At 35.3% G+C, this 288,358-nt stretch overlaps 20 protein-coding genes and 1 long non-coding RNA gene across 63 annotated transcripts; 11 read left to right on the top strand and 10 right to left on the bottom strand.

The window, feature by feature from the left end:
* Positions 1–4,586: 4,586 nt before the first annotated feature.
* LOC126759150 (DNA replication ATP-dependent helicase/nuclease DNA2) lies at positions 4,587–8,820 on the bottom strand. Of its 2 annotated transcripts, none has more exons than XM_050473811.1 (5): positions 8,132–8,820; positions 7,822–8,052; positions 6,924–7,754; positions 6,456–6,861; positions 4,587–6,392 (listed from the first exon to the last, which is right to left on the bottom strand). In XM_050473811.1, exons 1-5 carry the CDS (start codon positions 8,711–8,713, stop codon positions 5,059–5,061), a joined length of 3,384 nt encoding a protein of 1,127 aa, XP_050329768.1. In that variant the 5' UTR covers positions 8,714–8,820; the 3' UTR covers positions 4,587–5,058. The 2 variants fall into 2 exon arrangements, with proteins under 2 accessions (XP_050329768.1, XP_050329767.1); XM_050473810.1 differs by having other exon boundaries at positions 7,819–8,052; positions 8,132–8,819.
* A 515-nt stretch (positions 8,821–9,335) lies between these two features.
* Positions 9,336–15,470, top strand: LOC126759155 (uncharacterized). Of its 5 annotated transcripts, none has more exons than XM_050473822.1 (6): positions 9,336–9,516; positions 9,648–9,932; positions 10,076–12,109; positions 14,023–14,271; positions 14,903–15,027; positions 15,307–15,470. In XM_050473822.1, the coding sequence occupies exons 2-6, from the start codon at positions 9,786–9,788 to the stop codon at positions 15,326–15,328; spliced, it is 2,577 nt and encodes an 858-aa protein (XP_050329779.1). In that variant the 5' UTR covers positions 9,336–9,516; positions 9,648–9,785; the 3' UTR covers positions 15,329–15,470. The 5 variants fall into 5 exon arrangements, with proteins under 5 accessions (XP_050329779.1, XP_050329777.1, XP_050329780.1 ...); XM_050473820.1 differs by having other exon boundaries at positions 14,020–14,271; XM_050473823.1 differs by having other exon boundaries at positions 14,020–14,271; positions 14,903–15,054.
* Positions 15,471–15,527: 57 nt separating this feature from the next.
* On the bottom strand, positions 15,528–18,554 carry LOC126759163 (plectin). The gene is made up of 3 exons (XM_050473836.1): positions 17,586–18,554; positions 16,732–17,244; positions 15,528–16,677 (listed from the first exon to the last, which is right to left on the bottom strand). The coding sequence occupies exons 1-3, from the start codon at positions 17,872–17,874 to the stop codon at positions 15,581–15,583; spliced, it is 1,899 nt and encodes a 632-aa protein (XP_050329793.1). The 5' UTR covers positions 17,875–18,554; the 3' UTR covers positions 15,528–15,580.
* Positions 18,555–19,137: 583 nt separating this feature from the next.
* LOC126759142 (inositol hexakisphosphate and diphosphoinositol-pentakisphosphate kinase) lies at positions 19,138–68,046 on the top strand. Of its 20 annotated transcripts, none has more exons than XM_050473773.1 (20): positions 19,138–19,440; positions 20,892–21,224; positions 22,621–22,676; positions 45,677–45,868; positions 45,960–46,191; positions 46,253–46,558; positions 47,948–48,152; positions 48,223–48,504; positions 48,573–48,761; positions 48,831–48,916; positions 49,751–49,919; positions 49,983–50,180; positions 52,694–53,627; positions 53,705–53,815; positions 53,925–54,150; positions 59,191–60,855; positions 63,723–64,208; positions 65,847–65,967; positions 66,193–66,442; positions 66,780–68,046. In XM_050473773.1, exons 2-20 carry the CDS (start codon positions 20,993–20,995, stop codon positions 67,761–67,763), a joined length of 6,924 nt encoding a protein of 2,307 aa, XP_050329730.1. In that variant the 5' UTR covers positions 19,138–19,440; positions 20,892–20,992; the 3' UTR covers positions 67,764–68,046. The 20 variants fall into 20 exon arrangements, with proteins under 20 accessions (XP_050329730.1, XP_050329729.1, XP_050329732.1 ...); XM_050473772.1 differs by having other exon boundaries at positions 19,138–19,452; XM_050473774.1 differs by lacking the exon at positions 19,138–19,440 and adding an exon at positions 19,720–19,816.
* A 5,770-nt stretch (positions 68,047–73,816) lies between these two features.
* Positions 73,817–124,580, bottom strand: LOC126759148 (phospholipid-transporting ATPase ABCA3). 3 transcript variants are annotated; one of them, XM_050473806.1, is made up of 16 exons: positions 124,286–124,580; positions 92,968–93,323; positions 90,050–90,109; positions 86,168–86,750; positions 85,134–85,277; positions 83,422–85,036; positions 82,821–83,355; positions 82,416–82,762; positions 82,212–82,337; positions 80,105–80,329; positions 79,892–80,042; positions 79,627–79,803; positions 78,909–79,568; positions 78,733–78,840; positions 75,550–75,738; positions 73,817–75,059 (listed from the first exon to the last, which is right to left on the bottom strand). In XM_050473806.1, the coding sequence occupies exons 2-16, from the start codon at positions 93,195–93,197 to the stop codon at positions 74,906–74,908; spliced, it is 5,304 nt and encodes a 1,767-aa protein (XP_050329763.1). In that variant the 5' UTR covers positions 93,198–93,323; positions 124,286–124,580; the 3' UTR covers positions 73,817–74,905. The 3 variants fall into 3 exon arrangements, with proteins under 3 accessions (XP_050329763.1, XP_050329764.1, XP_050329765.1); XM_050473807.1 differs by lacking the exon at positions 124,286–124,580 and adding an exon at positions 106,451–107,014; XM_050473808.1 differs by lacking the exon at positions 90,050–90,109.
* Positions 124,581–132,093: 7,513 nt separating this feature from the next.
* LOC126759216 (dystrophin) lies at positions 132,094–135,257 on the bottom strand. Of its 4 annotated transcripts, XM_050473922.1 has the most exons (10): positions 134,992–135,257; positions 134,716–134,935; positions 134,404–134,653; positions 134,027–134,314; positions 133,755–133,968; positions 133,538–133,631; positions 133,247–133,364; positions 133,042–133,177; positions 132,911–132,975; positions 132,583–132,849 (listed from the first exon to the last, which is right to left on the bottom strand). In XM_050473922.1, the coding sequence occupies exons 1-10, from the start codon at positions 135,194–135,196 to the stop codon at positions 132,745–132,747; spliced, it is 1,695 nt and encodes a 564-aa protein (XP_050329879.1). In that variant the 5' UTR covers positions 135,197–135,257; the 3' UTR covers positions 132,583–132,744. The 4 variants fall into 4 exon arrangements, with proteins under 4 accessions (XP_050329878.1, XP_050329875.1, XP_050329876.1 ...); XM_050473921.1 differs by having other exon boundaries at positions 132,094–132,975; XM_050473918.1 differs by having other exon boundaries at positions 132,094–132,975; positions 133,042–133,364.
* A 1,036-nt stretch (positions 135,258–136,293) lies between these two features.
* On the bottom strand, positions 136,294–140,524 carry LOC126758385 (probable ATP-dependent RNA helicase DDX46). Of its 2 annotated transcripts, XM_050472642.1 has the most exons (6): positions 140,390–140,524; positions 140,246–140,339; positions 139,915–140,193; positions 138,768–139,857; positions 137,456–138,456; positions 136,294–137,396 (listed from the first exon to the last, which is right to left on the bottom strand). In XM_050472642.1, exons 2-6 carry the CDS (start codon positions 140,263–140,265, stop codon positions 136,376–136,378), a joined length of 3,411 nt encoding a protein of 1,136 aa, XP_050328599.1. In that variant the 5' UTR covers positions 140,266–140,339; positions 140,390–140,524; the 3' UTR covers positions 136,294–136,375. The 2 variants fall into 2 exon arrangements, with proteins under 2 accessions (XP_050328599.1, XP_050328598.1); XM_050472641.1 differs by having other exon boundaries at positions 140,246–140,524.
* Positions 140,525–141,017: 493 nt separating this feature from the next.
* On the top strand, positions 141,018–159,994 carry LOC126759411 (leucine-rich repeat flightless-interacting protein 2). Of its 5 annotated transcripts, none has more exons than XM_050474198.1 (7): positions 141,018–141,136; positions 142,034–142,167; positions 153,622–153,921; positions 153,986–154,349; positions 154,420–154,575; positions 154,645–154,829; positions 157,999–159,994. In XM_050474198.1, the coding sequence occupies exons 2-7, from the start codon at positions 142,081–142,083 to the stop codon at positions 158,107–158,109; spliced, it is 1,203 nt and encodes a 400-aa protein (XP_050330155.1). In that variant the 5' UTR covers positions 141,018–141,136; positions 142,034–142,080; the 3' UTR covers positions 158,110–159,994. The 5 variants fall into 5 exon arrangements, with proteins under 5 accessions (XP_050330155.1, XP_050330156.1, XP_050330157.1 ...); XM_050474199.1 differs by having other exon boundaries at positions 141,018–141,147; XM_050474200.1 differs by lacking the exon at positions 141,018–141,136 and adding an exon at positions 141,532–141,973.
* A 1,452-nt stretch (positions 159,995–161,446) lies between these two features.
* On the top strand, positions 161,447–162,773 carry LOC126759452 (glyceraldehyde-3-phosphate dehydrogenase). The gene has a single exon (XM_050474269.1). The coding sequence runs from the start codon at positions 161,543–161,545 to the stop codon at positions 162,539–162,541; it is 999 nt and encodes a 332-aa protein (XP_050330226.1). The 5' UTR covers positions 161,447–161,542; the 3' UTR covers positions 162,542–162,773.
* Positions 162,774–165,639: 2,866 nt separating this feature from the next.
* Positions 165,640–166,390, bottom strand: LOC126759480 (nuclear nucleic acid-binding protein C1D). Its single transcript, XM_050474314.1, has 2 exons — positions 166,054–166,390; positions 165,640–165,999 (listed from the first exon to the last, which is right to left on the bottom strand). Exons 1-2 carry the CDS (start codon positions 166,276–166,278, stop codon positions 165,772–165,774), a joined length of 453 nt encoding a protein of 150 aa, XP_050330271.1. The 5' UTR covers positions 166,279–166,390; the 3' UTR covers positions 165,640–165,771.
* A 297-nt stretch (positions 166,391–166,687) lies between these two features.
* LOC126759450 (KH domain-containing, RNA-binding, signal transduction-associated protein 3-like) lies at positions 166,688–170,233 on the top strand. 5 transcript variants are annotated; one of them, XR_007666996.1, is made up of 7 exons: positions 166,732–166,924; positions 166,982–167,103; positions 167,163–167,506; positions 167,567–167,650; positions 168,097–168,176; positions 169,115–169,417; positions 169,885–169,978. XR_007666996.1 is itself a non-coding variant. In XM_050474267.1 (6 exons), exons 1-6 carry the CDS (start codon positions 166,765–166,767, stop codon positions 168,504–168,506), a joined length of 921 nt encoding a protein of 306 aa, XP_050330224.1. In that variant the 5' UTR covers positions 166,688–166,764; the 3' UTR covers positions 168,507–168,651. The 5 variants fall into 5 exon arrangements, 4 of the variants coding, with proteins under 4 accessions (XP_050330224.1, XP_050330223.1, XP_050330225.1 ...); XM_050474267.1 differs by lacking the exons at positions 169,115–169,417; positions 169,885–169,978 and adding an exon at positions 168,376–168,651 and having other exon boundaries at positions 166,688–166,924; XM_050474266.1 differs by lacking the exon at positions 169,115–169,417 and having other exon boundaries at positions 169,885–170,233.
* Positions 170,234–170,337: 104 nt separating this feature from the next.
* LOC126759447 (nucleic acid dioxygenase ALKBH1) lies at positions 170,338–172,224 on the top strand. The gene is made up of 3 exons (XM_050474263.1): positions 170,338–170,998; positions 171,080–171,615; positions 171,674–172,224. The coding sequence occupies exons 1-3, from the start codon at positions 170,897–170,899 to the stop codon at positions 172,119–172,121; spliced, it is 1,086 nt and encodes a 361-aa protein (XP_050330220.1). The 5' UTR covers positions 170,338–170,896; the 3' UTR covers positions 172,122–172,224.
* Positions 172,225–172,270: 46 nt separating this feature from the next.
* On the bottom strand, positions 172,271–173,318 carry LOC126759491 (uncharacterized). 2 transcript variants are annotated; one of them, XM_050474327.1, is made up of 4 exons: positions 173,107–173,318; positions 172,918–173,007; positions 172,789–172,854; positions 172,271–172,677 (listed from the first exon to the last, which is right to left on the bottom strand). In XM_050474327.1, exons 2-4 carry the CDS (start codon positions 172,945–172,947, stop codon positions 172,465–172,467), a joined length of 309 nt encoding a protein of 102 aa, XP_050330284.1. In that variant the 5' UTR covers positions 172,948–173,007; positions 173,107–173,318; the 3' UTR covers positions 172,271–172,464. The 2 variants fall into 2 exon arrangements, with proteins under 2 accessions (XP_050330284.1, XP_050330283.1); XM_050474326.1 differs by lacking the exon at positions 173,107–173,318 and having other exon boundaries at positions 172,918–173,086.
* Positions 173,319–175,694: 2,376 nt separating this feature from the next.
* LOC126759398 (uncharacterized) lies at positions 175,695–179,333 on the top strand. The gene is made up of 5 exons (XM_050474173.1): positions 175,695–176,069; positions 176,123–177,109; positions 177,170–177,954; positions 178,025–178,694; positions 178,753–179,333. Exons 1-5 carry the CDS (start codon positions 175,803–175,805, stop codon positions 178,825–178,827), a joined length of 2,784 nt encoding a protein of 927 aa, XP_050330130.1. The 5' UTR covers positions 175,695–175,802; the 3' UTR covers positions 178,828–179,333.
* Positions 179,334–182,580: 3,247 nt separating this feature from the next.
* On the top strand, positions 182,581–247,502 carry LOC126759339 (uncharacterized). The gene is given in 23 exon segments (XM_050474073.1): positions 182,581–182,860; positions 182,863–183,050; positions 183,119–183,169; positions 183,282–183,413; positions 183,478–183,552; positions 183,627–183,701; positions 183,761–184,084; positions 186,790–187,608; positions 187,610–187,783; positions 189,237–189,353; positions 189,356–190,239; positions 191,063–191,147; positions 197,997–198,131; positions 198,186–198,572; positions 198,653–199,111; positions 199,186–199,668; positions 200,222–200,620; positions 203,856–204,290; positions 215,960–216,975; positions 244,797–245,097; positions 245,157–245,297; positions 245,353–245,832; positions 246,332–247,502. Coding segments are annotated over 23 exon segments (8,295 nt in total). The 5' UTR covers positions 182,581–182,778; the 3' UTR covers positions 247,385–247,502.
* LOC126759457 (zinc finger protein 836-like) lies at positions 225,725–227,894 on the top strand. Its single transcript, XM_050474281.1, has 2 exons — positions 225,725–226,149; positions 226,225–227,894. Exons 1-2 carry the CDS (start codon positions 226,144–226,146, stop codon positions 227,146–227,148), a joined length of 930 nt encoding a protein of 309 aa, XP_050330238.1. The 5' UTR covers positions 225,725–226,143; the 3' UTR covers positions 227,149–227,894.
* LOC126759507 (uncharacterized) lies at positions 231,628–232,282 on the top strand. The gene is made up of 2 exons (XR_007667010.1): positions 231,628–232,001; positions 232,061–232,282. It is a non-coding gene; the product is annotated as an uncharacterized LOC126759507 (long non-coding RNA).
* A 657-nt stretch (positions 247,503–248,159) lies between the features above and the next one.
* LOC126759414 (zinc finger protein 566-like) lies at positions 248,160–259,193 on the bottom strand. Of its 2 annotated transcripts, XR_007666995.1 has the most exons (6): positions 258,782–259,193; positions 258,593–258,724; positions 257,990–258,364; positions 257,304–257,423; positions 251,613–253,869; positions 251,298–251,359 (listed from the first exon to the last, which is right to left on the bottom strand). XR_007666995.1 is itself a non-coding variant. In XM_050474203.1 (5 exons), exons 1-5 carry the CDS (start codon positions 259,052–259,054, stop codon positions 250,382–250,384), a joined length of 1,878 nt encoding a protein of 625 aa, XP_050330160.1. In that variant the 5' UTR covers positions 259,055–259,192; the 3' UTR covers positions 248,160–250,381. The 2 variants fall into 2 exon arrangements, 1 of the variants encoding a protein (XP_050330160.1); XM_050474203.1 differs by lacking the exon at positions 251,613–253,869 and having other exon boundaries at positions 248,160–251,359; positions 258,782–259,192.
* A 3,270-nt stretch (positions 259,194–262,463) lies between these two features.
* Positions 262,464–264,722, top strand: LOC126759423 (zinc finger protein 566-like). 3 transcript variants are annotated; one of them, XM_050474214.1, is made up of 5 exons: positions 262,464–262,865; positions 262,916–263,047; positions 263,121–263,201; positions 263,252–263,584; positions 263,662–263,792. In XM_050474214.1, the coding sequence occupies exons 1-5, from the start codon at positions 262,614–262,616 to the stop codon at positions 263,695–263,697; spliced, it is 834 nt and encodes a 277-aa protein (XP_050330171.1). In that variant the 5' UTR covers positions 262,464–262,613; the 3' UTR covers positions 263,698–263,792. The 3 variants fall into 3 exon arrangements, with proteins under 3 accessions (XP_050330171.1, XP_050330170.1, XP_050330169.1); XM_050474213.1 differs by having other exon boundaries at positions 262,470–262,865; positions 263,288–263,584; positions 263,652–264,722; XM_050474212.1 differs by having other exon boundaries at positions 262,470–262,865; positions 263,652–264,722.
* Positions 264,723–265,169: 447 nt separating this feature from the next.
* LOC126759470 (DNA-directed RNA polymerases I, II, and III subunit RPABC1) lies at positions 265,170–265,939 on the bottom strand. Its single transcript, XM_050474299.1, has one exon. The coding sequence runs from the start codon at positions 265,850–265,852 to the stop codon at positions 265,220–265,222; it is 633 nt and encodes a 210-aa protein (XP_050330256.1). The 5' UTR covers positions 265,853–265,939; the 3' UTR covers positions 265,170–265,219.
* Positions 265,940–275,860: 9,921 nt separating this feature from the next.
* On the bottom strand, positions 275,861–276,780 carry LOC126759483 (general odorant-binding protein 28a-like). Its single transcript, XM_050474316.1, has 3 exons — positions 276,479–276,780; positions 276,326–276,414; positions 275,861–276,252 (listed from the first exon to the last, which is right to left on the bottom strand). Exons 1-3 carry the CDS (start codon positions 276,615–276,617, stop codon positions 276,037–276,039), a joined length of 444 nt encoding a protein of 147 aa, XP_050330273.1. The 5' UTR covers positions 276,618–276,780; the 3' UTR covers positions 275,861–276,036.
* Between the last annotated feature and the right edge of the window lie 11,578 nt (positions 276,781–288,358).

The following is a 288,358-nucleotide window of genomic DNA, read 5'->3' as shown; positions in this document are numbered from 1 at the left end:
CGGATTTTCCAATCTTCGAAACACTGGTTGTAGTCACTTTCCGGGATGGCCTTCAGTTCCGTCTTCGCTGCGGCTTGAATCTCCTCTATCGAATAAAAACGGTGTCCCCGGAGCGGTCTTTTGAGCTTGGTGAACAGCCAGAAGTCGCACGGCGCCACATCAGGTGAACACGGTGGTTGCGGAATGATATGGGTTGAGTTTTTGGCGAAATGATCACGAATTACGAGGGCAGTATGGGATGGTGCATTATCGTGGTGTAAAAACAAAGAATTGTCTTTCCACAATTCCGGCCTTTTTAGGCGGATAGCGTTACGCAAACGACGCATAACGTTCAAATAATATTCCTTGTTGACTGTTTGACCGGTTGAAAGGAATTCATAATGCACAACACCACGATAATCGAAGAAAACAGTCAACATGACCTTGATTTTTGAGCGATTTTGGCGCGATTTTTTAGGTCTCGGCTCTCTTTTCGCACGATATTCGCTCGATTGATCGGTTGTTTCGGGGTCGTAAGCATAGATCCAAGTCTTATCGCCAGTTTTAATGCGTTTCATGACACCCTGGTAGTCGGAAAGCATCGTTTCACACACTTCAACGCGAGGCTTTTTTCCAAAAAATTCAATGTTTTCAGTACCAGTCGAGATTTGACGCGCTTGAGGCCCAAAACATCCTTTAAAATGGTATTGGCTGAGCCTTTCGATATGCCAACTTCATCAGCAAGGTCTCTAATTGTTAATCGACGGTTTTTCAACACCAAATCTTTGATTTGTTGAACGTGAGCTTCGTCGGTTGAGGTTGATGGTCGCCCTGGACGCTCTTCGTCTTCGACACGTTCACGGCCGGCTTGGAACTCACTATACCACTTGTAAACATTTTTTTAGACATAGCCTCATCACCAAAGGCTTTCTGCACCATCCTCAACGTATTCGCAGCAGAAAATTGATTCCGTAAACAAAATTTAATGCAAATTCTTTGCTCAACAAATTTCGACATCGCAAAAAACGAAAAACTCACTTTTAGCAGCTCACAAAACGACACGTATCTCAAACACTAATGAATATTTTGACATGAAATTTGACATAAATGTGACCGACAGTACTGCCAACCTAAAAAAAAATAATTCTCCAAATCCTTCGACGCGCGCAGTTGAAATTCAAATGTCACCTTATTTTTTGGGCACAGTAGTATATGTATAACCCAATATCTAACGCAATTATTTTGAGTTGATTACAAACAACTGTTAGGTGAACAAAACTATTATAATTTGTAGCAACATGCTGCGAGAGTATAAAAATGTTGCGTAAGAATGCTACAAGCATTTTTCGAAGAAACCGAGAGAATACTCGCCTAATTTTATTACATTTTCTTTCGTGTCCAAAACTTGTGAAAAAAATAAAACAGAACCAAAAGGGACTATATTTAATATAGTGGGTATATCATTATGATATATGGTGCAGAAACATGGACGATGAAAACATCTGATAAGTCGACGTTACGAGTTTTCGAGAGAAAGGTGCTGCGAAAGATTAATGGGCCTTTGCGCGTTGGCAACGGCAAATACCGCAGTCGATGGAACGATGAGCTGTATGAGATATACGACGAGCGGCTACGCTGGCTAGGTGATGTCGTCCGAATGGATGAAAATACATCAGCTGTGGGCGTATTCGACGCAGTACCCGGCGGGGGAATCAAAGGAAGAGGAAAACTACCAAGCCGTTGGAAAGAACAGGCGGAGAAAGACCTGACCACACTTCAAATCTGCAATTGGCGCCAAACAGTGAAAAAGAAGAACCACTGGTGCGCTATTGTAAACTCGGCTATAACCGCGTAAACGTTGTCTACGGCAATAAAAAAGTAGAATAAGTACATCAGGAAAATATCAGCAAGAGAGTTGGAAATCATTATTTTAGGGATAAGAGTATCAGTGCAAGGTCTAGACCAATTTCATGCATATTCAACATTAAACAGGAGGAGGAAGGAGTCATGTGTAGAAGTTCACGCAAGTGAGGAAAGCTCTTTGATCGCCATTCACTTGGGAGTGGCCAGAAACGATTCTTTTACATATGACTCAAGCAGCTCACGACTTCCGGTCTTTGACCAAGTATCCTCTGGGTAGCCTAAGAACATCCGTTTGAAGGCGAGCTAAAGTGAGAAGGCGAAATATCCCCTACATAGGGTTGTGCGCTGGGTTTGGGACCCGCCACGTAAAAAACAGTACCAATGAAAACTAAACATTAAACCACATTATGGTAAAAAATTCTCTTAATTTCATTATAATTAAACAAAGATTTTAACAAAAAACGGTTTATAGTCAGATGAAAAGTCACGGACGGAAAACATTATATCGTGTATTTTGATTATCATCAATGCATTAGCTTTAAGCTTTACTCAAGTAAAAAGTAACTTCGAGAACATGTTTTCAGGCATTTTCAGGAAGATATCTAACATATTGACTGATATATTCGGTATACATAGAGTCTGCTAGAATAACAAAAGTCATTATACTATATGTACTATATGGAAGCTGCTGTAATTTGTGGAGCAATTTCAGTATTATAATATTGTATAATGTGTCCAATTTATACGTTCACTGAATTTTGCTAAATATCTTACTTATTTACCGATATATACGGTATAAAAATAGCCGAAAGTTTGAAATTCATATATAGTATTAGGTACATATATTGGACTACGGGTAGTAGTTATATTGATCGGACGTTGTACAGCCTAACAAGTCAATCGTGAATCCAGGGATTGGAGCTAAAAGATGACTGTACAGACCCGAATATATTATTGTTACTTGAATTAAAACGGTTTCCAACTATTTTCAAAGAAAGCTGGCAAGTCAACGTTAATAAATCGGAAATTCTTCCGTTATGGAGAACTAACTGCTAGTTAGAACGGCCATTGGTGTTGTTGTTACCTGATATAAATCCTAAATACGTCCTAAATATGCATACAGCAGGAATGTTTCTACATATCTGAGCTATTCTCAAACATAGTGGAAGCTTTTTTCAGAAACTATTCTGGCTTGAAGTGAAATCGCCCGAAATAAATATGCCGACTTTTCATCGGCCAGAATTCAGACGGAGCAACAGAAATTAAACTGGAGTAGTTGCCTCGAGCAACTCTTGCTATACCGCGCTCTGGAAATTGTAGTAAGTTGTTAAACGCCTTATTTACCCAGACTATAGGTATCCCAAGGGTAGAATCCGAACATACTCAATATAAGGGGTAGGTTCCAAAGTAAACAGGACAAAAAAAACAGAACAAATGGTTTTTCGGCAAAATCAATTTATTTTATTCAAAATAGTCTCCTTCAATACAGCTTTTTGCACGGTTCAAAAGCATGTCGAACGAGTGTTTTAGCTCGTTGGCCGGTATGGCCGCCAGTATGCCGGTGCAAGCCTTTTGAATGGCCTCTACGTCTGCATAACGCTTTCCTTTCATGGGCAAATGCTTTTTTCCGAAAAGGAAGAAGTCGCACGGTGCCATATCAGGTGAATACAGGGAGTAGTTAATGGTTAAAATGTGATTTTTGGTCAAATAATCGGTCACAAGCGTCGATCGATCGATGGATTCTGAGCAATTTTTGTTCGTCAGTCAATTTGTGCGGAACAAACCGTGCACACACCTTTCGTAAGCCCAAATGTTCGGTCAAAATGCGATAAATCGATGTTTTGGAGATGTTCAATTCCATTTCCATTAATTTTAATAATGATTTCGACTGATTTTTGATGACTTTGAAAACGTTGAAACCACTCGTGCCCTCTGCTACGGGATAGGCAATCACCGCCATAAACTTGTTTCATCAGTTGAAACGTTTCGGTAAAAGTTTTACCAATTTTAAAACAAAATTTAATGTTCGATCTTTGTTCGAAGCTCATTTTCGCACCGACAACACCAACATACTGATACTTAAAACGCAATAACTTTACTTCTAATCGATGAAATGTCATGAAATTCTCACTGGACAATCGATAAAGATAGCAGATTCTAACGCACCAGTTGACATATAGATGGCGCCACCAGGTGCGCTAGATTCAAAAAGTCGTGTTTACTTTGGAACGCACCTTGTATGTTCCTACTTACGTTTTCCCTAACAGATGCTGCTGTTGCAATTCAAACAGTAATTTCGAGCCATGGTGTCGAGTTGACAGTCTTTGGCCATATAAGAATCCGAGTTCGATACGGTTAATTAGACCGGTCTGTCTTTCCCTATACTCAGATTCTTTACAAACCTAGATCTACCTAAATCAATGACAATTAGCCTACCTCTCGTCCAATTAGGGTTTAGATTAACCACAATAACAACAACCACTGAGCTAAGGCTTGTGAACAAATAACAAAACTTGTCCAGTCATTTAAGCTTAAATTAGGTAAGAATCTCGGAATTCGATATACCCATTTATATGTCTGTAATATACAAGTATTTACAGACATATAAATGGGTATATCGAATTCCAAGGTGAACTTACTATAATGACTGGACTAGTACCGAATTTGCATTAAACAATTACCGATTCCCACATCAGAAAAACTTAAAGCTTCACTTACAAAGTTGTTACATGTAAAAACTCGTCTATCTTAATGACTTTAATATATTTAGAATTTTTCTTCACAAATGAGACGATTATTGCTAAAAAATAATGTCAAAATAATATTTTTCGTATAAATAAAACATTTTTTCTTAAAATAAGCAAAACAAATAAAAAAAAATACAGAAAATGGGCTGCATTATAGATGCGCTGTGTGGCAAAGACGAAGATGTAAGCAAATTATGAAATAATTTTATAACAAAAATAACGGACCAACAACAAAAATGTAATAATTCACAGTTGCACTCACCAACAACTAAATTCCAACTTCATAACATCAATGAACCAATAAAATACAATAAGGAAAATCAAAAATACATGCCGTGCAGCCCACGGCGTTGGACAAATCAGCACAGAATTCCAGCTTTTCCTTGATTTTGAAATAATAGTGTTGACAATATACAATCATTGCAATCAAATAATATAATAATATCATGCTTAAATTAAGCCGAAAATGCTAAGTCTTAATAACACTAGATATGTTATTGAATAGTGCCTGCCATTCGAAATCAAGCTTACCATCCTCCAGCTGTAACTTGCAGTAGCTTGGTATGTGCTCGAGCAACAGTTGAAAAGGCGTATATTTAGACAGGCACGCAGCGTCGCCAACAAGCAGCAGCTTGCGTTTAGCGCGTGTAATCGCCACAGTAAGGCGACGTTTGTCCTCCAGAATTTCTGCTTCACGCGCACGTTCATTGGCATCCACAGCGCCAGTGCGCGTGCCAGAAAAGAGTATAATATCTTTGTCCCGCCCTTGATATTGATCAACGGTGTTGACTTCGACCGAGGCAAAACTCAGCTTCGACGTTCCGGTATTATGGTGAAGCTCAAACTGTGCAGTTAAGTTAAGCAGCAGCTCCACTTGTGCGCGATAAGGCGCAATCACGCCAATGCGCGCCGGTGCATAACCTGCCAGCAGTAATTTCTCAACTATATGCATAATAATTGCAGCTTCGCAATAATTTGTATATTTTGAAATACGCTTGGTGCTTTTATTTTGTTTTTCATTAGCAGTTGATGTTGAAACGCATTCCAGCGCAGCGTACTTTTCGCCGCTGTTAAATGCGTTGAGCCGTTCAGTGCAGTCCTTTGTGTCCAATAAGTAAACCGCTTGATCTATATGAGTTTGCAGGGCGCGCTGCAACCACTTCGCAGCTTCATTATGCTTTGACAAATTCACTTGAAGCGTGTCCAGTTCAACCTCTTTAGAGGCACATTTCAAGGCACCCTTGTAAGTAAGTTCGTTGGCCAGTCGCGTTATGGATTTATTCATTCGATATTGCAGTGTCAGTACTGCTGTGGCGGTTTTTGTGTCAAGGCGTTCGAAAAGTGATTCGTCTGCACCCAGTTGTCGCGCCTCTTTTGAACGTATCAGAGGCGGCAGCTGTTCGGGATCCCCAACTAATATAAATTTATCACAAAAGAAGAGCGGACGCAGCGTTGTCGGCTGCATAACCTGAGTGGCTTCATCGACTATGCAAAAATCAAATTTTCTATGCAAGAACAGCGGATGCGCTGATCCTAGACAAGTGACGCCCACAATATTATACGAATTATATTTTTGCGTTAAGTCTTCCACAGATGCGCAGTCTCGCAGCACTGTGCGTTCGGCAAACTCTTGCAGCTCGTCGTTAATACGTGCACCGGAGCCCAAACGCAGCATCGGCAGTTTATGTGCCTTCAAGCGCACTAACAAATTGTCGACTGCGGAGTGTGTATGACTGGTGATGAGCACTGATTTACTCATCAAATGTAATAGGCGCACAATCGCCACGAGTGTTTGCGTTTTGCCTACGAAACAAACAAAAAATATATGCCATGATCAACCAAATACGAAAGTTATCATTTGCTTACCCGTGCCTGGCAGACCTTTGATTAGCATATAGCGTTCTACAGTTAAAGCCTTGAGTACGGCAGATCGTTGCACCGAGTTCAGTTGTTTGAGTATATTTGCACCCGCAGTTGCAACAATTTTCGGCAGTACTTTGCGGTAAGTGGGTTGTATGCGTTGCACTATAATATCACGCAACACTTTCGCACGCTCGTTATTATCTAGCAACAAGCTGACATTTGTGAAATTGAATGCGTTGCCCGATTGTGATTCATGTTTGTCGATGATAAATGCAACGTTTGCATAGTTTTTCTTCAGATCGCGTTCGAGACTAACGGTAATTTCGGTACTTGTCATATTGACAATTGAGCCAGCTGCCACAGCCAAGCGTTTGCGTGTGCTGATTATCACATATTCGCCGATAGAGAACTAAAACAAACGGAAGACATTAAAATAATACAAGAACTACATGTATTTGTTGTTATAATTACACCACTCAACAATAAATCCGCGTCTTTATAATCACCAGTCGCTTTTATCGTGAAATTGTTTAAATAATGCGTTCCCTCACAAGTAACGTTTTTCAGCTGTACATCCACAATTGCGAGACCATTTTTCTTACGTTGTTCCGGTGTACTCGTCCACAAAGTGCGCAAGTTGTTCGCTTTCTTCATTTCTTTTTCTTCTAATGCAAGCAAACGACACCAGTGAATAAAATACTTGTAATCGTCTGTTCGTAAGTGTTCGGTGACATTCTGCATAACTGTTAATAAAGGATGACCTTTTCTTAAGTGCAGTTCTGGATCAGTTTTTGCGAAAGTACAGCAAACGGTTGCATATTCACAATTGCCACAGGCGCTATGATGTGAAATGGGTTCGGGCAACTTTAAAGGCTGTAAAAATTTGTCCTGTTCTTCAGTTGCTACGAGTGATGTATTAGTTGCAGGTGTTTCACTCAGATATGATAGATAGTGCGCTAAATCATTACGTAACATAATAAGGTCACGCTGCTCATTACGGGTTCCACGTAATTCGCGCATTATGCCTTCGCGTAAATAAAGTAATAAACTGGAATTTGTTTCACGTCCAATTGCAGTTAGCATCATTTGGTATAACATAACTTGACCCTTATGTTCCATTGAAAAAGTGGCACGTCCAGTTTTCAATTCTAACGGTATGGCATTTGTTGTTTTTTCGTGTTTTCGTTGCTTGATGCGCACGGATACATCTACTTTACCTTTTAAACCGAGTTGTGGCACCCAAACATTCTCTTCAATGTCCTGTATGTGTTCAATAGTACCTTGGAAAGTGTCTTTAAGATGCTGTTAAATTTAAAAAATAAATTAAAAATGTATTAATTCAAATAATCTAAACACATGTATGTACCACATTTGGTGGAATGCCTTTAATGTATTGTTCTACAAAACTTATCACATTGGGTATAAACTTTTGTAGTTCAAATTCTAGCTCATCGCGTGACATTAAATTCGCATGGAGTTCATAAGCTGTTTCCTTGGAGTGTAATAATTCTCTAGCAGTGGACTCAATATCTTCTGCGTTTCTAAGATTTTTCTGCAGTACCAACTGCAGCATTTCATGTACCATTGATCCCACTACCATCTGTATTAACAATTAGAAATTATTAGTTGCAGTATGTGTACATATAAACATATGCACATATAAAAGTGGGTACGCTTACAATTTTGCTATTTGCATCAATTCCTTTGAAGCGCTCTTGCAACACTGCTTTTCTACGACAGAAAAGCGAGCCAACTACACTAGTGCTAGAAATTAATGTGTCAGGGTTAGTGACACAAAATCCATGCTCATTATTCACTTTATAGCACATTAATTTTTCATCCCATACACATATTAGGGAAATAATGTCATCTTTCTTAACAACTGTGTGGCTCCATTGTTGCTGCAGACGACATTTAGATAATAAAGTGTTATTTTCCTTCTCGAAATCTTCCACTTGATCGAAGTTTGCTAGTCGCACTTGCAGCACCAAATCGAAAGTAGATCGTTCGCGCTCCACGTCTAGTACAATGCATCGTTGCCATTTACTAAGATCTAAGGATTTCCCTTGCAGTACTGATAAGCTTTTGCTATTTATAATTGCCTCAAAGTCATCATCACCGTCAAAAAAGTTTTCCAACTCTGTACAACTATAACCATCGCTATGAAATGGTTTTTCCTCGTTTTTACTAATTCTTAACTTCTTTGTGGGAGTTTCATTTTGCTGCTTCATTGGAGATGTAACTCTTTTTAATGTACTCATAATGTTATATACACTAACGATAACAGTCAATATAGTTTAATTTTAGTATACAACAATTTGCTCAGCCGTCTATAAAATTATATTGGTTTCCCGCCACTTTGAAACATCTAAACATCCGCCAAATATAAATATTTACATTTCATAACAAAATTATGGTGGTCATACACGTTAGAGTTCATTCTACTCGACTGTATGAACTCACAGCAATATTTTTCGTATATTTGAAACTAAATAAATGCTATTAAATAAAGTGTAATACATTTATTTTCTTTTCAAAAAGGATAATATGCCAAATGGTTACTAAATCGTATTATTTTTACATCTTCATCGCTTTGGAGCTTGAAGTTGGAAAGTATTGGCTGTGGGTTGTTATTCACATTTAAAAACCAATAAATAATGAATTATAAAATCAAATTTAAATACATCACAGATTAATTTTATGGTTAAAAAGTACGACACATAAGTTATTGTTTTGTTAATTCTTCTTAAAATAAGTAACTCGCAAAGCTAATTAACCGGTTTACAGACCGACTATAATTTTCCAATTTCCCTAGGTGATGCTATTGTGAATATATTCATGCATGAAATAAGAACGTGCATCCAATTGACACTTGATGGAATTTGTAAAAAGTTGTTGGTAAATTTCTGTAGATTAACTGAATTGAAGTTAAAGGCGCGCATAAATGGATTTAGATATTTTGAATAATTTATTAGTCTAAATAAACGAACAAACATTTGCGACCTCAATATTCGTGAAAGTATTGGAGCATCGTAAATGCAGTTTCGGCTGCATGCGTCCACAGGTAGTAGCCATAGAAACGTAAACAAATAGATTGAGTGAAAGAAAACAAAAGCCATAAAATTTCAAAATTTCCACATATTTTTGAATTTGTTTTATTTTTATTTTGACTTTTTTGACACAATTAAATTTCAGAATGATATAAATTTGAAAGAGTTAACTAGTATTACACTGCGAAAATAAGAATTCTAAATTCAACGTTCATATTACTAATTAAATTAACAACCAAGAATCGGAATTTTCAGTGAGAAAAAAGAAAATATACATATATCTATGGTTATAATAATGGAAGATATTAAGTCAGATATTATAAGCGCAGCAGCTACTAAGCGCATAAACCCGATATTTGCCCCCTCTATATCTGCAGCAAAGTTTGTGTCGGTGTTCCGCATCGATGGAGTTCCTATTATACCGCCATTGGTAAGTTTATATGATCATTTAAAGCAAACTGGCTGAAGCATTGTATTTGGGTGTGCGCTTCACGCGCTATTACACTAAAACTAATCGCCTTTTTATATACTCGTACACATACATATGTTCAATAATGTTTAAACATTTTCTAGATGACGGCCGACAAGCGACGACAAATGCAGAAATTAAAAGAAAAGGCAATTAAAATAGAACAACGTTTAGAGGAAAATCGACATAGGAAACAGAGATATAATTTGGAATATGGCACAGAGCTTGAAGAATTAAAAGAAGATACAGATGTTATAGATAATAAAAACGAAAGTAGTAGCAACTGCAGTTTATCTGAGCATTTAATAGAACTTGATGCCCAACGTATAGAAGCAGAGAAATCGTATATGTTACTTTCAGATATTCTGACACAAAATGAAGATGAATCGAAGTTATCTGCGCCCAATCAGAATCGCGCGAAAATAACTCGTCAAACTGCCGGTGAATGTAGTGAATTTAATGTTCAAATGCAACAGTCGAACTCTTTGGAAATCAATCTTATGCACCGTATGCAGAAGTTACAAAAATCAGAAACTTTGATTTACGACCATCGTTCTAATACAATCATCAGTCCTTTAACAGAGGACGAAGTGCAAATCTTCCAACAACAACAGCAACAAATAAATTTGGATCATCCAGATGAAAAGTCAATTGGACAAAAAGTTGAATTGACAAAAGATGAAAACGCAAATATAAATTGTGCTGCACGTCAGAAATCGGACAAGGTTCTAAAGAAAATTCCATCAATATGTATTGATCCACCAACACCAATAAATAGTTCGCGTTCATTTATTGATACTCTAAAACAACAAAATAGTATTGACGCTATAAATGTGAATAAACAAGAAACACCTAAAAAAAATTTGAACAAATCATTGCAGGATGAAATAAGTTCAGACGAAAGCTTCAACTGCATGGAGTCCCCCACAAATCGCGAACGAGATTTGAAAACTCATCACAAAGTAACGAACATCACCAGCAAAATCCTTAAGTTTGAAAATTTTACCGTAACAGACACGAAAACGGACAAGCCCAAGTGCTCTAACATAAAGCCACCGCAGAGATCGGCAACAAGTCCATCATTGAAGCCATTACTATCCGAGAGAACACAGTCCAAAATTAAATCTCTGGATGTTGGCCTTACAACGCAAAATGAAAGCCATTTAGTCCGCTCAAACTCCTTTACACTAGATTACCCTTCGAAAGCATTAATTGAACACATTCGTCAACAACAAGTACCTAATGACGTTTATCCCACCAAACGTTCCAATTTGTTTTCTATGAGCGCCACACGCGACACTGTCGAATCAAAGGCGAAACGTGTGCAAAAAGTCGATCTTAAACCACGCGCACAACCAATGCGCTTACAACTAAAGCCTTCAATCACAAATATTACAAGTCCATCCTCAACACACCATTCAGGCGCTAAAAGTAAACGTTCACCTTATGAGCAAAAACTAATTAAACCGAAAATTGGACGTCAGCTGAAAAAATCTGTTTCCGGTACAACCGCTATCAAACAAATGAAACCCACACCTTCGATGCCAAGCATACAAACTGCTAAAGTGACCACGGAAAGTGCACGCGAACGCGCAGCAGGCAATCAACAATACAACGGTATTGAGGATGAACACCGTCAAAAATTTCTCGAGTTATTGGCGCAACAAAAACGTGAACAACAACGTATGCAGCAGGTATTCGAAGAGCAACAAAGGTATTTGCTAGAACAGCTGACAAATAAAATAGGCAATGTACAAATACAACATGCTGTAGATCATGTGAACAACAAAAGAGTTGACAGTAGTTACCATGGCTCGGTAGAAAATTCACCAACAGCAAGGTCAGACTGTGCTGAATCAATGAGTGCGAACAGTTGTGTCGCAGCAAATACTTTGGACTTGATGTCAGGTGCAATCCAACTGCCATCGTTGGAACTATCAATCGGCTCATCAACATTGCCGGCGACATCGCAAAGCAGTAATCACTGCACTCCTCGACGACGGCTCTTTTCACACGACCTCTCACCAACAGCTTCAAACAGAAGTGTGTCGATTAGCAGCAACTGTGGTTGTAACAGTGGAGTAACTAATAATGTTGGGCGCTCAAATGGCACAACTAGTGGAGCGTCAAGTAGTCGCGTAAGTGTGCATGATAGTTTTGAATAATAGATTTACGTGCATATATCCGAAAATTGCGAATAACCTTCACAGTCTTAGGTATTCATACATACATATGTATGTAATATTTTATAACAAAAGTAGGGAATTACCTATCAAACTTTACATTGTGTTTTAAAAGTTTGGATAACGTTAGCCTTCATACATATTTTGCCGGCACTAAATTGTCACTTGATATTTGTTTACATTCCATATACAAAAACAGCTGTCCCTTGATATTCTCATATTAGGGGGATTCTCTTGCTCTTGCAAAACCTTGCACGGTGCAGAAATTGCAGAATTTTCCACTTGATGCAACGGCACAACAACAAACCCATGCAGAAAATTATTTGCAATGGCTATAAATATGTCAGACCAAACCCCACGTTTATTTTCGTGCCGTCATATATCACTAGATTCTGCAATGGGTGCTCACTTGGCCTTGCATATTTCGGTATAGGATTTTTGCATTTTGTGTCGTTGTGCAATCTTGCAAAAGCAAGAGAATGCCGCTATTGATAGTTGTCAGTGAAAACTCATCGAAAACACACATTGTCGGTCCGAACGACTTAGATTCCACAACACACAAATGTGTTTTAAAAATGTTTTCAGTGTCGGTCCGAACATAGTATAACGTAACATATAATTTACTAGAAAATGGGTTGCGAATTTTTTTAATTTCAAAATTGAAACTACAATTTTCCATCTTGGAATAATAATTAAATTTTTAATTCCGAGTTTGGGAAATTTAATTTTTGAAAATTAATTATTTTATTTTTGATTTTAATGATAAAAATTGAAAATTTACGCTTAAATCTCAAACATCTGTTTTAATTATTATGTTTTCAATCGTTTGAATGTGTAAGTTAGCCAACCACTGTTCTATAGTATTTAAGATGATGGCTCTATTCGTGCTCTAGTTCTAAATGGTTGAGTACGAAATACGCAAAAGCAAAAAAGTTTAATTTATGAAAATTTTTTTTCTTCAATCCGGTATTTGGGGTTAAAAATTAAAAATAACTGAACTAAAAATAAATTACAAATTTTTATTAAGTCTTTTGATCATACTTTTTTTTACGCTTTTAAATTGATTCGTGAAATTTTACCAACAAAAACAAATTAGCAAAACATCATAATATGTTGTTTTATGCAATTTTACACTTTTAAAACACTTTTTATTCGCTATTATATGTAAACTAACATTTTTCTATTATTGTCTCATATCTATTTTTTCTCTTTTCCATAAAATGAAAAAGCTTTACAATAACAGTTGATAACATTTCAATGAAAGGAGAAGCTTTTCCAATCGTTATTCAAATATATTACATAAATTTCAATAACTAATTCCATAACGATGATCTCTATCTGTGCCTTATTAGTAAACAATCAATCAAATCTAGCCGCAACAGTCAATGCTGTCATTTAAGTATGCGCTGGAGTGTGGGAAACATCAAAGGTTTCGTTGGGAGACACACTTGTTCATATATTTATGGTTGACCATTACAAAAAAATGTGCCACTTCGCATTTGACATTATTCTCATTTATTATTTTCCTACATACCTATATATGTACATACATATACATATGTATGTGCAGAAGGATAGTAAACACACATTAACATAAAACTGTTTTTTACACTACTTCAATTTGGATTTCTAAGTTTTTTCAAGATAACACTTGTAAAATTTACACAAATGTATGTATTTACTTATACAACATCCTTGCGGCTTTTACCAAGTACCTAAATTGCCTAGAAAAACCTTAAAAAATGTTATATTTCCAAGCAATAAGTTAGTAAATAAAAATTTAAACTTTCACATGTACAATTTTTAATTTAAATTATAATAAAAACATACATTGGCTACTCGAAAACATTTTTTCCTAAAAAAAGCAGCGCCAATCGTTGATTACGAGCACATCCGTAGAAGCTGAGCGACGAGCGTCTGCTGCGACCAAGATCAATGCGTATGTACGCGGTTATTTAGTGCGTCGTCTCTTTCAAACGGAACAAGTTCAGCGTGTAGTACAGACCATCAAAGATACATTAATATTCGTTTTGAACTTCCACATGGAGACCAGCGAAGATCCAATGGAAGCGGGTGCTCCTGAGAATATCAAATTTAAAGCACGACTTTTAAAGCAGGTGAGCAAGCAAATTTTATTAATCTCGTGTGGTATATTTATAACCTGAAGAGGGTCTAATAACTTTGCCACAAAGTTTATAACATCAACGTAACGAGCTGAGTTTATATATATTTAAGTGATATCTAACTGAAATTTTGCAAATGTCCCTTTCTCCACGAATATCGGACTACTATAGTTGACATTCAAACTGAACAATCAAAATCATGTCCTTTGAAAAACTTTTTTATTTGATCAGTTATCTTCACGAAATTTGTCACGAATTATTTTTCAAGGGACGGTACATATATTTTCATATAAAATTGCTTAAAATAGCTAAAAATTATAATATTTCCTATTTATTGTTTTTATATTATTTTTACCATAACTCATTTCAATTTGAATTTTTTTTTTTGCAGTTATTATTGTTATGGTAGCAAAAACCATTTCCAAAATTATTTATACATTTAATAGAAATGGGAAGTACACATCTTCTTGGAAAACTCATTTTTTTTTTAATTTGGTGATTTTTCAATATTTTCGTGTCTTCTGTTAAATAGGAATAAATGTACTCCTTTTTTATATTTTCTGTATTAATTTATTATTTACATTTTAATATACATAATATATACATATACACATATATATTTTAGCTGGTTTCTGCGATACGCACCCTTCATCTGATTCTTTTCCAAACAACGCCTAAGGAACGTATGGAAATAATTAGTCGTGATCGTAAACGTATTAAAACCAAAATGCTGAAAAATAATTTGAAATGGTGATTAAATGCTCATTTTTATTAATAGTATATGTAAACTGAAGTAGCTTAAGTCGACTTATGTTAAGGTGGTAATAAGAGTTATTCGGAGCAACTTACGCTAGACGAACTAAACGTTAGTTTTAACTTGCGATCATAAGGCTTTGAGATATATACCAAGATTTTTACTTCAAATTAATATAATATGTTTAACTTCTCTTAAGTCGACTTAAGCTATATTAGCATAGGTATTATTATATTTAACAACAACTAATAACTTGTTTACTTTTTTGCTTACAGGTCACCGCGCATTCAAACGTGATACATAACGGCCGTCCATCTTTCAGCACATTCTATTAGATTCATGAAAACTATTCCATAACTGAACTGTGAAATTCGTATACACTGAAGAGAGCCAAGCTCATTTTCAAATAAACAAAAGTACTACATTTTTTTGCAAGAAATCATTTATTGCATGTATGTTGGAAAAGCACACGAACAAGTAACAAAAATATAATGAAAATAAGCTGAAACAAGCTGCAATTATCTACGCTTCCATCGCTGGCACATACGTTTAAGTGAATTGATTCAATTCTTTCAATTCCAACATAGTATATCGCACTTTGCTGTTACTGATTAACGATTCACAATCGTCCTCCTTCTTTGCCTCGGCCACACGGTTGCTTGGCTTCAAGCAGTCTACTAATCTGTTATCACATTTTTCCTTGCTATCGCCAGTCTTTTTTGTATCAGCCGCAATAAGCTCGCTAATTTTAATGCAATTCTCAAGTATACTATCTTTTATATTTTTCTCTGTTTTCGCCAACTTATCAGTTCCTGAAGGCAATTTACCGATATGCAAAGCCTCAGCCGAGCTAGTCGGTGTTAACTTCGATTTTGAGCTTTTCATTGGCACTGCCGCGGCGTTGTGAACGTCATTTTGCTTGCTATCTCCTGGCTGTCGTGTACCAATATAAACCTGTGACAATAGATGCTTTGGTGTTTTTCTTTCACAGTCGATGCCGCGATCACGCTTATACTGTTGCACTACCTTAACGAATGGATATAGTGGGCGATCTTTTTTATGTGCATCCTCCATAAGATTTCGTGCATATTCGAAAAAGAATTTATCTTCACGCTCTTCGTTATTACTTTCGCAAGTGCGCAGGAGTTCTTTGTCTTCCTTTTCGTTGCGTTTTTTCTGCTCCATTTGCTCATGTAAGGTTTTACGCGTGTCTTGCATTTTGGCTAGACGCTGTTGCTTTTGTGTCTCTTCGAATAGGCGATTTACTTCACAGTTCTTAAAGCGTGTTGCCATATCGTAACGCTTCTCTTCATCACTGCGACGCTTGGCCTCCTTTTGCTGTTGTAGCTCACGCATATAGGCCTCGATACGCGCTTGTTTTGCCGCTTTGTCTTTACGTATCTTCTCTTGCTCCTCAGCTGTGAATTTCAACTGCATACGACTGATATCACGACGTACACGTTCATCGTCTTCTGCTTCGGTCTTAGCTTGAATACAGCGAAGAAATTGAACTTGCATCTCTTGTTTCTTCTCTTCCTCTGGTGTGGGTTTCTTCTCCTCTTCTTGCTTTGCAGCATCCAAGTCTTGTTTGCCTAAATTGTAAACACAACAAAGGCGATTTTCTATCTCCTCAGTCATACGTTCTCCTAGAAAAGAAAGATGATTTTAAATATAGGGACGTAAAAATAATAATGGCATACTTAATCTACGCTGTTCAACCATTTTCATGGCCTCTAATGCGTTTTTACGCAAGGCAGCTCGTTTTTTCTCCATAATTGCTTTCTCCTTTTCGATTTGTGCTTTGATCTCCTGGTCCATAGCTTCTCGTGCTGCTTGTTGTTCTTTAATTAGCTGCTTTTTATATTCCGCGCGTTGTTTGGTGCTGTCGTTAATGGTCTGTAGCATTTCCTTTTTGTAAACGTCCATTGCCTGATGACGTTCTAATTGCCGCTGTATATCCTCTTCCATGAAACCCAAAGCTTGTTGTTGGCAAGCCATTTTATCCATACATTCTTGTTGTTTAATAGCCCTTTCGAACTCCTTGTTTATGTTTCTTTGCACGTTACGCGCTCGAAGGACTTCACTTTGTAAGGCAGCCGAGTGCAGCTGCTTGGGACCCGGTTTTAGTTGCTCGATTAGGTTTTGTGCTTTTGCCAGTTTCTCGCTCCGCTTGCGTTCTTCATTTTCTTTTGTCTTATGGAAGTTTTCCTGCACTAAATAAATAACATGTACCAAGAATACATTAAATAACTAAAATAAAACTGTAATAATAAGAATACAGTTCGTGGTGAACATTTAAAACTGATAACATAAAATTTGTTTCGTTTTTATTTAAATATGACATTTTGCCCGATGTGAACCAAAATATTTTACATGCATGAATATATAATTTTCGGATATATTGCTACTTAAATTTTGATTGAAATACGGGAATTAGGTCTAGTAGTGGTGTACTGAATGTTACATGTGAGGCTTTTTGGCTTTCTGAGTTGTTTGTATTTAACTGGTAATAATTTAGTCGGTTTCTTTTTATACAAGTATTGAGATGGCTCACTTTTTGTAATCTTCTCCTCCATATGCGCTTTGATTTCAGCCAACTTCTCATCCTGAGTTCGTTGTATGTTACCCTTGAAATGTGCAACCAATTGATCGGAGCCCTCTTTCAGATACTCTTTGTACTTCTGTTCCTCTTCTAGTTCCTTCTGAGCTCGCAGCTTATCCGTCTGGTTAGCATTGTTTAACAATTTGTTAAAGCGCTGGGATGAGAGTACTATAGGCTTCTTATTACCGACTTTCGGTAGTTCGATTGCAGCTTCTTTGCCCCGTGATGTACAATTTAACATCGTGGATTTATGTTTAGTTTTTGTAAAAATTATTTAAAGGTATCTAATATAATCAAGCTTAAATAATCAAAACGTGATTTCTTTTTCTTCCAAAAACCAATTTTTGATTATGAAAAAATTCGAAAGTTCCAAATGATATTTAACAAATAGGTTGCTACGGTTGCCGTAGCGATATCGCCAAGTAACAAAAGTAAACTAGGTAGGTTAAATGTTTGACTAACTACGACTAAATTATTAATAGTTACTTTGCAACAATAGTTTAATAATATTTAAAAAAAAATTACCGCCGCAAAACAGGCAGAATTTCATGAAAAGCTTTTTTCCAAACCTAGTTGTTAAAGGAGATCTTTAAAGCGGCGCTTTCGCATACAGTTATTTGTAGAGAAAACGTTAAACGAGGTTTTATATTGAAGTACATAAGTACATACGAGCGTATACAGGATACAGGTTTCACATCCAAAGTACCTTTAGAGTAAACGAAACGAGATTATCTTGTTTTAATATCCTGTTTTTTAAGCTGCTGTTGTAAAAGAATTTGTAAAATTTGAATTTTTCTGTGACTAAATATGATTTTAGCATGCACCTTTTCTGTTAACGGTCGCTTCAAAACATTCATACATCTCTACATATACACATTAAAAAGGGCAAATGATGATGTTTGAAATGTTCTGTGCCTGAACGGCACACCATCAGTATAATGTACTGGCACAGATTTTCCATTTCTTAGTTATTAAAATTATTTTAAATTAATTTTCGAAATCACAGTGGTTTTCATTTACTGATGCCATCTTACTTTTTTCTTGCCTCAAAGTTGTTGGCAACTCATAAGTATTGTACTATCGATATATCTGTTAGAGAGTCTCGATAATGCGGTTAGTTAAAACTTTATAGTGAAACAACATTGATTCATATTTTAAAACACAAAATACTCTTTCGAGCATTCAAAACACCATATAGAATACTTTAGAAAAAAATCTGCAATAACCGTAATTGGATAATATGCTACCAATGCCAAAAGCAAAGTAGTGCTGATCAACGTAGATGGTATATGTATATTGAATACCCATTGTTGTTGCTACGTTTAGCGTTAGTAAACAAAACACAGCTGACTGCTTGTTGCAAAACAACAACAACAATGTTCATCTGCACAAATTCCTACACAGCTGATTTCTGCAAAGTATATGGTGAACTTCAAGCCATCAGAAGCGCGAACAGAAATGTCAAACAGTTGGGCTGCAAAGCAAAACAAAAAAATTATGAGTACATTTTGACAGCACAGCAATTTGGACTAGATTGTTGTGAATTCTGTCTGGTCTATTTAATTAAATTTGGGTGCTAGACAAGTTTGTGTGAAAGTGTTAGAAATTCATGTGTGAAATTTTTCTGCAATTACTAATTAGTAGAAATAGCATTCGAAAATTATATAATTTGCAAATAAAGAGTTCTTACGCTGTGTTGAATGAATCAAAGTGTAATTGTGCTATTTGCTGAAGATAAAAAATCAATAGTTATGGGCAATGCAAAGTGAAAAAAGCGAAGAAGAAGATTCTTAGTAAATTGTGAAATGTAAAAATTCTAGTGAGCAGTACCTTCTAGTTTTCCAATTTATCAACAATCATATTTGTAATTTATTAACAAATACTAAGCACAACTATCATTCGCTGTAACCTCGCAAAATTGCCCATTCCATACTTTGCATGTGAAAGCTTTTGACATTACCAATTCCATATAGATTTTTTTTAATCTTACTGAGAAAACACATGAATAACTACGCTAAGTGATAAATGATTTGTTAGTACATACCGATAGAAGCATCATGTCCTACACAGAACTCGAATCAGGATACCAGGACTTAAGGCAGTCGTCGCAACAGGCTCAAACCCAGTCATTTTCAAATGAACGCAGCTCACGACCTGGATTTTTTGTTGGCAGTGATGGCAATGTAAAACATGCATTATATCTTTTCTAGTATTTATATATGTATTTTAAATCTTACTTATAAACATAATTTGAAAAATGTCAATAAGTTATTACATCTACGTAACTGGCATTGAGAAAATAAGTGTATAGTTATCTATTATAAAGTTACAAAATTTTTAGCTGAAAATCAATATACAATTCTGATGTATGGTATATTAGCTGCGCAATGCCAACATTGTGGCTGTCCTTGCTTCGTTGCACATTTATATTTTTTATGTCACCTAAGTTTTCAAGGACAATTTTTTTTTGTTTATTTAAGAAATATACATACACTTATGTATGTATATGTATGAATGTACGTGTGTTGATTGTTTTGTAATCCTTCCCTTAATGTTTTTAATTAATACAGAACAAATTTTTAATACTTTATATACTATTTCTGCGTTTATGACTTAACTAAGAGGGTTCCAGTATACATATAAAAAAAAAACAGAAAATGTGATTTACTATATAATGTATAGACTTGCGCACGTATTTAAATACTTTAAACCACTTGATTCTATCTGCAATATCTATAATTATTTGAAATAAAGTATTCATTATAAACCTAAGGATTGGTTTTAAATTGGTCGCACCGATTTTATTAGCATGAAAATTGCGTTTTTGTTTGTGGTTTAATTATAACTTTCGGAACTCAAATTTCACTGTAAATTATTATTAAGCAGATTCGGTTTTAATATTAGTTTCAACTGTGTTTTGTCGGTTAAATTAATTTAACATGAAAACAGAAAATATAACGTTGAACTATGTATATAAACATACCTATAACTTTTTTTTGTAGAGTATTTCTTATCATTTAGGTAATTGTTTCATTTACGAGGTTAATAACTACAGAAAGGGAATTTACTACACATTTTCATATAAGTATTAACCCTCATTTGTTAACACAGAACATGAAATCAGCAAAAATTAGAAAATTTCTGCATAACGACTAACTAATATACATAGTATACATATATGTACATTGCAAATATTACATCAATACTATTTTCTATACATATATCTTATCATAAATACATAAATATACAAAAAAATAGTGTGAACTTGCCGCAACAAAATAAATAAACAAAAATACAATTATAACTCACAAAAATATAAAGAAAAACAGTGAATGTAAAAAAGTAGCTCACAAAACACGATGGGCAACAGTTTTGAAAAATTTGTGTTCACCGGAAGCAATCCTGGTCACATTTGGGATCGCCATCGTCATCGTACCATGCCAGCGCAACAAACCCAACATCAACAATGTGGTGGTGAACGAAATGCCTTTCGTCAACAACATTCAGTCAACTCACAGACGGGAAAGGTGGCAGCATGTGGATGCACAACGAAAACCCTGCCTCATGGCAATTCGACGCCTAACCTTGGTGGTTCGTATAAAACAGAGTGCAGCAAATGTATTTTAATTGCAAATTTATAAAGACAGCGTAAATCAGGATATAATATGAAATAGAATGAAAAAATATAAATTATTGTATAAAAACAATTACACAGAGTGTAAAAAAAAGAACAATACACATTTTTTTTTTGTGAGGACATATTTCTGAAATATGTTTTGTACAAACATACCATTGAGACAGTTGAAGTGCAGTTTTTGGTCATAAATAGATTGGTAAAAAACATAAAACATAATTAAGCAGGTTAAACTCCTACTTATCCAGAATAGACCCCGACATATCCAATATATGTTCTGCGAGCAATGAGTCTCCGCATGACACTGGCCACCTCTTTGCATGTCCCATCAGCCGCACTCATCTAACACCCCTCTCCCTTTGGTCCGACCCAGTCGAAACAGTACGTTTCTTGGGTCTTCCGCCGACGACAAATTGGCTATCCCTCACCACCTCTACGGGGACTAGGTACCCGTTAGAACAACAACTCAAGTTGGCAGCCGCACAGTACCTGAGAAAAAGGCAAAGAATCGTTGTTGGCAACTTAATGCAATCGGCCGGCCGGTTATTATGTACGAAAAAGCTTCATACTTGCCAGAAGACTGCGCTCCGTACAATAACAGTGAACACAAAACACTCCTCTCCAAACAGTTACTGGTGGAGTACTTTCGTAGAAATCACCCCTCTGTATAGGTCAGAGCCTAGGAGCGCTAAGAAATCATACCTTGATTACGTCAACCACATATGTAGAACATTTTATGAATACAACTAATTTCAGACACGCACTGAAAGCCACTCAGAGTGAAGCCAATAACAAAGTCGACATCGACATACCAAATACCTACATAACTGATCTGTGTGCAATGAATCCTCGCATAGGTCTAACCACCACTTTGCATACCCAATGAATCTCTATACTCCGACCCCATCGAAACATCATGTTTCCGGGGCCTCTCGGTAGATGATTTCGTTGACAATTAGATTGAGCCTTGCTATACAAATAGAGTGAAGATAACCACAACAACAATGACAAAAATCAACAAAAACTGACAACTGCCAAACCAAAAATAAATAAATACATATTAAAATTACAAAACGTTCAAAAATTTGAGTTTCTTAAAAGCTCACGATAAGTTAAAAGGAAGTTTTAAATGAAAGTGAAAGTGTTGATGACAAAAAAGAAATCTTATAAACTAAACACAAATTTTATTTTGCTGATAGTTTGAAATTGTCACATACATAAGTATAAACAAACTCCACAAAAATACCGCTTTTTATTATTAAAGTTATTTTTTTCCAATTTCATTTCTAATTTTCTTATTTTAAATTGTCTTTCTTGTTTGTTTCTTATATTTCATTTCTATCAACTATATAGATGTTGCCTCCACTGTACAGCCATTGGATATTCGTTCCTCCTCCTACACTTACGGGGTGAATCTAAGAGCTCTCACAAGTTTCTTTAATTTTCTTTCCTTTATGTTACACTTTTAATAACTTACGCTCTACAATTGGACCACTGTGTCTGCTTGAATCTGAATGCGCTGCATGTGTTTGGTATTTCTAATGTTGGCATGTTACTCATACGCCGCGTCGTGTCGACCTGCAGTGCATGACGCAGCTTTATTTATTTTAGTTATTCCGGTTTCCTGTTTGTGTTGACATTTACAAAACTAACAATTATATTTTTAAGTATTCACTATATAAAAAATTATTGTATACAATAAACATATGCTGGCTTAGATTTTATCCATTGATATTATATATTTGGATGCTATCAGTATTATTAGACTACGAAGTTTTATTTATTTATATGTACCCTTACACTTCTGGATGAGTAAATTCAAATATTTGCTTATTATGTTAAGGTGTGTTATAATGCAAATCGAAAAAAATCAATCTTTTTCTTCTTTTTCCTGAATCTCTAAGCAAAAATAATAAATCAAAAGCATTTTTTTTTTGTTTTCTTTGAAAGGCAAGATTTATTATGATGGCGCGTTAAAGATTGAACGTGTAACATTCACTCGCGATTCATCAATGCTCAATATGAATCACGTTCTAAATATTAAAATAAATAGTGAACGTGTGACAGGTGCCATTGGCTTTCTGAGATTCTTATAGAGTAAAAGAGATAAACATTAACAAGTTATATTCACTGTTACAGTTAAAACTTACGGACGATATTTGTGACGATATCAGCTGCGATAAGTTCCACTGAAAAATGAATTCCTCTGCCCGTTTTCAACATTTTTGAGTATTTCAATCAATAAAAAAAATTGTAGATGTAACACCAAAATATTCTTTTTGAACGAATTGTCTAAGTTGTTTCCTATACTGAAACTATAAGGGGACTCGTCTCCGAATTGTCGTTGTAGCTTAATCCAACATACGGCATCTTTAAAGTTACTTTTGCACACAGCTGCTGTTTTTACACTTTGTAACTGTATTGTATAATATTCTGGATTTTTGTGGTAAAAAATGGCTTTTTTGCGAATTTATTTCATAAATATGGATTGAGCAATTTTATTCGGAGACCATTTGTACATTGTTGAGCACACTTTTCACAATACAGTGCAATTTTTTTCGTCACTCATTAAGTTTATAAATTTATATTAAAACTACTTGACTGAACCATTTCAAACTTTGTACACATTTTTGACATAAAAAACAACCCTTTTTTTAATTTTTTTACATTAAGGGTGTTTTGCAGCCACAAAATGGCGGATTTTTTTAGTGAAAATAGCAGTTTTCACTTTAAATAGAAAAAAATTGAAAAAAAATCGTTGGAGGGAAGATTTGCTTATATTAAAAAAAAAATTCTTGCTTTTTTAAAGCCGAGTTAGGGTGAACACCGTAAAGTGTTTTTTCTCAAGATTTTCTGGGAAAAGTTCTGTTACCGGCTTATGCTTCAATATTGCTGCATGATCCATATTTGAGAAATAAATTCGCAAAACACGTGTGTTTTTAACTTAAAAACCTTACCCCCGCTCCTTAATGAAGTAAAAGGAAAAGTTTTAGTTAAAAAACGTTTTTTCATTAGTTTCATAAATTACAGTTCGAAAAATTTATTATATTGTATGTACTAATTATAAACGAAAACAATGCAATAACTGATTTATAATAGGTACAATTGTTTGTTCATTTATAATTTAAGAAATTGAACATTTTACAGGGTGTAATGAAGCATTTGTACAATGTTGCCATATAACGAGGCAACATTTTAGTCAAGAAAAGAAATGGCTATTATATACAATCGGGTATATATAGCCGAAACGAACCCGGTAAACTCCCAAGAACGACGACTGTCAGCTCAAGCACATTCGTGAATATTACCATATGTTAAGTTCAACAACAAATAATGCTCCGTTGTCGAGTTTTTTAAAGCCTAGGTTTTATTCTCTAGCTCACTCCCACGAATAACTCAGTTTTTATACCCTGAACAGGGTATATTAAGTTTGTCACGAAGTTTGTAACATCCAGAAGGAATCGTCGGAGACCCTATAAAGTATATATATAAATGATCAGTATGTCGAGCTGAGTCGATCGTCTGTCTGTCTGTATATATACGAACTAGTCTCTCAGTTTTTAAGATATCGTTTTGAAATTTTGCAAACGTCATTTTCTCTTCAATATGCTGCTCATTTGTCGGAACGGCCGACATCGGACCACAATAACATATAGCTGCCATACAAACTGAACGATCGGAATCAAGTTCTTGCATGGACAACTTTCACATTTGACAAGATATATTCACGAAATTTGTTATATGTTATTTTCTAAGGCAACAATGTAATCTCCGAAGAAATTTATCAGATCGTTTAACTATAGCATATAGCTACCATACAAACTGAACGATCGGAATCAAGTTCTTGTATGGACAACTTTCACATTTGACAAGATATATTCACGAAATTTGGTATATATTATTTTCTAAAGCAACAATGTAATCTCCGAAGAAATTGTTCAGATCGGTTAACTATAGCATATAGCTACCATACAAACTGAACGATCGTAATCAAGTTCTTGTATGGACAACTTTCACATTTGACAAGATATATTCACGAAATTTGGTATATGTTATTTTCTAAGGCAACAATGTAATCTCCGAAGAAATTGTTCAGATCGGTTAACTATAGCATATAGCTACCATACAAACTGAACGATCGGAATCAAGTTCTTGTATGGTCAACTTTCACATTTGACAAGATATATTCACGAAATTTGGTATATGTTATTTTTTAATAATGTAATCTCTAAAAAACTATAGCATATAGCTTCCATACAAACTGAACACATAGTTACTAATAGAAATGCACCTGTGAAGGGTATTTAGCATCGGTGCAACCGAAGTTAATGTTTTTTCTTGTTCTTTCATAAGAATTATCTTTTTTTCAAATGGGCAGCCCTTACTTACATACATATGTTTGTATATGCATACATTTATATAAAATTAATAAAGTTTGATTTTATTTGGTGTTATCGCATTTTACAACTTCCAGACATATTTGCTTACCTTAATTAAGCTGCTCGCTATAAAATCTGCTTGCGGGAAGCGTTGCTTTCTTATTATCGTTTCTTTGCGCTCCAAAATTGATTAGCAAACACCAACAAATAGCAAATCGCATTTTTGCTTTATTTTTTCCTAATTAACATTCATTGACGTTTGTCGTAGTTGCGTGCTTTAGGCGCTTTACTATTACTTGGTGGAATTGGAGTTCGTTTTCAGACCTGAATAAAAACAGAGATTATAGCGAAAGTGTTTTACTAAGAACACACACTTTAGCTGGTGTGAACGGTCAGTGAGTGTGAAGCTCGCTTGTTGCCACTTGACAGCGCTAACTATAATACAAGCATATTACAAACAAGAGTGGAAGTTTGGCCTAAAATTTTATTAAAATATACTCGCCAATTATATATGAATATTTGAAACCAATTTTCGCGCGTTTGGCGCGTTTGACTTATCTACATTTGTAAACGTGGTTGAATATTTGTATCAAGTTAATCGCCAATGTGTTATTCAGTTTGTAGTATCATCTAATAGGTGCGCGCATTAAGAAGTGGTTCGCGTGCGCGTTCAAAGTTTATTTCCGCTTTTGCTATATTTTGTGATAAACTTATAATTTTGTGGTGGCTGGACAAATTTTCGATTGAAATATGTTTTACGATGTAAGTTTAAGGCATTTGTGTGAAGAAATTGGATGGTGAAAATAGAAAAAGAGTTTGGATAAAAAAACTAGACAAATAAAAATAAAAAATATCACAAGTTTATTAATAAAATTAAAAATAAAATTGTCGCGAAACCAATTAATAGTTCTTTATGAAACTTTCTATACATATTGATAATGCTAACAGAAAGCACATAAGGTTACACATTAGTAAAAAAAAAAAAAAACAATTTTACCAATTGTGAAAAAATTTATTTTAGCACCTATAAATGTTTGTAAAATAAATCTAAGTCACTTTGGGAACTAAAAATATTCAAGAAACCGAATGAGAGTGAGAGAAGTTGGTAAACATCTTACTTGAGTAAAATTTTGGTCAAACTTTACTTTTACTCAAATTCCAGTTTTTAATCGTTAAAATTTGTAAACAAATCTAACGCTTCATTTTCTTCCTCAGCTCTACAAGTGTTTAGTTTGGAATTTAGGAGAGAATTACGCTCATGATTTAAATTAATAGCTTGACTCATTTTCTTAGCTAATTGTGTTAGCTACGAAAATAAATAAGATTTATCATGGATATGAATATCTATTACGAGTATAGTTTGGTCGACTTCAGGGCTCAGGATAATGAGAAAAGTTGAACCCGGGTGACTGTCTGTCTGTTCGTCAGTGCAAGCTGTAACTTGAGTAAAAAATAAGATAAACAATAATATAAGATATACAATTCTTATTTGGCAGAGGGGATCGTAGTAGCAAGGGGCACCTGTGGGCTGAAAATTTAGAAAAAGTGGGCGTGGTCTTGCCCTCTAATAGGTTTAATGTACATATCTTCTAGACACCTACAGCTACAATAGCCAAATTCGAAACAAACAGTGTAAAACTACAACAGTGTAATTTCCCCATATAACGGTACTGTTAAAAACTACTTAAAGAGCGACAAATCAATAACTAAATACGCCAGAGACATTAATTTTCACCCCCTAATATGGTATGAGAGGGATTTAAAGCAGCCAGTGTAAAATTAGACAATAGGCGTGGTACAGCCCACTTTAGGGAAAATCACCTCAGTACCTGCTAGACCAGGCCCGTCCAACATAATTTTGTGAAGGGCCAGGTTTAGCATTTTCATAACCGTAGCGGGCCAAAAAAAAAAAAATAAAATGACCTTCAGTTTTGGTATATTAATTTATTTATAAAAAACAACATCACATAAATCTTAATATATTATTATTAATGTAACTATGGCCTTAGCATATAAAGATATTCTAATTCTTAAAATCTAATTAATGAGTTGTCTGACATTTTTTCTGTTTGCACAGCGCATCTACATATGTCAGCTGGAGTTTTAGAAGTGACTATGCGCAAAATGCCTTTAAGATGGCTATCTAATAAAGATGATCTGGTTTTTGATTTGTTAAATTTCATGCGAGAAAACAGCTGCTCGCAAACATATGTATGTACTACCAAATAAAGAAATATGTTGAATAGCCAGCTTAGTAAGGTTTGGGTATTGACTGGGTGTAATATACTTTTTGTAAAATTCAATTAAGTTTGGAAGACAATATGCTGTTTTTAGATGAGAGCTGCTTTGCAATTCTATTAACTCCAGCTGTAAACTCAGCGCAGCGCCTTCAATTTCAACATCAAATGGATTTTGAAACACTTTCATGCAAGGAGTTTGTGATTTGAAGTCTGCGAATCTGTCGTCAAACTCGTTCCTTAATCTTTGTAACATCAACACGTACTTGTCAAAATCCAAGGTATCTTGCTTTCTTGTAGATAAGGTCTCCAAATGAATCAACTGCTTTTGCTCCAGCTGCTTTTCCAACAACAAAAGCTTTTTTGTGAAAGCTAGAACGTGTTCGTATAACTGTGTGCATAGTTGGTTAGTTTTAAGTTAAGGCCAGAAAGATATTTAGTTATATCAACCAGGAAAGCCAGATCAGCCAACCACTCCTCATCAGTAAGGAAAGTAATTTCTTGGTCTTTGTTGCCAAGAAAAATCTTTAAGTCGTCCAGCAGGGAATAGAATCGTTTTAGTGTAGTTGCTCTGCTGAGCCAGCGAACGCGACTGAAGTATACAATGTCTTCGTGATCTGAACCGACATCAGCCAGAAAAGCCTGGAACTGTCTGTGGTTATATAAAATTAACTGTCTGCAAAATCATTTCAAACAACTGGGATGCCCAAAGACTTTGGCGGGCCGGATGAAATGGGCCGGATGGTGGCCCGGGGGCCGTATGTTGGACAGGCCTGTGCTAGACCGATTTCAACCAAGCTTGTTAATCAAAATCATCAAACATTCTTATTTTAGTGCGAAAATGGGCGAAATGGCACCGGGACCACACCTTTCCCATATAATACAACTTTAAGGGGGTATTCTGGTCTAGACGCATGAATTTTAGCATTTTTTAAACTAAGATAAAAAAAAAAGAAAAACATTTTTACTAGCCATTTTTATATGTTTTTTATTGACATTTTAATAATATAAAAAAAAATTGCAAGAAAAAAAAAACCAAAATTCGTCGAGATACGGGCCGGTGGAGTGGGGGCTTCAAAAAAACGGTGCGTCCTGGTTGACGTGATTTCAACCCTTGTAGAGATCTAAAACACAAAAAACAAGAAGATTCTTTATTAGTAAGGATGTCGTTATCGGGTTGACCATTTTCAAAAAAAAAAAATAAAATAAAATGGCGTCGACTTGAAAAAAAAAATTTTTTTTTGACCCGATTTTTTCGACCTTTTCGAATTTTTTAAAAATACTTCAAATCAAAATTTTTGGAAATCCAAGGCAGACATGATAGAGCATTGTATAAAAAAGATATATGTATACCAAATTTCAAAGGAATCGGTTCAGTAGACCTTGAGATATCATGTCCACCTCAAAAAAGTAGTTTCGAGAAAAACGCGTTTAAAGTTTAGGAGACAATTCTAGTGAACACGGACTCCACGTCACAAGATCGGCTGTATCTCCGAAAATAATTCGAATTTTGAAAAACCTTCCAAGGTCATATTTTTGAAATTCTAAACTTTCAAAATAAGCAAAAAAATCGATTTTTTCAAAACCCTAGACCAAAATAAAACTTTGCACGAATAATCCTTTTAGAGTATTCCACCATATGACCAATAATAGTCCAAATCCAAAAAAAGCTGTTCAAGCCCCTAGGTATCGAATATTTGGATCCGCGCAACCCCAGTAAACTTGAATTGGCAATAGATGTCAAATTTCATATCAATTTCCTTTCGAAACTCGAAGTGTTTTTGTGAATTATGGTGATTTGAGTTAGGGAAGTTCAATTCTACATATAATTGCTTGGATTCGGATACTATGGTTGACGGGTTTAAACCTTAAAATATTTCTGTGACTTTGATTCTTGCAAAACGTTTAGTTACACCCTAACTTAGCCCTTCCTTACTTGGTATAGGCTGCTTATATTAAGTTTCCCATGAAGTTTCTAACATCCAGAAAGTGAATAAATCAGCGCGACTAGCTAAGTCCATTTAGCCATGTCCGTTTTTGAGATATTAATATGAAAATTTGCACACATCTTTTTCTCCCCAAGAGCCTGCTCATTTGTCGCAATCGATGCCGATATCACACCACTGTAGCATTAACTGCTATACGAACTGAATGGTCAAAATCAAGTGCTTGTATCAAAAACTTTTATATTTGACGAGATATCTTCACGTGATTTAGTGTGTATAATTTATCAAATTAAAAAGTAATCATTATCATTTGTCTGCTCTTCAACTTTCAAGTAAAGCACTACAGACATGTTATCAACTATTTATTTAGGAAACACCATAAAGTGCTTAGTTTTCGACTGAATGCCGTGTTTTTATTTACTCGGTTTTTAGGAAAGGAGAGCAATGTACATATAAACTTACATTTCTAACTACTCAATTCAATTACAAAAGTAAAAGATAAAATAATAAAGGAATCGATAAATTCCGTAAGTTCGAACTTCGTGTTAATGTTAAATATTGTTACATTTTTATGTCATAGTTTGGAATTAAATCTCTATATTAATCATATAAAAGTATGGCCAAAACATGGACCGACTTTAAGAACTTTCTAATAGTAGCACACACGATATTTTATTTACTGCAATCTTTAACTTATCTTTGCTTCACCATACGAAAACTTGGATTGATAATTTAGGTGAAAGTGAAAGTTTCAATATAAAAATTTATAAAATACGCGTTTCGAACACAGAAAATGATAAGACAGCAGATCACAGTGTCTATACATACCTAGTATGCCACAAATTCTATTATAAAGTCATTATTGTTTAGTATAATTTGTATGTAGTTTCTACTCATATAAAGGGTGATCCTTTTCGAAGTTAACTAATTTTTAAAGCTAAAACACAGAAACTTCAATTTTAATGGGGAGTGTTTATTATCATTCGAAAGAACATTCTTTGGCATTTCTTTTTTGAAGATTATCTCTACCTACGTTTCAGATGTTCCATCCGTGGAGTTGACTCGTACGAGCATTTCGTCTGGTAACTGACGAATGACATGCGTGATGTTTTGCTCTAAGACCTGAGGGGAAGTGTGGTTGTCCGCATAGATTTTAGTCTTTACATATCCCCACAGAAAAAAGTCTAACGGTGTGATATCACACGATCTTGGTGCCGAATCGACCGACCCAAAACGTGAAATTATCTGCTCACCGAAGTGTTCTCTCAATAAATCCATTGGTTGATGCGATGTGTGGGAAGTGTAGCCCTCTTGTTGAAACCAAATGTCGCCGAGATCACAAGCTTCAATCTCAAATATGAATGTAAAAAGTACCTCAACTTGGATCATCCGTTGTAATACTCAGTTTAGTCTTTGCTTTCGCTTATTAACTTTGGAGTGGGGAACCAAAGAAAATGATAAGGTGATATTCAACAAGTAAGGAAGGGCTAAGTTCGGGTGTCACCGAACATTTTATACTCTCGCATGATAAAGTGATAATCGAGATTTCATAATACGTCATTTATATATTTTTCAAATACCGTATTTTTGTAAAGTTTTATTCCGCTATCATCATTGGTTCCTAATGTATACATATATTTTACAGAGAAGGCATCAGATGGAACTCAAAATAGCGTTATATTGGAAGAAGGCGTGGTTGTGAACCGATTTCACCTCTATTTCGTACACGTCATCAAGGTGTTAAGAAAACATAATATACCGAATTTCATTGAAATCGGTCGAGGAGTTCCTGAGATATGGTTTTAGGTCCATAAGTGGGCGACGCCACGCCCATTTTCAATTTTTAAAAAAAGCTTGGGTGCAGCTTCTTTCTGCCATTTTTTCCGTAAAATTTAGTGTTTCTGACGTTTTTTGTTAGTCGGTTAACGCACTTTTAGTGATTTTCAACATAACCTTTGTATGGGAAGTGGGCGTGGTTATTATCCGAAGTTCGTGAAGGAAACGGCTCTGTAGAGTTTGGTTGACATAGCTATAGTAGTTTCTGAGATATATACAAAAAACTTAGTAGGGGGCGGGGCCACGCCCACTTTTCCAAACAAATTACGTCCACATATGCCCCTCCTTAATGCGATCCTTTGTGCCAAATTTCACTTTAATATCTTTATTTATGGCTTAGTTATGACACTTTATAGGTTTTCGGTTTTCGCCATTTTGTGGGCGTGGCAGTTGGCCGATTTTGCCCATCTTCGAACTTAACCTTCTTATGGAGCCAACAAATACGTGTACCAAGTTTCAGCATGATATCTCAATTTTTACTCAAGTTACAGCTTGCACGGACGGACGGACAGACGGACGGACAGACAGACATCCGGATTTCAACTCTACTCGTCACCCTGATCACTTTGGTATATATAACCCCATATCTGACTCTTTTAGTTTTAGGACTTACAAACAACCGTTATGTGAACAAAACTATAATACTCTCCTTAGCAACTTGTTGCGAGAGTATAAAAATGAGCTTCTCAAAAAACTCAGTATTTCGGGAATTCGTTTTTCCCTAACGTCCACAGTTCATGACATAAAATGATATGATAGCTCTTGTGTGGTTCAAATCAATTCAGAAATAAGAACCAGTTACAAATGCATTCGCAGAAATTGTCTTATAAAGTAAATATGTCACTTTGCTGCTGTAACGGGTGTTTTTTAGACGTGCGGCTTTATGTGAGACAATACTTTATTCGTAGTTGGTCTCTTACTTGATTTAAATTCAGTTCGGTTTGAACATACCTACCCTGGAACCACGTCTGCAAAACAGCTTAAAAATCTCTGGCTCGAAACCGGTTTTAGGAGCATAGTCTTTTAGATGGATTTCTCCAAAATGGTGCGTAAAACGTTTCCCGAAAACGCGATTTTACCGTTTTTTTGGCTACCTCTAAATCAACCCGTTCTGCCGTACTGTCTCCACTGAAACCGCTATTGCTGCTGTGGAACAGAGCATCGGAAAATACTCGAATGAGTCCATCTGCCATCGCTGACAACAATTGAAGCTGTGAGCATCCACTTTATGGAAGATTTTCCGGGCTTACAAAATCCAGTTCGTGCAGGAATCGAAGCCGAATGACCATCAAACGCGTCGCAAGTTCGGTGAATGGGCCTAAAATAAGTTGGCCAAATTTTGTTCAGCGATTAATCTAACTTTTGGTTGAAAGGATATTTTGGTGAGGCTGTGGCGATTCCTCCAGCTGGCTGGTATGTTAAGTTTGCATTCATTATTAGATAATATTCGACCGAATAGACCACGATGACTTGGCGATGTATGGAATGACTTGGCGCATTTTACGCTGATATCTTAAATTGAAAGCATATAAAATACAGCTTGTGCAAGCGCTGAAGCCGCTCGACATTCCCACGCGATATGCTTCGTTCTATGAGCTCTTGAAAAGTTCCAAGAAGATCCAACGTTTTCGAGCCAAATTTTGTTCAGCGATGAGGCCATTTCTGGCTCAATGGGTATGTAAACAAGCAAAGTTTCCGTATTTGGGATGAAAACGCAAACTGAAGAGATTCAAGAGCTGGCATTTCATCGAGAAGAAAACAACGCTTTAGTGTGGGTTGTGGGCCGGTGGAATCATCGGTACACATTTCTTCAAAAATTGAAGCTCGTGATCTCGGCGACATTTGGTTTCAACAACACGACGCCACTTCCCACACATCGTATCAAAAAATGGATTTATTAAGAAAACATTTCGGTGAGCAGATAATTACACGTTTTAGGCCCGTCGATTGGCCACCAAGATCGTGTGATTTTCGGCAGTTACCAGTCAAAATGCTCGAACGCGTCATCGACAATTCTACTTAACGGATGGACCATCTGAGACGCAGCCGCGGCCAACATTTGAAAGAGATAATCTTCAAAAAGTAAATGCAAAATAAAGTTCTTTCGAATTTGAAGCACAGAAAATGGGTCTGGCAGTGAACGAGGGCAAGACGAAATATCTGCTGTCATCAAACAAACAGTCGTCGCACTCGCGACTTGGCTCTCACGTCACTGTTGACGGTCATAACTTTGAAGTTGTAGATAATTTCGTCTCTCTTGGAACCAGCGTAAACACCACCAACAATGTCAGCCTGGAAATCCAACGCAGGATTGCTCTTGCCAACAAGTGCTACTTCGGACTGAGTAGGCAATTGAAAAGTAAAGTCCTCTCTCGACGAACAAAAGCCAAACTCTATAAGTCGCTCATAATTCCCGTCCTGCTCTGCTGGTGTAGAGGCTTGGGCGATGACAGCAACCGATGAGTCGACGTTACGAGAGAAGATTTATGGTCCTTTGCGCATTGACCGCGGCGAATATCGCATTCGATGGAACGATGAGCTGTACGAGATATACGACGACATTGACATAGTTCAGCGAATTAAAAGACAACGGCTACGCTGGCTAGGTCATGTTGTCCGGATGGACGAAAACACTCCAGCTCTGAAAGTATTCGACGCAGTACCCGCCGGGGGAAGCAGAGGAAGAGAAAGACCTCCACTCCGTTGGAAGGACCAAGTGGAGAAGGACCTGGCTTCGCTTGGAATATCCAATTAGCGCCACGTAGCGAAAAGAAGAAACGACTGACGCGCTGTTGTTAACTCGGCTATAATCGCGTAAGCAGTGTCAACGCCAATTAAGAAGAAGAAGAAGAAGTTCTTTCGAATGATAATAAGCATTCCCTATTAAGTCTGAAATTTCTAAGCTTTCTCATTAAAAAATTAGGGAACCTCGAAATGGGTAACTTTTTAACTTCGGTGCAGCCGAAGTTTACGATTTTTCTTGTTTTATTATCAAAAATAATAGCTGAAATCAGTGCTTTGAACCAGTTTCCAAACAAAATTGATTGTCGCACACTAACTACAAAACAGTCACTACTCGAAAAATGGCAAAGGATGCAAACAGCACAGTAGACCTGAGGGTGATTTTTTAGTTATATAAGATAGTGGTGACAGTGAAGTTTCTTGCGTAGATAAGGGTATTACTATTTTGTAGTTAGTGTGCGATATGTTTAGGAGTGTGTGAAATACTTGATAACTTTTCTAGAGATATTTTAAAATAGCTTAAATGAACTTAATCATCTAATCAATTGTTATTTAATACTGAAGACAGTTTGAGTTATTTCACTGTTTCGAAAATCGATCTTGTAATTTATCGCAAACTAACCGTATTTGTGTCCGAATTTTCAAATTGTCATTAAAAAATATATCGAGAAATTTGCTATTATTTAAAATCCCTATTTAAATTAAGTCGATTTTTTCAACATAATGCCATAGATTTCATTATCACCTTCTCATAGTATGCCATATTTAACACAAGTTTTATATGACATTTATGCGAGCAGCAAAATGTATGTAAATAACGCTTTATTTGCCGACAGCGTACGCTCTTCACATTTAACACTGTACTCTTGGCTACTCTGAGTCTATATTATACATATTTACACACATATAAATTACGTAGTATAGCAAAATAGGCATATTGCCCGCAAATTTCTTACTCGTATTTTATTTACAAAATCGTTTACTCAGTTGGTTTTCGAAACAGCGCGGAGAGCAAGTGCGCCGCGATAAGTGCTATGCAAAATTATGACTGATCGAGTGTACGAAACAGCTGTCGGTTTTCAGTTTTGAAGCGGCGCCATTACCGTTGAGTGTACTCAAACGAGTGCTTAATATTTTTATACTAGATCCGCGGTGCGCGTTCGATTATTAGCGAGTTTTTCTTGTTTCTCGCTTTTTTTTTATTTATTGTTTTTGTTTTCTTTTTTTATTTGGAGCAATCGACCTAAAATTGTCTGCATCAAAATTGATTTTTATTAATCGATAAATTTGTGCGTAGAAACCACTTGAAGTATGTCCAATATGGATTGGGTGTGGTGGAAGGATTGGTGGCGCGTCAAGCGGCTACGTAAGCGTTTACGGCATGCTTTTGATGCGCGCGAACAACAACAAGCCGCCGAAAACGCCGAGGGCACACCACCGTCCAAACATTGTCGCGTGTGTAATAAGGCGCTGCCGGATATTAGTGGCTTTGCCGAGGCGGTGCGCCCGTGTCGTCGTTGTCGGCGCAGACATTTCGCCGCCAATACGGCCGCGGCATGTGGCAGCGCGGTTGAATGCTCGGCAGCAACAGCCAATAAGCCAGATGACTATGAGAATAATGGCTATTGTTTTGAAGATCACCCTGATGAGGAAGAAGATGAGGAGTGCGGTGCACACAATGATGTGCCACTGGGTGTGGGCTTCGATGACGTTAATTATTATTATGGGGAGGACGATGATGGCAGCTATGATAATGTAGAGGACGATGACTTTTGCTATTGCGATGAGTGTTGGAATGTACGTATGTATATGTTATTGCCAAATATGTGTGAGTGGATTGAAAGGGAGCTGATATGTTCATATGTATAATTTGTATGTATGAGATAAGTGCATAGATAACATTGGAGTACAATTTATTTTTAATACATTTTCATGAACATCCCAGTTTAATGTATACAAACATACATATGCTTAGGTACATATACAAAGTGGCGCAAAATAACCTTCCGATGTTTTTGGCTGTAATTTTTTTAAAAAATGAAAAACTTTGATTCTGCTTGTGGATTATTTTTATTTGGTCTTTTAAATTTTTTTACATCAAGTCGAGAATATGATATCATGTAAATGGCCGCCGCCACAGTTGATTGTCATTTGAGCCCTTTTCATGGCATTTTCCATCACTTTGGCCAGAACTGCCGGCGATAGGTCCTCACATTCTTGACGGATATTGTCTTTAAGAGCTGCAAGAGTCTGAGGCTTGTTGACATAAACCCGCGACTTCAAAAAGCCCCACAAAAAGAAGTCTGGAGCGGTCAAATCAGGCGATCTTGCTGGCCAGTGCAAATCGCCAAAACGGGAGATTAGGCGCCCAGGAAATGCATCCTTCAGCATATCGGTTGTGGCACGTGCAGTGTGTGCCGTTGCACCGTCCTGTTGGAACCACATGTTTTCCAATCCCAATTCATCAAGTTGCGGCAAAAAGAACTCGTTGATCATTGCTCTGTAGCGCTCACCACTCACAGTAACCGTTTGGCGACGTCTTTGAAGAAAAAAGGTCCGATGACTCCTCCAGCGAAAACAGGTATGCTGTACAGTGACTTTGAGCGGGTGTAATGGCTCTTCGTAGGTTACACGCGGATTTTCAGTGACCCAGAAGCGTAAATTTTATTTACGTACCCGCTAAGATCGAAATGAGCCTCATCACTCATGCTTATTTTTGATGAAAAATCATCTTCCTCTTGGTGGTGATTAAGGATGGCTTGAGCGTATGTTAGACGCGATTGGCGGTCAGCAGCTAACAGCTGATGCACTGTCTGGACTTTGTACGGAAACATCTTCAAATCTTGTACCAAAATTCGCTGTAAACACCGTCGACTGATACCCATTTGCGTGGCACATCGTCTGGTCGATGTCGACGGCGCTTTCCTGACATCCTCGGCAACAGCAGCACTATTCTCTGCAGAACGGCTACTCCGGGGTCTGCCACGCCTCGCAGCATCTCGTGTTGTGCCAGTCTCTACGAGGCGAGTGGCTAAACGTCGCAGTGTTGCACCAGTAGGCGTCGGACGGCCAGGAAATCTGCGACGAAATTCACGTTGTGCCAAAGTCACCGACCGATTATTGGTCAAATAAATAGTCACCAATAACCCGCGTTCTGTAGCAGTGTAGCGTACCATTGTTTATTTACGTGTATTTCGCATGTGTTTACTACACAAATGTCAAAACAGAAATTGACATTAGAGGTCAGTTGCAAAATTTATAGCATCTTCTGATAGGAGGATTAATACTTATAACTCACCATCCTCTCTGCTACATTTCTCTTCCGTTATTTTGTTAATTCTAGTATGTGTTTTATAGAAAATATTGACCACTACTTAATTGTATTAGTAGCAGTGCAAAAGCTTAATTTAATGTAATTTTTTCGGTCTATTATTTGTGTGGTTCTAGTATTTTCCTGATTCCTGGGGCGTAATTTCTTAACCGTAGTAATTTTGTTTGAAGACGGAATAATACAGGTATACTCGTATTAGTTTTCACACAAGCATTACTTTTATATACTGTTACTTTTAGCCGAAACCCAATTTTAGCTTTAAAAAAACTCTTTCAAAATATATTAGTGATTTATATTAAGTTAGGTATACCTTGTACTGCTATTATTATGAACACAACTATATATAGTATATGTATAATAGAGTGGAGCGATTTTATTAGTTTTTGATTTCTGTTTCGGTATACCTGTAGAAAGTTGCTGTTTTAGGTAAATATTAAACATAAGAAGAATCAGTAATCTCATGCTATGTTTAGAGGTGCCCCAATCGACTTGAAATTTTGAAAATTTATGCAAAATACTCATAAATTCGCAAACATTTTATAAATGTTATTTCATGTTCTTAGAGATGCTATGTCAGAGTAAGATATAAATTAATGCTCTTAAAACATATATACCACTATCTAACCATATTTTAATAACATAGCTACGTTCCGCACTTTAATTTCACATTCCTAATTTCACACTCCAAAACTTCCCCCATTCTATATGTTATGCTATATTTCCCAGGCACTCACTTTCCACAATACCAGGCCGACAATATCCAAATAACCTTAGATTTAAGTAAGCAACTGACAGCGATCTGTCAATTCTGTACAGTCTTAAGTTTTAAGTTGAATAAAGTGGTTTGATTTAAAAAAGTAAAAAAAAATTAAGTTGATACCTATACTCTTTAGTCGCGCGCTTACAGCAGTTCACTTGTTCGCCTTTCATTTATTTGTTACATCAAATTTTACAGCTGGAATCGGAATATTTACTGTAAATCGTATTTTTCGTATTGCTTGTAGCTTAGCTTATAACTGTAATTAGTACTTATTACTTGCCTTGATTGTAGAAATATGTCTCAAGTTAAAGCACAACATACCACGAGTTGTCCTGTCTCTGGTTTCCCGGAGAAGTTACATGTTTCTCACTTACCTACGTATAATGATCTGATGAAATGTTATCTGTTCATAAAACATGAATTGAAGCCCGATAAAACAACAATGGAGCCAACAATTCTTGAAATATCTGAAAGATCAGGGGTGAAGTTCTAAAAATATGGCGAAAATCTTCACTGCCAACTGTAAGTGTAAAAAGAATTTTACAATTGATTCGTTCCTACCACGACATATACAGGAGCTTAATGAAACCATATCAAGGCCGTCAAACCAACATTAAATACCAAGAAAATATTAGAACATATGTATATAACAGAGTCCCATAGATTATTTAATATCTGCAGCTGCAAGTGCAAAGATATCAGGAATTATTGCTATTTAAAAGGCTGTCGTGTTGCCAAGGAGGAAGTAAGTTTCTTACTCGACCAAAGATCAACCAGAAAAATGATGATAGGCGGTGTCGATATAGTTTCAACTGTGAATAAGAAAAAACATCGGAACCAGGAAACAACTATTTTGGTCATGTCACCTGTGAGTCGGGGACTGCTAAAATATAAAAGACACTATATTATTATATTTGAAATCTAAGTCGGTAAATGTGAGTGAATTAGCTTTGTTGGGTGCGTTCGAACTGGAATAGTGGTTTATCTGTCAATTGCATTCAAATGAGTTACCACTACGTTATCTTTTATTTCATTTAGACGGAAAAACTATCCGACCTAAATGCTTTTAAGGCGCCATCGGATCTCAATTATAAACTTGTCAAACATTGCCGATAGTCGAATTTACCGTTATAGGAAGAGCTTAATACCGACCAAAAGTATTTATACGACATAATGACCGCTATCAGTACTGGTTTATTTTCTCCTGTTTAGCTAATATGGAAGCTAGAGCCCTTAACCATTCTAGATGACTAACAACAGCTAATCATTCTAAAATTGTATGCCACTATAACTGACCCAGAATTAAAGCTAGTTATATTAGCCACGTATGTTATGAAATTTTATGGACCAATGTGGTTTACAATAAAACGTAATTCTTCATACATTAACGGAGCCAAAAACATATGGCAAACCATTAATCTAAGTCGTTATTTGAATTCCGATATGAAAGTAATCGTTGACAAGGTAATCCAACGAAATGGATACTTTGGTCACCCAGAAAATCTTCTCATTGCCATGCTTGGGGATGACAGAGAGATTTTAAGAGATCTTGCATATCGAAGAATTGTAAAACCAAGATCTGAGAAAGCTCGAAGACTTCGAACCTTTAAAGTACCTACATTCAACTTCGATGCCTAAGATTACACTGAGATTATTATGTGGCTCTGATATAACTAATTTATCTCTAACTTAAAAATGTTTGATGAAACCTTGAAAAACATTGTCAACCGTTCTTGGTACATGTAAGGATATTACAGATTTTCTATGCCACACCCAAGCTGTGGAGCGCTGCATCAAGTTGATAACAGAAGCATCGAACGCAGTTTGTGGGGAAAATAAACGAGATGGCTTCATCAGGGCAAGACTGCTAATACGCCAACGAATGCCTAATTTCAATACAAAAAAAGTTTTTTAAGAAAATATTTTTCCTAATAAATGCTTAGAATTGCACTTTTTTGTTTTATTTAAATGTTGAACTGTACTGGGGCACTTCAAAACATTAAGCCAGCTGTTTGATATTTTGCATATTTGTTTTATATATTAAAAGGCAACTTTTCATAGCTATGCCGTTAAAAAACAGGAAAAAAAAATTTTCTCCATACATTATCGCTCCACCTTAATGTATAATACGTTCATACATATACATATATTCACGTACCGCTAAATAATTAAGTTTGAACTAGAAATGCAAACAATTGAATTTATATCAGTTACGTTTTACAATGTGCGCTATTGACATACATACTTATATATAGTATTATATATAGCAAATACATACATAAGTATATTCATACTACGTAAATTACTGAAACATTTTTCAATTGTTTGCACTTATAATTAGTTTGTCTTGAGAGAGTGTCATATGTGTTCGAAAGATAATTATATAGATAGTGGCATTATTTATATTCTGGCGTTTTCAGTAATATTCATAGTATATATGTATATAAGTACATGCTTATTCATATCACTGAGTCTCTTGTTGAAAACCACGAAAACAATGAAATAATTATAAGTTCATGAATTGTTATGATCTTTGTTGTGATACTCACAACTTAAATTATGACGTTTAAAACTCCCATCAGCTGTTCCTGAGTAAACAAATACATTTTTTACATAAATTTTTGCATATATAATATTCATAGTCTTTAGTAAACATGTATGTATTATGTATAAATTCTTGCTGATACACATACATATGTACATTTTTGTATATCTACACACTGAGGAGCTAAACCATGGCATTGCTGAAAAATTTGAAATATTTTCCCATGATCGTGTTTCAATTCTTTTAATAATATTGGTTTTTGATATTTAAAAAAGTTTTCATACAAGATCCTGATTTTGATCGGTCAGTTTGTATGGAAGCCATAAGCTCTAGTGGTTTGAGCTGAAAATTTGTTCGTATATAATATTCTTCTTCCTCATACGCAATTATAACCGAGTTAACAACAGCGCCCCAGTCGTTTCTTCTTTTCGCAACGTGGCGCCAATTGGAAATTACAAGCAAAGCCTGGTCCTTCTCCACCTGATCTTTCCAACGGAATGGAGGTCTTCCTCTTCCTCTGCTTCCCCCCGCGGGGATGACGTCGAATACTTTCTGAGCTGGAGTGTTTTCGTCCATACGTACGACATGGCCTAGCCGACGCAGCCGTCAATGTCGTCGTATATCTCATACAGCTCATCGTTCCATTCTATGGGATATTCATCGTGGCCACCGCGCAATGAACCATAAATCTTTCGCAGAACCTTTCTCTTGAAAACTCGTAACGTCGACTCATCAGATGTTGTCATCGTTCATGTCCCTGCACCATATAGCAAGACGGGAATAATTAGTTGCTTATAGAGTTTTGTTTTTGTTCGTCGAGAGAGGACTTTACTTCTCAATTGCCTACTCATCCCAAAGTAGCACCTGCTGGCAAGAGTTACTCTTCATTGGATTTCGATGCTGACTTTTTTGTTGCTGTTAATGCTGGTTCCAAGATAAACAAAATTGTCTACAACTTCGAAGTTAGGGCTGTCCACAGTGACATGGGAGCCTAGTCGCGAGTGCGACGACTGTTTGTTTGATGACAGGAGATATTTCGTCTTGCCCTCGTTCACTGCCAGACCCATTTGCTTTGCTTCCTTATCTAGTCTGGAGGAAGCAGAACTAAGATGTAAATATCTTGACCAATAAAAAATGTTTTCATATAAAAACTTGATTTCGATTACGCAGTTTGTTATATGCTATAGTGTTCTGATATAACAAATTTATTCGGAGCATTATTTTGAAAAATATCCTAATAAAAAAGTTTTTCATGCAAGAATTTGTTTTCGATCGTTCAGGTTATGTGGCACCTATATGTTATTTTGCCCATATATCGGCGGTTGGGACAAATTAACAGTTTCTTAAAGAGAAAAGCACGTATGCGAAACTTCAGATCGATATCTCAAAAACTGAGGGACTAGTTCGCGTATATACAGACAGACATCATTTAGCAACATTGTGCAAATATACCATGACACCCTGCAAAAGTGCTAAATTTTTTAAATGATAAAAAGAACAAAAAAATTACACCCTATTATAAATCAGCTGTTGCATTGTTTTCGTTTTCATAATGAGCACATATAATACAATTAACTTGTTTAACTCTAATTACGAAAATATTGAAAATAAGGTTGTCAATTAACACTATTTTTTTTATTCTCTGAAGAGAATGAGGATGAATCAATATACTCGTTTGCAATTTCTAATAATTATTTTAATGATCATATATATATATTAATAACATATATGTATATATTTATTATATATTATATATATATATATTATAGCGCCTCCGACATTTTCTTCTTTTTGGCAAACTTAATGTAGTCTGTTCATGGTATAAATATCGACGAAGTGCAACAAAAATTTTCAGTTTTAATACAATTTTCACTCGAGCGTTTAGAGGTCGAAGTTCGGGCTAATGCCCAAATAATTTATGTTGTTCGCGTTTTTGGATGATGTCGATAATAATATCAATAGAGATTACACCACTTTCGTTCCGTTTCTTTTTTGTTTACTTTTAATTTAAACGTAAATTGGTAACAAGTCTGTTGGGTAAGAAAGTGTGATAGGACACGTATTTGTCTGTTATCTGTCTGTTAAAGAAGTATATAACAAATAGTGGGAGTAGCAAAAGAGAATATACTATATCCTAATAATAGTCTTCAAAGTTTTCTTATTACTGTTTTTTGGAGGTTTAGAATGTCTTAGAAGAATAGCTTTCAAAATAAACGCAATTACTTGATATTTATCGCTAACTAGCGTAATGGGTAAATAAATATACAAAATAATCATATTCGAAAAAGTCTTTTCGTATTTTGTCAATAGATATCGTTGCAGTCGTATAACTCCAGTGCTACCAATCACATTGTGTCATACCATATAGTGTTGGAAAGATGAGATTTTAAGCTTCTTTTGATCAATTAATTTGGGGAAGTTGAAAAAAAGTTACAGCTGTTCAAAAATGAGTGAAAATAATTAACACATTCTCTTTATTTTGAAATTTTTGTATGAAAAAGGAAAGAATGCCACGCAAGCCACCAAAGAAATTTGTGAAGTTTACAGAGACGATGCTGTATCAGTTCGTGTAGCACAACAATGGTTCGCTTGCTTCCGTTCTGTAGCGGAAAAATTGCAAAAAAGTTGTCGACCAAAATGGTACATATTTGTTTATTTATTTATTAGTATAAATATAAAAAAATAAGTTCAAATTTGATTAGAAATACGAAAAGACTTTTTCGAATACTCAATATTTGGAATGCAAACAATCTTTGAAGAGGCTCTCAACGCCTTAGGGTGTCCGCAGAGTGGACGCTTGAAGCCGAGCCGAGCGCCATTTATCCATTTACGCAAAACACGAATTTACACTCGGCTCGGATTTGAGCGTCCTTATGGCGGTTTTCTTATATATATGCCTAAATTTTAGGCATTTTCGAAACTAAGGTAAACAATTAAAAACATTTTTCCAATAAATTTTTGTTATATTTATAGTCATTTAAAGAATATAAAACAAATAATCATCGAACTCCAGGCCGGTGGAGTGGGGGCTGCAAAAGAACGGTGCTTCCTGGTTGATATGATTCCAACCATTGTGTGGTCTAAAAATTTAAAAGTTCTTCATTAATACGTAGGTTGCTATATATATTTCTGGCCTAATAATGTAAATAGGCATATTTATCAACAAAAATGTTTTTTTTTGTTTTTTTTGTCGATTGCTTTTTTTGTTTCCGGCTCATACGCATAGATCCATGATTCGTCACCTGTGACGATCTTATAAACGTCTTTTGAAGCACCGCGATCGTATTTTTTCAGCATTTCTTTACACCAATCCACACGAGCCTTTTTTGAGCGATTGCCAAATTGTGCGGGATCCAACGAGAACAAACCTTTTTTACGGCCAGGTGTTCATGCAATATCGAATGTATGCTGGTGGGAGAAATGCATAGGCATGCCTCTATCTGAAGGTATGTTACATGACGGTCTTGCATTATCAGTTCACGTACGGCATCAATGTTTTCTGGCACAACGGCTGTTTTTGGACGACCTTCACGGAATTCGTCTTTGAGCGAGCGTCGGCCACGATTGAATTCGTTATAGGATGAAGCTTCATAGCCATACACAGATTTTAGTTCATCGATGCACTCTTGTCGTGATAATCCACGTCGAAAGTTGTGAAAAATGATCGCACGAAAATGTTCACGAGTTAATTCCATTTTTTGGCCGAGATGAATTTTTTAATTCCCTGTAAATGAAACAATTCACGATTAAATGATAAAACAATCCACGATTAAATGACAAAACGTTCTGAGTGATGTTATGCTAAAAAATGTCAAACTTTCCAATGGAAATGTCAGATTGCACCTGGCAACACTTAGTGTTGCCCTAGGCCAGAATATATACAGCTGCCCTCGTAAACATGTCGCTACCGGATTAACAGTTTCCAAAGAAAAAACAAATTCACAAAAATGCGTATACTTGGAAATTTTACTCCTTTTCAAATAGTTCAATTTAAATATAAATTTTTAAAAATGAAATTGGTAAATAAACGCTTTAGGTAAACAATTCCCGACTCTTAAGATCTCCACGTCAATATCAATCTTATCAGTGCTTAGAAGGTGGATCTAAGTTTAAATACCTATCTCAGACATAGCTTATATAATAATATAGTAATAGAAAAAACCTTAATTTATAAAAATTTTAAAATTTGTACTTTACAAATAAATTTTAAAATTAACTCAGCTTCGATTTTGCTTGTGCTTTTGGTAGGGCAATGGGAATCCATTATGACGAAGACATGTGTTAAATAAATAAATATTTTTTAATTTAAAACCAATGTGTTTTTATTGAATTTTCTAATAAATATAATTTTCAAACTCTTATTTCAAATTGCATTGGCTTGGGCGCTGCTTGCAATAATTTCAATGAAATTTCGTTTACGTAAATAACAATTATTTCAATCAACATTTTTTCAGCTTTAGGGCTTGGCGATAGTTATAAAATAATATTGTATTTTGAAAATTTTATTTTTAAAAATTTTAAACTTTATTTTTAACAATTTTACTTGGCTATCATTGATAGTTGCTATCGAATAAAAAACCAGTCAGACAAATTTCAAATGTTATACAGAAAAATTTATTGTTTATTTCAAAAGGGAGACGGCGAGAGCAATGACGGTATGGACTCGGATTGCAGCACCTGTTCGAATCCTGGGAAGCAAGTGGTTGTAGGAATTTGCGCCATGGCTAAGAAAACGCAATCGAAGCCGATGAAAGAGATCTTAACACGCTTGCAAGAATTTGAATTCATCAAAATGCTTATATTTTCCGAAGATGTCATTTTGAAGGTGCGTATATGCTAATCTGTAAACTGATAACTATAAAGAACTAATTGTAAAAAATGTAAAATGCTTCTAAATAATAATTGTAACATTTTAGGAACCGGTAGAAAATTGGCCGTTGTGCGATTGTCTCATCTCGTTTCATTCGAAGGGCTTCCCACTGGAGAAAGCCATACAATATGCACAACTACGCAAACCCTACGTGCTGAACAACTTACACATGCAATATGATATACAAGACCGACGGCGTGTCTATGCTATACTGGAGAAAGAGGGCATTGAAATACCACGATATGCGGTCTTAGATCGTGACTCACCAGACCCAAAGCGTAAGTCAGTAACTTTTTTGCTAAATCGCAGTTAAAAAAATAAATTCGTTTGCATAATTAGAACACGAGCTCATTGAGTCTGAGGATCACGTTGAGGTGAATGGCATTATTTTCAATAAACCGTTTGTGGAGAAGCCAGTATCCGCTGAGGATCACAATATCTACATTTACTATCCCACATCGGCAGGTGGTGGCAGTCAGCGTCTCTTCAGAAAGGTGTTGTTGACAATTGTGCGCATGGGTAAAGCAAGCTTACTACATACACACTTATATTTACAGATTGGCAGTCGCAGTAGCGTTTATTCGCCAGAATCACGCGTGCGGAAAACCGGTTCATTCATCTATGAAGATTTCATGCCGACTGATGGTATGTATTCGTACTCCTTTAACTATTTTTTGTAGCGAAATTTGTTCCTTGCGCCAAAAACCAAAAAAATGCACTAATTTTCTTCTGATACGTTTAGCCCATCGTTCGCATTTGATTTTATTGCGAATACCATACAAATTTCTACTGAATTGATTTTGTTTATATTTTGCGATTTTTAGCAACGCATTTAAATTTGGTTTTTGAGAAATTATATTTGGTATATCTTCACGGGCATTCGTAAGTGGTTTGATTGCTTAACTTTATTTTTAAATACGCTTATATAAGAAAATTTAATATCAACACATGTAGTATTTGCATCATAACAATACCGTTGTTTTTATATCAATCACTGATTATGCGCACATCATACATTCCTATATAATTAAATTTTTTTTTTTAATCTGAGTTCAAAAAAACGAACTTTTTTTAAGCATCCAATTATAGTCAGCCGAAAAAAAATATTTCCTCATCTATAAATTTAGCAAAACATACGAGTCTTTATATCGTATAAGACTATAAATATTCATCTAGATTAATTATACATGTACCAGAGCACTATTTCGCTGCATGTATTCTTCATCATTACCGTTAATATTTTAATTAAATATAAATTTTTGTACTCTAAATTATAAAACGTTTTAAAATATTTCTCAATTAACTTAAATTAAGTGTTATATATTTCTATATTTAAAAGCCAAAATTGTGTTTTGTAAGCACTTTGGATTTCAATATTTTGTATTCCTAACCTCAAATTTAATTATATCAGATTTAATTTTAATTGTCTTCAATAAATAATTCTTGACACTTCTACATTTCCAAGATATTTCGAATGTGTTCATTTTAATCATAGACGATATTTTCTTGAAAGATCTATAAACGTTCTATTTAACTTTACCTTCCATACAAAGAAGTGTTAATTCATTCTCCTTCCTTGTGTTTTATTTTGAAATAAGTTTTAGTAGTGCAAAAAAGGTCTTAGAAAACACTTTAACTCTCATCAGTTTACAGAAACTCAAAAGTTATGAAACGATGATTGTGCTAATAAAAACTAAAGAAATAAAACTAAGTCGCGTTAGTTAAACTGTTTATAACTGAACGACTGGAGCGGTTGCGTTGTACTCGGGTTTTCGCTCATAGCAAATTTTTGTCACATTTAGTATCATCGGACGTTCATTCTTATACAAACCCATCAGACATATACATATTTATGTACATAAATAGTAATGATTTTTTTAAACTATAAACAATTCGTTAATTAAAAAAATTGGAGTGATTCGTTTCAGTTGCTATTCATTGCTCATCAGCTCAGGCGTCTTCTATACTCTTTATAGCACCTGCAAGATCGACTAAGAATCCAGCATTACTTTTAAAACTTAGTATACTTTTCAGGCACGGACGTTAAGGTATACACAGTCGGACCAGATTATGCACATGCCGAGGCCCGTAAGTCCCCAGCACTTGATGGAAAAGTGGAGCGCGACAGCGAGGGTAAAGAGATACGATATCCTGTTATATTAAATAATGCTGAGAAGCTCATCTCACGTAAAGTTTGTTTGGCTTTTAAACAGACAGTCTGCGGCTTCGACTTGCTACGGTGTGTATAAAAAGTCTTTTATAAATTTGCTTTTGCTAATGCATTTAGTGTTATGTTTTTAACTACACAGCGCCAATGGAAAATCGTATGTTTGTGACGTGAATGGTTTCAGCTTCGTTAAGAACTCGAACAAATATTACGATGATTGTGCTAAAATACTGGGCAATATGATATTGCGTGAGCTCACACCAACCTTGCATATACCATGGCTTGTGCCCTTTCAACTGGACGATCCCCCCATTGTGCCCACCACTTTTGGGAAGATGATGGAATTGCGTTGCGTAGTGGCGGTGATAAGACACGGCGATCGCACGCCCAAGCAAAAAATGAAGCTCGAAGTGCGACATCCCAAGTAATATTTGTTGCATTTTAAGTTTCATTGTATGTAAAGCATATATTATACCAAACGTGTATTTGCAGATTTTTTGAGATATTTGAGAAGTATGATGGTTACAAGGATGGTCACGTTAAGTTGAAGCGTCCAAAACAATTGCAAGAGATTTTAGATATTGCCAGATATCTGTTGTCGGAAATTCAAAACAAGTCAGCAGACGCGGAGATACAAGAGAAGGAGAGCAAATTAGAACAATTGAAAAATGTGCTAGAAATGTAAGCATGTGTGTGTTATATATATGAGTATTTTATGTATTTAAGCCCCATTTTCGTTTTTAAAATCAGGTACGGACACTTCTCTGGCATAAATCGTAAAGTTCAAATGAAATACCAACCGAAAGGCCGACCGCGTGGCTCTAGCTCCGATGACGGTAATACTAAAACTATATATCTTGTGTTTTGCCATAAATTCACTTGTATATTTTCGAAACACCCAGAATTTCCATGTATCTATGATATTTTATCAATGTACTAAATGTGAAAAGTTTCTAGTACATATTTTAATTATGCATAATTCGAGACTCGTTTGATAAGATTGCGATCTTCGGTCTATTGTGCCTTCTTCCAACACTCAATACTCAAACCACCTCATCCGTTTCAAGCACATTATGGAAGCCAAATCTTTCGCACGATATTCAAGTCTACCTAACAGAAACAAAAACTGCAAATTTGGCAGCATTCCTCAAATAAACTTGCCACGACCTCAACTACCACTGTGCTTGAGCTAATGGAGGTGCGTATTGTTTGAATACGATAACTACGCATTCAAGGATGGCTTCGTGGCAATATCGGAGCATATTTTAAATTAATTTCCATGCTCTGCATCTGGCACTTCCATCTGCAGTGGCCGGTGCACATCACTTGATGTTGTTTGCAAAGTCCTGCAATTTGTAGATATTATCATTCTCTTTTAAATTTTTCTTATTCCGGTGCCCCTTTAATGGTTGTGGATCGCCCGGTGGCCAGCTGTTGTATATTTTCTCATTACTATATTATCTCTAAATTTATATATGTAGACATATTTTGTATTTTTTTTTTTTGCTGATATTTTTGACTTCTTGCTTTTTAATTATTTTTTTTTTTTATTTTTGCTTATCAAAATTAATATTAATATAGTTGTTTTCTTGATACACTTTAGCTTTTAATATTTTAAATTTAATATTGATTTTTTCTTAACATCCTTTACAATCATTTATCCTTTGAAGTAGATGCACCGAAAGAGCCGTCATTAGTTTTGATCTTAAAATGGGGTGGTGAGTTAACGCCTGCTGGTCGCATACAAGCGGAAGAATTGGGACGCATATTCCGTTGCATGTATCCTGGAGGTCAGGGTCGACAGGACTATTCGGGCACACAAGGCTTGGGACTGTTGCGGTAATACACAATTTTTCGTAACCATTTTTTATACTACAACTAAAACGTTTATAACATTTCTAGATTGCACTCCACATTTCGCCATGACTTGAAAATATATGCATCCGACGAAGGTCGTGTGCAAATGACTGCAGCCGCTTTCGCTAAAGGTTTGCTGGCGTTGGAGGGAGAGCTCACACCAATATTGGTGCAGATGGTGAAGAGTGCTAATACGAACGGGCTACTAGATAATGATTGTGACTCTAGTAAATACCAAAATCTGTAAGTATGTTGGCGGATATATGTATATAAAACATTTGCATTACTTATAGCCCTGACAGACGAGCAAAATTAATGCGCTTTAAGCAACGCTAATGCGCATTGAAATTTTATGGTGACAGACGGCAGATTTGTGCATTTGGACAGCTGATAGTGAAATTTGTTTATTTATTAAAACAAAAAGTGAAATGAAAGTGTGTGAAAAAGTGAAGAATATTGGAAAAATGGATGGCAAACTGTACGTTGTTTATTTTCTGCCATTTAAAAATATTAAAATTTGTTTTTGTTAATATACTTGCACATAATTTAATTAGCAATATAAAAACTGTTTACCTCTGAAGCTGTAAACACAAACAAGGCGGCAGATTTCAAGCGACATCTGTCAAACAATAGCAAAAATCTGTAATTTTTAACGAATGTTGCCTACTAAATTCAGCCAAATGCACGAAATTCTTGTGCATTACAAACTTGCATTCACATGGGTCAAATGCGCTAATAAATGTAAATTAAGCCCGCTAATGCATATTGGCGCTGTCGTCTGTCAGGGCTGTAATAGCATAAAATAGTATTAAATAATCTTTATCTGGCTTTTCATCGGTCAGTTTGTATGTCAGCTACATGCTGTAATAGTATGATCTGAAAAATTTATTAAGAGATTGTATCGTTGCCATCAATAATAATCGGAAGATATCGCTTCAAATTCAAAGCTTTTCCATACAAGTACTGAATTTTGTTCGTTCACTTTTTTTGACAGCTATATGTTCCAACCAGAAAAAATAAAACGCCTTTCTTTGGATAATAACCCATGAGAAATTTCGTGAAGATATCGTGGTAAATGAAAAGTTTTTCATAGAAGTAGTGGATTTTTATACTCTTGTAACCAGTTGCTACAGAGTATTATAGTTTTGTTCACCTAACGGTTTTACGTATCACCTAAAAGTAATCGAGATAGATATAGGGTTATATATATATAAGTGATCAGGGTGAAGAGAAAAGTTGAAATCCGGTGGACTGTCCGTCCGTCCGTTCGTGCAAGCTGTAACTTGAGTAAAAATTGAGATATCTAGATGAAACTTGGTATGTGTGTTCCTTAATACAAAAAAAATCGAGTTCGTAGATGGGCGTAATTGGACCACTGCCACGCACATAAAGTGTCATAACTAAGGACTAAATTAAGATATAAAACTGTAATTTGGCACAGGGGATCGCAGTAACAAAGGGCACCTGTAAATATCCAATTTTGAAAAAGTGGGCGTGGCCCCGCCCCCTAATATGTTTAATGTGCATATCTCCTAAACCACTAAAGCTACAACACCTAACCGATTTCGACAAAATTCAGTACGTAGCATTCTTTTGATATTTTTATGTCTCATTGTGAAAATAGACGAAATCGGACTACAACAACGCCTACTTCTCATATAGCACAATTTTTAATACCACTTGATTTGTTCGGTTTCCAGTACATAAATCAAGAAGCAATTAATATAACGGGATACAATTTTGCTCGAATAATGTTTTTAGTTTGTGACACCTATGACAAAAAATTGTTCAAATCCAACCAAAACTGTTCAAGACCCTAGGTACCGAATATGTGGACCCCAGTACCTATAGTTGACTTTTGTTCGAAAATATCGGTCAATGTGTGAGATATGCAATAGAAATTCAGACATAATCCTTTTCCTGCAGTAGTAATTCTGTGTATCCAAAATGGGTGGAATCGGGTCAATACTTCCCTGAGCCCCTATATACCTAATATAAAGATTTTCGAACTTCCGGGTGACTTTGTACCGCATATATCGACAAATATGTGAGTTATCTCAATGAAAATTTCAGAACGTATTTAGTCATAACAGTATATCATTGGGCCTAAAATGGATACAATTGGGCGAAAACTTGACTTACCCTCCATATAACCATTACCAGAATTTTCGAACATCCGGTTGATTTTGTATAATGACTATGTATAATGATTTTGGTTTTTCTAACAAATCTTATGCCGAATATATATATGTAGGTCAATGTATAAGTTATATATGGTATATGTTTATATATAAAATTTGCTAGATTCCGATCCTCTGGTTGGCGTTTTACATCGTAAAGTATTTCCCTGACTTTGATTCCTGCAAGTTGCAAGAGTATAAAATGTTCGGTTGCACCCGAACTTAGCCCTTTCTTACTTGTTATCGTTGAGTTTGTATGACAGCTATATACTGTAGTGGTCCGATGTCGACGGTTCCGACAAATGAGCAGCTTCTTCGGAAAAAAGTACGTGTGCAAAATTTCAGATAATATATCTCAAACACTGTGGGACTAGTTCGCGTATACGATACAATATATACATATATGTACATACGGATGGACGGAAAAAATTTAAGTATTATATATGCGTGCCTTTTGAATGTTCGTCTTCTTTTAATTGGTGCTTTTTCTCACTATTAAATCTCCTTTTACTTTCGTACTACATATACCGTTACAAATTTGTAGTTCACTTTGCTAATCCACGATATTTATTTCAGTGCAAAGCAACGCTTGCATGATTTGATGCGTGTAGACCGCGAATTTACAATGGAAGACCGTGAGGTGATTAATCCGTGCAATAGTATTTCCATTAATCAAGCCTTGGATTTTGTTAAGAACCCTGTAGAATGTTGCAATCACGTACACAAACTAATCAAAGAACTATTAACGATTATAAGCGTAAAGAAAGAAGATCCCAAAACTAAAGACGCTATACTGTACCATGGCGAGACATGGGATTTGATGGCGCGGCGTTGGGAGAAAATTGAAAAGGATTTCAGCACCAAATCCAAACAATACGACATTTCAAAAGTACCCGACATTTACGATTGCATCAAATACGACTTGCAACACAATCAACACACGTTGCAATACGATCAGGCGGAAGAATTGTACATATACGCGAAGTACCTAGCAGATATCGTTATACCACAAGAATACGGTTCAACTGTGCAAGAGAAGTTGGCCATTGGTCAGGGTATCTGTACGCCGTTGCTGAAGAAAATCAAAGCCGATTTGCAGCGAAACATCGAAGAAGTGGGCGATGAGTCGGTAAATAGGCTAAATCCACATTATAGTCACGGTGTCGCCAGTCCAGGTCGTCACGTGCGCACGCGGTTGTATTTCACAAGCGAAAGTCATGTGCACTCATTGTTAACTGTTTTGCGCTATGGTGGTTTGCTGAATGTGTTAAATGATGAACAGTGGCGGCGTGCAATGGATTACATTTCCATGGTGTCGGAGTTGAATTACATGTCACAGGTTGTGATAATGCTCTACGAGGATCCCACCAAAGATCCCACATCAGAAGAACGCTTTCACGTGGAACTACATTTCAGTCCGGGTGTAAATTGTTGCGTGCAGAAGAACTTGCCACCCGGTCCAGGCTTTCGGCCACACTCGCGCAATGATTCCGGCAATCCCAAGCAAATGGTTAGTAACGAGCCCTCAGAATATGTATATACATATATTATTTTATCAGATACATTTTTTTAAATCTATTCAAAAAGGGTTCAAGTAATTCTTTTCTCAAAACCACTTCTGCGGTAGATGACGCAAATCCGCCGCGTATAGAGGAGGAAAACGACTCGGAGGATAGTCCTGTGAGGAGCCAATCAGACGTAAGCAATGCTTAATTGGTATTTTGCTGGATTGTAGTATTTTATATATTTAATACAGCAAAAATCACAACATTTTAATTGATTGCGCTTTTAATTGAATTCTTCTTAGGGCTACGATAAAGATTCACCACCGCATACTAAGCATCAAAAATCGAAGCCCATACCAATCGGTGCGCACCATACGGTAAGCGGACATGAAGCGGCGCATTTGGCAAAGCGTCTGAATGAAGAATTGGCTTCACAACAACACTCACTGGAATCCCAACGCCCCATTAGTCCCGATGCGGAGCCACGGTCACGTAGCTATGAACAGCGCGATCAAAAGCGTGCAAAAGGTATGTGTAGTTTGGTATGTAAACAATTTTACGTTGTTGCTGCTGCGTTTGAGTACGTCTCCTGTTTTGCTTTTCAACAATTTCTTTCTTTTTTGGTAACAATTAACACACTATTGTCCACCATTAAGTTTTATGGTCGAATTATGATTTCACACATACACACATGTCTTTTTATTATATTTTTTGTCCATCAACGTTCTTCAAATAGCATGTGCCGGTCTATGTGGCGCTCCATTGTTCATATAATATATACAACTTTTTATATGATTTATTTTTTAAATACAGTTTTGCAGCCGGTTTATTATGTTAACTACAATTTTTTTAAAGAGTAACAGTAGCGATCGAATGTTAAGGAATAGATTAAATTTGGTAAAGTTTTTTTTGCAGTTATTAGTATTTTTTTTTTTCTAAATGAGATTATAACAAAGAAAAAGCATATCTTCATGGTAGGAAAATTGTTCATCAGCTGTTTATAAAAAACATACTAAAAACAAGAAGCTGTAATATCCTCCATAGCAGGTATTAAAAGATATTTATTTATTTTTCAACGGTCAAATTGAATGACAAATACATACATATATGCAATGGTGGTCCGACATGAACTACTTGTATACCCTATAGTGGTCCAATATCGAAGTTTCCGGCAAATATGCGGTTTTTGGGGGAGAAATTACGTGTGCAAAATTTCCGATCAATATCCCATAAACTGTGGGGTTTGTTCGGCTATATACAGATAGATGAAAAGACAGACGGACATGGCTAAATCGTCTCAGCTTGTCACGTTGATAATTTATATATTTAATTCATAGGATCTCCGACGTTTTATTCTGAGTATTGCAAACTTCGTAGCAAACTTAATATACCGTATGCTCAGGGTATAAAAATAAGCTGTGACAACTTTAAAGTATTTTACTTTAGTCAGTCAACTGGTTTTTTCTTTACAAGTGCGTAGTAAAGTAAAAAATTTTAATTTAAATAAGTTATGAAATATAAATCGAGAAATATGTATTTCGATCATAGCTATATACTTTTAGTGAACACATTACATACATACACACATATTTTTTAGTGACAAGAAAATAGTAATTTAATTATTTAAAATTTCACAAATTGAAACTTCACAAAAGCTCAGCTTATATTTGTATATTGCTAATTATTTATTTTATTTTTTACATTAATGCGATTTAAGTTATACATAAGAACGACACAAACTCCTCCTGCTTATTATGTTTATATTAATTATTACTATGTTCTTTTAAGCGCATTAATCATATTTAATTCAAATTTAAATTAACTAAATTACTCTCTTATTAACATGAAAACAATTCAATACATTTGTTTAAACTTTTTAACACAATGACAAAATTTTCGTATAAGCATCTGGCTGGGAATTTCCGTGTATTTGGCTGAAATTCGGTGTCGTCTTTTGCTGTCGTCTTTGAATACTGCTGTCATAAATATAAATATTTCTATAATCGACATAGCAAGAAGCGAAAATAAAGCTAGACGCTGAGAAATGTTTATAAGCTTTCACTCAAACGGAAAGCCACTTTGTATAAAACGAAAGCATTTTGTCCGATTCCTGCTAGTGGCAATGTCCAATGGTAGAAGTCGTAGAAAATGTTAAATGACGCCGTGATGGTAGCATCCTAGTCATTGCTGACATTTGCCAGCGTCTGACTTTTGGCTTTGGCTATGTATGTCTTGACCTCTCTTTGTGTTCTGTGTACTTAATATATAAGTTATTCAGTTTCTTGGTTTTTAACGTTTTCTTGACAGTTGTGTATTTAGGTACACTTCTTCTAATTCCTGAGGTTTGTTTTTCTTACAAATATGTGATTTTCATAAATTTTGGAGCTCAAAGTGCACATGAGTAATCGCAATGCTTACTGATGTACGTATGGTTTTCCTTTGTGCACACTTACTCTCTGTACATAACTGTGTTTCTTTATTTCCCCGTATGTGCGCTTGGGTGTTGATAATGAACAGAATCATAAATTACTTTTAGCCTTTAAACAAAATTTCATTCATTTTATGTGTGACATTAGATGATGCACAAATCGTAAAAACTAATGCATTTCAGAGAGTAACCAATCGATAGATATACTGTTACTATAGTAAAAGGTCGATACTTATTGGATGATTAACAAACAATCCAATGATCATGAATATGTAATATAAATTAAATATAATACAAATTTTATAAAAAACTAAATTATTTCAAATAAAATTGTTTATAGAGTTAAAAAATATGAAATTAAATTAATAAGTCTAAGTAACGTAAAAAGAAAGAAAACACTTTAACTTCGGTTGTACCGAAACTATAAAACCCTTTAGAAATACCAAGGGTTTCATATAAATGTGTATATATAATATATACATATATTAGAGTTATTCAAAAAAAAATTTTTTTTTTTCGTTTCGTACTGGGAAAAATAGGTTCCTAGACACCTCTAAGAAAGCCTCTCCAAACATGAGTTTTTTCCTCCTCCTACATACAGTTTTCAATTTTTTCTTATTATCAGATAGAAAAGTTTATATCTCGCTTCCAACTACTTGAAAAAATATCTTGTTTCTTAGGTTTTTGAGAGGCTTTCTTAGAGGTGTCTAAGAACCTATTTTTCCAAGTACGAAACGAAAAAAAAAAAAAATTGTTTGAATCACTCTAATATATACATATGTATATGTACATACATATGTATATGCTATAGTGGTCCGATTAGAAAATTTTTTCGAAGATAATAATACTGCCTAAATCATATTGCAAAACAAGGTGATTTTTCGATTTAAAAAAAAAACATTCCTTTAAAGCTTATAAGTTATCAAAGTTATACATTAAATGCAAGCAATTTATACCTTCTGTGTTGCTCATACGACATGGTATACTGTATTTGAAGGATAACTTTGATTGCGTATACCTTTTAAGGGGGTATTCTGGTCTAGAAGCATGAATTTCAGGTAATTTTTAAAGTGTCGTAAAAAAAAGGCAATTCATATTTTTACTATCCATTTTTTTTATTAGTTATTTGTTAATTTTAGAAGAGTACAGAAAAAAATTAAAAACTAAAAAAAGTAAAAAAATTCAAAAATTATGAGCTGACGAAGTGGGGGTCTCTAAAAATTTCCACGTGACCATACCCATGATTTCAACCGTCCTAGTTATCTGAAATCAAAAAAAAAGATTATCAATCTAGAACAATGTCGCAATGGCCGGAACTACGGAAAAGTGGGAAATTTTTTTTTTCACAAAATGGCGACTGCCTGAAAAAAAAGTTTGTTTGGATCACTTCTCTGACTATTTCGATTTTTTTAAAAATAATAAAAATAAAAATTTGGAGATGGGGCTAGTTCCAACCATAGACAAGCCTATTAAGAAGACTCTATAAAAATTTCAAGTAAATCAGTCTAGTAGAACCTGAGAAATCGTGGGTATCGTTCCGAAAAAGTCAGTTTTGAGAAAAACGCGTTTAAAGTTTAGGAGACAATTCTAGTGAACACGGACGCCACGTCACAAAATCGGCTGTATCTCCGAAAATAAGTCGAATTTTGAAAAATCCTTCCAAGGTCATATTTTTGAGAGTCTAAACTTTCAAGATATGCAAAAAAATAGATTTTTTCAAAATCCTAGACAAGAATACCCCCTTAAATTAATATATTTATTAAAAAATTAGTAATAACTTTTTATAGAGCGGAAAATTTTGTATTAGAATAATTCAAGTTGTAGGTTTATTTGGTTTAGAGATAAATCAAGGAAAAAAGATATTTCAAAAGTTCGAAAATCCCGTGTTAAATAAGATATATTCAAAAAGTAAAGTGTTTCGAGCGCAATTTAAATTTAAAATAAAGCGCTTGTTTACGTTTGGTATTTTTTTAACAAATAAACAACAACAAAAAACAATTAATTTGAGATATAACGGACACCCTAGCAAAAATTTATGAATATAGTATGTGTATTTGAAATGAAATTAGTTTTTTTAGTTTCAAAATACCAAATTTTTAAGAATAATATTAATTTATATTTTTATAACTGTAAAAATAAAACATAAATGAAGTTAGCAGAAAAACTTAAATTATGAAACTTAACACTAAATATTGCAATACATAGGAATTCCATAATTTTATGAATCGTATTAATTACGTATGTTTAAAGGCTAAAGTGTATGAATTTATGACTTAATTACCTGTTCAGAAGTGTACAATACGCAAAGCACCATATTACTACAACAACATGATCTCAAAGTTAACAAAATACAGTTTCTCTATTACTACTCCCAAAAAAACTGAGAAAACCAAAAAACCAAAAAACGTACTCTCGCAAACTTCATTGTACTTCACCATTCCAAATCCTGGCACTTTTGCTTTCGAGTATGTTTTATTTATGTACTTATGCAAGTAGATTGTGTTAAACTGCCACGTTTCTCTGCAAATTGAATTTCATCATACTAGTACTTACAACAAAAACATACAAAACTTTTGTACGGTTTACTAATGTAACGCCCTTTGCATGCCTACTATATTGTAATATCGATACGATGTAATACAATAACAACAGTCAAAATGTAAGCACACACTTAACTACAATAATTTCGTATATACATACATATACAACAATGTATATGTATATGTGTATTTATACATTATACATATGTGCATATGTAACTCCTAACACTGCCAAAATTTTCTGTTCGAATTCAAACTGCTTGCTGCCACGCCTTAATGTCGTACTCAATGTGACTTGTCCAAGCTAAACATATCTATATTTAAGACGATTCTCATAAATTTTACATTATAATGTACATGAATGACCAAAATTTTTAATGCATTTACTCATTAAATCTGTCATTTTACTCCACATGGCGTCCGGCGCTCCCCATGTCTGAACCGGTCACTTGTAACAAACAAATTCAAATGCGAAATTATATACTCGTACAACTTATACCTTCGTTCTGTGCGCTTATTTAACTCCTTTTCCGGCAAAATTCATTCTAACAATTGCTTTGTGTACATTATTCATGAATAAATTGTGTAAAAAACGCATAGATACCGCTGCGTCTACGCCTATACACACACCACCTCTAACTAGTACTAATAACAAGCATGAATTCAAGGAGATACTCAACACGCGCTCCAATCCAAATTTCGCTGCAAACGCTGGCGGCACATTTCACATACGCGTTACCGATAGCTTGACTTTCTATAAAATCGATTCGTCCACCAACGAGTTGCCACTGTCCGATATTGATTTCTCACTCAATCCACTAACACCGGAATCCCCTTGCAACGAACATAAATCAAATTCGCCATGCGAGACGCGTCAAAAACGTCACGTACGCTTATTGACTATGCGCGCCATAGCAAGCATCGATGAGCCCGATGCAGCTAACGAAATGTATTTACCGAAAATATCGCCGTTAGCCACGAATGAACGTCCGCTGTCGTGCAATTGCCTTAGCGGCGGTGGTGCTTTCGACGATAACTTGCCGCACTCGCATTCGAAGAGCATGGCTGATATCAGTCCGCTCAACGATGGTGAAGTTTTACACTTCGTTTTGGGCAGCTCGCCGATTTCCGCTTCACGCGTGGCCTCCATTGATGACTTTCAATTGTCTTGTTCGGCGCCAGCCACCATACTCAGCAGCGAGTTCAGATTCCGTGCGCAGGAGGAACGGCACACGATAGTCGATCAACTGCGCGTTGGTTCGCCCACCCATTCGCCGACCGCTTCCACCTTAAAATTATGCCAAGAGTCCGATGAGCGGCAGCTGCAGCAGCAAGCGAAATCGCAACAGAAATACGCCAACGAGCTGTGCAGTGGCGTGTGTGCTGACGTTGAGCGCGCGCCTGACATAAAGACCGTCTCGATGAGCAGTTTGCCCACCGTACAGTCGGCGCCGGTAATGATAAATGTTGAAAATCCCTTCAAGTTTACGCAGCAAGCTCAACAACCATTTGTAAATAAATTTACTACAATCAATGAATTTGATAATACACATGCTACTAACACCGCTTTCTCTTCTCCCGTTCAATCCTCGTCTGCTTGCGACTTTGACACATTAATCCAACAAAAATACACTGACACACACGCTGACAAACGCGCCACAAATTATCATCATAACTCACGTATGCGCCGACAAAACCAACACCAACATAAACTATTTAACCGACAACAACAACAACACGCACCACATACACATACCGCGCGAATACCTGACGTGATCGTCACTTTGAGCTCATCCTCAACCGATTTGTCTAATCTAATGCCTGATACTAACCAATTCAATTCGAAACTCACTCCTACCATTCCTACAACTTACGACCCAACAAACACCACTACCACAACAACCATAACCACTACGAACACAACATCAACGCCCAATATCAATGCCAATATGTCCGCGTCTACGTCCATGTCTACGTCTAAATCCGCGCCCATGCCCTCGTCCGTGATTGTCACCTGTACCTCGACCGCTACTTCCGCCGCAGATGGCAATGCGACGCCAGTATCCTCCTCATCGTCGGTATCGTCTCGACGTCAAAGACACAGTATTGCCGGCCAGATGTCGTATATGAAAATGTTGGGATTCGGTGGTTTTAGCAAGAAGATGGCCACTAGCTCAAGTAGTCTATTTAGCACGGCAGTCATAAGCGGAAGCTCATCAGCACCCAATCTAAGGGATATGATACCATGTGCGGTCTCATCGTCAGGTAAGCGGTCAATATCGAATTTATACTCCTTTAGCCACAAGGAAAAACAGCTAAATAGAATTTTATTAATAAGTCTCAAAATATTTATGTTGTCATTAGCGTTTACATTTTGAGATCATAAATAGACATTGTGACAAAAAAACACCCGGAAATTGTAATTAAATTCCCTATGTAAATTTTTATTTATTTATTTAATCACCATAGAGGTGTTACAGTTAACACCTGTTCATAGGCCTGGAAAACTAGTTATGACATTTAAAAAAATGCAAAATTTTTTTTTGCTAAGTTGGTCCTTGGTGATTTTGGTGGATATTTTAGGTATGAAACACGTTCTTACTCGACTCGTCCCGATAAAGCTGAATTTTGTTCAAAAAGAGTAACGTAAATACTCTTTTTTCGGTTCCACATTCATGAAGAGCATTATAATTGGCGATGAGACATGGGCTTATGAGGTTCACATGCAAACAAGTCAGCAATCACCGGCATGGGATCCATTTTCAGTCGAAACAAAATTCACTGAATGAGCTGAAGGCCATCCCAAAAAGTGCTTATGAAATGTGTATCGAGGACTGGCATAAGTCTACTACATCTACAAAATAAATATTGATGAATAATTAAATATTTTGCGTTTTATATACAATTTCCGGGTACATTTTTGTTACTACGTAGGTTGCTATATATATTTCTGGCCTAATAATGTAAATAGGCATATTTATCAACGAAAATGTTTTTTTTTTTTTTTTTTTTTTTTTTGTCGATTGCTGTTTTGTTTCCGGCTCATACGCATAGATCCATGATTCGTCACCTGTGACGATCTTATAAACGTCTTTTGAAGCACCGCGATCGTATTTGAGAACAAACCTTTTTTACGGCCAGGTGTTCATGCAATATCGAATGTATGTATGCTGGTGGGAGAAATGCATAGGCATGCCTCTATCTGAAGGTATGTTACATGACGGTCTTGCATTATCAGTTCACGTACGGCATCGATGTTTTCTGGCACAACGGCTGTTTTTGGACGACCTTCATGGAATTCGTCTTTGAGCGAGCGTCGGCCACGATTGAATTCGTTGTACCAGTTTTTCACAGTGCTATAGGATGGTGCTTCAAAGCCATACAAAGATTTTAGTTCATCGATGCACTCTTGTCGTGATAATCCACGTCGAAAGTTGTGAAAAATGATCGCACGAAAATGTTCACGAGTTAATTCCATTTTTTGGCCGAGATGAATTTTTTAATTCCCTGTAAATGAAACAATTCACGATTAAATGACAAAACGTTCTGAGTGATGTTATGCTAAAAAATGTCAAACTTTCCAATGGAAATGTCAGATTGCACCTGGCAACACTTAGTGTTGCCCTAGGCCAGAATATATATAGCAGCCCTCGTATGTATGTAGATCCAGCGAAAAAAAGATATTTTTTATAAAGTCAGTCAGTCGACTTGAGCAGTTATTTCTTGTGGTCACAGATTCTTAAATTAAGTTAAACTTAAGGTGTAGAATAATGCAACTATGTTAAGTTACAATATAATATTTTCCTTAAAATTCCCGCATATATGGAAAATGGCATAGCTGTGTTTTTTCCTTCCATCCTCGAGCTAAAAACTTGTAAATTTATTTAACTTTGGAAAACTAGCTTGTTCACACCAAACAGTATTTCAAAACACATTCCAGATCGTACTCATTATGCCTTGTTTCCTTTAAAGTACTTAAGGACGATGTTTTCTGATTTAGCTTTGGGTGAACATATAACTAATAACGATATAGCCTGAAGACTTCGTATCAAATTTATATTTACGTCACAACTTTGGTATTGAGCTGTGCAACTACCGCAGCAGTCGAAGATAGCGAAACCCATAGCATCGTCTACTTCTAACTCCGACTCCTCCTACTTGGTTAGTTGCTTCTTTTCGGCAGCTAGAGTAGTGGTGACTATGTTATTCAAATATCGTTGATATCAATGGCGATACTCCGGGTAAGGGGTTTCGAAACATAGCAGTTAAATAGCAGCAGGGGATGGACACCGCCCTGCGAAACCCCTGTTTAATTTTTAATTTTTACCTCAATACAATGCGGACGATTGACGACCTCTTAGATACATCATCTACCTCCTCAGGCCTCTGGAAGCAAGATCAATGTCTTCTAGTGACATTGTGATACTCCCATGACACTCGGCTATACAGTACTAGAACTTACCCGAATTCTATTCGGCCAAAGATTGTCCTCTCGGCGATCTACCCTTGTTCGCATCAGTAACTAGCGGTCTGTTAACTCATTTCCCGTTGAGACTCTTTTTAAGCGTCCAAAAAAAGTGAATACGATTGATAAACTATTAAGAATGCCCAAACAATCGTGATTTAATTTCAAAGGAGACCAGTGCCGCCAGACTCTAGCATACATAATTCAGCAATCCGTTGCGATAGTTGCACTTCGCACACCGATTTATCGCAAATTCTTTGCATTGAAAAATAAAAGGTAAAATAGGAAAGTTTGGTTTTGGATTTACTAGTATGTGCAATCAACTGCTTCAAGTCAATGCCGTGTTTCAAGGGGTTGCCGGTATAATATTATCGGATCGTTCTAGCTTTTTAAAGACCTCAGCAGCATTAGAACCTGTTTTTGAAGTTCTCAAAAAATAGAACTTTTATGTTATGTAAGTGTATCATTTTCGCTTCTTAAGATAAATATATTATTTACATCTCTCCTGAGTACCGTTAGTGTTAGAGTACAATTAAGCATCTTACCTGTATTAATTTATGTACCTATACAAATTTGTTTACATACATATCTACCTACATTTTCTAACCTAATTATCCTTTTACGCCATCGTCACATAATCACCTTAACGTTTAACCTTCGGATGTAGTACTTGAAGGTTTTGGCGGTGTACCACCAATTCGACCACTAGAAACTTTACACAACGCACTATCACTGAAGCAGCTCGACCAATTTCTACATAAAATGACAACATCGCCACTCTACAAAACGCCAGCATCATCGCCGCCCAAGCATCCATCAACACCGCAACAAACCTTACAGGGAGCATTACAATCTATGTGCTCTTTGGAGGCGGCTACAAGCTATCTATCCGGCGACAGCATGTGTCAATGCCAAGAGGCAGCCGCCACACAGGGCGAAAGGGTACGTGAGCCGATATTGAAGAATGCAATTTGCATGCATCCAACAGTCAATCTAGCCGGGAATGACCGAAGACCGCTGGAGCAAGTTGCAACAGAAGTGGCAACAGCAGAAGTCGTAGCAGCAACAGCAACGTCCGAACGCGCCAACAAATGTAACATTGCTGGCGTGGCTGAGGCAAACGCAACGGCAACAGCGCAGCCGACTACTGGAAGTAAGTTGGACGATTATATGGTAAATTGAAATGTTTCTCTCCACTATTCGAGTGCATATTGCGTATGCTGTAGTGCGTTTAAATTTTTCGATATTGCTGAGAGCTTTTAATACAGTTTTGCTACGCGCAAAGCACACAAAAAAAAGTTATTTTTAATGTCACAAAACAGCCTTGAAAAGTAATCTATTTATTTTCGTTGTTTTTAAATTTAAGAATTTTCTATAACTAAATACAAGTTTCTTTTCAAAAACAACAATGCAGTAATTACGTACAGCTCATAACACTGCTTAAATGTCATCCAAGCAATTGCTTGTGTTACGGTAACCTTAAAAGTCGATTAACACTTACCAATCCAAACGGGGTTAAATCGCCGAAAAAACAGCCCTTTGTCGGATGAAATCGGAGTCAATTCCGGCTGTCGTGGGAATTGCTTAAAAGTCGATAATAAATATCGATAAATTACACCTTCACCATAAAATTTCGTAAACACAACTTAAATTTAAAATTGAAAAGAAACTTGTATTCGTAACCGCCTTCACAAATTTATAAATTGTTGTATATATATATATTGTATGTAATTGAATGTATTTTTTAGTCTATGCAACCACGAAAATCTGTATTATAGCACAACAAAATTACTGTAATCTATTTAATTTCATAACTTATTTTTGCTTGCAATTTGTTATGCAATGAGCACGTGAAAATTGAAATTTTTTCTGATAAGCACATTTTATAATTAGGAAGAAAATGTTAAATGAAAGTAATTAAGAGTTGCGATAACTACCTAAAGTTTTCTATTGCTTTGTGGCTAATCTCTTATAACTGGTGACCGAATATTGTGTAATGAGAAAAACTGCAAGTTGAAGTGAGAGATAATTTAAGGCAGCAACTGAAGATTTAATTAAAATTAATAAACTGGAATTTTACTATTTGTAAACCAATTAAACTCAATGCTTATTTGTTTTATTATAATTTTCCTTCACTTCATTTCATTTTGTCAAAATATATGGCACACTACGTCAGCTTAACCTGTTATGTTATTATTTTGTAAAACTACGATTTTTTAAATAAAAGCAACTACTTAGAACTCCTCCCCTCAGGCACTAGTTGAAAAAAAAATCTGTTTTTATTACGATTTAAAAGAAATAACACCTACAAGAGGACCCTAGAATGTAAAAAGCAGATTACACTGCATTCCAAGTTAGATAGTGTCCTCTCTCTGTCGGAACAAATCACATAGACCCAGCTGACTAATAAATTCCAGTATACTGCTGGCTGCTATTGAAAAAATGAGGAGAGTCCTTGAATAGGGTGTGAGTTTTTAACGAATTTCGGTGTTTCTATCTTTAAAAAAGTTTCTATGCCTTATGAATGCTGTTATTCAGATTCTATAATATATAAAATAATATATAAAAATATTTTGAATTTATTCTTTTGTATTTTTTGGTTAAAATTTCCAGTAATTGAAATGTTTTCCAGCAGTCGGTAATTTTGTTGAGCACGTTTTCTCTATTATAGAATGATTTCTTTATTTATGAACATTTTGCGAATGAGTTTTCAATTAATTTAAATAAATTATAGAATTCAAATGTCAGAATATCTTTAATATTTGGTAAAATACCAAAAAATCATTGCTAGTGTGGAGCCAGCAGTCGAGCGTTGCTAGCAGCACCGAACCCTCATCCCCAGCCATTTCGGACACATACTCGCATGAAACACCCAGCGGCGAAATGTCCATTAGTATAACCAGCGCCGAGGGGTCAGTATGACAATTTTGCCTATACTACATGTACATACATACATATATTGATGTTTTAATGTCAAAGCTAATGCCAATCAAATTTTTCGTATTTCACCGTTTTTTTGCAATCTTAATATATTTTATTTTTAAAAACTGTATTGGTATCATTATACAACTGTGAATATTCGCACACTTTGTAAAAAATGTGAGACAAAAATATTTCTTAAAACGTAAACAAAAAAGTAGCGTTAACATCCTGCCCGTAGCCGAGGAACTCGCCAAATTCTTTCCACAACTCGACGATGAGGACCTGAATGCCGTTTCGGTGTATACTCCTATGAATACGGATGCCTTGGAAGTCGATGCTGACGGCGTATTCACATTCGGCGCAGGCAGTAGTCGTGGCGATGTGAGTGCCTGCTTAACACCGGTCAGCTTTGGCATGGACATAAGCATGATTGCGAACAAGGGATCGATGACTCTTTCAGTTGATGTGAGTAAAAAGTATAATATATTTTAGCGGAGCGAGTAACGGTTATTTTAAATAACCAGAATCAAAAGTTTTTTAAATTTCACTTTATGCCTATTTATACCAAAAATTGCGTTCGGCCATAAGCCTAATATTTGTATAACAATTATCGAACTTATTTTCTTGGACATACTGTAGATAAGTTCCGAAAATAGGTGAAACCGGTCAACAAACGTAATCATTTTCGCATGGTATTTTAACTGTTTAGAACCTTTTATAAAGCTCTTGAATTTTTGAAATTTTTGTATGTATGGATGTATATACTCCAAAGTATTTTTTAACCTTAACTCTTTTAAAATAGGGCTTTGAAGATGATGACGAAACTACGCTTTCAGCCGCCACAACACCATCGCTACCTGTAGATGAACCAAAACTTGAGACCTGCTATTGCTGTCCCACTCATGCTGAGATGGCTGAACCGCCTGATGTCGAAGATACATTCGATACACTTCCCGAACCACTTAAAATACCAGATACAAAAATTATCAGCTCTTCACCGGAGACAAATTACTTCGGCGAACCGACATCATTGCCGCCGCTGCCACTTTGTGGTGAAAATACGCTACGACGTGGTGCACGTAAAGCAACCGATCCAATATCGCCCAAAATCAAGAAGCAGATTAGTCTCTTCGAGGGCGGCGAATATGAGCGTCAAAAGGAGTACAACAATCTACATGCGTCCATCAACATACCGTCGGCCTCCACGCTAAAGCAGGATGCACGTCTGCGTAAATTTGAGACACTCACCCAGTCTACTTCCAATTCCAACTTTCCATTTGCGAGTAATACACTGAAGCGCGTGCAGCACAATGCTTCCGAACTGGACGATGTCAGTCACACACAGTCGTGCATTAATCTGAAAAGTTCGGTATGCGCTTCGCCCGCAGCCTCCGCTACGGGATCGCCGCAGCACAAAGCCACACCGATTGCAATTGTAACACAACCTATTGCTACAACATGCACCACAGTGACGGCGCATGGCGCTGCCGTCGGCACTGAAAGTGTTGGTCCACCACGTCCAGGTGCTTTGATTGTTAAAGAACGTTTCATAGAGCCGCCAAAACGAATTCCGCGTAGTTTCCACAGCAAAACTCAGTCCATGGACGCCGACTTCTTATTTAATGAGTTCTTGTTAGTACCAGCCCGCTCGCCGACCCACGCACCCATTTCACCCGAAGGTAGTAGCCGCACGAGCAGCGCAAGCACATCGCCTGCTGCGCGCTCCAACTCGCGATTTATGGCGACTAAAATTTTGGACGATATGGCCACTTTGCAACATAAGTGAGCAGAATTAAAGAGTGCTAATGAAGAAATAATTTTAAAATCGCTGTTTGAAAGGGTTATTTATTGAAATGAGCTACTAAATATAGTCGTAAATAGTTGTCAAGAAAATGCCAACAAAATCAAATAAATTTTGATTTAAAACTTTTTTGACTAATAAAATAATATGTGAGCAAATTTCTTTTTAATTATTTATTTTTCCTATAAACTTTGCATATACGCAACACTTCCAAACTTATATGTACCGAATTATCTGAGGTCTAATAAAGTGAAAAATTTTAAATTTACTAACTTTAAAGAAACTTTTAAAAATTTCGTATGTGTAGTATCTGTAAGATTTTGGCAGTAAGTATCATCACAAATGGACTATTATGTTTTGGGGGTTCCCGGCTTGATCCCACCAGTTTTAAATAATTATTTGGCTTATCCGGTAGATGTTTTTATTTACCATTTAACTGTGTATCTTTTCTTATCACAGACGAGTGCTCCATAGAAATGGTAAGATAACATACCTATCATCAAAATATTTACAAAGAGTGCGAGAAGAGTATCTAAAAAGTTCAAAGTACAGAAATCTATCAAAAATTCCCTATTATTTCAAATTCATTCCGTAGTAATTACAACTTGCATATATTTTATAAAATAAAGTTTTATAACTAAAGTTATTAAACTAGTTAAATAACTCTTATTGTGTAAGCGAAAAATAAAAATCAAATTACATAATTATTTTGTGCAGAAAAAATAAATAAAAAGAAATCAGAATTTAAAAGTTTTTGACATATGTATATACATATAGTAAAGTGTGATTCAAGTAGAGGTACTTTTTTTGGTAGTTCACGCCATCACTCATGCGTGAGTTATTTTTGTTCAGTATTGTTTGGCATTTCATCATGGAAATATTTACGCCTGAACAATGTTCAAAATTCACGTTCTGTAAAGAATAGAGGTATTCACTTGCTCTTGCAAGATTGCAGATTGCAAAAATACTATACCGAAATATACAAGGGCACGAGAGCACCCGTTGCAGAATCTAGTGATATATGAACGGCACCAATTGTGAATGACTATTATGCATGGCTATTGTGAATTGGCGCACCTTTTGCATACGTTTTAACAAAAAAAACTGTAACAAATATTTATAATTTAAATAGAAATTATAAAATTTCCTTAAAACTAACCTTCCTCAACAATTTAACGACGTAATATGTCTTTATGTCGTGACAGCTAAAACAGTTTGCAATTATGTTTTTGGGGACATTCAATCGAAATATACATATTCTTTGGATTGACATATTTTACAGCCATTGCAAATAGTTTTCTGCGTGTGTTTGTTGCTGTGCCGTGCTCTTCTGTCAAAATATGCATTTCTTGCACAAGCAAGGGTTTTGCAATAAAGCCGTTACCCCTTGTGTTTCGCGATGCCAGCAATATTGTGTGCCATCTGGCTGCAAACGAATTTGATTCGACTAACCACACTACAAGCTTCGAGTCGTCTGCTATCCAGTTTCGGTGCTCTCTGGGGAATTTCTGACTTGTGCTTTGGAGACTATTGGTCGTCTGAACACTTATGACCACTGATTGGTTTATGTTAAAGTCTTTAGATATTATTCGTGTGGAAGACCTGCTATTTTGATGACTATAATACTCCCATCAATGAATGGTGACAGCTCCTTCATTATTTTGAAGAGCTATGAAATTAATGTAATAACAATAAAGAAATATGTATGTATTTATTTCTTAAAAAGTTCTTAAGGGGGTACTCTCATGTGAACGCATACATTTTACCACTTTTTAGAAAAAAATTTTTTAAGCGACGACAAAATTCAATAATTTTAATTTTTTAATATATTTTTATTTGTATTTTGAAATGTACAAAAAATTTTTTTTTCGTTTTTTACATTTTTAATATATTTTTTTTAAATCAAAGTAGTCCCCTACAAAAAAAGTAGTTCACTGGTCATTGTGATAGCGGCTGTTCATTTGTCTGAAATAAAAAAATCGAATGGATTATTATTCAGTAGTTCTGCGGCTATCGTCCCTACCAAATATAATCAATTTCATTAAAAAAAATGTCGAACTTCAAAAAAAAGTCACGAAAATCTTGTTTTTTTTCGTTAAAAATCGTTTAAAAAAATATGAAAATATTTTTGAAAATAAACAATTCTGATAGGGACGATAACTATAAATGAGTAGAAGAACATATGTAAATTTTAAAGCAATCGGTTGAATACTTTTTTTTTTAGGACCATGACAGTTTCAGAAAATGATGATTCGAGAAAAATGCGTTTAAAGTTTCAAGAGAGGTAGACAGTCGCTTACGACACGTCGGCGACTATGAGCTGTAACTTATCAAATACTATGAATTTCGGTCAGCATGTTTTCAATAGGTTTTACTGTCAAAATATAAAAAAAAAAACAAAAATCGATTTTTCGAAGTGATTACATGAGAATACCCCCTTAACTGGCGCAATAAAGCACAATATCAGTTAAAAGTTTTATTTAAGTCGCAAAATGCAATGCAAACTTGCGAAAAACTTTAATATTTTTTGTTGAAATCATATCGGGTGCATAATTTAGTACATGTGAGTTGTTTTAGTTTTATTTGTTTTTTTTTCTTAGAATTTGATATATGTATTATTTTTTGTAATTTCGACCATTTTGTTTAGAATTGAGCATGAACTAAAAGGATAGAAAGCTTTTTAAATTCTCTCTGCTACATCTATTATTATGCATATATATGTAAATACGCAAAGCACGAACTTGTGCTCCCCACTGTTTAACCAGAAAGAAGCAAAAGTTCTGATCTGTCTTAAAGATCAGTGGAGTTCGTAGTACATTTCAGGCCTTTTTAGTGGCGATTCCATTCAGCCAATATTTCTAAGTAAAACAATTAAGGAGGGGCTAAGTTCGGGTGCAACCGTACATTTTATACTCTTATAACATGCAAGAATCAAAGCCTGGGAAATACTTTAAGATATTTAAAATCAATAATATAGAGCAAAGTCAGGCGGATGTTCGAAAATCCTGTTATTAGTTATATAGGGGCTAGGCCAAGTTTTCGCTCAAATTTATCTTTTTTAGGCACAAAGATACACTGTTAAGAGTAAAACACGCTCTCTTATTTTCATTGTGATTACTCACATATTGGCCGATATAAGCGGTACAAGGTCACGCCGAAGTTCGAAAATCTTTATATTAAGTATATGGGGGCTAAAGGAAGTATTGGTCCAATTCAACCCATTTTCGACATACAGACATATCATTATAAAATAATGTTTATCCTTAATTTCAGTTATATGTACGACACATTGACCGACATTTTCATTCAAAAGTCAACTATTGGTACCGGGGTCTAAATATTGCGTACTTAGGTGCTTGATTGGTTTTAAACAATTTTTTGTCATAAGGTGGCACACACTAAAGACATTATTCGTGCAAAGCTTTATCCGTTTATATTAATTGCTTCTTAATTTGTGTTCCAGTACACTGAACGAATCAAGTGGAATTTGAAATTGTGCTATATGGCAAGTAGACGTGGTTGTTCTGCGATTTCGTCCATTTTCATACTGTGATGTAGGAATATAATAAGCATTCCACGTACTAAATTTTGTCGAAATCGGTTAGTTGGGAGCCGATATGAGATCTCACCAAAAAATGAGTGGTGCCGTCCAGTTTTCACACCGGCTACCATAAAAATTTTAATGTTTCGGGCATATTTAGTTATTGGTTTATCGCGCTTTTAGTACTTTTTAACAGTACCGTTATATGGAGAGTTAGCGGGGTTATCTTCCGATTTCATCCATTTTCACAATGTTGGTAGAATTTCTTACAGGATTTGTATTCAGCAAGTTTGTTTGTTGTAGCTTCAGTAGTACAATAAACTTCTTAGAGGGCGGGCCACGCCCACTTTGTCAAAATATTTCTCCCACAGGTGCCCCTTGCTACTGCGATCTTCTCTACCAAATTACAGTTTTATATCTTAATTTAGTGCTAAGTTATGGCCGCCTATATGTTTTCCGACAATGGCGATTTGTGGGCGTGGCTCCGATTACGCCCATCTACGAACTCGGAATTTTTTTTGTACTAAGGAATTCACATGCCAAGTTTGATCGAGATATCTCAATTTTTACTTAAGTTACAGCCTGTACGGACGGACGGACAGACAGAAAACCGGATTCTAACTTTTCTCGTCATCCTGATCATTTATATACAGCCGTTGACAGCTAATTAGAAAAGCTCCCTTTTTTGTAGGTGGCTGATCAGTATAATGATAAAAAATTTTAATATACCGTTATTTATATGTGACCTGGTCTACGAAAAGAAAGCTAACGTGCGAAAACTAGTTTTCTGGGAAACACCGTTATCTCGTTATTTCTGCGTTCACCGTTATTTCTCGTTATCTCATTAATTTTGACACCCAAGCTCCCTTTTCGTAGACCAGGTCACATATACCTAAAAGTCTTGCATTGCTCGTGTTACTCTATTTGCTACTAAATTCACTCTGTTTTGTAGTTCTGAAGTTAAAATTCTTTTATTTTTTCCCAAATAGTAAATGCGTTACGATATAGAAGGTGAGTTAAGTGCGACAGTTAATTAGAAAGTTTTTTAAAGAATTAAAATTCCTCAAGGTGTTAACGTTTATTAGTAATATTATTGATTTCTGGTAAGGGTGTGTTTCAAAGTTGTGGTTTAAAATATATTAAAATGTATTATTCCAGTTTTTTAATGAGTAAACGCTCCTCGCCCTAAAATCGAATCAGGTCAAATGCTCAAAAGAAATTGCTTTCAATGCCCTTAAGCATACATATAAAGAATTTTAAAACTATTTCCAACGTTGCACGCGAAGAAAAAACTCGAAAAACTTCCACAGAAGTATAACGCAGAATTACTACCATCTTCCGAGGAGACCCAAAAAAGAGTCGCACTGACATTGTACATAAAATTCAAGACGAATATAATGTCCAAATATCCAAGAAAACAATTGCCCGGCGTTTAGTCGAATTTGGATTTCACGGCAGAACAGCACGCATGAAACCACTTCTAACAAAAATTCAAAGGAAAGAATGTGTAGACTTTTCCAACGCTTCTTGATCTTGGACAACAAATAAATGGAAGTATGTTGTTTGGAGCGATGTAACAAAATAAACGCATAGATCCTGATGGTCGAAGGTAAGAAGTTGATCCTCGCTATGTTTCACGCGTAGTGAGACATGGTGGAGGATCAATCATGGTGTGGGAATTTTTTTCCTGGGGTGGTGTAGGTCCGCTCCATATGATTGATGGAATTTTAAATAAGGAGAAATACGTCGACATGCTAAAAAATGTCATTCTGCCATGGACTAATATAATGACAATTTGCCTGTTATATGGAAATTCCAACAAAATAACAATCCAAAGCACATGTCAAAGTCAACACAAAAGTTTTTTGTTGAAAATTCCATGAATGTTTTGGAGTGGCCTGAAGAGAACACATCTCTATTGATGTCAAAAAAGCTGGAGGTAGCAAAAATATCACAAATATGGATGTGCTTTTTGATGAAATTAGGACGGCATGGCAAGCAACACTAGTGGTGTGCTGTCAGAGTCTTATAACGTTAATTTGCAGTGGACGTGAAGCAGCATAAAAGTAAAAGGGTTAAGCAACAAAATACTAACTGAAAGTAAGCAAATTTTTTTTAATAACAGTATTTTTGCTTATAAAATATTTTCGTTTCTAATTCTCTCTCTCTCACTCGCACTCAAATCGTTGATTCCACACATTTTTATTAAAATCTTCAAAAAGAAAAGGATTGTTATTTAAAATTTTTACTATTAGAGTTTAAGTTTAAATTAAGTTTCAATAAAATGAACGAAAAAACGATAAAAATAAGTGATTTATTCGAAACTAATTTCATTTACATTAAAATAAGTCGCGTTTTTAATCAGCTGTCAACGGCTGTACTTGTATGTATAACCCTATATGTATCTCGCTTAGTTTTAGGTGATGCGTACAACCGTTACTGGTTGCAAGAGTATAAATATTAATATTATACTATGTTTAAATTAAAAACGAGAGAATTGTATCAATGCTAAAATTAGCAAATCATAACTTTATTAGAATAAATAGCAACATCACACATTTATTTCAATAATTGTTTTTGGTGTAAATTGTTGGGTAAAAGGTTGTCGTTAAAGAGTACCATCAATTACTGGCTTCAGGTATTTTGTAAAAACATTTTTCAAAACAATAAATATTCATGTAAAATCATAGCTTTTACATTGCACATTCAAAGCTTACTGCACATTTATACAAATATCGCATATTTATTAAATTATATTGTTTCTTCATATTTCTTTAGGTTTGCAATATTTTTATTATTTCTGTAGGCTTATCTTAATATGAATATGTTAAGAAACTAGTGCCAAAATATTTTATAATACTTTTCCAACTACAAGTAAAACTAAAACGTGTGCATTTCGTTCGTGGATCGTTTCATTTGTTATACATTTTCATAAATTAATGTAAAATACTAAATTTTCATTAAAAAGTTTTTGAGATACTTACTTAAAAGTTATTCTTTTAGTTTTGAATAATCGTCTTAAACAAATCTTTAGTACAGTAATGCCTGTTTTATAAATTAAAGTTAATCAAACTAGCTATTTACTTTCCGAAAGTGCTATGCGCAAGTAAAATGTTAGTGGCTAAATATTTTTTTGCGCGCGCACACCTTATATAAGTAAAACATATATACATATATACTTATGCTAGTAAAGCGAGTTTGCGTCAAAAAGACATATGCACCTACATATTTGTGGCTTTTCGTTACATTTATGCATATATACACACATGAGTATATTTAAGCAAATATAAATATGTTCTTTTTTTAAATAGTAAAATACATACATAAATAATTATATGCGTTTATGTATATATAGGCACATTGACTTTTCATTAAATGTTTAGTAAATTTAGTTGTTTGTGTATTTGTTGAAGCCAACACTTACAAAACTTTTTGGCGCTTGACTGCAACTCTTTTCCTCCTAAGCATACTAAAGCTCTTCGGTTAACATTTTTGCACATCACAAAACCTTTTCGTTTAAATCTAGAGTCCTACTTAGTGTGTTTAAACTTAAATATTGCATACACATATACATATGTATGTAAATTTATACTGCAACTCCGTTGTTTCTGAACTGTCCCTTCGTTAAGTCATTCAGCTCACGCTCCGATGCCTGCAGTCGGTATTCGTTTTTATGCGAATCAACTCCCGCAATGCAATTCCGCATTGATTGCCACCAAGCACAGCGCTTTTTCTTAATGCTTTTTTTCAAATTAATTAATTTTTGGGAAGAATAAATTATTACAATTTTTTCATACAAATACACTAATTATATACTTAGGTTACACACATGCAAATATATGGCATGCAAAAATTCGCATAACAGCTACATACATGCTAAAATTTATGGCATAAAATACATACAAACGTATATATGGCAATATTTACAGGAGCGTATGTTTGAATATGTATGTGTGTGGGTACGGAAAGTTATGCACGCAACGCGCTTCAATTTGGAGTGATTAGTATGTGTATTTGTCATGCTTTCGTTTACTGGGGGATTTCTTGCTGATATGTAAGAGTGTGTGTGTGTTAGAAGTTAGCCAATCATAATCTACAAAATTTCGTTTAAATTAAAGCAATTAATTTTAGTGAGTTAATGATTAGTCGACTTTAACTACGGAGTTGAGGGTTACAGACAGAAGAACTACAGAAGGTTTCAACTACGGGATTATTAAGTGTATTGCTCACTTAAGCGTGCGTGGATCTTCACGCTGATACTTCGCAAACTCCAAAAATATCTCTTCCAGCGTTGTCTGGCTAATGGAGTAGTCCTCGATGTTGAGAAAATCGCGATTCTTTTCCATTAGACCGAATATGCTTGACCACTTAATACTTGAGAGCGGAATGTAGAATGTGAGTATGCCCTGGTATTCCTCTCTGCAATGAAAAAATTATTTATAAACTAGTGCGCGTAAATGTATGCATACAAATGTTTATAAAATATTGTAAATCAAACTATACTCAACAAAATTATAAAAATGAAAAAAAAATCTCGTGATTCAGTGAGTAGCACTTTAAGGCATAACATTTCATATGTGTATGCGAAAACTGTCATTGTATGATTTGCATACATGTTGCACAAATAAAAAATTTTCCATACAAGAACTTGATTTTGATCGTACAGTCTGTATGACAGCTATATGATGAAGTGCTCCAATTAAGATCCAATTAAATTTTCATTTCAGTTATTGCAGCGTTGCCTTGGACAATAATTCCCGCCAAATTTTGTAAAGATACCTCGTCAACTAAAAAGTTTTTCCATACGATTTGATTTTTATTGTCTTATTCAATTCTATAACACCTTTATAATATTGTCCTTAAAATCAAGTTGATCCGCGCAATAGTTTCGGAGATACATTCTTGAGAACTTGTGTCTCACTTTTCTTGTGACTCAAATCCTCTAACGCGTTTTTCTCGAAACTGTGCTTTTGAAGTCGGTTGGCAAGATTTCACGAGAGCTACTCAACCGAGCTTCATGAAATTTAACACAGGTCTTTAAGTTAGAATTCTTAATGACTTGGACGAAGGTTTTTCTTTTCGATTTGAACTATTTGAAAAAAAAATTGTGGCGAAATTTTCATTTTTTTGTAAAAATGTCTGCCAAAACTCCAATTTTCAGTTTTTTTCCTTCGTTTTTCGTGTATTTTTTTCGATTCGCTGTAGAGTAACGATTATACCTGTAATTGTTTCCGTTAGTCAAACTTCAGTTAGCAAAACGAGTCACTTCTGCTCTATATGGGTAAATCTGACTACTTCTTGCAAGTATGGGGATGTTCAAACAAGCAAATAACTGCGGCAATATTGCAACCCTGATGTTTTTTTGCAGATACTCAGCTGATACTTAAACAAAGATTTTGCAAATATTTTGCGCGGCGTCAGGTGCATTGAAGAAGTGAAGTTTAAGAAGTCTTAAAAATGAATTTTTAATCAATTTAACAGTGGATCAAATGGTGGATAGGGAGTGTAGTTTGCTTCTTAAATACAGAAAAGCAAGGAAACAAAGTTTTTGCGTAAAAAAGTGGCTTACGACTGAAATTTTAAAGAAAAAGGCAATAGTAAAATCGCAAAATTTCTTTAAAACAATTCGATTTTATCCTCCAGATATATATTTATCACATTTTCGGATGTCTGATGAAACACAATTATTGATAATAATTTGTTATAAACAAAAATAAGGAGCGATTTCGCTGGCCTCATTTTTTCCATCATACATTTTGTTGATGCCGAATTTGTCACTTTTGCGCGAGTTAATACATGACTTACACTGAACCCAACTGATAATAGCTACCACTCATATACATCTGCCTAGCAATAAGCTGACATCACTTACTATAAGATAACACTATCCAAATAACTAAACTAATTGTCATCCACATATCAGTAATTTTCCACAATTACTGAAACCACAAAACTACAACTGATAAATATATTACTTTGAAGCTTAGTTTTTTGTATAAATACAAGCACCCGCTTGTATACAACATCTTTTTCTGTTCATAAAATTCACACTGTTTAAGTGATTAAATAAAGATCGCTCTACGGAGCTAAAAATATATTTTTTAGAAAATAATAAAGTGTAAGCTTTAATTCGCGCAAAAAAATGTCAAAATTTGAGTTGCTCGAACGTTTGACATTTGCAAAAGTTGCTACATTTTTGCGTCGAATATGGTGCTTTGCAATATTGCCGCAGTGATTGAGACTCGAACATCCCCTATATTTAGCAGCATCTGTTATTTTAGGTCTTATTAAGGACTCGAGTTGTATTATATGTTTCAAGATACTTAGCTAAAACTGACTCGAAGATACTCAACATACATAATTCGCGAAGAGCTTTTACCTATTGCAACTGACAAGCAATGGTTGCTTGGTTCATTATGTTGTAATATTATTGAGGTTTATTTAAGCAAATCTTGAAAACGTTAGTCAACAAACTTTCATTTGAAAATTATTTTATGTGACATGAAATATACGTCTGTCGTTACGGTACGTATTTTTATATCAAGATATATTGATTAACTATAACCGCGAAAAAAACTTTGAAGTTGTAGAAAATTTCGTCTATTTAGGAACCAGTATTAACACCACCAACAATGTCAGCCTGGAAATCCAACGCAGGATTGCTCTTGCCAACAGGTGCTACTTCGGACTGAGTAGGCAATTGAAAAGTAAAGTCCTCTCTTGACGAACAAAAGCCAAACTCTATAAGTCGCTCATAATTCCCGTCCTGCTATATGGTGCAGAGGCTTGGACGATGACAGCAACCGATGAGTCGACGTTACAAGTTTTCGAGAGAAAGGTTCTGCGAAAGATTTATGGTCCTTTGCGCATTGGCCACGGCGAATATCGCATTCGATGGAACGATGAGCTGTACGAGATATACGACGACATTGACATAGTTCAGTGAATTAAAAGACAGCGGCCACGTGCCTAGTTCTTTTCGTCCGAATGGACAAAAACACTTCAACTCTGAAAGTATTCGACGCAGTATCCGCCGGGGGAAGCAGAGGAAGAGGAAGACCTCCACTCCGCTGGAAGGACCAAGTGGAGAAGGACCTGGCTTCGCTTGGAATATCCAATTGGCGCCACGTAGCGAAAAGAAGAAACGACTGGCGCGCTGTTGTTAACTCGGCTATAATCGCGGAAGCGGTGTCTACGCCAATTAAGAAGAAGAAGATAACCGCGATCTAACTTCTAAATTGCACCTTTTAGTTCATAAAACCGATACCCAGTGAATCACAACCAATTAGGTTTATCGTTCCAGGCTGAAATCTCGGATAAACTCAGTTAGAACAAAAACATTATCCCCAACTTTCAGCATACTTAATAAAACAAAGTCTAAATATCTTTGGCAGTTGTTTGAAATATACATACTGTAATATGGCCTGCGGGAACATGCGCTCAACAAACTCCTTCACCGAGATAATGTCCTGTTGCATCTTCATATGGGTGGGTGAAAGGTCTCCGCGACCACTTCTTGAACTACAAAAAGTAATACAAAATAGTTTAATTCTCCATGGATGTGAGACAACTACATATTATCTACATACCTTCTTAAAGACGGTCTGAACTGTTCTGGTGCGCGTCGCACTTTGATCTTCAGGATCAAACCCTTAGAAAATTTATTCTTCAAATGCTGCGTTGAGCCAATACATTTGAACTCGCCATTCACCATGATTGCCAGTCGCGTACACAAAGCCTCACACTCCTCCATACTATGTGATGTCAGCACTATCGATTTGCCTGAATCACGTATGCGGCAAACCATATTCCAAAGTTGACGTCTAGCTGCTGGATCCATGCCGGTTGTTGGTTCATCGAGATATATCACGCTGGGACTACCTATTACGGCAATCGCTGTACTCAATTTTCGTTTATTGCCACCGCTATAAGTCATTGTCGGTTTGTCCAAATGCTTCTTGAAACCGAATGACTTTGCCAGATCTTCAATTATACGATTTATACGCGCCCGACGTACGCCACGTAATAGACAAAAGATGTACAACGTCTCACGGCCGGTTAGATCGTCTAGTAAAGCATCGAATTGTGGACAGTAACCAATATCTTGATAAATTTGATTCATCTCGGATTCCAACGACATGCCCTTTATATAAGCCGAACCGTAAGTGATGCGTTCGTCGCCAGTCATCATTTTAAATGTCGTTGTCTTGCCGGCGCCGTTAACACCCAACAGCCCAAAGCACTCGTTTCTATAATTGAATAAAAAATGTTAAGACTTGCACTAAAAATATAAATATATACGCTTACTGTTGGACACATAGTGAGACCTGGTTGACCGCCAGAAAGTTGCCGTAATATTTAGTGACACCATCAAGCACCAAATTTTGACTAGCCAATGTATCGGTGGACATTTTCTGTATGCGATTCTTCTCGTTGTCAACATCATCATCAAAGTAACCGTCCTCGGGCGGCGGTGGTGGTTTACTGAAGTTGTGTAAATACAAGTATATTTAGAAGATTTATAAAATGTCTGCACACAAATAGTTGCAAATGTAAAACTACGATTACTTACAAAGCTCTCTTTCTGATCATGTATATGAGCTCATCAATTATGCCATATTCGCGTGAAATGATAATTAGGAAGAATACCACCGTAGTGGCGGCCAGATATACAATTTCCAGCAGAATACCAGGTTCCGCGTATGCAAAATAAGGTGTTGTGGCTGAAAAAATAAACACAATTTAGCTTTATTAGTAATATTTAAAAGATAAATTGATGACTTACTACAACACTTGGGTATAAGAGCGCAACGCAGTTTATCGGGCAACACTTGCAACACCTCGCTATTGCAGGTATTACGTGTAGCCCAATTAACATATAAATTATTCCAGCCCATTGCAAGTGAAAAGTGTGGGAATATTCTGAAGAACCACTGCAAACCATCCGCAACATCCTTGGTATCAAAGACATCATATGACATTATTACAACAACTATGAAAAGTGCAACACCTGTAAGAAAAAAATGCGGAAAATTTATTAAATTCACAATAAAAGTAATGAAGAACCTTGATTGGGAATTATAACCGTATAATAACAATATTAATTGTTCCTATATTTATACCCTGAACAGGGTATATTAAGTTTGTCACGAAGTTTGTAACACCCAGAAGGAATCGTCGGAGACTCTATAAAGTATATATATAAATGATCAGTATGTCGAGCTGAGTCGATTTAGCCATGCCCGTCTGTCTGTCCGTCCGTCTGTCTGTATATATACGAACAAGTCCCTCAGTTTTTAAGATATCGTTTTGAAACTTTGCAAACGTCATTTTCTCTTCAAGAAGCTGCTCATTTGTCGGAACCGCCGATATCGAACCACTATAACATATTGCTGCCATACAAACTGAACGATCGGACTCAAATGCTTGTATGGAAAACTTTCACATTTGCCAATGTATCTTCACCAAATTTGGTATATATTATTTTCTAAAGCAACAATGTAATCTCCGAAGAAATTGATCAGATCGGTTGACTATAGCATGTAGCTTCCATACAAACTGAATACATAGTTACTAACAGAAATGCACCTGTGAAGGGTATTTAGCTTCGGTGCAACCGAAGTTAACGTTTTTTCTTGTTTTATGTATTACTTGCTGCAGAATTTATTAGATCTTATTTGTTTTTGATAGGCAATAGGTTATATGGTATAGGGTTTTTCAATAGGGCACTACAAAAGTAGACCGATAGGGACAACAAACGACGCTATATTTTTTCCCGCTCTTTTGACATTTCTCTTCAATAAGGTTTGCCATTTCATTACGGAAAGATATACGATACAAGAACGAGTCGAAATTATTAAAACTTACTACCGAAATTCGGAGTCTGTGGCATCAACTTTAAGAGCGGGTTTTTCAATAAGTGTGCTACAAAAGATTTTTTATTTTGTTTTTTGGGATATCAATGAAATTATATATTCCTGTAAAAGTACATTCGTACGTACTTTATGAGTCACCATTACATCCCGAAAAAAATACGGTTTGGTGCGGTGTAGGGGCCCGCGGCGTCATTGGGCCGTACTTCTTCTTAGATACACAGCGAATGTCACAAACGATTTATTGAAAACCAAGTTTGGTGAACATGTTATCTCACGAAATCACAGCCAATTGTGTGATATGACGCCGTTAGACTGGACTTCTGCAAGCGTGTCCGTGGTGGCCATGCAAAAGAAATCGAATTCCATACATAAAGGCATCGAATGTACTTTCACATAAAAAAAAGGATTTCATTGATATACCAAACTGTTTTTTATTAAAAAAAAACTTTTGTAGCGCTCTTATTGAAAACCCCGTTATTAGAGCTAGCTCGCTTTGAAGAGTCACTGAAAATAATATTGCACTCAAGCATACTAAAATAACATTTTTTGATATGATTGTGAACATTTATTATAGAAAGTTTAAAAGCAACATTTTCCAGAAAAGTGTTTGTCAGAATTAGATTATACGAATTCAAAAACATCATTTTAGTATTGAAAGCGGGACCTTATTTGATATGATTGTAAACATTTATTATAGAAAGTATAAAGTCAATATTTTCCAGAAAAGCCCTTGTCAGAATTAGATTATACGAATTCAAAAACATCATTGTAGTATTGAAATAATATTTGACTGTCACATTTATCAGAGACAACATACGATAACTGATAACTCTATAATCTGGATAATCTAATATAAATCATGTCCAAATAATACCCATAGCTCTAATCACATTCTGACGTTAAGAGTTCAGCAAAGATTGGTAAAGCGGTTGTACTAATTGCTTTAAAAGTTACACATTAATATTTAAATAAAACCCGTTATAGTATAGAAATTTTTAATATTATAAGCACACATACCTGCAAATATATTGATGGTTGAAGCGCGAGAAAATCCGGTGGCTGGCTCACTGAATAAGAATGAAAGCAAATAGGTAAAAGGTAGAACGGAGAACCCGAACATTATTAGCAGGAAGTAATAGCGAACTGGAACGAAAAATTCAAAAATATATCAATTCTTTGTTTGTACATTAAACCTTTATAAACTACTTATATATGACTTACTTAGATCGGAGAAGTATGCAAAGCCCTCCTCTTGGAAACAAGCCAACGTTATAACCACTGTTAAAGCAGTTATAGCATAAGTGGCCATGTCCCAGAGCATCTGTGACAGCCAGAAAGTCCACACACGCACGCCACCCACAAATTGCAAAAGTTTTGAACGCGTCTCACGCTCCTTAATCAGGAAAAGTATATAGAAAGCGCTTACAAAGCACATGCAGAAGCCAACATTGGTAGCCAACTGAGTGCCCACATTTGTGCCAGCGTTCAATTGCGCCAATTTAGTTTCGAGCGAAAATGGCAATGGTGCATTGTAAACGGTTATTGATGCTTCTGGTCCAATAAGAACCCTAAATTGGAAAACCGACTTAAGACTTTGTCAATATGTACATTACCTCAAAAACTTACTTTGCCATAGCATTGTGCACGAGATTCACAGTCAACGGCGCCGTGTGTAACGGTTGGTTGTTCAACCAAGCAGTAATTTTGCTATCGTTCACCGTCGCGGCTGCCACATAGCGCGAATTAATACGCACTTGTTCGGTTTCGCCCAAATCCAAAATATATTTTGTGAAATTACTTTCGCCTGTAAGTTGTAACTGGTGGTTGCCGCCATAAGAGTTAACAATGGTTTTATACTCAGCGGCAATGCGTTGCTCCAGTGAACCCGGTGCAATGTTGCTGGTCGTCTCGAGTACCGTATATGTTCTTGGATATTGTGCCAAACTAATCTTTATGGCAGGCAGTTGGCGAAATGTACTGGAGTTTCGCGAGATCAAGATGGTAATGATCACAAAAAATATGGGTAGCAAATTTTGTAAGAGGAACAAAAACTTTTTACGAAAAGTGTAAAGAAACTTCTTAAGCAGCATTGCGTGCCATTGATTGAGATAAAGATCTGTGCCTTTCAGTAAACGCGTGTTCTCCGAAAACATGCTATCGGCTAAGAAAAAATTAATAAAATAAATATTAGTCTTAGATGAACCTAAATATGAAAATGTGAACTTACAGTTCGTAGATTCGATGTCATCGTCATTAAAACCGGAGCTGCCATTCATGATGGCTATTTGCTCTTTCTTTGTGCCATTGCCGGAATTTTCTGCGCCCACTTTCATGAATACCTCCTCCATTGAGGTAATACCGACACCGTAACCGCCGAGCATTAAGTCACCTGACTTTGTTTCCAATTCGCTAAACATTTCTTCGAATTTCGCCGAGTAGTTATCCGGCAACTGGTAGGATAACTCAGCGCCAATATCAGCTTCTGGTCTTATACCGGGTATATATTGATTTAGTAACGCTGTTACTTCGTTCGCATTACAACCCTCGCGTTTAACGCAAATTAGCCTATAGCCAGAGCCATATTTCTTCTTCAAGAAGAACGATGTGCCATGACACTTCAGCTCTCCATCAGACATTATCGCAATGCGATCGCCCAGTACGTCGGCTTCATCCATAAAGTGTGTGGTTAGTAGTAGTGTGCGCCCGACTTTCTCCGCCTGCAATAGATCCCACAACTGACGTCTGGCTGCTGGGTCCATACCCGAACTTGGCTCATCGCAAAGCACCACTTTTGTGCCGCCACATAGCGCACAACAAACCGATAACTTACGCTTCATGCCACCAGACAGTTTCGAAGACGCCACATTCGCTTTATCCTCCAACTCGATCATGCGCAGGTACTTATCTATCTCTTCCTGAATTTCGTCCCCACGCAGACCTTTCAATCGGCTAAAGAACACTATGTGATTCGCCACGCTCAAATCATCGAACAGCACATTATGCTGTGGACAAATGCCCAGTGACATGCGCGCGGCCTCAATATTGGTGCGTATATCGCTGCCATTGATTATCGCTGTGCCAGCCGTTGGTGGGAACATACCGGTCAGCATAGAAATTGTCGTTGTTTTACCAGCACCGTTATGCCCTAACAGCACTGTTATCTCATCTTCGTACATATTCACCGACAAGCCTTTGACGGCGTATTTGTCGCCGAAACGTTTTTTGAGATTTTTCACTTGTAAGCCCACATGTTTGCCAGCTGGTTCGGCCTCAAAGGCATCTGGATTTTTAAACTCCATCGAACCATTCGACATATCCTCAATACCAACATATTCCTTTTGACCGCACCAATAGCTGACGGTGAACGGAAAGTTCCACTTCTTAGGCACACCAAAGTCGCCAGGCATAATTTGCTCCACATACAAACAAATAAGCATATAGATAACGGAGGAGAGCAACATCATCAACATGATTGCGCCGACAGTAAGATTCGAGTCCACAGAAACGGTTTTAAACAAATTGTTCCATTGTAAACCCTCGCCATTGCCTTCGAAGCCAAGTATTTCTTTGAAACCGAAACCCATGGCGGTATTAGAGATCAAACACCAGCCCAATTTCGAGCCCAGCGACATTGTTTCGTAGGTTTTTACCGTAAACGACAAAGGCAAATAGGTAATAAACCAAACTAAGCCAGTAACGGCGGCTGCTGTGCTGGCGCTTGAGAAAAAGGTCGCCATCATGAAGCAAAAACAAATACTGGCTATGGTGTAGATAAGTAAGAACACTAACAGTATGGACCAGTGGCTAAACGTGAGCACAGAAACTCCTTCGAACCATTTAATCTAAAGGGATCAATAAGACATAAGTACATATGCTAGTATCACATTAACCCATAAAAGCTCTTAACGATATTATGTTATTTAATTTTATCAAATTTACCTTAATCAAAACTACGATTAGCACGGAGGATATGCCCAACATGAAAAACGACTTTATGAACCAAGCTGTCCAGTGTAGCCAGTTGTCCAAACCCATAATTTTCATCACTTCTTTCAACTGTCGCTCCTTTTCAACGGTAATGCTCTGCAAATTTTGAGGTATTTGTATTTATAAATATGTGAGAACTGTTTTTTAAACTATTTGACATCCATATAACCTTTGCTAGGAAATTAAAAAAATATGTGGTTCCTGCATATAATAGGTAACATTTTCTCTACCCAAACCGGTATCCACTTTTAGCAGTGTACATACCCCTGCAGTACCTACTTTGTGTAACAGAAATAGTAGTAATCAGCGATCAGTTTTCCCTACTCTAATTTCGTACGGGCGATAATCCAACATATATATTATTAATCGGATTTATGTAGAGTCCTTTAACTTTGATTCTTTATTGCGAACATTAGTAAATTAGGTCTCTGCTTAGATTCTTCGAAACTTAATTTCAGCCGTTATCGCGTACCTACGAAGTTCAAGTGATTATGGACCGATTTGGACCTTTCATGCTCCTGACCTATAGTATACTTATCTCAACTTCGTGGTACAAAAGAAAATAAAAGTAATAGAAAAAAAATGGAAAAATCTTTTGAGTAGATGGATTGGTACAGCATACCAATTACTATTAGGCGAAGTCAACAGATAAATAACCTCTCGAGGGTAAAAGTTAAACTATTGGTAGCAATTTGTAGTTGCCAGACAGAAGAGTGACGTTACTGAAACTTTGTAGCAAATACTCACACTACGAGTGCGACGCGATCTTTTTTGCTCTAACCTCTCTTTTAAAGCTCACAAATGAGTTGGGTCTGGATGAATAAACAATCGGTGGCTATGTATCGAAACATAGAAGCTTTATAGCTTTATACTGAAGCTACTGTTAACTTATTTGACTGTCAAGGGAAATTTGTTGGTGGAAATTTCTAGCACTCTTACTTAAGCTTATTGCCTAAAACACGATGTAAATAGACTATAATATTTACCTTCGTTATTGACGTGCACGGATAAATGAAGCTCAAAACAACAATCAAAGACAATATCGTCTCCAAAGCCTGGATTAATGGATCACTAATATAATCCGGATAGGGATAACGTTGCATTTCAATATAGGGCAAAGTCTCCTTATTGCCAGCCAACTTCAAGTAGGCCATTGATAGTGCTTGTTGTACCGGCAGAAACCCTTCTCTTAGATAACCCACCGGCAGACCGCCATCGTAATCCTCGGAATTTCTTGGACCCGCCAAATCAATAAGCGGAAATAGCTTCGAAGTCAACCAAGTCCAGCCCAAGGTGCGCGTCGCTGTACGTAATTCACTTGGGAAACGTAGAGAAAACTCAAAATTACGCGGATAATCGGTGATGTTCCGTAGAGAGTCGTCAAACTGAACACCAGCCAAATAGTTGTTTGTGGTAAATGAAGTTTCCAAAGCACTCGCATTCGGATACACTACATAACCTTCTAGATTCAAACTTTCTGCAGCCTCTGTAATTATAGCCTCCAAAAATGTGTTATTGGGCGAGAAGGCCAGTTTGTAAGTGATCGTATTAACTCTCCCAAATGCATCACTGCGAGGTTAACGTGCGTTTGTCGTTTTTTATTATATGTATAAAAAATATAAATCGACTTAGTTAGTTCTTTAGAATAAAAAAACATATAATACGAGTATGTACATAAAGTTATAAATTTTTGCGTGCAGGCGGGAAGGTATTAACAAACATAATCAGGCAACATACATATGTATATATATATACGAGTACATGCAAATCGGCAGCCACAAGCATAAAATATATTAGTCGTTTTACATAACTCGGAAGCGAACAAATTAATGATTTTTGCGGTACTGTTTAGACCTTGTGCATAAGTGAAAATTTTAGAGTACGGACTAGTTCCGATGAAGTTGGTGAAATGGTTATTAGATGAAAAATTTAATTAATGAAATGAATGGTTTATTATCTAGACATATATGATGAGAGTTAAAAATTTGGTTTATGTACAGTTTTTAGTATGAAAATTGTTTGACATATACTTAAGTAAGTAATATTTATGCACTATGATTTGGTGGTCTGATTTCTATGTTTTGGGCGTAATATGAAATACCGTAAGGGCAGTATTTGTGCAAAATTTGTATCAAAGCTTAACGTATAGCGGTTAGTAGCCAAGACTATGACTCCGCTATAGATCAGGCAACAAGGCAAAAAGTCTCTAGAGGGATCTCTGTCAAGGTAAATACATATGCTTGCGAAATTTCTAGGGTTTATAGTTATATTGTATATTTAAACATCATTCAAAAATTTTTTGGATTCGAAATCTTTGCCTTTAGGAAGCAATTGCCCGATGCAACTCGCATGTGCATTTGTCGGACGGCGAGCAGGATGCAGGCCGCAATTTCTATCGGAAACAAAAACTTCAAAGAGATGCATATTTTTTAATATTTTATATTCGTCGAGTTAAACTAAAAAAATTCCAAAAAAATTAGTAAAATTTTACAAATTTTTTAAAAATTGAAAAAAAGTGGTGATTGACCAAAAAAAATTTACTTTATGGGGTTTAAAAATATGTTCAAACTTGACTTTTTTAGTTTAAATAGACGATAATTTAATACCAAAGATAATAAACTTTGCCACAATTCCATACGACGTTTAGTTTTTTTCTATCCTGCCCGCCAATTAAGAAAAACCGTAAAAGTGAAAAACCGAGAAATCGAGCGTCGAAGTTTTCGCTTTCTGCCCAATCGCTCATATATCTGCTAGACGCTCGGTCACTATTTCCCTTCTAGCTTCGAAAATATTTCGAATTCCCATCTATAACTTTGGCGACATATTCTTAGATTATTTTTAAAGAGATTTAAGCAAAAAAAAAATCGATTTTTTGAAGCTTCTAAATCAGGCTCCCCCTTAAGCACTGAAAGTTTGTACATATTAGATGTAGGAGCTTCGAAGATCTCTAATTGGTTAAAAGAAAAATACAAGGCAAATCGACTTGTGAAAAATAAAACTTTGATGATGAAAGCGATCCTATTTGGTTATTTTTTTGTTTTTATTTCTTCAAAATATTATTCTCGCTCTTAGAAGTTTTGGAAACACTTTCATTAGCCCCTTTGTGTAGTAATAACCAGTATATAAGTATCTATTACGTCGACAGCGATGTGAAAAGAGTAAAGTAATGTGAATGAAAAATATTGGATGTCAAATCAGAATGACATTTGACCCATTATTTTGTTTGCTTTATTTGTAAAAAAATCTTACTACTGTTAAACTTAAAGACTCTTAAAAACAAATAGCTAATTATGTTATTAGCTAATATTTGTTAATTATTAGCACTTCTTAAGAATGAGTTTTGTATTGAACGTTGTCGAATTAAAATGAGATACTTCAATCAGAGGTGGATTTCAATTTAAAAGCCTGAAATCGTAGCTTCAATTATTATTTCATAATTTTAGAACATCTATAGATTACTGTGTTAAATTCTCAACTTCATCCGAGAAATAGCTTTGGAGATACAGCCTGAAATGGCTACGAAACTGGTGAAACTGTTTTCAAAGTCGATTGCCAAGAAATCTCGTGAACTATTCAACCGATCATAATGAAATTCTACATATAGTTCATGGTTCTAGTTATACCCTGAACAGGGTATATTAAGTTTGTCACGAAGTTTGTAACATCCAGAAGGAAGCGTCGGAGACCCTATAAAGTATATACATATGTATATAAATGATCAGTATGTTGAGCTGAGTCGATTTAGCCTTGTCCGTCTGTCTATATATATACGAACTAGTCCCTCAGTTTTTAAGATATCCTTTCGAAATTTTGCAAACGTCATTTTCTCTTCAAGAAGCTGCTCATTTGTCGGAACGGCCGACATCGGACCACCAAAAACATATAGCTGCCATATAAACTGAACGATCGGAATCAAGTTCTTGTATGGAAAACTTTCACATTTGACAATGTATCTTCACCAAATTCGGTATAGATTATTTTCTAAGGCAACAATGTAATCTCCGAAGAAATTGTTCAGATCGGTTAACTATAGCATATAGCTAACATACAAACTGAACGATCGGAATCAAGTTCTTGTATGGAAAACATTTGCATTTGACAATGTATCTTCACCAAATTCGGTATAGATTATTTTCTAAGGCAACAATGTAATCTCCGAAGAAATTGTTCAGATCGGTTAACTATAGCATATAGTTACCATACAAACTGAACGATCGGAATCAAATGCTGGTATGGAAAACTTTTGCATTTGACAAGATATATTTACGAAATTTGGTATAAATTATTTTCTAAGGCACCAATGTAATCTGTGAAGGGTATAATAGCTTCGGTGCAGCCGAAGTTAACGTTTTTTCTTGTTTATGGTTACTTTCGATTTTTCTGCTGTTAACGCGGAGCCACCTTTTTTCCGAGTGACTGCTGGAAATGACGTCGTAATGGCCGAGTTTTGAATATTCTCCTTTGAAAATTCCACAAAATCTTTTTAAAATATGTATCTTTGGAATAATAAAAAGCTTGTATAAATTTCTATTTTTTTATGTGAAAACCAACTATTGAAAATAGACCGTTTTTTACTCTACTAAAGCCATGTAAAGAAGAAGAAGAAAGCCATGTAACCCTTTAAAAAATTTGAACGGAAGAATTAGTATTGTCCATTGATAGTATTGTGATTGAAACATAAAACTAATACTTTATAATGCATAACATTATTAGAAACACAAAGATATCTACATAAATAATACTGTTAAAAGTTAAATTTAAGCTAAAAATTCATGCAAAGCGCAATTAGGTGCGGTTAAAGGTGCATTTTTGCCAATTGGGTGTGGTAATCGGTTAATTATTTTTATTTTATTTATTCGATCATTTACCTGTCCCCTTTGTATAAACCCATAAGTTTTTTCAATCTTCGAGCGTTTGCTAATTCATCTCTGTTAGAAATATAAAATAAATAAAAATCAAGTATATACCGAACATATTTAGCATGGTTGTTGATACTCTTCATTTAAACAAATCAAATAAAATTTCTCTGAAAAAAACTCCATATTTGCTAATTATTCAAAAGCTGCGAAATCTTCATAATAATGCAAGAAGACTCATTCTTTCATAAAAAAATGTACAATGGTGGCAAAAAATACTCTCTTTATTGACGATGAAATGCGAATATCGAACTTTAAATATTATTTATATAAAATTCAGCACACTACCGCTTCGTATGAGCCAACTGCACCTCCTGTGGCCCAAGGACGCCTACATAGAATTTTACACTTTGTTTCATAGCTATAAAAACATTATATTTGTGTAAAATACTGAAAAAAAATGTGATCCCCATCATGTTTTTTTAAAGCGCAATGGTAACTCTAACAATTCTATAAAAACAATATTTTTTCTAACGGTATTTTTCGTACCCATGCAGATAGTATGCGGAATGCAGTGAAAACGGTACTTCATTGCTATAAAGGCAGCTCTTCCATCTGCCAAAAATTTATCTTTTAACTCAATAATTTATTGTGTTTCCAATATTATTGATAAGCGTGAGTATTCGATTTAACATTGAGTTGGTGTAATGAGAAAGCATTTTTGGAGTTAATAAAACCCATGTATCCAAAATAGCTGTTTTCAGCTCAGAAATCGTATTAAATTGATGTTCTCTATAGAACTTACATCAGAAGAACCTGCTGGCCATTCCAAAAGATCGATATTTTAACGTTGAAGCCACGTTTTCGTTGACCTGCTCGTATGGATTCTTGCATTGTCCTGTTGAAAAGAAACATATTTTTGGAGATAACTGTGTATATAGGGTAGCAGATTTGTTTCTAATACTTCCTAGTACTCGGAACTATTCAATCGGCAAGAAGAGAATGAAAATGGTACTGTCCCAGAATTTGAAAAACATCATGGCTCTTTTCGTAAATCTCTCCCGTATCTCAAAAAGCCGTCTGGGCCATCACGGTCGAACTTTTACTCAACGGAAAAAATCTCCTGGGACCAATAGTACAGTTTTTATGGGCATTGTCTACTTTGTCGCAACCGTATTATTCAAAATTTTATTTTTCTTAATATTACCTGATACCAGTCTTTATTCGTGTGATTTCGGCTAAAACTGAGACGAGAGATTTTACTGTGTGGTTTCAAGAGTGGCGCTTTTTGCATTTGATCATTTCCAATGTTAGGATGTCGTTTCAGCGCACGACAAATTGTTAAAACAGATGCAGAAATTTGGTTCTCTCTTTTCACTTTCCGTATTGACGTCATTTTATTTGATAACTGTCAGCAAATTTCTCTTTCCTGTCGCGTGTTATAGCAGAAACAGCCAAAAACGCTACTCCCTTCCTTCCTTTGCCTTCCTTATAGCAGAAACAGTGGAGAACGTAGAATCGTGGCCCGTCTCAGCTGCTACGACCTATCTTATGGGCGCGCAATGTAAGTGAACAGTGAAAAACGCTACTCACTTCTCTCTTTGACGTAGGATGCCGTGAGAATTCACGGCATTTGGATTTCTGCCGTAGAAACATGTCAGCTGATTGCTCTCTCACAACGCAGGGTTGCTAATATCGATATACTGTAGTATTGCTCTCCCAGTGAGAGAGGAGTTGGACATCTCTTTATCTCTGCCTACGGCATTTACGGCAAAGAGAGAAGGGAGTAGCGTTTTTCGCTGTTCACTTAAATTGCGCGCCCATAAGATAGGTCGTATCAGCTGACACGGGCCAAATTAAGTTCTCTGGCCATAATTTTCTTTATTATTCAGGTAATTACACACTGTTACCGAATTTCCCAAGTTCCGAGCAATGGCGCGCTCACCATTCAAAGCGTCTATATACTTTTGCGCGGCATTCTCCGATTAGTTAACACAATTTAATAAAGTTAATTTATAACTCTAAATGACACTGAACGGTACGAGTGTCTTTATGGCAATGAAACACCGTTTTCAGAGCCTTCTGCTTACTACTTACAATGTATGAAAAGTACCGTTAAATAAAAAATTTCATAGAATTGTTAGAATTATCATAGAGTTTTAAAATCACCTATCACCATAATTCGTTTTTGGAATGGGAACATATTTTTTCTGTATTTCACCAAAATATAATGTCTTTATAGCAAAGAAACAAAGTGTATGTTGCAGCCTAGCGAGCGGCTCGTCGGTCACCACGCGATTTTTTTCTAATACTTATAATTTTTAATTCCTGATATATTATATTTTTAATGGAATTTCCGAATCAAATAATTCAAAAAGTTATATAAAGGTATTGAAGAGGCGACAAAATTTAATTTATTTTATTCGTTTGGTGAAAATAAATATAAACCTCTCGTTATTATTAAAAGATAAATATAAAGACTTGACTTAATGACCAGAAGCTTTAACTTTAATAAAAAACAACTATCCCTTATTTTTTGTGTAGAAGAATTCGTGTTGACCGGTATAATGTGGCAACATACGTGAAACTCCTTAAACCCTTTTACGTGGATTAATTATTTATTATGGAGGCGTAATAGTAATTTTCTAGCCACCAGTGTACATATTTGCTTTTTGCTAATAAACTAACTGAAATGATTTATAACCTCACATTTATTTAGATATAATGTATTAAATTCCATATAATAATTCCTTGAGTACGATATGCATAAAAACTGTAAATAAATTTCGACACTTTTATATACCAATGAAGCACAGAACAAGCACTAAGTATTATATAATTTCTTTGCTGACAAATTTTCACCAATTTTCGTACACAAAGCAATATTACTATTTTTTATAAACGTGTAAAGAAAAACACTCGCTACTCACTCGAAAATGTCTAAATTAGAAATATTTAACGGCGGATAGGTGGTCACACCCATTGTATCCACCTCCACCAGCACTCGCACCAGCACCAGCAGCAGTGAAAAAACGGCTGGTAAGACCAACTCTATGCCCAGTTCTAGTTTGTGATTCCATTGTAGTGTCCAGTTTTTCCATAATAACAATTTAAACTTCTCCCAATTGGTAACCTTCGCGTTACTGCTGGACGCATCCATTGCGTACAGCAACTTTTTGCTAATCTCTATTTAATATAGGATTGTGGTATGAACCGAGGCAGTAAATGCAGTGCGGTGTAATGTATCAGTTGAGTATTTAGAAATGTTGATCCTTAAGCGTCAAAACTGGAAAAAATTATGAAACTCATCAAAATTGGCTCACTATACGTAAATTTCACAGACGTCAGTAAAGATCATGATATGATAAAGCTATGAATAACTTGTAATAATACAATTAAAACTGCTTAACCAATTGTTTGCGAAACCATTTTAGTAATATCAGAATAATCTTTATTGCGTGTTGTTATCGTGTTATTTTTTAGAAGTTCATAAATTTTTAGTATAAAAGTGCAACCGTTATTCATTATTGAAATCGAGAAAGTACTAAGGTACTTAGAAAAATACTTTTGACATCAACACATACGGCCAAATCCATTCTTAATTGCTTCAAAAAATTTAACATACAATGTCTGTCGCAAAAGGAACAGCACTGTTAAAAAAACAACAAAAAATTAATATTTTTCAAAAGTTATATTTTTTATTCAAAGTAGTTTCCTTGTGCTTCGATACAGCGTTTAGCCCGGTCAATTAGCATTTCAAATGAGTGTTTAAGGTCATTTTTCGGAATGCTCTTGAGAATATCGGTCGTCACCTTTTGGATAGCTGAAATGTCCTGAAACCAGTGTCCTTTCATGGGCAAATGAAGTTTTCCAAATAGGTAAAAATCACAGGGTGCCAGATCAGGTGAGTAGGGTGAGTGATTAATGGTTAATATGGAGTTTTTTGTCAAAAAATCAGTGACAAGCGTCGACCGATGACACAGCGCATTATCGTGCAACAGGCGCCAGGACCCTGCCTCACGGTATTGTGGTCGAGCACGACGAATGCGTGACAAAAGACGCTTCATAACACCAAGGTAAAACACAGCATTAATCGTTTGTCTTTAATTTTGACTTTTGAAGACGACCGACTTCTGATCGTTACAGAGGTCCTCACGACCTTCTTGGAATCGCTTAAACCACTCATGCACATTACTACGGGATAGGCACTGATCACCATAAACTTTTTTCATCATTTGAAATGTTTCAGTAAACGTTTTCCCAAGTTTAAAACAAAAATTAATATTTGCTCTTTGTTCAAAATGCATTTTACGACCGATGACCAAAAGCTGCTGTCACTTTTTGATCGATAACATCGATTGTAGTTATCCTATTGTCTTTTTTTTTTTGACGATGTAGGCTGTAAAAGTTTCGTAATCGATATGTATTATTCTTATACATCTTTTTAGACGAAAATTATACCATTAATTTTTTTTCATCAGATTCAACTTTTTTACTCAGTTTCTTCTCCTTAAGAGTGACGAGTTTAGCTGTTTTAGTCAATTAAAAATCAGCTTCCTAATTTAATAGAAACTGCTAAGATAATATGCGCTCAAAATGGGAAGAATGCCATTAAATTGGTGAAGTTTAGACGATGCTGTATCAGTTCGTGTAGCACAACATTAGTGCGCTCGCTTCCGTTCTGGAAATTTCGAAATTTCGATTTACACTGATGGAATAAAGTCTCTAGCGGAAAAATGGCAAAAAGTGGTCGACCAAAATGGTACATATTTGTTTATTTATTTATTAGTATAAATATAAAAAACATAAGTTGAAATTTGTTTGGAAATACAAAACGACATTTTCGACTACCCAACATTTTACTAAGTTGACTGTCCTTAAATACTATAAAAGCGCGATTTTTCAACAAGTTTTTTACAGCAACTGCTTAAGTCGGTACACCTTAATAGAGCGTTGCGATTCTTACAATGTATGAAAATATCAAACAAATCTTTGACGGTTGGAGTCGTTGAAAACATGCCTCGTTCTGGACCTCTTCAACTGATGAATAATACATATGTATTAAAAAAGTAAAGCAGTGATGTGGTGCAATCGTCAAGCAAATGTTAGAGAGATGGCAAAAGAGTCCATTCTAATGATTTTTGTGGATATTTTGGGTATGAAACGCGTTTTTGCTCGACTCGGAAAAAGCTGATTTTTTTTTTCAAACAGAGTACAGGTCTGATCGTGCTAGTTCCGATCCCACAATAACTGCCGATGAGACAAGGGTTTATGAGTTTGACATGCAAACAAGTCAACAATCGTCGCAATGGAGCCCGTTTTCAGTCGATCGAAGAGAGCTACTTTGAAGGTGACAAAGTAAATATTGATAAATAAATATGTTGCGTTTAATTCCGGGTACTTTCTTGAAACAATGTACAAGGTCTGTCGCAAAAGAAACAGGACTGTTAAAAAAACAACAAAAAATTAATTTTTTTCAAAAGCTATTCAAAGTAGTTTCCTTGTGCTTTGTGTACAGCGTTTAGCCCGGTCAATTAGCATTTCAAATGAGTGTTTAAGGTCATTTTTCGGAATGCTCTTGAGAATATCGGTCGTCGCCTTTTGGATAGCTGAAATGTCCTGAAACCAGTGTCCTTTCATGTTCAAATGCAATTTTCCGAAAAGGAAGAAGTCGCACGGTGCCATATCAGGTGAATACTGGGAGTGCTTAATGGTTAAAATGTGATTTTTGGTCAAATAACTTGATGGCACACGGTCTAGCTAACGAGCACTTCAGTTCTTATGAAGAAGTCAAAAATTGGATTGATACTTGGATCGACTCGAAAGATGAGGAGTTCTTTCGTCACGGAATACGCATGCTGCCAGAAAGATGGTCAAAAGTAGTAGCTAGCGACGGCCAATATTTTGAATAACATTTTTGTAACCGTTTTTATACAATAAAGCCTTAAATTTACAAAAAAAACGGCGGAAGCAAAGTTGTAAACCTAATACCTTCAGCGGCTTTTCTGATTTTACGGTTTATGAAGCTGCTTCAGTGACATTTAAAAGAACTTTTGACTTTTCAAAATCGGAACCCCATAATTGCATGAAATCATTAAACGCTATAGCGATTGTTGAGTGATTCGTCGCTTCTAAACAAACGACGTTTAAAAAATAAGTTTTGATGTAGAATCCCCACGATAATGTTTGCAACAAAGCGTCCTCGTATATCAGTCGTTTACACGATTGAAAGTGATTTTTCAATCAAGGCTAAATAAAGTTTTTTAGGCAAAATATGCAAATATATTCTATTGAGGCGAAGTTTGTGAAATGTGTTCTAACAAATCGATGCCATCTTAACGCAGTGATGACGAATGTCATTAAATTTGTTTAAGTCATAAAGACGTGTGTTTATAAGTCTGAAAAATATATATTTAAGCAAGATATATATTGATACAAATTTAATTTATCTATTATGTACGACTTTGACTCTTTAAACAATGTCTAATCGATATAACAGCTGAAATAATATTTACCGCACTTTCTAACCTTTTCAAGGCAATCGATAATTCATACCGCTTGCATTGTATATCGCTCTCGCCTTGACCTGGTGGGCAGACAGAATCACCTTGTCCTTCTTTGGTACACTTTCATTGAAGGAAGACTCCTCTGATTACGAAATGTGCAGACACGTTTGCTTAACATTAAATAATCATCTTTATTCGATGAGAAAATTAGCCATCACCACACAACAATCAAAATTAAGAGAGCGAAAATAAATCAGTAAATTTGTTTACAAAAAGCTGAGCAATTTGTTTTGGAGGATTTAAAGATAGGTCCTTAGTTCAACTTTATCCTTTGTGACTGTCAAAGTAAAATTGTAAAGCACAGTTTCTTTAAAAAATGCTTTTGAGTGGAAGAATATTTGAAAATATAGCCCAATATTTTTAAGGTTAACAGTTTCATTGTGAGGCTCACGACTACGTAAAATGTCATTGATTGGCTTACGTAGGTTGCTATATGTATTTCTGGCCTAATAATGTAAATAGGCATATTTATCAACGAAAATTTTTTTTTTTTCGATGCTTTTTTTTCAGGCTCATATAACATATATATTCGTCACCTGTGACGACTTATAAACGTCTTTTGAAGCACCGCGATCGTATTTTTTATTGTCTTTACACCAATCACACGAGCCTTTTTTGAAATTGTCAAATTGTGCAAGGATCCATCGAGAACAAACCTTTTTTACGGCCAGAAAAAATATCGAATGTATTGGTAGAAATTACACATAATGCCTCTATCTGAAATATATTTTGAATCTTGATTATCAAATATACGGCATCGATGTTTTCTTTTTTTGGACGATGAATTTCTTTCAGCATCGGCCACGATTGAATTCGTTGTATCATGTTTTTAACAGTGCAAATAAGATGGTGCTTCATAGCCATACAAAGTTTTTAGTTCATCGTTTAACCTCTTGTCGTGATAATCCAAAAGTTGTGAAAAATAATTTTTCTCAAAATGTTACAGTTTTTTCCATTTTATATGATGAATTTTTTAATTCCCTGTAAATGAAACAATTCCGATTAAATGTACAAATGTTCTGAACACCACTTGGTATAGCTAAAAAATGTCAAACTTTCCAATGGAAATGTAGATTTGGTCCTGGAACAGGGTTAAGGTTAACAGTTTCATTGTGAGGCTCACGACCACGTAAAATGTCATTGATTGGCTTAGTACGCACTTACAAGCATGTTACTTTGTCAATCGCTTCACGTGTTCGAAATCGTAGTAACGACCTACTTACGTGGGGAAAAAAGTTTTCATTTGTATATTGGGACTCTGGGGCTTAACTTTATTTACTTAAAACTTATACGGAAGAATTTTTTATTACGATAGTCCCAAACGCCTATTATTATTGTTCTTCATTCATATTATAGCCACAATTAAAGTACATATAAACACATAATTACACTATTTACTGAGCTCCAAGTTCATTATCGACAAATGTATGTAAATTCACAAAAAAACTCTGTTAAATTATTGTCAAGTTCTTTGACTTCAAAATGCGACCATTGCATATATTTTTATCTCTATACAGTTTAACTCACGTGATATGGCGATAAGTGAGCGGAAAGAAATACAAAGGTGTGCACATACTTGTGGACTAACTTCAGTTATGTTAAGCATAACGCAATTTCGGGATTATGAACCGTTTCGCTAAATAATATGAGTTTAAAGCAGGTTCAAAATTTTGATTTGCTTTCCCGAATATCGGAAACACAAAACCGACTATTCGGCACAGTTCTTTATTTTGACTCGTTAAATTTACTTTCGTCTTCATAAATACAGGGTCCGGCACTCAAAGTGTAACCAACTTCAGACCGTTCGCGCTGCAGTCGCACTGGAATCAGCTGTTTATAAATTTGCTGAATGACAGTTCGGAGTATTTTTTACAAGTGTACAAAGCGTTTTGCCAAAAGTGAGCGCAAAAAAAAGTGATCAGCGATGGAATTCAAACGTAATAGTGTGATTGTTTTATATTTAGCTGGAAAATCACAGCCAGCCGAAAGCGGCCAAATTCCGAACATTCTGTTTTCTGACGTAAAAATTTTTCCAATTAAGCAATTCGTAAACTCTCAAAACGATAGGTTTTACTTGACCGACCGTTCATACGAGAATCTAAGTCATCGGTTGGCCACCAGGAGGCAGCACCCGCCACAACTAATGGTTTGGGCCGCTGTCACCGCAGATGGGCGCTCTCCAATTGTTTTCATCGAGCCTGGCGTCAAAGTAAATGCGACATATTATCGGTAAAGTGTTCTGGAGGCTGCTTTGAAGCCGTGGGCAAACAAACATTTCGGTCGCAAACCAACGACGTTTCAACAAGACTCAGCACAGTCTCACAAAGCGCGAGTGAACCAAGAATAACTGAAAAACAACGTTCCGAACTTCATTACGACCACCCAATGGCTCTCTAATTCACCAGATGCGAATCCAATGGATTATTCTCTCTGGGCCATTTTGGAGAGCAAGGTCCGAAGTAAAAAATACACCAGTCTCGAGATGCTGAAGAAAGCCATTGCCCGTGAGTGGGCCAAAATACCCGCAAGTCACATTCCGGCAGCTTCCGATTCGTTTTTTGACCGTCTCAAGGCCATAGTTAAGGCAAAAGGTGGTCATATCGAGCAAAAGTGAATTGGTCCTGAACTTATGATTATTTTCACACATTTTTTACTTTAAAATAAATAAAAATAATTTTCCAAACCGAATTTATGGCTTTTTTAATTGGTATTTCAGCTGTGAACTTTGCAAAGCAGTTGACATGTACGTCTCAATTGGTTTGAGGTTAAGCATCACTAATATAATATGTCACTGCGGACTCAACTCTGACGACCTCACAGATCATTTGAAAATTTTCGTAATTTATAAAACGCGAAATTCGAGAAAAAACGGATAAGCTACCATGTTAATAAAAAAAAAGTTCGTCGGGATTGCAGTGACTAACACAATATGACACTTGCACTTAAAATGTGACTGAAACTTTGAACTTGACGATTACAATTTATTTATGACTAATAACTACAATCGAACCCTTGACAAACGTTCATTCAGGTGCAAGTTCACAGATAATGACCGTTTCACTCAACACATATGTATGTACATACATAGCTACATATATGTATATGTACACGGGGACAGGTAGATAAAGAAATATTTATACAAGGAATTAGATACCACATTAGGGCCATTTATAGAATACCAAATAAGAGAGTACGAAACGTAAAGGCTCGTAAAATGCCAATAAAGATATCAATTTAGTTGCATAGTGGTTATAAATTGCATTGAAATATACCTTTTATGCATGTAATAAATAATTTTGGCGCTGTAATATTATAGGGATTGCAATAGATTATTTTATGATAACTTCGCGCCTCGAATTGCCTTCTAAGTTCCAATTCGAAACAACAAAAACCTGAACCCTTTGAATAATAGCACTACAGAAAAATGGAATCCCACAATTATTACCATTTTAAGTGTCTTAAAAAGCATTACTTTTAACTTGGTACTTTTTCGTCAAAACTCTCTCATAAATCATAAGAAAACGTTGATGGAACAACAATGATAGGAAACTTTCATGTTACCATGGTGGCCTACATTAAGAGGCGCAGCTTTGTCATACCGCAGATGGTCACCATCCATACTATTCAGCAAGAATATGTGGTTTATCTGATTGAAATTGAATATACAGTCTATATTTAAATATGTGGAGTCACTACTTGTACAAATGTACATAATTAACGCTTTAAACTAACGCTTGTACATATGTATGTAACTGCTGGTGGAACTTTTACTCTTACATGTGGCGTAAGTCTTGATATTGTAATAGAGGACTCTCAAATGTCAAGCTTTCACGACGTAACGCTTTGCTGTTGCTCGAGGATAGCCGTCTACTGTCAAGTCTTCCCGAAGCACTAAACATATATCACGCGAACACTTTGCTACGCAGAATTAAACTTAAAGACTGACGGCACGACCTGTATAGCTATAAGAAAAAACTAATATCGCCAACTTGTGCTCTATCACCTCAAACGTCAAAAAAAACTTACGACAAACTTTGAATTCAAAATATCTGACATCTTGAATTATCAATTGAGAACTTCTCATGACGGGTTTCTTTACTTCATAGAGTCAAAATACGTCTCAACACCCTAATGCATAAGTATTTCTGTTTATTTCAATAAAAAAAATTAAACGCAGTGCAAAAAAGCGCATGCAGTGGGTTTTAAGTCACACAAAGCACCCTTAAAAACTTAAATTACCACCCTAATGTGCTAGTACAAAATAATAAAGATATGCAAAGGCATGTGTAACTTGCGTGTATCAAAAAATACCCAGTAGGAAAACTAAAGCGGATTGAGCATAACGGCATTTGTGTTTGTGAATAACTTTATATTTAAATAACGAGAAATAAGCACCAGTATGAAGCAGCTTAAATGAATTGTCAGCCGACATAAGTTTTATAAAATATAATACTTATTTTTTAATTTATTATTTAATAATTTTCATATAATTTACATTGTGGGTGTTTTAACCTTTTGTTAGCATAAAAGTAAATGATAGTATAATAAACATAACCTTAAGAAATTGGCGCTTTTTGGATTATTCCTTGGCGTCTTTGGCAGTTCGAACAATTTGGATTTTTCGGAAACTAAATGAATGTATTGCACTTCTAATCAATACTGCATTAAAGTTGGGGTTCGAAAGTAAAAATTTGTAATGCTTTTGCCACAAAATAAATGTTTTCGAAAAACCAAATGTCAGCAAAAGTAAAAATTAAAGGAAAAGTAAATCATCGGCTTTGTAAAATATTTTATGTTTTATATTTATATGGAAATTATGTTCTAATTAATTAAAATTAAATTATTAAATATTAAATTAAATTAAATTTAATTAAAGAAAAATTAATTTGTTATTTTTTACATTTCACCACTTCAAATCAATTTTTTTCATGCTATCACATAAACACTTCAAAATGTGTAGTTTTCGCTGTAATCTATATTGTATAGAACATGCATATATTTATTTATTAATTGTACATATGTACTCGTACACACATATATGTGAATTAGTACATACATATGTACATAAATATTGCATGAAGGACAGTGGCGTAGCTAGGGAGGGGCGAAGGGGGCCGTCGCCCCGGGCGCAACGTCTTGGGGCGGCAAAACGATTTTCGCTGTTGTTTAATATTCTGAAAAATACTTCAACAAATACTTTTATTTCTCCAAATTTTCAAAAATGGTATTTAAAAACTCCAATTCGGGCAGAAATTCCTGCAAATTGTGTCAAAAGTGTACAAGATATAGGGCGAAAATGGGTTTTTTCTATGGCTTTTAATAAGATGTCTTGTAAATTTACTATCAATTTTCTCAAAAACCGTATTGTGAGAATTTTGGAACTTCAGAATTTGCGTGGCTTCTAGTTCCTAAATTTTATATACTTAATATCGAAGATATTTTGTAAAAATTCACTTTTGTTCGAACCACCTCATGAAACTTGTAGGTAGGTAGATAAAGGGGGGCGGCAGAACATCCTTGGCCCCGGGCGCCCGAAGTTGTAGCTACGCCACTGATGAGGGAATAATAAAATTTCAATTAATTATTATGCGATATCATCGCATACTTGCAACATTTATATACATATATGTATATGTATGTAGCTACATACATGCATGTTTGCACACATGTCTAACACGCTTCTATTCTCTCGTTAAAACAAGAAAAAACGTTAACTTCGGCTGCACCGAAGCTAATATAGCCTTCACAGGTGCATTTCTTTTAGTAACTATGTGTTCAGTTTGTATGGAAGCTATATGCCATAGTAATCCGATCTGAACAATTTCTTCGGAGATTACATTGTTGCTTTAGAAAATAATCTATACCAAATTTCGTGAATATATCTTGTCAAATGCAAAAGTTTTCCATACAAGAACTTTTTTCCGATCGTTCAGTTTGTATGGCAGCTACATATATGTTATAGTGGTCCGATATCGGCAGTTCCGACAAATGAGCAGCTTCTTGAAGAGAAAATGACGTTTGCAAAATTTCAAAAGGATATCTTAAAAACTGAGGGACTAGTTCGTATATATACCGACAGACGGACATGGCTAAATCGACTCAGCTCAACATACTGATCATTTATATATGTATATACTTTATAGGTCTCCGACGCTTCCTGCTGGGTGTTACAAACTTCGTGAAAAACTTAATATACCCTGTTCAGGGTATAAATATTTATGTACATACATATATATAACTTCTATTCACATGGTCATTGATCGGATAAGAACTAATTTTCACACACAAACCTTTGCACATACAAACACACCACCGTTTCAGACCACAAACACTAAGACTATACCCGCGTGGCGAGGCTTAAATAAGTACTAATTCGACAAAATGAAATATTCGCAAGTTTATAACTCGCTTGTAATAAAAACATAATTAAATGAATAACAACAGTATCCCCCGGATAATTGCACTACAAAATTATTGCACAATTTTTGGTTCAAATAACCGAAGAACTCGTCCAGTTGCGTGAAACATTATGAAATACCATCTTCCCTAATTCTGAATAAAAACATGTGTGAAGTTCTTCTATGTATTTTAAAACTTCGAGAACTGACGGAGCCTTTGGAGAATTACCTTCTTTCTGTTGGTTCTGAACATAAGCAGCATCCAAAATATTTTTAATAATATCTAAATCGGTAACATCTCTATTACACTCTTCCTTGTCGTCTTATGTTACGAATACTTTAAATGCGTCTCTTAAATTCTCTTCGATTTCGAATTCATCGGAACTTTCCTTATTTTCTTTTTCATGAGATGATAATACAAATTTTCCTTCATTCTCTTCCTTTTTAAATCACTTTTTTATATTTGTTGGTTAAACCATCCGGCTTCGAAAACGCAGCAATTGTTTCTCCTAGCTCTCTCCATTTTCTTATAATGATTTGCCTATATTATCATTTGAGTAAATGAATTATCTTCGATATTAAGTATTTAAAATTTAGGAACTACTAGAAGCCACGCAAATTCTGAAGTTCCAAAATTTTCACAATACGGTTTTTGAGGAAACTGATAATAAATTTACAAGACATCTTATTAAAAGCCATAGAAAAAACCCATTTCCACAATTTGCAGGAATTTTTGCCCGAATTGGAGTTTTTAAATACCATTTTTGAAAATTTGGAGAAATAAAAGTATTTGTTACATTCAAAGCATAGGGTAACTGTGAGAGTGACACGTCGCTAGACAAAGCTAGAAAAGTGCATCTTTAAGTTCTATCACTATTTTTAAGAAAGATATAAGCCAAAAGATATAAGTAAGACAAATTCAAAGACTGAAGAGTATTCGAGTAAAAATTAATATTTTTCATTGTTATTCAGATTATTACATTATGAGTGTACAACTCTTTATCTTTTATAATAAATTTTGTAAAAAAATTTGTGGAAGTATTTTTCTGAATACTAAAAAACAGCGAAGATCGTTTTGCCGCCTCCCAAGACGTTGCGCCCGGGGCGACGGCCCCCTTCGGCCCCCCTAGCTACGCCACTGGGGATACTGAACATACATATGTGTCACATGTTCAAACTAAAAGTAGCAGTAGTTCAGTTTTATAAAAAATCGTTTTTAGCGATATCTGGCGTGAGGCCGAATTTGAAGGAATTACTCATTTCCTATCTAATTAGCCATTTTGAGACATAATAATAATCATATCGCGATAATTTTGATCATGCATGACATGGCAAAATTTGAAGAGGTCAGTAATATTATTTATTATTGCGCTGGTTTATAGCTTATTTTCTTATTTTTATAGCAGGCAATGTTGAAATGGAGGGAGTTATTCTACTTCTTATGATCTTAACTTTCTAGATGCTAGAGATAACTTAACGGAATTATGTCGTGAAAAAATGTTTACGCCCAAGTGAAAGGCGCTCAAAGAATTTTCCTGACTTCGGTGAACTTCTACACATGGCTCCATCCTCACCGAAGATAGCACACCATTTACAAACAAATTTCCATATAATAACTTGATTTTAGTCGTCAAATAAAAGAGTTTTATATGGTTACAAGCACTTGATTTCGATCGTTCAGATTGTATGGCAGCTATATGATATGATAATGAGCAATTTCTTGTGGATTAGAAAACGTGTGCTAAAATTCAGAACGATATCTCAAAAATTGAGGGACTACAAACACACGGATACGGCAAAATCCACTCAGATTCTCACGTAACTTCTAGGCCTTTATATCAAACTTACTTACCCTGTTCAGGGAAAAATTAATCGTATTAAACTGGTCTTACATTAAAATACGTGAAGTACTATACTTTTTGAAAACCAACAAATTTACTCATACTCGTACAAAAATATTTGCTTCGTCTGCATACATACAGGGCCGTAGAGAGAAAATCGTAAACCGGATGATAATTGTAGTGAATTATGGGAGGAAAAACTCTGTAACACTTTGTTCTAAAGCACGCGCTCTCCTGAAAACTCCGAGCTCAGGAGGGATTGTCCCTATCTCATTCAGTATACATAGGTGCATCATTTACTACTTGCTTTCCCAGACAAATTCAATGCGCATTTCAACTCACCACTAGGTAAGTCAATGTGAAACTAAAACATGACAATAATATCCTTTATAACTGTATTCTTCAATACTAATAAAATTACGATAAAGGATGAAGTCCAATTTGTACCCACATTTATGACGAAATTGCCATTGCTCAAAACACTCCAGCAATCTGAATAACCCACGTCGGCTTTATGCTCTAACCCCATTCCGACTTTACATATATTAGATGACCTAAGCATACAGAAAGTCAAAATCTTGCATACCTCTTACACAAAGAAAGAACTTTAGGAATATTTTTAATCCTATATTAGTGAATATCAATATAGTGAAACTCGGAACTAATATTTATTTGTCACGGCAGATATAATCGGATATTCTAATCGGAAATCTATTCTGTCTAAAAAAATGCTCAATAAATTTTGCCTAGTATAAATGGTCTCGAGTGAAGAAGAAAAAACGAATAAATAAAATAAACCTATAATACTATATTATACTAAAAATATGCACTAAGTGTATAGACTACAAATTTAAATTTTCTGTAGATAAACTTTTTTCATAAGTTGGGTTAAAAAAAATTTTAGTTTATTTTAGTTTCCCAATAATAAAAAGAACATTCCTTTTCGTTATTCCTTAAAAAGGGTATATCATGCTTGCCACGAAGTTTGTAACACATCCAAAGAACCGTCGAAGACCATAGAAAATATATATATATATACATACAATAAATGATGAGCTGAGTCGATTTAGTGTCCTTCAGTTTTTAAGTTACCGATCTGAAATTTTGCACACGTCCTTTTCTCCTCATGAAGCTGCTCGTTTGTCGGAAGTGACGATTTTGTATCACTATAGCATAGCTGCACTACAAACTGAAGGAGCAAATATGTATGTATGTTGTTCGCATGGAAATAATCTAAGGCAACAAAAAATCTCCGATGTATTTTTTTCAGATCGGATCATTATAGCACATTGCTGCCATACAAGCTGATCGATCAAAATCTAGTCCTTGTATGGAAAACTTTTGCATTTGAAGAGATATCTTTATAAAAATTAGCACTTATTATTGTTCACTAATACACACTGACCGATTAAAAGCAGGATAAAGATCTTTTTACACCCATTTGTGAGGAATACGAGTATTATAGCTTCGGTGCAGCCACTTTTTTGGCCATTAATAAGTTTTAATTATTTTTTTAACAAAATTTCAAATAAATACATACATGTGTACCATTTACATACATATGTATGTATCTGCTAACTTTTGCAGTAGTATCAATATCCTAGTTACCTTTTTCTGTGTTTTCCAACACTTCTGTCAATTCTGCTCAATTAAATAATATTTATTTTGCTCTATATACAATATTTCACAAATTCACTACTTAAATTCCATATACTTTAAGCACAATATTAGCTTTTATTTACAATTCAAGCCAATTCAGCAATTATTGCGCGTCACCGACACCAGTTTTGTTTTTTATTTATTACTTCGTTTGTACTTTGTTTTTGTAATATTAATACGTCAGTCTGACAAAGCGATAAAAATCACAATATAGGGCGTATGTATGTGTGATGTGTAAGAAACTCACGACAAAAAAAAGAAATGCATATGAATCAGTCTCGCGACGTGAAATGAAAAAATTGCACGCTTTCAACAATGAACCAGTTACTTCAAAGTATAAATAAACAACGATTGTACTATTTTCTAATATATTTATATGTGTGTACACTTTGGTAAACGTTTTTGGAATGAACACTTTTTAAATATTCAGTCACTACAAAAGTATTTTATTTAACTTCTTTGTAGGCGAATTGCCGAAGTACGGCACAACTAACCGGCACTACACTCGGAAGCGCACTGAACTATTTTCCAAGCAGAAGTTCTAACCAGCGTGGCCATAATATTGAAGGTAGTCTGATGTCATTTTGAAAATCTTTCACATACAAATACGTTGTGAGCATGAATATATACACATACATAACTACATACTATGTACGTGTTGAATCGTAAGTCAGTTCTAACGGCGGCAATAAATATACTCATGCTAGTAGCAGAACTTTCTGAGCGCCACAACCAAGGTCGGCTAAGAGAGAATCAGTGCCAATGTTAGTGGAGGCACATGCGAACGCCAAACATATAGACGCGCTCATATGGTTGTATGGCAGCCAATCAGCTGATTATTGCACTCGTTTGGGCCGTATAGTGTGCATAAAGCTTTTGAGGTTTTGAGAGTAAAGCTGCACGCGGCGTATCTGGCGCTCTGTCTGCTTGTTTTTATGGCTGGCGCTAATCGCTGAAAATATGAATTTCTACAGAATTCCTACGTATGTATCTAGTGTTTATCTGTTTCAATATAAATATATATATTTATATAAAATTAGCCTTGAATGCACTTTTGCGCAGCGACTCTCAAATTGTTTACGTTTGAAGTAATGCAAGGAAATGGGCTGGGTGCGACTTTCGGCATTAGAAAAATTGTATTTTTAAACGCCCTCATATCTAACAATACTTGAATAGTATGTATGTATGTATGTATGTGGGTGTGTAGCTATTTGAGAGAGCTTTGTAGGAGAGTGGTATTTTCTCTTATTTGTTCTATGGAATTTCATAATATTTTAATGTGTGTATGTACACAAACAACTAAGCAATTTTTGAAATTAAAGCTTACTTTCAAAACAAAAACAAACAGGTCGATGTGATCAAATTTCTTCTTCTAAACCATTATTTTATTAAATTTTTGACCCTTGAGCTTAAAGGTCGCAATTTGCTAGCTCCGATTTGAATAATATTAGGTTACCAAAAAAGTCTTGCGGTATTTTTATTGAATTTTCAATTGTTCATAAAATTGGTTACAATAATGCGATTCAAGTCAAATATGCGCCGTTTTGTTCGATGACACGTTCCCAACGAGATGTCAACTTCATAATGCCCCTCTCATAGAAGCTCGCTTCCCTATTGGCAAAAAACTCGGAGAGCCAATTTTCACTGGACTCTTTTGTGGCCAACTTCAGACTACCAAGCGCGTTCGCCATGGACAGAAACAGGTGGTAATCACTTGGTGCGAGATCCGGACTATACGGTGGATGCAAAAGAACCTCCCATCCGAGCTCCCGGAGCTTCTGGCGCGTCACTAAAGATGTGTGTTGGCGTTGTCCTGATGGAAAAACGGCCTCTGTTGATCAAAGATGTCCTCTTCTGCATGAGTGCTGCCTTCAAGCGGTCCAGTTGTTGGCAGTACAGGTCCGAATTGAGCGTTTGGCCATAGGGGAGCAGCTCATAGTGGATTATTCTCTGCCAATCCCACCATACACACAGAAGAACCTTCCTGGCCGTCAATCCAGGCTTGGCCACCGTCTGGGACGCTTCACCGCTTTTCGACCACGACCGTTTGCGCCTTACGTTATCGTAAGTGACCCACTTTTCATCGCCAGTCACCATACGCTTCAAAAATGGGTCGATTTTGTTGCGATTCAGAAGCGATTCGCATGCGTCGATACGGTCAAAGATGTTTTTTTGCGTCAATTCGTGTGGCACCCATACATCGAGCTTCTAAGTGACACCAAGCTTCTTCAAATGATTTATAACGGTTTGATGACTCATGCCCAGCTATTGACCGATGCTACGGCTGCTACTATGCCGGTCTCTTTCGACCAATTCAGCGATTTTATCGCAATTTTCGACGACAGGCCTTCCAGAGCGTGGCGCATCTTCGACCACCTCTACACCAGAACGAAAACGTTGAAACCATCGTTGTGCGGTGGAAATGGAAACTGTATCGCGTCCATAAACTTTATTGAGATGCATTTTTGCCTTTATCGTAGTAGTACTGTAAAATATGCCGTATTTTCTCTTTATTTTGCTCCATGTTTGTGACGCTATAACTCACGACCGACTTAAAAGAAACGGCAATCAATCAAGCACGTGTTAGCGCGTAAAATGAGCTTTACAAACAGATATAGCATGACCCGATGCGACGAATAAAACTAGAACTACGCGCTTTCAGCGCCAACTAGCGCATATACCGCAAGACTTTTTTGACAGTATATGTTGATTATTCTTTTTTTGCGAATTTTGTTAAAAAATACATATGAAAACAAGTAAGGAAGCACTAAGTTCGGGTGCGACCGAACATATTATACTCTTGCAACTTACAAGAATCAAAGCCAGGGAAATACTTTATGGTGTAAAACGTTAACCTGAGGAACGAAATCTAAGCAATTTTATATATACTACATATACTATACCTATATAACTCCTATACTGACAGTAACATAAGGGTTTGTTAGAAAAACGAAAATTATTATACATACATACATACATGTGTATATAACGGGTGGGCCATATAAAATTTTAAATTTAAAAAGTCAATAAAGAAAAACGGCTTGATATTTTTCAAAGGTCTAACATTTATTTAAAAGGTTGTTTTATGAAATTTTTTTGTGGAAAACAATTTTGGACAAATGACCACCACGGCTGAGTTTACAGTAGCTTATCAGATCCACCCAATTTTGGAGGGTTTTCGATGGTAAAAGACAATGGCATTATTTTACAGCAAATTGAAGCTCGTAATTTAGATCTTGAATTGTTTCTGGATGGTTGGCGTAACATTTAAAATCTCTTCAGCTCCTCACCAATATTCAATGGAGTAACTCGCAGCTTTTGGAGGACATTCCGTTCACCTCTTTTGCTGATTATATTTTCGAAGATAGGGAGTAAAAGATTGAGTGTAGCGTTTGAGGTGGAAATGAGCCTCATCCGAAAAGATGATTTTTCGGTAAAATTGACCATTCTCGGTCAAACTTTCAAATTTTCAATATTTCCCAGTTTTCTTCTAGTGAATAGCGACCCATTTCGTAAATTTTAAACTTTTTACTGAATATCTGTTGTTTGATTTGACGTTTCGAATTCGAAAATATATTCAAATTTAAAACGTTTGGCCCACCCTTAATATATGGCAGTCGTGGTAGTATCCAGAGTAGCAAATTATTTTTCCCAATTCCACATACTAAACATGCAAATGAAAACACTAATCATATAGAATAAAGTTGCTGTATATAATTCAGATATTAGTTATATAGGTTGTTTTTTTGCCTAAATTAACCTATTTTAAGCACAAAGATACACTGTTATGAGTAAAACACGCTCTGTAATTTTTATTGAGATAACTCAAATATTGGCCGATATATGCAGCATAAAGTCACCAGGAAGTTCGAAAATCTTAATATTAGGTATATGATGGCTAAGGGAAATATTGACCGGGTTCAATCAATTTTGTCGAAATCAGTCAGTCGGATCCTGAGATATTGGATTTCACCAAAAAGTAGGCGGTGCCACGCCCATAGTAAAATTTAGTTATTGATTTATCGCTCTTTTAGTAGTTTTTAACAGTGTCGTAATATTTGGAGTGAACCGGGTTTTCAGCCGATTTCGATTTTCACACCATAGGTTGGAGTTTTTGTAGTATTAATGCTGAGCGAATTTGGTTATTGTAGCTTTGGTAGTCTAAGAGATATGCACATTAAACATATTAGAGGGCGGGCCCACGCTCACTGCGATCCCCTGTACAATTTTATATCTTAATTTAGTGCTTAGTTATGGCACTTTTAAGGTTTTCGGTTAATGGCGATTTGTGGGCGTGGCAATAGTCCACTTACGCCCATCTACGAACTCGAAGTTTTTTTTTGTACTGAGGAACCTGCATACCAAGTTTCATCAAGATATTTCAATTTTTACTCAAGTTACAGCTTGCAAGGACTGACTGACGGACAGACAGACAGTCAACCGGATTTCAACTTTTCTCGTCATACTGATCATTTATTTATATACATACATATGTATATATAACCCTATATCTATATCGTACAACCGTTAGGTGAACAAAACTATAATACTCTGTAGCAACTAGTTGCAAGAATATAATTATGTACATAGTATATACGTAGTCTTTACATATACATATAATAAGTATTTCGATAATATAATTTTATTTCAAAAATATATAAATTTTCAAAATAATTATTTTTTTTTGTAATTTTTCTAAAAACAATCTGGAATTTTATCGTTATACTATATTATAGTATATTGGAATATCAATAAAACGTTTAGACAGATTTTCTAAGTGCAATACTCGTTTCCTCGCAACAACCAACCTCCAGCAGCAATAGAGGCGGTTAAGTACAATCGAACTTTGGCTAAAATACGAATTACATTATCTTTATTACAATTATCTGCGCCTCAATTTATATCAACGTTTTATAAAATTTTACTGCATTGATTAAGGCGCATAAAGCTTGAATATTCTGGAATTAGTCAATGAGTCGAGTCAATCAAAAAATCAGTATTGATCAGCCGCCTTAGAACGAAGCGAAACGTACACATACTATATATAATGTATTTTTGTAGCGATCGAATATAGATTGACAATGTCAATCCAGCAAGTGAAGTTCTGACATGAAAAATCAGTCGTTCGCTTCTTCATTCATTAAATATTAGGAGAAGAGGTTCTGATTAAAACTTACATAAACATAAGTATATGCATACATTATAATGATAATGATAATGATATAATCTGTTCGATCAGTCAATATAAGATGTTTTTTTTATATTTCGATGCAAACTTTGGGTACTATATGGAGACTTTTACAATTGTTTATGCAAGTAATCTATATACTCCAAATATAAAATGCTTAAGCCAAATTTTTTAATATTTATGATTATTTATCGATCAAATTATAAAAAAGTAAAGAAGGGCTAAGTTCGGATATGCCGTGGCATAATTTAAGGGAATGCAAAGCTTTATCCTGATATATTAATTAATTATTGATTTGTATACTGGAAAGAATAAAATGGAATTGAAAAGAGAGAGTTTAAGAGGGAAGCGAGACGCATTTGAGCTTGGCAAGCTGGCCGATAGTGGTAATGCTCGAAAAATCTACGAAACAATATGAAGACTAAAAGAAGGTTTAAAGACCGGAGCATATTCTTGTAGAACCCTCAGAAGTGATCTAGTAACCGATGCCCAGACCATACTAAAATTATGGAGAGAACACTTCTCCAGCCTGCGGGATGTTTCACTGCCATCCACCAAGAGAAGGCGAACCCGTTCCATTGCGTTTGACGAATTATTTGACGAATTATCCGACCGTTCCATTAGCTGTCTGAAGAACAACAAAGCGGTGGGGGCCGATGGATTGTCTGCCGAGCTATTCAAACAGGACGGCGAAGAACTGATAAGTACCATGCATCAGCTTCTTTGTAAAGTATGTTTGGACGAAAGCATGCTCACCGATTGGAATTTAAGTGTGCTCTGCCCAATCTACAAAAAGGGAAACCCCACAATTTGCGCCAACTACCGTGGGATAAGTTTCCTAACCATCGCGTATAAGGTTCTATCGAGCGTTGAAAAATTAAAACCCACCGTCAACAAACTGATTGGACCTTATCAGTGTAGCTTTAAGTCTGGAAAATCAACAACCGACCAGATATTCACCATGCGCCAAATCTTGGAAAAGACCCGTGAAAGGAGAATCGACACACACCACCTCTTCGTCGATTTCAAAGCTGCTTTCGATAGCACGAAAATGAGCTGCCTTTATGGTGCGATGTCTGAATTTGGTATCCCCGCAAAACTAATACGGCTGTGTAAACTGACGTTGAGCAACACGAAAAGCTCCGTCAGGATCGGGAAGGACCTCTCCGAGCCGTTTCAGACAAGGGTACTCCCTTCTGCTCTCTCCAGACTGGACAAGGAAGGAAAGCAAATGGGTCTGGCAGTGAACGAGGGCTAGACGAAATATCTCCTGTCATCAAACGAACAGTCGTCGCATTCGCGACTTGGCTCTCACGTCACTGTTGACAGTCATAACTTTGAAGTCGTAGATAATTTCGTCTCTCTTGGAACCAGTATAAACACCACAAACAATGTCAGCCTGGAAATCCAACGCAAAATAACTCGTGCCAACAGGTGCTACTTCGGACTGAGTAGACAATTGAGAAGTAAATTCCCCTCTCGATGAACAAACCAAACTCTATAAGTCACTCATAATTCCCGTCCTGCTATATGGTGCAGAGTCTTGGACGATGACAGCAACCGATGAGTCGACGTTGCGAGTTTTCGAGAGAAAAGTTCTGCGAAAGATTTATGGTTCTTTGCGCGTCGGCCACGGCGCATAACGCATTCGATGGAACGATGAGCTGTATAAGATACACGATGACATTGACATAGTGCAGCGAATTAAAAGACAGCGGCTACGCTGGCACCTCTGAAAGTATTCGACGTAGTACCCGCCAGGAGGAGCAGAGGAATAGGAAGACTTCCACTCCGTTGGAAGCACCATGTGAAGAAGGACCTGGCTTCGCTTGGAATATCCAATTGGCGCCACGTAGCGAAAAGAAGAAACGACTGGCCTTGATGAAAGCAAGTATGCACGTTTCTTGGCAAAAAAAAAATTACGCGGCCGTAGATGGGAACGGTATTGACCGAAAACCTACAAAGATCCATAACTAAGCACTAAATTAAGATACAAAACTGTAATTTGTCGCAGATAATCACAGTAGTATGGGGCACCTGTGGGCAAAAAAATTGAAAACGTACATATTTGTGCTTAGGAAGAATAAAATCGGGTGAAAACTCGCCCTAGACCCCATATAACTAGCAAGCTGTATGTATCTTATGTATATCTTGCAAGTTGCAAGAGTGTGAAATGTTTGGTTATACCCAAGCTAGATCTTCATCACTTTTTAAACCATAATTTTCTTTAAACTATGTAAATTAGCAACGCTCTCGACAAATATTTTCAACTAACTAAATTATTTAATTAAATTTGATACTCTTATTAAAAAATTTCTTTTTCAAACAAATGTGTTATAATTTAAATTGCAAATAGCAACCCTGCTTAAAAATATTTTTCACAAAATACTTCATTAATTTGAGCCAATCTTATTTCGAACAATTTCATAACAATGTTAGACAAAAACGTTTTTCGTGTTAGAAAATTGGGCAACTTCGGTTGAAAGTCACGGTCACTTTATGGTATAACAATATTTTAAATTTTTATAGCGTATCTGCTTTTACAAGAGATAACAAATCCTAGCTGTAGCCCCAGGCTGCTGGAAAGTTTATAACATATCTATAAGAAGGCGCTAATGTTACTCCAACCAAATGTTTTCCAATTAAACCTAATCTGCAATATACATATGTATTTCATTTGATTTGTCGGACAAGTTTGAGTATTTGGAGTAACCATTCGTTAACAGTTTGTTAAATCCCGCACTGGCCATATAAACATCGAGAACAATGAAGCTCGCAGGCATTACCATAACAGTATGGCCTGCATAACCGAAACGTACACGATTTTTTCTGGTCAAGGACTGTCAACCCGTCAGTATATACAAGCCCAGTTGCCTTTTCCTATATATATGTTTATGTACGCTCAACTAAGCGCTGGATACAACCGCATGAATAATGTTTCCAATGCAGTTTTACACATATTCATATCTTTTCATATGTACTGTATGCGTCAATTGACGTGAATTCGTTTTAATTGTTGACATTTGTTGAACTTTTTGTTGTGATGTATTTGCAATCGTTTACGTTTCCTATGAATATGTAAATTTAACAGTCACTTGTCAGCAAAAAGATGCGAATAATATACACTAACAACAATTGCATTAAAAAACGTAAATCTTCTATTGAACAAAATAGAAGAAAAAACTACATATTATACCATTAAGATTGGAATGAATGAGAAATTTATTTAAACTTTCCCACCAGTTATGTCAAGACCCATGAGTAAGAGTTTCACTGTAAGTTGCTAGCAATTTCATGTGATGCATAATCAAGATTCAGGGAAATTTCGAAGCGATAGTTTTAAGCAGGCAATGTGTCATAAAAGTTTTTGTATAAAAGAAACAGTAAGCTAAGCTCTTACAGGTTCATAAAAGAGAAATTTGCAAATAAACTAATTCCCGGTGCGAGTAGCTGCCTTCGATTCGCCAAATTGTACATTTGGATCTTCTCAAATCTGCTTTCAAAAGTGCGCTATGAACATTTTCAATTCGCCACGTTTCTCATTGAACAAGACAATTTTAGGCTCGAAAGTAATAAAGTTAACTGTCTAAAGGATATCCTCAGAACTTTAAATTAAACAAGGGCGATACAGCAGGCCTACAACTAAATGAATTCAAATATGGTATCGCCTGCTTTCAGAAGATTTTTTCATCTAACAAACTAATTGACTAATTTGAGCTTAGTCTTGCTTAGCGGTCTTATCGGTCTAAAATAATTCAATAGATATTTAATAGAGAACACCGCGAAAGCTAATTTCTACCTAAATCAGACTTTATAAAGTACTAATTTATTAAAAACATGTACATAGTATCTCAAAATAAAGTAAAAGAAATAAGAAAGGGCTAAATTGGGATTCAAACGAACATTTTATTTTGACAAATTATTAGGTAAGCATTCACATGTATGACAATACGCGATCTAATAATTTAGATAATTATTTTGTGCATTTTATAATTAAATATCCTGATCCAAGCTTTGTTTGTAAAAATAATAGGTTGTCAAAAAAGTCTTGCGGTATTTTCTAGTTGCTAGTTGGCGCTGAAAGCGCATAGTGCTATGTCGAGGTACCACTGTATACTGATTTCCGTCTGTCCGATTAACTTTACAACGGTGTCTTAAATTTGCATAAGTATGTGTTTTCTACACCCCTATCTAATTTAACGGTAGATGAGTGACATTTCATGTCAACTCTTAAAGCTTTTCTGCAAACATTACAAACATTCAGGCTACAAGAACGCAAAAATTATTGTCTTGAATAAAGAGAAAATGAATTATTCTTGTAATTACTGTTATCTTCTTTCTCAGAAGTAGATCATAGAATTTTGTTGCTGTTTGATATCGAATTGCTGCATGTGTTTCAAAACCAGCCAAGAGGTTGTATTAGGTTGGAATGAAAGCATGCGAGATCCTCGCTTTGTAATTTTATTTAAAACGATTTGATATAACCTACATACATATGTAAGTACATACATATGCCTACAGCTGAGTAATAAACGAAAAACCTAATTCCAAGAAACTGTAGCTAACACGCTTCCGCATTGCATAATGTCTGGCTATATCATTTCTAAGAAGTTCTTAAAAGCTCATACGGACCATATTCGGATGATTATATACATAAATACGCTTTTTTGCAAGTATTACCAGACAACCATAAATACCATACTGTTGGAGGTGTGCAGTATATACATACATACATATGTATGTATGTGCATCCAGATGCATTTGTTGTTCTATAAGCAAATAGACGAAATGACTACTGCTTGTGAGCTTTTAAAAATATTTGTTTATATGTACGTATTTGTCTAAAATAAATATTAGACATTTAATTGCATTCGAGTCTAATTGCAGAGATACAATAAAAAGATACAGAAGTGCATGTATGTATGTACATATACTTGTATACATACATACTATGTGCAAATGGGCCAATATATAGTATAAATATGTGTGTAAATGACAATGCGAAGTTGTACATGGCTGCGTAAGCTCAGCGTCAATAAATGCTTTGGCACTGAAAATATGCAATATGCTGATTAGCGTTGCCGTGTTTATTCTTTTAATTTCGTGATTCCGTTATATACGCTATTTGATTATACATATAGTAACAGTATTTCAGAATGCAGATATTCGTAAATTTTTAACCCGCTTTTTACATAAAAAAGTTGTATCATTATTGTACATTTCTATGTACAAAGCTAGGCATTTTTAAGACCCAAAAACCTACTCAACTCTATTAATATACATATCTGATCGATATCCACGCTGGACAAGGCCACAGAGAATGGGTCTGGCAGTGAACGAGTTCAAAACGAAATATCTTCTGTCATCAAACAAACAGTCGTCGCACTCGCGACTTGGCTCTCACGTCACTGTTGACAGTCATAACTTTGAAGTTGTAGATAATTTCGTCTATTTAGGAACCAGTATTAACACCACCAACAATGTCAGCCTGGAAATCCAACGCAGGATTGCTCTTGCCAACAGGTGTTACTTCGGACTGAGTAGGCAATTGAAAAGTAAAGTCCTCTTTCGACGAACAAAAGCTAAACTCTATAAGTCGCTCATAATTCCCGTCCTGCTATATGGTGCAGAGGCTTGGGCGATGACAGCAACCGATGAGTCGACGTTACGAGTTTTCGAGAGAAAAATTCTCCGAAAGATTTATGGTCCTTTGCGCATTGTCCACGGCGAATATCGCATTCGATGGAACGATGAGCTGTACGAGATATACGACGACATTGACATAGTTCAGCGAATTAAAAGACAGCGGCTACGCTGGCTAGGTCATGTTGTCCGGATGGATGAAAACACTCCAGCTCTGAAAGTATTCGACGCAGTACCCGCCGGGGGAGGCAGAGGAAGAGGAAGACCTCCACTCCGTTGGAAGGACCAAGTGGAGAAGGACCTGGCTTCGCTTGGAATATCCAACTGGCGCCACGTAGCGAAAAGAAGAAACGACTGGCGCGCTGTTGTTAACTCGGCTATAATCGCGTAAGCGGTGTCTACGCCAATTAAGAAGAAGAAGAAGATCGATAACTGTGGTGAAACTCCAATTAGAGTGTATTAAGTGGCGTCTATTTGCGAACAACCTGAACTAACCAATTGAACATCTTTATGCCGCATTCTTCGAAAAAACTTTTTCACATCTCTAGTATTTGGTATGGAAGAAATGATAGTATCCAGTTTTCTAATAGATGTGGAAACAAGTTTCAATAACTCTTATTTCACACGACGCATAATTTCAGCTAATGCTGAGAGTCAAATTTACAGCCATTGGAGTGGCACTACTCTTAAATTAATGCTTCACAACCAGACCAAGGATCCTTTAGGAAAATCAAGGAGTTGATTAATCTGCATGATTTTTATCATGATGGTGCAATATAACATAATGGTGTGCTCACAAAGAACTTTTCACCAATTCCAGTTTAGTTTGTTACCCATATATTTTTGATGTTATTTTACAATAACATTTCATGGTGTCTCTTCCGGAATTAAATGAACGTAATGCCTATTAAGTTCTCATTTTCTATTCATAAGTTTTAAAAAATTAAATTTCGATTTTAATACTTTCAGAATAAATTAACATGTTTGTTCCTATTTATCTATTAATTTTCTCATTGTTGAAAAAGGGGTCTATAATATACTTATTATGTATTAACAAGTAAGGAAGGGCTAAGTTCGGGTGTCACCGAACATTTTATACTCTCGCATGATAAAGTGATAATCGAGATTTCATTACACGTCATTTACATATTTTTCAAATACCGTATTTTTGTAAAGTTTTATTCCGCTATCATCATTGGTTCCTAATGTATATACTCGTATTATACAGAGAAGGCATCAGATGGAATTCAAAATAGCGTTATATTGGAAGAAGCCGTGGTTGTGAACCGATTTCACCCATATTTCGTACATGTCATCAGGGTGTTAAGAAAATATGATATACCGAATTTCATAAGTCCATAAGTGGGCGGCGCGCCGCGTGCCACTCCCATTTTCAATTTAAAAAAAGCCTGGGTGCAGGTTTCTTCAGCCACTTCTTCCGCAAAATTTAGTGTTTCTGACGCTTTTTGTTAGTCGGTTAACGCACTTTTAGTGATTTTCAACAAAACCTTTGTTTGGGAGGTGGGCGTGGTTATTATCCGATTTCTCCATTTTTGAACTGTATATGAAAATGCCTGAAGGAAACGACTCTATAGAGTTTGGTTGACATAGCTGTAGTAGTTTCCGAGATACGTACAAAAAACTTAGTAGGGGGCGGGGCCACGCCCACTTTTCCAAAAAAATTACGTCCAAATATGCCCCTCCCTAATGCGATCCTTTGTGTCAAATTTCACTTTAATATCTTTATTTATGGCTTAGTTATGACACTTTATAGGTTTTCGGTTTCCGCCATTTTGTGGGCGTGACAGTGGGCCGATTTTGCCCATCTTCGAACTTAACCTTCTTATGGAGCCAAGAAATACGTGTACCAAGTTTCATCATGATATCTCAATTTTTACTCAAGTTACAGCTTGCACGGACGGACGGACATATATTTTTGACGGACAGACAGACAGACATCCGGATTTCGACTCTACTCGTCGCCCTGATCACTTTGGTATATATAACCCTACATCTGACTCTTTTAGTTTTAGAACTTACAAACAACCGTTATGTGAACAAAACTATAATACTATCCTTAGCAACTTTGTTGCTAGAGTATAAAAAACTTGCAATGACTCACAAAACTTTTAATCGAGCTGATATAGCAAAAACCATAGTAAATTATCAATAAACTTCATACTTTATTTTTATTTTTATAATGTATATTTTATGCGTATTATCTTTGCTACTTTGACTCCTTCACACGTTATTTCTCGTGAACTTATCATATCATATAATACAATGTTATAATGTTAGGTTATCAATTTACGAATTGATAAGTCGAAACACAAATTATTCTTTTACGACTTTTAAACAAAAAACACTCAAACTAAATAAAAATCAAAAATTATTTTCTGAATGTAAATGAACATAAATTTTCAACAGATTATTTTTCCAACATTTTTCTATTTCTATTTTTCAATAATTTGTTAAGCAGCGCAATTTTACTGAAAATTTTTAATTGACGACAACTCTTTTCACCAATAACTTCAATTGAAATACAGTAGAACGCGCTCCAATTATCCGAAATAATGGAGACCGGGACCCATTCGGATAATCAAATATTCGGATAATCGGTTTTTTTTTTTAAATTGCCATTGGAGAAAATTAAAGCTACGTTTTGACATTGCACTATTTTTTTATTGAATTAAATGAAAGAAACATGAAATTTTCACATGTTTTAAATATAAATAAAATGCACTTATGTACAAGTTTAGAAATAAAAATCATTGTTTTTTAAACATCTTCGTCAATTCAAAAATTCGTTTTCGGGCAGCCAGGTCACGCATTAGCTTGACGGTGAGCAGTTGCAAGTGGTCACACTCGGGCTGACGCTCCATCCACTTCAAAGCAGTCTCGAGGCCGGCAAATGCTTCACTAGCTGATGGTCCAGCGTCTACTTCAACATCAGCAGAAAGTTCTTCTTCCACTTCCACTTCAACATCTTCTCTCTTGTGATTCGGATAATCGGCGATTCGGATAGTCGGAGTTCGGATAATTGGAGTTCTACTGTATACATAGTATATTCTAAAACTATTGCATTTGACACCCATTTTGTAATATTTCAAGAAGAAAGAGAAGTTGGTATTTTTTTTTAACATTCTCAGCTATAGGGCTGATTACAGCTATTTAGTTTGATAATAAATAAAAGAAAATATTTTGCAAATAAATAACTTGTTTTGTTTGTAATCAATTTTATTGCTTTTATAGCGACTTAAACCTCCTCAGTAATTCATAATGTAGAGCTTCTTTATATTCATTTTCACAATGTTGCCATATTTCAAGAATATTTTCAATTGCAGATATGCTTAAACCTCTCTAGTTTAAAATCCATAATTTGAAATTTTATTTTTTATTTGAACAAATTTATTGAAATTAAATTTTATAAACGGTGGCAACTGTCCAATAAACCCTAGTAGATATTGTCAGTTTGTGCCGTTTATTGGTCTCACACAAGTTTTGTTAAACAGTTTTCAAACAGGTGACATACAACTATCTCTATATGTAAAACAACATAATTGGCAATTATTTTAAACATACTTACATATTCTCTACCATGGCCAGAAACGATTCTTTTACATATGGCTCAAGCAGCTCACGACTTCCCACCTTTGACCAAGTATCATCTGGATAGCCAGAAAACCACCACATAAAAAACACTACCAATGAAAAGAAGAAAACAGCCTCGGATGAGAGACCCACCTTTTGATGACGACCCCTTCAAAAGTGTTAAGCATTACGAATTAAGGGCATGCACCTGGAATGTCCGATCCCTTAATTGAGAAGGTGTCGCTGCTCAGCTGGTTGATGTCCTCGTTAGAGTGAAGGCTGACATCACCGCTCTCTAAGAAATGCGATGAACGGGGCAAGGACTGAAGCGAGTAGGTCCTTGTTGTATTTACTACAGTCGCCATATAAAGGAGCGCAAATTTGGTGTGGGATTCGTGGTGGGAGAGAGACTCCGTTGCCGAGTACTGTCATTTACACCGGTGGCTGAACGTCTAGTCACAATCCGCATTAAAGCGAAGTTCTTCAATATATCGCTGATTTGCGCCCACGCCCCGATGAAAGAGAAGGACGATGTGAACAAAAGATACCTTCTGTGAGCGTTTGGAGCGCACCAATAAGAGCTGCCCCCGCCACGAAGTCAAAATCTTGCTTACCGACTTTAACATCAGGGTGGGCAAAGAAGGTATCTTTGGCACTACGGTCGGTAAGTTCAGCCTCCACGATGAAACAACCAGATTGATCATGTAGAGATAGACGAAATACACGTCTTCAGTGTCGTCTAAAACGTGTGTACACTCCGAAGTCTTAACATCGACTCGGACCACTATCTTGTTGCAGCCAAGATACGCACCAGCCTCTGTGCAGGAAAAAACACACGTTAACAAACACAAGGAAGGTTTGACGTCGAAAAGCAGCAATCACAACAAACACCCGAACGATTTTTTACTCGGTTTGCACTATTGCGAAACTTGGTTCCGAAAAATTGGTTTTCGGAAAATGCAAAAGAACAGACTGCCTACTTCGCAATGTTACGATCGACCACAACAAGTGCGGGATGGGATATATACCGAGAGTTGAAGAGGGAAGTGAGACGCATGTGCAGACCGAAAAAGAGAGAGGCCGAAATGTGTGAGCTTGACAAACTGGCCGACAGCGCTAATGCTCGAAAAATCTACGAAAAAATGCGAAGACTAACAGAAGGTTTCAATACTCAGAGGAGAGAAATCTAGTAACCGATGCCCAGAGCATACTAAAATTATGGAGGGAACACTTCTCCAGCCTGCTGAATGGCAGTGAAAGCATAACGCCAGTAGAAGGCGAACCCGTTCCATTGCCCGACCATGACGAACTACCCGACCATTCCATTACCTGCCTGAAGAACAACAAAGTGGTGGGGCCCATGGATTGTCTGCCGAGCTATTTAAACACGGCGGCGAAGAACTGATAAGTACCCTGTATCAGCTTCTTTCTAAAATATGGTCGGACGAAAGCATGCCCAACGTTTGGAAATTAAATGTGCTCTGCCCAATCTACAAAAAGAAAGCCCCACAATCTGCGCCAAATACCATGGGATAAGTCTCCTAAACATCGCATATAAGGTTCTAGCGAGCGTATTGTGTGAAAGATCTAATCCCACCGTCAGCGTGATTGGACCTTATCAGTGTAGCTTTAAGTCTGGAATATCAACAACCGACCAGATATTCACCATGCGCCAAATCTTGGAAAATACCTGTGAATGAGAATCGACACACACCACCTCTGCGTTGATTTTAAAGCTGCTTTTGACAGCGCGAAAAGGAGCTGCCTCTATGCCGCTATGTCTGAATTTGGTATCCCCGCAAAACTAATACGGCTGTGTAAACTGACTCTGAGCTACCCGAAAGCTCCGTCAAAATCGTGAGACTTCTCCAAGCTGCAGAACTTCATCGAGTAGGTATAATATTCTATAAGAGGATACAATTGTTGGCTTATGGCCAATGATACCGATGGCCATAACAACCAACCATGCCATTAGTTCTGTTTTCTCCAGGTTGAACAAAGAAGCGAAGCCAACAGGTGCTACTTTTGATCAAGTAGGCAATTGAGAAGGAAAGTGCTCTCTAGATCAACAAAAATCAAACTATATAAGTCACTCATTACTCCCGTCCTGCTATATGGTGCAGAGGCTTGGACGATGACAATAACTGATGAGTCCATGTTGCGAGTTTTCGAGAGAAAGATTGCGCGTTGGCCTCGTCGAATATCGCATTCGATGGAGCGATGAGCTGTATGAGATATACGATGACATTGACATAGTGCAGCGAATTAAAGGACAGGGGCTAGGTCATGTTGTCCGAATGGACGCAAACACTCCAGCTCTGAAATTATTCGACGCAGTACCCGCCGGGGGGAGCAGAGGAAAAGGAAGACCTCCACTCCGTTGGAAGCACCAGGTGGAGAAGAATCTGACTGCACTTGGTGTATCGAATTGGCGCCAAATTGCTAAAAGAAGAAACGATTGGCGCGCTGTTGTTAACTCGGCTATAACCGCGTAAGCGGTGTCTACGCCAGTTAAGAAAAAGATTTTCTACTGTAAGCCTCCTTAAACTTATATTTTATTAACGGTTTAATAAATTGAATTGTTCAGTTTCTGTCTCGTAGGGTTTCTTGTTATTAAATATTTTTTAACACAGAGATGCCACAATTCAAAATTATCTTCAAATGTAACTATTCTTAAACCTAGTTTGATACTCATATTATAAAAAATCTTTCATACGATCAATTTACTGAAATACAAATTTGTAAATGGTGGCAACTCTCCAAAAAATATTTCCAATAAATGCTCTCAGAAAGGCTCGGCAACTGAAATTCCAATGCAGTGATAGAATTAGCGCGGAAACGAACACATACACACCATGCAACTCGTACAGTAGAGTTTCGTTTTAAATTGTCAATTGGAACTTAAGACACTAATAAAGACTTCAACAGGAATCTCTGGCAGAACAGTTGGGTAATAAACCGGTGGCATAGCTTTAGTAAACTTGTTCAATTTGAATTTTTTATGTTTCGTTAATTTTTTGTTAGACAATTTTCAAACAGTTTTCAACTTTCTAAGCGTTTGGTTTTAAACCCATCGGATTAACGCACCAAATAATTACAAAAATATATTCCCGCGCTGCATACTAGGAGCGTAACCTAATTTTGTGGCGGTACACATTTTTTGCAATTAAGTGATTTTACTAGATATAGTTTTTCCTTACAGAAAATTGCACCGTCGTGAAAGCTTTGAAAGCATACACTTACTCTGCTGCCGTCCGTACTGAGCGTATGATTAACTTTTATGACTCGAAATTTATACATACATACATACATGTCCCTTATTTCACCACACCTTTAGTTTTAGATTATTCATTAAAATTTACCTTGAATTTTTGGTTTTTTGTTTTGTTGTAGCTTTTAATACACACTAGGAGGTAAGTTGATTTCCAAAGTTTTTGGTTTTTGTTTTTAAATTCAATGTTAAAACACCGATTTACAGTTGTTGTAATAAACACTTTTCACTTTATTTGTGATTTCCAACAACATTACCAATATTTTGTCTCAAAATTATTTATAAAATATAATAGATACTATAATACAGTTAATCGAATAATCAACGCATATCTGTGCCGAACTCACATCAAACCGAAATAGTTTTCTCGCCGCCAAAGCGGCAACTGAAAGCTGAAAATACGTCGCAGTGCGATTCTGGGAATATGCTGTTCTTCGAACTTCTATTAGCATTGGCAAATATTACAAATATGGCATGTACATATGTATATGTGTACATACATACAAACATACATTTGCACTTTGTAGAAAACACACTATACTCGATCTGATGCAATTCTCTTTTTTCAGATTAACATATAGTTCATGCATATTATAGTTGCTACATACTATACATTTCTATTAAAGCGTTCTCTCTTCCTGTTTATATGCAAGTGGGCACGTGTGAAATAAAATTCTGAGAAGCACAATAAGCTGCAAAATGCAGTTTACACTTTGCACAACCCGTTATATGTACATATGTGTGTATATACATATGTATGCTAGACGTTGGCAAAATGAAAGCTTACAGAACGGGTAAGCTTACTGAACGGGTAAACACGAACAAACATGTTCTACGTAATACAAAAATGATCAAAAATCAGTTTATCTGTATATACTTTTTTATTTACTTATGTACATAAGAATACATATGCATACATACATATGTATGCACTTAAGTGTCTAGGCTCCTATTAAAATTGGCTTATAACGCTATGGCCTATTGACCCGTTTTTTACAATTTTCGACATTCAGGCATACTATTATCAGGAAAGGAGTCTATCTGAATTTCAATTATGTACATATATATCAGACGTTAACCAATATTTTCGGTAAAAAGGTCAACTATGCATACTACTCCGAGTCGATGTTAGAACCTCAGAGCGCACGCACATCTAAAACACTGGAGACGTGTCTTCCGTCTATCACAACATGATCGATCTGGTTGGGAGTTTTTCGATACGGAGACAGCCAGGTAGCTTGATGAATCTTTTTATGTTGGAATCTAGTACTACAGATAACCATATTTCGAGCCCCGGCGAAGTCAATCAGCCTCAACCCATTTGGGGAAGTTTCGTCGTGGAGGCTCAATTTACCGACCGTAGCGCGAAAGATACCTTCTTTGCCCACCCTGGCGTTAAAGTCGCCAAGCACGATTTTGACATCGTGGCGGGGGCAGCTCTCATAAGCGCGCTCCAAGCGCTCATAGAAGGCATCTTTGGTCACATCGTCCTTCTCTTCCGTAGGGGCGTGGGCGCAAATCAGCGATATGTTGAAGAACCTCGCTTTGATGCGGATTGTGGCTAGACGTTCATTCACCGCAGTGAATGATAGTACTCGGCGACGGAGTCTCTCTCCCACCACGAATCCAACACCAAACTTACGCTCCTTTATATGGCCACTGTAGTAAATGTCACAAGGACCTACTCGTCTTTGTCATTGTCCCGTCCATCGCATTTCTTGGACGGCGGTGATGTCAGCCTTTATTTTCGCGAGGACATCAACCAGCTGGGCAGCGGCACCTTCCCAAATAAGGGACCGGGCATTCCAGGTGCATGCCCTTAAATCGTAGTTCTTATTTCGTTTGCCATGGTCGTCATCAAAAGGGGGGTCTCTCATCCGAGGCTTGTTGTTCCTTTTCATTGGGGATGTTTTTTACGTGGCGGGTCCCAAACTCAGCGCACAACCCTATGTAGGGGATGTTTCGCCTTCTCACTTTAGCTCGCCTTCGAACGGATATTCTTAGGCTACCCAGAGGATACTTGGTCAAAGACCGGAAGTTGTGAGCTGCTTGAGCCATGTGTAAAAGGATCGTTTCTGGCCACTCCCAAGTGAATGGCGGTCAGAGAACTTTCCTTACTTGCGTGAACTTCTACACATGACTCCATCCTCCTAGCAAGCACAGAAAATGGGTCTGGCAGTGAACGAGGGCAAGACGAAATATCTCCTGTCATCAAACAAACAGTCGTCGCACTTCCGACTTGGCTCTCACGCCACTGTTGACAGTCATAACTTTGAAGTTGTAGATAATTTCGTCTATTTACGAATCAGTATTAACACCACCACAATGTCAGCGTGGAAATCCAACGCAGGATTGCTCTGCCAACAGGTGCTACTTCGGACTGAGTTGGCAATTGAAAAGTAAAGTCCTATCTCGACGAACAAAAGTCAAACTCTATAAGTCATTCATAATTCCCCTCCTGCTATATGGTGCAGAAGCTTGGACGATGACAGCAACCGATGAGTCGACGTTACGAGTTTTCGAGAGAAAGGTTCTGCGCATTAGCCACGGCGAATATCGCATTCGATGGAACGATGAGCTGTACGTGATATACGACGACATTGACATAGTTCAGCGAATTAAAAGACAGCGGCTACGCTGGGTAGGTCATGTTGTCCGGATGGACGAAAGCACTTCAGCTCTGAAAGTATTCGAAGAGGAAGACCTCCACTCCGTTGGAAGGACCAAGTGGAGAAGGACCTAGCTACGCTTGGAATATCCAATTGGCGCCACGTAGCGAAGAGAAGAAACGACTGGCGCGCTGTTGTTAACTCGGCTATAATCGCGTAAGCGGTGTCTACGCCAATTAAGAAGAAGAGCTATATTGGTACGGAAGACATATATGTACATACATTGTGGCAAAAAAGCACCCAGAAATTGTAATTAAATTCCCCGGAAAATGATATTTCAAAAGAATTTATTTTGTTAAGTTGATAGCACTGTCATTAATTACTATGCCAAATATTAGCGCGATCTGTCAACAAGTTTTTTTACAGCGGCTGCTTAAGTCGATACACCTCAGTAGTGCGTTGCGTGTTTTACAATGAATAAAAATATCGCACAAAGGATTCGTCTCAAATTTTGTATTTGTAACCAAATTTCGTGTGCGGAATCGTTGCGAATGTTGGAAAGGCTTACGGTGATTCAGTTTTATCAAAAACACAAGCCTACGAGTGGTACAAAACCTTCAAAGCCGGTCGAGAGATCGTTGAAGTCTGGACGAACTTCGACCACTTCAAAAGATGAAAATATTAAAAAATTGAAGGGTATGCTGATCAGGCAAGGATTAGAGAGATAGCCAAAGAACTCAACATCTCTCGCGTGTCCGTTCGAATGATTTTGGTGGATACAGGATTTGTCCGGAAAGTATTAGGACTGATTCGGTAGAGGGCGTTCCTAGCTAACGAACGAGCGATTGGTTAGTTGTCTCCGAGCACCTGGAGAGTCAGGACAAACATTATCTCGCGACGTGTTTCTGAGAAAATGCAGCGTTCATTAGAGCAGAGGTACCCGATTAAATTCTGTGTGAAGCCCGGTAAATCTGCGACAGAGACGTTTGATATGATCAAGCAGGCTTACCTAGATGTTGCTTAAGCAAGAAGTGGTGTGTTTCGGTGGCACCAGACTTTTTTGGAGGGGCGGGAAGAGGTCGCTAATGAATTAGCAAATCCAAAGTGAAAACGATGCTCATTGTCTTTTTTGACATCAAAGGCATCGCCCATCATGAATTTGTTCCTCCTGGACAAACCGTCAACGTCAAGTTTTACGTGGAAGTCTTCAAGAGACTGAAACGAGGGGTCAATCGGGTCCGACAAGATATTCGCAGCCGATTGACAATACCCCGGCTCACACCGCCTTTCTTGGTAACAGCTACCTAACCAAGTCCGGCATCCCCACACTTCCGCAGCCGCCCTACAGCCCAGATGTGGCCCCCATGGACTTTTTTGTTTCCTTGCCTGAAAAGACCGATGAAAGGCAAGCATTTTGAGACGACAAAGGGGATCAAAGCAGCGCTGCATCGCGCATATTTTGAAAGCTTTTAAAGAATTGTAACGATTGGTTCAATAATTTTTTTTAAATCGACCCTATCCTATTACTTTCCGGACAAGCAGTCACCCGGATTTCAACTCGTCTCTACATCCTGGTCATTTATATATACATATGTATCTATCTCGATTAGTTTTGGATGATACAAACAACCGTTAGGTGAACAAAACTTTTGAACTCTGTAGCAAGATATTGCAAAAGTATAAAAATCAAATCGGAAGACTCGAAAAGAGGATTACAGAACCTATCCTAATATATGTAAATCGTTTGCAAAATATCGCTTTTCGACTCTAAACTAGTACAGCAGCAATTAATCCAACTTTGCACACACTTATTAAAGTGGCAATTCAACGTTAAATCAGCACTATAATTTTGGTTATTAAAGGCCGGGGACCGTACTGCCATTGCTCATTTGCTATTTGAGCGATACTTCAGTATTCATCTTATTTCAGCAACTTCGATGCAGCAGTGGCTCCGTGTTCTGACAACGGTCACAGAAACAAAAATCGAATCACTGACCGATATTGCTCTTTTCCCATTTTCCTAAATAAATTGGCGCCATCCGGCAGTGAGGCTAAGTATTTACCGGACCGTTATCTAAGATAGTTGAACTTCGGTGGCAGAATAAAGTGACAGGAAACAAAGTCTGGCGAATTGAATATTTTAGCAGTATCTTTTGTTCATGTTTCGTTGGGAGACATTTATTTTCCAACCTTTACTTGATGTTGTTTTTGTAAAAAAGTTAAAGTCCGTTTGATATTAGTCGCGTGACGATAGGTTTATTTAACGAAAAAATTGTCATAAGGTGTTGAAACTATAAAACACATATATTGAGAGCCGCGGATATACTTGTATGTAGCTCTCATTCTAACAGCATAGTTTCTGAGCACAACTTCTCTCAGGCTTTTACAATATCCCAAAAGTTATTTTATATTTGTGTTCTCTACAAAGCAGAGTTCACCAAATGTTTAAGCAACATTTTTGATGTTTTCACAGAATAACTTTCTGTTGGAAACCGGCAAGCAAAAGTTTTCACCATAACATAAATACGGTAGTATTTCTAGTGTACGATTTACAATTACCGGATAAAAACCGCTTCCGATTTCAAGTCCACTTAGTTCCCCTCAAATCAAAGTCTTAGATTTCAATATTTTTATATTTTGCTTTCAAATTTCAAATTTGAATATTCGTTGCGATACTAACGAACTCGGCTTTCCTCGGAACTTAGAAAATCAATTAATCAAGATCCGTCTTTACTAGCGTTATAGTTACTTGGCAGCCATACATTCGTTCGTCAGTTAATCACGTCACCTCGCTTCAATACAAATTTTAAATTGAAAAGGAGTTTTGGCTGCAATGGAGCATAGTTTTCGGGCTTTTATACAGCTATAAATTACCAGCAACCGTACGAAACGTATTGGAAACCCGTACGTATTTATCAGGAACCGTTAAAAACAGGAGTCTGGCTAAATAGCAGCAGGGCGCTATAAATGTGTTCAAAATTACAAAGAATCCTTGCAGTAAGTAGTTCGACACCGAGTTTGGAAAACATCACAAAAAACGGAGCTTTCCCTGAAAACATCCACAAATCATCGCTATAGATTGTCTACTTCTATTGATTATTTCTTCCAACGATTTGGTTTGAGAAAACATCTGTAATATCCGCATCTTCGAGGCAGAAGATAGTTTCTTTATTCCTTTCCTCCGCAATTGTCGCCCTTAATAGGACCATTCTAAGGTAATCTGGTGAATTAATATTTCGCTCTTAATAAATCCACTTTGAGCACTATACAGAAAGCTGCCTGTTGCAATAGTGAAAGTTTTGTTAAAATTTTGTGCTTTTAAATTCTCTCAACCGTGAATTGGTACGCACACATACATAGCTTTACTATAGAGTTGATACTAACTCCCGCAAAGCTTTACTATTGAGAATACTGTGAGATGAGATAGTGGTTTCCAATCATTGATAAAAGTTAATATACACATGATATACTAGTATATATGTCCTTATATACAAATAAATATGCACATAAATGAGAAAACAACTCGGTTCTGAATTGAATATATTATATAACGTGCGTTCCAAAGTAAACAGGAATTAAAAAAAAAAAACAGAACAAATGGTTTTTTCGGCGAAATCATTTTATTTCATTCAAACTAGCCTCCTTCTGCTTCAATACAGCTTTTTGCACGGTCCAAAAGCATGTCGAACGAGTGTTTTAGCTCGTTGGCCGGTATAGCCGCCAGTATGCGGGTGCAAGCCTTTTGAATGGCCTCTACGTCTGCATAACGCTTTCCTTTCATGGACAAATGCATTTTTCCGAAAAGGAAGAAGTCGCACGGTGTCATATCAGGTGAATACGGGGAGTGGTTAACGGTTAAAATGTGATTTTTGGTCAAATAATCGTCCTTCGAATGTTGGATTCTGAGCAATTTTTTGGTCGTCAGTCAATTTGTGCTGAACAAACCGTACACACACCTTTCGTAAGCCCAAATGTTCGGTCAAAATGCGATAAATCGATGTTTTGGAGATGTTCAATTCCATTTTCATGAATTTCAATGATGATTTCGGCTGGTTTTTGATGAATTCATGCACATTCTTGATGGAATTTCCGGTGAACACGGAGTTTGATTGGCCAACATGTTGATCGTCATTTATGTCCTCACGACCACTTTGAAAACGTTGAAACCACTCGTGCACTCTGCTACGGGATAGGCAATCATCGCCATAAACTTGTTTCATCAATTGAAACGTTTCGGTAAATTTTACCAATTTTAAAACAAAATTTAATGTTGGCTCTTTGCTCAAAGCTCATAACACAAACATAGTGACACTTAAAACGCAATAACTTCACTTCCAATCGATGAAATGTCATGAAATTCTCACTGGACCATCGATGAAGATAGCAGATTCTAACACACCAGTCGACATATAGGGGCCGCTAAATTCAGAAAGTTTCCTTTGGAACGCACATTGTATGTATGTAGGTAATACTTATGTGTATTAGAGTATACCTTATTAATTTTACAGCTTTAATAATAAAATTATACTACGATAACTTCTAAAAAAATAATTAAGAATAATTAAGAAGGAGTCGAGTCCAATGTATTGAGCTGCAGGGAGTCATAATAAGTTAAGAAATATTATTCTTTTCTGTATTGGCGAAAACACCGTTTATGCGGTTATAGTCGAGTTCACAACAGCGCGCCAGTCGTTATTCTTTTTAGCTGTTTGCCGTGTGAATTGGAGATTCCAAGTGTATCCAGGTCCTTCTGCACCGATGGATTCTGCGTCGAATACTCTCAAAGCTCGAGTTTATTTATCCATTCGGACGACATGACCTGCTATGTTAGGGCCGTCGAACATCTCTGCGGTATTCGCCGTTGCCAATGCGCAAAGGACCATAAATTTTCCGAAGAGTCAGTCTAGTTGTAAGTGAGGGCAAAACGAAATATCTCCTATCATCAAACAAACAGTAGTCACACTCGCGACTTGACTCCCACGGCACTGCTGAGTCATAACTTCGAAGTCGTAGGCAATTTTCTATCTTGAGAAATATTAATGTGATCCAAAAGTGGTGGTGATTATCGTTGTGTGGTGCACTATAAACTTCTACCGCTGGGCCAAATTGTCAACAAATAACATTATTTGACGTCGTTTGCGTCAAGGTATTTTTCTGAAACGCCCGAAATTATGGGAAAACAACTCTTGGTTCCTTCGTCACACCAGCCCAATACACCAGCATTGGTTATTCGCTACATTTTTGTCAAAAACTCGTTTCATATCGTTCCGCTTTAGAAATATACTTCTAATTACGTTAACGTATTTTGATTTGCATAAAGCACACATTTTTTATTTTTAGAGTATACATAAGTAAATATTGTCTTCTACTGTTAGTAAATTGTAATTGCCATAACATACACATGGGTTTTGTCAAGTTTCATCATTAATTGGACTGCTATAAGTATGTATAACATGTACTTGATAGATTATTAATAATATACTGATATAAAGCAAATGCCAATATTTTATGTTTTCACACACCCCAATAATTTTTTTGCAGTTACTACCATTATTAATATAAATTTGAGTTAGCGTCTATATATAATAAATTTAGTTTTGGTTTTGGCGAATATCAGGTTAGGTTCAGTATATATGTAAACTGGCTTAAATGTATGTACAAACTACACTAAATACTTATTAAATTTAAATAAAATTTGTAGTAATTTACTGTTAACTTACACACTTATTGTACAGTACACATAAACATTGCATATAAAGCTGTAATAGTCATATATAAATCGACTTGCTACATTAAGTGCTGCTTCTACGCTTCTCCTCATTCTTTACGATATTATCCAGCACATTCTCCAAATTTTGTGTTGCTGCTGCTAGTTCAGTATTATCACTAAAAGAGTCCTCGACAATCTCTTTAACTTTATTCAATAACAGCTTGAAATTAATCATATCGGTGTCACGCAAGTCAACAATTTCGAATTCATCATCTGTTTCCGTTCCATTTCCCTTAGGTTTTGAACTAATTTCTGGAACAGTTTCCACACAACAATCTGTGATGGTAGTGTTCGGTATTAAAACCGAAGATCTACGCTGATTAAACCACGTACTCACATCGTTAACTGAAGCATCCGATTTGTTCGCTTCCAAATAACTTCGATTCAAGTCGGCGCCATTAACTGTGTAACATTTAATGAAATTACGAAACTTATACAATATGCTATACAAAACCTGAAATTACTTACTCGAATGTGTTAGATTGCTTCCCATAACACTAAAGTTGTCCACTGCGGCTGCTACGTTTTGCATATGAGCTTTGTCAGAATGGGATCGATTCGGCGTGCTCGACGTGGGATATGAACTCAATGACTTCGATATTTGCTGAAAGCAGATTATATACATTTTAGTATATATATTAATAAAAACAATTAAATTAAGTTCTTTTCCTACCGAAAACCTACGCATTTCATTTATGATTCCAATCAGAAAATTTTGATGCGATTGCAGAAAATCGGAAATTTCCTCATTCGTCGCAGTTTTCACAATTTTAATTTGTTTTTCCAATTTGCTAGAACGACATAAAATAAAAATTGGAAGAATTACTATTTTCTGATCTAGTTATTTCACAATACCACTATGTTTCACGAAATTTCATAAATAGTTTAAGAGCTAAAATCCAACACATAGTGGGCAAAAATGTTTAACACTAAAGTCAACAAATAAGTACGGATTTAAACTCACGAGTTCTGCTGCAATAGCCTATCGATGATAGACTGCAGATGTTCCGAAACATTTGATGCAGTTGAAGCGCTAGTTGAAAGTCCAGCAATCGAAGCTAGAATACACGTAAGATTGAAATAAACTGCTTTAAAATATATAATAATTTAAAGTTTTTAAATACAGCCGAAATCAAAATGTCCGACGCCACCTTAACAAATATTATAAAACTCATAATTACTTTCAATTGCATCCGTTTTGACTTCAACAACTGTGGTCATTGTTTCACTTTTTACTGTGTGATCAGATGCTATTATTTCCAGTTCCGTTTCATCAACACTGGTAGATTCGTCTGTATTACAAAAGCCTTTAGATTCTTCATTGCTTTGTTTCTTCATTTTAAAAAAATTGCAAATTGAAGCAAAGAAAGAAGAGATACGCTTGGGCGATTCATCCTAAACGAAGTAATACATATTCAAATTTAAAATTAATTTTTAATAAAGTAAATATTACCTCTTTGAATACTTCGGTCAGACGATGTCCTACGTTATGTTTTCCTTTTACGTAACCCTTTGCGAAACAGGATAAACAAAGGGACAAATCGTGGCACGATCTACATTTGAAGCGTATACCGATTATTTGAATATTGCAAGCAGCACAGTTTTTGTTATGTGTAATTTTTTCGGTGTCTTGCATGCGTTTAATTAAACTTATCAGATTTGCAAAAATGCTAAACTTTGTGCGATTATCATGCCATAAGTTTTTGAATTGTACCTCAGTTAAGCCATACGAATTCTGTAACTTAATATAAAAAAATAAAAATAAATATTTAACTTTTGAGTATTTAGTACTCTGTACAGACGTGAGGTAATTTGTTTATCTAGTCTGACCTTCTCAAAGCACTGTTCCATTATTATGGTTTTATTTTGAGAACCATAAGCAAGCTCCTCACCGATGTAGCTGAACATTTTCGTCAAAATATTCAGCAAATACTCGAAGTTTTTCTTTGAAACACACTTAGTCTTAGGATCATGCAGCAAATTATAAAATTCTTCACTCCAATCAAGTAATCCAATATGTTTTGAAAGTAACAAAAACATAACTTTTATTTCTAAAACAGAAATGGAATGACGTCGATTCCTAAAATCAAAATTAAATATTTAACCAACATATTTAAAAAAAATATACACATGCGCACTCACGGATCAAATAAATTCCAAAAGAAAGTCGCTAACACACTTGTTGCCTTTTCAATACGATATGTTGTGGATTTATTGAAATGTCCTAATGTTTCACAAGCATAGTAGAGATCATGAATAAACGTTGTCAGCTGGAACGGAGGTACCATAAAATTAGCATCTACGTCCAGTATGTTATATCGCCCCAATAACGCTTGCACAATTTTGTAGGGTATATTTGAAGCTAACAAAGACAAAACAGTTAATAAATTATGATAAAATATTGTTATTTGTGCTTACTAAACAAAAGTTTTTGAAGGCTTATAATTTTAGAGGCGCATCGATAAACGGTGTATTTGTAAGCGGCATGTTCCTCCCGTACAAATATTAAAATTCCTGATATTTTTGTATAATCACAAGAACGACTTTGCTTTTGGTCTTTGCAACATTTGTTTGGTAAATTTTTTACCGTTTGTGACTGCACAAATAATGCCGCTGCGTCCATTCTTTTAAATACACCAATTTCAATAGTTTATATATTTTATCAAAAATTATAACTCAATTGAATATTTTCTCCGCGGTTAATGGACGGTTTCAATTGAAGTTGTCAAAATTTAAATATTTATATTCAAAAGATTGGCAACAATGCAACAGGTTCAATGTGAAAGTTGCCACATTATTAAACTCTTACATAAACATTTGCATTAGGTGCACCCTGTGCCATGACGTTATTACAGAAGGTGATTAATAGAGAAGGTTCATGGTGTGCTGATTTCACCATCAGAAATTATTAGCGGATTTCACCAAAGTTAACATCAGAACAGTGTATTTAAGGGTTAAATGAGAAAAATAATGTTAATTTAATTTCAATGCTAAGAAATGTACGCTTACAGATTCGTTTATTTACAAAGCACAAACTAATCTGCATATAATTTAGATATTTTCTATATATTTGATATCAAAGCACTATTTCATGATGAAATGCATGAAACGTTTTAAAATTTATAACAATGTTTGTATTATATATATAGTATTTTAATTTTATTGATGTAGGTTTATAAAGTACAAATTTATATATTTATTTGCTTTGGTCATTCAAAGACTTTAAAACAATTGAAAAAATCAAGCGGTCGTACCGTGGTCGTTCTGACGACAGTGGGATCTACGTAATCGGAACCGACCCGGATTTTTTATCCGGTTAAGGACTGTAATCTTGGCAGATTTCTGCCGCTACAACAACAACCAAGCGGTCACACCTATTCACATATATAATTATGTGTGTGTTATCTACATTCTCTGTCGTAAAGTTTTTATTAACAATATAAAAAACAGACATATAATGCAACAAAACCTTCTTGTTTAAGTAAAATCATCAGTTTACTAGATAAAAAAAATTAAGACACATCGGTATCAAGAATTACGTTACTGTATCCAAGTTGTTTATAGAATGTCATGTGTTACCCAAGAATTTCGATTTAATTCTAACATTCTCTGGTTTCTCCTTCACCGGACTTAGCAATAAACTAATTTTTTTACTTAGACTTAATTTAAGCATCCATAAAATTATTCCCAAACACATAATAATCAAAAATTCCCGTGTGATTTGTGTGTCCTGATAACTAATTTATTAATATATTATATTTGATGTTTAGGTTCTACAAAAGGTTCTTATTATTACGAACGACTAGAGCACCTTATATCTGCCTTTGTTAAAAACGTGATGCGCTGAGCTTAACTTCAGTAGTTCCTCCTTGATAAGACGCGTTATTTCGCGTTTTGCCTTTTGTACAGCCAATTCACTACAGCTTTCGATCGCCAAGTATAATTTACGTTCCCCTTCAGGTGGATTTTTACCGGGTGGCACGTAGGTACCGCGAACAGTTAGTCCAGCTTCGGAATATTCTGATATTTGAGCTAATGCTTCTTTGGATGTGACCTTCCAACGAGCTTGCTGTGGGAAATCATTAATTTCCAGTTCTTCTTCATACTTTGTGAAGGAATTTGGTTGATTTGGTAGCAAAGGATTGGAGCCATCCTCGTCATCTTTTGGCTGATAATTCAATTTGTTATTTAATTTAGCAGCTAATTGTTCTACTACTGAACGTGCCGTTATCATAGGTTGTCCTGTGTTGCCGCCCTTCAGTATAGTTTCCGCAGACACTTGTGGTTTACCGTCCGCCATTAAATTCTTTGTTGTACTTATCTTCGAAGCGAGACGTTTAGCCAATTCTAACTTGTCTGAACCAGAAACGGCAATTGTAACGCTGCTGACTGTGGAAGTCGTGGTACCCGTGGTGGAAGTCACCGCTACAGCTGGTATTGGTACCGAGGTATCTTTAACTGTTCGTTTCGCTGCAAATATCTGTTCAATTTGTTGATCAATATCCTGTTCAATATCCTCCTCATCATCCGAATCTGCCAGCCCAAGTGCCGCTTTCTGCAACTTTTTACTCTCCTTTGCGGCGTTAGCTTCTTGTTCATCAAACTTGAAACCCTTTCCACTAAAGCCACCACCAGTATGAACTTTCTTGCCTTCGGCTTCTTGTGCTGTTTTGTACTCAGTCCATAACTTTTGTAAATCTTCAGGAACTTTCGCCTCGGATAATTCCAATGCTCGTATAATGTCACCAGCATAACGAGCTTGTTCTGCAGTGAGAAAAGTCCAAGCGCAGCCCTTTTTTCCGGCACGTCCGGTGCGCCCACATCTAAAAATTCAAATGGTATTATTAGTAAATATTGTAGTAAAACAAATATACTATTTTACCTGTGAACATAGTCTTCATAGTGATTTGGTACGTCATAATTTACTACAAGTATCAAGTCTTTCACATCCAAACCGCGTGCAGCCACAGATGTTGCAATTAATAGACGAACTTTTCCCGATTTAAAATCAAGTATTGTAGAATCGCGATCGAACTGGTCAATACCACCATGTAAACTCATACACGGGTACGAAGCTTTCATAAGATCTCGTAGCAATATATCGGCATTCTCTTGCTTATCCACAAACACAATTATACTACCATGCTCTTGATACACACCGAGCAACTCAAGAAGTTTGAAGAATTTTGCCTCGTCTTCTAGTATGGCTACATTCTGTTCAACATCTTTGCACACCACCGAGCGCCCACCGACAATTACTTCAATGGGCTTTTTAAGTATGCGACGTGCTAATGCCTCCATTTGCCGTGGGAATGTTGCACTGAACATTACCGTTTGTCTATCTGGACGCACATTATCGATTATGCGCATCACTTGCGGTTCAAAACCCATATCAAACATGCGATCAGCTTCATCCAGAACAATGTACGTCACCCTGCGTAAATTTGTGACACGTCCAGAATTGGCCGCCAGCATGTCGATCATACGCCCGGGAGTGCAGACAATGATCTCTGCGCCACGTTTCAATTCAGCTATCTGTTCCGATATACCAGTGCCACCGTACACGCAGACAGGGCGTAGTCCAATACTTTTCGAGAATTTACGTATGTCCTTGCCGATTTGCATACATAGCTCACGGGTTGGTGCCATGATAATAGCGATAGCTCCATCACCATCCTCTAATGGCGGCTGATCCAGTATATGCCTAAACATTGGTAAAATGAATGCGAGCGTTTTGCCACTGCCAGTTTTAGCAATACCTATCAAATCTCGTCCAGACATAATTGCCGGAATCGCCTGACATTGGATGGGTGTTGGTTTCTCGAACCCTAGTTTGCGCAAAATATCCATTTCTTTCTTGCTCACTCCACATTGTGCCCAGGTCTACGCAAAAAAACCGAAACAAATTATAAACATATTTACATACATATGTGCTTATACACGTATCAGTTAGAGGGGAAAAAATTAAATTGTAGTTGAAACACTTAATTTACCATGAAAAATAATTGTATATACAAGTACAAATATGGGTACTAAACTCCTCATATTTCAGTCAACCAAAGGCAAAATATCGCTTTTCGAATTTAACCGCATACAACATAGACAAAGCAAGAATGCAAAATTATAAATTTTAAACTAAATTTGTTCGATAAATTTGTTTTGTGAATATATAAATTTGTATAGAAAATGTTTACCTTGATAGGCTTCGGACAACCCTTCCCTTTAACTTGAATTCCTTCTAGATCGGCACGATATTTGTCTACTTCTTGTTGCGACATGCGCGCCAACTCTGGTACTTCAACGTAGAAGTTTTTACGAAATGGTGCATAATTTACGCCCGAATGGTCGATTTTAGCTAATTCTTTTCGATGCTTGTTGGCTAAATTGGCGGCAGTATCTTTAATGTCTTCTAATTCCTCCTCACTAGAATATTCCAGACTGTCCATGTTTTGTTCAATTAGCTCGCCTTTGTTAGCTTTTTCTGTACTCTTTTTAGCTACACCCGTGAGAATGACAACGCCTTGCTGTTTTTTAGGTTGTGTTACAATATGATTCACGTTTCGCACTTCTTTGTCAACTTCCTGCATATATGCATCTAAAGGATCAATATCATCATTTTCATCAACTTCTTTTTTGCTTGCTTTATCATCATCATTCTCGTCATCATCAAGTTTGGATAGCTTCTTAACTTTTGGTTTTTCTTCGTTTTCATCTTCATCATCCTCTTGCAATTTTTTCAAACGTAGAAATTTCGCGGGCGGAGAATCTGGCTCTTTCTTAATATCAGTTGCTGGCACTGCTTGATTGCCGTTGTTATCTTCTTCTTCAGACTCATCTTCCAAACTCCACTTCTTAGAAGTGCTAGATGGTATTGGTATTGGCAGAGATTTTAGATCCTTTTCATTGATTTCTAGTTCCTTCAGTTTTCGTTCAGCACGCCAGCGTTCAATGCGTTCCCTTCGTTTTATCATTTCTTGCTCAAGGCGACGTTGTTCCTCTTCTTTGTCTAATTCTTCCTCTGAAGAGCTACTCGGCTCCTCAACGACTGTCTTTACCATGGGTTGCACAGTATTACGCCTACTGTCTATTTCCGCTTCACGATCCTGATCTCGTTCTCGTTCCCGTTCACGGTCCCGATCACGATCGCGTTCACGATCACGTTCCCGGTCACGAGCCCGATCTCTATCTCTTTCTCGCTCTCTTTCCCGTTCACGTTGCTCTCGTTCACGATCTCTATCTCGTTCACGTTCTCTTGCGTTTTCTCTATCACGATCAAAGAATCTCCTACGCATGGAATAAAATCAGTTGAATTATTATATTTTTGTGAATCAGAATACTTACGATTTCTCTCGTTCATAATCTTTAGGAATTGATTTTGATCTAGAACGCTTTCGTCGCTTATCTTCCCGTCTACTCCGTTCAACTTCTCTTTGCTCTCGCTCTCTGTCTTTTTTACGGTCATCACGACCTCTACCGTTTCCATTGTCATTTCGAAAAGATTTGCTTTCTTTAGGAGATCTTGATCTACTTCTGGAATACCGGCGTTTTTCACGTTCCCTTTCCTTCTCACGCTCTCTTTCACGGTCCCTGTCGCGGTCGCGTTCCCTTTCACGGTCTCTCCTAAAATATTACTGTAAAATATATTTACAAAAGTGACATAAAAACTACTCACCCCGAATAGGACTTGGACATTATGATAAAAAGGCAATGTCGTTCACTTCCAACTAGTTGACCTTTCGACAGTTCTTGGTATTTCCCGGTAAAAACTAAATTAGAACATCCACAAGGGTTCCTATTTATTAAATTATTTTAATACTTGGTTGCTTATCTGAACACAATCGTATTTCTCATTTTTAGTAGTTAGTTCTCCAAAAAAGTATAAATGTATAAAAACAATTTCTAATAAACCAACACCAGAAAACCACGATATGATGCATTCACGCAAGTGACAAATTATTGTGAATTCATTCTGTCGTTTGACCAGGGATGTGCCTTTTTGGCATTTTACGAACGATACGAAATCAATCTCATACTAATCGACCCTACTTATTTTTTGAATGAATGAACATATGGAAATTTTAGTACTTAAAACAACTAAACATTTTGCTAATTTATAAATCAAAAAGGATACATTGTTATAAATGTAACAACATTAGTTTTAATTACTTTTGTAGGTTTTGTGTTTTGTGTTTTATGTAAATGTAATTATTTATTAGTTCCCAGGTCTAAATTTTTAACCAACCAACGTTTGTACATTAAGATGTTCGTTAAATAATAAATATAAACCTTTTTCTTATTATACATCTATGTATATATGTTTTGTATATTGATAATTTGTGAACTACATTTTTAATTTGTGTGGCATCTCATTTTCCACAGAAGAGTTTTGGCAGCATTGTTATTTGTGAAAGGGATCTGCAACACTGGAAATCAGCTTTTGTATTTCTGTCAGAGTGTGTGTGTGCCAAAATCTTAAAAACCCGACCGACAAATTTCGGAAAGAAAACACAAAAATAAAGCGAAATACTTCAAACTTTAAATTTAGCAGCAGCAGCCTTGGTTTGTAAGTTAAATGTGCGTTTTCTAGTTACATATTGGACTTTTTAGCCTCTTTGCCGGCAGTGTTTGATGGTAGAAATTTACCGAGTGAGTGACGTTGATGTGATAGATTTCGAACGTACGGGCAGTGTAAGAGGAGAAAAGTAATAAAAGATTACTTGGAGGGGGCGGTAGTGAAGATAATAGTTTCAAACGAATATAAATGTAGAGCAATTAAAACATTTACAAAAAGTGAAACTAGTTCCTAAATCAGTTAATAACTTTGTTATCACCCCATGTAGTTTTTTCTACAAGACTCATGCTTAATGATCTGCTTATTAATGTCCTATAAGAATGACGTACAAAAGTATAAGGTGTTGGCCGCAACTTAAGAAAGCAATATTCTGTTTTGTCAATCTCGTTTTTATTGTTCTTTGTTGAAGAAAAACTCATGTGTCAATCAATGATATAACTTCTTTATCTTTTAAAATAAATCGTTTGAATCTATAAGTTTGAGTTAAAAAATGTGGGTTAAATGAATTAGTCGCCTTAAATGTTATAAGCCTACAACTATTGTATTAAAACATATTGAGAATTCTCTAAAATACTCTGATTGGTCGGTTTATATCCTTGAATATTGTTTTAGTTAACTTGATAAACATGAGCATTTATATATGAACGTATATAAAATATGTCATGAAAGCCCCTAAATGGCTTCAAATTAGAATGAACATTGTCAGTATAGAAGCTGCAACTGGGTGCGACTAACTTCCAATTCGATTAACTATACGGCTATGCGCAAACCAACACCATTATTGACAATTCCACTTTTTCGCTTAACGTTTATATCACAAGTATTTGAGTATGAAATATGTAGATGCACGTTTTTAACGTTTTATATTGATAAGCTTCTATATTCTAGGTTAAATTCTTTACTGGTATATAATAAAATACCAGGTTTTTGAAGATATGGACAGCAGTGGCGCTGTTGGCAGGCGCCGAGGCAATTCACGCATAAATGCTGAAGATCAAGCACTGGATCAAATAGCAAAAGAAGTGAGTAAATTTACTAGACTAATTAAGTTGTACATTTCACTATGGTGAATATTCCCATTTATATGTCTGTAAATACTTGTATATTGACACCCTAAAGTTGTCTCAAACCCTACATATGGTAGGTATACCCTACCTAATTTAAGCTTAAATGACTGGACTATTGTAGCGAAAGAATTCTGCCGAGTTGACAGTCCTTGATCGGATAAAAAATGTGGCTCCGTTCCGGTTACGTAGGCCGAACTGTCGTTGGAACGGTTGAGGTTATTGCTAAATGTTTAGGATAACATTCATCTTAATAATAAAATATTCCGGAACTTAGTATACGTATTAGCTATCAGTAACTTCCATACACATATGTATGTAGTTATACTGCTAAAGCAGAGAAAATTTATTTGTGAATAGAAAAATTGTTTAAAATGTTTTTTAATTACTCAATTAAATACAGAAGTTTAACATTCGTTTCGTAGTGTTTTCACCTTTGGGATCTAGGAACCATATTAACCATATTTTATTAAGTGTATTACCTTATTTTAAAATTTATTCTGTGTATATGTTTTGATTTGTCGGTGATTTGAATTTTCGGTATCTTGATCGGCATTGTATTATATGCCTAGTTTATCCATATATTATTATATTATTTGTTATTATAAAGAATGATACAATTTTAAAAAATGACTCACAATTTCCGCGATAACAAAATATGTTTTAATCTAGCAATTTAAAATTGTCAAATCGGCAGCTAATACAACGAAATTATACTTTCAAGATATAAATAAATCTAAAAATGCTCTGTATCCTGGCATTTTTTTTAGACAAAATTGAGTATTAAAATAGTAGTGTTAGAAAAAAATGTTATAAGAATCATATTTACAACGATGTACAAATTTTAGACCTACAAAGTTCAGTTTAATCCAAAATATTTCCGTTAGAATTGATGTCAAGTGCTTGATTGAAAGGGTAAGGGTAAGCGCAGGAGCGTCAGACCCAAGCAGCTCCACTAAAGCCAGTATTAGGCTTATCATGCTCAATTGTTATTCAATACGCTTCACTGTTTGAAAATCCCTAAAACATACCGTCCACCATATGACAGACTAATATACCAAATCGCAACGGTTCCGAATTTTATTCCAAATAGTGAATTATGCTAAAATTTCTTGTAGATTCCGTTCCTAAGACAAGAAAGCCTATGAACCGAAATGGACCCGAAAACTGTTAACTCAGAGCAAATAAATTATAAAATTCTATGCGATCGCAAAAAAATTATAAAAAAAACATAGTTATTTTAATGTATACATATACATATAACGTCTACCAAAAAACATACCGTGGTTTTATTTACGGATTTGTGTAAAATTTTGCCAGTGTGTTCAGTCCTCCTCGTGAGGTTCAGAAAAAGCAATTGCATGCTCAAAAATTGTTTCAAAATGAAGCAGAAAATACCTATGTTAACCAACCGGTATTTGATAAAATCGACGCGAAATATCTCTGGTGCGCCGCCTCATGTTTCACGTTTAAACATGTACGCATTATGTACCAAGTTTGGCGACTCGTTAATTTCGAAAAATTACCCAGGAAAATGGCCGCCCAGATTATGCGATTTAACGCCTCTAAATTATTTTCTCTTGGAGTATGTTAAATAAGACATTATTTTATATCTTTGATCTTTAATATTGTTAAATGATCATCTAAGCTGGATGAGTTTTTAATTCAGCGAATCTGTTCACCTTTACTAGTTTTCGCTACGCTACAATGAAAGTGAGACATATCAAACGTTGGACCTTTTGAGTAATTTTCATACCTGCCTAGCATATTGCATATACATCTGTAGAAAATATATGTATGTATGGGCCGGTGTACGCACAAAAATCGTCAAGGTATACAAATTGTATAAAAATGCTTGTGCAATAATTAGAGTAGTTCAAAATTCTCTTGAATTATTTGCTAATATAAGAGAGAAGTTATTTTCATTTTAAAAAATTCTCTAGTTACCATATTCTGTAAGGAAAATAAAAATAAATCATAATCATTACTTAATGTAAAATATTATTTGAGATTTTTTTGATTCCCAGTTCTTCTGATCTTGCATACAAGTAAACCCTACATTTGCTAATATAAAATAATATAAAATTCATAGTTTTTACCATAATCTGTAAGGAAAATTAAAAAAAAATCATAGTCATTACTTTATTTAAATAAATATTTGACAGAATTTTTGTTGCTAATTACCTGTACTTCTGATCTTGCATACAAATAAATCATCTGGTCTACCCTAATGCTCTTACCAACATTGGTACGAACATGTGTTTACTAAAGTTACGCAGCACTCCACTATTCGGTACTCTTTTATCCCACTGCGCTCTTTTACGTTCGTTTTTCATCGCTAACTATATCGGTGATTCAACCAGAGAACATAAAACATGCAAACCCAAGCAATCGATCAACCCAACAAACGAACGCAGTGCTCTCTTCTCAAACTTTACTTTTCATTCAAATATAATTTACCATATTTCAAAACGGCGACTTTATATTCTACTTGCTCTGCCATTTGTCGTTTTTAAAATATCGTTGTTGTCATCGACATTTGTTTAAATTTGAGCTCTAGCGCTAATCCCCGTCGACATAGCTCTTCTTCGTACTGGAAGTTCGCACTCTCTAGAGCCAATCAAGCGAGTCTTCAGTCAGTTGCTAGTCGTTGGTGTAGTGAATACGTACCAACCGCATGTCTTCGTACTAAATCGTTAAAAAATCAACAAAAATTTACTTATCACATTCCAAGAGGCAAAAAATTAATAAACAAATGAAAAAAGTGAACAAAAAGAACGTTAATACTGTTTGTTGTTTTTGTAAAATGCTTAAAATATTATATAAGTCTGTGCTATATAAATGTGTTGAGAACTAATTCGTTCGGCGCGCAACCTGCAAAGGCATACTAAAAATACAAATACAAAAACTTAAGTAATAAAAAAAAATTGAGCTCAAGGGCTAACCAGTTTCAATGTGCTACGAAACTCATTTACAAAATTTTTAATGTGATAGTAAAACAAAAAATAAACGAAATTGTCACAATATGTCAGATGCTCTAAACAATAACGTCCTGTCCCGTGTTGGTGATGATGATTGTATGAGCCCAGATTCCACAGATTCATCTAATAAGGAAAAACATCAAACAAACAACGATTGTGGTTTTAATAAAAAGTACACAACAAGCATTAGTACGAATAGTAATGATGAAATCATCGAGGAGGGATTCGACTATAGCGAAGCTGACCTGTTAGACGAGTTAAATGCTAGCGACGACGACCAAGACGTCGACGTAAACAGCGGCGTTAACGACAATGTCGAAAGAAATGCGAACATTCAAAAATATAACACTCATGATCTTCCCATCACACAAGATGCGGACAAGAAGGGTGAAGCATGTGCAAATATTACCGGTACATTTTCTCTTAGTAACCATGTAACCGACACGAATTCTCATGACAATAAAACAAGATCAACGAACGTCGTTGCGAACGACGTCGACAGTGATTATGTGCCAATTGTGAGCACTGATAATGCGCCAACCAGTGCAAGTGATAAGCAAAAAGTTACACCAACTAACTTGGCGTTGTGTAGCGACACCGACCAACCAAACGCAAGTGAAGTTGACGTTGACTCATATTGTCCCATAACACCGCGATGTATAGTTGATGTTGAAGCTGAGCCTAATCCATTGTTAAAAAGTAGTTCCACAACACGCATAGAAAGCAACAATAAAAATGTTGTTGATGATGCCGGAGTTGCTAGCAACAATGATCATGGTGATGAAGGTTATTATTATTCCGATGAGCCCGAAGATGAATTAATTGTACAGTTCCTGGGAGAAGCCAATCGTATTGTAAGCAAATATTTGCATTGATTAGTGCACACATTCATGAGTTTACTCATTTAGGGTAAGATGTTCTGTTGTGCGCATCCAAATTGAATTATTTTTCTTTTTAATATTGGAGACCAAGTATAAACACACAAAAATAGCTTTGGATGTACGTATAGATGACAGCTGGTCTTACAGGCTATAATCTGTTCTTCAATTATGTCACTTGTATATATCTTATATCATGGAGTAGTATCTATAGTGTAGCATAACATACTCAAGATTACCATCCTATGTGATAAAATCCATCGTATTTTCAAAAAAATAATCATTCAAATCTAGTTTCGTAGAGTTTCTTCTCTATTGAATGTATGAAGAAATGTAATACTCGTAATAGCGTACTCGTAAAGATGTAATGAAACATATAACAGTATTACTTCATCGCGCAATGCGGTACATCTATTAACGCACATTTTAGTTCATATATACATATACATATGTATGTATATACCTACATTCAAGTAAATGCTGATTAGGTTTATTTATTCTTTACAAATTACATAGTAATACTTTTTTACTGTACCTTGAATATAAATATGTATTTTTAAATACAAAGATGAAAGTGAGCAAACTACATATGTATGTACATATGTATGTCTATTAAATTGAGTTTAAAGTGATTATAGTAAAATTTTAAAAGTAAAATTTTGTCGGAACCTTTCATACTCTAAATTCAAATGCGTCATTTTGAGCTCTAATCGAAAAAATCTTTTTGAAAGTCTTCAAAAGACGAATTCCCGCAAATCATATGCCAAAAATATTGGCCAAACTAAAGCAAATAAATATAATATAGCTAAAATACACTTTACAATTACAAAAGATTCCTTACAAAAACTGGATCGCTCAGTTTGTATGGCTGCTATATGCTACAGTGACTCGATTTGAACATTTTGTTCAAAAAATGTAGCGTTGCCTTGGCAAGCAATCTACGTCAAATTTTGCTAAAATATCTCTTCAAATAAAAAAGTTTCCGTACAAGTACTTGATTTCGGTCGATCAGTTTGTATGGTTAGGAGATTAATTCCGGATAATAATGTATGCCAATTTCGTGAAAATATCTTGTCAAATAAATACGTTTCCCACAAGAACTTGATACATACATATATATTTTATAGAATTTCCTCTTTCCCTCCGGGTGTTACAAACTTCATGGCTTGAACATACTGATGTTTATATTTTTTAAATCTTAGTAACAAATAGTATTGCGTTATCTAGGACACAGCATGAGTTGAGAAATAAGTGACTCTCCACTTACATTCTATTCTATGAACTTTGAACAGAACCTTTAACATTGAAACTTAAAAATGTTATACGCATTTAAAGTGGGTTGTAAAACAATACTACAATAATTTTTTAAAACAGGCTTAGAAAGCAGCCCTTGGTCGGATAAAATCTTAGTCAATTCCGGTAGAACCATCTGTTGTGGTCTGGTTTCGTTTTTCAAAATAAGTAATAGTATATATATATAATAAATTTATTTATTTTACTGTAAAAATATTATTTTCATACTAAACCGGTTTCTGCGCTTCAATCGGTTTCGTTCGCTTTCATTTTCAAATTAGGACTAAGGTTTTATATTTTTTATCACAATTATTGTTAAATAAACATGGAGACCTGATATTTAAAATTTGTACACTATTTTTCTAGAATATTTAATGATTATTAATATAAATTAACACCGAAATTATAAGCAAAGGTGAAAATTTTATTTGTGTCAGAAACGCCTTTGAATTTTACATAACATCTTTTACAATATATTGAGTTAAACTGCCATTGGCAATGTTCTTATTTTTTTGCCTATCTCTCGATGTGCCATGTATTTATTATGTGTTAATTTCAATTATGAAATTAGTGTTGTACTATAAATGGGAAGTAGCAAAAATTGCACATTTTACTACAAAATGTGCTAAAGTTTTAATTTAAGAAACAATTTCAACGTGAGTAATTATCGTTTTTCACCTTGTATACTCATTCAAACTCAAACTTACTTATGTGTACATATGTATATGTAAGTATGTACTATGTGTCTATAGAGGACGTACGAAGTCATGCTATTGTTAAAGTGGTTACTCTTTGCAGCGCTTAACAGTAAAAAAAGTTGATGATATCGATAATGTAGAACCGGCTGCCCTAATAATTAAATCTGACGCTATATAAAAAATGGTCAAAAACGTCAGTTTCCACAACAGTTGATTAGAGAATGTTTTCTATGAGATTAGCTGTCGACATAACATCCTTTTAAGACGCATTACATTTTCCTGCGAGCAAACAAGTCATCAGCAAATGAAATGCTACGATCGTTTGTGTTTCATTAGATCTCTATATGCTGCTTTTACAAATTATATTATGCAATGCATTTAAATTAATTTATTAACGAGCATGGTTTTGTATATCTTTACACATGTATGCATATAGTACATATGTAGATATGTATACATCACAATTAATATGTATAATGTTCATGATTGCTGCTTGATTATGGCTTTTTTATGAATGTTAACAGACCAATCTTTAAGCAATAATATTCAAAACTTCATCGTATATTTTTAGGCAGATTGTTAAGCTTAGTGATGACGTAATCTTTAAGTGGCAGCGTTTGCTTAGCGTATAACCATCGTCAAATTGTGCAAACAAACATATGTACATGTGTACGTGCACACATTCAGTAGCCGTCCGTGCTTTAATTGAAAAAGGTGTGAAAAAACAGTTTTCGAAAGTGTTACTGCAGTTAGTATAATGCTTGATAAAATTGCTGCTTAAAACTTCAAGCGAAAACTGTGTGTATACCTATGTATGCTTATATACATACATATACATAAATGCTTGGAAATAACTTGCATTCTTTTTATATTTGTTGAAAATAATCTAGCATTTATTTAACGCTTGCGATAAGGCGCCAATATCTCAATGACTCAGAGTTATTGCAATTTTTTGCGAAAGTCTTAAACATTTATCGATTTATAAAACAAAAAAATATAAATAAGCTATTCTAGTAAGCTATATATGTATGTAGGTAATTGAACGAGCTGAGTCGATTAGCAATGTTCGACTGTCTGTCGGTCGGAAATTTCGTCCTTTTATCGTCAAGTTACTGCTCATTTGTCGGAACCAGTAGAACAGCCTTGTAGATCAAGAATTCTTAATTTATCATAAAAAAAATCACGGTTACTTCAATCCGAATAAAATGTTAATAATATTCATATCAACTGGTGATTCAATCACGCTAGCATACATATGTATAGCTGCAAGGCAAACTGAACGATCAAATACATGTCCTTGTATGAAAAACATTTTTATTTTCCAAAATATCTTCATTGACATGGATTATAGTCCAAGACAATTCTACAATCCCCGTACAAATTGTTCAGATCGGACCACTACATCATATATGTATGTACGTATGTACATTTCATTAAAACTAGTTTTTAGTTTTATCAAATAAGTGCGTCGCAATAATTTTCTACGTTAGCGTATGTTTTAACTTCCACAATTTCAATTTTTATACCCTGAACAGGGTATAATAAGTTTGTCACGATGTTTGTAACACCCGGAAAGAAGCGTCGGAGACCCTATAAAGTATATATATAAATGATCAGTATGTTGAGCTGAGTCGATTTAACTGCCATATAAACTGAACGATCGCAATCAAGTTCTTGTGTGGAAAACTTTCACATTTGACAATGTATCTTCACCAAATTTGGTACAGATTATTTTCTAAGGCAACAATGTAATCTCCGAAGAAATTGATCAGATCGGTTAACTATAGCATATAGCTACCATACAAACTGAACGATCGGAATCAAGTTCTTGTATGGAAAACTTTCACATTTGACAATGTATCTTCACCAAATTTGGTACAGATTATTTTCTAAGGCAACAATGTAATCTCCGAAGAAATTGGTCAGATCGGTTAACTATAGCATATAGCTACCATACAAACTGAACACATAGTTACTAAAAGAAATGCACCTGTGAAGGGTATATTAGCTTCGGTGCAGCCGAAGTTAACGTTTTTTCTTGTTGCTTAATTTTTTGTTGTTACTCCTTTCAATCGCACTCTAACGAAATTTGATTGGACAAAGAGATAGCACAACCTTTGGTTATTTGTACAAATTTCATTACTAATTCGCCGTCGTGGAAAAACGAAATTATTTTAACTGTAAGCGTTAAATTAAATTAAAATATTTATGAAATCGGTAGAAATTTGCATTGTACTCTGGAAAGGAAAAAATAATGATTTTTAATCTACACAAAAAAAATCCAACTCAGATTGCCAAAATTATGTATTGTTTGAGAAAAATGGTAACGCCATAAAATTTGTTAAAGGTATTAATTTGCTTAAAAATAAAAAAAAAATGCAAATTTAAACAACGGAATATGCTGATCGATTATGGCCGAAATGTGGTATATGAGAAATTTGGGTTTAGCGTATCCAGTAGACGAAGGCGTCTCAATAATACTCAATTGTTTGGAAGAATAAGCCGAAAATAACTATATATAACAAAGAAACATAAGAGAACAGCTGAACATTGCTGAAGAACATTTAGAAAATGACAGCAAATTTTGGCAAAGTAAATCGTATTGGATCCGATAACAAACCATTTGTTAATCGGCCCAGGGGTCAGACACATAACACCAGATACACCACAAAAACGGCGGGGTAGCGTGATGGAAGAAGCAATAACACAAAACAAAACATTTCTCATAATTTTTCTTAATTTTTGAAGTGTAGCACAAAATATGCAATTGGAAACTCAACATTTTTTTTAAGAACTATTGAAATTTTTTTTTTTGTTTTTTTTTGTTTTCTTTGTATTACATGCTCAATATGTGCATATTCTCTGTTCAAGCATGTTAATCGAAATTAACATTTTAACTTTCTTATTTTACCAATGATCGTCGAACCCAAATACCGGATTACTATTCGATTCCCAATTCGTATAATTTGAGACACAGAGCATTCAATTCTTCAGATTGGCGCAGAGCTCAGAAAATACTCATCAAGTCACTTCTTATTAACAGCAGCATTATTCATAAAAAATAGTGTTTTTTAACATATGAAATTAATCCATCTCACTCGCTGGTAAATTAATAAACGTGTAATTTTTGATTTGCTTTTCATACCCTGTATTTCTTCTAGAAACTCACCCAATATCTTCAGGTTATGTGGGAAACTCCTATGCCCCCTTTTTCTTTTTTCAAATTCTAAAAAAGTTCTCGAAACATGTTTTTCTACAGAATATTGAAGGTTGTTCAAAATGTTTATGACTGAAGTAACATTTTTATTATATCTAATCTTTTATATGTCATTATTTACCTTTCAAAGTAATAAGTGTTCTATTTCCGTCAATTGGTCTTCAATTGTTTTGTTGCCGTATTTGTGTATACTTCAAACAAGAATGATTGAAAAGTTCCTATATGCTTCTATCATTCTTGATACTATATAAGGTATATCGGAAAGTAATCGAAAATTCAATGAAATGTCACTGGATCTCAATTATTTATCTGTATTCGACCACTTTGTGTTCAAAGATAAGTTCTTATTTAACAAGAATGTTAAAAAGTTATGTATACTAAGTGAACTCCATACTGCACAGCAGTCTATAGACACCAGATCAAGGCCCATGGATCTATATATGTATCAGAATGGGAATCATAATAGCACCCAACAGGATTCTGGAATTTTTCAAAGTGATGGGCGAGTCTATGTGTCAGAAAGAAGAGGAAAACTTTAGTATACCGTCTCAGAATTTCAGGAATAAAATGGGTATGGTCGGATAGAGGAGGTTCTCTAGATTAAGAATATATATAGTTATGGTATAGCCGTGGGAAACTTATAGTTTTCAAGATATTTGCGTTTAAAGTTGAAAATTACCACCACTAAAAGAACTAAAAGAAATAAAGAAAATATATTATACCCAAAAAAGGTTTTTTGCAGTTGTCTATCGCAAAAAATCATTTTATTACCCACAACTGGGTTGTGTCAAGTTTTTTTTCGCGTAAAACGCCTTTTTTGCGTTAGCGGCCTTCGGCTGCGCTTCAAAAAAATAACCTGGTCGGTCCAACACCGGGGTCTGTCAAGATTTTTTTTCGCGAAAAACTCCTGTTTGCGTTGGCAGCCTTAAGCCACGCTTCAAGCAAATAACTCTAGTCTAGTCATCAACGAAGTGTGTGATCTGGCGTTGTCCTGGTGGAACACTACACCCCTCCTGTTGACCAATTATGGACGCTTCTGGTCGATCGTCTCCTTCAAGCGGTCCAGTTCGCAGTAGATGGTAGAATTAAGCGTCTGGCCATATGGGAGCAGCTCATAGTGGATGATTCCCTTCCAATCCCACCAAACACAAAGCAAAACCTCCCTGCCCGTCAATCCCGGCTTAGCCACAGTTTGGGACGACTCACCGGCCTTCGACCACGACCGTTTTCGCTTGATATTGTCGTATGTGATCCATTTTTCGTCGCCAGTCACCATCCGCTTCAAAAATGGGTCGAGTTCGTTCCGTTTCAGCAGCATATTGCAGGCGTTGATTCGGTCCAGAAGGTTCCTTTGCGTTAAATCATGCGGCAACCAAACATCAAGTTTTTTGTGTATCCAGCCTTCTGCTGGTTAAAATGGTTTGGTGACTAACTCCCATCTTCTGGCCGATGTCACGAGATGCCACATGCCGGTCTAACTCGATGTTTTCCATGGTGTTAATACTGGTGCCTAAATATACGAAATTATCTACAACTTCAAAGTTATGACTGTCAACAGTGACGTTTTTTTGATGACAGGAGATATTTCTTCTTGCCCTCGTTCACTGCCAGACCCATTTTCTGTGCTTCCTAGGAGGATGGAGTCATGTGTAGAAGTTCACGCCAGTGAAGAAAGTTCTCTGATCGCCATTCACTTGGGAGTCCGTTGGAAGGACCAAGTGGAGAAGGACCTGGCTTCGCTTGGAATATCCACTTGGCACCACGTAGCGAAAAGAAGAAACGACTGGCGCGCTGTTGTTAACACGGCTATAATCGCGTAAGCGGTGTCTACGCCAATTAAGAAGAAGAAATAAATTTACAGGCATACTAGAAAAAAAAGAACTGACTGCTTAGGCCTTTTGTATAGATACATATTAATTTACTTATATGGACATTTCAACTCTAAATTATCTTTAATAGTATAGGAGGTATATGTTTTCTTATATTTTCGTAGTCCAGTGTTGCTATAGCGGTATGCAAATCACATTGAACGATGTGTCGTTGTAGCAGTTTATTAGGTGTTGCATGGTCAGGGTGTCATTATAGTTCATGCAAAGTGGTGGTGATTCTTTTGAAAGTAGATATCCATGCGTTAGTCTCATCAAAACAACTTGCTGATGTTTTGTCTTAAAATTCGATTTGCTGCCATATTGTTGAGATAACTGATGCATAGTTTTATAATGAGCATTAATTTTGTTTTCATAATTTGAGACACGTTGTTTTTTAATGAAGTTTGCGAGGCACCTTTTAATATCTTTTTCAATGTAGTTGTAAAAATACTTTTACTTATATTCTATTAATTACAGGCCGAGGCCCGTTTGGCTGCTCGACGACAAGCGCGTGCTGAGGCACGCGAAATACGGATGCGCGAGTTGGAACGTCAACAGAAGGAGCAAGAGCAAAATGCAGACCGTGTTTTTGACATGCATACCTCGAGCGGCATCGACCCATTATCGCGGTCACGGCTCGCCACCGGCGTCGGCAGTTCACCGCTCGGTGCAGTGCTTAACAGCGCACGAGCCAACTCAATGTCATCACGACGCAGCAGTGAAGACTCACTAGAGGAGGAAGGCCGCAGTCTGCGTGATATACGACATGAACTCAAGGTAAGTGTAGGAAACTAAACCGGAAAGTGGCTAACTTTACGAATTTTTTTCTATTAAAATGCAGGATGTTGAGGAAAGGTTTCGAAAGGCCATGATAGCCAATGCACAGTTGGATAATGAACGCGCTTCGCAAACGTATCAAATACAACTCTTGAAGGATAAACTAGAGGAAGTGGAAGAATCTTATGCGCAGCTTCAGCGTGAATTTAAGGATAAGTCACGTGATTGTAATGCGCTGAAAAGAAATCTGGATAAATTAAGTGAAGAGCTTAAATTGGTGCAAGGTCAACTAACTGAACGCGACCAACTAATCGCGGATCAGGGGTTAGTTATTGTAGCCGTAGAGAATGAAGACGGTACCGACGCAAAACGTGCTCTAGTCAGTGTTGAAAATGCTCAGCTGTTAGGTTCAGTGCAAGGCTCATTAGGTTTGTATTACTATACGGTGTACATAAATACATTGCAAGAATGTGTATATACAAATATTTATGCTGCCAGATGTGCGACTGAAAAAGTTCAGCGAGGAGAAACAACAACTTTTAGCAGAAGTGCAAAAACTGCAGGAGACATTAGAAAATTACAAGAGCCAAGGCAAGGGCCGGTCCAATTCACTTAACGGTCCAACAGGTTCTGACGAGGATTATGAAGCTCAGAGTAAGAGACAGCTTAATTGCTAAAATTATTTCAGTTGCTAACAAAGTTTATTTTGTAATTCATACTTAGGGGAGGCGAATAAAATAATATCAGACTACAAGTATAAACTGCAAAAGGCTGAACAAGAAATCGCCAGCTTACAAGCAAGCTTGGCACGTTCAGAAACGCAAGTTATACGTTATAAAAGTACAGCGGAAGCGGCTGAAAAAGCTGAAGCTGAACTTAAAATAGAACGGAGAAAGCTGCAAAGAGAAGTAAGAAATCAATTACATTATTATATATACTCAAATAGATTTATTTCAAAATATTTATTAAAATATATATTTTTCCAATTTAATTTAGGAATTATTAGTTATACATTTTTGGGATGAATGTCATTGCCAATAGATAAGAGTAAATCGTTTTTATAGTTATCTAAAGCAAAAACCTAAATGCTTCAATCCAAACATACATAAATAATTCATTAAGAACCATGTTACTTACGGTATAGTTATATATATTTCAAAATATATACATGTGATTTGTTCCCCGATTTTCCTAATTAATAAAAGTTCTAACTGTATCGTTAAGTGCATGAAGAAAAATATGTGCTTAGAAGAAAGTATCATAAAAGAAATCCTAAATATAGGCACAATTTAGACGAAATATTTCAGTAAAAAAATATAGTTCAATTATAAATTTATCGTGTTTAATATTCAAAACAATTATTATTTTCATTAAGCGAAAAATAAAAAAATAGTTGCTATATACTGCGTTAAAAAAGGGCACGTACTGATTCATTATTTGAGAGATACACATATAAGAAAAAATGCACTTCGCTAGAGAGAGAGGGAGCTAGAGAAATAAAATTCAATTTATTTAATGCATGATTCTTTTTGAAGGTATATTTTTATGAATATAGTTTCCACATAGCCACAGGTGTCACGAACACACACTCACTCAAAGAGAGTTTAAAACCCATTCTGAGTGGAATTAAAGATGCAATTTATTTAAATGTAATTGGACGCATATCATTGAAAAAAGTGATTTTATCAAATAAATTTCAATGATCATAAAGCTATTGAGCTATTTAGCATCATTGTTTGATAAGTTACCTTATGATTTGAAAATCATCTGAAAGCTGCTCATTTGTAAAAATCGAAAGGCAACAATAAAAAATCACTTATCGTTCACTTAAAGTTTTGTAATACTACTTTTAATATTTTTTTCTAAATTGGCAATGTATCCTTTTTATACTCTTGCAACAAAATTAAGATAATTTGACGAAACTTGGTGCGAATGTTGATTGGCAAAAAAGTGTGGATAGATTATCGTAATCGGACCACTACCACGCCCACAAAACTCCATTAAACGAAAACCTATAAATTGTAATTTGACACAAAGGATTGCAGTAGCATGGGGCACGTCAGAGTGGGAGCTATGTTGCCTGTTTGAGCTCCTAGGGACCGTGGAGGTCCTCTGTTGGCCACTCGGGGTGAGTGGCGGCGCAGCGCTCGAACTATGTGCAGATTGCACAGCCGTAGAGGCAAGTGTCGCAGTATTGCGTAGGCAACTTGGGGCCACGTAACTCGTGGTCCACTCCCTGTGAGTCTTAAGGCCTGAGCAGATCTTAAGATGGCTCCATCCATTGCATGTATTACACCTGACCGAGGTGGAGTTTGGATGGAGCCTTTTTGCGCAAACGCAGCAGAAAAATTCCTCCGGGCCCGGGTTGGAGTCAATTCCAGCACGAGTCAGGAGGGTACGGAGCAACTCTGCTGCAAGGCATTGCTCCAATGACGACAAACATAAATTAACACTCACCGATCCAAACGGGGTTAGATAGCCGAAAAAACAGCGCTTGGTCGGATAAAATCCGAGTCAATTCCGGTGCGGAGAACCGGCTGTCGTGGGAATCGTTCTTGGGGTCAAACCACCACCCATCGCAGACGAAGAGCTCGAGTTGCCGCGGGAAACGCGAGTGATCCCAGCGCAACTTCGTTCTGGATTTTGTAGCAGGTTAAACTCCTACTTATCCAGAATAGACCCTGACATACCCAATGTATGTCCAGCATACAACGAGTCTCCGCATGACACTGACCACCTCTTTGCATGCCCTACCAACCCTACTCATCTAACACCCTTTTTCATTTGGACCGACACCGTCGAACCACGTTTCCTGGGCCTCCCGTTAGATGACGTCGATGACAACACAGATAACCCTTACCATCTTAACGGGGATTGATAACCGTTAAAACAACAACAACATTGAAATTGGATAATAATCCGCCCACACCCTAGATAGGGGTATTGTTAAAACTACTAAAAGGGGCGATAGATCAATAACTAAATACGCCAATGACATTAAATTTTACCCCTAAGATGATATATAACGGCTTTAAAGGAGCCGGACGAAAATTTGACAATAAGCGTCGCACCGCTCTACCGATTTCAACTAAATTAAGTGTATAACATTCTTCTAATATTCCTATGCTACAGTGTGAAATTGATATCAGCCTACAACCACACCTACTTCCCATATAATACAATTTTTTATTTTATTTGATTATTTCACTATCTAGTATACAAATCAAGAAGCAATTAATATAACAAGATAAAACTTTGAACAAAAAATGCCTTGAAGTATGCAGCTTATGACTTTAGGAACCGAATATGTATACCAAATGCTTATGGTTGACTTTTCACCGAAAAGATCGGTCAATGTCTGAGATATTTTCTTTCTTGATAGTAGTATGTCTATGTGTCTTAGGGCACAATAGACCTAAGGTCGCGGTGCATTCCTCAATTATTTATCTATATGTTACAAATAGGTGGAATCGGGTCAATAATTCCCTGAGCGCCAAAATGTCTCTAATATAAAGATTTTCGAACTTCCGGGTGACTTTATACCCCATTTATCGGCAAAAATGTGAGTTATTGTAATAGAAGTTGTGAGAGCGTGCATATTTATACTTGGAATGAACAAATTCGGAAAATTATTACATTTTTATTACATAAAGTAGAAATTTTAAATTTAATGTTTCTTATGAAAGTATAGTTTAAGTTTTTTATCATTGCATACAGTTTATTCTGAGATAGGCGTGTAATTTTTTAACTACGTGAGGATCAGCGGAAAATCGCTCATGCATTCATTCGTGGTTTCCCCTTTTTCACTAATCAACATATGTATATAATAAATTATAATATTTTATGCGCCTTGACATTTTTATTTTTATTATGTCGAATAATTTTGCAAGTATTTAAATTATTATTATTTTTTTCGTTTGTATTTTGTTTTTTCGGTTAAGTTGGTTTTTTGTTACAATGCATTTTCTCAAATTATTTATGTATTCGATTAACCTCAAAGTGTTGTATTTTTTATGAACTTATTTTATACAATGTAAAGTTATTGACAATTGCTAAATTACATATTTTGTTTTATAGAATCGTGAAGCCATGGAACGTATGGAGGAATTGGAAACTTCAAATAATCACCTGCTGAAGCGACTAGACAAACTAAAGAATGCTAAAAGCGCTTTGCTTAAAGATCTCTGACCGAAATCCATACATGCAACAACGACCAGAAACACTTTCAGCATGGATAAATGCCAACATAATGGCGAAACTTTAGTTAGATGCGAAATCTGTAAACAATAAATCAGAATACATGCATTCACTTAGTGACGTCAATATACAAACATCGGAGCAAAATTGAAGATGAGTCAAGAATTGTGTGCTAAATTGAAAAAGAGTAAATGAGAGTGTTAATGATATGCGATATTAGCTAAATCGTTGTCATTTAGCATCGCAACATGGATAGTCAGAAAACAAAATTACATACATATGTCGCCTAAAAGTAACAGCATAATCAATTTAATATTTATTAACATACATAAATAAAAGTTAAGTCCACAACACATACAACATTTATCTATAGTATGTAAGTATGTATATTTACATACATATATTAGGATCATATTGTCAGTAGTTAATAACAACAGGAAATGTCAAAAGTTTTTAAGTTTGCTTAAATATAATACTAATTAATATTGAAAAATTTTATTGAACTTTAAACAAAAATACCTATATAAAACAACAACATTATATTCCATTATGACAACAACAAAAAACATGACAACTGAACTAATACAAATGAATTGCCTGCGCATGGATATTCTAAATCGATGGACTTATGCATAAACACACATAAATACGTAACAAACATACGATGAAAATATGTACAGAGAAGAAACATAAAAATCTTGAAACATCTGCTGAAAATAAATTCATATGCGGATAAATCATGAAATTATGTCAATAATTTACGTTGCCTAAAATTGCATAACCACCCGGAACAGAGAAACATTTAACTAATGCTATAATCGGTTTAACCAGAAAGGCGTATAAAAGCATACTTTTTTTCAAATGCAATGTTAACGTGTCGGAGAGACATAAAAAAGCTTATTTAATTTTTTAATCTGTTTTAGAATTTATTTTTTATATTGTTTTAACATTATGAATAATCGCATCTGTGGATCTTCTTCAACCAATGTAGTAATTTTAAAATACAATATGGTTGGCAAATAAAAATGGATGCTATGCATTTTTTGTTAAAGGAACTAAAGTGAGATATTTGTTTCTGTGATTAAGAAATTACCACTCAAATGAAATGTTTTTATTATTTATAATTCAATTAAAATCAGTTAAATATTTGTTTTTAGAAATTCTTCGCAAATTAAAAAAAAAAAATAATAATAATATGCATGTGGTCTTATTGTTTTCGAATTTATTGTTTTCGATTAGCAGTATTCAAATATTGTATACATATTCACATGTTTAAAACAAATTTTGCCATTATTTGGATACAAATAATTTCAACTGTGTATTCTCATCAACAACTTTAACGCCATGATAATTAAATTTATATACCATTTATTTACTAACATTTTGTGGTTAAGTACGATTCTCAATTGCAAAAATCAGTTGCGTCTTCAATTATATATTTATTTTTATCAGTAAAAGTTGCCTGTTGACAACAAAAAGTAATTATAAAAAAACTACTACCACACATCAAGACTAAAAATATTAAAATTAAAGTACTTAAATTTTTTTATATTACGAAAGTGAAAAAATGCTTGGGAAAAGTCGTTCCGAAATTGAAAAATGTTGAAAAACATCTTGCCAAGCGTATATTTAACAAGATACGGCATCAAACACAAAAAAGCCTGGCTACTTTATTTACTTTTATCGCAAATACACTACACATTGTTAATATATTGATATTGATTATGCTTCGTCCACATTTAGAGAGATGTGCATAAAGGCATCAAGAGATTAATTAATATGGTTCTACGTAATTTAATCGGAAATTTGTAAAAAAAAAATTAATAAAATATTATTTAATTAAAAAATAAACTAATTTTAATACACATCTTCAAAATATTTGTTTAATTTATTTTCAAATAGTTGTGTGGGTAACTATTGTAGTACATTTTTCAAAATAATTCTAATAAAAATACATATATTATATTCTTAATTTGCAACACATACTTAATTAAATTAATTTTATATTGCTTTAAAGGGTGAAATAAAAATCGGTTTGCAAATGAATAGGCCACTGAACCGAACAGCCATAGTAGAGCAACCAGAGGGAATTCAGTAAAATGTGGTGCGTACCATCATTCTATAATTAAAGCGGAATGCAAAGTTGTCATATAATCTGAACACAGCTATTAGTTAAGGAGTGCATAAAACGGTTTAACAGCGTATACCGGTCTGAGAGAGATAAGCATCTCAATATACCTCAGTCACTGTAGGCTTAAGATACACATAGTATGGGCATAGTTTTATCTGCAATAGGCCGATTCTGTGAATGTTGTCTGAAACACCGGAGCATTTGCTTCTAGATTGCGTAACAAACTGTAGTCGCAGGAACTAGCCCCTGGAATCCACATATCCACAGCGCCTAGCGCGATCCTCAAATTTATAAGCGTGCCGTACCTACATATGTGAGTCCCTGTGAAATATGGGAGGGTTAAATTGACCATAGTGCATACCTCAATAAATTTATATTTCTATCTGATGACCTATCAGCCAAGATTAATTCCCCAAAAGAATATTTTTCACTTGGTAGTAAGCAAACAAATCTATCTCTAGGTTACTATTTTAACTTTATAAATAGTTAAACATCAAGCAGAGATAAATGTATTCTCGAAATTTATTAAAACTGAAATGTTTTAAGTTTTTTATTTATCTTCGTAAGAAAAAATAAAGAAATTTTGGTCTTCACTATATTTCGTATTCATGTGGGGGGAGTTTAATTTGTCGGCAAAGAAGATAGCGCAAACTGGAAAAGTTAGACGAAATGTCTGTATTTATTTTTTCGTATTGAGTGCTGAGCTATGGAATTATTGAAGGCAAAATAGGATATGTTCACAAATTAAGGAGTAGCTGTTTTATTAATTTCGTATAGGGTCGCTTTTTGGTACAATCAAGACGTTATCCCGTATTTATACTGTATAAATGTTGTTCGTAACCCATTTTAAAGTATCAAATAAATTATTTCATTAAAAAGCAAGCTTAGTTCATATTCTCAACGAAAATAATATTAATATTCGTGAAGTGGTAAACATTTGTATAGTGATTAAATAGCTGCTGGGTTTAGAACTTACCTATGGCATATTGTTTTTTATTTTGTTGGCAACACTTCAAAAGCTTTCACAGAAATAATAGTACTAGCCGTTCTACTTCAACAAACGAAAAGTTTAAATTGTTGGAAAAATACCAGCGCAGCAATTTGCAAAACTTGGTGGATGAATTCGAATGCCCTTCAAGTGACATTGAGGATAGCCGGTATGCTTTTTCTCTAACATTGCTTTACTACGGGTGAATTACAGTTCTCAGTTGTTTCTCTGCTGGTGAATTGAACGGTAGTTCTTTTCATAACTTAACTAATTGAAGTCAATAAGCCAAGTGTAAAAAAGTGAAGATGTCCAAAATCGGTATTAACGGATTCGGTCGCATCGGTCGTCTGGTACTACGTGCCGCTGTCGAGAAAGGTGCCCAAGTTGTTGCGGTCAACGATCCCTTCATCGATGTAAACTACATGGTTTACTTGTTCAAATTCGATTCGACCCATGGTCGTTTCAAGGGCACCGTTGCTGCTGATAACGGAGCACTTGTCGTCAACGGCCAAAAAATCACTGTCTTCAGCGAACGCGACCCAGCCAACATTAACTGGGCTAGCGCTGGTGCTGAATACGTTGTAGAATCGACTGGTGTCTTCACCACAATCGATAAGGCTTCTGCTCACTTCAAGGGTGGTGCCAAGAAGGTAATTATTTCGGCACCATCTGCCGATGCACCAATGTTTGTTTGCGGTGTCAACTTGGACGCCTACAAGCCTGACATGAAGGTCGTATCTAATGCATCTTGCACCACCAACTGTTTGGCACCTTTGGCTAAAGTCATCAACGACAACTTCGGTATTGTTGAAGGTTTGATGACCACTGTACATGCAACCACTGCCACCCAGAAGACCGTTGACGGTCCCTCAGGCAAACTGTGGCGTGATGGACGTGGTGCCGCCCAGAACATCATTCCCGCTTCAACTGGTGCCGCTAAGGCTGTAGGCAAAGTTATCCCTGAATTGAACGGCAAACTGACTGGTATGGCATTCCGTGTCCCAACACCAAATGTCTCAGTTGTCGACTTGACTGTACGTCTTAACAAGCCAGCTACATATGACCAAATCAAGCAAAAGGTTAAGGAAGCTTCAGAGGGCCCAATGAAGGGTATCTTGGACTACACCGATGAAGAGGTAGTATCTACCGATTTCGTCAGTGACACACACTCGTCTGTCTTCGACGCTAAGGCTGGTATTCCCCTGAACGATCAATTCGTTAAGTTGATCTCATGGTATGATAACGAATTCGGCTACTCCAACCGCGTCATCGATCTGATCAAATACATGCAGAGCAAGGACTAAAGTGGATATGAGAACAATTTAAAACAGAAGTATTGCAGCTCGTATGGGTTTAATAAACGTATACACACAATAGATCAGCAGCATTTAATCCCAATAAACGAATTAAAATCCGCTTTACTTCTGTAACAACTGAAAATAAAGTAGTATGCATATGTTTACATCTAATTATCAGATGATCCAACTGAAATTAAATTATCTCTAATAAATGACACGTTAAGTAAAAAGAACCAAATATGATTTTTCCTTCGAAAATTGTGAAACAAATACACATATTAAAATAGAAGGGAGGGATCGAAAGTGGGCATTATAACAGATATTAAACATATTGTTACATTTAGCTCATATTGTTCTGCTTACTTTATTTTAGCACGTAGTTCGTATTATGTAATGCATTGACTATTAAATCATAGGCATTTCTGTGCATATTCAAGTATGTATGTAAGGAAGAAGTAAACGAGATAGTATAGAGAAAAGCAGTGAACCAGGAGAGCGATTCATTTTATCAGCAATAAAGCTCGTGAAATTGTATTTTGGCGAGAGAAATTCGACATATAAAAAGAAATATGAAATAAGAATTGTTGAGAGAAAGTCGTGTCGCAACTAATGTGAAGTTGTCCACCACAATGCACAAAATTATTCATTTTTATCTTGCATCTTCTATATTGTTCTAATGAAAACTTACAGTTTTCTAAAATTATAATCAAATATGTCTATGTACAAATTATCTGATGATATGTTGTAATTCCTGTTATATATAAAATATAATATAAATGTTACAATTGAAATATTAACACTTCTGACGTTTTTACTCAAATAGTGGTCAATAATTGCATTGAGGCTTTGTTGGTAAGAATATAAAGTCTATATTTTCCTATGTACAGGAAAAAAAATTTCAGGTGTACGTAAAAATGTGCAGGTAAAGGTCAATTTTTGGATTCATTGATTACAAAACTTTAATATTTGGTTTATTTTTTTTTTATAATAATGTAGACACACCTCCGGTGTTTATCAACTGTCATATCAAAGATCAAAATATAGTATTTATACGAATGTTAAATATATAAATATTTGTTTTGTATATATTGTACATACATAATTCAACGATTATTTAGCTACATACTAATTTCAATTTTAAACAAAAAGAAGATTGAAAGGGTACGTGAGTACTACTAAAATGCATTTAAACTTGTATATACAGATAGGTATGATGAAATACATAGGACAATATCGAAAGTTAGTATACTTATATAATATTACTACCGTTCATATACATGTATGTATGTATGTATGTAAGTATGTATATAGTCCTTGTGTTGTCTTCGAATATGCGCTTGGTTAATATGTACTTTTATTTAAAATATACATATGTACATATATATGTGCATACAAGGTAGAGGTCAAACCCAGAGGTCAGATATACATACATACATTTAATCTATGTAATAAATCTCATAAATACATATGCACATTTGCTTTCCTTAATGAATTCTCGCTTGTCGAAGGAAAGTGAGAGTTAAAGAAAATTATTTAAATAAAATAAATGTTGTGCGTACATTTGGCAAATGAACAAACAAAAAGCAAAAAATGCCGGCTTCTATATATGTATGTAAGTTGTGTGTATATTAAATACTCGTGCTTCTCGTTATTTGTGTGACCTTGATTTTGTTACACGCTTTATGTGGTATAAAATATTTAAATAGAGACATACCTCCAAATCTACACATGTTTTATGATGTACTTATATCTGCCACAAGATCAAATAGGTCAAATTCGCAAAGAATTTTGTATTTACGTATGTATGTATATTTTTATATAATATATGTATGTACATATGAATGTATGTAAATAAAGTACCGGAATTCATTGTTGTACACATACCTACGTATGTTCATATTATATGACCGTTAAAACAACAACAACAACATATGTATGTAAATAATATATATATACGTATATCTATTGTCGTATATATGCAAATATGTGCATCTACATATATGTATGTATTTCATCATTACTCGTGGGACTTTTTCTCATGACTCATTTCCAGATATTTGGCTATAAAAATGCAGTTCAAAACTAAAGTTGAGTTTTATGCTATTGCAGTTGTTATTAGTTTCGCAATTACCTTCTATATTCGTTTTGAGTTGATTTCTTCGGACTTGGAACACAAGGGGTAGTAGATGTAATTTCCACAACAGCCGGTTCTACGATAGCGAAATCGACTCGGACTTTATTCAAGGTCTGTTATTTCGGTGATCTAACCCTTTGTGAATCAGTAGATACTTAGTAGTAAGATGAGTACTTAGTGTCGTCGTAGGACATATTCTTAAGATTTTCTTAATGTACACTCCCTAATTCCTAATTGTTATAATTCAAAATATATTTTTTTTATAAATTTTAATTTTATGTTCCATAATTAGGTGACAGATGTTACTTTTGCACATCATTCTAATCTGAGTGGTACTTTAAGGGATCGTCTCAGTGTGAAATCTTCGAGAAATCGATTTTTTGTTTCATTATCGGAAAGTATACACTATAATAAACATTCTCTCAATTTTGAAATCGAAATTCAAATTATTACGGTCGCTACAGCGTTTCTTGTAGAAAGGGAACAGAGTGGGGAACATAGCGACTCGCAATCTTCAAACGAGTTTTTCTCAGAATGGTGTTTTTCAAAACGGTTTACACTCTCAAAGGAAGAGTTATGTAGCTACGTATCTAATTCCATTTTGGAGAGAAAATTTAAACGTCATTCGCTATCGCGCTATGAAAGTTTTTAATAATTAGTTAATTTCAGCATTATAAAAAAACGCGAAAATCAGTGATTTTTCAGAGGATCACACTGAGACGATCCCTTATGTGTAGAATCTTCACGCAAATGAGGAAAGATCTTTGAGCGTCATTAACTTGGGAGTTGCCACAAACGATTCTTTACATACATACATATGTCTAAAGCAGCTCACCACTTCCGGTCTTAGACCAAGTATCCTAACAAACATCATATATTCGTTTGAAGGCGAGCTAAAGAAGAAGTGTGATTGGTTTGGGATCCTCCAGTATATAAGTATATTTATTAATCGAAATAATGAAAAGCTCTATTTAAGTGTTAATATAGTTCGAAATTGGAATAGGTCTATATATTTCTAATTTTTTACTTATCGACATTAGGATTTACAAAAATGTCCTATTATTAAGAAAAAGAAATTACATTTAAATTTCATTACAATTTATTATGGAACTGTAGGGGAAGTCATGACCGTATCCTTGTTCATCTTATTATTGCTGGAGTTATCAGTAAGCCTCTCTCCGTCTTCATCAAATCTTACATGCAGGCCGTGTTTAATAAAACGTCCAGCAGCGGCTTTGTCTATCACCGGTCTTATGGTATTGCGCTCATATATTTGCTTATCGCGTACAATAGTTTGACGCACGCGGGAAAGCTCATTTTTTATGCCATGCTGTTAATGGTAAACAAAGTAATTTATAAGATGGTTTTGATAAATATTTACTACCTCATTAGGATCATCTCCTCGTAGCTTAACATGCATCCAATATAGCGAGTTTATTGCATATGCCAGATAATTATCTAGTTTAACTTTTTCTTGTGTTGAAAGTTCTTCGAAATCTTTCAAATCGACGGCCGTGCTAAGGCTTTTTTCGATTTTATCCAAGGCACTTGCAAAATTGTTCACTGTTTTAGTAAACTTATCATCATTCCTCAGCTCGCCAAAATCCATGATTCTATTTCAATTTTTTAAAATATAAATTCCCTACAAAAATATGTAATTCAAAACAAATACTTGGGATATTAACCATAAAATTCTCAGATGATTTCGAACTGTCAACAGTGTTGTGCTGAATTCAGACTTAAGCCCAAACTAGTACCCACGCATTAATATGCATAATCGTAGAAACTCTATATATTGAAATTTATTTAATATTAGATATGGTTAATTATTTCATAAATAAAACGAATTGTGGAAAAACCGCAAGAACTAGTTAGATATACAAATTTCACTACTTAAATTTGTATAATACAGTTTAGTTTAACGTGTTAGTGTTAATTAATTACATACGTTAGGTCTATCCAGCCCTTAAGTATTTGGTATTACTCTAAATTGATTAGGCATCACTGGTAATTTTATCCACATAAGTTTGTTGTATATGAGAGTTTCTTTTATGTGTAATAGCTTGCAGAAAAAGGTTTCTTAAAAACTATTAAAATGGCCAGTAATTTTAATGAGGAAGGTCCAACACGTAAAAATGAGGAATATGAAGGTCCACGAATTAATGGAGTTGCCCAGAAATTTCTTGCGGACCTGAACGAAGAACGAGAACGCTTAGGTAGCGAATTTCCTTTATGTGTTCAGGTCATTGACGAAGGTATACACTGTAAGTAGGGTTATATGCGACCGACTTATAAAAAATTTACAATTTTAGCAATTGAACGAGTGTACACGACTGGTCGAATTCCAGGCACTGAATACTTGGCTGATGTTTATAAACAAAAACCAATGAAGATTACTCAAAAAGTGTTCGTTCCTGTTAAGCAATATCCCAAGGTATATAATATTGCATACTCGAAGAATTTAACATATTTGATACTTTTTTTTTGTTTCAGTTCAACTTTACAGGAAAATTATTGGGACCGAAGGGTAATTCATTAAGACGTTTGCATGAAGAGACGCAGTGTAAAATTATTATAAAAGGCCGTGGTTCAATGCGCGATCGTAATAAGGAAGAAGAACTAAGACAATCAGGCGATCCTCAACATGCGCACCTAAATAGAGATCTCTTCATAGAAATAAGCACTGTAGCAACTCCAGCTGAGGCACATGCACGAATTGCTTACGCTTTAGCTGAAATACGTAAATATCTTGTACCAGATAAAAACGATGAAGTTTCACAAGAACAACTGCGGGAACTTATGGAAATAGATCCAAAATCGGCAGAAACATATTCAAAGTAAGTTTCTATACAATAATTTTCATATGGTAATACTTAAAATAAAAAAAAAATTTTCAGAACGGTGCTTAATAAGTTCTCGACTGGTGAAGGTGCATCTAAATTTTTAAATCTAATTAAGCATCACGGTGCTTCCCCAGAGAGGTAAGTGTAATCGATTTGTAAGAAGATTGTATAATGAAATGGACGCGTGTATATGCTTAATTTGTTGTTTCATCAATGAAATCATCTTTTAGATCAAGACTTCAACAGGTGATTGGTTTGTTTAGTAATATACTCAGTCGCCATTTTAAATCAAATTTTTTTTTTTTTTTTTAAAGACTACGGAATAAATTTCTTGATGTAATTAAAAACTTAACAAAAGTTAACAGTAGAAATGGAATTGCTTGTCTAAGTGTACACATATTCACAATAATTGGGTCTACGAAACCGAACAGTCCATGATTTTTATCCGACAATTTGTTGTCGACTATCCCACAATCTTCAAGAGAGAATTTAATAAATAAATTATTTTCATTTCTTTTTGAAACAGGCTACTCCTTCGAACCTACTTTTATAATTTGTTTAAACTTACTTTTCTCATATTTCAGTTTAGAGGAACAGTATGAAGAAATAATTGAATATCAACCTCGAATCCCAAAGCGTACTATTCCAACTCCATATATAAAAGGTATGTTGTCTACAAATACATATTTCAGAAAATTTTGCTATACTAAGTATTTAGAAAAAAATAATAATATACATATATAAAATGGCGTGGGTATTAATAACAATGCAATATTATTTATTAAACAATCAAAGATAAAAAAATTGAAAATTTCTTATAACTTTGTATATAAAATAATAATTTTGAAGTAATTAAGTAAAAGTTATCCCATCAACAGTGCCTATAAAACGACCACCAACTACTGTTATTGGATCTGGATTTAAGCGTACACGCGAGACTGCAGTCAAACCTTATAAACCAATATATCAAAGTATTATTAGGAAATACAAATAAATTTATGATGATATAAAACCTTTCAGAATCAAATATTGTAATCATAACTAACTACTATTCAAAAAATAATATAAAATTCAAACATAAAATCAATATTATATTAATCACTACATTTTCGCAATAAACTGAATATTGATAAAATTAATGTAATTGTATGTCGTCTAGAATTTGTGTGCAAATAATAATAAAGAACAATACAAGTAATAATAGTTTACATGTTATCTGAATAACTTAACAAAGTTTATAATATTACAAAAAATATTCATATAATACATAATACTCTTACTTCAATCATGTTAATCTGTGTTACTGAAATAAAACAACAAAATTGAATAACTTTCGAAATTGATAAAGCTGTTATATGTATATAAAACGTTTTAAAATATAAAATTGGCTAAATTATAATCTAATAATATGTTAAAACAAAAAATTGTGCGAAACGGAATGTCTCATAATGTAGTTAATAAAATTAGGGACTTGAAAATTCTATAATTTAGTAACATAAGAGCTAGAATAACCATACTCATTTGTATATGTACGAATTTTTGATTATTTATGAAAAATTTGGTTAAAAATATTAACCAGTTTTTTTTTTTTTTTGTATATAGTCAATATGGTAAAAGTTGCACGATAGCCAACATAGGATTTAATATGAGAGTATATAATGAAAAAATATAGTAATAGTAGGGTGTTGTGGCGCAGTAAGTTCCTAAACCACCTATAAGAACGAAGGAATCCATCTTAAATGATCAACAAGTTTTACGAATGTAATCGTCCTGTCTAACGTCATTGATGAACAAAACTCGGACAAATCAAGTTTTGAGATACAGCTCAACGAGATAATGGAACAATACAATAACAAACATAAAAACTTTATTCGATTTACTTTTGTGCGAATCCAGAATGGTAAAGTACGTAATTATTTGACAGTTTCCAACAAAAGTTCTTTGAATGGTAATATTTTTAAGTTTTGTTTGTTTGTTCTATTTAAACCACAAGAAAAAAGTATTTATAAAGTTTGCATTAAGTTCAGATTTTAGTAACGAATATTATAGGGTTGGGATCATGTTAAAGTGTATCGGATATTCTCTATTTTATAGAATGATGATGAATCCCTGTGGAAAATTCGTTTGAAACTATTTTGAAGTTTCATCTTCACAGCGTACTTTCCTAACTACATAATCTTGTTTGTGAACATATAATTTCATTAAAAGTAGTTGCAAATTTTAATTTCAGTTGTGTAATTATTACTTTTGTACAGTTAGTTCAACTGCGATATCTAAAATTTATATTTAAATCATTATAAAATGGTTAAAATCGGTTGATAAAAATTTTAGAGACAGAAATCATATCTCATATTTTTTCTAATTTAAAATAGAATTGGGAGCATCAATACATGCCCGACGCTGTTATGTATCACAATTTGAATGCACCTCTCAGCTGAATCCCAGTTGAATAGAGTTAACAATTTGGATCTTATCCTTATGAAGAAAAAGAACCTACTTGGATAAATAATCAACAAGGCGAATGTTAAACAAGATCATCTGGTCATATGTTACAAAAACTTGAAGAGCATATAAGCAATGAGTATATGTATGTGTTAACATATCGAACTTGGACCTGCGTAGTTCTTGTCAAGTGTCCTACTAAATCTTGAAACTGTGAATCAAAATTATGATGTATATGAATATGAATAAATCATATCTCAATTTGTGTTAAAAATCGTATTTATTCGATTATTCTAATAAATGTATTCGCGAAGACATAAGTGTGTCAAAAAGTTAATACCGAAAAGAGAGGAAAATGTAATTTTTGAAATGTTAAAGCAAAATTATTTCTTCAGGACAACTCCTTTTACCTTAACTTCAAATAATTATAACTATCATTAAAAACTTCCACTTTTCATTCGGAAATCGGAATATAAATTGGAAACATCGGAAAGGATCTATAAATAAGTTGGAAGTTCAATTTCCATGAAAAATTCTACCCCACGGAAATAATTTGATTACTTATACTGGCAGCACTGAAACACATATGTATTGCGCGCAAGAAGAAGAAATGTAAACAAATCATTTATAAGAAACAGACATTAACGTAAAAAAATATTAAAATCATGAGAGCAAAAATCTTTTTTTTTAACACTTTGTATTAAGTGTGGTAACAATATGTACCCCTTATTGAAGGCCGAGAACTTCTTCTATTAACTGGGGCAAAGTACTGCCAAATTAAATAAACAAATGCTTAAAATTGTGAACACCACCATATCTAACAACATTCATTTACATATACATATTTAGAATAAATCTGACGGGTGTTTAACCATACATATGTTTAGATTTTTTTGATAACTTTTTAGAAATTTTCAATATGTACTTTTTGTGAATTTAAAAATGTTTAAAGAAAAGTTTAAATACTACAAACGAAAATCACCTGTTCCAGATTTTGGCTCTGTTATAGATCTTGATAAAAATCTCCAAGAATTTGCCGCACATGTAAATTAACTTTATTTTATGAGTGCTATTTTGAGTAGCTTAAACTAAAAATATTAATATTTATGCAATTCTTTAATTTAGGTACACCAAGTGGACTTAACCCACATACAAGATGTGGATGAACAGTTTCCAGGTCTGGAACCTATAAACAAGTGGCTCTGTTATACTCTTAACTCCTCAGGTGCTATTGTAATAAGAAATCCATTCACCGTGCAAGGCCAACGTTACTGGATGGCTCGTTGTTTAAAAGACTACCCGCAAACTCCAAATATAAATAATTTAAGTCCACAACTCTTTCCCGTAGAAGTGCTAGATGATTGGTGGCGATCTTTACAACAATGCACTGACATAGATGAAATACGTCGTATGAACATCTCAATGAGGTGGACTACTCTTGGGTACCACCATGATTGGGATTCTAAAAAGTACTCTGAAGAAAAGCGTGGGGAGTTCCCCAAAGATCTTGCCTCATTAAGTGCACACTTTGCTTCGGTTTTAGGATTTAAATTGTATGAAGCACAAGCAGCAATTGTAAATTTTTACCCAATCGGCACAACCCTTTCTGCTCATACAGATCATTCAGAACCTAATCGAACAGCTCCATTGTTCTCTTTTAGGTACCATTCAAAATTAATAGAAATTAACATAAATTATTAATGCAAACCATTGTTTTAGTTTTGGACAAACTGCGATATTTTTAATTGGTGGAAGAACAAAAGAAATGTCTCCATTAGCAGTATATTTACGTAGTGGAGATGTGCTTATTATGTCTGGTGAATCCCGTTTATGCTATCATGCTGTTCCACGTGTAATGAAAGATCGCGAGGAACCCTGGAACAATCTTGTTCATACAGAAAGTTCAATATCAATAAGTTCGCCCAGAAGTAAAAGAGCCCGAATAGATTCTACGCTAGTTGAAAAAGTTAATACATATGGTATAGATTCAACATTATATCAAAAAGTAATTGACGAAGCATTTTGGTTACCATTTAAAAACTACCTTAATTATGCGCGCATCAACATTAACGTGAGACAAGTATTAAATGCTGGTGAAACCAGGTTACCAAGTTTGGATAGTAACACTGAAGATATAAAAAAAACGAATACAAATAGTAATGACTGATAATCTTTTTTTAGTATTACTATACTAATACATGTAAGAGGTGTATGTTACTAGTTTAAATGTAAATACATATTGTATTAAAATAAAGAAAAAGGTGAACATATTTTTCATTCTGATTCCATTTGGAGCATGAAAGTAAAATCATAATTTACGATATCACAACAAATAATAAATTGTGAATTGCTTTCAATAAAAATCTCTAATTGTAGTCATAAATGCAGGAAAAAAGTGACCATAGCTGTTTAATCTATTTCAATTCAAAATTGTTAGTTACAATTAACTCAAAGCGCCACAAACATAAATTATCTGAAAAATTAGTTTTCAAGTAAAATTGTACTCTGTATCAGTTCGAAATCATTGGTAAGTCATATTCCTGTGTTTGCTTTTTATGAAAAACCTGAAAAGATGAGGTGCTCATCAAAAACGGACGTGATAGATGAAGACTATGTGTTGGAACAAGATGACATAGAGCCAGAAAGTCGTACAGATTTACTCCCAAGACAAAAGGCCACAATAAATATCGAATTTTCTTCACCGGAATTCGTTGCTTTGAATTCTATTATAAGGGAAAACAATGAAATATTTAGATATACTTATTTTTTTTTTACCCGAAATGTTTTTTTCTTATGCTACATATTTTTGCAATACAACTAAACTCTGAACTTGCCTGTGTTAATAATGCTTTGCTATTAGTGCTGCGTGTCATTATAACCGACTTGTTGGTAAAATCGTCCTATTAATACAGAGAAATATTAAATCAACCAAAGTTGTTTAGGACTGATCGGGCATAACATACCGTTTTCGGATCGTAAATAAAATAGTCCATGTGTTGTTCTTCAATATTATATCGTTATTGTTATCCTTTTTCCGAATATATGTTGCGATTCTAGTAAAATATAAATTGGAAAGAACAAAATATGTACATAAAATATTTAACTTCACACTAAAGAATTTTTATTTGTCAATCAAGCGAAAAAACACATACATATGTATATCATAGTTGTAATGTTTTCCGGTGCCAAGTGTTCATTTGTTGTTTTTTATAATATTTATTCTTATTAAAATAATTACGATTGTGTACATGTCGAAGAGTATGGCTTTATGTTCATATTCTCAAAAACTTAAAGTTTAAATAATTTCTTTTTTTGATTTTAAATATATAATGGCAATTGTTCAGAATAGTGGCTTTTCTGTAAAAGCAAACGATATTTATTTGGGGTGTATAACGTAACGCCGACAATCAAAATCTCGAAATTTAGAATCCCGACACTCAAAATACCAACAAATCAAAACACCGACAAATCAAAATACCGGCAAATCAAAATACCGACAAATCAAAACACCGACAAATCACAATACCGACGAATTAAGAAAAGGTGGCGTTGTTCGTTCGAGGCCCTGCGGCCTTCGGCCTCCGGCCACGAACACGCTCAGGATCATAACCCTTAGTCGGCAGAATTATCTTTCTGTGCTTCGATAGAAATAAGGGCGGACAAGATAAAACATTTTTCACATGTCGGCATTTTGATTTGTCGGTGTTTTGATTTGTCGGTATTTTGATTTGGCTGCATATTTAAATTTTGTCGGTTTTTTGATGTGTCGGCATTTTGAATTTCGATATTATGAGTGTATCCCATTTATTTGTTTTAATGAAAAAATTTAATTTTTACGAAGTTAAATATATACTTTTATTCGTTCATTTACACGTTTTTATTTATGTTTTTATCGGATATATAACGTAATACCGACAATCAAAATGCCTTGTCGGACAGAAGAAATTTTAAAATAAGGCACTTCTACAATAAATAAAAAAATATTTAATATGGTTTCTTGATCCCAAAGTAGAAAACACCACTAAACGAATGTTAAATTTCTGAATTTAGGTTAGGTTGAGTAATTAAAAACAAAAAAAGACTATGTGTAGATGGCTGTATACCATGACTATAAGGCCTATTGTCACTTATGGAGCGGTTGCTTGAGCTTCAGGGGCAATGCGCACATGCCCCACTGCAAGGGGATTGACTTCACAAACGGCAGCAAGACAGGGTGTAAAGACTCCACGCTTGGTATACTGCTGAGAGACAGTACTATCCAGTGGTACAATGACGGCTCGAAAACACTGGAAGGCATTGGAACAGGCATTGCGAGACCACATACCAAGTCTCCCATACCAATGGAACGTTTTCCAAGCATTTTACAAGAAGAAGTTTTTGCTATAAGTCAGTTCGTAGAACTCATTCTCCACCGCAACTATCGCAATCAGCGTATCACCATTCTTAGCGACAGTCAAGCGGCACTAAAAGCAATCTCAGCTTATGAGGTGAAATCGCTTTTAGTAGAGGAGAGCATAGGAAGTGCACAGGGCACAGCAGGCTCAGGAAGCACTTGTCCAACATGGGCATAGTCTCTTGCGCAAACCCTAGATTCCATCTACGGGGACAAGGATCACATCACCTCAGTAGCGGCCAGCAGGCTCCTGGAAATATTCAGGATGCTGGACCTAGGTGTGATATAGGAGAGGGTGCAATAGACCTTAGATCGGAGTGCAATACCTCATTATTAACTATCTAAGTATGTGTATTTTATGAAAAGTGGCGTTCTACGTTTAAGGCCCTGCGTATTGAGAAAAAAAGATTTTCTGACTTAACTTAAAAACTGCATGCGCCTTATTTAGCGGTCAATTAACATTAAGGGATCGTTTCAGTATGAAATTTTCGAGAAATCGATTTTTTTCAAATTCAAATTATTTCGGTCGCTACAGCGTTTCTTGTAAAAAGGGAACTGAGTGCTCCAATCTTTAAACGAGTTTTTCAGAATGGTGTTTTTCAAAACAATTTCCACTCTCAAAGGTAGAATTTTTTAGGTATCTAGTTGCAATTTGGAGAACATTTTTATCGTCATTGGCAATCGTGCTATTGAAGCTTTTATTGTTTTTTTGAAATCTTTCTATTTTTTTCTACGAAAAACTGTCGAAAAAGGGACAAAATTCGATACATTTTGTTCAAACCGCCGCCATTTTGTCAAATTTCAAAATAACAAGAAAAGCTTCCATAACGGGATAGCGACTTTCCTACAGATTATAGATACAGGACCTTTTTTACGTGTAATTTCAACAATTTATTAACTATTATACACCCAATAAATAAACATAATCATAATATCACATAATAAATCATTTTGTATTCGTAATGAATGTATTTATTTATAAAAAGAAATAAATCGGTCCGATTACTTAATTTAAAAAAAATTGTGAAAATTATTGATTGTTCGAACAATAATTTTAAGACATTTTCCCAAAAATAGGGATAATTTTTCCACAAAAGCCGCCATTCTGAGCATTTAACCTAAATTTTTTATCGATATATTCCAATTTACGTTGTGATTATGTTGAAACTTGACTATGGTTGAAGTCTTTGTTAACGATTGCTCAATCGACTGCATTTTTAAAGAAATTTTGTGTAAATTTAAATATTTCGATTTGGTAGCACCGTCAACCAGGTAATTTTACCTGGCTTAAAGGAACAAAATTGACAGGTCGAACAGTTAAGTTTAAAAGGAAAACAGCTGCCATTTTAAAAGGATGAATAATCTGTAAAGTTTCGCTGAAACATTGTTTATTATAGTTATTTTTTATTTTGTGATTTAAAGAAAAATCAATAAAATTGAGGAGCATTTAAACAAATGAATCGTATTGAAATTGTGAATTTAATTGATCTTAGTATTGAGGATGACGATAAACAAATACAAACGTTGCATCAAAGTAATGCATCGCCGAGTAGTCTGCCCAATCCCGAACAATCAATTATGGAGTGTACATTACCAGATTTTCTTATTATAGAAAATGAGGGACGTGAAAGTCTTGATAACAACCCTTTTGACTTGGCGCAAAAATTATCAACTCGACCCGAAGATCCTTTTGATTTAGTTGAAAAGGAGGCTAGCGTAAAGGTGGGCAAAATATATTAAAATTAAATACTTATAACCGATTACTTTTATCATAGGCACGTTATTCTATGCAACCCAAAAAAGAAGTTAAGGTCGGAAAGCTTTTATCACTCAGCGATGACAATATACTGGATGATAATGGTACGTGTCCTGTTAAAGAAACGGCTACTTTGGCTACTTTGGAGAAAAGCGATATAAAAAATATCATTGACATGACTGCTTCAAACTGCAGTATATCAATCTATCATTCTGCTTTAGTCCACGAGTTAGATAGTGAGAGCCCACCAATTTCTATGTCCATTAAATCTACGCCAGATACTTGCAGCTCTGCGATTGAAAGCGATGAAAGTTCCGCAAATAGTGCTGATGGCTATTCGGCTAGAATACGGAAAGCAATGGAAAATCGGAAACGTCTACTTAAATTAAGCATAGCAAATTCAACATTTAATTCTCCATTGAGTTGTCGATCTCGACAGACTGATAGTGGATTTTCAACTGCATTTTCCGCTGCTGCGCACTTCAGTGATTATATGCTTGCGACGGAGTCGCCTTTAAAATTAGTAGACGATGATCTCCTGAGGGAAGAACCACCAAAACTATCAGACGCCGAAAATGATTTCGAAGCCGATCTAGAAATGTTGAGTATCCCCATGTTGAGAAAATTGCCATCACCAGTTCCTGAAGAGACTTCGTTATTGACAAGGGAAGCAGAAGATGTAATGCCTGCGCCGCAAAATTTGACAGTTCCAGATTTATCGGCTCTAAGAGAAAAATTACGGGCAAAGCGAGTGGAGGCTTGTAAGGGTCAAGATGTTGTGTCTTTAATAGATAACTTAAAATCTTTGTTATGCGATAATGAAATTGTGGATGACGATAAAAAAGAGAAAGCCAACTGTTTGTTAAAAAAACTGAGTACAGCCTTAAATACTGAAAAATGCGAAGATAATAACGATGAATTAATAAAAAATATACATGATAGTGAACCATCAACGCAAGTGCCACAAACCATTGTGCGACAGGGAACTTTTGATATGGAATTAGAGGTATGAGAATGTGAAAATGCAAATATTAAAATTGATAAACTATTTATTTTGTTTTTAAAGACGAAAAGCAAGAATGGTTGTGACAAAACTAGTGGAACTGCAGCATCAGTTGATGATAACTCGCAAATGACACATTCTATTCAGTCTACACAATCTTCGCCACCTGCAAAAGAAATACCAGAAGTAATGTTAAAATCCTCTGGTACATTTGATGGCGAACCAGTAGCGGAAAGGGAGAATCTGCTCTTACCACATGTCGACGCTCTTTCACCAATAACATCGCCAATCTTAAAACCATCCTTACAGAACACTGCCGCAACAAATCCAGATGTGAATGATATCATCGAACAAATAGGCAAACTACTTGAGCAACACCAAATTGCTGCCCAAGCATCTAGTATGGATGCTACGAAAGGTAATAATTCGTCAGGAAATAACCCGTTACAGCAATCCACAATGTGTAACCCCACATTTATTGTTGTTATGCCAACAAATTCAGTACAACCAACTAATACCCAAGATATTAATACCTCCAATTGTAACGTTGCATTGGATGATATGGATAGTAATATTGTACCTCGACGACGTGCACAATCTTTATCAATACATGACAAAGTTAAAATTGTACAATTGCCAATACGGTCGCAAGCAGTCCCTTATATTACAGGTGAAGTACAGTCTCCTCTTACTGAGGGTGCGTCCCAAATAAATACCTCTATAGTAGAAATGAAAACACCAATACGTTCTACTCAGCGACGGAATTCGTTTTCCAGTGGTACACCACATACGCCTCTTAGCTCATTAACTCAAGGAGCCGGTGCGACAAACTCTCGACGTTTACAAAAGTAGGCTTAAGTACTTGAAATATATTTATATTATATAAATGTATGATAAAATGTATTTTTGTTTTGTTAGCACTTCAACAATCCAGTCGCGTTACTCACTCGGTCCTTCTAAATTACGAGAGCATGAATCTCAACAACATGCCGTTTTGCACCCCATTTCACGAACCAATTTGAATGTTTTCAAACCTGATTTAAAGAAAAGAACCAAAACTCAGACGACGAAAACTTCGATTATGGCATCCAATGGTCCACTTAAGGCTGTAATGCCAATTAAGAAAGTAGCACCCATGCTTACAACTACAATCGCTACCCCAGAAGGATCCAATGTAAATTCACGTATACCCTCACAAACCATTAACATGGAAACTTCAATGAATTTACTTACCATGGCGGGTAAATTATCCAATACGAGCACACCAATGCCACCAACTCGAAGTGGGGAACAGATTTCAGGTTTTCCTAACGCATGCTCAACACCAGCCATTTGTAGTATTGCTAAAAGACCCAATGGCACGATAACAAAGAAAAATCCTCGGTTTTCAGTCTCTACACCGTCAAAATTACAGCAGCCACTTGCAAATACTTCGGGAGTAAAGAAACGGGCTTTACCTGAATTGACGAAGACCAAGTCACCGGTGCGCTCGCGAAAAAGTTTGAGCGGAATGTCTGTACCGGTAGTACGAGGTAGACAGTCGATGGTGAAACAACAGAATGTTTCAAAACAGACAACATCTCGATTGGTAAGTTCTGATAATTAAAAATCGTAGAAATAGTTATTATATACTTTTTTTGTTTCAGAGCACGAGATTAAGTACTCGTTCATCACTTTGTCCGGCATCTACATCTACTAATAAAGAGAATAAAAAGCCTTAAATTTTAGAAATAAACAAGTCGATTAATCCCTTACTATTTCTTTTTGCACTTACCTCTTTTATCATTTCCCTATTATTTTGCGAATAATCGAAAATATCTGCAGAAATTGTTGTTTAGCTGCTTCAGTGTGAAGGATTCGTTATTGTGTGTTTTTTTCGCACTTATAATATGTTTGTCAACGGAGTTTTAATAAGGTTATACGTATAATTTACTTTTCTTATATTTATTGAACTAAAAATTGTATTATATATGTAAATGTTCGACTAAGTGTAGAACCTTTCTGTTAAACTCTATTCCACAAAAAATAAAAAATGTCTAACGAAGTTAAAAACTTAAAAATATTAGTTGCATTCGTAGACTAAGATAAAACTTGCCCTTAAGTGAAGGCATATACATATATTTATTATAAGGCAATTGAACGCAAACTTATTAAAAACTCACTGGTTTTTGTTTGCATCTTAAGAATAAACAGAAAAAGAGAATTAAACCGTACTAAAAAAACGTTATTACAGTTTATAAATAATTAAAGTTTTCCTTACAAAAATTTGATTTTGATCGTTCAGTTTACAATAAATGAGCCGCTGTTTGGAAAGAAAATGCGATATCTCAAAGTCTGAGGGTCTAATTCGTGTATATGCAAACATACGGACGTGAGTCGGCTCGTCATGCTGGTCATTTATATACATACATATATATTTAATCTATCGTCTCCAATGATTCCTTCTGTGTTTTACCAATCAATTCATCAGTTTTCAAGATGTCGACCTGAAATAGTGGAAACGTCTTTTTCTTCCCAATAAGCTGCACATTTATTGGAACTTTCGATATAAGATCACTACAGCATATAGCTATTATACAAATTGAACGATCACAATCTAATTTTTGTATGGAAAACTTTATTATATAGGACCACTATAGCATATACTTACCTGCAATACAAATTGAACGATCAAAATTAAATCCTTGTATAAAAAGTTTGAAGCTTAAACAACTTCTCGACGAACTTCAATAAAAATATTAAAAATTATAACAAACTAGTAGCCCCCCGGCTTCACACGGCTATTAAACAATCATTTCAAAAGTTATAATTTTCTACATACTCTTCCACAAATACTTTCCCGTTTTTGCGTAGGGTCATTAAAAATTAGTTAAATGAAGGAAATTCGAACATAAAAGTATAGATTTTGTATCAATATGATTTTTTTTTTCTTGTAAAAAGACCTTTACTGTATATTTGATTTTCTCTGCTCCTGAAAAATAATTTATTGAGTGAGAGCTTCCCTGTAAACGATATTTGATGCTAATTTATTTTGTGGCAGCGATACAAATTGATTTTCATGACCTCCGACCTGCGATAGACCTAATTCGAAAGCCTTGGGACTTGTTTGTAGTTAGAGCGAAAGATGTTTTCACTGGAATTTGAAGGCGTTTGAATGAGATTGGCAGATTACTTAGGATCATCGGAATCCTCGGTATATGAGCTAGTTGACCAGCTGCTGGGCCGGTGATAATGGTTGCTACAATTAAATTGTCCTTCAATTCCTTTATAAGCAGCCTCGTCCCGTTGCACATGCATGGAGGACTTAAATTTCTCTAAAGCATAATTGGAATTCCAATTTTTAAAGCCAATGGGCCTCAACATCCGCGCCGTTAGTTCTGCTTTCTCCAGACTGGTCAAGGAAGCAAAGCAAATGGGCAAGACAAAATATCTCCTGTCATCAAACAAACAGTCGTCGCACTCGCGACTTGGCTCCCACGTCACTGTTGACAGAGTCCGTTATGTTTTTACGTGGGATCCTGCTGTCGACAGCCTAACTCCACGGTGCTTTCTATTGCTAGAAGCACGTAGATCAATACAATGCGTTGAACAGCACCCCAAAGCATAAGTGCATTCCTCAAACACTCATACCCTGGAGAACCAAAGCACGAGTTGCACCTATACTTTGGTTCCAATTGGTTCGGGTGGACGTTAACACCCTAGCCACCTTGGTCGGGTTCGAGGCCGACCTAAAACCTCTGCCATACTCTGGGTCCGGCACCCACACCGGACTAAATGCCCTTTCTGCATTTAGGTTTAAACCACAGCCACCACGAATCTCCACAAAGGGCCAAACCCAATGAGCAGATTGGAGTTACCTCCAAAGGCTAACTGCTCCCCGTGGTACCAGGTTTAAGTCTTTGGTATGATTTTACATTGTAGCTTTCGCTACTGCCAGCTGAGTCCCCAAAGACTCAATGACTGGCTGCATTTGTCGCTGTCGCAAATACTTTATATTATATTGTGAAATAATATGAAGCTTAGAATGTGACTTCAAGCTGAATATTTATTTATTTATTATTATATTATTTCGAACCAAGACCTGAAAAATGTCATACACAGTGTATGTGGCTTTGAGTCGCCTCTTACGACAGGTATGCCTTGCCGCGGATATATTCGGTTTCCCCCAAAGGGGGATCCCCCCTACCTGCAGGGGGACGTCACTGTTGACAGTCATAACTTTGAAGTTGTAGATAGTTTCGTATATTTGGGAACCGGCGTAAACACCACCAACAATGTCAGCCTGGAAATCCAACGCAGGATAACTTTTGCCAACAGGTGCTACTTCAGACTGAGTAGGCAATTTAGAAGCAAAGTCCTCTCTCGACGAACAAAAACCAAACTCTATAAGTCGCTCATAATTCCCGTCCTGCTATATGGTACAGAGGCCTGGACGATGACAACTGATGAGTCGACGTTGGGAGTTTTCGAGAGAAAAGTTCTGCGAAAGATTTATGGTTCTTTGCGCGTTGACCACGGCGAATATCGCATTCGATGGAACGATGAGCTGTACGAGATATACGACGACATTGACATAATTCAGCGAATTAAAAGACAGCGGCTACGCTGGCTAGGTCATGTTGTCCGAATGGACGAAAACACTCCAGCTCTGAAAGTATTCGACGCAGTACCTGCCGGGGGAAGCAGAGGAAGAGGAAGACCTCCACTCCGTTGGAAGGACCAGGTGGAGAAGGACCTGGCTACGCTTGTGTCTTAAGAAGAAGAAGAATAATTCATGTTGTGGCAGTCCTGAAGGGTTTATTGAACTTAAAAGCTCCTGGGGATCGATATTAGTCATGATGTCTATCGATTTGTATTTTTTTATTTTTCCGGGAACCTTTCGAATAATTAAATCGTTTATTTCGTCGATACTATCGTTTCTGGGTGACACTATTGCTCCAGCACGCAATCAATGAAATGTCTTTTCGTTCGGAAGCTAAATCAGCTCACTTCAAGCCCATTTCAAACAGTAGAAATTCGAAAATGCCTGTGCAGAATAACCATTCGACCATTTGATGTAATCAATTTCTCATAAAGCTATTTTGATTTGAGTATTTTTTTCAAACATCAAGATATATTAACAATCCATCCATACTTTTACTTTAAAGTGAAGAAAGCAAAAGTTATAACGAAATGAAAGTTTTTCTTTTCGAGTTACTTGTTAATAAAAATTGCAACATTTACTTGGCAAGCGTAAAATGTTAGCCGAAATTTTGCTTCACCTTGCTGCGTTGCGCTTCGATGTAAAGTACTCGTACTGTAAACTAGCATTATAGTGTGTAAATGTGCTGGATCTATTTTTTGTAAGTTTTGTTTTTCATATTTTGTAAATAGAAAGCCATACTTTTTTCTTAACTGAAGCGCATAAAAAAATAAGCACGAGAGAGTGATAAAAATTTAGCAAATATTAGGATTTTATATTTGCTTGCTTTTGTAAAATTTTCAAGTTAATCTGCTTTTGCATCTTGATGGCCACACTTCGCCAATAATTTTTTTGACATATTATCGAGTATTATTAATGACATCACTTAAATTGTTGGTGGTCAAATTTGTTTACCTTCCTCGCAGATTCATTATTCTTAACTATAATATAATATTCCTGAGTAATAGTGAAGTATTAAAAACCACTAAACATGGAAATTCAAATGGAAAAACATAAAATTGAAAGTGCTGATTTAAAGAAATGTGGAGAAATTACTACTCATTTGTCAATTGGTCAAAAGAATTTTTCTTAAATTGTAGCTTTTGCGACTACACTTTTCTTCAGTTAGGAGATTTCATTCAACACATTTGTGAGGATCATCTGTGTCATTTTATGAACCCTAAAGTTCAGGATGAAGATGATAATTCCTTGCAAGAAGATATTGAACAAGATAACAACTTTTCGACGACAGTTTCAAATGAGGTGATGTTTGGAAATACAATAAATCGACAGTTGTCCATTATATACTTTACATTAATTTTTAATTACAGGAAGATATGGACGATTATGATGCACAGTTCTCGGCGACAGATTCGAATGAGGTGATGTTCGGAAACTTAATTAATCAAACATGAGTTTTCCATTATATATACATAACTCCTTTCATATAAATTCATATTGAAAAAATGTATTTAAACATATAAAGCCTTACAGGACAGCGATGACAGTAAAACGAATTTACATGACTTTGAAAAAGTTGAAATAGAGTTGGACGATAACCAGGTGAAAAAAGAGTTGAACATAACGGTTGGATACGCCAGCGAAGATGCTGAAGATAGTATCAGCGTAAGCTTTAAATATATATAAAGTTAATCCATGTTATATAAATAGTTTTCTTTATTTAATACAGGAAAGTGAAACAGAAAAAAATTATATTGATAATGAAGATGATGTAGAGAACTCTGAAATTGCGGTTCATTTAAAGGTTTAGTAATGTTTATATAGTTATATTTTATTTATGTTAAATTATTAATATTATATTATTTTTTTTTTTAACAGGAAAATTATACATCTGAAAAAAATATTTATAAAGGATGTAATACAGAAAATTCTGAGATTGCTGCTTATATAGAGGTATAATAATTTGTATGTATTGCCTTATATTATATGATAAGTTTATATTAATTTAACAGGAACTTGGTTTAAATGGATCGTTTAATAAAAATAAGATGCTCGCAATATTTGAAGGGTATGAAAAGCGGCCTTTTCTGTGGGATAACGATTTGCAATTACCCAGAGATAATAAGAAAAGAGAGAAGGAAATTAAAAATATTGCTGAAGAAGTGGGTATTCCAAGCGAATGGGAGTCAATTCGTAAAATGATTGCAAAATTAAGCAGTAAGCTTCGGACTGAATTGGTACGGAAAAAAATTTATCTTTCTAAAGGCAAAATATATACACCTGTTTGGTATAACGATCTTACTATGTTTTTAAAGCCAAAACGAAAAAAAGTTGAGGTAAGTTAAATTAAAGAATATGATACACATAATTTGCTTAGTCTACTAAATAATACAGTGTTTAATTGAAGTTCTATGAATGGTAAAGATATTATGTGCATAACTATGTGTATAGGCTTATGATATACCTCAAAATCATTATTCCTGCTGAATCGTAACTGAAGCTAGCTAAATTAACTATGAACAACCGAAAATGACAAGTATTTATTACCTACTAAGCTTTAGTATAGACTTCTGCATGAATGCACCCATGACGGCAAATGAATTACTTATTCATGCAGAAGTCTACTTTAGTAACTATATTCACATTTACCCTTAAGTCATTTTATGTTTTAAAGCTACGCTACACTACACTACACTCCACTATCAGAATGTAATGTTTATCACTTGGTTTTAGTTTTGAAGTTTTTATTTTCTAAACCCTTTGTGGTAAAATTCTATTTATTTCTTTTATAACTTCATTTTTCATAAAACAAATATTGAGAAACTTGACTTGTTGGTATAGTTGTTTGTATACAAATCGCATTGAATAAACAATATTTTGCCATGGCGACAAGCAACTGATTTAATATTAAAAACAAACTTCATATTTTTTTGAAAGGAAAGATAAGTTTCTAATACCAAGGCTGCTAAATTTTATGAGGCTATAATTCCAAAAATATTTGAAATATTATATTATCAAACTTAAATTTCAAACATATGTATTTTTATACCCTGAACAGGGTATATTAAGTTTGCCACGGAGTTTGTAACACCCAAAAGGAAGCGTCGAAGACCCTATAAAGTATATGTTTAAATGATCAGTATGTTGAGCTGAGTCGATTTAACCATGTCCGTCTGTCTGTATATATACGAACTAGTCCCTCAGTTTTTAAAATATCGTTTTGAAATTTTGCAAACGTCATTTTCTCTCCAAGAATCTGCTCATTTGTCAGAACTACTCATATCAGACCACTATAACATATAGCTGCCATACAAACTGAACGATCGGAATCAAGTCCTTGTATAGAAAACTTTTGTATTTGACAAGATATATTCACCAAATTTGGTATAGATTATTTTCTAAGGCAACAATGTAATCTCCGAAGAAATTGATCGGATCGGTTAACTATAGCATATAGCTACCATACAAACTGAACGATCGGAATCAAGTTCTTGTATGGAAAACTTTCACATTTGACAATGTATCTTCACCAAATTTGGTATAGATTATTTTCTAAGGCAACAATGTAATCTCCGAAGAAAATGATCGGATCGGTTAACTATAGCATATAGCTACCATACACACTGAACGATCGGAATCAAGTTCTTGTATGGAAAACTTTCACATTTGACAATGCATCTTCACCAAATTTGGTACAGATTATTTTCTAAGGCAACAATGTAATCTCCGAAGAAATTGGTCAGATCGGTTAACTATAGCATATAGCTGTCATACAAACCGAACGATCAGAATCAAGGGCTTGTATGGAGAACTTTCGCATTTGACGTGGTATCTTCATGAAATTTGACATGAATTACTGCTTAAGGTAATAATATTATCTCCGAAAAAAAATGTTCCGATCGGATTACTATACCATATATCTTCCATACAAACTGAACGATCAGAGTCAAATGCTTGCATTGTAGACTTTTTCAGTAAACGAGATATATTCAAAATGTGGGTGAAAACCACTGGGCGGTTACGTCTTTAGATTTACTTAAACATATACATAGTTACTAAAATAAATGCATCAGTGAAGGGTATATTAGCTTCGGTGCAGCCGAAGTTAACCGTTTTTCTTGTTTTGAATAAATTTTTTTGTTATGTAATGTTATCTGCTATCTTAAATCCATTTTTTTATATTTATTATATTTTGACATGAATTATTTTCAAAGCGAACACTATCTTCGAATATGTGATTTAGATCGGACCACTATATGTAGTTGCAATACAAAATGGTAGATCAAATTCAAATTCTTGTATGGCTAGAGCTTTGGTGTAACGGAAAATAATTTCTCTTCTAGTTTTTTATTTAAAAATCACCATTCATCTTTCTCAAAGTTATTATGACAAAGTTTTAAAACAATCCTCTAAAGAGTATTGATTTTTTTATAATACACAATCGAAACGAAGTTCAACACTAACATCACCAAATCAATAGACTTACCCAAAGGATATTCAAACTGCTATAATTATGCTCTTTATGCTTAAGACAATAAGAAACCCATATAAAATCCTTAACTCAAATATCGAAGAAATGGTATCGTCTTATAATCTTTAGTTTTAGCCAGATGATATGTACACAACAAAATATTGTAGTAACTGGTTAAAATGGAATATAATTAACTGTTCAGTGCGACCCGACACAACACGCCCATTAATCGTATTTCTTGTAATTTTTTAGTAATCTGTTCAATTCCGAAAGCTTTTTGGTTCGAGTTATATAATTTAAAATTAAATAACATCCACGCCATAGTATTAGCAATTATCAAAAATATTAGGCAGCTTCCGGTCGACAAATTGTTGCAAACAAATTTCAGCGGTCACCATTATTAATTAAATTATCCGCAGATAGGAAACGGAAAGCTGTCGATTCACTTCCCTTTTCATTATGCCATACAGTTGATTAGTTCTTAATGAAATGTGAGTTCTAGTTCACAAAAATACTTTTGTTTTTCGTAACTAGCTTTCTAAAACAAAATCATTCACTATTTTATTACAGGTAAAACCAAAACCGTTACTGAGGAAATTCACAACTCCAGAAACCATTTTAAATGATGAACAAGCTATAGTTTTAGCTAAAATTTATAACAGTCTGTCCACTCTTTGGGATGAAACAGAAATTACATACAGATTTAGTAATAGAAGGCGAGAAGCTTTACAAATGCTACTTAAAGATTTTAATAAGCAAACTGGATTAAACCTCACAAAATATGATATGGAATGCGAAATTTCAAGACTTCGAAAGCTTGCTTCTAATGAGAAAAGACAAAAATTTGTGTGTAAACGACAAAATAAGATTTTTAAGCCCTCGTGCACATTTTACAGTCACATCGCATTTCTTGAGACTGACGTTTCGCCTTACGAATGTCCAATATGTGAAAAGTTATTTAGTGGCACACAACAATACAAGGTGCATTTGGCATCACATGATGGTTCGTTGCCATTTAAGTGTCACATTTGTGGGCATGGTTTTAAGTTGATGACCAATTTAACGGTACATTTACGTAGGCATGCTCATGACTACTTGTATAAGTGTGAAGTGTGCGACAAACCCTGTGCAACAACAACCGAATTGAGGACTCACATGCGATGTCATACTGGGGAAAAACCATATGTTTGTGAAATTTGTGGCAAAAAATATCGATCATTAGCAGAATTGAGGCCGCATAAATTACGCCACGATAAAAAACCTCGCTGTCAATGTGAAATTTGTAATAAAACATTCTATATGAGATCTTTGTTGACAAAACACATGCGTGTGCATTCCGCAGTGCGAGACAAATTATGCAGTATATGTAAAAAAGGATTTACCAGTAATCAAACATCTACGTCAACACATGCTAATCCATTCTTCCGAAAAGAAATATGCATGTAATATATGTGGTAAACGTTTTGCACAGTATGCTGGACTTAGCGGCCATGTGAAGTCACATGGTACGACATTAATTGAGATTAGTTCTAAAAGTGTTGATTTAGTACAAGAAGATCAGGAATAAATACTTATTGATAAATAAATTTATCATAGATTACAGTATTTATGTATATTTTTTGTCTCTATGTTTATCGAAGAATTCGATTTTACTTGTACTTGTTTTCTCGTGATAATAAGCAATAAAAATTTTGTATGAATAAATTTAGTAAATAATATACATATGTATGTATGTATTTTATCGAACACCCTATAGGGTGTTTCGTATCCGTGCAATAGCAAACAAAACACACGCAAAAAATATGCAATCGCTGCAAAATATGCTACACAAAAATACAAGTTAATTTTCGTGCAGTGAGGCGTATCAAATTATTTGCTATTTGCGGTGGCAGCTGTTTTATTAATATACTAGAGGACCCGTCCACGCTTCACTGTGGCTGATACATAGGTAATACTACTACTACCATCTATATGATTTCTTTTAGTTGGATTATAACTATTAGTTTATGAGATATAGCATTTTGGTGAAGCAACTTCTGTTAGTTTACAAAAAAATGGATCATAAAGCATTTCGAGTGTGTATATAAAGCATGTTTTTTTGGGGGAAAATACTGTTGAATTTGGGCTCAGGGAAATCCACCGTTGAAAAGATATTTGCTAAGCAAGAAACAAGCGAAGTGAGCACTGAGGACATGATGCTCTAAAGAGGCGAAAGCTCTGTGCAAAGTGGGTGCCTCGCAAGTTCATAATCCACAAAAACAACGAATAACTGATTCTGAAAAGTGTTTGAGTGCTCTTTAATCGTAATAAAAGAGAATTCTTGCGTCAGTGTGTGACAATAGAAACATAGCTCCATCATTTCAGGCGTGGAAAGAAGAAGAAGACGTCAATCTTTTGGGATGCACGTCAACGACTGATTACTGAGTCAGTTATAATCTATTTCATTGGGCATTTGATTGCAGTTCCTTTCTACTATTCCAAATACTTAGCAATTGTATTATTTTCGAAGAAGAATCTGTTAGAAATTGTACGCATATATTCAAATGATTCCGATAAACATGAATTTTGAACAAATGCTTACAATTTGAAATATAATTTTTGTATTTATGAGTTGTATAAAATTTTAACATAAAGAGATAAAAGGTATTCTATGTCCTTACCCTGGTTCTAAGCTACCTCCCCACCAATTTTCAGCCAAATCGGTTCAGCCGTTCTTCAGTTATAAATGGTGTAACTAACAAAACTTTCTGTTATATATGTATATGTAGATTATAATGAAATTTTGTATTTAATAACGCAATACTGTCAGGTTAATAAAACTGGATAAAGCGAATTTTGAGTGTAACTGCAAACCATGAGAACTAAGTTGGTTTAAAAAAGATGCATTTGGGCAACGTTGTTAGTGAGTTAATCATTTGAAATATATGCATTTTTTAAACATACATACATTTACTAGATGTATGAGGCAAAAAATTTAATCGCGTATATTTAAAGCTACACTTTCTTTTTATTTGTAGGTCAAGTGCAAAACTGAGCTTAGCGCAATTGTTCTTCCTGCAACAACAACAGCTCAAAAAATGTCAATGCCCGGAAGTCTTTTAAATGATGTTCAAAGCGTTCTCTTAGCGGAAATACATATGTATATAAACAGTATTCTTGTCTTTGGGATGAAACAGATATAGCATACAGATTCGGCAATAGACGACGAGAAGCTGTAAAAGCTGTTCACGATAAATTTAATAAAAAAACAAGTTTAAGTCTGACACGTTACGATATCGGATGTGAAATTGGACGACTTCGAAAAATATGCTCTCATGAAAAAAGACTAAAAATATTATGCAAACAACAAAATAAGAACTATAGGCCAAGTTGCAAATTTTATGAACACATTTCATATCTCGAAGTAGATGTTACTCCCTATGAATGTTCGATATGTGGGAAAATAAGTGCGGGCGTATGTCAGTACAAAGTGCATGTTGCATCTCATGATGGTTCACTTCCATTTAAATGCCATGTGTGTGGTCATGGTTTTAAGTTGACCACAAATTTATCGGTACATTTACGAAGGCATGTACACGACTACTTATATAAATGTGAGGTATGCAGCAAGCCGTGCGCAACGACCACAGAAATAAAAATCCATATGCGCTCACACACCGGTGAAAAGCCATACGTTTGCGATGTCTGCGGTAAAAATTTTCGTACTTCGTCAAAAATTAATATGCACATGCGAAAGCATGAGAATAAGCCTACCCACAGGTGTGAAATATGCAATAAGGGTTTCTATAGTAAAGGTTTTTATAGAGAACACATGAAAGTGCACCAAAATGTGCGAGATAAAATTTGCAATATTTGTAATAAAGGTTTTACAAGTACCAAGCATCTGCGACAACACAAACAGATCCATGCTATAGAAAAGAAATATGCCTGCAAGATCTGTGATAAACGATTTGCTCAATATGCCGGTTTGAGTGCTCATATGAAGTCACATGGTACCAAGAATGATATAAACAAGATTGCGTAATGACGAGTTCAAATTTTATTCGTTCCGCGCATCTACATACTTACATATTTGCATACGTCACGGTTGACCAACGTACATATGTATAATCAGCTGATTTTCAGTTGCTTGTTTTTCTTTGCAATTATAATTAATTTTGTAATGCAGGCATACAAAAACATGAATATCATCAAAAGTTAACAGCAATATAAGTGAATATTAATAAAAAATGTCAATATAAGTGAATATTTTATAGTGAACATTTACCTACTACATATTCATTTCATTGTATTTTCGTTGTATTATTTAATTTTGTCTCTTTGCTGTGTTTGTTTCAACTATATACATTTATGCAAATAAAAATATTGAATATTTTGTGACCAACTATCAATTTATTGTCTTATTTAATTTTCTTTTTTTGCTGTGCATATTTTCAATTAAGTTTTTATTTATTGATTGATTGATTCAATATGAGAAATGCACTGCGACCTTTGGTCTATTGTGCCCTCTCCTAACTTACATAGACTCATCTAGCCCCAGCGCATTGATGAAGTTCAATAGACTTCCGGGCGCTAGTGAGGCTATGCGATCCCTATCCGGAAACATTGATCCTAGGGCCTTAGTCCTGCGTCTACAGACTGCTGCGCAGTAAGTCAGCAGGTGCTCCGGGGTTTCAGGCTCCAAGTCGCAGAACCGGCAGTTAACGCAAGAGGATAGGCCCATGTTGTACAGGTGCCTATTCAGCTTGCAGTGGCCGGTATACCATGCGACCAGTAGCCTGAGTTTGTTCCTGGGGAGATTTATTATAACCTTGAACCTACTCAAATTGTATCCTCCCATTAGCAACTTGGCATGTCTCATACCGCGTGTTTGCCGCCAATGCTCCTCCCTGCCCACTCCTTCTTCCTTGCGAAGTAGCTCCTTTATGGTATGTGGACCTACCCCAAAAAAGGGCTCTGGTCCCACCATCTTGGTGGAGGCTGCGGAGCGGGCTAGCTCTTCCGCCAGTTCATTACCGGCTATACCTCTGTGACCTGGCACCCAGATTAGGTGTACCTGGTTACGTTCTGCAAGGCTGTTCAGCCTTTCCCTGCACTCCTGCACTAATAGCGATTTGATTTCGTAAGAAGAGATTGCTTTTAGTGCCGCTTGACTGTCGCTGAGAATGGCTATTCTCTCATTACGATAGTTGCGATGGAGGTTTATTTCTATACACCGACTTATGGCAAAAACTTCTGCCTGGAAAATGCTTGGGAACTCTCCCATGGGTATGGAGAGCCTAGTGCGTGGACCCGCGATCCCTGCACCGATTCCCTCCGACATTTTCGACCCGTCCACCTCAGCGTACTATTCCTCAGCATCAGTTCGAGATTGGAATCGTTCCACTCGTCTTTGCTGCCGGGGGTGACCTTAAACTTCTTCTTGAAGATGACTGTTTTGGTAGTGCTGTCCCTCGGGAGGAGGGCTGATGGTACATCGCCACTTATCTTTTCCATCCTCTGGGACGAGATTACCCTACCTTTGCCCCACCTCTCTGCCGTTATTTGCAGAATTGTGTGCTTTGCTACCTGACCAATAACCAAGTGAAGCGGGGTAAGCTCCGTCAGAACCTCCAGTGCTGCCGTTGGACAGGTGCGCATTGCGCCCGTCATGCAGACACAGGCTAGCCGCTTCAGCTTCGATAGCTTGGTCTTAACCGAAGTCTGCGACGCTACTGAGGCCCAGGCCACCGCCCCGTATGTGATTATTGGTCGCACTCTTTTTACTTAAGGAACGAATCCTAAAATATATTCTAGTTCTGAAAAACAATTCTTTACTTTGGTGCTACAATTTAAAAAATCTAAGTGCTTCTGAACGCAATTTGTACATATGTATATGCAAATCAGTACCATTTAAGTCGTCAAATACTGCTTGCAAGGCTCTCATATGCTCCATCAACATATCTGTTGGTTTTGAGAGTCCTTCAGATAGGTGATCCACCCAAGTATAAGACGAACAATTTTCTGAATTGGCACAAATTTCGGGGTTGTATTTACCAAGATTGTGGCAGATGTACCCTGCCAAATTTTCAAGCCCGTCGTTATTGAGAATCTTCAAGTCATCATTTTTTTCAATTGGGTCAGAGGAATATAGATCAACTGACACATGTTGAAAAATATTACCTGCATAAATATAATAAACATACATACATGCGTATAAATAAATGGAATAAATTGTTAGTTAAGATTATTATTACAATTAGGATAAGGAACAGTGGTTAGTATGCAAAAACTTAGTTGTATGTAGTAAGTACATATTTGCATTTGTTAACATCAATACATTTTTATGTAAGAATGTTTTCTGTAATATAATTCTGTAATATAACAACAAACACTATTGCCATAACGAAGCAAACAATTTATGCAAAGTATTGAGCAGGGATAATGGGATGCCCTAGTACTTATTCCAGTGGAGAGCGCCTCAAAATAAGCATTTTTTATAACATTTTCCATTGTGGTCACATCGAACAAAATAAGAATTTTTGGGCATTTAAATTAAAACACCCAACATTTATTACGATTGCAAATTATTATATATTGGACTTTTGATATATGGCGAAACAACTTAAATCCTTTTTTATGATTTTATGATATATTTAAACAACTGAAATTTGATATTTCACTACTTAATAAGGTGAATTAAGCCTGTTAGTTCTCAATTAATAAATGTTTTTAATCATTTGTAATTGAAAATTAATTATTCTATGCATCAAATAGCAAAACGTTTCATGAAATATATTTAAGTTTCACATTTTCTTTGATTATCATTTTTTTTTACTTTTTATTAGCGACCTTGGACGGCGGCAACAAATTCCTCCGTTCACATATATTTTTGGTATAATTTCAATCTGGTCGTTCCAGTCAATCCAATTGCAAAACGTCAAAACCTACCCAATCCAGTCAACTGTCAAAGTTCGGTAGGTGAGCGGTTCTCACATTTCCAGTGACAGGAGAGTTGGGGATCTCTTTATCTCTGGTATTGAGGCACTTGTCGAAATGCAGACTAGGTGAAATTTAAATACAAATGTATCTTACATAGGCTTCCTGATTGTCATACCCTAATCGATCGACATAAAAACGATTTCCTTAATCACATTTCACGTTAGTTTAACTCTGGGATGTTTTAATTATTCTGTATAGGTTTTCTCGATAAACCGTCAGCCTTAAAATTCTACTTTGCGTTCGATCAGTCAATTGTCAGATAAAATTGCAATTTAATGGATGTACACCTAACTTATTTCTAAATCGATAACTTAACGCTTTTTTAGATAGATATAATGAAATGAAGGAATGCTCTGCGACCTGTGGTCTAATGTAACCTCTTCCGTTATTACAATACTTCGTTTAACCCAGTTAAATCAAAGAGACTTAATAAAGCTCCTGGGTTAATGGTTGTAATGTTTTTTCTCACCGGATGGTATGTGCTCTGGTGTGTCTTCTCTTTGGTTACACAAGCGACATCGATCCGTGAAACAGTACCCAAATCTATGCAGATGACACTGCTATCTGCAGGGACATGTAAAAATTCCCACAAGCTGCCTTAATTTGTTTCTGGGAAGAGCCAATAGTTTCTTTAACCTTTTTGTATCGAACTCTCCCGAAAACAGCCTCATCTGTCCAATCTCAGGCACTTGTTGGCAGTATCTTCTCTCGTAAAATGTGGAGACGCACTGCAAGGAACGGTTCCGTACCTATCAGACTGGTTACCGCAGTGCTTTCACCAAGAGAACGACTAGCTCATTTCCATTAATGTTTCTACGTCAAGGGATCCATGCTAGTAAGGTATTGTTTTTTTTAGTGCAACCCTGCTAAGCATTTTTAAGCAATACCATTGTAGTGCTACTTTGGACTGAGAAGGCAATTGAGAAGTAAAGTTCTCTCTCGACGAACAAAAGCCAAATTCTATAAGTCACTCATTATTCCCGTCCTGCTATACGGTGCAGAGGCATGGACGATGACAACATCTGATGAGTCGGCCTTAGGTGTTTTCGAGAGAAGAGTTCTGCGAAAGATTTATGGTCCTTTGCGCGTTGACCACGGCGAATATCGCATTCGATGGAATGATGAGCTGTATGAGATATACGACATTGACATAGTAGTTCAGCGAATCAAGAGACAGCGGCTGCGCTGGATAGGTCATATCGTACGTATGGACGAAAACACTCCAGCTCTGAAAGTATTCTACATAATACCCACCGGAAGCAAAATAAGAGGGAGACCTCCTCTCCGTTGGAAGGACCATGTGGAGAAGAACTTGGCTTCGCTTGAAATCTCGAATTGACACCACCTTGCGAAAAGAAGAAACGACGAGCGCGCTGTAGCGGTGTCAATGCCAGTAAAGAGGAAGAAGGACCATTGCTAATTAGAAGTGCTTTACTATTACTGAGAATGACAATTCGTTCCCCGTGATAGCTTTTCTCAAGAATAATCACTGCACATCTGCCAATGGCATAGACTTCGGATTAAAAAATGATTGGAAATCTGCTCTATCCATCCATCTATCCATCTGCTGTTTTCGAACCGTATGTATACCATTGCATTGTGCTCCTATGAAGGTATTTCTCATGGATGGAGTCCTCCCATTCATTTTTGCTGACGAGTGAAATTTTGAACCCCTTTTCAAAGTAAATTCTCGCGGTCATGTCGCCTGTAGGAAAGAGTGCCAACGGTACACCATTACCTGTTTCACCATGCCCTGCTGACAGCGGGTCTAAAATAGACTTTTTTCTATTATCTCCACACTGATATGGAGATTCACCTCTAGATATCCATGACGCCACTCCATACGCGACCCAGCATATTTTGTCTGATTTGTAGCCATGTAGCCTTGACAGTGCACGCTTTTGGAAGTTAAAAAATCCAGAAGCTCATCCACAACTGGACTCCTGCGGGCATCCCTTCATTATTTCTAGTTGGGTGCTACCTGAGCCAATATTAGTTTCAGCGATCCTCGTCCTGTGAACCGCATTTTCCCACCTTATAAGTGGATTAACTTGACTTATTTCCAGTAATCGGGTAACACAGGAATCTATGTCTAGAAAATACCATAGTAACAATTTTCTCAATTCGGAAATAGCCCATCTTACGGAGACTTTTTAGCCCTTTATTACTAGTTATTCGAGTTTACAACTTCTTACCTTTAGCTCATTAGTAAGTAGCACTATATAGTAGATCATTACCATAACATCGCCTCTCGAACATTTTGACAACTACGATTTTTCACAGTCTAGTTGATTCTGGCATTGTACCTATTTAATTGGATGCCCGATTTAGCTTAATAAGCACCCACTAATTTTGTTAAGAAAAATACATTAGTTAATTGTAAGGTATTAGTCACGGTAAAGAGTCAACTTTATTCAAATTTAATATAAACAAAGATATAAAGGATGACTGTGCCAGGTAACGTCTAAAATATCGCCCAGGATCGCTGAGTATCTATTTATATCTTCGTAGCACACAGGATCGACGTTGGGTTGAATATCAAAAGACTGGTATCGAGCAGGAACCGTATGACGACGTTTTTAATCGCAATTGTAGCGGTCGGGATGGGTGTCGAAAACGAATGTTCATGTGATGTTGATAAGATGTGTAACGAAATGTGCCTGCCATCCTGTTGACCATCCGTTTTGTTTAGTGGGTTGATGTAGTGTGGTGAGTTGTGTTGTGTACGAGTGTGTTGACATCGACTATGGTGGTTTTCAATTTGTTCTCACATGCGGTGTATTGGTGATTATGTGGTGTATACAGTGGCTTTGCTAGGGTGCGCCATTTTATTACGGGTAGAGTCGATGAGGCTAACTCATTTAAACAGTATCGTTGATAGGGCGCTACAGACTGCAAGCGACATCTGTCAAATATTAAAATACACACGTTCTTAAGGACGCAGGTATTTAGACAACTGCACGACTACACGACTCTCAGTTGTCACTCTCGTTAACTTGAAAATATTTTTAAATTTGCCGACGACAGTAGAGAGAACCGTAGAGCTGACAGTAGAGAGGAGTGATGCCACTAATATGTAAAATGTAAATTTATTCAAAGCTCTTCTAACAAACTCGACGTTATTTTACAAATAAAAGCATAAAATGTCTCTGTTATATCATTTGTAATAACAATTAATATTTTAAAACAAAAATATTAACCTATTTACTTATGCATGCTTGCATAAAAAATTTTACTTTGAACAAAATATTAAACTTTCATTGAAGTGAAAGGTATTAGTGTGGCAACAACGAAATTGTGTACATAGAAAATGGACAACTGTATAGTTTTGTTAGAGCCTTATTACACACGGCAACTTTTGTTGCGGCAACTCTTAGTTTATAGGCGAGGGGGCGACGAGGAGAGGAGAATCGCGCCGAGTTTCCAGTGTTCAGCAACTCGCTTTGTGTTCTTATTCGTAACAGTTCGCTGCGACGTTTTTCGGCATTCGTGTTCTTTCTTTCGTAGTACATAGTTGCATTTGCGTATATTTTTTTGAAATTAATATTTTGAATATATTTAAAAAATTTAATTTCATCTTTTAGTAAGTAATTTGCAAATATGTATACAAATATACATAATATAATATAAATATTTTAGAAAATGGAGTATGACGAAAAAATCGTATTAATTAAAGATATTGTGAAATGTATGGAGGAAGCCATACAAACTGATTCAGACGATAGTAAAAAGGGTGATATATCTTTGTTTTAATAAATAAAATGTATTTCTTAATTGACAGAGCTGATTAATATATGTGATAGAGTGGCCCAAATACCTATAAGGAAAAAGAAGCGACAATGGGTTAAAGTAAAGTGAAAGAGAATGAGAAAAAAACTCGAGCAGAGTTGCGCAACACAAGTTGCTCGTGTGAAGGTAATGGGCGACAGTAAAAGAGAATCGCCCGAGAATTAGCAACTAAAGTTGCCCCATGTAATCGCAGACATATGTAGCTGCCTTCTTACAATGTTCATGTAGTAGGATTCACGACGCCATTTACAGTTCCCTGTCGTGCTGCCATGTCGTGTCGCTTTCTATGTGTTCAGAGCGACATGCTTGTATATTGGTATGGCTATCGAAATCGCTTTGAAATTTCTTATTTCTTTTTTCTTTATATATGAAATCATAATTAAATAAAAGATCGTTTTATTTTAAGCATTTCTTCGACTTCACACGTGAAAAGTGAAATTTTCACTCAAAATGTATATAGTTATAATCAGCTAAAAATTAAATATAATTTATTCAATTGTTAATATACTGTTACACACGATATGTTCATTCGAAATAAAAAATGTTAGACGTAGAACCCATGTAAACGAATACGTTTCTTACGATATATCGATAAAAAATTATTATCCATGTTCATACTAAACTCAATTATCGTTGTTTTCATTTTGTTCAGGAATTGTTATAAAAAACTTTCGCTGTTTAAACTTTAATAATGACTCTAGAGTTAAAAGTACTTAATAAATGGGGTTTAACAAAATGTGGCGAAATAGCAACTTTATTGGCAGTGGGAAAAGAGGAGTTCTTTCTGATGTGTGAATTTTGTGACTATACATTTCTACAATTGGATAAGTTTATACGACATATGTGTGAGAATCATAAGCTGAGTTTTAATACCGTGGAATCTGAATCGGAGAGAAGCCCTACCTTAGAAGATATAGAATTCGAGGAACCATGGGAAAATCCTATTGAGGTATATAATTGTTTTAAAAATACTGTGTTCCAAGAAATATTATGTTGTGTGTAAGTAGGCAAACGATGACAAAAGCTGTATATTAAATGGATTTGAGAGAGTTGAAATAGAACTGGATACAGGAATGGATACTGCGTTACATATGAAAGAAGAAGTTATTTCAAGCGAATTTATAAGTGAAGACAACGGGATTGTAAGTTTGCTATTATAAATTTATAAAAAAAATTATTATTCTGTGTATTTATAGAACAATCTCAATAGTCCCGAGAAGATAGTTGATTATAATTCTAAAGATTTAACTGATTCAAAAATAGTAAGAGACGTCAAAGGTGTGGATGAAAAAGAGTTCACTCTTGAGCTAATAGATTTGTACCGAAATTTACCATCACTATGGAACAATAAACATAAACATTATATGAACAAAAACAAAAGACGAGAAGATTTTGATATTTTATTAAATAAGTATAGAGAAAAATATCCCGATGCCAATAGAACAGTTGTTATAAAAAAAATTAAAAATCTCCGATCAGCATATCGTCGCGAATTAAAAAGATGTCCTCCAAATGTAATATCCCGTCTGTACTATTTTGAATCCATGGATTTTTTGAAGAACAACTATTTAGCTGAAAAAAAGGTATTTTAAAGATGTTACTATATCTTAAAATGTTATATTAATTTGATAATTAGTTAATAATAATATTTTCTTCTTGCTAGATATCGTTTAAAGTCTACGATAATGTAAAAACTGAGATGGATGCTGATTTCGCCAATAACTCTAATATTTCTACCTCAGAGACCAATGAAACCCAGTATAAAAATACTCTTAAAGAATATGAAGACGACTTTAACTCTGAGAAAAAATTCGTTATTGAGCTTATTGAATTGTACCACACTTTACCGGCGTTGTGGGATAGGAAATGTATTCAATACAACGATCGTGAATCCAAAGCAATACAATACAATATTTTGCTAGAAAAATATAAGGAAAGATATCCAGATGCTAACAAAAAAGACGTTAAAAGGAAAATGAGTTGTCTACGAACAAATGTGCAACGAGAATTTAAGCGTCCTTTTAGAACAAATTTATACTATTTTGATGCATTGCAATTTATTTGCAACACTGAAGTCCAAAGCGAAAATCAGAACTTATTGAATGATCTTGACGATTCAAGTGTAAGTTTTTTTATATAATGTATATATTTCTTTAAATCATTTTCATTATTGACATCCATATTTCATATTGACAGGATATTTCCATGGATGGAGATAACGAAGAACGTACAGATGAAATAAGAGAAATTGACAGTGATACAGAGTACACCGAAATTTCAAAAGTAAAACAAAGTGAAACTGAGCATGATATGGATAATGAACAGAATGAAAAGCTTACGACTGAAAGAAAATTCATTATTGAATTTTTAAATTTGTATCGTACTTTACCCGCTCTTTGGGATTTTAACAATGCGTCTTATCAAAATCGAGCAATTAAAAATGAGCAATACGAAATTATGCTTACAAAATACAGAGAAATAATGCCTAATGCCAATATATTTGACGTTAAGAAAAAGATTGCTACTCTGCGTTCGAATTTCCATCGAGAGGTAAAACGATTGAGCACATCTAAATTGAAAAAGCCTGCTCTGTTTTACTATGATGCCATAAGTTTTATACGAAAAAATGAATCTGAGTGTGATGGACAAGATAGAATGGATGGTTTAAATGAAGATGGGGTAAGTGCATTTAATTATTATGTGATAGCTTCACTGACCTTGAGAATAAGAATTTTTTGGGAGCATTTTGGAAAAATTGACTGCAATCAGTAGTTTTTATAACTGGGAAAGCTAGCGTGACATTCAATGACATTTTGAATAAAAACTATGTGTAACATTTATTTGTTTAATAAATATTTCAAATTGCCTTATTGCTTGACGAAAATTGCACGAGATAAAAATCAACTACAATCTCTCCTAATTTCCATGTGAAATATACATATATAAGTTTTTAAGGTATTTTATCACCAAGTTTATGGATGTTTTCATTTATTCTTCTTTGATTGGTTTGAAAGTGTATTAGCTTCAAAAATCTACACAAAAGTTTTCGTTTATCAAATATTTTATTATCAAAATATCAATTTATTTATAAGAAATGTATTTTTGTTTATTCGTCTCAATAAATACGATAATAAAAAGAGGATTCTAGAGATTTGTACTATAAGCAATGACATATTTGTATAAATAATTCTTACATACGTATAATATTGTATTACTTATATAATATTGTCAGGATATCTCTATGGAAGGCAACAACATTGAATCAACGAAAGAAATTAATGTGAACGAAAATATATCTCAATGTACTGCACTTACCGAGGAACACCAATTTATTATTGAGTTCATTAATTTGTACCGTTCTTTACCGGCTCTGTGGGATATGAACATCAAATCATATTATGACCGAAATATAAGAAACAGATATTATGAAGTAATGCTTGCAAAATACAGAGAAATAATGCCCAATGCCAATATGTTGGATGCTAAGAAAAAAATCGCTACTCTGCGTTCGAATTTTCAGCGGGAAGCGAAACGGTTACGCGAGTCCAAAATGGAAGAACCCTCTTTATATTACTATGATGCAATGAGTTTTCTACGTAACAATTATTCCGATTGTGAAAAGGAAATGGAGGTAAGTTCATCTGAATAAAAGACGTAACAAGTTGAAAGGGACATTTTGGGGCTATATTGCCGATTGACCTACCTCTATTGGAATTCATCGATTATCTAAAATCTGAATAACCCTTGTTTAAGTTATGAACACTATCAATATTTAGTAAAATTTATTATTTGTTTATATTATGTTGGTTTGTTTTTAGATTGAAGTGTGGTACTTGAAGTATGGTATTTCAATCTAAAGACATTCTAAGCGTTATTCAGAGTTTGTATAATCGATGAATACCAATTGCCTAAATGAAATGGATCTAGTTATACCCTGAACAGGGTATATTAAGTTTGTCACGAAGTTTGTAACACCCAGAAGGAATCGTCGGATACCCTATAAAGTATATATATAAATGATCAGTATGTCGAGCTGAGTCGATTTAGCCATGACCGTCTGTCTGTCTGTCCGTCTGTCTGTATATATACGAACTAGTCTCTCAGTTTTTAAGATATCGTTTTGAAATTTTGCAAACGTCATTTTCTCCTCAAGAAGCTGCTCATGTGTCGGAACGGCCGATATCGGGCCACTATAACATATAGCTGCCATACAAACTGAACGGTCTTAATCAAATGCTTGTATGGAAAACTTTCACATTTGACAAGATATATTCACGAAATTTGGTGTATGTTATTTTTTAAGGCAACAATGTAATCTCCGAAGAAATTGTTCAGATCGGTTAACTATAGCATATAGCTGCCATACAAACTGAACGATCGGAATCAAATGCTTGTATGGAAAACTTTCACATTTGACAATGTATCTTCACCAAATTTGGTATAGATTATTTTCTATGGCAACAATGTAATCTCCGAAGAAATTGATCGGATCGGTTAACTATAGCATATAGCTGCCATACAAACTAAACGATCGGAATCAAGTTCTAATATGGACAACTTTCACATTTGACAAGATATATTCACGAAATTTGATATGTTATTTTCTAAGGCAACAATGTAATCTCTAAAAAACTTGTTTAGAACGGATTACTATAGCATATAAGCTTCCATACAAACTGAACACATAGTTACTAACAGAAATGCACCTGTGAAGGGTATTTAGCTTCGGTGCAACCGAAGTTAACGTTTTTTCTTGTTTTGTATTGTTTTAAACATTATATTCTCAAAATTATCCACCATTGCTATAATTTGTTGTAGACTAAACTCCACCGAATTAGTAGTTTTAAATGCAAGTTTGTATACTATTTTTTACCCTTTTTTTGGATTGGCTGGAGCCTGACGTCTGCTAAGCGCAAGATGAGAGCGGAGATCTAAATTGTTCCTATTCGTGTGTAAGGGTGCCTCCTCTTGCTTGCTCATCGCCTCTGTAGTATCCAGAGATTCCGCTTAGGCCAGACAGCCAAACGAGTTTGATAATAATGTAGCTTGATGATATATAATAAAAAAAAAAGTTAAAAACTCTTTAGTGCTATAAATAAGCCAAAATTAAGCTGCAAAATTTAAATTTGGTACAGAGAGGGGTACAATATGGAGAGACATCTGCAGTTGAAAATTGTTTACGAATTAGGCGTGACCGAGCCAATTAATAGGTCAAAGTACTAAAGACATATCAGCCAATCATGCTGAAAACAAAACGCTCTAGTTTTTTCATTACATTTGGCTGTTTTTTTTTTTTTTCAAATTTAAATTCTCGCATAATCTCGGCTGTACTTGGGAGATATCACATATAACGGTTTTCGTTATTTTAGCCGATAATATATCATCCAATTTTTGAGTTATCTTAATTAAATTTCATGGTTACTCCAGCGACCCTGGGCTTAATACGAAGAGTATCAGTCCTGTCTAGTCCTTAGCTCCGATATATACATATCTTGATTTCTGCTTGTTTTTATACCATTTATGTTGGTAAATATTTGTGATATTTTAAGGGGGAAGCCTGCTTTAGGAGGCCTAAAAAAGGCAGTTTTTCGTGATTTTTTTAGGATAGAAAAAAACAAGCAAATGTAATGAAATTTTTACATCATTTTATTACGTATTTAAACTTACAAAAAACATTTTTTAAAATTTAAAATATCGAAATACAGCCCACTTTCATCTACTTTTGTGCACCACCGCGCAATTGAAGTGTCCAATTGGCGGGCAAAATGTAGGTCGCAATTTTTGTCTGAAACAAAAAAATCAAATGGATAATTAATTTTCATTAGTCCTTCTTCTATGTGAACCTAAAAAACCCCGATAAAAACGCGAAAATCAAAGTTTTTTTTACATTTGAAAAAAAAAAGTTGCATTTTTTACCAAAAAACCTAACTTCAATTTACTAAAAAAATAGTTTAGAATTTTGTTTTCAAGAACTTTTTAGGTTCACAGAGGAGGTAATAAGATACTGAATCTAATAAGCTTTGGTTTTATACGATTGGTTGAATACTTTTTTTGTAATTTTTCCCGCCAATTTTGGAAAGTCCCAAAAATGAAAACTCGAGAAAACGCGCTTTAAAACGAACTCTATAGAGCGGCTGCAGCTGCCCGAACGCTCGTATACCTGCTCGGCGCCCGACTGCTTTTAGTGCTGTATCTTCGAAAATAATCCGAATTGTCTTTCCAAAATTGACAGACATATTCTTAGATATATTAGGAACAGATTTAAGCAATAAAAAAAATCGATTTTTTGAGCTTCCTAAAGCAGGCTCCCCCCTTAAGGAAATTACGTTGAGATGTTTTCTTAACCATAATGAACCTTATCCCGTATACTTGTATACCTAATATGATGAATCAAATGCCTTGGTTGACTTTTTCCTAATATACCCGATATATTAAATTTCGTCCCTTTGGTTGGTTTATTATGCTCCTTAGAAAATGTGTTAATAAAATTAAGCGAGACTACTGCGATTAGTATTGTGTCATCTGGTAGTAAATATAAATGTAGGAATTTGTTTAGGATGCTTTAGATATATGTATATGTATGTAGATATTGAACTTGTAAGCAAAATTTTTGAATATCAAGTTTTGCTCATACCTGAAATGTTTTCCCGTCTTTGATCCTTCTAAATTACGATAGTAGAAAATGTTCGGTTACATCCAAACCTATCCCTTAACATAAGTACTTATTTTTTCAATACATATGTGGACATCATTAATAACTTTTGTATACATATATACATATATTTAATCGAACCCCCATTTTTTTACTTAAACATCTATTTGCCACTAATAAATTTCTTTCTTTTTCAACACTAAAAAATCAATAGCAAATCCTGGAAGAAAACGGAGATTATGATTCTTTGGATGAAATTGACGACTCCGAAGATGATTCATTTGTAGAACAGACAGACTTCTTACTATATACCGAGGAAGATACACAAGATCCAATTGAAAGGAAATTCACTTTAGAATTAATCGAAGTATATCACTCTCTCCGCGCATTGTGGAAAAGGAAGAATAAACATTTTTTTAATAGAGAATTTAGAAAGACACAGTATGAAATTTTGCTAACAAAGTACAGAGAAATGTATCCCAATGCTGAACTGAAGGACATAAGGAGCAAAATATACAGTCTCCGAACAAACTTTTTCACGGAATTGAAACGTGTTGGCGCAAAAGGAACATCTAACCGATACTATTTTGATGCATTGAGCTTTCTACGCACTAACAATAAACCAGCAGAGAATTTAGAAAAAGTTAAGGTAAGTCTGTTTTTGGGTATTTTTTTTTTACTAATCCATGTCAACGATCGTTTGTGTTTACTTTAATCTTTTATCTCTAAAAATACCTTTAAAGTGACATTAACTATGGCCATTTGAGTTAATAACATTGATAATTTGAATAGGAAAAATTTTAATTTTCGAGAGTACAGAAACCGTTTTGCTAATGCTACTATTATATCAACATTTTTATACCCAGAACCTGGTATCTTAGTTTGCCACCAAGTTTGTAACACCCATAAGTAAACGTCGGAGACGCTATAAAGTATATAATAAATGCTCAGTGTGAGGAGCTGAACCTATTTAGCTATGTCCGTCTGTCTGTCTATACTCGATTATCGCGTCTTTTTCTCCTCGTGTTCATTTGTCAAAACCTAAGATTTCGGAGAATATAGCATATAGCTGCCATAGAAACTGAATGCTCAAAATAAAGTTCTTGTACGTATATTTTTTTTGACAAAATATCTTCACGAAATTTCGCATGGGTTATTGTCCAAATGGACGGTACTGTCTCCGATGATTTTCAGATCAAACCACTTAAGGGGTTAGGGGTAGTTAGAATTTTCAAAAATTTTTTTTTTTTTTGCATTTTCGTTAAGTGTAATATCTTAAAAATATTCCCTCAAAGTTTCACGTTGATCCGATAATTAGTTTTTGAGTTATTCGACAAATAACAAAGAGAGCTCAGGCACTTCAAAGTGCTAGTATGAAACTTTAAACGTGTTTTTCTCAAAACTATGTTTTTTGAACCGGTGACAACTGTAACTCGAAAACCGTTCAGTAGATTTTAATGAAACTTATGCAGCTTTTAGAATAGATAATAAACTCCGGCCTGATCGAAGGATTTTTATTTTTTCGAAAATTTCGATTTTTTAAGACCAATTAACTGTTGATTTTTTCGCAAAAATTTAGAAAAAAATTTCATGAGGCCGCCATTTTGTTAATTTTGAAAATAAAAAAAACCCTTCGATCTGGCCCGCGTTTATCTATTTATAAAACTATTTTTTTTGTCCGATTGGTTTTAGATGAATCTCCAAGGACTTATGCTTGTCCTTTTATTATGCTGGACCTTTTTTTGGAACAGGGTCAACACAAACAACTATAACTTTGGAAATTAAGTTTTTTTTTTGAAATTTTCGTGACTTCACGTCAACACATCCTATAATAATGCCATATTACTACTTTTGTAAAAAACTCTGAACTGAAAACTCTCATTTTTTCGTGCCTCTGACTACCCCTAACCCCTTAAGCATACGTTATAGGTGTCATATACATTGTTAGGACAAAGAAAAGTCCTTATATGGAAAAGTTTCACTATGCCAGAAATAAAATCACAAGTTTTGTATTACTACTCTCGAGGCCATTGTTGTGGAGTAATGTATATGAACGAAGTATAATATACTGTAATGTGTTCAATATATTTCTGACATTGCCTTATGTTTTGAAACGTATAATCCCGGTAGTCGACGCGCAGTTACAGAGAAAATCGCGCATCACAAATAAAGTTGATGCTTTTTGATATTTTCATATGCAATGACTTCGTCGATTGATGCTTAGTCTTGTTTATACTAAATTTCCATTCAATTCAGAGATTATGGTCAAAATGTACTTATAATGACAGAAGTGTGCTATATTTTCCTCTATGCGTATATATTAGAAAGATGTTTGTGCTTCTATTTTCGATGAAACTGAATAACTTGTTTATAATTGAACTAAGTACCAAAACACTGCTTCTAGTTTCGGATGTTCCCCGTAGATAGGTTTTGAAATTAAACTTATGGTCAATAAAAATGTTCCACCAAATATAATTGAAATAAGATCATAGGAACAATTTGTTTATAAAACAAAATATGGTAAGAAAATCAGTCCCAAATCATTTGTCTTTAGGGAAACTTAATTTTCTTTACTACAAATTTATCCTGGAACCACTCACTACCTGAATGTCGTCTAAGCTGTCGTCGTATAGTTTCGAAATTTAAATGCTACTGATAAAACTTTTGAATCTCCGCTCTTACAGAAAGTGCACTTTTAAAGCGGTCGCTTAAACTTATCCGCCGCAATCAGTTGACTTTCGGGGACGACCTGATCCCTTTTAACGCTCCAAAACATCACTATTCACTTTTTTTTTGTAAAAGATGAATAATAGTTTATTCCATATAATGATTTTTGTTCACGCGTTAATTTCATCTAATTACATATTTGTCATTTTGTGCAACTGTTCAAATACACAACCAAAACACGCCTACAAGGTGCGCTCCAAAGTAAACAGGACTTTTTGAATCTAGCGCCCCCTGGTGGCGCCATCTATATGTCGACTAGTGCGATAGCAACTGCTATCTTTCTCGATTGTCCAGTGAGAATTTCATAAGATTTTATCGATTGGAAGTGAAGTTATTGCGTTTAAAGTGTCACTATGTTTGTGTTATCGGTGCGAAAATGAGCTTCGAACAAAGAGCCAGCATTCAATTTTGTTTTAGAATTGGTAACATTTTTACTGAAACCTTTCAATTGATGAAACAAGTTTATGGCGTTGATTGCCTATCCCGTAGCAGAGTGCACGAGTGGTTTCAACGCTTTCAATGTGACGATCAACATGTGGGCCAATCAAAATCCGCAATCACCGGAAATTCCATCGAAACTGTGCGTGAATTCATCAAAAAAAAAAAACGAAATCATCATTAAAATTCATGGAAATGGAATTGAACATCTCCAAAACATCGATTTATTACATTTTGACCGAACATTTGGGCTTACGAAAGGTGTGTGCACAGTTTGTTCCGCACAAATTGACTGACAACCAAAAATTGTTTAGAATCCAACATTCGAAAGACGATTATTTGACCAAAAATCACATTTTAACCATTAAGTGGTATTCACCAGATATGGCAAATGCATTTGCCCATGAAAGGAAAGCGTTATGCAGACGTAGAGGCCATTCAAAAGGCTTGCACCGGCATACTGGCGGCCATACCGGCTAACGAGCTAAAACACTTGTTCGACGTGCTTTTGGACTGTACATACAAAAAGCTATATTGAAGCAGAAGGAGACTATTTTGAGTAAAATAAATTGATTTTGCTGAAAAAACCATTTGTTCTGTTTTTTTTTTTTTGAAGTCCTGTTTACTTTGGAACGCACCTTGTATAACTGAACAGTGTGCAACACAATTTTATAAACTATAATTCATTTCTCAGTGCCTGCTAGATCTGGTGTTTTTTTTTCTAACATACAGTTATATAGGTGAAGATAGTCTGCAAAAGTTGTTTTTTATTGATCGCAGCTGTATTTATGCTCGAAATGCATATCTAGTTATACATACATATGTTCATAACGTAAAATTGTATGATTGATAATTGTATAATTAAAAACAAATTTTTAAAGAAAAACTTTTAACCAATGAAAATGTGTTTATTAGTTATAACTGAACAATCTATTTATTGTAAATCATACATAATCATCAAAATGTAAACAACGAATTTATGAGAAAAAAAATGGTTTTGTGACATTATGGATTAAACAATTTTTTATTAAGTAAAACAACCTTATATAACTTAATGACATTCAGTTATAACTCTAAAAGCACATTGCCATTGTTTGATAATGTTTAAAAATTTATTTTTGAATAATACGAGCAAAACAAAAGGGGGTGATTTTGACATGAGTGAAACACTTTGTACAAATTTTCGTTTTTGGTTTTTGCAACCTTATATATTGAATCAGATTGTAGTTGAAAATATTTTTTTTAAAGAAATTTGTCATTTTTAATTAAAATAAATTAAATTGATAATATTTATTACTTATAATGTTGTTCCTGAAAAATTGTTGAAATTTAAACAATTTATTAAGTCGAGTAGGCACCTGTTCAAAACTGAATACAATAATAGTAAGGGTCGGCTTTAGTATACCGTCCCAGGATTTCAAGGCTAAAGAGGATATGGTCGGATAGAGGAGATTATCCTGATCAAGGATATATATAATTATAGCCGCAGGAAGCTTATAGTTTTCGAGATATTCGCGTTTAAAGTTGAAAATTTGCAATATTTTAATTACATATTTTCGATATATAAAATTAATTTTGCACTTATATTTTTCACTTTTATATCCACTAACACTTCACTAATTATTTGTACACATTTATTTTATATAATATAGTGCAAAAATAGCTTTTAATATACATTTAATGGTTGAATTATGATTATTTAAGAATAACAAATGAATCATTTGAAATAAAGTGAACAGATTATACCCCAAATACGAGAATCAACAACCTATAAAAAAAATAACCCTGGTCGGTCCAACACCGGGGTGTATCAAATTTTTTTCGCGTAGAACTCCTTTTTGCGTGGGCGGCCTTCGGCCTCGTTTCAAAAAAAAAACCCTGGTCGGTCCAACACCGGGGTGTATCAGATTTTTTTCGCGTAGAACTCCTTTTTGCGTGGGCGGCCTTCATATATTTTTTATTGTTTATCAACGATTATGTCTCCTGTATTTAAGGTATAATATTTCTTTATATTTTTTTTTTGTTTTAGTCTGTAAAATATTTTAGTATGGTAACACTGATTATTTGTCAGTTTGTAATTCATTTGTTATTCTTAAATAATCATAATTCAACAATAATTTAAATGTATATTAAAAGCTATTCTTGCACTATATTATATAAAATAAATGTGTACAAATGAATTATGAAATTGAAAAATACAAGTGCAAAATTAATTTTATATATAGAAAATATTTAATTAAAATATTGCAAATTTTCAAATTTAAACGCGAATATCTCGAAAACTATAAGCTTCCTGCGGCTATAACTATATACTATATCCTTTATCAGGATAATCTCCTCTATCCGGCCATATCCTTTTTATCCTTGAAATCCTGGGACGGTATACTGAATTCTTCCCAATAGTAATTAGTTCAGGTTCCTAAAAAGTCTGTCATTTGTCACTTATTTGAAAATTGTAAGACAAACTCCATTGGTAAGAAAGTGAAAAAATACCATTTGGGCAAATATGCGATCATTGAACATTAAAGTTCTTATTCTATAGACTTTAAGCTGCACACAGTATTAAGCGTTCAATAACACAAACCACATGCATACTCAAATGCAAAAATAATAATTTTAATAAATAATATACATACAAAAAACGGAATTTCATTTTTCCGCTTAAAAATTTCGAAGCAATATATAAAATATATAAACTCTTGCCGATTATAAATATTATTTTCTTCACCCTATCCACTGCTTCATCATTGCGGAACAGCTCCTTTATAGTGTGGGGACCAACCGCAATGAATGGTTCCGGTCCTACCATGTTGGTGGATGCTGCGGAGCTCGCAAGCTCATCAACCAGTTCATTCCCGGCTATACCTTTGTGACCTGGCACCCAAATAAGGTGCACTTGGTAACGATCTGATAGACTATTCAATAGTTCTACACACTCCTGCACCAAAAGCGATTTGATTTCGTACGCGGAAATCGCTTTGAATGGCGCTTGACTATCGCTTATTACCTCTATACGTTCATGGCGATAGTTGCGTTGGAAATTTAACTCTATACACCTATTTATGGCAAAGACCTCTGCTTGGAATACCCAATCCACCGAATATCCGATTGCACACCATAAGTACCTTCGTAGCTTTGACCATTGTCAGATCAACATGTTGCTTCCACCCCAGAGTGGAATCCAGCATGAGACCAAGATATTTGACTATATTAGTCTTCTCTATTTCTCAATCCTCCGAGTGTTAGCTTCCTAAGGCCAGGCAAAGACCTGCGTCCCTCTTTCCTGTGGGCAGCCTCTTGTAGTGCCGAGACGAATGCTGGTATCTCCTACTGTGGTTGTGGGTCTTAGTATTCAACTTTTAATTTAGTTTCGGTGTTGTTTTGATTCACTTCATTCTTCAACTTAACAAAGTCAATGAAACTGCGTATGGTATGGAAGATCATTGATTCATGCAGACATGACAACTGTACAAACACCTGAACATTGGAGTGATAAAATACATTGAATATTATTTCTGTATGGGCTATTGTAGTGTTGCCGTTTCTAAAATTATATACATATGCCCTCTTGTTACAGGTGCAACGAAAACGGAGTACAATTAAATTCACCCCACCAAAAGACACTTTAAATGTTGCACAATGCGTGATGCTGGCAGATATGTATAAAGGATTCCCATTACTTTGGGATGAAACAAATATATCGTTTAGATTCACTAATAGGCGACAAGAAGCATTAACTGCTCTTCAAGAAGAATTTAATAAGCAATCTGGAAAAAATCTAACACAAGATGAATTGAAAAACGAAATCGCACGACTGCGCAAAATATGTACTAAAGAAAAGAAGCAAAAATTATTTCGTCAACGAGAAGGTTTGATTTATGAACCAACATGTGAATATTATGACCACATTGCATTTCTAGAGGTCCACGTACAACCTTTTATATGTTCGATATGCCAAAAAACAGATACATATTTAGAAAATCATAAAATACATTTGGCATCACATGATGGTTCTTCACCATTCGAATGTCCTCTATGCGGACGTGGGTTTCAGGCGTCAACTAATTTTACTACTCATTTACGGAGACATGTACAAGATTACATTTATAAATGTGAGATTTGCAATAAGGCACTCGCAACAACTACAGATTTGAAAACACATATGCGTGTTCATACCGACGAAAAGCCATTTATTTGTGAGATTTGTGGCAAAAGTTTTCGATCCTTATCACAATTTAATTCACATATGCATTGTCACGACGATAAACCAAAATATAAGTGTGATATTTGCGATAAATCGTTAAAAACCAAATGCTCACGAGACGAACATATAAAGTGTGTTCATTACAAAGTGCGTGACAAAATCTGCCCAATATGCAATAAAGCATTCAAAAATTCAAAACAACTACGGCAACACAAAGAAATCCATGCCATCGAAAGAAAATATGTGTGTAAGATTTGTGACAAACGCTTTGCACAATATGCTGGACTTAGTGGACATGTGAAGACACATGGTACAACGCTAACTGAAATGTTTTCTAAAAGCGATGACAGTGTTTATTTATTCTGTTAAGAAATTTTATTTGCAGTGAGCATTTGCTTAAAAACGTTGTGAGTTAGAATTTTTAGTTATATTACATATGTCTTAACTATGCGTTTCAATTTTAGTTTAGTTATAACATACTGCAAATTCAATGTAACTAAATAAAAATGTACAATATTCTAAAATTATTATATTTTTTATTAAAATAATTAGAAAAACTAAATATGCAGAATATATTCATAAAAAATTAGCAATGAAATACAATATTACACACAGCATAAACGAAATTAACTTTCAAACTTTCGTAATGATTGTTAACAACGCTTTCATTTTTATACCCTGAACAGGATATATCACGAAGTTGGTAACACCCAGAAGGAAGCGTCGGTGATTCTATAAAGTATATATATAAATGATCAGTATGTTGAGCTGAGTCGATTTAGCCATGTCCGTTTGTCCGTCTGTCTGTATATATACGAACTAGTCCTTCAGTTTTTAAGCTATGGTTTTGAAATTTTGCAAACGTCTTTTTCTCTTCAAGAAGCTGCTCATTTGTCGGAACTGCCGATATCGGACCACTATAACATATATGTAGATGCTATACAAACTGAACAATCGGATTCAAGTTCTTGTATGAAAAACTTTCGCATTTGACGTGGTATCTTCACGAAATTTGACATGGATTACTACGTAAGGTAATACATAATATAATCTCCGAAAAAATTGTTCAAAGCGGATTACTATAGCATTTAGCTTCTATACAAACTGAACACATAGTTACTATTTCAATTGAAAATGCTGAACATATGTAATATTATGTATGTAATTTGAAGTAGTGAATCGTAATCAATAGATACTCAATTCCGAATTTTTTGATGATACGTTATTTTGCATTTTAGGTGACGATATATAGCTAAAATTGGAATGGTTATAAATCCATTTTACTATACAACAAATATACCCATGTTTTATAAAATCAAAATATAATTTCCAAAACATTTCATAAAAAGCACTACTTTCGGCTGTAATTGCATATTTAATTTTCGCAATTTCTTAATTGCCACAAATTAACTAAAAATTTCTTGATTTAGGTCGATTGTTTTTTGTTATTTGAAAAGTCAAATTGTTTGATTTGTCAAAAATCAAGAAGCAAGTTAGGATTAAATCCATGTTTTCGCTAAATTTTCGGTAATAACCAGAAAAAATAATTTTCCATTACTAGGAGGCAAAACTTTATATTAAACAGGCAAAGAAGGACTAAACTCGGGTGAAACCGAACATCTTCCAGGAATCAAAGCCTTCAAAATTTCTTTAGGTACCGGCAAAACTTTATATAAAAGAAGTAAGGAAGAGCTAAGTTCGGATACACTGTTATCGGTAAAACACGCTCTCTCATTTTGATAACTCACATATTGGCTGATATACTTATGCGATATTTACAAAGTGACCCGGAAGTTCGAAAAGCTTTTTATTAAGTATATGGGGGTAAGGGAAGTATTGGTCCGATTCAACCCATTTTTGACATACAGACATACCATTATAAGAGAATTCTTTTCAATTATATATACCACACATTGACTGACCGACATTTTCAATCAAACGTCAACTATAGTAGGTACCGAAGATCGGGGTCTTGAACAGTATTTATTGATTTTAAACAATTGTGGTACACACTAAAGACAATACTCCTGCAGACTTTTAACCCGTTATATTAATTGCTTCTTGATTGTGTACTGGAAACTAAACGAATCAAGTGGAATTTAAAATTGTGCTATATTTTCATAAAGTGACATAAAAATGTTAAAAGAATGCCACGTATTCAATTTTGTCAAAATCGTTTGGTCAGGTCCCGATATATGGGATTTAATCAAAAAGTGGGCGATGCCACGCCCATCGTCCAATTTTTATATCAGCTCCTATAAAGCTTCCTCATACCATTTCGCTGGTAAAATTAACTGTCTGGCGTATTTAGTTATTGATTTATCGCGCTTTTAGTAGTTTTTAACAGTCCCGTTATATGGGAGTGAGCGGGGTTATCCTTCGATTTAACGCTGTCGGCCTTGTTGAAATCAAATGTTGCCGAAAGAACAAGCTTCAATTTCAGGCATCAATTCATCATATCTTCGAGGAACTTCTCAAGAGCCCATAGAGCGAAGAGACGTCGCTTGGGAAGGTCGGGCGGCTTTAGGTCTTGCCCAAGCCGTATTTTGCACGCTTTCAATTTAAGATCTCAACGTAAATTGCGCCAAGTCGTTATACGTCAGTCCGAGCTGCTGTGAACGGCGCCGAATCGACTCTCCACGCTTAGTTACACTCTCAGCTACGGCTGCTATATTTTCTGCACTGCGTGCTGGACGAGGTCTATTTGGTCGAATATTATCCAATAATGAAACCAATTATCTTGACCATAAGTTGAGAGAAGCGCGCGAAACACATTCTTTACATAACGTAAACTTACGTAATAAAATTGAACGATGCTAGATCTCACAAATACATTGATATTTTCGGTAAAAAGTCAACCATGGGCACTGGGGTCCTCATTTCAATATTTGGGGCCTTGAGAAGTTGTAATCCGTTTTTGACAATTTCGAGACGGACTATAATACCTAAAAGGCCCTACTTTGTGAAAAGATTTCCTGCAATAACCCCATTGAGTCTCGATTTATAATTTGAAAAATAAATGAATCAGATGGAACTATTGTTAAACAGTGCACTCGCGAAAACTCGAACGATCGGAAACTTGAAAATTTTTTCTTCTCCATTTGCTATTTTAAAACTCTAACTAAATTAGACGGCTCTAAACTCGAACAAAAATTTTCCATTATTTTATACGCGAAAATATATCATACGTATATACGATATACATACATATTCGTACTGTTGTTTGTCAACATGTCCACCTCGGTACCCAGCTAGAAGTTGTGGAACAACCGATGTGTGCACTGTGTTGTTGACGAAAATTGAATCTTTCGAGCTTAGCAAGGACTGAAATAATTAATGCAGTCAAAAATGGTGAAATTCTTTCAGCTCTATCCAAAAAATTAAATATTGCTAAGTTTCAGAATGTGTTAAAATACGCTATCGGTCGCTGGAAAACGTAAAACGCTCCGCATTTCAGAACTTCCGAAAATGACAAACGCACTATACAAATGGTTTTTATTACAACGCAGCAAGCATTACCCGATAAACGGGTTGATTTTAAAAGAAAAAGCTAAGGAGTTTTATGGTGGTTCGAATCAATGAAAAAAAATAGTCCAGTGAAGAAATCGAAATCGAATTGAAAACGAAACAGAACGTATAAGTTCATCCGAAGCAGTATCAATTTTTAGCGGAGCTATACAATGGGCAACTGCTGAAAGAGCTTGCCCAAGAAAAATGAAAAATCACTGTTTTTTTCTAACAATTAGAAAACAACCTTCATCTTACATACACATGTTCCTTGTATTATTTATTAAAAAAAAATAAAACCACAATGCCCCTCCCTAATTCGATTCGTTGTACCAAATTACATTTTTACACCTCTTTGTGGAACTTAGTTATGACACTTTATAAGTTTTTGATCAATGGTATTTTTTGGGCTTGTCAGTGTTCCGATTCCGCCCATTCGCTATACAAAATTTATTTTGGCCCCAAGAAACAGGTGCACCAAGTCTATTCATGATATCTGAATTTTTTACTCAAATTACAGCTTGCGTAAAGCGGACGGACAAATAGTCACCAAGATTTCAAATTGTCTCGTCATACTGATTATTTATACCGGGTTTTCCAGTTGATTGATGATTGACATGATTTCATTGCATTCAATAATGTTTACAATTTCATAATAGAAAGATATACGCAAGAACAACGTTTACGAATTATTCAATTTTATTATCAACAAAATAATCGCCCTCCAATCGCAACCTTCCGTGCGCGTTTACTATTTTATGTTCGTAATAATCGTCCACCTATGCTCGCTATTCGTCGAATTGTTGAAATTTTCGAGCGTACATTTTCTTTACAAAATGTTCAAGTGCCAACAAACCCTATATCTACCTCGGTTAGTTATAGGTTCTACAAATAAACGTCAGGTTGTATAACGAGAGTATAAAAACTTAAAGGAATATAAAATAAAGACTTGTATAGGCAAATAGAAAAAGGTGTTTCTGTACACCCAAATTTTGCGGTGGATGCTACTATAGAAAAAGAAAATGGCATGAAAAAGACTATCTGTAACTTTAAAGCAATTATACCTTAATTTAGGAAATATAAAATTTTTTTTAACACGCGTGACACATTTTTTATAATAACTTAAAAAATATCAAGCTTCGCAAGGGCTTATAATTTGTTTACGTCTGACTTGATTTCATTAATATAAATTAAATTAAATATATTATTTGGCCTTAGCCTTGACGTAGATATACCCAGTAAATGTCATAAATATTTACTTGATATCTGCAGAATTAAATTTCTGCTTAAGATGCATCAATCGAGTCTTCTTTCAGTACACACATGACAACTGTATAAACACCTGAACATCGGAGAGATAAAATACATTGAATATTATTTCTGTATGGGCTGTTGTAGTGTTGCCGTTTCTAAAATTATATACATATGCCCTCTTGTTACAGGTGCAACGAAAACGGAGTACAATTAAATTCACCCCACCAAAAGACACTTTAAATGTTGCACAATGCGTGATGCTGGCAGATATGTATAAAGGATTCCCATGTCTTTGGGATGAAACAAATATATCATTTAGATTCAATAATAGGCGACAAGAAGCATTAACTGCTCTTCAAGAAGAATTTAATAAACAATCTGGAAAAAATCTAACACAAGATGAATTGAAAAACGAAATCGCACGACTGCGCAAAATATGTACTAAAGAAAAGAAGCAAAAATTATTTCGTCAACGAGAAGGTTTGATTTATGAACCAACATGTGAATATTATGACCACATTACATTTCTAGAGGTCCACGTACAACCTTTTATATGTACGATATGCCAAAAATTAGATTTCAGTTTAGATCAACATAAAATACATTTGGCATCACATGATGGTTCTTCACCATTCAAATGTCCTCTATGTGGACGTGGGTTTCAGGCGGCAACTAATTTTACTACTCATTTACGGAGACATGTACAAGATTACATTTATAAATGTGAGATTTGCAATAAGGCACTCGCAACAACTACAGATTTGAAAACACATATGCGTGTTCATACCGGCGAAAAGCCATTTATTTGTGAGATTTGTGGCAAAAGTTATCGATCCTTATCACAATTTAATTCACATATGCATTGTCACGACGATAAACCGCAATATAAGTGTGATCTTTGCGATAAATCGTTCTATAAAAAAATTACCCGAAAAGAACATATAAGCTGTGTTCATCACAAAGTGCGTGATAAAATCTGCCCAATATGCAATAAAGCATTCAAAAGCACAAAACACTTACGTCAACACAAAGAAATACACGCTGTCGAAAAAAAATATGTGTGTAAGATTTGTGACAAACGCTTTGCACAATATGCTGGACTTAATGGACATGTGAAGACACATGGCACAACACTCACTGAAATGTCCTGTAAAAGCACTGATATGCATAAAAAGTTTTTTTATAATTTTAAATATTCTGTTTAGTTTGTACAAATATGCGTTGCAATTTTAGTTTAGTTACAACATACTATATATTTAATGTAATTAAATAAAAATGTAAATTATTGTAGTATTAATGTAATTTGTTTTTAAAAAAGGAAGAAAATATACATCATTTATTAAAGAATTTACGAATAAAAGAAACAATACTGCATCATGGAATGTCATAAAAGAAACGAGGTTTCAAACTTTCGTAACTAATATAAACAAACAAAGCCTTGCCTAAATTATTCCTTGAGGTCTAAACCGTTATTTTTTACAATGTGTGTTATAAATTCATACTAACCCAACATAACATAAAACAATCAAGGTACTACGTTCGGCTGAAACCGCATATTTTATATTCAATTCGAATATTCTTAACCAAATTAAATTTTTAACTTGCCGCAAATTAACTGAAAATTCTTTGATTTAGTTCTAAACTCTTTATTAATTTTGTTTAAATGAGTTAAGCCTCCCCCACTCTATCCGGGAAAAACTGGCGCACCCTAGCACAACTTAACTCCCCTGAGAAGAACACCACACTTAACAGCGGAAAACAACATGCACTAATACAACACACCTGGGGACAAATTGCATTTCACCACAGCAGATGACAACTATCTAATTAACAAAAGGATTTGATCATCGCTGCTTTTCCACATTTTCGTTTACACACTGCGCCGCGTCGACATCTTTCGCCAGCACCTACAATTCGTTTACATACAATTCGTCTGCATAATTAGCAAAACACCTTTCGCTCCGAAGTACATAGATCCTGCGCGCTACGGTCAAGTCGACATTAACATAATACGACGAGCCTGCGTGATAAAATCTTTTAGGTACTCAAACATTGTAACATCGGCATCCGAATTTTTCCTAATATTCTATTTACTTCTGTAAAGCAATATAATTAAATAAAGTGTAAATATAACAAACCGAGATACGGAAGTTTTATTTTAACGACACGAGTATTGTACGTGTGTGATGTGTGCTTCCCATTACATTCGGTTCACTTCTAAGCAAATTTGTAAAATCAAATTGTCAAGAAGCAACTTCTTAAGTTGCTAAATCATTGTTTTCGCTAAATGTTTCGGTAATAATCGGAAATAATAATCCTCAATTACTGCTAGACGGGGAAATACTTGAATGCTTTGCTAAATTTTATATTAAACAAGTAAGGAAGGGATAAGTCCGGGTGTTACCGATGCTCTTACTACTCTTGCAACTTACAAAAATAAAATCCAGGAAATACTTTCAGACATTGCAAAACTTATTTAAAAATATTGTGTAAGAATTCAACATACATTGTTCGAAGAAACCGAATAAATTACTATCAAAGTTAGTATATTATTGGCCTTAGATTAACCCAATTTTATTACTACATTTTTGCTGTCCGAAATATTTATATTAAAATTAATAATAATAGTTAAATAATTAACTTATAATGAGCATATTAGGGGAAAGTCAAACCAATTTCATTCAATAGAGGAAGATAGCATTAACGACATTACTCAATTACACTCGATATCATGTTTTCACGCAATTTCGTGAATATAATTCACACTACCGACCAACATATTAAGCATAAAGTCTACTAGACTAACAAAAACACACATTTCGGCATGAAACTATTGTAAATCCAATATTAGGTTTAATTAATTTTGCTAAGATATCTTACATATTGACTACAATATGTATACATATATCGCATAAAGCCAATCCGTAGTTTGAAATACTATTTGTAAATAATACCCATATGGCTAATTGGTTTTAAAGGGTAGTTGACCCGATTTCATCCCAAAGTAACTGATATATGCGGTCTAAAGTCAACCGGAATTTCGAAAATCTTTATATTAGGTATGGTATGGTGGCTATAAGTATTTTACTCATTTTTTTGCACAAGGGCATATTCTCTCCGAATTTCAATGCTAAACCTCACAGATTAACCGATATTTTCAGTAAAAAGTGAACCATGGGCACTGCGGTCCTCACGTTCGGTTTCTGATGCTTTGAAAAGTTATAATCCGTTTTCGACAATTTTTAGGCAGAAGATGGAAACGTAGAATTCAAACTTTTATTACAATGACGTCATTAACTCTCGATTTATAAACTGAAAAATGAAAGAATCAGATGGAATTTAAAATTCTTATGCATGGGCAGTAGACATGGTTGTAGTCCGATTGCTCATTATCATAAAATTCTATACCAAATTTGGCTGAAATCGGTCAAGTAAGTCCTAAGATATGAAGTTTCATCTAAATGTGGGCGGTGTCACGTCCATTGTTCAATATTGCCGCCCGCCCCTATGAAGTTCATTTGTGCCAATCTATATGTAAACACTCGTTATATGGGTAGTGGGCGGGGTTATAATTCGATTTACCGTATTTCCACATTGTCGGAGGGGGTGCGTTCGTGATGCCAATCACAAAAGCAGTGTTTCAAATTTGGGCGTACAAAAAATCATACCTGCCATCTTCGCCAAATTTTAAAGTTCGAAAAATAATCATTGCGTGAAAATACCAATTCTTTGCACATTTGAAAAGTAGTGGGACAAATATTTACACCAAAATCAACTGACCTTTGTTAAAGTATCACGTTCGGCATGAATTTTTGTTAACACTTGCAACAGCATCACGTTCTATCGTCAATTTTTACACGCAATTTATGCAAAAAATCAGCAACACTAAAATTTTGTCTGAACATCAGCAGAGTATCAATTATTGTCTACTTTAAGAAATATAAAATATTAGTGATACATTTTTTTAACAACTGAAAAATCTTAAGCTTCGCTTATAGCCCTGACAGACGAGCAAAATTAATGCGCATTAAGAAACGCTAATGCGCATTTAAATTTTATGGTGATTGTGAAATTTGTTTATTTATTAAAAAAAAGTGAAATAAAAATGGATAAGAAAAAATTATTAATTTCAAAATCAAATAAATTTAACGAAAAAACTCGTTTATTATTAAATACGTTAAAAGATAATAAAGTGCAATTAAAAGCAATACTTGATTGTAACTAGAAAAAAGTGTGCGAAAAGTTAAAAATCGGCAATCTTAATCAGTGTTGCCTACTCAAATTTGATAAATTGAGCTAAATGCAAGAACGTTTTGTGCATTACTAATTTGCATTAACATGGGTCAAATGCGCAAGTTAATGCAAATTAAGCCCGCTAATTCAAATTTGCGCTGTCGTCTGTCAGGGCTATAAGACTTCTAATTTCTTTACATCTGACTTGATTTAATCAATATAAATATTTAATACGAGATTTAGAAAATTATATCAAATTTATTATCTTGGCTTTGCCTTAACGTAGAGATAACCAAAGTAATGTCATAAATATTTGTATTTTTATTTATTATCTGCAATGAAGCTTTCTGGTCGAGAGTTTGCATTTTTATATCTATTTAGTTTAACTCATTTGCATAAAAAGACCAAGATAAGTATCAAAAATTTAATTTTACAAATGTGCATTTTGGTGCGTTAAAATCCTAAAAATCTCTCAGATAGTTGGATAAATCCGAAAGTAAACATTTTTATACCCTGAACAGGGTATATTAAGTTTGTCACGAAGTTTGTAACACCCAGAAGGAATCGTCGGAGACCCTATAAAGTATATATATAAATGATCAGTATGTTGAGCTGAGTCGATTTAGCCATGTCCGTCTGTCTGTCCGTCTGTCTGTATATATACAAACTAGTCCCTCAGTTTTTAAGATATCCTTTTGAAATTTTGCAAACGTAATTTTCTCTTCAAGAAGCTGCTCATTTGTCGGAACGGCCGATATCGGACCACTATAACATATAGCTGCCATATAAACTGAACGATCGGAATCAAGTTCTTGTATGGAAAACTTTCACATTTGACAATGTATCTTCACCAAATTTGGTACAGATTATTTTCTAAGGCAACAATGTAATCTCCGAAGAAATTGGTCAGATCGGTTAACTATAGCATATAGCTACCATACAAACTGAACGATCGGAATCAAGTTCTTGTATGGAAAACTTTCACATTTGATAATGTATCTTCACCAAATTTGGTATAGATTATTATCTAAGGCAACAATGTAACCTCCGAAGAAATTGGTCAGATCGGTTAACTATAGCATATAGCTACCATACAAACTGAACGATCGGAATCAAGTTCTTGTATGGAAAACTTTTGCATTTGACAAGATATATTTACGAAATTTGGTATAAATTATTTCCTAAGGCACCAATGTAATATGTGAAGGGTATATTAGCTTCGGTGCAGCCGAAGTTAACGTTTTTTCTTGTTAGTATATAAATAATGTAAGAAAATCAAAACAATAAAGAAATCATAGAAAACCTAACGATTAGCTGTTCACTCTATACGTCGTCCACTCGGCCATTGGTTTTTAGTAACATCAAATTTTGTTTCGATTTCAGGATACAACAAATTTTGTTTTAGACGTTAAGCAATTAATAATTTTGGCTGCGATTTACAAAGAGCACACCTGTCTCTGGAATGAAAAGGACATTACATATAGGTTCACAAATAGGCGCGACGAAGCCATACGATTTGTATGTGAAAAATTTAATAATAAAACCGGCTTAAATTTGACGCAAATTGATTTAGAAAAAAAAGTTAAAACCCTACGGAAATTGTGTTCTTTCATAAAGGACCGAAAACTAGTAGCCAAAAGAAAAAACATACAATATCAACTAAAATTTGCATATTTTAAACATCTTGAGTTTCTCGAAAAGGATGTTGGACCTTTCGATTGCCCGATATGTAAAAAAATAATACATGGTCCAGATGCCTTTAAAGTACATGTTGCCGGACATGATGGCTCCCTACCGTTTAAATGTGACATCTGCGGACATGGTTATCAGCTGTCTTCAAATTTAGCAGTGCACTTACGTAGACATGTACATGACTACACCTACGGTTGTGAGATATGCAACAAATTCTGCGCCACTTCCACAGACTTGAAGACTCATATGCGTTCCCACACCGAGGAGAAGCCATTCGTTTGTGATCTTTGTGGGCACAGAACAGGAACATCTTCTCATCTTTTAGCACATAGACGCCGACATCAGAAACGACGTCTATACAAGTGTGAACTATGTCCTAAAACCTTCTACGACAAACAAATATTAAACCAACACAAGAAAATTCACAGTACTGTCAGAGATAAAATATGCGATATATGTAATAAAGGCTTCATTACCAACAATAAACTACGACAACATCGTCTCATTCATGACCCAGAGAAAAAGTACTCTTGCAAAATTTGTGGTAAACGTTTTGCCCAATCTGCTGGTCTTTGTGGGCATATGAAATCACATGGAAATGTAAATTAGCATTAAAGTATATTCACAGCTTAAAAGAAGTAAAAAATAAAATAAAAAATTAACTCTTTAAAAAAGTTTTATTGAGTATCCAATGAATCAGAAAATTAATCAGATTGTTTAATTACTGGTCGAATGTTATAACTTAACCAAACATTGCATTTATCGATGGTAATTTCTCATAATCATTATATTTAGCTGACTTATGGTTCGGTGGAGTATAAACATTTAATAATAGGTTTAAAAAATGAAATCTAATTTATTATCTTTTATGAAGAATAACCATTTCATAAATATTTGTATTTTCATTTATTATATGTTCATGGAAATTTGTTCCATATTATGAAAACATATGCACTGGTTCCAGAATTAATAAGGACGGACTCCTTTGTATTGTTTATAGTAGTTTTGCTTTTCTTTTTGTAGAGGAACGAAATTTATACCTTTTCGCAAGTGACAAAAAAAAGAGAAGGAAAGGAAGTAGTAAACTATTTAATACCTACAGCAAAATTGTAATAACTTTAATTATTTTATGGTAGGTAGTACCGTTAATTTTTAACACTTAGTGACAACTTCGAGGTATGGATGCCACTAGTCTTGCACATAACTCTTTTGGAATGCTATACCAAGTTTCTTGTATTTTTCCACACAACTCGTTGTGAACCGTATACTTGTAAGCTCCGATAATAAAAGTGTACATTTCCAAAATTGCATTTTTTTTTTGTGATAAATTGTAAAAAATTTAAAAATTTCTCATACATATATGGATGAAAGTAAATATTTTTAGAAAATAAATAATTTACAAATTAAAATGTGCCTCAATACGTCCTTCACTCGACCATCTGTTTTTAGTAACAACAAATTTTGTTTCGATTTCAGGTTGCACCAAATTTTGTTTTAGACGATAAGCAATTAATAATTTTGGCTGAGATTTACAAAGAGCACACCTGTCTCTGGGACGAAAAGGACATTACATATAGGTTCACAAATAGGCGCGACGAAGCCATACGATTTGTATGTGAAAAATTTAATAATAAAACCGGCTTAAATTTGACGCAAATTGATTTAGAAAAAAAAGTTAAAACCCTACGGAAATTGTGTTCTTTCATAAAGAACAGAAAACTAATAGCCAAAAGAAAAAACATACAATATCAACTAAAATTTGCATATTTTAAACATCTTGAGTTTCTCGAAAAGGATGTTGGACCTTTCGATTGCCCGACATGTAAAAAAATAATACATGGTCCAGATGCCTTTAAAGTACATGTTGCCGAACATGATGGCTCCCTACCATTTAAATGTGATATCTGCGGGCACGGTTATCAGCTGTCTGCAAATTTAGGAGTACACTTACGTAGACATGTACATGACTACACCTTCCTTTGTAAAATATGCAACAAACTCTATGCCACGTCCACAGAACTGAAGACTCATATGCGTTTACATACCGATGAGAAGCCATTCGTTTGTGATCTTTGTGGGTACAGAACAGGACAATCTTCCCATCTTTTAACACATAAACTCAAACATCAGAAAAAACGTCTGTTTAAGTGTGAACTATGTCCGAAAGCCTTCTACGAAAAACGAAATTTACGTGAACACAAAAGTGTTCACAGTGCTGTCAGAGATAAAATATGCGATATATGTAATAAAGGCTTCGTTACCAACAGAAGACTACGTCAACATCGGCAGATTCATGATCCCGAGAAAAAGTTCTCTTGCAAAATTTGTGGAAAATGTTTTGCCCAATCTGCTGGTCTCTGTGGGCATATGAAATCACATGGTATAAATTAATAAAAATAAAATATATTCGCAGCTTTGAAGTGTTATTGAGTATACAATAAATTAGATAATTAACCAAGTTGCTTATTTATTGGTCGAATGTTATAACTAAATTAAATAAATTAATTAAATCAAACGTATATCTTACTTTTGGTAAGATAATAATAAAGCATTAGTCGAGTAGTTTGGAGTTTTTTCATTTTTTTATAATTGTTATAAGATATTCACATTTTCATCGACGGGTTTATCTAAGTATGGCTATGTTCGTAAATGCATCATGACTTGCAGCATAAGCAACAGTAGCAACACTCCAAGTTTGACGTTTGATACTTCTTATACAATTTTTGACAATTTGCAGATACATTTGTTTGCATTTTAGAACGCGTATAATACTAAAATGGAAATTTTGCTGAATCTAACACTAGACGAACTTTGTGAGCAAAGAAATGATAGATTTTCTTTAAATTTAAGAAAAAAAAGGGTATTGAAGTCAAAAAGAAAAATTTGTAGGTACAAATGTTTGTCTTTTAAAAGACAAAGTATTTATAGAACAAACTTTCGGGATTTTTAAGAAACAGTTAAAATTTTAAATTATATTGAAGCTTCGAGCATTAAAGCCACATCTAATGTAATACTCGCTTGCGCTATCTTACACAATTTTATCATAAATAAGGGAGGTTATTCTGAACATATTAGCGATACAATAACACATGCCGATATGGAAACCAACAATGAAAGATGCCCCCATTCGCCGTGTTGATTCAGATGATATCAATGGTATCGATAGAAGAAACTATTTTACCACTCTGTGTTCATCAAAAAAAATTTACTTTACCTCACCTTCCTTTATTTGAATAATTTTTTTATTACTTTTTCTGATGAACTTCATTTAAATTTTTATTGTTTTCATTTACATTTTTCACTTCGGTCACAACTTTCTTCCACAATACATTTTTTTTCCTTCTACCCGATTTAAACTCGTCCTTCATATTCAACCGTACTCTCAGCAATAACTGTGTCTCCGCATTACTGAGATTTTCACTAAAAATTTAAAAATAATAATTTATACAATTATTATTAACATAATTTAACTAAATTTCAATACAAAAATTAAAATAAAACAGTTTTGCACTTACTTTTCGTCAGACATCGTAGTTAAATGCAGTAAACAATTTTTTTATAGAAATTATGAGTGACAGCTGATAGAAGTGTTGTCTTTTTGAACGCTTGATTATTGCAGTGCTGCAATATTGGCATTTCTGAACGTTCTGTTTGTTATGCAATCGTCATGATGCGCGTCTTGATGCATTTACGAACATAGCCTATAACTACAAAACGCACTACAATAAAATGAAACCTTCTCGTCGTGGGTTTTTAAATTTATATCTATAATTTCCGCATTTTATTCGGCGGAAGATATAACTCACAACGGTAAAAGTTTTCTCATAATTTTTAAAACGATCGTTGCAACTACAAATTTCACTTATTCGCGTATGCCAACTACGCAGTTCGTTTGATGCAACCAGTTAGATAAAGCAATCCTGGCCAGAGAACTTAAAACATAGAGAATGCCTATCTATCTATGCTTTATCCATGCTTCTGGTTGTACGAATGCCCCCACCACTCACTTTTATTTCTTTAATTTCGTTCACAAAACTCAATTATTGAAAATATTCCTTTCCTTCTCTTTTTGTTTTATTTCAATGCACACCAAGCGAGACAAAATGTCTCATTGTGCTTGGCTTGGTGTGGGTTAGAGCACAAGACGTTTTTGTGTCTTATTAGTCAAAGACGTTTTTGACTAATCCGGTGTGGGTTCAGCCTAACTCGTCTGCCAGCATAAAATCGGCAGTGCAAACTGCGCAGTGTTGTCAATAATTGCTGTGTTTCCGAAAAAGCTCAAGGTCACATATGCATCAAAAATTTAAATTCACAAAAGTGCCATTCTGCTTTGTTAATATCCTAAAATTTGACATAATGATGTGATATATTTATAGCTCTGGAAGTGAATGATAAATTAAACAAACCATAATTAACAAATGTAGATCCTCTAATATTTAGATTGGTGATGTATGTATGTATGCAAATTCAATTATTTGTTCTATCGACCAATGGTTTTTAGTAACAACAAATTTTGTTTCGATTTCAGGTTGCACCAAATTTTGTTTTAGACGATGAGCAATTAATAATTTTGGCTGAGATCTACAAAGAAAACACCTGTCTCTGGGATGAAAAAGACATTACATATAGGTTCAAAAACAGGCGCGAGGAAGCTGTACGAATTGTATGGGAAAATTTTAGTAACGAAACCGGTTTAAATATGACGCAAATTGATATAGAGAAACAAATTACGAGATTGCGAAAATTGTGTTCTTTCGAAAAGAACAGAAAACTAATAGCCAAACGAAAAAAATTGAAATATCAACCAAAATTCGCATATTCTGAACATATTGAGTTTCTCGAAAAGGATGTTGGACCTTTTGAATGCTCAACATGTAAAAAAGTAATGCGTGGTCCTGATGCCTTTAAAGTACATTTTGCTGCACATGATGGCTCCCTACCGTTTAAATGTGACATCTGCGGGCATGGATTTCAGCTGGCGTGTAATTTAGCAGTACACTTACGTAGACATGTACATGACTACACTTTCAGTTGTGGAGTATGCAACAAACCCTGCGCCACATCCACGGAAGTAAAGATTCATATGCGTTCCCACACCGATGAGAAGCCATTCGTTTGTGATCTTTGTGGATACAGAACACGAACATCTTCACATCTTTTAACACATACACTGCGACATCAGAAACGACCTCGTCACAAGTGTAAACTATGTCCCAAAACATTCTACGAAACCGGCTCTTTATACGAACACATGAGTATTCACCGGAATATCAGAGATAAAATATGCGAAGTATGCGATAAAGGTTTTACTACTAATAAACAATTACGTCAGCATCAGCTCATCCACAACGCCGAGAAAAAGTACTCGTGCAAAATTTGTGAAAAACGCTTTGCCCAATATGCAGGTCTCAGTGGGCATATGAAAACACATGGGAACATAAATTCGAAGTGAAATAAGTTGAAATATATAAGAAAAAAAAGAAAATGAAGTCTCTAATTAGATGAGTGGTTGGGAGTCCAATAAATTAAGTAATTAATTATGGGTCGAATGTAAATCATAGAGTTGAATTCGTACAAATCGTTTTGTATATTTTAGATTTGTTTTACTGTTGTGAACAGTTCAAATAACAAATTAAAATTTCAATTTCTTTTTTATTGTATTTTTAAAACATAAGACTTAAATTCAATTATAGTAATTTTTAAGATAAAGCGTTCTAGCAATGTTTTTTAAAGTGAAAAAAAAATAATTTCTTCACTAAGAAAGAATTATAACACTATTCCGTGTGCGTCAGAAGACATGTTAGCGCAGAGTTGCAATGTAAGTGCTGCTCATTTGTGTCATTTGTTTGAACATCTGGTATAATTCATTCGATTCACTGGCAAGTAATGCTTGGCAAATTGACAGTTATTCTATGAAAATTGATTTAAATAACTTGAAATTGATCGTCAAGTTTTAGAACAAATACGAAAATATTTTTTCCTTTAGAGTGAAAATAGCAATATTACTATTACTGTACTATCATAACTACTGATAATAAGTTCATTCGATGACGTGATATATATCAGACCTTCATAAAATACCCGAGGCCAAGTTGTACATATAGGCAAGTCTGGCATCTGCCTAAAGAGCCATTTTGACGAATTTTCTTTACGTATTTCATTTTTGTCTTTAAATAAAATATAAATTAAATTACAGAACTACTTCATTTATCATCCTAATATTATAAACAACAACGGCAGTATTGTATTAATTTGTTTAATATAAGCTACTGATTGCGGGTTGATATTACATATGTATATACTTATATATATACTAGAGGACCCGCCCACGTTTTACTGTGGCTGATACATAGGTACTACTACTATTACCATCTATATGATTTCTATTAGTTAGATTATAAGTATTAGTTAAGGAATAATCGCATTTTTGGTGAAGCAACAAAAATGAATCAAAAAACATTTCGTGCGTTAAGAAAGAATTGGTTTTTGGCCAGATCTTTTGCAATTTTAAATTGCCTGTCAAGATACCCCCTCCAATAGTTAGCAGGTATGAAAAAAATGTTATAGCTACCCATAGATGTATTGAATCACCCAATTTATTACTTAAGAACAAATAACTCTGTCCACGTTATGAAAACTTGTCTACAGATGTCGCCTTTTACTTTGGCATCGTTTTGTTTATTCCACGTTTACGCCAATTTAAGGTTTGAATATTGGATACTGCGATGGTAGCGCCATCTATCGGCCAAACTTTACAAAGTTAGCAATTAATTACAAATGAAAAATTAATTTAAAAAAACATTTTCCAGTGGACCAAATTGTGAATCTAAACCATTCTCGAATCTCCTTGAACACACACAAAAAATTTCATCAAAATCGGTCCAGCCGTTTAGGAGCAGTTCAATTACAAACACATGGTCAGAAGATTTATATATATAAAGATATATATACACTACACATGTATGGACATATGTACTTTCGATCAGAAATGGCATCACTTCGCTTGAGAAAACAGAAAAGACAGTTCAATTATGAGGAGGAAGATGAGCCAATTCGCGATTCAGAGCAAAATTTTGAAATACTGTCATTCTCTTCAAACGATAAAAGCTTTGATCAGACTAAAACTTTTGGATTTTTATTTACTATTGATCAGTTGCAAAGTATATATATATGTAGATGCAACAGATTTATTGGTAGTCTAAAAAGTTTTTTCGTATTTTGTCAAAAGATATCGTTGCAGTCGTATATCTCCAGTGCTACCAACCACATTGTGTCATACCATATACGAGGTAGTACAATTAAGTAATGAGACTGATTCCATAAAAACCGTATATTTGAAAATTATTCTACAACTCTGTCATCCCCTTCAAAGTAGTCCCCTTGCGCAGCTATACAGCGAATCCAGCGCGTTTTTTACGCTTCATAACATTTCTGGAACGCTTCGACTGGGATGTCCGCGAGCACCCTCGTCACGGCCGCCTGGATGTCCGTAATCGACTCAAAATGGGTTCCTTTGACCACCGATTTTGTTTTAGGAAACAAAAAAAAGTCACAGGGTGACATGTCGGGCGAATAAGGCGGATGTTGCAACACGGCGATCCCTTTAGAGGCCAAATACTGGGACACGCTGAGGGCGGTGTGGCACGGCGCGTTGTCGTGATGAAGGATACAGTTGCGAACCATGTCTGGTCGCACCCTGTTGACTCGTTTTCACAATCTTTCGAGTACTGGGCAATAGTAGACTTGATTCACAATTTTCCCCGGAGGAACGAATTCTTTGTGGACGATCCACGGCTATCAAAAAAGGCAATAATCATCGTTTTCACCTTCGACTTGCTCATGCGAGCTTTTTTCGTGTGGGGGGCGCGCGGAGACAACCATTGTGAGCTTTGGCGTTTGGTTTCCGGGTCTAAGAGCACTATCACCATACACTCTTACAATTTTAGCGTACGTTTCCAAAGCTGTTTCGCCCAATCTGGCGCAAAGTTTTATCGCGACGCGTTGCTCTTGATTTCGTTTTTCCATTTTCGTGACGAGCACTACAAACACACGTCTACTCAACTTGACGCAGCTATCTAAACAAGCTAGAGCGATGGTACATATATCAATGGAGAGGGGAGGGATGCCGGAAAAGGGAAAAGGGAATTTCAAGGTCACAGGTTTACCACAAGCGCAGCAATAAAATCAGTCTCTTTACTTAATTGTCCAACCTCGTAGTGTTGGAAAGGTGAGATTTTAAGCGTCGTTTAACCAAAAAAAATTAAATTCGGGGAAGTTGAAAAAAGGTTACACCTGTTCAAAAATGAGTGAAAATAAACAAGAAATTCGCTATATTTTGAAATTTGTATATAAAAAGGAAAGAATGCCACACAAGCCACAAATAAAATTTGTGAAGTTTACGGAGACGCTGCTGTATCAGTTCGTGTGGTATAACAATGCTTCGCTCGCTTCCGTTCTGGAAATTCCGAAATTCGGTTTTACACTGATATAAGCTTTACAATGATGGAATAATGTCTCTATCGGTTTATTTATTTATTATTATAAATATGAAAAAAAAAAATGGTTGAAGCTTGATTAGAAATACGAAAAGACTTTTCGACTATCCTAAATTAAACGAAGTACAAGACAGAAAAATTGGTAATTAAACTACACCCCTGGACGTTTTGAATTATATTTGTTCAAACTGTTATAGTTAACACTTCTTGTGGTCCTAACTAATAAAAAACGCAGTTTCTCTAATTGCAACTTATCAAAACCTATATGCGCTCTACAAAGTGTCAAAAAGAACTGACAGGTTTGGCAACAGTATTAGTTGAAAATGAAGTGGAAGAAACAGTTTTCCAAATTAAAGGCACGAAAATATTCTACAACGTAATATAATAATATTTTTTATTATGGTCTATATTACATGCTTTCAACCTAACTGAGTTTTGGTTCAAATTTAGTAATTCGGTTTACAAAAACTTAAACTTTTTTGCGGTATTACGGTTTTCGACTCGGTGACAGTAGGGTTGGCTAGAATATAAAAAATGTCCAACTACTACCAAGCGGTTGTGGTTGAACATTACCGCGTTTATCTAGGAAAAATATTTTAATCAGTTATATAAATATTAACATTCTCTGACGACGCTATTTGCTTTCGGTACACATACAGGGTTTGTCCGGAAAGTAAAAGGGCTGATTTTCTTCCGCCGCGACTGTACATCGGGATTCGGTAGAGGGCGTTACTTGTCTCCGCGCTCCTGGAGAGTCAGGACAAACATTTTCGTGCGACGTGTTTCTGTGAATGGTGCAAGCCGAAAATCCAGCGTTCGTTAGAGCAGAGGTACGCGATTAAATTTGCTGTGAAACTCGGTAAATCTGCAACAGAGACTTTTGATATGATCAAGTAGACCCAGTTGTGACTTTAGCAAGAAATGGTGAGTTTTGGCGGGCCAGGAAGAGGTCGCTGTTGAAGACCGTGCTGGGAACAAATTCCAAAGAGAAAACAATGCTTTTTTGACATCAAAGGCATCGTCCACCATGAATTTGTTCCTCCCGGACAAACCGTTAACGCCAAGTTCTACGTTGAAGTCATATACATAATCTTAATCAACGGCAAAAATATTAATTCTTTCAAGAACTTTCTTTATTTAGAATATCATTTCTGTATTGAAAATATAGAATTAATAACATATTTGTTATAACAGGTGGCACAAAAATTACCTTCTGATGTTTTTGGGAAAATTAAAATTTTTTTTTTAAATTAAAAATATGATTCTGCTTGTGGATTATTTTTTTTGGTCTTTTACATTTTTTTTACATCAAGACGAGAATATGATATCATGTAAATGGCCGCCACCACAGTTGATTGTCATTTGAGCCCTTTTTATGGAATTTTCCATCACGTTGGCCAGCACTTCCGGGGATAGGTCGTCACATTCTTGACGAATATTGTCTTTAAGAGCTGCGAGAGTCTGAAGCTTGTTGACATAAGGCCGCGACTTCAAAAAGCCCCACAAAAATAAGTCTGGAGCGGTCAAATCAGTCGATCTTGCTGGCCAGTGCAAATCGCCAAAACGGGAGATTAGGCGCTCGGGAAATGCATCCTTCAGCATATCGGATGTGACACGCAGTGTAGCGTACCATTATTTATTTATGTGTATTTCGCATGTATTTACTACACAAATGTCTATGTAATCAGAACCGGCATTAGAGGTCAATTGCAAAATTTATAGCATCTTCTGATCAACTTCTGACTTTTGCGCCCCCCTGTATTATATAAGGGTGTTGTAAGTGTTTCTGCAAATTTAGTTCGGAATTGAAGTAAGTATTTTTTAATATTTTCATGTTCATGTTCATGTATTATTGATTAATTTTCCTAGCTGGAACATTAAACAGAATTTTGGACGTCACATATCATGATGCGTGTCGCGAATTAAATTTTCATTTGTTCTTTTTGTATTATCAATTATTCACCATATATGTATGTACATATCATATTTACGAAATGTTTTATATCTCAAGCTTCTTTCCTTTGTGACAAATATAAATATATAACAAGCCGCTAATAAATATTAAAAATATTTGCATTCTGATTTCGAAAATGCCTCTCATTAATTTTGGTATGCTCTCACCTGACCTACACACCTGAAAATAATGAAGATTTACTAATGGAAGGCATACACACAACAATTAGTTGGTTGATTGAGTTGGGCTAGAAATTGCCCTTGTCGCTACATACGACACAACTTTTAATACAATTTTGAGGCCAACTTGATTATGAATATTCACTTCGTTGCTTAAACATGAGTTCGGTAGTTGTTGCTTTATTTATTATATATGACGCGCTCTCTTCGACAGCCGAAATAAAATGGCGAAATCGTTTGAAATCGCACCACCAACCCAAACATGATCCAACTAACACAACCAACTTGGCAAAATATCAAAAAATTTTGATTTTCATCCAATCAGTTGGTACAACTCATACTACTGCCCCATATACGTAACAATCAGTTGTACAATTCGATGAAATTGGTACAATAATTGGTGCGTGTATGCCTTCCATAACTGATGAACAAAAGAGATGGAATTAATTTGTCAATTGGAGCAGATTGATTTTTTTGACGCGCCAAGAAAAACGTTTCCCATAGCACTGACATTTGCGCGCATTCGATCATAATATCATATTGCGTTAGCAATTGGTTCATGAGGTATTGCAGCTCCTTTGCTTGATGACGGACGGACTGCACATTCAGCATTCAAGTTGCCATTGAAATACACAAATCCAGATGCATTGTGCAACATAAAAACGCATTGCGGCATAGCTAAATGAAAAAAAATATTTTTAGCATTCAATTGAAACTCGCTATAGAAAGATGAAAGATCTAAATAAAAATATGTACCAGGGTTTTCGTGGGTGCTTTAATGCTGTACGGTGATTTTAGACTGACATTTCTGGTTATTCCACGCGTACATACTATGTGGATGATATTAACGCATGTATAAAACAATCACATTTATAGCGAAATGTCAATGCATTGCGTCTTAATACAAATACATATACGTGTTCATCTCCAAAACGATCCGAGCAATTGCTCAGCATTGGAAATATAACAATATCTTTGCATGGAGGCACACATTTCATCAAATTTCTGTAACCCGGTATATAAGAAATTTTTGAATTAATTGGATTTAACAGGACTTAATTAAATGTTGAGTCACCTATCATTTTGCTGCAACGGCACTAGATTTGTCATAAAAATGTATGGGCAATGTTCTTGAAGTTACAATTTTGAACGGCAAATTTGAAGGTGCAGTTTTTTTCCTGTCACGAATCCCAATGATCCCTTCAGATAAAATGAAACAAATAATATTGAGTACAAGTATTTATTTATGGAAGAATTGATGTTATTTCAAAATAAAGAATTATGAAATTATTTTATTATTGGTTGTTTTATTCAAACTTTCTTTAACATACTAATAGCTTGAAATACCGTGCAGAATAGCGCTGGTTATAATTATAAAATTATAACAATTACGACTATTAAATTCAATTTTTCACTTTCTTTTAATTTTTGCCTTACTGAGAAGAACTCAACTTATTCTAACACATTTTTTCTGAGTCTATTTTAATTATGTTGTAGATGCAGTAGTTAAAGTTGCGCTTTCTCCACAGAGGAGGGGTTCCATCTTTGAAATTAATGATGTTTGTCGATTAAAATAAGATAATTTAAATTGCAATTAAATCCTAAATGAACTACAAACACAAAATTTATAGAAGTCCAACAAGTTACAATGTATTGTAATGCCTATCACTGAAATAATTTATTTAATTTTTAAATAAATTGAACACCATCCAAAACCACTAGATTGGCCAAAATATTTTTAAGGTTTTTTAAAATTCGGTTATATATTGCATCGATCTGGTAGTAAAATATATAAAAAAATGTAATTACAAGAACAGAAACAGGCAGATGCTATTAAGCAAGAGACTTAGACCTTGCGTGTGCAACTCACATGAAGAGCTTGAAAACAGCGTTAATGTATTCACGAACGCCCCTCTACGCTGCGACTCAAGCAAAAAAACAAAGTCTTCTTGGTGGAACAAGGAGCTTGGGTCTTGCAGACGGAAAATACGGGAACGCTTCAACCGGGCCAAGCTAGCAGGAATCGAGGACTTTTAGAACGAACATAAAGATCTTGTAAAGGACTACAAGTAGCGGAGAGTGGGCGGGCAGGACTCATTGGAAGACTTAGTCAGTGTGTACTTCCCAGGCTGTAAGGACGCGGTAAGACCTAGTTGCGAGGAGAGTACAGCGGAAAACGTTCCTGAATAAATAAACTGCAAATCTGGAAGGCAAAGCCCCTAGGATAATAGCATATGCGGACGACATTGTCTTTTTAATAACGGGAAGGTGTCTACATACTATTAGCAGTACCACTCTGAATACAGTCTAGAACAGGGCATCGCAAGCGGGTCTGGGGTTAAACCCAGAGAAAACGGATCTGCTGGTGTTCCCAGGTTCCCTTTTATAAATCCATGCGCAACACTCTAAACATCTATACTGGTTGCTTGATAATCAGCGATGGAGTTAATCTTTTAAGTTTCCGGACCACTGAAGTATATTTCCAGCTGAGGTATTTGCTAATGCGAAAGCAGCGGAGCTGCTCTCTAATGCACTTGCAGAAAATTACAGAGTCAACATCTACGTAGACGGCCAAGCAGCAATCAAGGCAGTAACCTTGTATCGCATATCGGCCAGAAGTGTCTTGGAAAGCAGGGTAGAAGTGGAAAGTTTGCCAAAAGTAAGCGACTTCACTTTTACTGGGTTCCAGGCCACAAAGACATTGTCTATGCGACGATTTCGAAAAAACGGTGAAGAAAATTAAAACCCGATGGAACGAGTGGCCTGGGTGCAAAACTGAAAAAGTCATGTGCAAAATGGTGGATCGGAAGTACACAGCAATTCTAATGACACTCGATAGAAGAGACTGTAAAACATGATGGGATTGACAGATCAAGAAGACTGCAGAAAATGCCTGGAGCAGGGCACCAGGGGAAAAATGGAGGAACTCTTATGCACTTGTCCCGCATTGGCAAGACTACGCTGTAAGCATCTGGGCATCAGTATGATACACTAGAGGAGGTATCGACAGTGAGACACATCCTAAACGATAACTTCTACTCTTGGACTTAGCGAGTGAACTCAATTTGCCATCGCAAAAAATCAAACTGGTCCATGCGCGGCTTATTGGTCTACCAAATTAACCTTACCTAACCTAATTACAAGAACAGTTTTGAAGGTATTCGTACATAAAGCTCTTGGTTAGCGGCGTTTATTTCCTTATTTAAAATATTCAGAACGTTCATACATATTCACGGTCCTTGCTGCTTCGTCAAGGACCTCAATTTTAGCCTGCGTCACTTTTTGTTTGGCTAAACATAATTCATTCATTAACTTTTCGCAATCTTTAGTTGCGTTCATTTTGCTGCATAATAGTTTCTGCTGAAAATAAAGTTTTGAAAATATGAATTTGGAATATTTAAGATAAGTAATGATTTGGTTTTTTGAGTATTTAAAAATATTTACACCTCAAATCACTTTCTGAATAATAACTTTGATATTATCCCTCTGTTTAAAAGTAAGACGCTTATTATTTTCGTGTATAATTATTACTGTCTAATTACACTCATTTAAAATTTGAGAAAATTATAATACAATCAAACGATATGTACAACTAAGAGTCCACAACTACTGGATAAAACTTTTAAAAAGTAGTTACAATAATGTACAAATAAGAGTAGAAAATCCTTCACTAACAGCCAAATTGATCCAGTAATGAATAAAAAAGTACTTAGTAAAACCTATTTTAATAAAAAAAGTGTATTTGTTTTTTAATGAAATCATTTCTTTTTTACAAATTCAAGTACAGAAAACTGTAAATGAACACGACTGAAAATCGCGTTACCAAAAAAGAAAGGCGATGGATCATAAAGTGATCGATATTGTTTTTGGAGAGTAATTAAAAAGAAGTTATAAACTTTTGGGTTACTAAATTTAATTGTACCCTGAGCAAGGTATATGGGTTTGCCACAAAGTTTGTAATACCCAGAAAGAAAAGTCGGATAATATATACTTATGTAAATCGATATAGGCATGGCGGTACTTACCCTTTCAGTTTTTGAGATTTCGAACTGAAAACTTTCACACATCCTTTCTTAGCTTCAACTAAAAAATTAAAAATAATATTTAATATAAACTGACAGTGATTGTTGCAGCGGAGAGAAAACAGTCTGCCTACCTCGCAACGTTACGATCGACCACAACACGTGCGGGATGGGATAGATACCGAGAGTTGAAGAGGGAAGCGAGACGCATTTGCAGACAGAAAAAGAAAGAGGCCGAAATGCGTGAGTATGAAGAACTTGATAAGCTGGCTGACAGGTTGAATGCTCGAAAATTCTACGAAAAGATGCGGCGGCTAACTGAAGGTTTCAAGACCGAAGCATACTCTTGTAGAACCCCCAAAGGTGATCTAGTGACCGATGCCCAGAGCATACTTAAATTATGGAGGGAACACTTCTCCAGCTTGTTGAATGGCAGTTAACGCACAACGCCAGGAGAAGGCGAATCCGATTCCCCATTCGATGACGATGGAGCAGATGTTCCATTACCCGACCATGAAGAAGTTCGAATAGCAATTACCCGTCTGAAGAACAACAAAGCAGTGGGGGCCGATAGATTACCGGCCGAGCTATTCAAACACGGCGGCGAAGAACTGATAAGGAGCATGCAACAGCTTCTTTGCAAAATATGGTCGGACAAAAGCATGCCCAACGATTGGAATTTAAGTGTGCTCTGCCCAATCCACAAAAAGGGAGACCCCACAAAACACACGAGGTGGTGGTCGTCGACTTCAAAGCTGCTTTCGACAGCACGAAAAGGAGCTGCCGCTGAACTAATACGGCTGTGTAAATTGACGTTGAGCACACCAAAAGCTCCGTCAGGATCGGGAAGGACCTCTCCGAGCCGTTCGATGTCAAACGAGGTTTCAGACAAGGCGACTCGCTATCGTGCGACTTCTTCAACCTGCTGCTGGAGAAAATAATTCGAGCTGCAGAACTTAATCGAACAGGTACAATCTTTTATAAGAGTGTACAGCTGCTGGCGTGTGCCGATGATATTGATATCATGTTGTCCGAATGGACGAAAACACTCCAGCTCTGAAAGTATTTGACGCCGTACCCCCCGGGGGCAGCAGAGGAAGAGAAAGACCTCCATTCCGTTGGAAAAACCAGGTGGATAAGGACCTGCCTACGCTTGGAATATCCAAATGGCGCCAAGTAGCGAAAAGAAGAAACGACTGGCGCGCTGTTGTTAACTCAGCTAAAAACACTTAAGCGGTGTCTACGCCAATTAAGAAGAAGAAGATATTGATAAACTGGTTATACGAAAAATATGGCACAAAGTATCCCATGATTTTCTTACAATAATGGATATTTTATAGTTTTTTTAAACTATATTTATATTTACTATAGATAGATAGATAGATAAATTGATGAGGATTGCACCGCGACCTAGGGTCTATTGTGCCCTCTCCTGACTCACAGCGTCTCAGCTAGCCCCAGCAAATTGATGAATTCCAATATACTGCTAGGTGCTATTGAGGCGATGCGATCCCTATTTAGAAACATGGATCCATGGGCCTTGGTCCAGCGTCTACAGATTGCTGTGCAATCCATTAGCAGGTGTACTGGAGTTTCGGGTTCCAAATCGCAGAACCGGCAATTCGCACAAGAAGCTAGGCCCATGTTGAATAAGTCCTTCTTGAGTTTGCAATGGCCGGTATAGAAGGTGATCAGTAGCCTGACTTTATCTCTTGGGAGATTGATTATGATTTTAAACCTTTTGAGGTTATAGCCATTCATCAGCAACTTTGCGTGCCGCAAGCCTGGAAGGTGTTGCCAATATATCTCCCTACCCACTGCTTCATTATTACGGAGCAGCTCCTTTATGATGCGGGTACCGACCGCTATGAAAGGTTCTGGTCCTACCATGTTAGTGGATGGTGCAGAGCAGGCAAGCTCATCAGCCAGTTCATTCCCGGCTATACCTTTGTGACCTGGCACCCAAATAAGGTTCACCTGGTTGCATTCTGCAAGACTCTTGAGCCGGTCTATACACTCCTGCATCAATAGCGATTTTAACTCGTATGACGAGATAAAATTGAGTGCCGCTTGGCATCTGTACATAGTGTACAACCATCTGATAATCCTTGGTTTGCACCCCCAGGATCTACCAGCCAGCCGGTTGCACACCATCAGTGCCTTAGTAGCTTTGACCATGGTCAGGTCAATGTGCTGCTTCCATCTTAACGTGGAATCCAGCGTGAGACCTAGGTATTTGACGATGTTTGTCATCTCTATCTCTCTGCCTCCGAGTGTTAAGTTCCTCAGGCCAGGCAGAGACCTGCGCCTCGTAAATGGGACGATGGTCGTCTTCAAGGGGTTTATGTTTAGTCCAACACTGTTGCACCAACCCTTGGCTAGACCTAGTCCCCTTTGTACGATATCGCAGAGAGTACTCACAAATTTGCCTCTCGCTATGATAACAATGTCATCCGCATATCCTTGAAAGCGGATTCCATTGTTTGTTAGCAGCACCAGTAGTTCGTCCACGACCAGGCTCCACAACAGGGGGGATAGCACTCCTCCCTGTGTGCAGCCCTTTGTAGTGCCGAGACGAATAGTGGTGCCTCCTGATGTGGTTTCAGCTATTCTGGTGCGCAGTACAGCCTCTATCCACCTGCGCACTGTAGGTGCCACATTTCTTTTCTCCAGTGCCCTTGCCACGCTCCCATGGGATGCATTGTCAAAGGCACCTTCGATGTCTAGGAAGTCGCATAACGTCACCTCCCCAGTATCCAGCGAGCTCTGTATTTCCGAGGTAAGCTGGTACAGGGCGGTATTCGTCGATCTGCCCGCTCTGTACGCGTGCTGATTTGCATGCAGGGGTGCAGTTACAAGAGCCTTCGATCTTATTTCCTGGTCTAGGATCTTTTCTATACTTTTCAGTAAGAAGGAGGTTAGACTGATCGGTCTAAAGGATTTAACCAGCGAATAGTCTTTCCTTCCCACCTTCGGTATAAAGATCATCTTTGCTGTCCTCCAGGGTTCAGGGATATACGCCAGCGCCAGGCTTTCCCTCATCAGCTGCACAAGGTGTGGCAGTAGGATCTGCTCACCTTGTTGCAGAAGCGCCGGAAAGATGCCGTCCGCGCCCGGAGACTTGAATTTGGCGAACGAGGCCGTGGCCCACCTGACTGAGTCCGCAGTAAACAGTTTCCTTGCGAGCACCCAGTCCAGGCGAGACGGCTTGTACTCTACGACAGGTAGGCACTGGTCCACCTCAACCGTCTCCGGAAAATGCGCACGTAGGATTACCGTAGCCCTCTCCTCCGCATTTGTCGTATAAGTGCCATCGCCTTTTTGAATCGCTAATTCTGTGTTCGTCTTTCCCTTGGCCAGAGCTTTGTGCAGTCTAGCTGCTTCTGGTACTTAGGAGACGTTCTCACAGAAATTCCTGAAATTTTCTTGTTTTGCAGACCTAATCTCTTTATTATAAGCAGTTAGGCTGCTTTTGTAGTCCTCCCAGTTCCCAGTACGCTTGGCTTTATTGAAAAGCTTGCGTACATTAGATCGGAGATCCGAGGTTTACTAGACCACCTTGGGCATTTACGCCCCTTGGTGATCGTCTTAAGGGGGCAGCTGCAGTGATACGCGTTTGTGATGGCCTGGTTCAGCGCAGATATCCTGCTCTGAAATCCCAGGGCTGATGTACCTCTGACCGACTTCCCCTCCCCTAACAGATTTCGTTCTAACGCATCCCGATAAACAGTCCAATTGGTGTTTTTGGGAATGAGTTTAGGAAGAATTGTCATGACCTCCACCCCTAGCCCGAATCTCAAGATCCTGTGGTCTGACATTGAAGGTTCTGACGATACCCTCCACTGCGAGACCATCCCTGACATGAGCTCGTTGCTTAGGGTGATGTCCAACACCTCCCTCCTATTGCTTGTGACGAAAGTGGGTTCACACCCAACATTTTCAATACTTAGATTATTGCTAATGATAAATTCTAGGAGAGACTCACCTCGTGCATTGCAGTCGGTACTTCCCCATTCTGTGTGATGCGCATTCGCGTCATACCCCAGAACCAGGGGCAGCTCATTCGCAGTAGATGGGTCACCTGGTAGATAGGCCGTTGCCAAAATGAAGTCCGCTCCCTCCTCATCTCTGACCTGCACCGCAACTAGGTCCTGTGTTAGGAATTCTGAAATACATAATACATCAATATTTCTCCTAGTTACTATGCAGGCTCGGGGTCTCTCACTGGAAAGATCCCAGATTACCTTGTTGTTGTCCACATTGAGGCCTCTGACTTCTCCTCTGTGGACCCATGGTTCCTGTATTAACAGGATGCCCAGGTTATCCGCCGAGAACCTGCTCGCGATTACAGCGGATGCTAACGCCGCGTGATGCAGGTTCACCTCGGCTACTTCTATGCTTGCGACCACTATAGGATCGGTTCAATGAGGAACTGGTCCTCATCTGCCCCGTCCCCCGCAGTGCATACAAGGTCTTCAAGTCCCTCCAGGAGCTCCTGCGTAGAGGATAGCACCCCCTCTTCCGTGATCGGCTTCTCTGCTAGGACTTCCGCTGTGATTATCGCAGTTGCAACCTGCTCGCTTGTCATGGTGCTGAGACGAGTAGGCTCATCGTCCACCTGTATCTTCTCGACTTCTTTCCTTGTTGTCTTCGGTTTGTAGGGCCTCATAACTACCGTACTATACCGATAGCTCAGGCGGAAGCCCTCCGTCCGGATGACCTTGTAGGACTCGTCGTCCACGCACAGGTTCAACCTCCATCCGGCGCCCTCCATTTTGCTGTCGACAACTCGCCAGGCCGAGGTATTGATCCCTCTGTTTTGATTCCTGAGGAGCCCCAGAGCAAACTCGAAATGTTTCCCCTCGCATCTTGGGAGGAGTACCGTCATACTGTGCATGATCGGGATGTCCTCCCCCCTCCTGACGCAAAGAATGGGGCCTTTCCAGCCAGTCAGCTTGGGAGCGATCTCCCTTAGCCAATTGACGCTTTCTTCATCTTTGCAGTCGAGCTGCATAAATCCGCCCTTGAAGTACACCCCATGGAAGCCTACAGGGTCCTTGCAGCCCCTGTACACCTCTTCCATGAGGAGATTTTGTAGAGCGGTAAGCTCCGCTGCTTCCAGAATCTCCGCGGGGTAGTTCAGGGGCAGCACAGCCATCCAGTCTTCCCCTGCGCCTCCTTTTCCTTTTGCGCGTGCCTCCTGCTGGGCAAGGTTGTTGCGACTCTTCTGGGCTGATCCTACTTTGATGAGTTGTGGAGTGGTCCGCTGCGTTGTTAGCGGGTGCAGTACCCGCCTGTTGAGTACCGCTGCATGAGGGCATGTCATCATCGTCGTCTCTCGCATACTCCTCAAACAGCGCTCGCTCATCAGGCGATAGGGCGTCCAGGAAGCTGAACTTACGTTTAGCCCCTGAGCCTCCCTTGCCTGCAACAGTACCGCTGTTGTTGCCGTTGTCCATTGTCGTCTGCTTTGTTCGTTGCCTTGTCGTTGTGTTATTAGTGGTTGTTGTTGTTGTTTCTTTCATCCTGTTCGTACGACCCTTGGCTCAACGAGGTGAGCTGTCGGGTCTATGTGTTTTTAGGGGAACTCAAAGGTCCGCCGCGCCAGAGCCCCATGCCGCGGTAAGGCCACCGTTACTTCCCAATTCGGCCCGGTGTTGGGAAGGCTCCGTTAAAATACAGCCGAATTTACCTCCTGGCTGCAAATCATCCAATGGGCACGGAAGTCGCTTAACACCCTGGATTAGGAGGTGGTAGCTCTTGGTTGCCGCACGCATGCGGCACCCGACAACTAGCATGGGCAGTGCCCAGCTGACACCACCCACACCGGTTGGGGGGTGCCGAGAATGCCTTGCGACTTAAGCCCCTGCACCACGACAAGGTGCCTACTATTCGCAGAGGTATTTACTATTTAGTTTACCGTGCGATTCTGTACTGTGATACAGTCTCAAGTCTCTAAATTTGAGATTTTAAGTTAAAGACAATTTTTGAGACGATTTTGCTATTCTGTAAGTGACAGTCACAAAATCTATTACATTTCATTATTCAGAGATGTTTTTATACTTGAAAGAAAATAAATATGTCGATAACAAATAATAAATTTTCTATAAAATAGTCAAAAAACAGTATTACCAATAAAAATAGAAATATATGTTGATTTTGTTTCATAATATTTACGAAATTTATGTAAAATTGAATTATTTTTAAACTTTTCGTGTTTGAGTTGCTTACAAAATACAAAAAAAAAAAACAACAATCGATTAATGTCTATAATGATCTCTAGACACTAAAGTGTACTTAAAACGTCAAACAAGAGTTCATTTTAGTTTTGTGATCTGCTAACTATCAGGTGACAAAATTGAGTTAATATTTTGAGACTGTTTAGAGACTGTTTAGTGAATAGTAAGACTTGTTCCTTCGGGAAAGACACTATCTTATGTTTTTTTTTTCAATTAACGGCTTTGTAAGATTTTGTAGTGATGATGCTTTGTTAATACACTATATAATATAACTATATAATGTAAAATAAATGTGTACAAACGAATTAGTGAACAAAAAAATAAAAAATGCAAGTGTGAAACTAATTTTAAATCAATAAAATACCTAATTGTGGTAATATTTAACTTTAAACGCAAATACCTCGAACACTTCTTGCGAGCGGCTATAAGTATGTATGTTCTTGACCTGGAGAACCTCCTCTATCCGACGATACCTATTTTATTCTCGAAATCCTGGGACGGTATTCTAAAGCCGACCCTGCATATTACTTACAAAGAAAGAAAATAACATTTAAATTTCTGACGTAATGTAAATATTCCTTTGAAACTGAGCACTGTTGCAATCACGAGAGGAATTTCACGTTCAAAAATTAAAATTTTGTTGTCTATTTTTTGTATGTAATATGCAAATATTCTTAATATAATATCGGGTGATTTTTTAAGAGCTTGATAACTTTTTTTAAAAAAAAAACGCATAAAATTTGCAAAATCTCATCGGTTCTTTATTTGAAACGTTAGATTGGTTCATGACATTTACTTTTTGAAGATAATTTCATTTAAATGTTGGCTCATGTGGTTTCAACAAGATGGCGCTACATGCCACACAGCTCGCGATTCTATGGCCATTTTGAGGGAAAACTTCGGAGAACAATTCATCTCAAGAAATGGACCCGTAAGTTGGCCACCAAGATCATGCGATTTAACGCCTTTAGACTATTTTTTGTGGGGCTACGTCAAGTCTAAAGTCTACAGAAATAAGCCAGCAACTATTCCAGCTTTGGAAGACAACATTTCCGAAGAAATTCGGGCTATTCCGGCCGAAATGCTCGAAAAATTGCCCAAAATTGGACTTTCCGAATGGACCACCTAAGACGCAGCCGCGGTCAACATTTAAATGAAATTATCTTCAAAAAGTAAATGTCATGAACCAATCTAACGTTTCAAATAAAGAACCGATGAGATTTTGCAAATTTTATGCGTTTTTTTGTTAAAAAAAGTTATCAAGCTCTTAAAAAATCACCCGATAGAAGTATTTTCGAAAAATGTGAATAAGGGCAAAAATTAAGAATTAAAAAATATTTTGATTCACCGCCTACATTAACCGTGCGATTCTGTACTGTGATACAGTCTCAAGTTTAAGTTAGAGACAAGTTTTGAGACTTGAGACGATTTTACTTTTCTGTAAGTGACAGTCACAAAATCTATTACATTTCATTATTCAGAGATGTTTTTAAACTTAATGAAAATAAATATGTCGATAAAAAATATTAAATTTTCTATAACATAGTCAAAAAACATATTTATCAATAAGAATAAAAATATATGTTGACTTTGTTGCATAATATTTACGAAATTTATGTTAAATTGATTTATTTTTAACCTTTTCGTATTTGAGTTGCTTACAAAATATAAAAAAACGACAATCGATTAATATCTATTCAGTATATACAAAATGGCAGACAAGAGTTCTTTTTGGTTTTGTGACCTGCTAGTTAGGCCTCAAATATGAGGCAATGTTTTGAGACTAAAGCTAGATACTGTTAAGTAAATAGTAACTAGTCACAAATTGAGATTTTACCTCAAAATGTCTCAAATTCTCAAATAGAAACTAGAGAATCCCGCTATAAGCATACAAGAATTTGAGAATATGATAAGTTGTCAGACTTATGTCGTTCGTGAAAACGCAACCAACTACACCAAATAAAAATTTGCCGATAATTAGTGACAAAAGAGTCCCCGTTTGAACGGCGTCAATACGAAATTTTATTTTTGGCAAAAGAAGCGTGCGATTTATAGCTGGTACTACGTGTTCGCCTTAAGTACTATCGATAGCAGTGCATATTCGATTTATTATTCTTATACCGAGAAAAGAGTTTTGGTTTGGATGTTATTGTACGTATTTTCATTTTAAACTAGTAGAATAAGGATTATTTGGTGTTCTTGTAATTAAAGTTTGGATGAAAAACACATGATGGCGTTGGGTTTTGAAAAACAAATAATAGAATGTAGTAAATTAAAGAAATGTGGAGAAATAACTACAATGCTGTCAGTGGGAAAGAAAGAATTTTTCTTGAACTGCGAATTTTGTGATTATTCCTTTTTGCAATTGGAGAATTTTATGCAACACATGTGCGAAGACCACTTAGTCGAAATAAATCAAGCAAAGGTAGAGGAAGTAGAAAATGAAATTGATCAATATGATGAAGAAATAGAAGACTTGGAAGAATGTCTAAATTCGGTAAAAAATTTAGAGGTAACTAATATCAGCGAATTAAAATGAATTAAGATAAGACAAAAAGATATGTTTTACAGGAGGAGGATGATGATGATTTTAATATGAGAGACTTTGAAAGAGTCGAAATTGAACTGGATACAAGTGACATTAAGCGTCCTGTTGTCATTAAAGAGGAATTAACCCCAAAAGATTTCGTTGACGAAGACAGTACGGAAAATGTAAGTCTCATTTAAATTTTCCGGAACAAATTAATTTGTACATTCTTTATTTTAGGATAACTTTGAAATTAATGAAAGCCATGAATTGGCAGAGCATAAATACAAATCTAGCAGCGATTTTGACTACGAAGAATCTTATAATTTAGAAGAAAGTGATACTAAGCCGCCTGAAAACAGTCCAAAAACAAAATCTAGTAACTGTGACGCAAAACGAAGATTTATTATAGAACTTATAGAAGTATATCATTCATGCAGGGCACTGTGGGATTCGAAGTGCGACTCTTATACCGATAGATTGGTACGCAACCAACAATATGATATCTTACTTGAAAAATATAAAGAAAAGTATCCAAATGCTACAAAAGATGACGTCAGGCAAAAGATTTTTAGATTGCGTACAACTTTTCGACGAGAATCCAAACGGATATCGGCATTTGAGAAGTCAACTCTTTACTATTTTGATGCAATGACATTTTTGTTGGACAACGATAAGCGTGAGGAGTATATCGAAAGAAGAAATTTGGAAAGATCAGAGGTAAGATATGAAATTAATAGCCCTATTCTAATGTCCTGAGCTAGGTGAGGTTTTTGTTATTTGTGAGGTTTTCGTATTTTGAGGTGATTTCAAAAGCACAAATGCTCATAACTTCCTATATTTTGCAAATAAGCACCAAATTTAATAGATTTGTAGAATTACTCGCTTTTTTGGTTGTTCACTTTTTTAATTTGTCTTGCTTGTTTTAGTAAAATAACTGGTTCGCAGCAAAGTGCTTTTCACCTCATGTGTTGAGTGTTTTGTGCTTTTTTCTTGTGAGGTTTGAGCAAGAATTGTGGCGTTATTAACAAACCAGTTGTGAGGTTTTCTCAGATTAGGGCTGTAATACGTAAACCCTTAATAATTAATATTATAAAATAAAGGAATTCGCTTCGTTCGCAATCAAAGATAAAGTCAATGATACTACTTGTACTGCTTATTAATTGTCATATGTTATAGTAAATAACCTTCGTCTAATTATTTTTTAAATTATTTCCAGTATAATTGTAAACAATTCATAAAGAAACCCCCACCTCTAGAAAGCCTTTTGAATGACGACCAATTTATTACGCTTGCTAAAATATACCAGAGATATCCAAGCCTTTGGGATGAAAATGATATAGCGTATCGATTCAGTAACCGACGTCGGGAAGCTTCAAAATCTGTTTATGAAGAATTTAAGAGTGAAACCGGTTTAAATTTAGAGAAGCAGGAATTGGAAAGAGAAATCCTACGGTTACGAAAAGCTTGCTCCATTGAAAAGAAAGAAAAAATATTGTGCAAACAAAAAAATATCGAGTATAAGCCTATATGTCCTTATTACGAACACATTACATTCCTGGAAGTTGATGTAAATCCATATGTATGTACAATATGTGAAAAAGTAGTTTCTGGTTCTGGCCTGTATAAAGTACATTTAGCATCTCATGATGGTTCGCTTCCATTTAAATGCCATATTTGCGGACATGGATTTAAATTAGCAACAAATTTAACTGTACATTTACGAAGGCATGTGCATGACTACACTTATAGTTGTCAAATTTGTAATAAGCCCTGTGCAACCACAACAGAGTTAAAGGTTCATATGCGTTTTCATACAGGAGAAAAACCCTATGTTTGTGACATATGTGGAAATAAATTCCAAACAGCATCAAAATTTAATACACATATGCGGCGTCATGAAAATCGACCACGTCATAGATGTGAAGTATGCGGAAAAGGTTTCTACACCAAAGGACTATATAAAGAGCACATGAGCGTTCACCGATCTACAAGAGACCAAATATGCGATATATGCAACAAAGGATTCAAAAGCCCCATGCAGTTAAAACAACATAAACGTATACATGACGCCTTCAAAAAATATGGATGCAAAATTTGTGGGAAACGTTTTGCCCAGTACGCTGGTCTAAGTGGTCATATGAAGTCACATGGCACAAAGTTATCCGCGAAAAAAACACCCGAAGAATTAAATGAATTTTCAGAAGTTTTCTTTGGTGAAAATTCAGGCAGTACGAAGAGTCAAGATACATATGGAATCAATGATGTATAATTGTAAAGGTTATTAATTTATTTTCATAATGTGCATAAGTATGTAATTGGTAATAAGGAGTAATTTTTTTCTATGAGCTTAATTCAAGCATAAAATAAAAATATTGTTTCAAAGCTTATGACCTTTTACAATTACAACATTTTGCCAAATGAGAGTATTAGTTTGTTCTTAAAAAATTTTATTTTTTTTTATTAATTTAAGCACATTGGTTAACATTATGTTTCCAGAAAAAAACTTATTAATGCATTTTTCTTATACTTACATATACAAAAAAATTTACGTACAGGGTGATTTTGTGAAGAAACTTAAGGGGCTATACCAGTGTAAAAGTGAAAAAGTATACGATTTTTGTGAATTTTTTTGAAAGACTGTACTTGATCGAATGTTTCGAAGTTCTTTGGGCATAATAAGGTATATTTTAAGATTTTTTGTTTTCAAAAATGTTGAAAAATAACGGAGTTATGTGCAGTCTTCAGAGTAGCTGAAACAAATTCAAAAAGGTTATTAAAGTTGAAGATATTTCCTATACAATGACCTACGAGTTCTGAAAAATATCAAAAATTTAAATGGCGTAGTTGTGAAAAATTTTCGTTATTTTAAGTAAAAAATTGTTGTTTTTGACAATTTCCAACCAATCAAAAAGATCGTAAGTCATTGTATAGAATATTTATTCAACACTACTCAGTTTTAATTTGAAGTCGATCGATCAATTTCTCGTTGAGCTATGAGGTGAGCTATTTTGAAAAATGTCGTTTCGAGAAAAACGCGCTTAAAGTTTCACTTATATATTTTTATACCTGCAAGCGTTCGCTCTTTAGAACGCTGCCATTCAAAAACCTTGCCGACATTTTTGGAAATATAAACTATCGAACAAGCAAAAAAAAAATATTTTTTTTGAAAGTATACTAGTATAGCCCCTTGACCAAATCTATCCCCTCTTATACATAAAAACACAAATTGATTATCATATTTCATACATACAAATATATGTATATTTACAACAATTTTCTCATTTTCTAAAGTAATAAAAAAACAGAAGGATAAAAAAAAATCACAAAAAAGTATCCGTAAAGTTTTGGAATATTATGTTAAACTTTTTTTGAGTAAATTAATATTAATTACTATAAAAGGCCGAAGCATTTTCGGACTGCACGTCTGTGTCTTTTTTTTTAATTAACTCGCATTTAGCCATTAAAACCCATTTTTGTGGACCACATTTTGACACGCCATCATGAGCGTAATACTTAGTACTGTATTTTTGGAGTCGATTGCTTAGGTTGTGCATGTATGACACACAGTAAATAACGTTCATCGCTGGCTGTTAATTTTTTGAACAACCTAAACGTGGTTTTACTTGCAAAGTTCCAGAATTTCCAAATGTTTGAATTATCTCTACACTCGATGACGGTTTGTTAATAATTTGGCCAAATGCATGTGCTCTATTCCCCTTTAAATACAAGTCGTAAGATAATTATCCGAGATGATAGTTATTCAGATGGAATTTATGGAAGATGTGAAGGACGTTGCTACGCCAAATATTAAATCTTTATAGTATCGTTGAACATTTTATTTGTTTTAGTTGGATTTTCAGAGCATGAATAGTTGCGGAAGTTGTGTGTACGTAAACTTTTTTGTATAGCACAAAATAAAAAGTGGATTTTCGGCCAGGATGCACATGTTGATTTTTTTTTAATTAGTAGCTGTCTTCGAATAGCGGATTCATGACTTAAATTGCTTTTGAAATATGGATAAACAAAATTTTAAAACAGCTAATTTCCTTTTGTGTGCGTCTCCTAGTATTTCTACTTAATTGTTTCGTACGAGAAGCACTTAATATACAATTTAATATATTGCTTTCTTAGCGATAAAAAAAGCGATGTACAAGCAATTCCACTTGTAGAAAATAAACGAAATCGTTTTAACACTAAGCTACACTTTATGCATCACAAGTAATAATTTCCTCATGTTTGTGGATGTAGACGCAAAAATTAAATAAAATACTAATATACGTAAGACAACAACAGCAACGGAATAAGGAAGGAAATCTACAAAGCGGTAAATGAGTTTTTAGAAAAGCTGCAGCTTAATCGTCTAAGTACTGATGCGTTTATGAGAAAGTAAAATAAATGTATTTTAATAGAATCCAAAATGAAAACTTCTCCGAAGGATCTATGCACTTAATTAAATTGAAATGTGTAGAATAAGAAAAATAATTTAACATTCCCAACAACATTTTTTACAACAAACACAGCATTTTAAGAACAATATGCACATTGATCTTCTTTAATGGCGTAGACACCGCTACGCGGTTATAGCCGAGTTGGCAACAGCGCGCCAATTGTTGCTTCTTTTAACAATTTGACGCCAATTCGAGATACCAAGTGCAGCCAGGTTCTTCTACACTTGGATAGATATTTCGACTTGCCCACGTTCACTAACGGACCCATCTGCTTCGCTTTCTTATCCAGTCTGGAGAAAGCAAAACTAATGTTGAGTCAATATCAATATCATCGGCGTATGCCAGCAGTTGTACTCTTTTAGAAACCTCGTTTGTTATCGAACGGTTCGGACAGGTCCTTCCGATCCTGACTGAGCTTTAGTAATAAAGTTTTAATTCGAAGTACATATTTTTTCTTATCATGAGAACAATGTTGTTGTAATTGATATTGTTGTCGTGTGTTTCTGGGGTTAAATTTTTTGGTCACCCCTGTTTTAGTGAAACGCAAACTTTACATAGCCAAAAAACTTAATATTGTAGCGGCAGAAAACATTCTTCAATTAATTTTTGAGAATATTACCGAATCTACAGCGCTCTGCCGGAGTAAAGTCTGTCACCCATTCCTGTTACGACCCAACTGTTGGGAAAATTATTATATTAAAAACGGAAGAGAGAATTTTGATACATAATCAATTTAAATTTTTAGTTTGTTTTTGAAAAATATTACTAATTTAAACTTAGACATATTTAGTAAAGTTTAGGCGCAGAAATTTTTAGTCCTATAAAAAATTGTCAGGAACGCTCGCAGATAATTTTGTGCCATGCGTTTTCATATGCCCACTGAGGCCGGCATATTGAGCGAAGCGCTTTTCACAAAATTTGCAGGCATACTTTTTCTCGACGTTATGGATAAGCTGATGCTGGCGTAATTGTTTATTGCTGGTGAAACCTTTATCGCATATCTCGCATATTTTGTCTCTGATATTCCGATGAATACTCATGTGCTCGTTTAATGTTCCTGTTTCATAAAATGTTTTAGAGCACAGTTTACATTTGTGACGCGGTCGATTCTGGTGACGCAGCGTATGCACTAAAAGTTGGGAAGATGTTCGAGCCTTTTGCCCACAAATATAACAAACGAAGGGCTTTTCGCCGGTGTGCGAACGCATATGAATTTTCAATTCGGTCGTTGTGGCGCAGGGCTTATTGCACACCTCACAATTATACGTGTAATCATGCACGTGCCTCCGTAAGTGCACAGTTAAATTAGATGCTAACTGAAAGCCATGTCCACAGAGATGGCATTTAAATGGCAGTGAACCATCATGAGAAGCGACATGCACCTTGAATTGACCCAAACCCGATAGTAACTTATCACATATTTTGCATTCGAAAGGTGGCACGTCAACCTCGAGATAGGCTATCTGCTGATAATATGGACAATTGGGTATGAACTTTAACTTGTCTCTTTTGCAATGAATTTTTTTTCTCTTTTCAATCGAACAAGATCTACGCAGCTGTACAATTTGACTTTCCAAATCCTCTAAGGTCAAGTTCAGGCCAGATTTTTCAGTGAATTCCTTTTGTACAGATTTTAATGCTTCCTCACGCCTATTCCTAAACCGATATGCGATATCCTCTTCATCCCAAAGGCACCTATTCGCCTCATATATTTCAGCCAAAAGTTTGTAGTGCTCATCTTTTAGCGTAATATCCGTAGTTATCGTCATTTTCATAATCGCTGTCTTTGATTTAGCCTGAAATAAAAGAATATATATAATGTATTTTAAAATATATGCGTTCAAATCGGTGAAGACTTCTTATGAACAAACACATAGTGAAGACGTAAAGACGAGAGGTCTAAAAAGACCACCTTCGAATCACTTCCCCATCTTCAAAAAGAGAATAGAAGGATTGACCTTTAAGGTCTATCATAAATACTAATATACATGACAATAAATAAAACAATGTTTTGAGACTAATATTCTTTAAGATTTACTTATTTATTACCGCTTTTTCTTAAAAATTTTAAATTGTTTTTAAAATTAAGTTATAACCAATTATATATGAGAGGAAACTAAAACCCACGAAAGTAAAGAAAACTTAATTCTTTGCCACAAAAAAATGTTAACAACTATTAATAATGAAGTTATCACTTGAATACGCCTTAAACACTTTCAATTGTGAATCATTATCGACATGTTTTCCTGAGTCAGTGAATGTAACCCTAAAATGCGGTTCTTCTAAATTTCACGGTATGGCAAGCGTATAACCCTAAGTTCCAATGTAACCGAATATAACTATTATTAAACAGGGTATCAAATAACCGCTACAACTATTAAGCAGTGGGCATGACCATGCAACGCCAAAATTATTGCAACAACAAAAACGCATGGATGTTTATAGGATACATTTCAGCTAATATAATATTAGGTTGTCAAAAAAGTCTTGCGGTATTTTCGCTAATTGGCGCTGAAAGCGCGTAGTTCTAGTTTTATTCGTCGCATCGGGTCATGCTATACCTTTTTGGAAAGCTCATTTCACGCGCTAACACGTGTTTGATTGATTGTCGTTTCTTTTAAGTCGTTCGTGAGTTATAGCGTGGCAAACATGGAGCAAAATAAAGAGAAAATACGGCATATTTTACAGTACTACTACGATAAAGGCAAAAATGCATCTCAAGCCGCCAATAAAATATGTGCAGTTTATGGACCCGATACGGTTTCCATTTCCACCGCACAACGATGGTTTCAACGTTTTCGTTCTGGTGTAGAGGTGGTCGAAGATGCGGCACGCTCCGGAAGGCCTGTCGTCGAAAATTGCGATAAAATCGCTGAATTGGTCGAAAGAGACCGGCATAGTAGCAGCCGTAGCATCGGTCAAGAGCTGGGCATGAGTTATCAAAAATTCATTTCAATTTCAATAAAAAAAATATTAATAAAAATACCGCAAGACTTTTTTGACAACCCATTATTTAACCTATACATGGTTTCTTGTTTTTATAAATTCAGATGATATTTTATTTTGTTGTATAATATAAATATATTTTTATATATTAAAAAGTTCATAAAACTTATGTTTAAGTTAAATAAAATTTAATGGTTTAAGTTAATATTATTAGAATTGTATGGGAGTAACATTTTAACCGTACAAGAAATATTTAAATAAATTAAACACCGAAGGATTTTACACTACTTAAATGCGTTCGAGACGAACATCCCATTTTACTATTATTTTGAAAACAATATTTCTTACACTTATTAAGTTAAAAAAACATATTTCTATTGCAAACAATGAGACTATCTCCTGTTTAAGTTGCTGAAAGCTTTGTACCATGTGTTTTCATATGTCCTTTAAGGCCAGCCGACTGTGAAAAGCGTTTTCCACAAAATGCACAAGCATATTTCTTTTCTGCAGCATGTATTAATTTATGTTGATATAGATGCTTTTTGGTTTTAAATCCTTTTTGGCATACATCGCATATATAATTACGGACTTGTGAGTGCGAAAGCATGTGATCTTTCAAAGTTCCCTTTTCGATAAAAGTCTTTGAACAGATCTTACATTGGTGGCGTCGTCGATTCTGGTGCCGCAAAGTGTGTATAAATAGGTGTGATGCAGTTGAACGTCTTTGGCCACAGATAGTGCAAACGTAGGGCTTTTCACCTGTGTGGAACCGGACATGTATTTTCAAATCTGTGGATGTAGCGAAAGATTTACTGCATATATCACAAGTATATGTGTAGTCTTGTACATGCCTTCGCAAGTGTATGGTTAGATTACTTGCCAGCTGAAACCCATGTCCACACAGCGAGCATATAAATGGCAGCGAACCATCATGAGATGCTACATGCACCTTCAGTTTACCCAAACCAGGAAACAATGTTTCACATATTGTGCATTCGAAAGGTGACACATCCACTTCGAGATATTCTATGTGCCGATAATATGAGCAGTGAGGTTTGAATTTAGTGTTCTTTCTTTTACAAAGAATTTTTTGTCTCTTTTCTATCGAAGTTATTTTTCGCAGTCTTACAATTTCACTTTGCAATTCATTATTAGTCAAGCTTAAGCCACACGTTTCATTGCATTGTTCTAGTATGGAATTTAATGCTTCTTTATGTCTATTGCCAAACCGATATGCGATATCATTTTCATCCCATAGACAAGTGTGTGTCTTGTATATATCCGCTAAAACTTGGCATTGTGTATCATTTAAAATGATATTTGGTATTGTTACTTTCGTGGGCTTCAGTATTGTTTTCGTCTGAAAAAAACCATTTGTAACAGTTACCATATATGTATACCACCCAATATTATTTTTGAAATATTATATACCATAATCCTTAATGTATAAACTTATCCTACATATATCCTACATACACACGTATGTGTATATGTATGTAAGTATATATCACATAGTATTCACTTTTTATAGTCATAAGCATTTCGTTAACTTGTAAAATATTGACAAAAGTGGAGCTTATTTATGGCACTTTATACGTATACGATTAAAGTCGCTTTGTGTGCGTCCCGAAGTTATTATTATTCATCAAGATATCGAAATTTTAACACAACATTGTTTGCACGAGCCTACAGTAACCTAGATTTCAACTCACCTCGTCATCATCATCATTTACATATATACAGCCGTTGACAGCTAATTAGAAACGCTCCCTTTATTGTATGTGGCTGATGAGTTTAATGATTAAATGTTTTTGTATACCGTTATTTATATTCTTAAAAGTCTTGCATTGTTTGCATTACTCTATTTACTATATACAAAATTCGCTGATTTTTGTAGTTGTGCAGTTGAAGTTAATTTTTTATCAAATATTAAATACGTTACCATATAGAAGGTAAATTAAGTGCGACAGCTAATTAGAAGAAGTTCTTTAAAGAATTAAAATTCCTTCTGGTGCTAATTTTTATACCCTGAACAGGGTATATTAAGTTTGTCACGAAGTTTGTAACACCAAAAAGGAAGCGTCGGAGACCCTATAAAGTATATATATAAATGATCAGTATGTTGAGCTGAGTCGATTTAGCCATGTCCGTCTGTCTGTCTGTCTGTCCGTCCGTCTGCCTGTATATATACGAACTAGTCCCTCAGTTTTTAAGATATCGTTTTGAAATTTTGCAAACTGCATTTTCTTCTCAAGAAGCAGCTCATTTGTCGGAACTGCCGATATCGGACCACTATAACATATAGCTGCCATACAAACCGAACGATCGGAATCAAGTTCTTGTATGGAAAACTTTCACATTTGACAAGATATATTCACGAAATTTGGTATAGATTATTTTCTAAGGTAACAATGTAATCTCCGAAGAAATTGTTCAGATCGGATTACTATAGCTTATAGCTTCCATAAAAACTGAACACATAGTTACTAAAAGAAATGCACCTGTGAAGTGTATGTCAGCTTCGGTGCAACTGAAGTTAACGTTTTTTCTTGTTATTAATAATATTATTGATATCTGGTATGCATGTGTGTCAAAGTTGTGGTTTAAAATGTATTAATCAAGTTTTTTAATGAGAAAAAACTGCAGCTATACACCTACCCCTCGCAGCTACATTTTTGACCTTCGTCAGTCTGGAAAGATGTACAAAGAAATTTTGAATCAGGTCAAAAAATTTGTTTTCAATGCTCTTAGGCATATATGTAAAGAAGTTTAAAACTATTTCCAATGTTACACGCAAAGAATAACCTCAAAAACTTCAACATAAATAGGCCGCTGAGTTACTACCATCGCCCGAAAAGGCCCAAAAAAGAGTTCCACTAACATTCTACATAAACCTTAAAACGAATATAATGGCCAAATATCCAAGAAAATAAATTCCGTTTGGTCGAATTTGAACTTCACGGAAGAGCAGCACGCAGGAAACCGCTTCTGACTAAAATTCAAAGTAAAAACGCGTAGACTTTTCCAACTATTATTGATCTTGGACAACAAATCAATGGCAGTATGTTTTTTGAAGCGATGTAACCTAAATTAATCGCATAGATCCTGATGGTCGAAAGTATGTTCGCCGACCAATCTATCAAGAATTTGATCCTCGCTATGTTTTGCGGGTAGTGAACTATGATGGAGGATCAATCATGGTGTGGGAATTTTTTCCCAGGAATGTTGTAGTTCCGCTCCATAAGATTGATGGATTAATTTCAAAAAAGGAGAAATACGTCGACATTCTAAAAAATGTCATTTTGCCATGTACTAAGGAAGAATTTGCATGTTCTATGGAAATTCCAACAAAATAACAATCCAAAACATACGGGAACACAACACAAAAGTTTTTTGTTAAAAATTCCATGAATGTTTTGGAGAGAACACATCTTTGTTGATGTCAAAAAAGCTGTAGGTACCAAAAATATCACAAATATGGATGTCCTTTTTGATGAAATTAGGACGGCATGGCAAGCAACACTAGTGGTGTGCTGTCAGAGTCTTATAACGTCAATTGGCAGTGGATGTGAAGCAGTATTAAAGTAAAAGGGTTAAGTAACAAAATAGTAACTGAAAGTAAGCAATTTTTTTAATAGAAGAATTTTTTGCTTATAAAATATTTTCGTTTCTAATTAGCTATCGCACTCAAATCGTTGATTCTACACATTTTTGTTAAAATCTTCAAAAAAAAAAGGATTTTTAATTAACATTTTTACTATTAGAGTTTAAGTTTAACGTAAGTTTCAAGAAAATGAGTTAAAAAACAGTAAAAATAAGTGATCCATTGGAAAATAATATCATTTACTTCAAACTACGTAGCGTTTCTAATTAGTTGTCAACGGCTGTATACAACAATACACTTGATCTCCTTTCTGCACGGATTTTTAAACACCTGCTATTTACCTTTTTTTTACACGGTTTTACGTTTTTTGCACCTGATGATTAATTATGTAATTTTTTTGCAATAAACTCTAAATTCCATAGGTAAATATAGGCTTATTTTACAACATGTTATCGTAATACGAATTTGAAACTGGCGACGGAATTAAATATTTTCTCAACTTCGATCTAAATTTGCAACTTATTATTTTGATTTTACCATTCCCAGAATATTTTTTGTTTGTTCCTTTTAACAGTTATACATATACATATACATACATGAAAATTCTGATAATACGAATAGATAGATTTACATGTAAAATGAGATTTTTTTACACGTTTTTCTTTTTTTGCAGGGATTATTTTTTTAAATTAGCCATAATAGTGAGTTTTATATGAAAATCCGATTTTTTTTTGCAGGAGGAGATTAAGGTATATACTTAATGCTATATCTATCACGATTAGTTTTAGGTGATGCAAATACTAAACTAAAGAACAAAACTGTTATAATCATAGGAACATGCTGCGAGAGTATAAAAATTATTTCAAATGCATTAAAAATTCATCGATAACTTTTTGTGCCTCATGGGTTGTTAAAATATTTCAAATTTTCAACCAAAAAAACAATTAACCCGACAAAAAATAAAATTTACATATGTTTATAAATAGTATTTTGAATAATTTTATATGAATTTCGTAGGTTTGAATATGTTACATATATATTATAACACATATATCACAGAAAATAGACAAATATTTTTTTCTGAAATATATAATAAATAGCGTAATGTATACATTTCGTAATTCCATCACTATTAGTAAATTTATTATTATATTAAGAAATATAAATACTAATAATCGAAATAAACTTACTTGTGCTTCATATAAACTCTCGTTTCTTTTATCTTCACTATGCCCAGAATCTGAGATTTGAGTTTCTTCTAACTCTTTTTCGACATCAGAGTCATCTGATTTGTAAGAATTGCCAGTCAGCTGCCAATAAGAATACAATGAGAATTCGATATAGATCTTTTTGTGTACTTACTAAAAATGTTAAATAATTTGTTTTTTTTTAGTGAAAATTACTAAAAGCTTTTAAATCCGATTGAACTACAAATAAGTACATTTTAAAATATGTAACTTCAATTATCTCAACGAACCGACCTATGCGAAACATATGTATGTATTATTATTAATTATGAATTCTCTCTTCAGATTGTTCTACGTCATCATAATTGTCCCAGATTTTATCTGGCCAAGAGCTGCTATTTCGAGAATCTCAACTGGTAAACTATATGCGAAGGAAATGGTTAGAGCACCCGAACTCTTGCAATATCATCGCCGGCGCAAACAGTTTATGGACTACTGTTAAATCTCTGTCCAATCCGAGTAGACACCACGATAGGGAGTTGCACATTAAAAAAATTATTGCACGATATTGAACAAATCGTGCCTACCGTTACCTAACGCTAAGAAATTTAGATAAATTCGAAAGGCAACATAGAATAATTTATATCATTTGCACTGAAAATATTAGTAGTATTATTTAGTAATATTACCTGATTGCTATTTAATTCAAGTGTATTTTTGGGCAGGACATGGCTATTTTCTTCGAAGTAAGAGAAATTTTCGATTTCTTGTGGAATTTCCGAGTCATTACCATTTCCTTCGCTTTTGATTTTATCATCTTTTAATATGTTTTTCTTTCTATTATCATTTCGCCGACGATTAACTTTAGATATTCTTTCTACTTCAATAATTTTTTCAGATATCGTGAAGTCATCAGTAGTTTCTTCACTATTGTATGCATCTTCTAATAACTTGTTGTTATGTTGTTTTGTATGCTGTCGGTTACGAGTGTTTTCTTTTTCAGAGGGCAATTTCACCTTATTACATCCTTTTTGGAATTCACCTCCGTGTATCTTATTTTCAAGCTATGAACAGGTAAATAGAAAATATTAGTCCTATAATTAACTGATAATTTTAAGAATGTAGAGTTACTAAGTTAAAATAGCGATTTATTTAAATATAAAAAATAAAAATTTGTCAATCCGAAAACCACACAATATATTTCATACAATACGTTTCGGAAACTACATCTGTAAGAAGTGTAAATTTTCATATCGGTGTTTTTCATAACAAAAAAATATATATAAATTTACCAGGTTCTCTTCATCCCAATATTCTTTTGTAAAATTGTCTCCAATATCGAGAGGAACGTGTTCTTCAGACATGTCCACTTCAATTTCTACTTTTTCAAATCCTTTTATTATATAATCATTGGTATTATTATACTGAAAGTAATATATATTTATTGATTTGCTTTTGCGATTTCACATTATTAAGCTTACATCGTCGATTTCTTCGGGCTCTGTGTTGTACTTTTCCTCCATCATTATTTCTTCCATTTCATTGGGATCTTGTTTTAATTCATAACCAGGAAATTCGTTGTGATGGTCTTCATACATATGGCGGATAAAATTATCTAATTGAATGAAAGTATATTCACAAAAACCACAATTCAAAAAAAAGTCCGGCTTTCCAATCGACAGCAATGTGGCTATTTCCCCGCATTTCTTGAAATCACTGCATTGAATTTTAGCATTGTTTCTCTCTATCTCCATGTTTAATGGTTTGAATTTTTTATACCACTTGTTTATATTTATAAACTTTACTCTTTTTATTTAAAAACTCCTCAACTAAGACCAAATTGTAAACAAATCTGTTAAAAAAAATAATTTAGATATGGGATTTGTGTAATTTTACTCGATAACTATTCGAAATGTCGATTCAGAAAATGAAACAGCATGTTGCAAGTTTTATATAAGTTACCCTACAACAGTATTGATGCAATCGCGTTCTGTAACTATCCCCACGCCGTTTAGTTAGATTTTCTTAAAGCCGTCAAGGGGCATGGGAACTCACGTATATATGTATAAATGGCAACTCGAGTGTCCTTTTCGAAAGAAAGATATGAACTTGATATATGCACAAAAGTTTCGGCTAGTTTTTTGAATCCGATTTAAGGCCTAACTATAATGTGAATAAGCAATCTGAAGCTAGCGTAAGAAACTGTCCCAATAATAAATTGTATTTGCAACTATAATGTACTTTGCATCAAGTTTCGTTAAGCTTACAAAACTTCATTTGCTCAAGGAAAATGCGAAACTGGTCGCATTTTCCGTACGGAATCAGCTGTTTTTGCTTTTTGTCAACAGATACATCATTTTGAATTTGAAGACGGAGGACGACGAATGTTTTATACAAAATTTAATCAAAATTATTAAAAAAAGAAATGTTTGTACGACAAACGATATGTCTTTTATTTCAATCGCGTGAATATAAAACAACGGTGTGGTCGATCCTCTTCTTGATTTCTAGGAATCATACAAAAACCATCCCCTTTCCTCTTTCTGTTTATTTCCCTCACTGAACATGACCGAACTTTGTTTTTAATTTCATTAATTTTTGTAAATATGTATATTCCGTCTAAAACAGAAGTAAGCATTTTAAATATTTTTATTTTCTATTAGTTTTTGAATTGGAAAACCCAAACGAAATATAAAATCAAAACACAAATTGTTTATTTACACTTATCTCTTCTGCATGTAAGGACATTATAGTCATTTCAAAGCCTACTGTCCGTTCTTTATGCATTTGAATTTCGTTAATTTTTTGACAGTAACATACGGCAGCGTATGCATATTGTAGCAGCTAGGTCTTTAAGAAACTCTTAACCCTGCAGTAATCGCGTTGATTGCATATGAAACTCATTTATATAAAACTGCAAATTACTCAATAAATGAACAAAGCGTTTTTTTATAATTTTAGTGACATGAAATACATTTAAGTTTTTTTATTCGTTATAATGAAAAATATCAGCAATGCATAATGAACTAATATTTGAAAGTATTGTATTATGTTATAGATTAAGAATAGTGACCGCGACCTTTTACGACTCTTTACGGAGCACTACCACCCCAGGGTTTTGAAAAATCTTTAGTAGCTGACTATGGTAATTAACGAAGGAGGTAACAGCCCTATTTTGAGAAAAACTCACTACTGGTTTGTGAGGTTTGCTGTGCGGTTATTCTTGCTCAAACCTCACAAGAAAAAAAGAACAAAGCACTCACCACAAGAATTGAGAAGCACTTTTCTGTAAAAGTGGCCATACACGACACACATGTGCGTTCGATCTGTATGTAATCGTTTCGCCATACACGACATACAAATCCATTTTGCGTTCGTTCTAGTGAATATGTGCGACAAGCAAAAAGAAAATTGTTTCTCTGCGATCTTTCTTATTCGGCGACCGACGAAATGAGATGTTGTCTGCACACAGCGCCATACACGACATACATGTATGCACACCGATCGTAAAAAATCAAACATTTTCGCGAACATGGATTGGTATGCGCACAAGCCCATACACGAGTAAATCGCAATCGCACAACTACCGAATAAAATTTATATCATATCGGTGTAACTGAAGTACTTTCGCGCAGTACTCTTTTCTGCGTTGGCGGCCTTCGGCCGCACTTTAAAAAAATAGCCCTGATCGAGCGAATACCCGGGGGAACCTAAATATTTTATTATTTTATTACGAAATATTATTATATAATATTACCTAGTTGTTTATTAAATTTATATAAGAAAAAATCCGTATACATGGAAAGACGGTTTACACTCATTTTAATTTGAAATATAATTTATAGACACATTTGTTTTTATTAGAACTAAGATTGCTAAGTAAAGAAAGAGGAATTATATCGATATAGAGAAATTCAGCGAATTGCTCATATTTGCTTATTATCATATGGCAGCGCTCCATTTCCTCATAATTGTTAGGGCACAATAGACCCTAGGTCGCGGTGCAATCCTCATTAATTTATCTATCTATCTCAAAGTGTAAACACAATGGCTACGACAGACTGCAGCAGCACGACAGTGAACTGAAAACGTCGTTGTTCATCTTACTGCATGTACATTTTGAGAAGCAACAACAACACAATGGCCGGCATGTACACAAAACAACGCAGTTGTCCATTTTGCATGTACACAATTTCGTTGTTGCCATACTAATACCTTTCAGTTCAATGAAATTTTAATATTTTGTTCAAAGTGAAATTTTTTATGCAAAAAATAAGTAAATAGGTCAATATTTTTGCTTTAAATTAGAGCTATAATATAGCTATTTTATGCTTTTATTTGTAAAATAACATCAAGTTTGTTAGAGCTGCGAATAATTTTACATTTTACATATTACCTGCTCTTTCTATCTTCCATTCTACTTCAACTCTACTGTCGTCGTACTGTCGTTGGCAAAAATAGGAGGATATTGAAGTTAGCTAGAACGACAACTGTCGGCCTGCAGTCGTGTAGTCGTGCAGCTGTCAAAATAACACTGCCCATAAGAACGTGTGTATTTTAATATTTGACAGATGTAGTTTGCAGTCTATTGTGTTTAATTTCATAATAGCACATAAATGATGTTCACACACGAGCGTGAAAAGCAATATACAAATGTTTATAGTTTAATTTAATATATTTGAAGTAAAAAATGTGCGAAAAGTGTGTTTAACGGGGTAAAATAGCTTGTTGAAATGTTCGAATTTTGCGAATTTTTGAACTTTGAAGTCGAATATCTCGTAAACTAAGCATTTGCGGCATTGCCTATAACCCTTAATATTTTTTAATCAGGAGGACTTCCTCTTTCTCGGCGCCAAACAAATCAGAATTTTGCCTATTAATTACATACACACATATATACAAACAAAATCAAGACCGAATTATTTAAACATGAATATGTAAATGTCTTTTCATCTATACTTAGAAGGAAGTTAAATGTACAAACACCGTAAGTTACATCACAAATTTGTGAGGTAATTGCGAGCATTGTTACGTTTGATATAACCTCAGCATTCGGAAAACCTCACAATAGTTTTTGTGAGGCCACGAGAATAGGGTGTTAGTATATCCTACCCTTTATGTCGGGAAAGTTACTTTTAAATTATATACGGCAACGTTGCACTACGTATTCAATCTGTTTGTTTACAAATTTTGTTAAAACATTTCTTATGGGACTACTAGACGTATAATATTAAAAATATTTCTTAAAATTCCAATATTCACAATTCGTATTAAAACAGTAGTCTGTGTGCTGATTTACTTAGTGCTGCTCTAATGACTATGGATTATAAAAAGGAAGAAATAAAATGTGGAGAAATATCTGCTTTATTATCTGCAGAAAATCAAAAATTTTTTCTGAATTGTGTATTTTGTGAATATACTTTCCTTCAGTTGGAAAAATTTATTCATCATATGTGCGAAGACCATTTTCCTAAAATTAATAATCAAAATGCCAAAAATATCGACCACCAAGCGTTAACAACAACTAAGGAAATCGATGTGTCGGATGATAAAATGGAACTGCAGGTAACCATAAGTATGTTTACACAATTTTGGTAAAAATTGAATTTTTGCAGGATGAAGATGAAAATGATTGCTATTTGAATGGCTTTGAAAGAGTTGAAATAGAATTAGATTCTGAAGATATAAGCAATGAAGTAGATAAAGATGCGGCTATTCCAGAAGAATATGGGGACGGATTCAGTGATGTAAACGAATTGATAAAAAAAATGTTATATCTTATTCCAATTTTAATAAGGAAATTATATTTTAACTTTCTAGGATAATTATTTTGAGGAATCCGTAGATACCGATTATTCTAGTAATACTCCTAATGACTCAGTAATTTATAGAAATGAGCAGGTAAGTTTTAGGGCATAAAGTAATAATAAATAATAAAAATTCATTTACAGGTGAATGAACTTAAAAATTTGTTCCAAACTTCCAAGATGACAGATATATTTTCAAGTTATGCAAAACATCCAGCATTATGGGATAAAAGAATTAGGCAACCAACAAAAAAAGAGAAAGAGAATTTATTAAAAGATATAGCCTCAACTGTTGGTATGCCAGAAGAATGGAAAAATATTCAGAAGTTAGTAGCAAAATTCCGATTTAAACTTCATACTGAGATTATTCGAATGCAAATTTATGAAGCCAAAGGTCGGGAATACACCCCCGCTTGGCTCACAGATCTCAAATCCTTTATAAAACAAAAACCGCGTTTGCAGAAACAAGCGCAAAAGGTATGACAAGTCCTACGAAATGTAATTAGATTTTACATAAATGAACTAAAACTATTATTTTTTTCAGAAACCTGTAGAAATTAGGAAAACTATTTCAAACCCGCCCCTATTAACTGATGATCAGTATATCGCTTTAGCCAAACTTTATAAAAAGTTTCCATGTCTTTGGGATGAAAATGACATTACATATAGGTTTAATAATCGTCGCAGTGATGCTTTGGAATGTATACATAATGATTTTAATTTGGATACTGGATTAAGTATGACACAAAAGGATATTGAAAGTGAAATTGCAAAATTGCGAAAAATATGTTCAGACGAAAAGAAACAAAAATTACGTTGTAAACGAAACAAAATTGCTTATAAATCACCATACTCTTACTACGATCACATTGCTTTCATTGAAGTAAATGTGTCGCCCTATGAATGCTCAATATGTGGAGAAATACTTTCCAGTTTAGGACAATATAAGATACATTTATCAACCCACAATGGGTCCTTACCATACAAATGTCACATATGTGGTCACGAATTTAAGATTGCCGCTAACTTAACTGTACACTTACGTAGGCACGTACATGACTACACATATAATTGTGAAATATGTAGCAAATCTTGTGCAACATCAACAGATTTAAAAATACATATGCGATCACACACAGGTGAGAAACCCTACTTTTGTGATATATGTGGCAAGAGTCTACGAACATCGTCTTTATTTAGTACGCACATGCGACGCCATGAAAACCGACCTCGTTACAATTGCGAGTATTGCGACAAACCTTTCTACACAAAGGGTTTATTAACAGAACACATGAACGCACATATGAAAGTTAAAGACAAAATATGTAATGTGTGCAATAAAGGATTTACAACTAGGAAACAATTACGTCAGCACAAATATATTCATGATAAAGAAAAGAGATTTGTTTGCAAGATTTGTACGAAACGTTTTGCACAACATGCAGGTCTTAGCGGACATATGAAATCACATGGAACATCGTTAGCAAACTTAAACAAGTCGCTGATTGACTAGTCCATAAATAGTTGATAATACTTAAATAAGAACAACAATGGAACTGCATTAATTAAATTATTAAAGTTTCCCTTCATTCGTTAAAGCTTTTGCTGAAAAGAATTACATATAAATTTATTAAAGAAAAAAGGTCACACAAATAAAATTAATATTTTCTAAAAAAAAATACATTATGTATTATTATTAACTGTTATTAATTTTATTTTACCGCTCATTTGCAAAAATTTTTACGAGAAATCAATGTTAATTTCTTAATCTTAATTTTGTCAGTAGGCATCAGAGATCGGCATCGCTGCTGTTTCAATGCAGTCAATGCAGTGTTCAGTCGCAGAAGCAAGAAGTATTGACTAAGTGTACAATAATTGCGGCCACCGCATGCAGATCTCTGGTAGGCATATACTTGCGTATCGGAAATTTTCCATATAGAGATTTATTAAAATCAGAATTCCAGTTGCATGACCACAAAATTTGAAAACATCATATAACAGACCTAAGAAATTGGTACAACACCTTATTTAAAGTTTGCTAGAAATGACAACATTAGGTTCATACATTATCAAAATGATTTTTTATTCTACATCTTAACCCAAAACTTAATTTTAACAAACAAGTCGGTAAGATATATAACGACCAGCTGTTTCCGACGAACGTATAATTTTAACCACCTGTCCTCGTTTGAGACCAAAGTAACGCGCAACCGGATCTCCCGCTTGAATCCGCATTAACATATTCTCTTTCAGTTTATAACGTGCTAGTAACTCTTGCTTTTCTTCTGGTGTCATTACAACATGTTCAGGAACCAGTTCATGTTCTGTAATATTGATTAGAAGTTCCGATTCAAGAAATTGTTCTAGAATATACTTCGGCGCCATATCAACCAAAGATTGTTTGGCCGACGGTGTCATGCCTGCTTGCACCACTACGATCGCGCGATGTATATTCTCCTCTTGCATTCTCGTGCAATATGTTTTGATAGTTTTTATGCCAATTTTCGGTTCATCCGGGAAAAAAACAAACATCTGATCAGTTGGATCATCATTATGCGCCACTAAAACTATAAGGTCGGAACGTGCTGGCCGCTTTTCGCTGGGTTTATCACCAAACATTTCTTTAAACTGCTCCAACGTTTGATCCAATTCATCTTGTGTTACCAGATATCCGCGGTCGTGGCTAAGTTGCATTATAGTTTTACGAATGCGCCAAAGCTTGTAAGTCTCTGCTTCATCATCCATTTCGTTAACTTTATTGAAACACACAAAAATTAAATGATGATATTTTGGATGCCCACAATGCTTACTTTGACAACTGCTTTTATAGAATTGCCAACTATTTTCTAAAGGAGAGCAAAAATTTATTCGATAGTTATTATAAGTTGGAATCGATATTTTTTATTTTGCGGCAACTAATAGCCCTGACAGACGAGCAAAATTAATGCTTATTAAGCAACGCTAATGCGCATTGAAATTTGACAAAATGAAATTTTTGGTGACAGACGGCAGACTTGTGCATTTAGACAGCTGATTGTGAAATTTGTTTACTTGTTTAAATGAAAGTGAAATAAAAATTAATAAGATAAATTATTAACAGAAATTTTGGTACTTTTTTGGAAAATCAATATAAATTTAACGAAAAAATTCGTTTATTATTAACTACGTTAAAAGATAATAGAGTGAAATTAAAAGCAATAATTGATTGTAATGCGAAAAAAGTGTGCGAAAAAGTAAGAATATTGGAAAAATGGATAGCAAACTGTGCGTTGTTTATTTTCTGCCATCTAAAAATATTAAAATTTGCTTTTGTATTAACTTGCACATAATTTAATTAGCAATATAAAACTGCTTACCTCTTATGTAAACGCAAAGGATTCAGCTAAATGCACGAAATTCTTGTGCATTACTAATTTGCATTAACATGGGTCAAATGCGCAAGTAAATGTAAATTAAGTCTGCTAATGCAAATTAGCGCTGTCGTTTGTCAGGGCTATAAGTTGCAGTTAATTTTAATATTACTGTTAATTACTTTATCTGTTTTTAGTAATTGTGCCATTTAGCGCACATTAGTGAAACCATTGAAATGGTAAAACTCAGTGATCAATTTAAATTTTAAAAGTTAGAAAAAAGTTAGAATTCTTTAACAAATTTTTTTAATAAGTGTATATTCCAGTGTAGAACTTTATATAAAAAGGGGTTTGTAACCTACAAATTGATCGGAAAGAGAGAAATTGAAACGTTGAGACTTGAAATATGTAAATAGTCGAAAGAACTACTTCCACCGCAATATGTGCAATACAGATAAAATGGAAGCCAGGGGAGGATTTAGCAGGAATAAAGGGATGTCCAATTTATTCCAGTGTGAGAGCGCTTCAAAATTAGCGTTTTTATAACATTTTCCATTATGGCCAGATTGGACAGAATAATAATTTTTGGGCATTTAAATTAAAACACCCAACATTTAGTATGAATAAAAATTACTATATAGTGGTTAATTAATATATAGAGAAACTATTTTAATCTTTTTATGGTATGTTAAAGGATTTAAGCTTTTTAGCTCTCAATCAATAAATGTTATTAATAATTTTCCATTGAAAATAATACTATGATGCTTGACATTGCAAAATGTTTCATCAAATGCATTTAAATTTCACAACTTCATTTAATTTTCATTGTTTTACATTTTTTATAAGTGATCTTGAACAATCCAACAAATCCCACCGTTTACGAATTTTTTTGGTAAGATTTCAATATGGTCATCGCTCATTTCCAATTGATAAACGTTAAAACCCCCTGAACTCGATCAGCTGTTCGGGTTCAGGAGGTTTTGACGTTTAGCAATTGTTCTCTCACTTCCAATGAGAGAGGAGTTGGACATCTCTTTATCTCTGGATTTAGGTTGCGAGTCCCTGATTCACCAAATTTTTTTGGGAAGTCGATTGCCAGGCTTGTTTGAACGTTTTTGCTTACTTAAATTTTTTCTTTTTGTAGTAAACAGCTGATTTGGACTACTGTGACAATATTTACCCTACATATTTACCCTACATATTGTCACAGTAGTCCAAATCGGCTGTTTACTACAAAAAGAAAAAATGTAAGTAAACAAAAACTCCCCTACTTAAAATAGAAGAAATCGGTCTTTATTTAAATATGCATCATATGTATATCCAATACAAGGGAAGGGCTAAGTTCGGATGCAACCGAACATCTTATACTTGCAAGAATCAAAGCCAGTTAAACACCTTAAGGTGACCTATTCGACATAAGGTTTGTTAGAAAAGCGATTTGGACATTTTTTGGTCAAAAGGTGACATACTCCAAAGACATTATTCGTGCAGAGTTTTATCCTGTTATATTTATTACTTCTTGATTTGTACACTGGTAAGGAAAGAATGAGATGGAATATAAAATTGTGTGATATGGGAAGTAGTAATGAGATACTTTCACGAATAGAGCCTTTGAAATATGTCACCTTATATCCAAAAATTGTCCAAACTGAATCAAAACTGTTCAAGCCCTTAGGTACCGAATATGTGGATCCCAGTACCTATAGTTGATTTTTTACCGAAAATATCGGTTGACTTTGCACCACATATATCGGCCAATAAGTGAAATATTTTAATTAAAATAAGGGAGCATGTTTGTCTAATAACGCTACATATTTGTTCTAGAATGAATAATATCATATTTAACAAGCCTTATGTACCCCTGCTTTAATCCTTGCAAGTTGCAAAAGTATGAAATGTTCGGTTAAATCCGAACTTAGCCCTTCATTATATTTTATATCTTAATTTTTTATATATTTTATATTATAATTTAGTGTTTAGTTATGGTACTTGATACGTTTTCGGTTAATGGTGTTTTGTGGCGTTGTCTGATTACGCCCAACTACAATATCTGTCTAACGGACTGACGGACAGACAGTCGCCCTGATTTCAATTCGTCTCGTCATCCTGGTCGTTTATATACATTTATATATATTACCCTATATCTGATAAAAATAAATTCGTCTTATTTACCAAAATAGTTTTCTCACCTACCCATCATACCTACTCTATTCAAAGGGCGAAGAAGAGAACCTATCCTATCTTTGCTAGATCAATTTGATTTCCATACAGATGCTTAAATAGTCCGAGAAGAATTGATATTCAAGGTTACATAAATATATAACAAACTGAATGTTAGTGAGTATGTTAAAACAGGGTTCAAAATAACATACTGAAAGTTCTCAGCGTAGAAAAAACTACTTGAGTAGTTGGCTGCTCATAAAAACTAGTTGAGAATTTAATAAATTGCAAAGAAAAACCAGAAAATATGGGTAATAATCTAAAATTTTTGCAAAAGCGAAGTTTGCGTCAGATGAAAACAGATCCGTTTGTGACTTCTTCAGATGAATCCAAAGTGAATTTATTCAATTCTGACTGGGCAGCCCTTTTGCGCGAAGACCTTCTAAAACCGAATTTTACCCACAACACACTATAAAAACGATAAAACATGACAGCGGGAGTATAATGGTTTGGGGGTATTTCTCCCATTATGAAACAGATCCTCTATTTCGGATCAAAGGTACAATGGATGTCTTACAATATACCTTACGCGGAGTTTAATGTGTCTCTTTGATGTCTGTTTTAACAAGATAATAACTCGAAACAAATGTCAAAGCTGCCAAAGGAATAATTCAAGCAAAATGGCATCGAATTTAGCAGAATTTAGTGGATCCTGTGTGCAGACTTTGCTCAACTGTTATAAAGAACTGTGGATGATGCACAAAATTCTAAAGTAGCATTTGTTATTATTTTTCCCCTTCTATTGATTATTGCATTAAAAATTAAAGATTTTAAATAACCGGAAGCAAATAAAATTAAATACCGTCTTCTGGCTCTATTTCAAGGCACAGCTGTAACGGGATATGCTAATGAGTTTTGAATTTTTTTATTTTAGACCCAAGGGATCGTCTTAGTGTGAGCCTCCGAAAAATCACGGATTTTCGTGTTTTTTAATATTGAAATTGACTAATTGGTCCGATTTTTTATAAATAAAACTCTCAAACTTTAGTTAATACCTTAACTTATCATATATTCCCTATGTTGCTTCTTTTTTACAAATTAATAAAAATAACTGAAATTAAGTCTTGAAGTTTATTGATTTAAATGGCATCTACATATACATCACTGTATATACTGTACGGATACACTGTAGTTGCTTGCCCTTGAAGTTTGCTAACGATCGCTGACTATTCTCATCCTACCATGCTGCTAGATCTTTCCTCAGGAGTCGGTAGGCAACACAACCGCTGTACCATTATCACTTTATAAATCTCGACAGGGACCGCGTCGGCTGACCTTATTCGTTTGGCATCCAAAAAGGCTTGTACCGATAGGTCATCAACCACCTCAAAGTGTACAGCCTTGGTGACCACGCAAACGAAAATTGCGAGATACGTTTTGATAATCGTTCCAGAACGTTTAGTTCCGGTTCGTAGGGTGAAACGTTCACAGCAATCGACACCAGTTGAGATGAACGGCCCAGCGGCTCTAATTTTCTGCCCGGATAAGGAAGCCATTTGCTGCCTTGGAACTTCCCCTTTGTAACGCTGACACACAACACAGGTGAAACTATTGGCTGCTTGCCTTGAATTCAGAATCCAAAAGTGGCGATAAGAGTGTGCAGCATCCAACCATTTAGTTGCGCTCCTCCATGCAGTGTCACCTCATGTGATTGATGTGGTAAAAGCTTGACCAACGGCGTTGATTTTGGCAAAATAGTAGGGAATCGTTGATCATGTCCTAGTTCGACCTTGGGAATGCGTACTCTCGCACGTAGGATTCGGATCTTGTCTAGAAATTAATTTAAAGGCAATATTCAACTGGAAGAGGCCAAACCTGAACTAGACTTCACTTGTCGGATTTCATCTGCAAAATGTTCCTATTGCTCCAAACAGTTTATAGTATATAGTGCGTCATCGTTCCTGATCACCGATCATCGGTTGGCGAAGGTCGATTTTTCAACCAACGTAGGATAACGGCCTCAGTTCCCAACAATCAAGTGATACTACTGAACCATTCAGTTAAAAGAATAGCATGCCACGACGAGTATATAACGGAGGTGGCACGAGTACATCAATTTTTTCTATTTCGGTTCCAGTCGTGCGATAAATAAAACGACACGAAACTCTTATATTGGTCTCATTTTTCTCTAAAACACGTTCCCTGATTAGGTTGGTAGAGATGGAGATCAGGGAATTTCGAACAGCTGATATCAGAAAAGGAGGGATGCCAGAAATAAATCAATTTATGTATATACATATGTATATATATATATAAAGTGTGAAAAGTGCAAAATACCCAGAAGTAATTTGTAAAATACCCAATCTAATATTTTTCAGCACTGGCTTCATTGGCAAATGTTGTAAAAAATGTGACAGCTCTCTCTCAAATCAAAGAGTTTCGTATCAATTTATCTACGGTATGGTAGCAGTCTTGAGTGGTGCCCTGGTACGTGCCGGCAGAAGAGTGAAACGTACAGAACCGTCTGTGTTCGACGATTGCTAAACCCGTGAAGTTCTGGAAACTTTGACCGATACTTCAGCCATTCGCGGCAAAGATTGTCAGGTAATGGTGAGTTCCAAGATAGACCGCCAGACCACAGTCGCTGAATAAATATTTTCCCGGTTACCATAACAGACGATAACAATCCAGTAGGATCAAAGAGTCGTGCCATTTGCACGGCGTTTCATGGGTATATCTCCTCTTTGACGGAGATCGAAGCGAAAGAATAATTGATTCTACAGTGCGTCTTAAACCTGTTTGGAAAATATAATATAACTAGAAAGATACGGCTTTAGACAAACAAATCATCACCTCATTATCGTTCGAGTTCTATTTTCATAGATTAACTTTCCCGCAAGTCGCGTTTTGGGGGACAAAATAGTAGCAACCTCTGTTAGTGAATTTTATATGGACTCGTTTAAAGTAATGTACCATTGCTGTGTCCATTCTACAATTTGATTGATTGAAAATTGCATTCTGTGCGACGACTCAACTTTATTTTTGCTGTAATGATGCAGGTATCATCTGCTGGCGTAGGCAAGTCGCTAGTAAACAAAATGTACAAGAGTCGTCCCAGGATACTTTCTTGGGGTACACCTGTTTTTATTGGCTTTAACGTAGTATATGATTGTCTCTGCTTGATTCTGAAGTAGCGGTTGGTCAGGTAAGAGTCAACTAAGCCGGTTAGACACTATGGAAAGTGAAATCTTAATTTCTAAAGTAAGCCATGGTTCCTCTATCGAACGCACCGCATCTTCGATTAAGCTCGTATTTCGATGAACTTGACTGATTGTGGAATGTTGAAATCTAAATCTAAATTGATGAATTGGCATAAGGCCCCTTTCTTCAATTATGTTCTGAAGCCTTCTTATGATTACAGCTTCAAGTAGTTTGGACAAAATAGGCAACAGTGATATTGGACGATATGTCGAGGCCTCATGTGCGCCTTTGCCAGGTTTTTGTACCATAATGATTTCAGATACTTTCCATGACAATGGCACGTATCTGAGATTTAAGCAAGCGTTTATTATCGTCGTAAGCTTTGCTAATGCTATTCGCGTCGAAGCCGGGAGCCTTTTTTGGTTTAAGTCTAGTTTTAATGATATTTCCCACTTATTTAATTGTTGTTAGTTGGATTTTACCTACGTATTGCGATTCGTCCGGCTGCGGCAAAGTACCATGGAACACGAATAGACTAAACGTTTCAGTTTCTCTGAAAAAACTTCCGCTTTTTTTTGTCGTTTTTGGCCCAGGATACGTTTGGCTGGCTGAAGGGTTTATTGTCGAATATTGGTTTCCTAACATTTTGTACAGCTTTCCAAAGGGAATAATCTGTATTTTTGTTTGGCGTTAATTTCTCAACGTAATTAGAAATGTTGTGATTTGTAAATAACTTTATTTTGGTGCTGAAAAGTTTAGTTAAATTGTTTAATTCTGTTTTATATTGAGGAAATCGCGTGATCTTTCTTTATGAGATCTAAAATATCGGATGGATATTTAGTATACAATTTTTTTTGTTTAGGAACACTTTTTCAAGTTGATTCTTGGATAGTTTTCGTAAATGTATGACCTTCATCTTGCAAAATATCTTGAGTTGTTATATTCACTTTTTGTCGTGTATAACTTTGAAATATTCCCAAACCAGATGTCTATTGTCGATTTCTTTTAGATGGCCATTTAGGATTAAATATACTGGCGAATGGTCCGAATTAAAGTCCAATCCATTTTCCATTCTAATGATGGTCTTAGATATTTGTCAAGGGATGAAAAAGTCGATCAGGTCAGGTAATTTTTTTATGTCGGAAGGCCAGTAAGTCGGCTTGCCAGTAGACATGTAGTCGCATTCAGTGGCCATGGCTCTCTCTCTGGACTGTCGTCTCTTTGCCCAAATTTCTTTTTTAATATATTTGCCAATAAACTTTGGGAAGAAAACATTAGTGTCTTACATGCAATTTAAATTATTACGTATAAATCTTTTTTAATTTATTAGTGTACATGAAAGTTTTTTTGAATTATTAAACAAATTCACTAAAAATAACTTTAAAACAGATTTACAAAATCAAAAAAAAAAAAATTAAAGTAATTTTTCTCGCAAATTACTTGAAACAATGTGAGAATGAAAATAAAATAACGAATCATTTGAGAATTTAATACGTTTTGCTTCTGACGAGTCATTTGGTTGGGAACGTGGCCAATTAAGATTCTAATCGAAGTAATTACATTTTTGTACAAAATAGTGTGATAAATATTAATGTCTAGAGTTATCTTATCACGTCATTCACAAATAAGTACATACTAAATTAAGTATTATATACACTTATAAATATACTTGTATGGGTACATACATATGTAGGTAGAGGATTAAAAACTAAGTTTCCGTCGGTCTCCCTTAAAATCATTTGCAGGTCTTTTCATTTATTGGTTTAACATTGAAGCGTACGTCAAGGGGACATACCATGAGCAAAAAATAGTAAGACTTTCTTCATAATTTTAAAATTCTTGATTTATTCTTCAATCTAATCCAATAGACCGCTATATACTTGTGCCAACGCTTGTTCCAATAAAGTCAATTTCCAATAGCCTTCAATGCGCGGAATGATTCACGTTTAATGTCGTCAATTGACTCCAAACAGTTTACCCAGAAGTCATATGGAACTAAATCAGGCGAACACGGTGGTTGCGGTTGGTTGAAATTGTGGTTGAAAATTTTGCGAAAAACACACGAAGAATCAATGCAGTATACGACGGTGCATTATCGTGGTACCAAAACCAAGAGTTGTCGGCCCATACCTCCGGCCTACGAGTAGCTTCACGAAAACAACGCATATAACTATCAGTATTCCTTGTTGACAGTTTGCCTTGTCAGAGGAATTCGGACTGCACCACACCTAGATAATCGAACAAACCTGCCAACATAACCTGCTTGCTTTGACGTGTTTTTTTCGGCTTTGGCTCATTTTTGCCACGTTATTCGGTCGATTGATCGTCTATTTCCGGGTCGTAAGCATCGATCCATTACTCATCGATAGTAATAATACGTTTTATGACATCCTGGTAGTCGGATTGTTGATTAGTTGATAGTTGATTCCGCACACTAAATTTAATGGGACCTCTTTGTTATTGCACTCATCGTAAAAATCGCCGAATGCACATTATGTACTTCAGAAAAACCATTCAATGATTATTTGGATGTAACATTTGGCACAGATGCCATAAAATATATACCTAGAAAGGAAATATTTCGACGAATGCTTCACTTGTTAGAACTTGTTAGAACTACGGACTAACGGACTACTATAGAAAACAAACCATCCAAAATTAAGTCATTGGTTGCAACTGAAGTTAGCTATTCCTCTTTTTAAAACTTCAGTGTTTTGTAAGTTTTGTTACTCTGATGGTGTAAAATAAAAATGTTGCTACTTGACTTACAAGTAGGTAACAAAAACAAAGAAACTGAAAGTTTAACAAGTCTTCTTCTTCTTCATTGGTGCAGACACCGTTTACGCGACGATAGCCGAGTTTATAACGTCCAGTCGTTCTTCCTTTTCGTTGTTTGACACCAATTGGAGATTCCAAGTGTAGCCAGGGCCTTCTCCACCTGGCCTTTCCAACGGAGTGTAGGTCTCCCTCTTCCTCTGCTTCCATTGGCGGGTACAGAGTCGAATAGTCGCAGAGCTGGAATGTCGGACGACAGGACCCAGCCAGCGTAGTCGCTGTCTTTTAAATCGCTGAACTATGTTAATGTCATCGTATATCTATATTCGCCGTTGCCAATGCGCAAAAGACCATAAATCATACGCAGAACCTTTCTCTCGAAAACTCGTAACGCCGACTCATCAGATGTTGTCATCGTCCATGCCTCTGCACCATATAGCGGGACGCGAATGATGAGTATGGTCTTTGTTCGACGAGAGAGGACTTTTTTCTCAATTGCCTACTCAGTCCGAAGTAGCACCTATTGGCAAGCCATTCTGCGTTGGATTTCGAGGCTGACGTTGTTGTTGGTGTTAATGCTGGTTCCAAGATAGACGAAATTATCTACGACTTCGAAGTTATGACTGTCAAAAGTGACGTGGGTGCCAAGTCGCGAGTGCGACGACTGTTTGTTTGATGACAGGAGATATTTCGTCTTGCGCTCGTTCACTACCAGACCCATTTCCTTCGCTTCCTTAACCCTGTCTGGAGAAAGCAGAATTAACGACGCGGTTGTTGAGGCCAATGATATCAAATGATGAGAAGCTTCTATCGAGCGTACTATGTGAAAGATTTAGTTTAATAAGTAAAATTTAAAATATTTGTTTGAGATGTTGCCACATAATTTAAAAATTGGTCAATGCATTTGATAGTACGAGATGAATCAAAATTTAAAGAGATTTAAGAAGGCTTACAAATGATAAATGTTTTTAAAAGAGTTGCCACCTGCTTATAAAATGTATGCATCAATGAAAGATATTTGAGAATTGGTAGTGAGTGTAATACTAATTAGGGGTTTCACATAGTCTCATAAAGTTATAAGTTATAACGATCCGAAAACATAACGGTCAGAGTTGTATTTGCGTAAACTTATTTTAGTATGCAATCCAAAAACAAATTTTTTAAACTAGTATAAAATTGTGTGATTTTACGATGCTTTATGACACGTTGTGAGTACCCCAATTGCATTATTGTAATAACACATTCTTCCAAGTAAATAAAAAACACATTTTTCTAAAGAGTATTGTATTGCTTTAATAAACAAAAATTAAAAACAAATAAGCACAAAATACACACATGTACACATATCTAAAAAATGTTAACATCTAAATCATAAATAGGTCGGTGATCAAATTTAACGTTCTCGAGTTGCATCTTCAAACTTCAAACCTTTGAGGCGACTATTTAAAAGTCAAATTTTTGAAGACCGTGAGCCTTCGCTTGTTCCATAAAACATTTGCCATACACTTCAGTTGCCTCGCAATGATCATCTGGTACTGCAATATCGGCGCAAGCGTCGATGATTTCACGAGCTGTCTTCAATTTATCCGCATCGCCGTCAGTGAAGTCCTGTGCATGCTGATCGGCGACCGACTTGACAAACTTGCCATTGCTATCCATCTGAGGAACGTCAAATAAAATATGTTAGTTGTAATGACATATTAATATATTATCATGTAAAATAAATATTTACCGCGCCGTATTTTTTCATCAAACAGGAGCGCAAGCATTTGCCTTCCTTACTGGTCGCTGGAACTTTTGCGACTATGTCCTGAATGTCAGCTGCGGTTTAGATAACGCTAAGTATAACTCATCAATATTGAATTATAGTGATTCAAATACTTACAGTCAGCGGCGCCCACTTCGCCACGGCACTCCTCCGCTCTAGTCATAAAATTTTTTATAGCCTCTTCTTTGTTGAAAGCAGCTTTGGAGACAGCGGCACTCAAAATACATAAGGCGGCGAATAGGATGAATTTGGCCATATTTGTCGAGTAAGTGGGAAAATATTTGGTAAAAATGTTTGAATTGGCTAAAATCGTGCCTAGTTGAGCTGGATGGCTTCGAAAGTTGTATTGCTGCTCACTTAGACTTGCAGTTGCTATTTATACAAGTGAATCTCACATACGTATGTATATGTCGAGTAATTTAGCATATCTATACAGGTAGATTTGCGATATGCATGTACATGTATGTATGTATGTATACATATGTCACACACACACACTTAGAGAAGTATGCTTATTTGGATGTGTATTATAAGTGTAAGTACCGGCTGTTGATTTGTTGAAACTCCATTAAACATATGACGAATATATACTGTATGGATTTGTTTTTGGTTTTTCGAATTGTTTAATTTCAACCAGTATTGACTATCTATTATAATTATTCGTTGTTGAAATTAAATCTCTCAGCTGTGAAATTATAAGTTACCGTCGGCACAAATATATTGTAGACTATACAAACATATTGGACCCTATCGACTCGCTAATTGTTTCAAGTCTATTGTGTGGCATTGTGTGGAGGGTTGACGTTGCACGTTATACTTGTAATACATACTCACTAACAAATATAATTTTTTCAATTGCACGTACGATTGCTTGAGTAATAGTGCCGAGTTTCCTAAAACTCACAACAAAGCAGAAAATATTCCCCAGCAAAAAAGTGTGTCTGTACTTTGATAAATATAATTAATACATATGTAGGTACATATGTATGTGCCACAGACACGTGGCGTCTGGTGATTTTTCCTTAATTATCAAATGAACTGAAATGAATGACTTAATGAATGAATGAAGAGTTTTACAGATTTTAATTCAATAATAATAACGTTAAAAAATAAATAAAATAGAAAATAAATTAACATAAAAGCAGAATAAATTAATTTAAGCGAAACAAAATAAAATTAAATAGAATTTAATAAAATTATATGTGTATAATAATAAAATAAAAATTTAAAACAAATGTCTAAACTGTCTAAACTGTGTTAACTTTTGTATTTGTTATGTTTACTTCAATTTACTACTGTGGGCAAAAAATAGTAAGACTATTATCACATCAAAATAATTATTAATGTTTAGTATTTTCATTTATTTAAGAATTTTACAAATTTCAATTTAATAATAATAACAATATACCAGTTAACAAAAATAAATAAATAAACGTAAAAGTAGAATAAATTAATTTAAATAAAACAAAGTAAAAATAATTAGAAAAATTTCGAACAAATGTCTAAACTGTGTTAACTTTTGTATTTTTTTATTATCAACCCAATATGTAGTATTTTAACAAAAAATAGTAAGACTTTTTTATTTAAATTTCCCGCGAAAACCCATTCGTCGGAAAACTTTTTATCTAGGTTGATATGACTGTCAGTGAAATCTTTGCCAAATGTCAGAAAATCAGATATTGGAAAAGGTTTTTGTTGATAATTGTTTGTCGCGAGCAAGTGTTTTTGATTGGCACAAAGAGGGTCGAGAACGCGTTGACCACGAGCTACGTTCAGGATGGCCACCAAAATCAACTGATGAGCAGCATGTCAATAAAATATGGAATTGGTGCTTGACAATACACGATTAACAGTTAGAGACCTGGCTGCCTTCGGTGGTATATCGGGAGTATTAGTGAAAGCCATTTTGAAAGATCATTTGGGTATTAGAAAAGTGAAGGTTCCAAAAGCACTTAATTTTTTCGAAAAACAGCGTCACTTTAACGTCTGTGAAACAAGACTTTCCGACTACAAGGATGTCAGTAAAAGTTTTATTACTCGCGATGTGTCTTGGGTCTACTGCTTACGATCTATCGGCCGAATATCGTGGCAATATCAAAATCAAGGTTATGATGACAGTTTTCTTCGATTATCGAGGTGTGGTGTACTCCGCTTTCTTTCCGACATGTAAAGAAGGGCTAAGTTCTGGTGCAATCGAACATTTTATACGATTGCAACTTGCAAAAATCAACGCCTAGGAAGTAATTGAAGGTGTAAAACGTTAACTAGAGGACCAAAATCCAAGCACTTTTATATATCCATATACCACATATAACTCATACACTGACAGACACATAACATAAGCTTTGTTAGAAAAACGACAATCGTTATATGTAGAATATGGGAGATTGTGTAGTATCGACCCGATTTTATCTATTTTTGCCGATACCACATACTAAAAAACCAATCGCATGGAGTGTGGAGTCAAATTACAGTTGTACTATATATGTATGTATCTTAATTTAGTGCTTAGTTGTAGAACTTTTTAGGTTTTCGTTTAATGGCGTTTGATTATGCAAGGTTCAACGAATTGGTAATTTTTTTGATATATATATTCATCAAGGATATCTTAATTTTTATTACTCGCGATGTGTCTTGGGTCTACTGCTTACGATCTATCGGCCGAACAAGGTTATGATATTTCAACTTTTCTTGTCATCCTGATCATTTGTACATATATATAGTATATACATATATATCGCTATATCTATCTCCATTAGTTTTGGGTGATATATATGTACGTACAACTGTTAGGTGAATCACACTCTGTGGCAACAAGTTGTAAGAGTATAAAAAGGGGCCGAAAACTCTTGGTTTTTGCACCACGATAATGCACCGTCGATTACTGCATTGATTTTTCGTGAGTTTTTATCCAAATTTTTAACCGATATCCTACCGCAACGCCCGTATTGGCTTATTTAGCACCGTGAAACTGCAGACAATTCAGCAAACTTAAACGACCTTTCCGGAAAACCCGTTTTGATTCAATTGAAGCTATTTAACGTGATGTGCTGAACACATAGAGAGCGACAGACTTCAAGCGATATCTCTCAAATACTATATTAAAATACACACGTTCTTAAGGACACAGCTATTTAGACAACTGCACGACTATATAATTGTATCTATAAGAACATGTGTATTTTAATATTTGGTAGATGCCGCTTGAAGTCTGTCGTTCTCTATGTGTTCAGCACATGAATCACTACGCGCATTGAACGCTAATTCGGAAATAGACTTTAACAACTGTTTCGAGGATTGGGAAAAACGTTGGCACTAGTGTATTGAAGCCATGGGGGATTACTTTGAGGGGGGCGACATAGATTTTGAAGAATAAATTGAAAATTTTAAAATTATGAACAAAGTCTTAATATTTTTTGCTCAGAGTAGTGTGATTAGAAATATAACATTTGTATTTATGAATTGTATTGACATTTAACAAAAAAGAGATGAAATTATCCTATGTCGGTCACCTAGTTCTAAGCTACCATCTTGAGTAAAAACAATACAATATCTTTCAGTTTTGAAAAAAAAACTGCATCATTACCTCGTAAATCTTATACATACATATAAAAAAAATTAATCGCGAAATGTATTGCTAAGCGCATAACTCGACAACGCCTGGACTAATTTGGTCAATTCTTTTTTTTTAAATGTTCGTTGAAGTTCAGAGATGGTTATTACGGCGAGAAAAATTCGAATAATTGCCGGAAAACCCCTAAAAACAGCCCTTTTCTTTTTCCCATAGAAACGTTATATAAAAATGAATGTTTGTTTGTTAGTAACTCTAAGAGAACGGCTGCACCAATATTGATGAAATTTTCAGAGGTTGTTCGTTGTGGATCGGGGAAGGTTTAGAAATAAAAATACCTTATACTTTTCATGAGGAAAAGTCGGAAAATTGGTCAACTCCAAAAAGTAACTTTTTTCTATGCAATTTTTTCTTCAATTTTTGATTTTTAATAATTTGATTTGTATATTATTTGAATCGTTCAAATTTGTCGTTTGCTTATTTATTCCGGCTATTGAAAAGAGAAATTATTGAAAATTATTCAGTGAAAACGTTATGTGTGTTTCACACAAAGTGATCAATTACAGATTGAAATTTGTTACGAAGCCATGAAGAGGTCGCGCTAGTTTTGGTCGGCGTTTTTTTTGCCATCAACGTACGGCAGTCCAAGACACATGAACGAGTACTACCAGGAAGCGATGACATATGTACGTGCGGAATTATGAATCACTGTCAATCAGCAAGCGATCGTCACGATGTCACAGCATGACTTTTCAAACAACAGTTGCGATGTTTGATGGATTTTATCTTGAAGCAACCTATGGTATATATGGTGCTGTTAGATGCTGGATGTACTCTGTTGAGTGGCAAAAAAGAGGTTTGTGGTTACACCAGATCAAATTGATGCAATGATTTCTGCGGAAATTCCTGAACCAGAGATTGATCCAAAATTATACGAAGTGGTGGAAACCAATATGGTTCATAGACCTCGCGGACAACACAATCCCACTTCGGTTTGTATGTTTGACAATAAATGCACGAAACACTATCCACGTGCTTTTCTTTCGGAAACGCAAATTAATTTGGAGAATGGCCAAAGAGTTTATTTCAGCCCAGAGAATACATTACAGCCAGTGGAAGTTTCTCAACTTTCGTCAGTGATCCGTTTACGAGAACATTGCTCTATTCGGAAATACCTTGATATTATACAAGGAATGCATCGTCGAAGAAATAGTTACACAGTAAACAAGGCCTACCAGTAGATGGACATTCAGGTGTGTTCTCAACTAATGTATTAGGAGGAATTTACACAATCCACCCGAAAAACGACGAATGTTTCTACCTTCATTTGAGTCATTGCGTAGTGTGAATGATACGGTGTGTGCAACTTTTTGAGAAGCAAGCCAACAATTACAATTGCTGGTACATGGTAATCACTGGAATCAAACGATGGACGTGCGATAGCTACTTCGAACGCAAATGAAGTTCGCACACTTTTCGAGAGATTCCTTTCGACATATCACCCTTTAAATCCGCGTCAATTATGGGATATGAGCAAAAATGACATTTCCGAAGACATTTTACATCGTATTCGCTGAAAATTGGAAATGGGTCAATTCCGGTTGATACTTCCAGTGGTTTCATATCAATTCCATCTGCCGTTTATCAATTCATGAAAGATGAACTCATCACGAATGTTCGGACATTGGCCAAATTATCGTAACTAAGATTCCTTGAGTGCACGTGTAATTTTAGCTGCCAAAAATGCCGATGTTGTTGACTTAAACTTGAAGATTCAGAGTTAAATTCCGGGAGACTTGTGCTCATACAAGTCGATCGATCGTCTTGACAATGAAGATGACGCCGTGAATTATCCAGTGGAATTTCTTAATTCTTTGGAGAGGCTTAGTATGCCACCGCATCATTTGCGTCTAAAAGCTGGAACTGTCGGTATCATGTGTCGCAATCTTTATGCGCCGAAACTGTGTAATGGACCCGACTGATTGTGACGCAGCTATCGAATATAAGGGGGCAGAATGCTTGATTCTACGAATTCCTTCCTTCAGTTCAAACGTATTCCGTTTCCAGTGAAAATTGCATTTGAGATGATAATCAACAAGACACAAGGATAGTCGCATAGTGTGTGGCATAAATCTGGAAATGCCATGTTTTTCACACAGCCAGTTATACTTGGCGTGTTCACAAGTTGGAAAACTATCTTCTCGGTACATTGACGCACCGGAACTGAAAGCAAAAAATGTAGTTTATAAAGCTGCCCTACATTGAAAAAAAATGTAGGAAATTCGCAAATAAATGATTTTTAACACAGTATAAACTCAATTTTCTTTTCATTTCAACACACTTAATTTCACGCAGGACAACGCCTACGATGTCGGCTAGTTTAAATATATTTTTTTAATTCACTGTAATCTATAATAATTATAAATAATTATATATCTGAGATAATTCAATGATAATATGTGCAAACATTATCCTGCACTTACTGTTATTTGCCATCTGAAATTATTGCAATCGATTTCATTTTATCGTCCTAAACACTCAATATCGCATATACTAAAATATTATCTATCGCCATTTTTTATTATAAATAGTGCTATCAATCTATATCCCCTAATGCTGCTGAGAATGTGATATAACTATTTAAATTGCGCTCTAACACTTACTGCAAACACTTTTACTTTTGGGTAATGTACATTATACGACGTGGTGTACCAAGGCTTTTGAGATACAATTCTTAAAGACTTGGAAGCAGGATTTTTTTCGATTAAAACTATTTGAAAAAAAAAAATGTGAAATTTTCACTGAAATTTTGTTTTTTGTAAAAATGTCCGCCAAAAATCTAATTTTTAGTTTTTTTCCTACGTCCTTGTTCTAAGTTAAGATTTTAACTAAAGCATGTATTTTTTCACTTTAGATGATCCTGTAAGGAGTTGTGCTGCCAACGCGGGCGCATCTTTTTTCCGAGGGGTCATCGGAAATGACGTCGAAATGCTCGAGTTTAAGATACTTTTTCTAAAAATTTCAGAATTTCTTTGTAAATAGTGCACGTTTGTAACAATAAAAAACTGAAAAAAATGGTTGAAAAAAGGCTGTTTTTTACCCGAGGACACCCATGCAATCCCTTAATTTGAAGTAAAGTATTCGTCATACATGATGTCAAAGCTTTTTGCAAACTTTAAGAGCGACTCAATATCTAAGTTTGATACTTCGTCTAGCCCTTGGAACTGCGAAGCTCCTAGATATTTAAAACGAGTTCTAGATAGTGTTAGACACAGGTATAGGAGGTGCTCCAGCGTCGTAGTAGTACAAAAAAGGAATTTCGCAAAGCCAAGAATGATTCAATGAAGAGCGGACTTTTCTCTGGACTTTCTGCATGTGTCGGCGTTACTTACAGCCACATCGCTCGCATGTGATGTCATTAGGTCGTGACCTTTCATGAGGCAAATAACCGTTCGACAGTTCTTTCGAGACCGTGTTAGTAAAACGCATGTTTCTTACGGGACTCTTGCCTTGGTTCTTGGCGACCATGCTTGTACTTAAGGCATTCCATATCGTTTTAATCCGCCTGTTCATTGTATAACGTTTTTCGTTACTTCCGCATGTCCTGTACCTGTTCGCTAGCCAGACGGATGGCACTTTCGGCAATCTCATCAGCTATATAAATGTTATAAGTTGGGCTGGTGAGTAGCATGCTGCGCCATCCACCCGCTTTTAGTGTGACCTGGGTATGTGATTTAATTTGTTCACCTGCCTCTTGCTTATTGAACTATGGACGAAGGCGCTGTAGAGAATTCACCTAACGCCGTCAATCTTACAGCTGATTTTGCAGAATAGCTTTCCACTGCAATGTCGATTGGTTGTAGGTTGAGTAACCTTTCTAATGTAGCTGTTGAAGTGATTCTTAGCGCTCTCGTTATGCAGGGAATAGCGAGTCGCTATAAACGTTCCAACGGTTTTCTATATGAAATATGCTAACAGCGGTGCATCACACCAAAGCACCTTAAAGCAAGGTTTGCTTGATTACCAGCGTGTAACACCAATGCATGAGAACAGGTGATAAGCCCCATGTAGAATCTTTTAACTAAGATAAACATGGCGCATCTTACATGCATATAGGGAACCACTGACCTTTTTCACCTCTTCACCAAAGGAGTGGTGACAGTACACCCCCTGAGGAGTCCCTGTTTGCGCTAATTTGAGTAGTATGACTTCGGTACCACTCTGCGTTAATCCTCCAGCAGTTCAGTAGAGCTTTTAACCATGCTATGGTGACAGGCTCTATACGGAGCGCTTCCAGACTGTTAATGATTACGTTATTGGAGTCATTGTTGAACTTATGGCAAAAAAGACCACCACAGTATATTCATTTTATTCTAGATATTTTTCTATATTGAGGGTTAGCGAGTGAAGAGTAGGGTTCGTTGATCTACCCTTCGAATATGCGTTAGACTTTTTGGTATATATTCTTTCGAGTAAAGGAGACTCCTTTGCCCGCCTTCGGTATGAATACGACCCTCGCCTCTCTCCAGAGGATAGGTACATAATTAAGCCTTAAACAACCTCTTCCACGAATCATTCTTGGCTTTGCGAAATTAATTTTTATACTACTTATGTATATCTTTATATTTGCTCCAGAACTGTTCTTCATCGGTTCTCCCCCCGGATAGCTATAGTTACGTTGCTAACCGCGATAAAGTCTAGTAAAACTCATCTCTTTCGTTTGCACTTCTGCTACCACACACTGTGCTTATTAGCAGTCCTCTGGAGTTCTACTGGTGGCGCTACACCATCATGTGTGTTAACAGCATGCAATGAGAAGCGTCTCATCCTTGCTATCCTTTACGGCTACTATATTCTCGTCATCTGAAGAGAAATTTAGATCAATATATGAATGCATACTTTTCTTTACCAGTATGGCTGCTCTCGCATTGGAAAGTATGTAAATTATGTTGGCGACTTTAGTTTAGATACCATGTTTACTGAGGTTATTCATCGTTCCTGAACTAAATCCACATCGTAGCCGAGCGGAATACAACTACGGTTCACTATTTTCACGACGTCGCTCTACCACACACCTTGAAAGTTCGCAGTGTTGTACGCAAAGGAAGTCAATAAGAAGAGCAAAACGGATACTTACCCCTGTCTTAGCTAGACGCCGCTTGCTCGCACCACCAAGGTGCCTCTAGGAACTAGTCCAGTTGCCAAGCTGCGGTGGAGTCAGCACCAACGTCCATTGCCCAGTCGGCACCCGATGGGAGGATATATGTATGTAGCTAGGAGGATTTTCGTATTAATAATACATAATATTACAAACGATTAGGAGTGCATAATATTTTATGCGGTATTAGGTATCTAAAATATACAAATAAGGCTAACTAAGTTATCTTATATGTCTTTCCTCGTCGTTCGCTCGGTTTGGGCAAGAGAAAAATACTCGTGTGAACTTAATCTAACCAGCATATTACCCTGCAAGACGGGTAGCTATTAGCAAACGTGTAAACGACTTGTTATTGTTCACTTTTGCATTCGTTAAAATATTTGTTACTTTTGTTCACATAGCTATTTAATGTTCAATGGATTTCTCGCTCTAACCAATGGCAAATATCGCATGCTGCCTTGTTCTAACAGAATACATACATTTGTTAGCAAATCTCTTCACAGTATGTTACGGGTAACAAATTCTTTTGTTAGCGCATAGCTTACCTATGTGTTATGGATAACAAAAAGTATTTGTTACCCGAATATCTGTTAGTGTTATTATTTTGGTTATCAGTTTGTTACCTATAACATATAAACATGTTAGTAGGAATAAGCAGTAACAAGATTATTTGTTACCCATTTGTTACTTCTAGCAAATTCAATTCTTTTAAATAAAATTCAGTTTTTTTTTATTATTTCGCTTTATTTAATAATAAAATCAAAATAATCAAATATTTACTTAATCTAATAGCGAGCTCCACCGTAATGCTCGTCCTCCAAGTCACCGGTGATGCGGCTAATTGATTGGTGCGTCTTTGTTATACGCATCCAAATGATCCAAATGATTTCTGTAATATTAAAAATTTTAATTACACACACGACATTCAATTCACAATGCTTACCTTTTTCTCCTTGTTAAGCTTTTTCGTTTACTCTATATAAAAGAAATTAATAACATATATATATGTATAAGAAATTAACTATAAAATATCAAATTATGAAATAACGAACTTACCTCTTTAAAATCCAAAATAAACTGCGCTTTTCGTTTTCTTCCTCTTGTAAAATTGGGCATTCGTCTCACCTATTCCAGCAAGTTAATAATACAATATGTTTAGAATGTCGATAATTTTTCTCTATCTTACTTACGTATTCTCCCATTCAATTGAAAATTCCAGAAAATGTAACAGTGTTAGTGAACAGCTGAAAATGTTTCAATGTGTTTGTGCAATCTGTTACCTCCGTCTTGCAGGGTAGGTAGAGCAACAGAGATTAAAGGAAAGCTCTCATTTATACGCACGCTGGTAAGAATTCAGTGGTGACGTACATACATACATACATATGTTGTTTAGCAGGAAATTCTTTATCAATGACTTTAACTTTATCAACTGTTTATGTGTGCTAATCTTAACATAAACTTAGTTTTCGACTTTTTTGTAAATTAACTGACAACACCTGATCTACAAGAACAAAAAACTCATCTAGGATATGTTTCACATCATTTCACCCATAAATATAGATATTTTTGTATATTTAAAAGAATTAAAAATAGTATTTATGGATTGAATCATTTCATGAAAAAGAATATACATATACGTATGTGGGGGAAAAGTTCACAACATTGACTCTGAAATTATTACATAGAATTGAATCTACCTGGAAAGAATGCACATTTATCGCAAAGAAAGCAATATAGCATACCTAGATACACATGAATATGTATGTGAAAGCGAAGTAGCTACAATGATGTAAAACGGATACAACACTAGTAAGAGTAAACAGGTAGCTAACGATAAAAAATCCAAAAATTAAAATTTATCTTTTTAAAAGGACACATAACACGTTAGTGAAGAAAAGAGGTATAAATATAGCTGCCGACAGAAACTAAGATCAGTACATTACTAGTGCTCAAAGAGCTGAATTCATTTCTCTCTAGTTTTCGTAATAACGGCATAACGGACAAAACAAAAGGTACAATCACAATAAATAGACCAAGAGATCTGTAGAGGACATTGTGTAGCACACATTTAGAAAGGAAATTCTACAGTCAAATTCTAAGCAACTGCAAAGTGCAAAATTAATTGACTATAAAGAGTTGAGGCTGCTGTACTAAAGAGTTTCAGTTGAAGGAACAAATTCATTTAATATTTGTTGGCTGAAGCACCAAAATGCTATCCTTAGTGAATTTCTATTATAAATATTTAACTTTAAGAAACATACGTAGATATTTAAGGAGGATTTTGAATTTTCTTTTCAGATTATAAAGATTTACATATACATACATATTTATGAAATCAATACAAATAAAGCTAAAATTATGAACAAATGTATGATGATCTTGATTACATATTTTATATAAGGGGTTACATGGGTTTCCTCGGGCAAAACACGGCCTTTTTTCAAATTTTTTTTTACATATACAAAATGAAATATTTTAATGAACTTTTTTTTCATTTAAAAGATACATATTTAATAAACATTTTGTAAAATTTTCAAAAAAATATCAAAATGGCAGTCATTACGACGCCATTTCCGGCAGTCCCTCGGAAAAAAGGTGCATCCGCGTTGTGAGCAGAACTTCTTTCAGGATCATCTGAAATAAAAATAAAAAATACGTGTTTTAGTAAAGACAATAAACTAGGTATTGGACGAAGGAAAAAAATGAAAATTGGATTTTTGGCAGACGTTTTTATAAAAAAATGCAAATTTCGATGAAAATTTCTCGACATTTTTTTTTAACTAGTTGTAACTAAAAAAAATCCTTCGTTCAAGACCTTGTAAATGATATCTCGAAGACCTGTGTAAAATTTCATCAAGATCGGTTGAGTAGTTCGCGAGAAATCTTGACAACCGACTTTGAAAACATAGTTTTGAGAAAAACGCGTTTAAAGACGGCGCACTTAGCCTATCTAACCTCGAACGCACAAGTTCTCAAGGCTGTATCTCCGAAACTATTAGTCGGATCAACTTGAAAATTTAGGACAATATTCTAGAGATGTTATTGAATTTAATAAGGCAAAACCCATGTAACCCCATAAGAGCGGGTATACCTTATACAATGGGTATTAACATAAATCGCAGACGGTCAGGGCTGAATTGACTCAGCTCGTCACTCTTTAATTTATATATATGTATATTAGGGTGTGTCATTCTGAGGCAACCTTTTTTTTCAACTGAAAAACAGGCTAAAAACTTTCGAAAATGTGAAAAAGAAAGTCACTCAAAAG

Source organism: Bactrocera neohumeralis, chromosome 5 (genome assembly GCF_024586455.1).
Source record: "Bactrocera neohumeralis isolate Rockhampton chromosome 5, APGP_CSIRO_Bneo_wtdbg2-racon-allhic-juicebox.fasta_v2, whole genome shotgun sequence".
In the NCBI taxonomy this organism is placed as follows: domain Eukaryota; kingdom Metazoa; phylum Arthropoda; class Insecta; order Diptera; family Tephritidae; genus Bactrocera; species Bactrocera neohumeralis.
Note: the sequence above shows the minus strand (reverse complement) of the source record. Positions and strands in the feature narration are given on the sequence as shown.

Bases quoted from the DNA above. Each gene is read 5' to 3' on its own strand.
- LOC126759150 (XM_050473810.1), bottom strand. From the start codon at position 8,713: ATGAGTACATTAAAAAGAGTTACATCTCCAATGAAGCAGCAAAATGAA. The intron at 8,053-8,131 runs GTAAGCGTACCC...TTGTTAATACAG, and splicing joins TTGATGCAAATAGCAAAATT to ATGGTAGTGGGATCAATGGT. The intron at 6,393-6,455 runs GTAAGCAAATGA...TTTGTTTCGTAG, and splicing joins CAAAGGTCTGCCAGGCACGG to GCAAAACGCAAACACTCGTG.
- LOC126759155 (XM_050473820.1), top strand. From the start codon at position 9,786: ATGGTTATAATAATGGAAGATATTAAGTCAGATATTATAAGCGCAGCA. The intron at 9,933-10,075 runs GTAAGTTTATAT...AACATTTTCTAG, and splicing joins TTCCTATTATACCGCCATTG to ATGACGGCCGACAAGCGACG. The intron at 14,272-14,902 runs GTGAGCAAGCAA...TATATATTTTAG, and splicing joins AAGCACGACTTTTAAAGCAG to CTGGTTTCTGCGATACGCAC.
- LOC126759163 (XM_050473836.1), bottom strand. From the start codon at position 17,874: ATGTTAAATTGTACATCACGGGGCAAAGAAGCTGCAATCGAACTACCG. The intron at 17,245-17,585 runs GTGAGCCATCTC...TTATTTATTTAG, and splicing joins GGAGGAGAAGATTACAAAAA to TGCAGGAAAACTTCCATAAG. The intron at 16,678-16,731 runs GTATGCCATTAT...TTTCTTTTCTAG, and splicing joins GGTTGAACAGCGTAGATTAA to GAGAACGTATGACTGAGGAG.
- LOC126759142 (XM_050473763.1), top strand. From the start codon at position 35,719: ATGTCCAATATGGATTGGGTGTGGTGGAAGGATTGGTGGCGCGTCAAG. The intron at 46,559-47,947 runs GTATGTATTCGT...TATACTTTTCAG, and splicing joins AGATTTCATGCCGACTGATG to GCACGGACGTTAAGGTATAC. The intron at 48,917-49,750 runs GTAATACTAAAA...TATCCTTTGAAG, and splicing joins TGGCTCTAGCTCCGATGACG to TAGATGCACCGAAAGAGCCG.
- LOC126759148 (XM_050473806.1), bottom strand. From the start codon at position 93,197: ATGGATGCGTCCAGCAGTAACGCGAAGGTTACCAATTGGGAGAAGTTT. The intron at 80,330-82,211 runs GTATGTGTGCTT...TTTTTCTTACAG, and splicing joins AACCATCAATATATTTGCAG to GTGTTGCACTTTTCATAGTT. The intron at 80,043-80,104 runs GTAAGTCATCAA...TTATTTTTTCAG, and splicing joins TCTTATACCCAAGTGTTGTA to CCACAACACCTTATTTTGCA.
- LOC126759216 (XM_050473918.1), bottom strand. From the start codon at position 135,196: ATGGACGCAGCGGCATTATTTGTGCAGTCACAAACGGTAAAAAATTTA. The intron at 134,315-134,403 runs GTCAGACTAGAT...TTTTATATTAAG, and splicing joins TGGAACAGTGCTTTGAGAAG to TTACAGAATTCGTATGGCTT. The intron at 133,632-133,754 runs GTAATTATGAGT...CGTGTATTCTAG, and splicing joins CAAAACGGATGCAATTGAAA to CTTCGATTGCTGGACTTTCA.
- LOC126758385 (XM_050472641.1), bottom strand. From the start codon at position 140,265: ATGTCCAAGTCCTATTCGGG. The intron at 139,858-139,914 runs GTAAGTATTCTG...TTCCATGCGTAG, and splicing joins GATTATGAACGAGAGAAATC to GAGATTCTTTGATCGTGATA. The intron at 137,397-137,455 runs GTAAAATAGTAT...TTGAATTTTTAG, and splicing joins TATGAAGACTATGTTCACAG to ATGTGGGCGCACCGGACGTG.
- LOC126759411 (XM_050474195.1), top strand. From the start codon at position 145,235: ATGTCAGATGCTCTAAACAATAACGTCCTGTCCCGTGTTGGTGATGAT. The intron at 146,045-153,621 runs GTAAGCAAATAT...TATTAATTACAG, and splicing joins TGGGAGAAGCCAATCGTATT to GCCGAGGCCCGTTTGGCTGC. The intron at 153,922-153,985 runs GTAAGTGTAGGA...ATTAAAATGCAG, and splicing joins ATATACGACATGAACTCAAG to GATGTTGAGGAAAGGTTTCG.
- LOC126759452 (XM_050474269.1), top strand. From the start codon at position 161,543: ATGTCCAAAATCGGTATTAACGGATTCGGTCGCATCGGTCGTCTGGTA.
- LOC126759480 (XM_050474314.1), bottom strand. From the start codon at position 166,278: ATGGATTTTGGCGAGCTGAGGAATGATGATAAGTTTACTAAAACAGTG. The intron at 166,000-166,053 runs GTAGTAAATATT...TACCATTAACAG, and splicing joins GAGGAGATGATCCTAATGAG to CATGGCATAAAAAATGAGCT.
- LOC126759450 (XM_050474267.1), top strand. From the start codon at position 166,765: ATGGCCAGTAATTTTAATGAGGAAGGTCCAACACGTAAAAATGAGGAA. The intron at 166,925-166,981 runs GTATACACTGTA...TTACAATTTTAG, and splicing joins TGTTCAGGTCATTGACGAAG to CAATTGAACGAGTGTACACG. The intron at 167,104-167,162 runs GTATATAATATT...TTTTTGTTTCAG, and splicing joins CTGTTAAGCAATATCCCAAG to TTCAACTTTACAGGAAAATT.
- LOC126759447 (XM_050474263.1), top strand. From the start codon at position 170,897: ATGTTTAAAGAAAAGTTTAAATACTACAAACGAAAATCACCTGTTCCA. The intron at 170,999-171,079 runs GTAAATTAACTT...TCTTTAATTTAG, and splicing joins TCCAAGAATTTGCCGCACAT to GTACACCAAGTGGACTTAAC. The intron at 171,616-171,673 runs GTACCATTCAAA...CCATTGTTTTAG, and splicing joins GCTCCATTGTTCTCTTTTAG to TTTTGGACAAACTGCGATAT.
- LOC126759491 (XM_050474327.1), bottom strand. From the start codon at position 172,947: ATGGACTATTTTATTTACGATCCGAAAACG. The intron at 172,855-172,917 runs GTATGTTATGCC...CTGTATTAATAG, and splicing joins TTATTTACGATCCGAAAACG to GACGATTTTACCAACAAGTC. The intron at 172,678-172,788 runs GCAAGTTCAGAG...CCCTTATAATAG, and splicing joins GCAAAGCATTATTAACACAG to AATTCAAAGCAACGAATTCC.
- LOC126759398 (XM_050474173.1), top strand. From the start codon at position 175,803: ATGAATCGTATTGAAATTGTGAATTTAATTGATCTTAGTATTGAGGAT. The intron at 176,070-176,122 runs GTGGGCAAAATA...CTTTTATCATAG, and splicing joins AAAAGGAGGCTAGCGTAAAG to GCACGTTATTCTATGCAACC. The intron at 178,695-178,752 runs GTAAGTTCTGAT...TTTTTGTTTCAG, and splicing joins AACAGACAACATCTCGATTG to AGCACGAGATTAAGTACTCG.
- LOC126759414 (XM_050474203.1), bottom strand. From the start codon at position 259,054: ATGGAGATAGAGAGAAACAATGCTAAAATTCAATGCAGTGATTTCAAG. The intron at 258,725-258,781 runs GTAAGCTTAATA...TATTACTTTCAG, and splicing joins AGCCCGAAGAAATCGACGAT to TATAATAATACCAATGATTA. The intron at 258,365-258,592 runs GTAAATTTATAT...ACCTGTTCATAG, and splicing joins ATTGGGATGAAGAGAACCTG to CTTGAAAATAAGATACACGG.
- LOC126759423 (XM_050474212.1), top strand. From the start codon at position 262,614: ATGACTATGGATTATAAAAAGGAAGAAATAAAATGTGGAGAAATATCT. The intron at 263,048-263,120 runs GTAAACGAATTG...TTAACTTTCTAG, and splicing joins ATGGGGACGGATTCAGTGAT to GATAATTATTTTGAGGAATC. The intron at 263,585-263,651 runs GTATGACAAGTC...TATTTTTTTCAG, and splicing joins TGCAGAAACAAGCGCAAAAG to AAACCTGTAGAAATTAGGAA.
- LOC126759470 (XM_050474299.1), bottom strand. From the start codon at position 265,852: ATGGATGATGAAGCAGAGACTTACAAGCTTTGGCGCATTCGTAAAACT.
- LOC126759483 (XM_050474316.1), bottom strand. From the start codon at position 276,617: ATGGCCAAATTCATCCTATTCGCCGCCTTATGTATTTTGAGTGCCGCT. The intron at 276,415-276,478 runs GTAAGTATTTGA...TCTAAACCGCAG, and splicing joins CGAAGTGGGCGCCGCTGACT to CTGACATTCAGGACATAGTC. The intron at 276,253-276,325 runs GTAAATATTTAT...GACGTTCCTCAG, and splicing joins TGATGAAAAAATACGGCGCG to ATGGATAGCAATGGCAAGTT.